This window comes from Leopardus geoffroyi, chromosome A2 (genome assembly GCF_018350155.1).
Source record: "Leopardus geoffroyi isolate Oge1 chromosome A2, O.geoffroyi_Oge1_pat1.0, whole genome shotgun sequence".
Lineage (NCBI taxonomy): Eukaryota > Metazoa > Chordata > Mammalia > Carnivora > Felidae > Leopardus > Leopardus geoffroyi.
The window spans coordinates 135,200,225-135,420,343 of NC_059331.1; the positions used below are offsets into that span (position 1 = coordinate 135,200,225).

The window sequence follows — 220,119 nt, forward strand, 5'->3', positions numbered from 1 at the left end:
TTCATCAAAAACACCCTCACAAAAAACACCCAGAATAACAAATATCTGGGTGCTTTGTGGCCCAGTCAAACTGACACATAAAATTAACTATCACAGCTTCCAAAAAATTTTTGCAAAGGGGATCATCTAATCTCTCTCAATCTGAAATTCCTTTCATGAAGTTTATAGAGTCTCTCTCTTTGTTGGACACCCAAGCAGGCACTGAGGCCACTTATTTAAAAACCCAATCTAGCATTTATATTTATTCAATAAATCCATTTCTAGTACATGAAGTAGAAACATGCCTTTAACCACTGCAGCATGTGAAATCCTGGCCAAAGTTATGTACCCAATTCAAGAAAAATTCATGAAGTGACTTTAAAGAATGATTATCTTTCTTTTGGTTTTATTATTTGAGTTTCTGAATGAATGCATATTAACAAAATCAAGGCTTTACTTAAGTATTTTTTGGTTCAGCCACACACATGAGACAGTTCCATTTCTGGACATATAAATAACTACATGGCTTCAGACAACTTGTATTCCATATTGGGAATAAGCAGCTCCACACATTCAGTAAGTGTTAATTAAACAATAATACACATCAACCACACCAACCTAGTGGAGTAGAGGTCTATCTGAATAGCTGACTCATACCTTCTCTGATGTAGGCACTGCTATTTAAATGTTCTAGTTATAAATTAAAATTCATATTTATAAAACTGGGAGGAAAGGGGAGAGTTAAAGAAAGATATTTGTAACATAACACAAAGGGTAAATTAACAGAAGAAAAGATCATGACTGTGATACATAAAAATGTCAAATTTCTAGGGGCGCCTGGGTGGCTCAGTCAGTTAAGCGTCTGACTCTTGGTTTGGCTCAGTTCATGATCTTGTGGTTTCGTGGGTTTGAGCTCCATATCAGACTCTGGGATGGCAGCATGGAGCCTGCTTGGGATTCTCTCCTCCCTCTCTCTCTGCCCCTCCCCCATTTGTGCTCTCTTTGTCTCTCTCAAAAAATAAACTTAAAAAATGTTAAACTTCTGTATATTAAGAACAGTAGAAACAAATATAAAATAATGATAGTATATGTGCTGCCGAAGCGAGCACATATAAAATAATGATAAAGAGTGCTAAAAAATATGTGTTGTGTATCTATATATATGTGCGTAAATGTATATATTGCAAAGCATTATAGTACACTTAAAATATAGAGAACTCTCATAAATCAAGAAAAAGATAAGCACAGCAGTAGAAAAATAGGCAAAGATATGAAAAGATAATTCACAAAAAAAAGTGCACAACAATCACATGAAAACACATTTATACTCATTAGTAATGATGTAATAAAAAAGCAATGAGATACTTTTTGCCTGAGTTTGCAGTGATCAAAAATAAAAAATAATATTCAAGTTGGTGAGAATGGAGGGAGGCAAGCACATTCAACCACTGCTTCTGTGAATGTAACTGGTACAAGCCTTTTGGAGGACAATTAGATGTACTTATGATTGATCCAACAATTTCACTTATTAATAAAAATAACAGATATACCAAGGGTTCATCACCGTAAATGTTCATTATATTATTGTCAGTAGTAGAGAATATTGGAAACAACATAAATATTCAGAAATAGGGAACTGGTTACATGAATTATGGTATATACATTTAATAAGCTACTATTAGCTTTTAAATATTCTTATTTAATCAAGAATTTAATGACATGAAAATATGCTCATGATGTTAATTTAAAAAGTAAAGTTAAAAATTGTATGTAAGACATGCTACTTCTTTTTTTGCTTTAAAAAATGGAGAGGAGGATTCAAGATACTACATCATTTCTGAGTGTTTTACAAGCATTACGTCATTTACAAAATCCTCATTTTGCAAAAGATTTCATCCTAGTGAGTCACCCATTCACATAACTAATAAGCATCTTGTTTAATCCAAGTGTATCTGACAATCAAAGCCCTGCTCCTTCTGTTCCTCTATCTGCACTGTATGGTTTCTGAGCCCTAACCTTTCCCCCTTTTCATGAAGTTTTCTGTTCCTATTGGCTTGCAGAATCATTTCATGCACTCTTAAATACATAATAAGCAACGTGAGCAGAGTTGAAGTAAACTTTGGCAATAGTTGAGTATTAATAGTTAAACATTATAATAATTTCTGCATGCCAAACATTGCTCTACTTTAAATATATAGTTCACTTAATCCCCCCAATAACCCTATGTGGTATGTACTATCATTATTATCTCTATTTTATAGATAGGAAATTTAAGCACAGAGAAGACAAGTAACTTGCCCAAGTTCACAAAATACCAGTAAGTGACATGGAGTCTGACTCCAGAGTCTGGAACCTGAACCATGGCACCAAACTACAGAATTAACAACAATGCCAAACCAAGAAAAGCAAGTTGTACCTCTACCGAGAAAGTAATGGTCAACGGTATGGATGGCACTTAAAATGTAAACTAAAACATTTTACATCTAAAATATAAAATTAAAATTACTCTCACAGATTTACCAAAATCTTTGATTATAATATTTAAATATAAGTTTTACCACATAAAAATGTTTTGCAATAGTGTATATTTGATCACATCATAGTTTAGTGACTCTCAAGACCATAAAATGACTAAGTGACAAGTTAATGTACAGATTCTAGGACAGAAAGTTAAAGATGGAAAGAAACATATAAACTTTTTGAAATGCACCATAATATTTATATTTATTCAGAAAATTCAAAAACGTATTAGGATCCAATTGGATTTAGATAACTGACAGAACCATTTTACCATTAAGATTTAAAACACTTCTATTTTTTTTCTAGGAATCCTCTCATTTACTTGACTTTCATATGCATTCTCAGATCTGCCAGTTGCTTGAGTAATAATGAGTTTCTCTAGTATTATTCATCACCCAACTTACTGAAGCCATCAACGCAAACTCTCTCCTCTTCCCACAAGGAACAATGAATCTACTTATATTTGCTCCCATTTTCTTCTCCCATTTCCTTCTGCTAAAATGGAGGAAGATTCCCTGCTCTGACAAAAAGCCATTTCCTTGACATGTGTCCTGAGTTTCATTCCTTCTTATTTTCCCAAGACCTTTGCTCTTTGATTGTCAGCTCCATGTCTTTTCCATCAGTCTCTCTCTGTATTCTGGATTGTTTGCATCAGCCTACAAATATCATGTATATCTTTCTCATGAAAACAAAACAAAACAAAACAAAACTAAACTAAACCCCCTCCCTTGAAATCAGATCCTCCTCCAATCATCAACAATTTTCTCTTTCTTTTACAGCCAAATTTCTCAAAAGAATTATCTACAGATAGCAAACACTATGAAATTATCCTTGCTATAACTGTTTTTAAGCCAAATAGGTTTTTACAATAATTTTTTACTTCAGGTGCTCAGATGTAAGCATAGGCATAGTCACAGGTCAGCATCATCACTGGTCTTATGTGGCTCTCATTATTTTATTTTATTTATTTTGTTATTTAGTTATCATTAATTAGTACTCATGAAATCATCACTTAATCAAAGGACAAGTACAGTAAAAAGCAAACAAAAACCAAAAAAACTTATAACCACTCATTTGATTCTTCTCTTGCCCATTCACCTGACCCCTTCCACCCATATGAAGTAATCATTCTCCTAAATTTTATATTTATCATTTCCTTGACTTAAAAAAAACTTTTATATATAAACAATCTCCCAAGCAGAAATTACTTAGTTTTAGCTATTTTTATGGTTTTTTTTCTTTTTTTTAAAGTATCATTGTGGAATGGAATATTCTGACACTTAATTTTTTTCATTTAACTTTATTTTAAGAATCACCCATATTATTGAATATAATTCTAGTTCACTCATTTTCACTGCTATGTATTAGTTCAGTGTGTGAACATTCCACTATTTTTTTCAGTTGCCTTTTTATGGGCCCTTGGGATGCCAATGGTGCTGTTATAAACATTCTTGTACATTTCCCCTGAGGGGGCTTATGGATATAAGTTCCTCTAGGGGTTATCATCACTAAGACTAAATTGCTTGATCCTGACCTATGACACATCCCCAATTTTTCTAGATAATTACAAATGGCTTTTCAATCATTAATATTAGATAGCAATTCACATGTGAACCAGCATTTGGAACTGGGACACTTCTTAAATTTTGCTAATCAAATGGGTATAAAATAGTATCTTATTTTAGTCTTGATTTATAACTCTCTGATAACCAGTGAAGTTGAGCATCTCTTCATATGTTTATTGGTCATGTGGCTTTCCACTTCTGTGAAATGACCTCCCACATCATTTAGCAATTTTTTCTTAGGATAGTTTCACTTACATCGAGTTGTAGAATTTTGTCAGTTCTTTCTTGACTATGTATCTTGCTTTGGAACTCTTGCCTCATCTCCACTGTCACTACCTCAGTGTGAGCAACCATCACTTAAATCCTGGCCTACCTTAGCTAATCTTTCTGTTTCCACTCTTGTTCCCAATCTAACTCATTTGGCCATTCTGCTATACAGCAACACAGTCACACACATATATACATATGTATACACAGGTTAAAGCCCTCCAGTGACATTTTACTGCATTTAGTATAAAATTTAATCCCTTTATCAAGGCCTTTACCAAAGTCTTACATGACCCACCCCCTACCTATTTCCCTCACGTTACCTCATACCACCACCTCTTCACTATCTGTGCTCCAGACACACTGATCATTCAGTTCCAAGAACATGTTAAGCCCTATCAGCTCACAGGACCTTGCACAGCTGTTCCCTCTGACCAAATGCTCTCATACCTTCCTCTACTTTACTGCCTCTTTCTTATCCTTTGGGTCTCAGCCTTAATGGCCCTTAAGAAAGAAGTCTTCCATGTCTTTCCTACCTGAAGCAAGTTCTCCCTTCTTAATCTCTATCTTAACCTCTTGCCTATTTCCCTCAAAGCACACATCACATTGAGTAATTATTTTATTTATCTGTTCACAATTTTTTAGTTTTTATCCTCTTTAGGTAAACTCCATGAAGCACAGATTTCACCATAATTGAAATTCCCCAATTGATATTTGTCAGATGCATAAAGGATGGATGGATAGTCAGACCATCCTGAAGACTATGAAAGCATGAGGTGCCAAGTTTCTGCTTTACCACAAATAGTGTCATGAGGAAAGTTATCTAACACATTCTGATATAAATTACAGCATTACCAACAACATACTGGCCATTTGCTCTTCTTCCACTCTATTTTTCCATGATTTTGTTCCCTCATCAAAACTTTCTCTACTGTATCCGTTTATATATTTTGATATGTCAAGATATGAGTTTCACCAATGAAAATTTTAGCAAAAAATACTCATAGATATTTGATACACGTATTTTTCTTAATTGAATAATAGCAAACACATGTTGATACAGTTACTAAGGAAAAAGATGACTTTCCAGCAGCTGTTGACTTCATCAATTCCACTATGTGATGAGTCACATTAAATTCCACAGAGCTAGAAAGTTATAAGGAAGGATTTTTTTTTTAATTGTGATGAGAGAGGAATGGGAAGAGTGAGACATGGGGAAAACAAATAAAATCAAGTGGAATGAGGGATTTGATGCTATAGAAAGTTGAATCATTTACTGTATATCAACCTAGTACTTTAAATGAACAACTGAAAAACATACTCAAAAGAGCATAAAGTATAGAGTGTTTGCAATAGGAAGAAGGAAGCCAAAAAAAAAAAAAAAAAAAAAAAAAGGTATGAGCCACCAGCCTGAGTCACTCAATGAATGGGCAAACCCTTTTTGGAGTGAAACCAACTCTTCTTCATTTTTATTAATATTATGCCAACTATTAATGAGATAATAACTATTCCAGGCATTAGTCAAAGTCCTTTTTGAGAGGATATTTCTTAAATCCTTCATCACATTGCATAACCTCTTGGAAAAGGTGAGATTTAGTTACCTTCCAACTCTGAACAGAAAGCTCTGTCAACTGCATAACACAAGTAAGCAATCTGAAATGCATAGCACAATGTTCACATTGATGGATGTAATTTGGCTTGACATTGACTTTACATTTTCACAATGATTTTCTTATTTGCTTCATTGTTTCTAATATTGCCCTCAAAATAAAATAACTTCCATATATTGAATACATAACATATGCCAAGCAGTGCGCTAAGCATTTCACAACTAGTAGTCCTACAATAACCATATGGCTTATGTGTTATTATTATGTGTTAAGAGGATACCATTGCTCTATCTTTGAGATCAGAATATAGAAGCTCAGAGGAGTTAAATAACTCACTCAAGGTTACCCAGTGAATTTAACACTCATGACTATTAGTTCCAAAGCTCTTCTTTATGGAGAAATTCACTCTGTTCTTGGGAGACATCTCAAAAGCAGACCACCATTTGACAGTATTACAATAGCAGTATGTGTTATTAAGGAGAAAAAAAGAACACTAAATGGTTAAAAGCCATGCAGCCCAAGGTTCTATTTACATATGGTTCACTTTGTTCCTTTAAGAGGCATTTATAGAATAACTATTTGGTATAGCACGGAATAGAAAGATAAGACAAGGATGGGTGGGGTGAAGGTCTTTGTCAAGGAAGCTCAGTAAAAGCATCATTGAAGGCAACTCCAAGATGGAATTAATACTTTGCCATTTTTCTGCTGAGAAAATAGCTTTATGTAGAATAAAAATTATTGATAATAAATTTCATGGTTTAATATGATGCTTTTAAAACTGTGCTCTATAGAATCTAGAAGTGTTGACTAGGTTCCCTAAGATGACAGAGGTTAGGGGTAAAGATGAGAGGAATTACATCCACCACTTCCTTAAGACAGACCAAGCTCCAGGGGCGCCTGGGTGGCGCAGTTGGTTAAGCGTCCGACTTCAGCCAGGTCACGATCTCGCGGTCCGGGAGTTCGAGCCCCGCGTCAGGCTCTGGGCTGACGGCTCAGAGCCTGGAGCCTACTTCCGATTCTGTGTCTCCCTCTCTCTGCCCCTCCCCCATTCATGCTCTGTCTCTCTCTGTCCCAAAAATAAATAAACGTTGAAAAAAAAAATTAAAAAAAAAAAAAAAAAAGACAGACCAAGCTCCATTATAATTTCTTTTCATATTACATTTCAGCATAATATTTTTTTTATTAAATGAGTTGCATCACCAAGAAAATTTGAAAACCATTGATTGATTTGTTGATGAAATAATACATATTTTATACCAACTTAGATCTTAAATGTTGATACTTGCTTTTGTAATTATCACTAAATATGTTCTATAATATTTTTTGAAGATGCAGGCTCAAACCAAGGAGATGACCAAAGTCAGAAAGTATCTATCAAAACCATGAGTACATACCAATTAAAATATATGATTGCTTTGCAAACTCTCACACTCTGGTTCTAATAGAAATGAGTAATGATTTGAGTGGGATGAGTAGGAAAAAAGTAGCTGTGCCATTTATATTCCTGAGGAGAAAATAAATTTAGCAGTGAGGTTTTTGGCATTAGGACACATATCATCCAGGATGATGTCAAATATTGCCCAGGCAATTTACAAATAAAATATCAGTCTTCAGTATCTACATTGGACTAGAAAAATTTCTTTAGATCCTCTTATTTAAACCTTAAACAATAATGAATGCAAATAATAAGCCATTCTGTAACACAAAAAAAAACCTTGAACTTAGAAGCAGAAACCTGTAACCAAATCCTCAATCAATCTCAGAACCAGCTGTGAGCATGGAGAAGTCATATAACTGACTAAGCTCTCTTAGTCAAGCTGGCAGCCATATTGCCTCCTACCTCATTAGACTGAAAAATGTGAAAATGCCTAAAACAGGGCCAGACCTCATGGAAATTAGAAAGTTTCAGACAACCCCTCACTCCATCACCCTATCTCATTCTTTCTAGTGCCTGAGGGTCACTTGCGTGCTTTTCTTAACACAACCAAGTCATTCTTTTGCCTATCTTCATTGAATGTATCTCTTCTGTGCTCATCAATATGAACTGAGTCAAAATGCCCAAATCTACCTGCCCTTTTACTTCAAAGATCCATCATCGTCTGACTTCCATTTCTGTGTCTCTACATTAACCGACTCAAGAGGGGCATCTGATTGGCTCAGACTGGATTATGTATTGGCTCCTCTTACATTTATTGTCTTATCTGGTCCAGTCAGTCATAGCTTGGTTTTAAAGGCTGCCCATTCAATAAGTTGTGGAAGGAAGGAGAAGCTAATTAGCAAGACAAGTGTGACAGGCAAACTAGCAAACATGTCTATTAAAATCAAAATCTCCATAAAACTTTAGTCTTCTGGACATCTCTGTCCTCCTGTATTCCCATTAAATAGGAAGAGAAGTGTACTCATAACCCCATTTTACATATGTAAAGAATAAAACACCAGAGACAAATGACTTACCTAGGGTCACTTAATGAGCGACTGGTGGAGCAAGAAATAAATCCAGATTTTCTGAGAGTTTAGGCTGCCAGTTCTCTCTTTAGCAACTAAGATTGCAAAGATTTCAAAACAAACAGCAAGTGCAACAAATGTTGTATCAATATCAATTGTAGAGGCAGAAACTCAGGCACAGATAAAAAGAAATAACTACCCAAGGCCACTAAAGTAAGGGAATAAACTAGCTTGAAATAGACTTCTGTCTTCACAGCAATGTGCTTTCACTCCAGGGCAACTTCCTCTCTATAAAGTAACATTAATGCCAGTGAGAAAAGAACCTGAGGGTTAAATCCTTGGCGCCAGTCCTAGATGGTGGTGAAGAACTCCCCTTCATCCCCTCCAGAATTCAGCCAACGAATAGATGCCTCTTTCATACGAGTCTTGGAAAATACAGTTAATATTCAGCCACTGCCCACAAATTAAACGAGGAGTTTTATCTTACTGTAAATGACATAACTATTTCATTATTTATGCAATTTAAATGAGACATAATAAAGAGAAAAGAGAGACAAAACAGCTGCTGCTAGAAGTTTCAATAAAAGATCACTGCTGACCACTTAGAACTGTAAGACTATTATTAAATACAAATATCTACTGCACCTGACCCATGGTGTTGGGGAAAGGACAGGAAGAAGGCTCTCTCTGCTTTAAGCAGCAGAGGGCAAAGAGAAGTGTCATTGGCAGGAGGTCTGACGGCCTGCATTATGAATAATGTTGCCGAGCAAATTTGGGAGTTGTCGTGGTTCCCACCCTATGGTCCAGGCTCATTGGTAAAATAGAGCAAAGGGAGCTCAGTGCTTTGAGACTGTTAATGTAAAATTATGACAACTTTATTATATAAGGCAGTTATTATTTTCTGTGTTATTCATGTACATGGATAGAGAACACAGAAGATATGGGCACAATTGTGTTTTCCTCTCATAACTTTCCCAGGCAGAGAGAGCTGTTCTGGTCCTCAAGGACTTGAGGTATTTTTATTCATATCTTCATTGAACTGTAAGATACTGTGGGGCAGAGACCAATTTTTGGCCATCATTTTGTCCACACAGTTTATCTGCTAAACTGAACTGATAATTTTGCTATAGAATTTACTGTGATATATCCCAAGTTCTACTATAATAATTGTAAGTTCTTTAAATAGAGGGACCAAGTCTGATCCCTTTACATCTTTGTAAATATGGAGCAGTGCTATTCAGTAGAACTTTCTGTGATTATAGAAAAATCTTATTTCCATTATAATAAATGGAAAGCTCTTAAAGGAACTTTATTTCTTTAGGAATCTGTATTTACATTGTCCAACAGTAGCCACCAGTCAGTCATATGTGGCTATTTTGAAATGTGGCTAGTGTGACTAGGATCAAAGAAATTTAATTGTATTTAATTTCAATTGAAATCACTACTGGTTCATGGCTACTGTATTGGACAGAGTAGCACTGGAGTCTAGGATGGTGCTTGGCACAGAGTAGCTGCTATTCAAATGTTTTTGAATGAATGAATTACTGCACATACCTAATGAAAGCTTCATAAGCCTACATCCCTCCAAAAGCTCTCATGTTCACAATTCTGGGAGCATTCAAAACCTACCCATGTTCTTGGCTCAGATAAGGTTAAATATGTGGTCTAAAGGAAGAGAGAATTTAGTCATTGGCTGGATATTATGAGGAAAGCTTTTTGTAGCTAATTCAAAAGATGTATTTCAAAGTGGCTGATTTGCCCATACTACCCAAAGAAATCTGCAGATTTAATGTAATCCCTATCAAAATACGAACAGCATTTTTCATAGATGTAGAACAAATAATTGTGACATCTGTATGGAACCACAAAAGATCTCAAATATCCAAAATCAATCTTGAAAAAAGAATAACAAAGCTGGAGGTACCAGAATCCCTGATTTCAAGATATACTACAAAGCTATGGAAATCAAAATGGTATGGTATGGGCACAAAAACAGACACATAGATCAACAGAACAGAATGGAGAGCACAGAAATAAACCCATAATTATATAGTCAATTAATCTTTGACAAAGGAGGCAAGACTATACAATGGGAAAAAGACAGTCTCTTCAGCAAATGATGTTGAGAAAACTGGACAGCTACATGAAGAAAGAATGAAGCTGGACAACTTTCTCACACCATACACAAAAATAAACTCAAAATGGATTAAAGACCTAAATGTGAAACTAAAATCATAAAAATCCTAAAAGAGAGCACAGCCAGTGATTTCTGATTTCTCTGACATTGGCCATAGCAACATTTTTCTAGATATGTCTCCTGAGGCAAGGGAAGCAAAAGTAAAAATAAACTATTGTGATTACATCAAAATAAAAACCTTTTGGGGGTGCCTGGATGGCTCAGTCAGTTAAGTGTCTGACTCTTGTTTTCAGCTCAGGTCATGATCTCATGGTTTGTGGGTTAAAACCCTGCATTGGGCTCTACTCTGACAGTTTGGAGCCTGCTTGGTATTCTCTCCCTCTCTCTCTCTGCCCCTCCCACACTCTTGTGTGTGTACACATACTCACATGCTCTCTCTCTCTTTCAAAATAAATAAAGTTTAAAATAAATAAATAAATAAATAAATAAATAAATATCTAAAAACCCCTTTGAACAGCAAAGGAAGCAACAAAACAAAAAGACAGCCTACTGAATGGGAAAAGATATTTGCAACTGATATATCTAATAAAGGGTTAATATCCAAAATATATAAAGAACTTATACAAGTTAATGCCGAAAAACCAAATAACCCAATTAAAAAATGGGCAGAAGACTTGAAGAGACATTTCACCAAAGAAGACATGCAGATAGCCAACAGACACATAAAGAGACATTAAATATTGTTCATCATCAGGAAAATGCAAATCAAAACCACACTGAGATATCACTTCATAGCTGTCAGAATGGCTAAAATCAAAAACACAAGAAACAACAAGTGTTAGCAAGGATGTAGAGAAAAAGGAACTCTTGTGCATTGTTGTGTTGATTCAGCCACTGTGGGAAACAGTATGGAAGTTCCTTAAAAAATAAAAATACAATTATCATATGATCTAGTAATTCCACTACTGGGTATTTACCCAAAGAATATGAAAACACTAATTCAAAAAGATATACGCACCTCTATATTTATTGTAGCATTATTTACAATAGCCAAAATATGGAAGCAACCCAAGTATCCATCTATAGATGAATGGATAAAGAATATGTGGCATATACATAAAATGGACTATTATTAAGCGATGAATAGGTCATCTATAAACCATATTTTTACTTCTAGTCTTACAGCTTACGACAGAGTGCTTAAGTAGAAAAGCAATCTACCTGTCTGCTAGCTGATTGACTTTGGAGCTCAAGTACCATGAAAAGCACTTGAGTTTTCTTAGTTGCAAAATGGGGAAATCCTATCCGCTGTGTCTCCTTCCTGGGATGTGGTCAACAGCATATGAGATCACACGCATGAAAATATATAATGCTAAACAAATGCAGAATATTATTAAAATATGTTACTTATTTTGAATTAAATAATACTTTTAAATAATGATTGTTATAGCTATGATGCTTGTGTTATTATCAAATAATTGAATATATTGTCTTGCAAAGTAAAGACATTGCTCCCCCCCCCTAAAAAAAAGTCAAAAATCGCTTTCTTCCACTTTAATTTCCACTTTGATTACACTTAGGAATGGCTACCTAGGGTTCCTAAGGAGGCTGGACCCTGCTGGTCTCCTAGACTTGGCAATGACCCCAGTGCCCCAAGAGAGTCCCCATCCTTCAGGAATAGTATTTCTCTGAATACTGAAAACTGTGATCTTTGGGGACCAAATACAAGACATCCTTTGGGCATTCGCATGCTACCAAGAAGCACCCCATTATGACAGAGCTTGGCCTTTCCACCAGTCAGGCTAAATAGGGGGATTGGAGCATATTAAATTTATTTAGAGAAAGGAAACAAATGTAATATTACTCACGTCCTGTGTTTTGAAGAAAAATCATACTGCTACCCGCTTTATGGCTGTGCCTGAAAGTAGGGCTGACTTCCAGTCCACATTTTTTAAAGGGGCCATAATGAGGTGGCTTTTGGATTCATCCTTTGTCACAGCCCCATCTCCATATAACTGTGAGGACTGAGTTGAAGACAAATCTAATTAACACTTACTAGGCTGTATTCAAAAACCAGTGTTTTTCTCCAATTTTCTCCAACCCTCAAACAATTTTCTTTTTTTTTTTTTTTTTTTTTTTTTAATTTTTTTTTTCAACGTTTATTTATTTTTGGGACAGAGAGAGACAGAGCATGAACGGGGGAGGGGCAGAGAGAGAGGGAGACACAGAATCGGAAACAGGCTCCAGGCTCTGAGCCATCAGCCCAGAGCCCGACGCGGGGCTCGAACTCACGGACCGCGAGATCGTGACCTGGCTGAAGTCGGACGCTCAACCGACTGCGCCACCCAGGTGCCCCTCAAACAATTTTCTTAAATCAAATGAGTGTACCTAGGGAACTGACTTAAGCTAATTTGGTTGCTCATGAGTTTTAGATTATTCTGGCAGATATCAGTCATTTCGAGTAACTATAAATGAATGAAAATTATAATTTTTAAAAAAATTTTTTTAACGTTTATTTATTTTTGAGACAGAGAGAGACAGAGCATGAATGGGGGAGGGTCAGAGAGACGGAGACACAGAATCTGAAACAGGCTCCAGGCTCCAAGCTGTCAGCACAGAGCCCAATGCGGGGCTCGAACTCACGGACCGCGAGATCATGACCTGAGCCGAAGTCGGACGCTTAACTGACTGAGCCACCCAGGTGCCCCATGAATGAAAATTGTAATTATTCTTCCCCACAATCTCATTACCGAGGGATATTTTTCATTGAAAGCATATTTCAAACCAAATAAGCCATGTGTTCAAATATCTATTATAAGCAGGCCCCAAAACAACTAGATAACCTGAGACAATAAGTACAACAAATTCCCAAGCAACATCAGATCTAAAAGAGTTACTCAAGCATATATCAGTGCTCTTGTGAAGAATTCATCTGAACTTGCAGTTAGAAGTCAGGCTACTGGATCCTCGATGTTAAGAAAAGCCTAGAGACCTAGGGGGTCCAAGAAAACCCCTGTGAAGGGGGTAGACAGCTGGGCTCTCTCTAGACTCTTATTCCTTATTGTTCATACAAGGGCAATAGGTGGTGCCTGTACAATATTTCCAGCTAATCCACATAACTTGATCATCACTCACTTCACTAAAGAAAAATTATTGTAGCACCCCTTGAGCTAACTAGCAAACTTTCTTGCACTCACTGGAGATAAAGTTATAATTGTATTGCTGGTTATATTCTTTCAAGTACTAGCTTTATATTCACAGAGTGTGAATTTCTTAGCCCAGTACTTTGAAAATTAACTATCCACTGCTAACGTAAAATACACACACACACACACACACACACACACACACACACACACACACACTACACACACACACACACACCACATACACACATATCCTTCTGTTTGTGCTAGAGAATTATAATTTACAGAGAATATAACAGTATTGTTTTCCCTTCAGAGTTCTCCCCCTGAATCGTTGAGAGGTTTGAACTCTTTCTTCTTCCAGTCATGGGCTTAACCTTGGAGTTCAGTGTTTCCCTTCATTGTCTTTCTTCTAGGACCCCCATAAATATAAGCCTCTGGTAAGCCCACAGAGCTGGCCTGAGATAACCACAATATATGAGATCATTGTGAGCATGCAGCTTGTACATGCCCTGCTGCTGGCTCTTCCAGCCAGTCAACACACTAGAGCCATTCTTAAAAATAAGTGCAAACCCAGTAGTGTTGTTCCAAACCTTCAGGAGCCTCCCAATTTCCTCCCAATGTCCAAAAGATATTTCCTCCCAAGTATCTATTTGTCTCATTTGAAACACAGTGTATCTTTTCACTGAACTGGGGATAGGATATCTGAAAAAAATTTCCACCTGGTGTCAAACAGCCTGGTACCTAAAATTTATTAATTTTTTCTTTCTTCTAGGATCAGAGGATGTTAATTAATTGTGGGTTCTTATAACAAAGGTGGTTACATAGCTATCTTGAGAGACAATGAATAATAGTGTGTAAATCCCCTTCTTGAACTTTTCTTCCTTTAAGAATCCTATCTTCTCAGTCTCTGTTCTGAATAGTATGTCTCCTTCAACTAATGTTTCTCAAACTGTAAATGCTGACCTATTATAGAATTGCAAAATTGATTTAGTGGGTAATAGCTTTCATTTTTTAATGAGAATAGAATAAAATAGGATGGGATGGGATGGGATAGGTGAGGATAGGGTAGGATAGAAATATTAAAGTAGATCACAGATAGCAAAGGTAATAGGATGAATTTAATGAGACTTGTTTCACTTTTATGAGTGTGTGTGTAGTGAATTGCAATATAGAGCCCATTTCTTACTGAGGATAATACCACAAAAAGTTTTAGGCCACTACCATAATTTATGTGGAGATAAATTTTCTTTGGATCTCAAAAAAGTAAAAGAAAATTCTAATGGGAATCACCATGTGTCAATCAAGATTAGCTAAGGGAGGAGGTTGGGAGTAAACTCTATCATGATCCCAAAATATCTGCATGGGGAAACTTTACTTTGAAAGTATCAGAATAACCCCGGCATGAGGCCCAGGCTATTTTCTGGAAAAGTAGAGTCTTTGCATTTTCCCAAAAGCAGACCCTAAGACAAGGATTCACATACAAACCATTTATTTGAAAAGAGCAGGAGACATCAACTGGAAGCTAGGAAAGTGATACAGGGAAGGAAAGACAGCTATAAAAGTCAGCTACTATGCTTAGCTTGTGTGTACAGAAAACTTGGATCAACACTGCACAACACATGCCTTGGAATTATCCCGTGCCAGGGGGGAGAGAAAAGGCATTTATATCCAGTTCCCAGGTTGATTACAGCCTGATGCCATGGCTTAGGGTAGAGGTGCTAGTGTTAATTCCCCGGTACTTCTAGCCTGCCCTGCTGCTGGGCAGAGTAAGGCAAAGAAGTTTCCCTGCTCTACCTTCCAAAAAAGCACTTGGACCCTGAGATGCAGATAGTGAAAGGTCCAAGGGATCCTTTCCATCCTTGTCTACTACACTCAATTGGGGACAGTGAGCAGACCAACCTGTTGTAACTGAGGATGGAAAGAATATAAGTAATGTCAAGTATTGTTTTGGCACTCATAGTTGGTAGCAAATAAAGGCTAAGTAAAACCTTTATGGTAATCCTAAAATTTCTACCACTTTTTTGATGAGAACAAAGCCTGCAGAGGAAAGTCTTAATTTTAGAAGATTTTAAGCCACTTATGCTAGTTTCCCTGGCTCTGAACCATTAGGCACATACTTCAACTTTGCCTGCTGCAAATCTGTCCCACCAAAAATGAGAATGCAGTCTGAAATTCTGGGCATGAACCCCTGCATGGTTTCTGAAGTAGCCCACTCTTCTGGCCTCAGTGTCCCCAGCCACCTGAAGGGTTTGTGGTAGGCAACTGCAGTCCTCAGACTCAGCCCTTCCCTTTCACTTTCACCCTAGGCCTAGTTGTAAAAGTTCTCTCTGGGCCCCCAGCACCATGAGTGGGAGGGCAATTTGCTAAAATTCCATGGCCACTTGGATTCAATGAGCTGAAATGGACAGATCCCAGGCATCTCCATATCCTGTGCTGGGAAATGCTCCACCTGAGAAAGGTATTACTCATAGGTATAAGTGAGTCCAGAGGGCACTACTGAAGGGTATTAATTCCATACTTTCTCATCAATTTTACAACTGCAGATTCACAAGGGGGTTCTTGGCCTTGCCAAGAAACCTGGCCATTGTCTGCCCAGGAAAATGAATGAAATAACCAAAATGAATTTAAAGCTGTAGCGAAATAGACCTTGAAGACTCAACCAAAACATCTACTAGATCCAAGGAAAAAGAGAAAGGGTTTATGTAACTGTATTTCTCAACCACAACCAGCTGAAGAAACACCAGACCTTTACCCTGCTCACTTCCATGGTTCCATTTCACTGAATCTGGCAGCATTCTAGAGACCCTTCTCAATCAGGTGGTATGATCTGGAATTTGACTTTCCATATCATGTCCAATAGATTTGTCTCAGACCCTGAACATCCACCCAGAGCTCAGACTATAACTTCTCCTACTTTGTTGTATTAACCAAGGAATTATCTCTAAGTTTCCACCTTGGATTTCCTGGAGATAATTCTGACTTCTCCCAGGACTGAAGCCTGTTTTGGCCCAGATCATTTGGCTGTGATATTCTACTCTGCAACCCTGCTTGGTTCTTCCAATTCTTCTCTTCTCCCCTCAAGGGGACTAAACCCAATTCTCCATGTCTCTGCCACTGGCCTCTTCAAACTAAACAGGCTCTCTTAGAAGCAGGTACAACTTATTATCTGACTTCAAACCCACCCAGTTCCTGGCATCAATACCAGCCATGTTGGGAAACAGACTTTGGCCACTATGACTAGGACTGGTTAATTATGCACAAAACTTGTTTTTACCTTTTTTTCTGGGCATACAGCTAAACTACATTTCCCAGCTCTTCTTGAATGGCCATGTGACTCAGATCTGGCACTGGATTTGGGGCAGAAATTATGTGCTCTGCCTGAGCCATAAAACCCTCCCACATGTCCCTCCATCTGTTGGCTGGATGTCTAGATTGAAGGCATCTATGAAAAACACGTGTTGAAATGGAAGAACATCTCTTCTCTTAGGTCCTCCAAAGACTATGTAGAGGAAAATGCCATCCTCCACCCCACCTTAGTCTCCAGCACTAATGGGTTCTTACATGAGTACAAACTGAACTACTGAGATTTCAGGGTTTATCTGTTACAGCAGTTGCACTCATATTAAACCAATGCAGACACCTATGTCAAAGGCTTGGCCCATAGCCAAGTTGGTTACCCCAGCTGTCTGCAGCTGGCGCCCCTTTCCCTCACAGTTGTGGAGGTCTCGGCTTTCTTTACTTCCCAAAGAGGCAGTGTTAGACATACAATATGTGTGGATGGGTGGTATATACTGTCAAGGAGATGTTTTCTCAAGGGAAAAACTGCTTTTCCATGTTTTGTAATCAGAATTTTCCATGGTCATTCAGTGAGTCAGAGGCAAAGTGAGGATTCATGTTCTCCCTCTGCTGGGGTAACTCTCCTCTTGCAAAATGGGGTTTAGGTTCTGTGCTTAGGAATGTGGAGAATCAATCATGAGAAGAGTCATGAAATCAGGATCCTACCTTGTGGCATAGACCAATGTGATTTAAGTCAGCCAGTCTCAGACAAGTAAGGAAGTTTAAAGTCAGCTGGATAATACCTTTTTGGTTTAAATATAGTACTGTTCACTCCCTCTCCCAAATGATTCTATCCCATTACTATTTTCATGTCATTAAAAATGCACATTCCCATTGTTTAATCTGTAAACTACACTGTCCAATTCATTTGTACAAAGAAGCAAATTGAAAACCACACTTAGCTAAGCACTGCCGCTCGAATGCATAGCAAATTAGTTTAAGAACTGAGAAGAAAACATGTCTAACAGAGGATCTTGAGGCTCCCGACCCTGTGCCTGGTCACCACGACCAGCTTGCTCCCTCCAGGAAAGAGTTCATGTAACTCCAAAAGAAGTTTCGTGTATCCTCAGGGAATTTAGGAACACTTCATCAGCCCTACCCCGAGGAGAAAGATTCCTCAGAGCAGTGCAAAAGGCAGAGGGCAAAGAAAGGGGGAGGAGGCACATGACATGTAGCAGGCCTCGTCTACAAAGAAACGGCTGGGCCTTGCCGAGCCTATATTTAGTTTGTTCAGTGACATCTTTGCACCTCATCGCCATCTCTCACGCTAGCAAAGGCCTGTGAGACCAAACGTTTTTCTCATTGTAGCAAGGTTCTGACTCATGAGTTTAAAAAAATATGAGAACAATAAGACCCAAGGGGACAAGAGAGTTCCAAAAAATAATAATAATAAAGGAAACAGTTGAGCATTCTTGTAGGCTGAATAAAAAATGATGGTCCTGGAAAACTTTTCAAGCAGCCTCCAAAAAGTTCTTTTTTTTTTTTTTTTTTTTTTTTGGTTACAGCACAATCCAAATTGCACCAAATACTAGTTTATAATTTCCAATGAATTCTGAAAAACACTAGCCTCTTTTTATAATGAGTGTTTGCAAAACGAAAAACTGTTAGCACTGACTATAGACCAGCATTGCAGGGCTGACTCCAAATGCAGAAGTACCATATTTAGGCCAAGTAGTGGCCTGTTTTGGTTTGGTCTTGACCCCTAAAAGAGGTTAGAGACAAACTGAATATTTTCAATCAATCCTCCTTTAAATCTGTGAATAACTTACTGCAAAATTTTTCTGGACCAGATAGTAAATATTTTTTAGCTTTGCAGGACATACGGTCTTTGTCACAACTAGTCAACTTTGCCATTCCATAATTTGACTGTGTTCCAATAAAACTTTATTTCATTAGACCAAAATAGGAGCCGGCCTGAATTTGTCCTGTGGCCATAGTTTGCTGATCCCTGACTTAGTGGTCAGACACACTGTTAATGAAGCCAGGCACTCAAACACTGCCCAGGGCTTCACTCTGTTCTGTGGCCAGAGATGTGCCTCCACCCCCACTCCAGCAGGCTGTTTCAAAAACCCTCTTCTGGCCAAGGAAGACCAAGCAAGAGAGGGTGAATTTATCCCTATATTTCTATCAGCACCACAGGATTATCAACTCAAACTCCAACTTTATAGGAAACAGAAAGTTATGCAAAAATTGAAAATGAGTATATATTTTCTTAGGTCTGAACCTGACAGGAGAATGAAGTTTCTGAAAACTCCTGCATCCACCAGGAATCAAACTCTTAGCCAACTTATCTGAGGTTGGGCTTTTGTAAGACCTGGTTTTTGGAGTATAGACTAACAGTGTTCAGGGATCACCATACAAGATTTGATTTCTAGGAAGTGCTCACACCCAGAGCTGTGTAAGTGGTGTTTGTGGAACTAGAGGCCTGGCAGACTCCACTGGTTCTTGCCCAAGCACCAATATTAATGGATGTCCACCCAAAGTGTGAACACTCCTGCTCTCATAGTATCTGTTGAGGTTCTCTAGAAAAATAACAAAAGGAATTATCTACCTGATAATCATATGCAGCCTTATAAATAACTCATTTAGGCATGTATAATTAATACATTTGTCCCAAGCAAATCATAAAGTCTTACCATCCCAAGTTAAATCTCAAATTCTATATCCTGGTTCTATCTCTTTTCATAGGGCAGAAAGCATAGACTTGGATGAGAAATGAGGAAAGCCTTTTTTTTTTTTTAAGTCAAGGATAAGTTTTATAAGACAGAAATTTTAGAAGAGACTAGGGCCTCATTTTGGTCCAGCCCAATTGTGAAGGGCATGTCCAGAGCTGGGCACACTCAGCCTCGAGTACAAGCAGGGCATGACATCAGGGGAGGATGTCAAGAGGCAATAAACAGGCCAGTGACACTTGTCTTGACCACACATGTGTAAGCCTGTCTGGTTCACCTACCAACAGGAGCCAACAGAAGAAAGCAACAGCATGTGGCTATGTCCATGGCAACCACCTGAGAAACTTTCTCATTGCTCCATCTTAGCTCTCAGTTCAGCTTCCCCAGCTTTGCCCATCTTCTGAAACCACCTTCATGAAAGGTAGAATTGAGTAGTTATTAGAAAACTGGACTTTAGAGCAGTGGTTCTAAACCCTGGATGCACACATTAAAGCCGCCTGGGGAGTTTATTAAAATCCCAGTGTGGAGACCACACCCCAAACCAATTTAAATGAGAATTTAATGGTGTAAAGCCAGGTATCCATCTGTTTTGAAGCTCCCTGGCAACTGGTTTAAAATCTAATGGCCTGAGTTCAAAGTCCAGGAAAACCAACTACCCACTCTAAGTCTCAGTTTTCTCATCTGTAAAATGGTAATAATCAGAGTGTCTGATTTATAAGGTTATAAGGATTAAATGAGTTGATTCATGTCAAAATCTCAGCACAGCTCTGAAACCTTAGCTCTTAGCACCAAGTTTCCTCTTCTTGGCTTCCCAGTTTTGAACTTTAATGCCTTCCAAATATTTAGTTTTTCCTCATCATCTGTAGTTTTAGATATGGCTCTAACCCCAGGCTATGTAGTTGGCACCTACGCCAGGCTCACCTGTACCAACACCAAGGGCCATTGGACAGGCATTGGAGGTCCAACACTGAAGAATACATTGACAGAGGGCAGTTACAAGCAGAGTAGCTAACTGTTCTAGTTTGCTCAGGACAGAGGAGTTTTCCAGGATCAGGAATTTCAGTGCTAAAGCCAGGACTGTCCTGGGCAATTTGGGACAGGTTGGTCAACCAAGAAATCAATGCAGACAGGAGTCATCTTGAAGGAAGCCAATTAGTAGGAAGTCAGAGTCTCAAGGTTAGGCTCTACTCCTAACAAGGACGAAGTTTGAGAAGAGAAGGAACTATATAAGAAAGCAAGACAGGACTCCAGTCCTAGTGACATCATCAGGCCAGTACAGGGATGCAAGGACCCCATTCACAAAACTGGAATGCACAAAGGCAACAATACTATGAGGCAAGGCCCAACTAGACCTCATAAGTGCCATGAGTGTTGAGCTAAAAGTGCTTAAATTCCTAAGACTTAAACAAGGTTGCACTACACGTGGAGATTTCATGCCCAAGGAAAAGAAAGAACGTAGATGCTGGCTGAAGCACCCTACCCTAAACCATCTAGGCTTGATCTCTTCTTTTTTTTTTTTTTTTCTTTTTAACATATTTTTAATTCTGGTAAAATACACATCATATAAAATTTACCTTCTTCACCAGTTTTAAGTGTACAGCTAAGTAAAGTATATTCACATTGTTGTGCAACCAATCTCCAGAACGTTTTGATCTTGTAAAACTAAAACACTAGAAGGACAGATATGTTTTCACTCACATGTGGATCTTGAGACACTGAACAGAAGACCAGGGGGGAAGGGAAGGGGAAAAAATAGATACAAACAGAGAGGGAGGGAGGCAAACCACAAGAGACTCTAAAATACAGAGAACAAATTAAGGGTAGGTGGGGGTATGGGGGAGAAGGAAACTGGCTGATGGGCATTGAGGACAGCACTTGTTGGGATGAGCACTGGGTGTTGTATGTAAGCCAATTTGACAATAAATTATATACATTAAAAAAAACCTGAAACTCTATATACCCACCAAACAACAACTACTCTTTTCCCCTTCCCTCACCCCTGGCAACCACCATTCTACTTTCTGCTTCCATGAGTCTGATTACTCTAGATATCTCATATAAGTGGAATAATACAGTGTCTTTTTGTGACTGGCTTATTTCACTTATATAATGTCCTCAAAGTTCATCCATGTTGCAGCATGTGTCAGAATTTCCTTCCTTTTTGAGGCTGAATAATAGTCTATTGTTTGTATATAGCACATGTTGTTTATCCATTTACGCATCAATGGGCATTTGGTTTACTTCTACATTTTCGCTATTGTGAATAATGCTGGTGTGAACATGAGTGTATAAATATCTCTTCAAAATCTGCTTTTAACTCTACTGGATAAACATTCAGAAGTGGAATTGTCTTGACTTCTTTTTAAGCTATCGTCCTGACCTCCTTACAGTGGGCACAGAGATTTTGTGGCTTTTCTCAGGGTGGTGAGAGCTTGCTACCTTTCCCACAGAAGAGCTCACCCCGTTACCACTACCATGGCTGTTGTCTGTATCTTTTGTATTTTCAAACTCTTAGGCCTAGAATATTTATTTTCTGTGTGTGATCATCTAGCCATTCAATTACTGAAGAAATATTTACCTGAGGCTAAGAGATGAAGACTGAGAAGATGATGGCCTGGTAAAAAGTAGAAGAGCCTTCAGAATCAAGCAAATGGCATATGTAAAGACTTTACACTTCATTCATCTTCTCTTGCCTTAACTGATTTTTTACTACACACTCTTCTATGTTAGGCCACATGTCCCTTGGCTTCAAATAGTCAGTGTCCTCACCTGGTACCTTCCTGATCCTCTGACCAAAAAAGGTCTCTCCTTGACCATCCTCTGACCTGGACAGCCTCACCACCACCGGCAGCAGCCACCTCCCACCTCCAGCAGCCTCACACTTGCTTATTTCTGACAAACTCACAATGACTGCTCTGAATGCACTGACTCCTAGAAACAATGATTCTTCCCCTCTGCTCTCAAGTGGACTGGGATAAATTCTTTACCCTGCCCAAGTCTTTTGAGGTAGATAAGAACAACCACCAGGGCAAAGGTCTCCTTGGAAACTTCTGTCTCATAGGGAGAAATGTTCCATTATCATTTTCTCTCTTTTTTATCCCCCCAAAATTTTCCCTTTGAAAAATCAGATTGGCAGCCTGTACAACAGTCACTTTGCAATATTAAACATTAGTAAAAATTTCTACGATTACCATAAGTTGTGTTTTTCCACATGTAGAGGAAACTTTGTAGAAGAACAAGGCATTATCTGATATGTTGCCATTCACATTTATAGGGCAGCATCTTGGCCAAGAATCATATCCCCCAATCTGCTCCTCTTAAAAATTAAGAAAACTTACAGAAAATTTGTTTATTGAATTTATTATTCCAATGTTTGCAGATATTAATAAATGAATAATTTCTTTTGTTCTATTGTGCCAAAATCTTTTTCAAACAAAATGAAACAAACAAAAAAAGATATATGCTTGTTTATAGTCCTTTAAAGCTAAAAAATGAATAGCTTGAAATTGACTTGCAACCTCATGTATGAAACTTCAGCTTCAAAAAGGCAGATTTAAAAAAAAAAGCGGCTGTTAGTTTAAAAGATGATGTTTTGTGAATCCTAGTGCATAGACTGCCATCTACTGGACATTCATGGTATAAAATTAGCTGAGCTTCTCTAGAACCATGTGCATTTAATAACTGAAGCAGGATCTGTAGGGAAAAAATTAAATTACAAATGTTATTTTTTTTAAGATTACTTATTTTGAGAGACAGAGAGAGAGAGAGAATGAGCAGGGGAGGGTCAGAGACAGAGAGAATGAGACAGAGAATCCCAAGCAGGCTCTATGTTATCAGCACAAAGCCTGACGTGGGCCTCAAACCCATAAACCATGAAATCATGACCTGAGAGCAAATCAAGAGTGAGATGCTCAACTGACTGAGCCATCCAGGTGCCCCTACAAATGTTAATTTTTATAATCAAAGTAAGTATCTGGATGGCTGCATGGAATAAATAAGTATAATATGCAGTCACAGCAATATTCTGTGTGGAAATACTCATTATTAAGGAGTTTTCATTTCTACTGACATTGTAATGTTTGCTTGCCACTCTGGTGAACACAGAATCACTGCATTCATGCTAATAAAATGATTTTCAAATTGTGGTTCCTTGATATGGTCACAGAGCAGAGATAACTCATTATGCTTCATGTGGTAGAGTAAACATAGAAATGTGGAAAGTCCCTTGTTCTAAAATGACTGCAGAATAGGACATTCTGTCTAATCACACATTCTGAAAATATACGTTGCAAGTTTGTGTACAATTAAAGACGGAGACCAATTTTTAAGGAACTGAACTAGATCACCTTCACAATGCTGACTTTTTCATAAACTTCAATCTTCATTTCAGAAAGCATTCAGAGTTTTGTAGTGCCTTGTAGTCATTATTGAAAACATTAATTATTTTTGTATAATACTGTAAAAAATATACTTAGCTGAGCTTTGACCTGTTACTTTGGACAGATAAGTGCTATCCTATCCTTTGACTGGATGGCCAAAAAAATACGCGGGTTTTGCATTTTCAAACATACAAAGTAACTAGTTTCAAATATTTGACATACATATGGAAATTGCAAAGATTTTTTGGATGGTAAGTTTATTATAAGGCAAAAATGTGGGCCAGGGAAAGCTTAGATGTAAAGAAGACAAAGTTCATCATAGATATTACAAGCAAACTTTATATAAGTCACATGTCATTTTTCTATTAATTTTAGTCCACACTTCCCACACATACGTACCTTGTTAGAGAGGTTCTTTAAACAACACTATAATAAATTGCTCCCAATCACTATAAATCTGAAAAGAAATATGTGTGTATGTGTGTGACTGTACATGTGTATGAGGGTGGGAATACGTACGTGTAATGTATGTGTGTGTGTGTGCGTGTGTGCTGTTGTTGTTGTTACTGTTGGAGGAGTTGTTTATCTGGCAATAGGGGTTAAATTAAAGTGCCTTCTATGATGCCAATAACAGGAATCACAGTTGACCCATGCATAATGCAGGCAGCTAGGGGCACCCACCCCCTGCACGGTTGAGAATCCACACATAAATTCTAATTCCCCCAAACTTAACTATCAATAGCTTACTGTTGACTAGAAATGTCATAAACAGTCAATTCACACCTAGTTTGTATATGAATTATACACTATATTGTAATAATAAAGCTAGAGAAAAGAAAATGTTATTAAGAAAATCATAAGAGAAAGTACATTTACAGTATGACACCATATTTATCAAAAACAATCCACATATAAGTAGATACACACAGTTCAAACCTGTGTTGCTCAAAAGTCAACTGTATATACTAATGAAATGGTTAGAAGAGTGGGTTTAATTTTAAATGCAAGAGCACAAAAGAAAGTTCAATAACTTGCAATGAATAAAAATGGGATGAAGTTTCTATTCAAAATCCTTGAGTGTTTGCAGGGTAGATTTTAAGAAAATCTAGATTTTTTTTTAAGGTAAAATTTAAGTTAAATGAAATTTTAAAAAATTATTTAAGTATTCATCTATTTTTAGTTAGAGGTATAATAAGTAGAAAATAACAAGTATAATAATAAAAAATAATATATTTTGAGATCTCATGACACTACTAGCTTTTTTTTTAAACCTGAATTCTCAAATGCAGATAATTAGCTTAGAAAAATAACTGTAGGAATTGGGCTTTGAAATTTACCCTTACTAAGCATTACAAAGTGGTTCTCAATGTTTTTGCAAATCCTTCTTCGTGAACCAGAAAAATTATCTTTGTTTTACCTAAATGCAATTAAACCAGAGCTACATAGCTAATACCATGAGAGAAAACGCAATTATGGAATAAATCCTAAAGCACTTGTATGGTGAATTCTCATGAATGTGGAATAATAAGAGTAATATAGAGCCAATCAGCATAGAAAGCAAATTAAGTAACTAGTGAATATAACTCCAAATTGATCAAGAAATCCCCATGTTTCCAATCTGTATTGTTCAATATGGTAGCCACTGGCCACATGTGGTTATTTAAGTTTAAATCAGCATTACATAAATAAAAGTAAAATTGAGTTCCTTAGTCCTACTAGCTATATTTCAAGTGCCACAGTACTGGACTGTGCAGGTATGGAACATTTCCACCATCTCAGGAACTCTATTACACAGTGCTACTATAAATCATTAAAATCTTATTTTAGCTCTTTGTTATAACTTATAAGATTTTTTAAAGCAAAAGAGTAACTATACCCATCCAATTAACAACTGCTTTATTTGCTAGTTTACTGAGTGAACATATTCCAAGCTTCAAAATAGAGTTGGCATACATATCCATTGCTTTAAAAAGATATCTCATAAGGTGCTGGAGTTAGAAAGGAGCTAGAGAGAAATAAGATATTCTATCACTCTCATTTTACAAATAAGGGCACTCAGACAGACTCAAAGAGGAAATTACTTGCACAAGGTCACAGGAGCTAGTGCATAACTAGGTCAACAGGTCAACTGCATAACTAGAACTCAGCTTCATGACTTCAAGTCCTCTTTTACAATTGGAATACCAAAGAATAAGGTCTATCTAATCTGCAACTGTACTGTAACCTGAATAAATCTTACAAGGCATATAAAGAAACTAAATGGAATTTTAAAATGGAGGTTCTCTCAATATATTTGTGAAATATTTAGCAGTACTCAAAATGAACACTGGGTGTCAGATCATCAGATTTGAAAAGTTAAACCTGATGAACAGAATTTTTATGTATTTGATCAAAAATTATCCATCTTCCAAAAATCATTGCAAAATTCTATACCATGGTAAAATATCTTTGCTTGATTTGGTTGTCCCTGCAGATTGGAGCACTATCCTCAGTCAGTCCCTACTTCTGATCTTTGTTCTCAGAAGAGAATAATATTTACCTTTCATAAGTCTAAAATGGTTTTTGTTAATTATTTGGGGGCATTTTTAATTGCTCTTCAATGCATCTGAGAAGAAAAGAGAATATTCAAAACTTAATTATAAAGAGACTTAAAGTGGCATTACACTTCATCTTATGATATGCCATTTTCAGCTACTGCAGGGAATAGGCCATACAGCCCAAAAGAATAACTGGACAAAACTGGCCCTTGAGGAGTTATCCTTTTAATGCCACTCACATTTTTTTAGGAGCCCATCCAGTGATCTGTTGATCATTTAAACCTACTTTTCCATAGCTTCTGCCCCCCACGCATTACAACATTCCACCAAATCTTATTCCCTCAGGGTATCAAGTCTAACAAAGAAAAAAAACGGTAATATGCTAATGGAAAGGTTTGGGGTGCCCTTACAACATGTTAACTTATGACTACACATAGAACTGGGCATGTATCACAAAAGAAAACTCACAATTCCATTAAGAAACAAAGTGAGGAAACTCACTATTTCCTATGTTCATTTATTTCTTCTTGTGTTTATACGAATCACATTTCCAATGTTCTCAAACTGATCCCTTTGGCACTGAATTTTAAAAAACAATCTCATAAAACTGAGGGAAACCCTGCTGTTTTATGTCTGTATTTCTAGATCTAGGAAAAGGAAAATAATTGTTAAAAGAACACAGTCATAGCATAGGCAGAAAGGATTATTTTCCAGAGGTTTTTAAAGCCCATGGACTTACAGGGTGCCACAGAGGTGCCTTAGAACCTCTTACTGGGGAAGGACATGCTCTGGCAAGGGAAGAAGCTAGGTGGATGTGGCTTAGGGCTCTGCTCCCTTAGTTCCACTCTTCTTTCGTATGTTTTATATACTGGCACTCATTTTAAAAAAATTAATGGTTCTACTGGTAAATGTTTAATAATCAGTTCTCCAGAGAGTGCAAAAAGCCCTGACTTGTAGTGTTTGCCACTTGCCATAGTGTAACTACTCCCACTATGGCCAGTTTCAAACCGCCAGCATGAAGTCTCTGAATACCAAAAGTTGGGAAGAGAGGCACCTGGGTGGCTCAGTCGGTTAAGCCGACTCTTGGTTTCAGCTCAGGTCATGATCTCATGGTTTCATGAGTTTGAGCCCCATGTTGGGTTCTGTGCTGGTAGCGTGGAGCCTGCTTGGGATTCTCTCTCTCCCTCTCTCTCTATGCCCCTCCCACACTCATGCTGTCTCTGTCTCTCTTAAAATAAATAAATAAACTTAAAAAATTTGAAAAAAACAGTTGGGAAGAGATGCACATAGTCAACCCTCACAAGCTGGTATAAGTCGATTCCGGCACACTTCTGCACAGCTCATTTTAGTGGCTAGACCAAAACTAGAACTCAGATCCACCATATCAAAATGCAATCCCACCACACATTTCAAACTATCAACAATCTTGGGGTAATTACCCAAACCAGTGTTTAAATCTCATATGCAAAAATCTGAGTTTGGACCTTCTTCATCATGATGATTCAAACATTTCATAACAAATGAACGTTCCAGTTAGGCACGGATAGAATCACATGTTCAGGATTTCCAGCTTCAGTAGGAGCTTAGAGGTTCTTAGTCCAACCATGCTTCCTATGCCTAAATCTCTACTGTAATTGATCTTTCAGCCTATGACTACATGCCCCCAATAACAGAAATTTACTACCTCTCAGATCACCCATTACATCTTTAGTTATGAAACACCCTTTCTTAAAGTAAACCGACTATCACCTTGACACTGTATCCATTGCTCATCGTCAACCAGATGAAGCAAAGCAGAATAAGTCAAACAAAACTCACATGAACAGCCTCTTGGCTGGGACATTAACATTTCGATGAGTCTTCTCTTTCCAGTGCAAGCACTCTTAGTTTCCTTGACTATTCTCGTGACATGATTTCAATCAAGCCCTATCACCACCCTAGTCACTCTCTTCTGAGCTTGCTTCAACTTGCTTCTCTATTTCTCTAGGCTTGTGATGACTGTCATAGGCATCATGTGACCAATTCAGAGTAAATAAATAAGGGACAACCCTTTCTGTTTACTAACTTTCTACATGGCTGCCACACTGTAAACCTGTTAACACAAAAGACTTTCTCACACATGCCATTGTTAACACATGCCTGCCTGAAACAGTCCCCTTTGAATCAAAGGGGATTCTTGAATCCAAGCATAGATTTTCATATATATCATCATCTCTTTTAATCTTGTGAGATTATCCCTTTCTTTCAGTATCTTTTTGGGTCTTGATTTCTCTCATCCAATGTGTCCCTATTTATTTTCCTGAGACCCAGGCAAAAGATAAAATCATGTGGTACCACCTAAAACTTTTCTTCCAGGTGATATCAATCCATTTATCAACATCATTTGGGTATCATTATTCCAATTCCCCTTTGGAAAGTTAAAACTTACAATTCAATTTAGTCCTCACTGTGGACTCCTAAATGGTCTCCAGGTGATCATTATTACTAGAGCATCAGAGATCCAGAACAACCCACAAAGAGATTTGACCTTAAAGCATGTGCCCTCGTATCAGTGGGACCCTCTTCCTGCAATTCTAGCATCAGAAATAGAAAGGACTATAAGCGTGGACAGGTTTCCTGCTGCCTGGTCTTTGTTAAAGGTTGTGGATGTTTGTGTTTGTGAACTGTTCTTTCTGGTACTTGAGCTCTGTGATTATAAGAGAATTCTAGACAACAGCCCCAAATAATGAAATCATGTATTCATAATGCAAGGCAGTGTCTGTCACACCATTATCATTCTAATACGGTTCATGCACCACAGCTTTTCACTGGAATACTTAAAAGACTCTTCTTTGAGATCAACACCAAAATAAAAGAGTAACTATTAAGTCAGCAATGTGCACTATCCCAGGGTAGTTGCAGCTGGACAGGAGCTAGAACAAAGGCAATGGGTTGAAAACCCATTAGTATCAATAACATGCTATATAACAAATCTTGTCCAATGATAAGATAGCTATGAAAAGCTGTACAACTATCTATTTTCCAATAGTGGATTCAAAAGTCTGAGTGGATTTTCTACTATTATGAGGCACTGATTCTGGAGTGCAGTAATTCTTACTCCAATCCAGGAAACTCGTGGAAGCCCCTGAGTGCAGGGGTTCGGGTTAAACTCCAAGACTGGATTCAAGTACTTAGATCATCGTGAGTCCTTCAGCTCCTAGTCACCCAATCAATACTAACTGTGGCATATGCTGAGAACTTGGGCACTCCTTGTGTGACACCTAATTGTTTTAGTGTCCCTGAAGGTAATAATACTTTGCCAATACTAAATGGGAAAAAAACAAAAACAAAAACAAAAAGCCCTCAAGCCCTGTGGCCTATCTAGCTCCTTTAAGGTGGAGGTGTGATCATGAACATAAAGGCAGAGTAGGCCTCATATGGACACATTCCAAAGTTTACAGGAGGTGACCTTGTTCCTGGATAAAGAAAGGAAGTGAGAATGGCCCCTTGGGTGTCCAGTCTGGGAGATTTGGGGAAATTCAGTCTAGGAAATGCGGGTGGTCCCAAAGAAAGCCTGGTCAATGCCAGTGCCAATCAGGAAAGGTAGAGTGGAATGCATCTGAAATTCCCCTGGAAGTTGGAGCCATGTATTTTTGTTGAGTGTGTAGTAAAGAAGAGATAAGAGAAAGATTTAGAAATGGGATGGAAGTATCATTTTATTCAGTATTCATAACTTTAATTTTACTAATCTTGTGAAATAATTATTTTTCAACCATTTTACTAATGACAAAACTAAGTCTCAGCTTAAGAGACTAGCCCAGGATCACAGTTAGCAAATAAAGGAGTCAGAATTCAAAAATCAGGTTTGTCTGACCCCCAAACCCATGCTTTCCCTCCATAAGAAAGAAGAGAGAAAAGAGAGAATAAGAATGAGCAGGGAACAACGTTCAGTTTCTAACACAGACCAAGTACTATGGTAGGCACTTTGTTTGTCTTATTTATTTATTCATTTATTTATTTATACATAAGTACTTATTTTTATTTTATGTAGTATTTAAAACAACAGATATGGTTGTTATTCTTGTTCTGCTTTATATCTGTAACTGATTTCCTGTATAAATTTCAAAGTCCCACAAGCACATTTAATCCCCACCTATCACTTTTCACCCACCCCAGACTCTTTCCTAATATGCTCAAGGTTTTGAGCCGGTATATAAAATATCCAAAGGCCCAGGCCTATGGCTGTCTCTGGAGCTACAACTCAAGAGACGTATTTAGGCTGAGGAATCTCATAACTGACATCAGAAGCATATTGCTCTGAAGTAAACCAGTGCAGGGGCGCTTGGCTGGCTCAGTCAGTAAAGCATGCAACGCTTGACCCTATGGTTGTAAATTCTAGGCCCATATTGGGTGCAGAGATTACTTAAAAATAAAATCTTTAAAGTAGACCAGTGCGTGTGGTGCTGCCTCAAAAATGGGAGGCCACTGAATTAAGTGAGCAGTCTGAAAAGCTTCTCCTCCACCGCTAGAGGGCATTGTTCCTGTCTTGTCCAGGGTTGATTTCTGCCCACCAGCAAGCTCCACACAGCTGAGCTCTTCAAGAGGAGAAGGTGTCTGTTCTCCTCTCTCCTAGTGCAAAGTTCAGCCACTGGGACTCCAAGCCAAAGTAGGCCAGGCTCAAACTTGCAGCTCTTTCAAGTGGTTCATGTAGAAACCTCACCACAGAAAAAGCAAGCTTCCCTTCACTTTTCCCAAGCAGTGACTGTGATCAGCTCAGTGGTCCTCTTTCTACACTCATCATTATTCCATTTCAGGAGTTCTATCACCTATCTCCCTGTCTCTGGGTCTTGCTCAAGGCAACCCTGGCCCATTCTGATAGGTTTGCTGACTTGAATCACAGAAAGATTGGAATTAGAGGGTCAGTGAGTAGCCTTGACCCCTTCTCTCCCAGAGGTCTTCTGGGCTGCTTATGCAAAATTGCAAATTACCAATCTATTCCCAAATAGTTAATTATTGATCTCACAGGAGAAGAAAAGAAGTTTGCCTTCCATCTTGCCAGGCTCTCCCTACACAGGTGAAGAAACTAAAGCTCAGAAATGTTATAACAAAGAAGAAGAAAAAGGAGAAAACAAACTCCAGTTCTTTCAGCTAGTTAAGTGAGACAGCGAAGATTCAAACCCATGTCTCACTCCATGATACCATATGACTCAAAGAAAATGACTTTGATTCAAATTATGGAACGTTCATTCTTGGGGCGCTCCCCCTGGAAACCCAGCCACCATGCTGTGAGAAGCCCATGCTGCATGGAGAAGCCACTGATAGGCACTGTAGTCCATAAAATCCCAGCTGAGCCCAGTCTCTGTCTCATCCCAATCCAAGTGCCTGCTTGGACCCTCCATAGAATTTCAGCCCGAACCATTCTAGTCACCCTTCGCTGTTTGAGTCTTCCCAGCTGAGGTCCCAGATACGAAAGAACAAAGAATCCATCCTGGTTGTGCCCTGGCTGAATTCCCGACCGCAAAATCAGGAGCACAGTAAGAAGTCTGCTGTTTCACCTCCTGAGCTTAGTGTGACTTGTTATGCAGGAACAGATAACCAGAGAAATTCATTAGCAAGTATTTTGGTCATCCTAGACAAACAGCATCAAATGCTGGAAAGTGCACTCTGTCACATAAGTCATAAGTCATCAAAATGCAAGTCTTTCACATTATAATCTTTGGTTGAGGGACTCAATATACACATTACTAGGTTATTGCTGACTGAGGATTATTCATGTTGGGCCAGGAAAACCTTTACTGGCAACAGTGGAACATTTGGATGTGGAATTCACTGCTATGGAAAATGTAAAAAACATTCCTTAGTGAAAAACACCGATCATCTGGAAACAGCTTTTATCAGTATTTTACTGATGCTTTTCAATTTCTTATGAGGCAAAAACAGTTTTATCCTAGGTCTAGGTTACGTTCAGAACTTTTAATAAATAGTCCCCTAGTTCCTATTATGTAGATAACAGTGCACAAGAGATGAGAGAAATTGTCGAAACCCTGGAAAAGATTAGATAAATATATGAAGTATAAGAAAAAGATCCATAAATATTAGCTTTCATATGTCATATTTCTTGTTTCTTTAACATATACGGAATGTCATATATGTGACATATGTGGTGTGTGTGTGTGTGTCTGTGTGTATTTATGACCATGAAACGACAAAGTAAACAAAATGAACTTCTATTAAATCTCTTGGTTGTGTGGAAATAAAACATAAGGGTAAAATTTTTGATAGCCCTATATTCATCATTTTTCTAGCATAGTAGCAAGCAGGTACAGTCAAACAGGACATATACATGTAGGTGTAGACTGGTAACCATATACAGCTGACCCTTAAACAATGCAGGGATTAGGGGCACCAACACTCCATGTAGCCAAAAATCCATGTATATATTTTGACTCTCCCAAAACTTACCTAATTGCCTACTGTTGATTAGAAACCTTATCAATAACATTAACAGTCAATTCATATATATTTTGTATATTATACATATTATATACTCTATTTTATAATAAAGCTAGAGAAAGGGAAATATTATTAAAAGAATAATAAGAAAATTCCATTTAGAGTAATGTACTGTATCAAAAAAAAAAAAAAAAAACCCAAGCAGGCATAAGTATATAGCACAGTTCAAACCTGTGTTTTGAGCACCAACTACACATTTATATATAAACTGTCTTATTCATTTGTGATGTTATAGCAATACCATAGACTGGGTAGCTTACCACAGTACAAATATATCTGGAGGTTGGGAAGTCGAAGATCAAGGCTCCAACAGATCTGGGATCTGGTGAGAGACCACTTCCTGGTTCATAGATGGCCATCTTTCCAAGGTAGAAAAGCATGGTAGAAAAAGCAAAAGAGTCTGGGGTCTCTTTTATAAAGGCACTAATTCCACTCCTGAGAGTTCCACTCTAATGACCTAATTAGATTCCCCAAAGGCCCCACTTCCAAATACCCTCACATTAGGGATTAGGTTATGTTACATGAATTTTGGGAGTACATAAACATTTAGTCTACAGGATACATTGCCTACTGCCCATAATTAAACATTTATTCATGTATTTATTTATTGAAAATATATACACTGCATACTATGTGTCAGGCATGGTTCTAGGTACTAGAGATAACAGTGGTGGAAAAAAGAAATAAGAACCCTCCCCACATTAAGCTTACATTCTGGGGGGGGGGGGAGAGTTAAATGATAAACAAGTAAATAACAAGATGGATTCAAGGAAAAAACAGGTTTGACACAAAGAACTTTTGAAACACGGGATCACACAGCAAAGAAGCAAAGTAGGAGTGTGTGCTTCAACTGTCCAAAATATTACCTCCCTTTCCTTGAACAGCTTGGTCTCCCTTTAAGTGAAACCTCTTGATAAAGGTACTACAAGCCTCTCACTATGGAAACCAATGAGCAAGAACCTCCCTCTCCTTACCCTGCTATAGTGGGAGATGGGCATATGACCGAGATGTGGCCAAACAGGACTTTGATTCTTGATTGGCAGATTTTACACAAGTCTCGATGATGAAAGGCTAACCTGGACATGCCTACCAAGAGGATCTGGCCATATGTAATGGTTAATTTTATAGATCAACTTGGCTAGGCTATGGTAACCAGATATTGGGTCAAACATTATTTTAGATGTTTTTGTGAAGGTATTTTTAGATGAGATTAATATTTAAATTAGTAGACTTGGGAGTAAAACAGATTACCCTCCATAATGTGTGTGCCTTGTCCAATCACTGGAAGGCCTTAACAGAAAAAAACGAAACAAAAAACTGACCCTGACCTCCACCCCCGAGGGAATTCTGCCAGCAAACTGCCTGTGCACTCAAGCTATAGCATCAACTCTTCCCAGATCAATCACACAGACTAGCATCATAAAAATACAAATTAAATCCACCCATTTCAACCTATATATCAGTCCAACAAACTTCCTTCTGCTCGTAATGGACAGAGGAACCTGCAACCATGTACCATGGTTAACACAGGAAAGCTATAGTTTTTGAAACTTGTGGTCTCTCCAATATCTTTTGCTTAATACCTTTTTGCCTTTTCTGTCCTGAAGCTTTCCTGCCTCCAGTAAATCACATACCTATACTGAGGACATTTTTGGCATCCTCACATTAATTCTGGTTTGATTTATGTGTTATAATTAAAGCTTTCCTTGTCTCCCCAGCTAGGTCCTTCAGAGCAGAGATCATGCTTCACACTCCCTCACACCATCCACAGCTTCCCAATGTGTGATGGCCACTCAGTAACAGTCTCTTGAGGTGATGGAAGTTCAATGCCTCAGTAAAGACCAACTTTCAGTTTGAGAATTACGTTACCTGTGGTAGTAGTGACTGATTTATTTGAGTTCTAAACATTTGAGCACATTGTTTCAATAATGCAAGATAATTTTTCACAATTATTTACAGATAGAAGTCCAATAAAGACAAAAAACATTGCAGTGATTTTTCAATTTTTTATTTTTTTTTTTTTGGGACAGAGAGAGACAGAGCATGAATGGGGGTTGGGGCAGAGAGAGAGGGAGACACAGAATCGGAAACAGGCTCCAGGCTCTGAGCCATCAGCCCAGAGCCCGACGCGGGGCTCGAACTCACGGACCGCGAGATCGTGACCTGGCTGAAGTCGGACGCTTAACCGACTGCGCCACCCAGGCGCCCCTGCAGTGATTTATCCACAGATAGTCAGTTAAAGGTAATCTGAGGAAAAGGCTAAAACTATCCTTCTTTTCAATAAGTTGTGTTTTTATGATGCTAGTCTGTGGGGTTGATCTATAGCCTTTTTTCCTTAATTGGAACTATCATTTGTCAATATTTGAGGTGAAACTGGAATGTCTGCCCACATATCCCAGACTGACAGGGAGAGGATAAAGAGGGGAAAAGAGTATGGGTAGTGGGAGGGGCATTCAAAGCTGTTCATCTATTCATATCCGTGCAGATCAGGAGACAGAACCAAGGCAGCCAGAAGGAGATTGGGTGCATCCTTTTTTTCGCTCCAACTCAATGTATTGCTGTGCATTAAAGAAAACAGGCAAAGGACTGAAGCAAGTTAGTGGTAAAGTTTATGGGCTGAACACAGCTAAGACCATGACATTAATAATGAAGACATCTTTTTCAATTCCTTTTAAGCAGTATGGTAACTTGAAAGCATTTCTAATCAGGCAAAAGTGTTTCTAAGGCAGCTCCCATTTTTCAGTACTTTCCATGAGCTAGAAGGTGAAGTTTAATAGTCACAAGATCTGAGGTTGCAGATATAAGTGTCTCTCTTAACTTGAATTTCTATTTTGTGAAGTTTTAGAAGTTTGTAAGGGGAAGTAGCAACAAAATAGGAAATACAGCTAAGAGACTTCAAATTCTTATGGGTAAATTGCTATCTCCTATCCGCATACAATTCAAATTTTAATTAATAAATTATTAATGATATGGCCAGAAAGATCAAATTGGTGAAAATTGCTAGGACAGAGTCTAAGTAATAGTGGCGTGATGGCCTTATGTAGACACAAAAAAAGGAAAATTCAGCCCCTATTGTTTTAAACGCTTTTCGTTGAATTTACTACAGAGACCATTAACTGCCAAGCTCAGATGCAAAAGGCGATGAGACAATAAAGGTAAAATTTAAGGCAGCTGAAAGGGAACTTGGCTTCCAGTGTAACTTTCCCATTAAATTACTATCATCTCAGACTCATTTCCACCACAGTCCAAGTTACCTGCTTTTACAATGAGACTCTAACAGGCAATGCAGGAAAATTCTTTTCCGCTACAGAGCTCCAAACATGGTGATTATACTACTTCAATGCCTCATACACACCAACGGCAGCCATAAAACCCCATTATGAACAGCTCTCTGCATGTGGTGCCTAATAAGTGCTACACAGAGAAAGTTTCTGTAGCTGATTTGAATAAGGCCAAAATGAGGCCCTCAAATGAAATCCAGCTCTTAAAAGAGCCACTTTCAATTCTCACCTAGGAAGTAGTTTATACCTGGGCTTCAGGTACAGAAGGGACACTGGGGCCTTGCATAAATCATTTAACCTCTGAGCTTCAGTGTTTTCCTGTATGCAAAGAGAGGACAATGGTGATGATAATAATAACAAAAAAGATAATAATAGCCAACATTTAGCCTTCACTACCTGCCAGGCACTGTTCTCAGCAATTCACATGTGTAACTCATTAATAATTAGGACAATCCTATTAGGCAGGTACAGGTATCAACCACCCTTCTCTCTGTTGCCTTAGGTCTCAGGCTAACTTAACCTCACCTCTTATAAATCATAGAACTGATTTCAAGCAGTAACAGCTAAGGGAACAGGCCTTAAAACCTAAGACAGAAAATAGCATCAGGACACTGCAAGCAGGATGTATATCTGTAGCATTTAAAAAAAGAAAAAAACACCACACCATATAATTTTGACTTTGCCCCTGGTTTCTGGCAGAACTCCTAAAGTCCTTGGAATTTCCCGAGTGATAGGAGTGTCTTTTGTTATTCATAGCCAGCCCCTCTGTACTATACCTAAGTTGGTAATGAGATGACTCATAGTGAGGCCCTTAGAGAAAATCCAAACACATGATCAGAGTCTGATTGCAATACTCTCAGCCTCACCACCCAACCTCTAAGGAAGGGACTGGGGGCTGGACACGGAGTGCAATTACCAATGGCCAATGATCACGTTTACACAGTGAAACTTCACTAAAAACTCTTGAACAATAAGATTTGGGAGGTTCCGGAGTGGTGAACACATTGAGGTTCTGGGAGGGTGGCACACCCAAAATAGTGTGGAAGCTCTACCTGGATACCTTGCCCTAGGCATCTCTTCCATTTGACTGTTCCTGAGTTGTAGCTTTGAAAACAAAACTGCAATTGTAAGTATAGCATTTTCCTGAGTTTCATGAGTAGTTCTAGCAAGTTACTGAACCTGAGGGGAAATTGTGAGAACCACTGAATGTGCAGGTGACCAGACAGAAATGGGGGTAGTCTGGTGACACCATATGCAACTGGTATCTGAAGTGAGGGCAGTCTTGTGGGACTGAGCCCTTAATTTGGAGGGTCTGCACTAAATTCACATAGTGTAAAAACTGAGTTGAATTCCAGGACACCCAGTTGGTGTCAGAGAATTGGAGAATTGGGTGTTGGGGGAAAAAAAAAAAAAAAAAAAAAGAAATACCCTCAATGGCTAATTAATTGGCTAAATCAAGCTCAGGAACAGAAATGGATAACTCTAAAATGGAGTGATATAACTCACTCTGTGACTTGTAAAGTAACCTGTATTTCTAGTAATTAAAAAAAGAAACACAGAAAATTCTTACTTATTACATAATATAGGAATCTCCCCAGGCACTGAGGTCATCTGACCCCACTTTGAATGAGAAGAAATATTTATTGTAAAAGCCATATTTGAAATTTTCCATGAGGAATCTGCATCTTTTCAAAAGTTTATTTAAAGACTCTTTCCTCTGGAGAAAATAGATACATATATATTGGAGGGGTGGTTATAAAAGATTTTATGTAATCATAAAAATTTAGTATATTTCTTTTTAAAGTGTTCCGTCCACCAACTTATTGTCCTATAGCCCACTGTGATACTTAGCATCCTAAATATATAGTGAAGGATAAAGAATACCTGTTCTTAAGTCACTACTTCTGTAATCTAAAACAATTTGGCAAAAGTGGGAAGTAGATGAAGGAATAGAGAAAAGAAACAGACAGAAGAAAGGTGGGAGAGGAGCAGGGAAGGAGGAGGAGGAGAAAGTCTGTCTTCCTCCACACTAATCTGTAGTCATTCTTTTTGTCAGGTATTAATGTGATCTAATTAAACATCAACCTCTATTTTGATCTGTTGCTGCTGCAGCACCCTCCATTTATTAGCTACTTGCTTGCATTTCAAAACACAACAATGCTTTGAAGGATGATTGGCCTCCTCTGATCAAAGCTAATTTCATTAGCTGAAATAGCTTGACTTCTAGCTGGCCTATAATACAGAATTGGAAAAAAATTTTAGTGTCTATATAAAAATACCTGCCAAAGGTCTTTCAATAATGTTTATTTTTCTCCAAAAGACAAAAGGAAGACTGTGTAGCTAAATAATTTACCTAACTGAAAAACCTAGTGCCCCGAAACCATTCAGAAAATTTTCATATAAATTAAAATTAAAAACCTTTGAAATACTACCACATGAACTGCAAAATCTTATTTAACAGAACTAAAAATAATTTAGAAAAGCTAACAGATTATATTGTTAATTCTTTTTAAGCTCTCAATTGGTAGGATTTAAATGCACCCAATTCTTAGTGATTTAGTAATTGATAATCCAAATCATATATTTTTTTAACAGCTTTCTTTTTCTAGAATCTTCTTTCCCTGGCTGCATTTTGGGCATTTAACTGCTTTTAGTCTCAACCACTTAGTTTGGTAAGGAGTGAAAGAGAAGATATATATTGGATTTTCAATCCAGTCTTTATTTGATAACTTGGTTACTTGACTGGAAAATTCCAAACCATGGATTAACATGGGTTTCCAGATTCCCTGTCTTTATTTTGTATTACTTCACTATTCATCTGTTACTATTTGTGAAGAAAAAATTGTTACAGTTATTTATAATAATTTTACAATGGAAAATATTAGATATTTTCCTACTTGGGCAAAATGAAAGAAAGTGACTTTCAAATAAATAGTCCATCAGGTTAAGTTAGAAAGAAATACATTCAGCAATAAAAGTGCTATTCCACCTTAAATATTCTAGTACATGCATTTTTCTGTAATTTTGTCTAAGTTCTGTACTTTATTTTGACTATGTAAATAAAACACCTACTCTAAAACTTTAGGGTTTTTCTCATTTTTAATAACTTTTGCTACACGTGCTATATATTATCAATAATTGGGAAAGTCAGATGACATTCCCATTCAAGACACTTAGTATAATTGTATAAAGAGCAAATTTGAGAATTTATCACTGGGTAAATTCATTTAAAGATTTCCCACTGCTCTCAATAATTAAATTTAACTCAAATTTTAGACCATTAAGAAATCGGAGACTGAAGAAGAAGAAAATTTTGTCTATGGACTGCAGCAATAGCTCCTGCCTGATAATTTCCAGCCTGTTCTTCCTAATGGTCTGCCCTACTCATTTGGGACTGGCTCAACCAGGTCCAACAATTACATTAGGTCAATTCCTTGTGATAAACAAGAATATATATCTCCTACTGGTTCTGTTTCTCTGGTTGGACCCTAACTGATACAATCCCCAACACTCTTGCCAACTTCCCCAACTTCCATCCTGTCTTCTCTCTGAAAAGATTTGCCTTACATCCCATCATCCCATCTTCCCTGGCACCATAAAGGCAGACATATCATAGAAAGAGAGAAAAATCTATTGTTAACAAGAAACTATAAGCCGCAACTTTTCTACCTGTCTTCCTCCCACCCATTTCATTATAAAAAATTTTGAACTACAGAAAATTCAAAGATTTTTTTTTTAATTTTTTTTTTCAACGTTTATTTATTCTTGGGACAGAGAGAGACAGAGCATGAACGGGGGAGGGGCAGAGAGAGAGGGAGACACAGAATCGGAAACAGGCTCCAGGCTCTGAGTCATCAGCCCAGAGCCCGATGCAGGCTCGAACTCACGGACCGCGAGATCGTGACCTGGCTGAAGTCGGGCGCTTAACCGACTGCGCCACCCAGGCGCCCCAAAGATTTTTTATAGCAAACAGTGTATAACCTAGATTCTGCCATTAACATTTTATTATACTTACTTCATCTGTTATCTATTCATCTATGTATCTCCCCATTCATCCATCAACCCATCTTACTTTCTGCATTTTAAAGTAAGTTGCAGACATTAATACCCTTCTTCCTAAGTGCTTCAACATGCACATTATCAATTAGAATTTAATATTTGTTCATAGCTCTTTTTTTAAAAGTTTATTTATTTTGAGAGGGAAGCAGCAGAGAGAGAGGAAGAGAAAGACAATCCCAAGCAACTCTGTGCCGTCAGCACAGAGCCCAACGACACAGGGCCCAAACTCATGAACCTTGAGATCATGTCCTGAGCCAAAACCAAGAGTTGGACGCTTAACCAACTGAGCTACCCAGGTGCCCCAAGAGATTTCCCATATATCCCCTGACCTCACACATGCATAGCCTCCCCCACTACCAACTTCCCTCACCAGAATGGTACATCTGTTACAGTTGATGAATCTACATTAACATGTTAATCACCCAAATTCAACAGTTTACATTATGGTTCACTCTTGGTATTGTACATCCTGTGGGTAAAGACAAATGTTTAATGACATGCATCCATCATTACAGTATCATACAGTTATGTTCACTGCCCCAAAAATCTTTCGTGCTCTATTGATCTCTTCCCCCTCCCCAACCCACGAAAACCACTGATCTTTTTACTGTCTCTACAAGTTTGCCTTCTACTCAACGAGTTTTGACAAATGCATCCAACCATGTGACCCAAAATTTATCAAGAGCACATTTACATTACCTAGAGTTCCCCTATGTTCCCTCCCATTCAATTCTTGTCTCACCCCACCAGAAGCCACACTGATATGATTTCTTTTCCTCCAAAAATTAGTTTTGCTTGTTCAAGAAATTAATAAATATGTAATCCTAGAGTATGTACTCTTTTGTATATGGTTTCTTTCATTCTGCATGTTTTTGAGATTCATCCATGTTGTTGGGCATATCATTATGCCTTGCTATTAAAGAAGCATTTCATTGTATGAATATACCATAGTCTGTTTATGCGTTTTCCTATGATGGATATCTGGGTTGTTTTCAACTATTATAAATAATGTTGCTGTGGAATTCTTATATTAAAAATCAATCAATCAATAAAAAGAAATTCAAGACGACATTGCAAGTTCCATTCCTCACATGATCAAATATTTATTGTACAACTATTATGTGCAAAGCACCATTTTGAGCACTTACGTCAAAAAGTTTAAGACCCAGCAGCAGAACAAAATGTGTAAAATGATAAAAAGTAGAAGTACTGCAAGAATAATGTGATATTGAGTGTATCTGGAGAGGTTTCAGGAAAGATATCAGTGTATAAGTCTACAAAAGTGTGTTTGGACTATATTTCAGAGGGTTTTTAATGAGAGGAGGGTTCTATTGACTTCAACAAATAATGAAAGGGAAATCACTGAAGGATTTTGAGCAGGAACATGATGATCAGAACTATGTGTTAGCTAGATTTTTCCAGTGTTTGTGATGATTGAGGAGAGGATAGCCTGGAATTAAGATTCCAGTTAGAAGGCCATTACACCCAAGTGAAGTCATGGAGAACTTGCCCAAAGGAGGGGGCAGTGAGAATCAAAGGAGGGAATAGGTTTGTTACAAATGGACCTATAAAACTTGGCCACCAACTACTTTTTTAATGCATCCTCTGATTACATTGTAATTCAACACAGACACATATGCATAAGTAACTGAATTAGAAGTTTCACAAAAACATTATGTGTAATACACACTAATATTTTCTATTTTTATTCTCTTTCTTTTATTATTTAAAAGCTGAGAGTAGGGGCGCCTGGATGACTTGGTTGGTTAAGCGTCCAACTTCGGCTCAGCTCAGGGCTTTGCAGTTCATGAGTTCGAGCCCCGTGTTGGGCTCTGCTGACAGCTAGGAGCCATAAAAATTTTTTTTAATGTTTATTTATTTTTGAGAGAGAGACAGAGACAGAGACAGAGCGTGAGTGGGGGAGGGGCAGAGAGAGAGAGGGAGACACGGAATCCGAAGCAGGCTCCAGGCTCTGAGCTGTCAGCACAGAGCCCGACGCGGGGCTCGAACTCACAAACCATGAGATCATGACCTGAGCCAAAGCTGGAGGCTCAACCGACTGAGCCACCCAGGCACCCCTAAAAAAATTTTTTTAAATAAAAGCTGAGAGTAAAGCATTAAACTGATTTCATAATCTGTTGGGTCATGAACTATGGTTGAAAAAACATTGGACTAGATAATGGTAATAAAGGTGACTCAGATTCTAACATAGGCAGTTGGGAGAATGGTGGTTTCATTGCATTTGAAAATACTTTATTGAGAAGTCTCAATTTATTGGGGGATAAACATAAGACAACTTAAGTTTTTCTAGTCACTGCCTTCAGCTATGTTCTATCACTCACCTTATCCTCACCTGACTTCATAACTTTTCTTTCTATTTATTTTTTTAATGGACTTCAGGACTACAACATTGGGTGAAGCATAATGCTTTTCTCATTATAGACTATCATGATTCATGGTCCTGTTTTTTATTTATGTATTAAGTACTTAATAATATAATCAATACCTATAAATCACTCACCCCACTGGAGAATTAGAACAGTGACAAAAATTTACATCTACCTATGTTCACTTCCCTATTCTCTCACTTCCCCTTATCCAATATGACTATTATAACAAATTATGCTTATCATTCCCCTGATTTTTTAAAAATAATTTGCTACAAGGGCACCTGGATGGCTCAGTCGGTTAAGCATACCACCTTGGCTCAGGTACTGATCTCATAGTTTGTGGGTTCAAGCCCCATGTTGGGATCTGTGCTGACAGTTCAGAGCCTGGAGCCTGCTTCAGATTCTGTGTCTCCCTCTCTCTTTGTCCCTCTCCAACTCATGCTTCCTCTCTCTCCCTCTCTCTCTCTCTCTCAAAAACAAAATAAAATATTAACAAACAATTTTTTAAATAATAATTTGCTGCAAATCCTGAGTTAGAACAAAGTGATAAAGCTCTATAATCTTGGAGGGCTGGGATTTTTATTCAACATTATATTATTAGCATTCATCCCCATTTTTTGATATCGCTATAATTTGTTTTAACTGCTGTAAACATTCCACTGTGTGAACAACTGCCATTTATTTATCCTTTTTTAATGTTTTTGTTTCTTTTTTTCCATGAACATTTTGTTTGTCCAGTGATTTTTGTCTGTTTTTGCTACTACAAACAGTAGTCCTACAAATAGTTTTGTATCTGTGCCTTGTAGTACATATTCATGAGTTTATCTTAGAGTCACATCTAGGAGTAGAATTACTGAGTTATAGGGTGTTCATATCTTCTACATCATAAGATAATTCCAAAGCACTTTGCCAACTTACCTCCCTCTTTTTTCCTGCACTTTTTATTCTACTTCTCTAAATTAAGTCCTGGTTATTTAGAAACCTCAATATCACATGGATTTATAGCTCTTTTTTGAACACTTCTTTCCCACCATTCAATGTTAGACCTGCGGCTTGGGGTGGAGGTTGGGCATGGCCTCTTTCACACACATCCCTCACCCCTCACCCCCATTTCCTGTGCTTCTCCTCTGGTCTTAGGGTGGGGAGAAAGGACAGAGATGGAAGAAGTATCCGTACTTGATAGCTCCAAACCAAATTTTACAATTTCCTCTTGCTGCTAGGGGAAGGATGGAGAAAGAGGTTGGAGACAGATGAAGGCAGGTGACAGACTAAGAAGTGGAGAGGCCTAGGCACACAGCCAACTCAGGAGAAACCATTCATCAAGTACTGAGGGAAAGTGCCTGACTCCTCCAATAGTATGCTCTCTGCATTTAGAATACAGACTACTTAGGATCTTCTAGTTCCAGCCTTGGGCCTTAATCACAGTTTTGAACTAAGTCCCACTTAGCACCTAAAACCACCTGTTACAAAGAAGTAGTGTCAGGTTGAAGGGAAATAATATTCACCTTCAGAATATGAGTTTAAATTGCTAGTGAGACATCCAAGTAGAGATTCCCAGTTGGGAACAGGATTCTGGACCTCAGGAGGATGCTGTAGGCTATAAACTAGAATTTTAAAATCAGCTGCATTGCTAAAGTCACTAAAAGGTAGATATTACAATCCATTTATACTAATGAAAAAAGAAACTGAAACTCAATTGGTATAAATAACTTACCTAGGATCTTACAGCTGGCAAGAAGCTAGATATCCCAACTAGCAGAGAGGACATTTGTCTCTAAAAGTTCATGACTGCAAAATATATGCTCCTTTGACCACAATATAATACCACATGAGGGACTGAACAATGAAAGAAGGGAAAGGGGCACCTATGACAATGATTATTTCTTTGGAAATCATAGAAATAAGATTGCACATGAAGAGTTGTGTAAATTGAATAAATTATCCTTTATACAATCTGCTTCTAATAACTCAGAGGATAAAGGGATTGCCATATCTGTTAAGATATGACTATACTCTAAAGAAAGACCATTCATAAAGAACAACAAGGGTGTGGGAATACGTACAAGGCATGAGGGGAATATAAAGTGGACATGGTATGATAGAAATTATCTAATGAAGCAGAGATGAAAGAGAAGTGCAGAGACAAATAGTGGCAGTGCTCATTCAAGCTCCAAGTACTACTACGGGGAAAAGGAACACTGGCCCGTGAACTCATCCTTTGCAAATACAGACCAAGAATATTCCCCATTATGAAGATTAATCACATAATCTGCTCATTTTCCTACCCCAGGCTCACTATGCAACCCTTTTAATGGTAACTTGGCTTCCTTACACTTCACCTTAAAGAGAGAATGCACTGGGGTGCCTGGGTAGCTCAGTGGATTAAGTGCCCACCTCCGGCTCAGGTCATGAACTTGTGGTTTGTGAGCTTGAGCCCCACATTGGGCTGGCTGCTGTCAGCACAGAGCCTGCTTTGGATCCTCTGTGCCCCCTCTCTCTCTGCCCCTCCCTTGCTCATGCTTCCTCTCTTTCAAAAACAAATAAACATTTTAAAGAGAGAGAGAGAGAGAGACAGAGACAGACAGAGAGAGAGAAAGAGAATGCACTGACTAGAAGACAGGAGTATCCAGCCCCCTCAGCCCTTCCATATCTCATCACACCTTAATTTAATCAAGTTTATGAGCATCAATTTCTGATGAAATTTTTATGTGGATAAGGTCTGCTAAGTCAGTTTTGGAAGCTGGTATCAGATTTCTAATCCCACAAGTCTCTGAGCAATGGTCACCCTACCACGGTAAGGATTTGGTAAGGCTCCATGGCCATCCAGTGCCTTCCACTCTGCTGCCCCACTCTGCTCTGGGCTTCTTTGACAATAAAGGAAGCAATGCAGATAGCCAAAATGCTTTTACTAAGGAAGAGTAAGTAAAGAGCCAAGAATGGTATAACCACAGGACAGAATGTCATGGTTAAATGAGCAGAGGGTGGATGTCCACTGTGTCAAATGCTACTGAGGCAGTAGGATCTGTGCAAGGAGAAAAGACTTTAACTATTTTCTATATACAAGTACATTATGATGACTAAAAGATATATTGTTGATAAAAAGCTAATGGATAAGAATTGAATAACTATGCAAGAAGATGTTAAATGTGGATATTTAAATGTAGTAGGCAATTTAGAACAAAATTATTTATAAGCGTTGAAAGAAAGAGTAAAAAGAAGTGAAATTAGTGCTTTGACTTTTTTAAAGTATAGGTTAGTACTTAAGTCAGTTATACATAGCCTGGGCTTGCACATTTAAGAATATCAACATGAAACCGGTTCTACAAAATGAAGAGAAACTGAGATGCTCTCCTGAATGTTTGCATAGAAATCTTTCACGTTAAAACATGATATTCCTGATGAAAGTGCACACATTGATCACAAATGTGAATGGCTAGGGGGAAAATAATTGTTATTTTTGAATTACTGATTTCAGAGTCACAAAATACTACTTACCCCTAAATGGTTGTTAAAGAAAAGAAAAAGAAAAGAAAAGCCTGCTCTTCTTCTTTGCAGCTTTAAATTTTTCAAAATAATAGTATCTCAAATGCAACTAAAAACATAAGCCAAAAGACCCCTGATAAACAATAATGCATCTGATGGGACAGATGCCATTATTCCTTCTGTGTCCAGTGATCGAGTTCATGTTCGAATTATATATTGAGGTTTGGATGGGAGAGTTACTTTCAACACTGGTTTCCCTTTCCACTGTACTTACGATTCTCTCTCAGATTATCTTTGTTTAGAGTGGTGACAAGAATATGAAAAAGGATTACCTAAGAGTCCCAATTAAATAAGAAAATTGTATAGGGGGCCATATTTCATTTGTCTAAATATGTGGCTTAGACCTATCACACTGCCCAGGCTTCCTAGCAAAGCTGTGAATCCTTGGCTGCCAGTTAGTAACAAATGAACTGGGAAAGGCTAAGTTCCTCCCTGCAGCTGAGGTAGTAGGCATACAAGCTGCTCACAAGTAGGCAACCAGGGAGAAGAATAGCAAGAGAGTGTCCTTTGTGAGCCCAGTGTTCCCTTTGTGTCCAGACAGGACTGTTTTTTAGGAGTCTCCTCTATGATCTCAGGATAGGCTAAGGAAAAATATATATATTTAAATGATGAAGATAATGTCAAAAATTTTAGCTTATTAATAATTAGGTGAACCTAATAAATACACAGTTCATTTAAGGGGGATGTATGTGTATATCAAAAAGAAATCTCTGTGATGTCATGTTCCCTGGTATCTGAGACTTACACAACAGACAAGTCAAAACATTGGCAACCTCAGTAGTGTTTCTTTAATTGGATTTAAATGCTGTACTCTCAATATTGACGTCTGTGCTTTATCTTGACTTCCTTTTATTGGCATGGCCTTCTCAAGGACCTGGTTGTCTAGGTGATGAATACTGCACACTATAATAAAATAAAGTACTTTTGAAGTAAACAGTAATTAATGCATTCGCTTTGTAAGTTTAACCTTTCCCCTGATGAGGCAAGGGGGCTAGGGGCACCTTCCTCATCAATAGTCACTAGGTTTGGTGTTAATTCACCCATACTGTTGTTCACCCTTGATGGGATGCAATTCGTCCACATTATGAAAACGCTTTTAGTATGCTCAATTTGATAAAAAGAAAAGAATGCTCCATCATCTCTTTCAATTGTTGTATCATGTGTGTAAACTATTATTTCTTTGCAATTCTTTTTATAACTTACTGAATTCACATTCCAAGAATTTCCTGGAAGTATACATGCATGTAGGTTTCAGTTTCTGCACCGGTTTTGGTCTTGCCCCAACCTGAGCTCTGACATGCCGGTCCCCGATTATCAGCAATTCCATCAAGTTAACATAAAGGGTTCTCTCAGTTATAGCTCAGTGATTCAGTGACAAGCAGCAGCTTGAGTGAGGTGAGGGGGGGAATGCATAGCAATGCAATGGCTGATCTTTTTATACTTTTAGGGAAAATAATGAAACTGAAGAGAAACAAAAATCATCCACAAAAGAAGGAAAGTAATAACAGGATGTAAATGGCTCATTAGGCTAGCATGGTGGGTTTTCACATTTGGGGAAATAGGATTTGAAGACATAGGAATAAATGAAAAGGAATTGTTTTCAATGCTCATGCTATTATTCATTTAGAAGAACATCCGCACACATACCACAAAGAGACACATACACACCTACGTACACACCTGAGAACTTAGGAAATGGGCGTGCTGTGCCCAGGAAAGGAAAGGGTAGGAGCAGCAGGAGCAGGTTCGTTGGCAGAGCCTTGCACGACAAAAGACAAGTATACACAGCATGCAGTATGCATGCTTGGCTCAAGTCTGTGCAATTAGTACTGCTATTTACAGCAAACTCCTTGTACCAGCACTTTAAAAGTAAATGACAACTAGATTGAAACTGTTTAATCAGAATGTAAAATTGAACCACCGTAGGTTCCAAAGCTGATTAACTAGCTCACATTTTTTTGCCTCCTGCTAATTGCTAAGTACATTTGCTGGTTCCTGGCATTGATTTGCTGGATTCTAATTCAGGGTATGAGTTTAAAATATTAATCCACAAACTTTTCATTTTCTTTATTGGTCAATACAACTCATGACAAATTGTAATCCATAAATTCTTCATCGTAATGTTTCCATTTTGATTTTTTTTCTTGGTTCCTCCATCTATTTCATATATTTGTCCTCATCCCTCCCCGACAGACTACATTTTTATTCTTTTTTCTGCTAAATTTCCTTAGACAAGAGCAACATCAGTCAGAAAAAATGAGAACACAAGTAACAGAGATTAATAGATACCACTTAGAGCCCAGGGGCTCGATACAATGGGTATTCTGTGCTAAAGAATAGAAGCATATTAGAAACCTAGAGAGACTGTACCAAAAGGTAGATGTGGGCCTATTCTTTCCTTTCTATCAATGTTTCCAAATACCTTTTTTAGGAAGCATTGGGTCTTACATTAATCTAATATGTTTTCCTTTGGAGTTTGTGACTAATCTAATTTTACAAGGATGCCAAATATCTCGTTTGTTGGGAAGAATGATATCAGTGCTATAAAGAGGGTGGGTTGACCCCAGCAAACATATAATGCCTGATTCTGCACTCTATCCTTTACAGACAGGGAATAAATAAACTCTGCACCACTGTGAGAAAACTCACAGTGATGATTCTTCCAGCAGATAATGGCGTGAAAACCTCTGTATTCCACAGACCCTTTGAGAAAAGTTATTGTTCCTCGAAGAATCTACCATTTAATTATAATTCCATTTATACTACAGCAGAAAAAGTTAAATTCGCCTTTGCCAAAAAAGGCAAAATCTCTTCCTTATAGCTAATACAAGTATTTCCCATACAGAGAACATGAACCAACTAAACTAAAAATTTCTTTAAAAATTTAATCAACCTTTTGGGGTGCCTGGGTGGCTCAGTCGGTTAAGCCTCTGACTTTGGCTCAGGTCGTGATCTCGTGGTTTATGGGTTCGAGCCCCACATCGGCTCTGTGCTGACAGCTCAGAGCCTGGAGCCTGCTTTGGATTCTGTGTCTCCCTCTCTCTTCCCGTCCCCCCTCACGCTCTGTCCCTCTCTTTCCTTCAAAAATAAATAAACATCAAAAAAAAATTTTTTTTTAATTAATCAACCTTTAAAAGATATATTTGATGCTAATATAATGACACAGATATTTTTTATTGCTACCATTTTATTTACAATAATTTCTCTATTCACCTCACAATTCAGAGAAAAAAACTCAGAGGAGTTTTGAGAAATAAGAAGCAAAGGGAACAATACTTTTTTAAAACCACCTATATGCAAGGTGCTCTACATATACCCTTTCACTAAATGCTCAGAACAACCCTGTAAGGTCCATAGGATTATATAAGGATTATCCAACAGGTAAAAAACCAAGACTCTGAGAAACCAAGTAATTCGTCCCAGACCACACAGTTAAGTTTTATATTCAGGATTTAAACACAGGAGTATCTGTCCTAACAGCTACCATAACCTTTCCACCACATTATATCATTCCCTATATTTCTTTCTTCTTTTTTTCTCTTTCTTTTCAAAAGCAAATTTCTTATATCACAATTATTAGAGAAACTTCCAAGAATATATCACTTGGTAAAGGTGTTCTTACATACAAATCAAACTAATTTTTAAGTGAACAAGGATGGGTTTTTTTGCTAGAAATTCTTTGTCAAATAATTTTAATAATGTGTAGTTTAAATTATTAAATCCTCTTACATTTAAGGTGCATGTCCTAATCTGGACTCCAGTATAGCAAATTCAAGCAGAGCACATAATAATTATGAGCCATTCTTCATATGTAACCTAAATGACACCAGTGACCAGCCATAAGTAGGTAATATTTTCTAAGGTGTTTTTCCAGCAGTGGTGATGGATTTGCACTGATTCATTCTTTCTCCTTTCTTTTGCTGGTTCCCTTGGGACCATGCATATGTATTTGCATTTGCTATAAAGTCTGTTTAAGATTGAAAGCATGAAAATAGTGCAAAATGAACCGGCCCACAAGGGACTTAAACCTATGACCTTGGCCTCATTAGTATCATGCTCAAGTCAACTGAGTTAACCAGCTGTATTTTCTTAAGTCCAAGCACATATTTATTTGGTAAATATGGGAGTTTGAACTTCTTCAAGCCCCTTCGGGACCATTAAATAGACTACAACATTCATTTATTGAACAGATACTAATTGAATACTTAAATTGAACAAATCTTGTCCTTACCAATCTGAGAACTATCAAGTAGTGAAAGATGTGGCTCATGGTCACCAGGAATTATAAGTTAGTTAATTAAGATGAGAAGACAAATATGCAAGTAGAATCTTATGCAATAGTTAAGAGCCTAGACCTAGAGACAAAGAAAGCTGACCTTGAAACATACATTAAATACCCTGTAAGTTGTAGCTAGTATGTTAAAAACTAGAAAGATGAGAATCAAAATTTTCTAATCTCCTAGGATTATTCAATTTGTTGAGAACTAAAGTTCCTTCCAACCCAAACTACCCATGATTTTCTTCTCCATTTCCACGAATGGTGTCACCATTCCCCAAACCAATCTCTGTAAGCTCTAGTATCCTTTCTTCTTTCCCTGAACCAGATCTCAATCTCAACACTACTTCTTTTCACGTCTTTCTCAAAACTCCTTTAGTTCTCTGCTCAGCCATTTCCTCACTCCTTCCGAAGTAAAGCTCCTGAGCTGGGCTAACCCCAGTAGCTCCCTGATTTAGTATATCTTTTACCAGCTTATCATTAATTCAGTCAGTCCTCCATCTGTCCCTAGCAATCCTACTAAGCGTAGTACTGGTTAAGTCCTGACTTACTTTCATTGGCTTTCCATTGTCTACTGAGTACTCATTAAATGGGTCAACAGCTATATAAAAATTTCTCTCTTCATGACTCCATTTCTTGCAGTATCCTCAATATTTGCCATTAAACGTATCACACAAAGGTCAAGCTTCACGGTCTTCCCATCCATCTTGCATCTTTCCACCTCAGTGTCTTTGCTTATTCTAGTATCTGCCTCCTGAAACTCTGCCTATCCTGCAGAAAAGCCCAGCTTAAATGCATCTTCCTTCAAATTAAGCCTGCTATGATGCTCTCATCATGAGACAAGCTCTCCTTCCCTTGGGTTCTAGTTACACTTCATTTGTTGTTTTATATAATACTCACTGAAGTACACTTTGTGTTGGAGTTATTTGTATATGCCTCTCCTTCATTTCTAAAGTAAACCCCTGAAAATAGTCATAGCTTCTTATACATCTCCCCATCTTACAAAATTCTAGCACAATGACTTGTTAAACCTGCACAGTTCAATCCCCCATTATCCACTTTTAACACTTATACTACATGTGATAGAAATTTACACAAGATCTCCTAGATCTCAAATCCTATTGACACATTTCAGTTCTTAATTTTACTTAGTCCCTCTGCAGCATTTGGCATTATTCATCCCTCCTTTCTCTCTTTAAATCTCTCTTTTGCTGGATTCCTTAACACCACTCTCTCCTAGTCTTACCTCCTATAACTTTCTTCTTCTTAGTTTCTTTCATAGGGGTCTCTCCCTCACCTATCCCTAAAATACTGGTATACTCATGTTTCAATTATCAGTCATATCACCTTTTCATTCAACATGCAATCTTATTGAATCACTAAATTTTACTTGAATCCATAAAGTTTTCCCCTCAACCACTTACTCCTTACTTAAAAAACATCAACATAAACTCAACATAAACATCAACATAAATTCAACCACTCAAGCCGAAAGCTAAAAGCCATCTTAGAATGCCCCCCAAACTCATGCCAGCTGTCAACCTTTTGTCTCAGAGCTCTAACTCAGCCCTCCATTGCTCTCCTAGTGATATTAAAGGTAGACCCTGTAAACTTTTCTCTTTGCCAACAAACCCAAAGTTAAGCTTTGTCAGTGGAGGAAACTAACAGGACATTGCAGAAGGAAGGGATTCTCCTCCTGATTACACTTTTCTTTATTCTTGGTCCTGTGCTGCCTGTCCATTGTGAAGGACATTTGGTAGTGCTCTCCTCAGAGTTTCAGCAGCCTCCCCATGGGAACTTCCCCATGAGTTCCCCTGGTGTCACAACCAGCTTCCCAGTGAGATCAGCCTTAAAGTGGCTACCCAGCAAGTTCAGCAACATCCCTTCAGATGGCTTCCAAACAAATTCCATTAGGACTCAGGGTTTTATCAGCACACTAGCAGATGGTTTTCTGCTTGCCAGTCCCAGACTGCTACACCTGAGTAGACTTCTTCAGCATTCAGGGGGCTATAGAAATCCTGTCCATTGAGATCTGAATCTCAGCCCTGGGGGATGGGACAGCATTTGCAGATTTGTTCCTTTCTTGAATGCTCTGCTTTGTCCCCAGAGACAGTGGCTACTCCTTATATCTGCTATTCTTGTATTCTTTAGAGTTGTCTTTATCCCTTCATAATGAATCCCCTGTTATTAGTTAATAATTCTTTATATTAAGGATACCTGGGTGGCTCCGTCAGTTGAGCATCTGAGTTCGGCTCAGGTCATGATCTCACAGTTTGTGAGTTTGAGCCCCATGTCGGGCTCTGTGCTGACAGCTCAGAGCCTGGAGCCTGTTTCAGATTCTGTGTCTCCCTCTCTCTCTGCCCCTCCCCAACTCACATTCTGTCTCTCTCTCTCTCAAAAATAAAATAAACATTAAAAAATTAATCCTTTATATGAAACTTGTGCTGTTCAAGTCACTGTGTGGTTCCTGTCTCCAGACTGGAGCCTGATTGATACTCCTCTCCTTCTCAAGTGCATCTCCTTAGGATCTCTCAGATGTATCAACTTCTCTCTAGTCACGGAGTCCCAGCCTGAGTTTAGACCCTTGTTTGTTTGGTTTTAAAGATAAGCCTCCTAAGCTATTACCTTCTTCCAGCTTAGATTTTCCAGTACTTCTTCCTCAACACCAGAGAAATCATTCTATAACATGCATTGGGTGTGAATTTTGATCCACCAACTCAAGTGTGGATGAAATGTCAAATTATTTTTCCTAAAGCCTAATAAAATCTAACTTTGACCAGAAAATCTTATTCCTAGTTATTATTGAGTTTCTTCTAATCTCCCTCACTCTATCCCTCCAGGATTGTATAGAGATCCCAAGAGTCTTATGGAGATTAAAATATGATCCCTGATGGTAGGTGGTACAGCTAATTCTCCCAAAGGATAGGAATCTTTGCTGAAGCTGGTAGTCATTTCCATGAGTTCAGCCTTCTAAGGGTACACCATCCCATTCCCCTCCTAAACTCTGTCAGCTTCCTGGTACGCTATAAGGCAATGGAGAGCAGGTCTGCAAGGGCCCTGAAGATCTTCACCCCTTCCAGGATAAAGGACCTCTTACCTCTCCTCTTCCACCATTTAACAAGGTGAGGTCTATCCCAATAAGAATGATTTCTTCTGGCAACTCTGCTTTTAGACACTAAAACCTAAAACTCCTCCAGGCCAAGAAACACAAAATCCTGGCCACCTTCTAGAAATGGAAAAAGAGAGAGGAATACATGAAGAACAAAACAGAAATTAATATCTCACATAGGGTCATAATCTTTTTAGTCAAGAAAAAAAAATCTTCATCCTTTTGTTTCCCTTTAAATATATGTTGTATCCTCTCAAATTCCTTTTACTTTTTCCACAAACCTTTAAAAAAAATTTTTTTAACATTTATTTATTTTTGAGACAGAGAGACAGAGCATGAACAGGGGAGGGGCAGAGAGAGAGAGAGAGGGAGACACAGAATCTGAAACAGGCTCCAGGCTCTGAGCTGTCAGCACAGAGCCCGACGCGGGGCTCGAACTCACGGACCGTGAGATCATGACCTGAGCCAAAGTCAGACGCTTAACCGACCGAGCCACCCAGGCGCCCCTCCACAAATCTTTTAAAACTTTCAATTAGAAAGTTTAGGTTTCAGGGGTACCTGGGTGATTCAGTTGGTTAAGCATCTGACTTCAGCTCAGGTCATGGTCTCATGGTTCGTGGGCTCAAGCCCCACATCAGACTCTGTGCTGACAGCTCAGAGCCTGGAACCTGCTTTAGATTCTGTCTCCATATCTCTCTGCCCCTCCCCATCTCGCACCCTGTCTCTCGCTGTCTCTCAAAAATAAAACATTTAAAAAAAATTTTTTTAAGTTTAGGTTTCAGAGACACAATTTCTCAGATTTTTGGTATTTTATTTCTTACTACAATTCTAAGGAAATGAGCACAGGGCTAGCAGTCTGAATTTGGCAAGTTGAGGCAGGCGAAAAGTAGAGAAAGGAAGCAATGCAGGGAGAAAATAAAACATCAGCTAATCTCTCAAAATATTATTCAACCAGACATTTAATAAATCACCCTCCACAAATGCAAATTTAACTTATCCCTCCCCACTTATCATCCTTCATTATTTCTCAATTATTTCTAGGTTAAAAAATCAGTCTCCCTGCATCTGGGCAAGGTTCTTCCCAATGTGGCGCTTGATGACTTCTCAAGGCTTACTCCCTCTACATGCTTTGCTCTAGGCATACCCAAGTACTGGCAGTTTCCTGGGACTTCCCGCCCTCTTGCCTTGTACTTTTTACAACTATTCCACCTTAGAAACATCTCAATTGTCGTTAAGTGCAGTTGACAACTCCACCAAAAAACTTGTAGGCCTGCCCCCAACTACATCAGCCACTCCTGAACAGTGCTTTATCCTGTGCATTCCACAGTCCTAGCACCTGTGTTGTGTTTTGTTAAGATCTGGATTTTACATAGTTTTTAAAATGTTTCTTTAGGGGCACGTGGGTGGCTCAGTCGGTTGAGCGTCCGACTTCGGCTTGGGTCATGATCTCACGGTCTGTGAGTTCCAGCCCCGCTTCAGGCTCTGTGCCGACAGCTTGGAGCCCGGAGCCTGTTTCGGATTCTGTGTCTCCCTCTCTCTCTGACCCTCCCCCATTCATGCTCTGTCTCTCTCTGTCTCAAAAAAAATAAACGTTAAAAAAAAATAAAAAAAATAAATGTTTCTTTGTTTTGAGAAAGAGAGCAAGCATGTGTGTGAGGTGAGGAGGGACAGAGAGAGACTGAGAGAGAGGGAGAATCCCAAGCAGGCTCTGCGCTATCAGCACAGAGCCCAATACATGGCTCCACCTCACAAACCACGAGATCATGACCTGAGCCAGTATCAAGAGTCTGATGCTCAACCAACTGAGCCACCCAAGCACCCCTGAATTTTACATTTCTGTTTGCTTTGCTTTTCTGCTTCCCCCTCTAGTTTATGGGTTACTTCAGGGATAGGCACAGTGCCTCTCATCTCCATATCCCAGACCTAAGAACAAAGATTGTTCTTGAATGTTTCCATGTTTGTTGAAATCACTTTACTAATTCCTTTCAGTTGCTACAAATAAATCTGATGATCAGAGTGCCCTGAAAGATGCACTGTTCCCTGAGATGGCTGAACTGAGTTGTCAGGTTTTCTTTTATCTTTCTAAGAACAACTAAACTCAGCTCCAATTTCAGCTACAAAAAAAGGGCCAATTAACTCCTTCATCTTTCAAATGCTACTTACAACATCTGCTGTGATACAGTCCCTGGAACCTTCTAAATATGGAAAAGCATGCTACCTCTCATTCTCCACATTTTTCGAAGTCAGGTGTGTGCTTTGGAATTTGATACTTTAAAGGGGGTATTTTTTTTTAAAGGAGTATGTCTTTCTGATAGCCAGTAATGAAGTTGTTGATGATTTGCATTTTTAGGCTTATAGAATATGAATTACTGAGTTTTCAGAAGGGGGAGTTATTTTTCCCTTTAATATGAGATGTTAATATTTTTATGTTGTTTGTGTATTTTGGCAATCTCAAGAAATGCCATCTGGATTAACAAAATGAGGTATATTCCTAAGGGCTGAAAAATAGTTCACAATTTATAAAATGTTAGTGCAGAAAAAGTAAGTTTCTTTGAAAAATAACAACAACTAGGGCTATTAAGCTAACTCAGAATGTAGCAAAAATATGGTAAGGGACTCAATATAACTTGTTCAATAGCTGGCTATCCAAAAGTGAGGTTATCCAAGTGCATTTCATTGTAATGCATTTCTTTTGTAATAATTAGGTAAACTGATTTCACATTTTTGCAAAGCAGCACTTCTGCTTGGTTCAAAATGTGGTTCTGCCACTTTCCAGCTGTACAACCTTGACAAATTATTTAACTACTTTGTAACTCAGTGTTCTAATCTGTAAAATGGATACAATAATAGTACCTACTTCAGATAGTTGTGGCAATAATTTAATAATGGACCAAGTACCATGCTAAGGACTTGAGATACAACAGGAACAAAACAGGCAAAGATCTCTGTCCTCATGGAGCTTATATTGTGATTTAAATGCTTAAAACAGTGCCTTGCACATGAATCATGTAGAAAGAATTATCATCACTATTATTGTTAGCAGTAGTAGTAGTATGACCAGAAAGTAAGAACGTGCTGACTAGCAAGTATGTGCTGACAATCCTTAAGCAATTGTCCAGAATCTTAAGTCTTTCTCTGTAGCCTGCCACACCCAAGGCTTCTGGGTGAAAGGTTGTAGACCACTGCCCAACCAAGCCACTCCTGGTTGGGGCAGGGGGAATGGTAGGGATGGAGACGATTTCATCCACCTCCAGATGCTTAATATTAACAAGAAAAATTGAGTATCATGGGATTTTTTTTCCCTTTGCAAAAGCCTAGGGAAGATAGGATGGAAATATTAAAAAAAAAAAAAAATCAGCTCAGGGTACAGAGAATGAACTAATCCTGAGAGATTCTACTTTTGCCAACACTTTTGGGTACATTCTAAAGAGGTTGCAACATGTGGCACATGAACCTGAAAGGCAGTGCTTGTGTAGGGAGGGGTGTGGAGGCTTTGAGAATAAACAGATATGCCCTGATGCTCCATTTCCTCCAGAGCTTTGTACCAACTTGAACATCACATAAAGTGCTTTTTCACAGAGAATGACTAATGCAGGTAGCCCGCAATTTGCTTACAACTGTCTTAGCTTTATCCTGATTTTTCCAGTATTTTGTCTTTCCCTTCAAAGCTTTTATATTTCTCTTCCTTCTTCCCAGCCCTTGCTTTATTTATTGACTCTCCTCTACACTCTTAACTATTCAATATATCACAATTTGGAGGAAACTTATTAAAATGATGTTGTAAGATTCTTCTAAACCCATTTGAAGACAGGCACAAATAAGGAAAGCATAAGCAATGGTGGTCTTTCGTTGAACTTTACTACATCAGCAAGATTTAGACATGATTTGGTAAGCTCTCATTTTCACCCTGCACACTATGCTGGGGGACTCTCACTGCCTCCAAACCCCTTGTCACTTGAGGCCAGATGGACGAAGCCACCAACTAGTCATTATACCTACATAATCCAGCCAGACCTTGGTTGACCTTTTAAAAAGGTGAGAATCTCCCAGATGAGACCAGATGCCCCTCAGAAATGCAATTCAACTGACCTTCCAGTGATTTAGAGGAACTTGAGTGTCCCTGGGTCTCATATTTCTGCAAACTTAAGTCATCTTCCAAGATACATGACCTCCTTTCCATTTGTCTGCCCCAGACACTTCCCCAAATACTCTTTATATCCTCTCTACTGACCCAACTTTCCACTGTTTTTCTCCTTCCCACACCTTCCATGGGTACCCTTGGAATTACCTCCTGGCAATGGTTAACAAACTTCACCAGCCTCCTCACTAAACATACCTTCTACCTCCTTGCCTGCACAAGAGAGTGATGTTTACACCCTCACAAGCTGAGTTGGAAGGTGGAGTCAGTGTCCTCAGGATAGCTGTATCCTTTCTATCTCTCCTGGTTCTTATTGTTTACCAGCCTCTAGTTATTCTCTCTTTCTACCAAAATCTTGGGCACCTTATCTTCATCCATGCTAAGAATCATAATTTTGTGAAAAAATCAATGCTCATAAAAGCTAGCTGATCAGTACCTCAGCAGCCACCCAACACTTGAATAGAGTCGTTAGCCAAAGTAAATCCACCCTTTTATTAAAAAAAAATAATAATGTTTATTTACTTTAGAGAGAGTGACAGAGCACAAACCAGGGGGTGGGGGAGGGCAGCAAGAACAGGGAGCACAGAATCTGAAGCAGGCTCCAGGCTCTGTGCTGTCAGCACAGAGCCCAATGTGGGGCTCAAACTTACTGTGAGATCATGACCTGAGTGGAAGTCAGATGCTTAACTAACTGAGCCACCCAGGTGCCTCACTCCATCTTTTTAAATTACAAATGTGGTTGTATAATAACTTGCACCTCCTAAATCATAGCATTTACCACACTGTTGGCTTTCTTCCCAGATAGACTATAAGCTCCTTGAGGGCAGGGATTTTGTCTGATTTATTTACTGCAGTCTTCCTAACCACTACCACAGTGTTTGACACAGAGCAAATTTCAAATAAATACTTGTTACAGGAATAAACAATGGCCTGTGTTTGCCTCAATGGACAAAATGGCTCCCAGAGGCAACAAAACTTGAGAAATCAATGAAATCTACAGAAGCTGAGCTACTTTGCATTCAGTAATATGGCAAAAGTGGGTATCCAGCCATCCATGTATTAGCTGTCTTTCCAACAGTTAATAACTACTGGCCAAAAAGAGCTAGAGGATCATTTGCTTGACTAATGAAAAATTTATCCCAAAGGGAGTTTCCAATAAAGCTTTCCTGATGGTATTTATGGCCATTTTTTAAAAATCTATATGTAAACTGTTCTTATTGGTGGAGAAATCACTTTCTTTTAGACTAAGATAAAACTGATCCTGTTGGAAGTGGCCTTCCTGAAGACTTCTTTGGCTACATGCTAGGTATCCCCCAGACTCAAATCAACCACACATCACTTGTAGGACAAGTAGGAGAGGCAACTATTTACCAAAATAAGTGAACTTAGCAAGTATTCTTTGGGTTTAATTAACCAAGTTGTTTTGATACCACAAATGAAAACATAAATAAATAATGAGGTCAGCATTGATGCTCCTTGAAACTAATTAATTATTTAATCTTGTAGCTTCTACTATTTGTAGAATAGTTTTATTAATTAGATATATTTTTAAATGGTGACTTAATTATAATTTTAAAAATTATAATCACAGTCCAGAGCATTGATGAAAGGTCATGAGAACTCATGGTTACAGAAGTAAACTGAGATCCAGGGATCCTAAGATTCCAGTGCTGACTTCACAATAGAAGGCAAATATTTGGGAACAGATCTCTCATGACGAGAAAGCATGAGCCTCCTTCTGGGCCTTCCTATGCAGTCTTCACAAACACCACAGAGACCCTCTAAAATTAATATTTAACCACGTAGCACAAATACACAGTAACACTTCAGCTACCTACTGGGACCAAGAAATAGGTATTCTAATCGACTAGTTTTTTGAAAATAGCCTGGTTTTAAAAACAGAATAGAGTATCTCTACAAAGGATTTATTATAAAACAGTGATCAGAACAATTCTCTTAAGTGCTTAGAAGTGAGATTAGTGTATTCCCCAGTTAGGTGACTTGAGAAATACAGAATTTTACCAACTATAGACCTTCAGTCTTAAAACCAGACTTCTGAATTTCAATATATAAATAATCTCAATGAATTTTTATAAAAATGCATGGGGGTGTTAAGCCAAGTAAAATCAAATTATGACAACAGCTACCATTTACTGAGCACTTATTAGGTGTCAGGCTCCGTGCTCAGATCTTTTACATGCATAATCTTTCCCTAATGTAGAAAGCTTGAGAAGTCCATGAAAAATGACAGGCATCTAAAAGAGAAAATTTGATTATGGAATATAAGCATGGAGTGCTGGCTCTGAAAAAGAGTGGTAGATGGGAGGTATTATTAAGGTAATAAGCCTTAAAGATACAGTCATAAAAATGCAAATGTAGGAGTTAAATCAATTCTTCCCCAAAGATCAAAACTGAAGTCTCTGTAGGTTGAGCACGAAGAATCCTTGAGGAGCACTTGGGAAACATCAGGGCACTCCACACAACTTCATCCCCAGACTCCCCCTCTAACAGATTTCTCTGCATCTTTGGTAGAGTCCCCAATGTGCTTTCAAGCACCAGGTAAATTTAGAATGACTGAAATATTATTATAGTAAGTACTATTATCACCAAACAGATGCCAAGGAAGAAATAATACAAAGCAAAAATGAAGTATAAATCCAGTGACTTTTGAAGGTCTCAGCAAGAAATAAATGCAACTTAAAAAAACACTTATTAAATTAAAAAATTAAAAACTTGCATGTGAAATAATTCCAAGATTATGCATGTACCAAATCAATACAACCAACCTACATAATTATCAACCACGAAATAACTATAATATTTAAAAAGAATAAACAAGGACCGCCTGGGTGGCTCAGTCGGTTGAGCGTCCGACTTCGGCTCAGGTTGTGATCTCACGGTTTTTGAGTTTGAGCCCTGTGTTGGGCTCTGTGCTGACAGCTCAGAGCCTGGAACTTGCTTCAGATTCTGTGTCTCCCGCTCTCTCTGCCCCTCCCCTGTTCACACTGTCTCTCTCTCTCTCTCTCTCTCTCCAAAATGAATAAATATTAAAAAATATTTTATAAAAATAAAGAGAAGAAACAAAAAAACAATTTACTTTCACACAATAAAGCCCAATGTAAATTTAAGTGGATCACTGTATGATGTTAAAAGTGGAAACAAAATACATTTCACTATTTGGAATACTAAAAGGAAATAAGAGTAATTAAGGAAAAATTAATGTAGAACACACCTAGTAATGACCACAGCTAAAGTGATAAAATATGAACTGTGACTAGAAAAAAAATCACACCACTAAATAGATTACCTGAAGCTATATGTGGAGATGATAAAAAATATAACTAAAAGAGCTTAATTCCAACTATAAATAAGTTCAGGTACTTTTGAAACTATTTCTATTTAAGTGATATGAAGCAAACCTGACTCGATGATCAAAGTTTATTTCTAACTATGATTTAGCTGGACACACATTAACTTCCTTAGCACCACATTGTGAGCACCAACCCAATGAATGTTTGTACAGTCCTGGTTAGGTTTCCCAGAAAAAAGCTTTTATAAGAATAGTAAAAAGCACAGAGATTTATGAAAACCATTTGACATTGATTTTTCTCTATTCTTTGGGAACAGAGACTGTCCTTTGTCAATGACAGAAAGAGGAGGGAACTTATCCACTGCTCACCTTAGAATTTGCCTCTAGCACATGCATAGCAGAGATATCTCTTAGCATAGCAATTGGGATCCTCATACTTTAGGATAGGACTTTACAAACTTTCTGGAAAGGTCCAGTTAGTTAATATTTTAGCCTTTGTGAGACAAGAAGCAAAATAAAGTATGTTGATACTTATGTAACTAGGAAAAAAACCTATTCCACACATTTTTTATTGGCAAAATTCAAAAAGTGATGATAATAATTCAGTACAATTTTTTTTGTAATACAGGCCTAACAAGAAGAATGAAATTATCTTCTAGGGAGGTAATTCACTTAATTGGGGGATAACAGTTAGAGTGTTCTATCATCAAACTAATTGCAAATATTCACCTGTAAAAATCATTATTGGGTCACAGGCCATACAAAATCAGATGACCAGATTTGGTCTTCAGAACATAGCTGACTATAAGACTTCTTACTGGTGCCATGGAAGAGATAAAAAGAACAAAACAAAGACCAGTAACAATACAAATTGTAATTTACATTTTTTTCTGAAATATACCTATATTCTTCTTTATTTTACATTTCATTTTATTTGACTTTCTCCTTGAATGGCCAAAGGCATCCATTTGCCTTGGAGGTGATTTGGATTATTTAGCAGAAATGGAAAGAGGGAGAAAGAATCAATGCTTAGCTAATGACTACCAAAATAAATTTTTTTCAGTTCCAAGTAAGGCCAGAATATTAAAGCCAAGCATAGCAGAGAGTGAAAGTTTTTTTCATTATTTAAATTCCTATTTATATATCAAGAACCAAGTTTGACTGACTAGTACCTTCAGTTTCACTAAGCTAAAGGAAGAAAGTTTAGGATATGTCTTAAGGAAAGTCCCTGCTACATGATATCTTAGTCACCCATGGCCACATTAATACTGAATAACAAACCATTTCAAATCTCAGTGGCTTACAACAATAAGAACTTACTCTCATCTTTTTGGAGTCTGAAGGTCAACTGTGGTTCAGCTAAATACAGTGTGGGTTCAGCTGGATGACTATGCTTCATCCTGAGGTCCAGCTGGGCTGTGCTCCAGGTTGTAGGTTCATTCAAGTTTGCTCATGTCTGCTCATTCTGGGGCCCAGGCTAACGAAGCAGAAACTAGCAATAGCATGTTCTTCTCAGGGCACATCATCGGAATGCAAGAGGCCAGCTACACTGCACAATCATTTTAAAGTTTCTGCCCACGCTCTATCCACTAATATTCCATGGCCAAAGTGTGTCATTGTCAAATCCTATATCAATGGTTAAGGTAAGTATACTCTGCCCCCAATGGGATAGGAGGAAAGTGAAGTTTGCTACACAATAATTCAGACTATCACCACAAGATAAAAGAAAAACCCTGAGTTTAAAACACTATGATGTATGGAAAGGGAGATGAGAAAGAAAGTGAATGGAAGCAATCAAACAGACACCCTTGTCCTGACATCACCATTTTATCAGTGAGGAAAGCATTTAGCCCCATATAACAACAACAAAAAAAAAATCCACTATAGTACTTTAGACAGTTTTCATATAACAAGAAGCATTGAAGTAGGAAGCTGAGGGCAGAGGTACTATGTCATCAAGTATCCAGAATCTTTTTATCTCTCTCCCATTGTTAGCCTCTTCTCTCTCTCTCTGTCTCTCAATTGCAGTATGCCCATATTCCAGACAGGGTTGAAGGTGAAGAACTCAAAAACCTTTCTTATGGCCTTGGGGTTTATTTATTTTTTTATTCAAGAAATCACATACTTTCTAGCTTCTGCTATATCTCTTTGGCCAGAATTGCATCCCATGGCTACCTCAGACCAAATGGCCAGAAAGACTGAGTATTTAGTTTTCCAACACCCATAGTACAGGAATTCAAGATAGGAGATAGAGTGCAATTTGAGGCTGAGTAAGCTAATTCATACTCCAGGCCATAAATTCTCTATCCTAAGATCTTGGGGGAAAGGGTTTGCTGTTACAGTGCCCAGATAAAAATGGAAGAACATAGGAACACAGCAGCAAGTGGGCCACGTATCTGAATATCGCTGGGGTGGGGGATGGGGGGCACAAAGCTAGAGAAGAGGCCTGGCATTGACACAGAGCCACATCCAACCTGGCTTGGAAGCACAGTATAGTGTAGACTATACTCTCTTAGGTGTATGGAGAAATTTGTATGAAGCATAGCTCCTGCCTGGGACCCAGCAGCTTCTTCTGTCCCTGTAAAAGAGTAATGAGAGGGACACTGGAGGAACAAAGGCCTGAGAGCAGGTCATTCTGGGAATAACTATTCAATGCTCAATCCCTTCTCCTGAGATTCGAAATTACTGGACTGGGCTGTGGCAGACCAAAATAGTTTCAAACAGATTCCTACATAAAGTTACTTTCAAGATGGAATAAAGCCTGGTCCAGTGAGCTGGCCAATGCTAAGTCAGGAAGTCAGATGGGAATGATAGTTTGGAGTTTGTGATGAAAATAAAGCCAGACTACATATCCCTGCCCTTCTAAATCAGGCTTATGCCCCAAAGAAGTAGCTCTGAAAATGAATCTGGGAGAGGGAAACAGAGGAAGCAGAGGAAGGTGGGAACTCTCCTTCTGCACCCTGAAAAATCACGATGTCCTAGGAAAGGCCAGAACCAGTATCTGTGGTAATGAAGAATACAAGAGATATAGCTGCTCTCTATCATCATGGACAAGACTTTAAGCCGTGTATCTTTCATTTTCTTTTTTTTTTTTTTCTATTTTTTAAAAAATATAATTTATCATCAAGTTAGCTAACATACAGTGTATACAGTGTGCTCTTGGTTTCAGGGGCAGATTCCCTTGGTTCATTGCCTACATATAACACCCAGTGCTCATCCCAACAAGTGCCCTCCTCAATGCTCATCACCCATTTTCCCCACTCCACTGCCCTCCCATCAAACCTGTTTTCTCTCTGCATTTAAGAGTCTCTTATGGTTTGTCTCCCTCTCTGTTTGAAACTATTTTTCCCCTTCCCTTCCCCCATGGTCTTCTGTTAAATTTCTCAAGTTCCACATATGAGTGAAAATATATGATATCTGTCTTTCCCTGACTGACTTACTTCTCTTATCATAATACCCTCCAGTCCATCCACACTGTTGCAAATGGCAAGACTTCATTCTTTATCATTGCCAAATAGTATTCCATTGTATATGTAAACCACATCTTCTTTATCCATTCATTAGTTGATGAACATTTGGGCTCTTTCCATGATTTGGCTATTAAACATTGGGGTACATGTGCTCCTATGCATTAGCACTCCTATATCCTTTGGATAAATTCCTAGTAGTGCTATTGCTGGGTCATAGGGTAGATCTATTTTTAATTTTTTGAGGAACCTCCACACTGTTTTCCAGAGCGGCTGCATCAGTTTGCATTTCCACCAATAGTGCAAGAGGGTTCCCATTTCTCTACATCCTCACCAGCATCTGTTGTTTCCTAAATTGCTAATTTTAGCCACTCTGACTGGTGTGAGGTGGTATCACAGTGTGGTTTTGATTTGTATTTCCCTGATGATGAGTGACGTTGAGCATCTTTTCATGTGTCTGTTGGCCATCTGGATGTCTTCTTTGGAAAAGTGTCTATTCATGTCTTCTACCCATTTCTTCACTGGATTATTTGTTTTTATTTTCTTTTTTAAAATATTTTTTAAATGTTTTTTTAATTTATTTTTTGAGAGAGACAGAGCACAAGTAGGGGAGGGTCAGAGAAAGACACAGAATCCAAAGCAGGCTCTAGGCTCTGAGCTGTCAGCACAGAGCCCAATGCAGGGTTCGAACCCACGACCAGTGAGATCATGACTTGAGCCAAAGTCAGACGCTCAACCGACTGAGACACCCAGGCGCATTTATTTTCTTTTTTTTTTTTAATGTGGGGAGGGGCAGACATAGATGGAGAGAATCCCAAGCAGGCTCCACGCTCAGTGTGGAGCCCCACACAGGGCTCAATCTCACAACTGTGAAATCACGACCTAAGTCGCAATCAAGAGTCAGGCACTTAACCAACTGAGCCACCCAGGTGCCCCCATTTTCTAAGCATGTGACCCCAGATGTCTGCCCTAATGTTTCAGCCACTCTTAATGGACTGATTCCAGAGAGGGTACATAGCATCCTTCATCACTAGTTGGTATGCCTGGAACTAACCCAAAGATAGTTATAAAACCAGAGAGCTTATAGCAGTTATCTCAAAAGAATATTCTTTCTCTCTAGGCAAGATGGGAACTCAAGGTAGAGAGAGTAGGGCATCTACAATAGAAAGAAGGGAAGTAGGTTTTTATGGCTTTGTTAATTATTTTCTTTTTCCCATGATGAAGAGAGAAAAAAATAACTCATAATTCTTACTTATATAAATGATAGCATAAATCTCAATTTTGTTTCTGGGAAGCATGAGCATGTAAAATGTTTACAGTATTTCACTTATTATGATTATAGATAATCTGGTCTGTACCTCTTAAGATCTTTCAGATAATAATGATGAAAATATCTTTAATAGAATGTAGTCAGGGTGAGTTTATGGAGGATGAACTTTCTATTAATATATTTCAGCAATCCTTTTGTACCTCAATTTTATTGAGGAATATGTGGAAATAATCATTAAGAATGTCCAGGAAAGACAACTTTCCGTAATTGTCTTCTCCAATAAATGTGAGAGGTTGCCACCCTGAAACACCACAGTCAACCTTCTATATAATGATGCTGTTAGAGAACAAGGAGAGGGAGAAGAGGGAGAGCAGAGAGACAAAGAGAGAGAATTAATTAAAATGAGACAGAGGATGAGAGGAGAAAGGAATAGACTCCAAAGCCTATTTCTAAAATTCTGAAAGGAAGTGGCTCAGGTCATGATCTCACAGGTGGTGAGATCGAGCAGAGTCCTGAGCCCTGCGTTGGGCTCTGAGCTGACAGGGCAGAGCCTGCTTGGGATTCTCTCTCTCTCCCTCACTCTTTGCCCCTACCCCACTCATGCACACTCTCTCTTCCTCTCAAAATAAATAAACATTTTTAAAATTTAAAAAATTCTGAATATAAAGAAGAAGAAGGCAGTATAGCAGAAATATATTACCTAGGTTTAAGTATCAGTCACGCCCCATTTATTAGCTGTGTGACATTGGGAATTACTTGAATCCCCTAAACCTCAGCTCTTTACCTGTAAATGGAAATAATAGTTCCAACTTCATATGGTTATAATGATTATTAGAAGACCTAATAGATATAAAGTACTTTCTACAGTATCTGGCAATAGTACTTGGTAAACATTAAGCACTATTATTACAGAAAATAAATAGGCCATCTCTGCTAATTACCTAATTAATGTCCATTACATCTGATGAAATTTATAAAATGAGTTCTTCCTTAAATTGATTTACCCTCTTTTGTAATTATTTGGAGTTGATTTTTCCATCCATAGCTTATACAAAGCTTATTATCTTATTCCTGGAAAAGTTCCACTTTTACCTTGGTTCCTCACTTAGCACCTCCCACAAAGGAGGCAGTACCCAGTCTGCCTTCTACTATTTAGTCCTCAGGATCAGCATGGCCACTTTCATGGGCTCTGCTAAGATACAGAATCTAGTCAGCCCAAAAGACTCATAGGATCAGCCACTATGACATGCTCCTCCCTGTGGGTCATTTAATAGTTACAAGACTGCAAAGCATGCAACTTAGGGAGGTGCACTTATCGAGCCTCTTAAACTGGACTCATTAGCAACCCTTTTCCTTCCCCTCTAGTCATTTCAGAGCCCCATGCTTAAAAAGTTATTCTTAGGCAAAGAAAATTTGCCCCACATTTGGAAGACATTTGCTACCTAAGGGGTCTCCTTTGGTGAAGATCCAAAAGAAACTATGAGTCTACTGATGATCACCTCTCATAGAACTGTAACATTTTAGAGGTGAACAGGGTATATAGTCCTCTCATTTCATAGAAAAGGAAACTGGGGCCCAGAGAGGTAGTTGCCTTATGTGAGGTCACACAGCCAGGTCACAGTGCAGCTGGAAGGACCGGATTCCTGGTCCTGTATCTTTCCATTAGATCCTACTATTCTTTTCCTGTTTGACCCAGGGATAAAGAGAGAAGGTTGGATTATGTCATATATGTCCCCTTAAATAATACAATCTAAGCAACTACCATATTATAGGGACTATTTACAGAAAAAGGGAATACCTTCCTCCATTGAAATTTGTGTGAATTGAAATAAGCAAATGTCTTATACTTAATTATATTGTCTAGAAATAGAATTTATGCCTCTAGAAACACATCTGAAATTATGATAGAAGCAATGCTTACAAAAAGCCTGACTTTCATCTATAAAATTTACTTTTAGGATCCTGAATAGGGACATGGAATAATCTAAGATGTTGTCAATTTTTACCCACTTGGGGTATGTGTGTGAGTGTCTGTGTGTGCATGTGTGCGTGTGTTTATCCTAACAGTGTATGACAGGTCAAAATTTTCAACTGGTGAAGTTTCCTGCAAACAAGGAAAGGGCTGGCCCTGTTGTGAGTTTGCCCTAATGACTGCCCCTTCCTTTCCATCTGCCAGTTGGTCAAGCTGCAATGAAATCCAGTGCCATGTGCTCTGCAGTTGTGTTTAGGCTAAGCACAGATGATCAGGACACTGAGCTTACCTAGACTTTGGTTAAATATAAAAGTTATGATCTAAAGGAAGGCCATATCATAGCAGATATAGTCGAACCCATTTAAATTCTAAGCCATTTAGCATACACATCCTAAACTATAAACTGTAAACATTATTTGACTGATTAGTCATTTTTTTTAATGAAATTTATTGTCAAATTGGTTTCCATACAACACCCAGTGCTCATCCCAACAGATGCCTTCCTCAATGCCCATCACCCACTTTCCCCTCCCTCTCACCCCCATCAACCCTCAGTTTATTCTCAGTTTTTAAGAGTCTCTTATGGTTTGGCTCCCTCCCTCTCTTTTTTTCCTTCTCCTCCCCCATGGTCTTCTGTTAAGTTTCTCTACCCTATGACCCAGCAATAACACTGCTAGGAATTTACCCAAGGGATACAGGAGTGCTGATGCATAGGCGCACTTGTACCCCAATGTTTATAGCAGCACTTTCAACAATTGCCAAATTATGGACTTACTAGTCTTCAACTTCGCTACTGAGTAGGTAACAGAACACAGTTAATGTGAGACTTGGGATATATATATTTCCATATATATTCCCCATATATATGCTAACATCTGATGCAGCTCAGAATAAAGAAACATGTATAAAAGAAGGCTATAAAATAAAGGTTATATAAAAAGGGGGAGGAAATGACAAATATAAAAAAATTTATCAGAAATGTGGGATGAGGCAGTCGCCTTAGCTGAATACCACGTTCACCCTGGGCTTCCTGACCATAAATATTATTGGCGAAACTGAGCTCCTTATTTTATATATTTACTCCCACATAGATAGCACTCTGTTTATCTCATTTCATTCTCCTTGGTTCATATGCTCTGAGCCAAAGGTTATTATATATGTAAAGGCTGTTCTGAATTGCCTGGTTATAAGCCAAAACTATCTAAACTAATATAATGAAATCATATTATGGACAAATTGAAGATCCGCAATCACTTATCTAAAACCATTGGGACCAGAATTCAAAATGATTCAGGGTTTGGAAATGTAACAAATTATATGGAGCCTACGTTATGTATCATTTATTTCCAGAGCCTAGGGCAGCACCCTGTAATCAAACACAAGACTACTTCTAAAGTAAAATACATGAAGAGTCACACTTGCTGGTATATATGAAGTCTATATATAGCCATGCATCAGTTCACATCAGGTTTTGCCAAAGATGGAGTTTGTTCCAAATATGAAAAACTTTTGGTTTTCAGAGCTTTTTGGATTTGGGAATGGTGGATAGAGGATTGTTCACATATACTCACACATGCACACACACACACATACATGCACACACATAATAAAGAACTACACATGAGAAATTGGACTAGTGAAAACTTTGCCTTTTTTCTTATTTTATATTTGACCTGAAGCAAATTATATCACTCTGGGCTACTTTTGCAGCAAAAAAAAAAAAAAAAAAAGGAGAAAATGTGGAGTTATCCAAAAGATAAACTGTGACTAAAGGTTGTAAACACTCTTTGAAACACTCTTGGTGAATGAACATAGCTGGAAGGTTAGGAGATTTGAATGTCATCACAGTTTTGCTATTGACTTTTGATGTGACCCCAAGAAAGTCACTTCATTTCCCTGATCCTCAGATTTCTCTCCTGTAAAATGAGGCGACTGAAAATAATCTCTAAAGCCCTTTCCACAATCTGTGTTTCTAAGGTTTTCATTTTGCTCATGTCAACAGTTTTAATTTTTTTAAATTAATATCCAATAATATGTTTTAAATCATCTCTTAGACTAACATGTCTATTTTATGCAACTGAATATATTAATCTTCCTTTAGTCACTGAATTACAAGAGTTGGGGGCCATTTTCTTTACCGTTTCTAAATACATTATTTTACATGTGAGCAACGGGAACAAGTAAGCATGATAGTTAACCCAGAATGTTCCCACTCTCTTCAGCTAGGCTTTGCAAACCTCTGTATTACTTAAATGCCTTGATGTCCTTAAAATAAGAACAGAAAGTGCTACAAGATTATTTCTCAACTCTGGAAATATTTGTGAGTAATTTTGCCAAAATATTAGTCAGAAATGCTAATTGAAAACTCCAGATGGCAGTATCACAGTTACCTTGCTTTGCTAATTTTCGTCTTTGAAATCTTGCCCTCCTAAGAAAACACGTTGAAAAGAAGTCTCTTTGAAACATTATCTTGGGCATGAAAATTAGCTTCTCAAGGGTTTTTAAAAGCAAATTCATACTTGTGGCCTCTGTACCATGTCTTTTTTTGTAGCCACTGTTTTAATTTCTAAAAAGTACATCTTGGAATAGCCCAATGGTAGGAAATAGTAAGTTGAGTTTTATAAAAAATATTTACCAGTTGTGAATCTTATTAAATTGCTGGCACTCAACAGGACAATTATTGTGTTATCCAATGTCCCCCTGGAGCCAATCCAATTCAAAGTTTCCAATGACCTTGAATGAGACTTTGTACCATGTCAGCTGCTTGGTTATAAGAATAAAATAATAATCTAGGTTAGTATTTCTTGTGCTGACAGCGTAACAGTTCTACAATTGTTGTCATGTGTATTTACTTTCCCATATATACTCTTGCTAATACATATTTTCCCCTTAACTGCAAAATGTCTCTTAATATTGTGTGTCTGAGTGTGTATGTGTGTGTTTGTGCCTGTACCATATATACCTTCAGTAACCTCTTCATCCTCTGTCCTTAAAACTGGTAACTTGTACCACTATAATTACTTAGTTAGTGATTAAAATGCTAAAAATACTAAATTTCTTAATATATTTTTAAATTTTATTTGTTTAGGACCAGGACCTCCAAATCCTAGCCTAATTTCCCATTTCTAATATGTATACTTCCTGCCCTATTCTTGTCTCTATAGGTTTAGAATATGAGTTGGAAAGAAAGCTCAAGGATTAGAGCACTTTATCTTTTCAACCCTTCTAGCTCTCATTCCAATCTCTGCCCTACACTCTTACTGTGTCCTGCATAGTGGCCTGAAGTTCATACATTAATGCATTTTAGCATATACTTTTGCTGGAGAGACACAATTTGATGCATAGTACATCCAAATGCAAATTATTACAGGAATCTACTTATGGTTTTTCTTGTCTTTTTCCACTTAAAGAATATATCCCCTAATATGTGTAAGAAATATTTTTATAGTTCTTTTTACATTTTTGCACACTGCAACTCATTTCTTAATCTAGTTTTTCTAAACTTTTAAAAACAGCCATCACAATTTCTACTCAACTTTTTTGAGCATAGTCTCACTTCATTAATTTCTTTTAAAGTTTAGTGAGCAAAATTTCTACATAACTTCTTTGGCTTTTCTTCCAAGAGTATAGCCTTGTAAATATAAACAAAGTCACATATACTTATACCCATAAAATATATGAAGAAACATTTTTGATAAATTCAGAGATTTGAACATGAAAAGAAGGCAAATTTTTTTATCCCAGCTCCACTCTCAACCATAACATACCATGTAAATAGCCCTCACCAATATCACCCTACCTACCTCCTAAGGCTCACTGATTTTGCCTACTGGTCTACCTGCCAATGAGGGATAAAGGAGAATCAGGGAATGGCTGTTAAAGAGAGATGGAAACAAGCCAAAACATAAAACGAGATAGATGAGGGAAGTTTGGGTGCTAAGCTAGTGACTCTTGCACTCTTGATACTAACTGAAAAGTAACGTACAAATCTTAAGGCACACCAAAGGCAGCTGTGTTCCCTATCCAACAATAGCTTTTCTCTCTTCTCCAAACTTAAATACCCCAATTCTTCATGTAAATTTTCCTATAAAAAAAGAATCAAATAAGCAACTATGAATAAGATGTAACCTAGCCTATTTGTTTTTATGAGTTAGGCTATTAGATTTGAGCGTGCTTAACTGTGATTATAGATTTTGGTAAAAGAAATGGTGAATTACTAATAATTTACAGTCTCTCTGGTGTACATTCAAAATAATAGTAGTAATAGCTAACATATACGGTATACTTCTATGTGCCATACACTTTCATGTATTTTCAATACTTTACATGTATTAAATGAACTTAATAGTCATAACAATTGTATTAGCATTCTTGTTTTAGAGACTAGGAAACAGAAATACTAAAAGGTTAAAAGACTTGTCCAAGGTCACCCAGCTCATAAGTGGCAGCCTCAAGGTCACACACATATAAGAAAAATTTTCCCTAACTTGAGAGTTTATTGAAAACAAGTAATTGTGCAAATGAAAAATAAATAATACATTTCATCAAATGGAAATTGGTTTCATATCCAATAATTAATTCTGTCGTAATTTCTGGAAGGAGGTGGTTAAATTAATCAAACAAAAGAAAGTTTAACCACATAGTAAATAAACAGTTACAGTTATGGCGCAATCATTTTGTGCCAAGAATTACTCTACTGAGTTAGATGTTTTTATTATTTCCTTAAACTCAGACAATATACTAGTTGAATATTCCCATGCTCAAACAAAAGATGCAAAAATATATGTTTTTGTGCATATTACATACAAAATTGAAGCTTTATTATATCTTCTAATGCTAAAAATATATATTGGGAATGCACATTAATCCTCAGTTGTCCCTTGTCAGCAATATATTAAAATTATAGCCTTTCATGACTTTATACCGAGAATTTAAACTGCACATGTTATTTAGCTCTAATTTTACCACCACCTCAAATGTTATGTTTGTAAACTTACACCTCCTGGTTCATTTTATAGGATGCAATTAAGTGGATAGCTGCCCAAGGTTGTGACACAGTAATATATTTTCACATGGTGGTTTGATTTAAGGCTATTGATATGTTTGTTCAAAAGACTGAAGACTAAGCATTATACTAGACATTGAAAGCAGCTGCCATAAAATCAAACTGCAAAAAGTACAATGGTCTATATACCCATCATAAATGCTCTGCCTTACTGTTATTTTGAAGACCTAAAATAACCTGTGGAAATTTTCATGGTATTAACTCTCCCTAAAAGTCAAATAAAATACCTGTACTAAACCTCTGGTTAATTTTTTAAGCACAAATTGTATTTGAACACTTAAATGGAAACACTGGTATGAAGGTTTAGTTTAATTTTTTTTAAATAAATCTTTCAGAAATATTTTTAAAATATTAGGAAAATAATAATGTAAACATGGAAGACCAAAATGAACTCCACAAAACACTAAAGGAGTGTTATAGGCATTACCCGTCCTCCTCCAAAAAAAAAATTCAAATAATTTGGGGAGATGCAGTTTCTTTATAGGTTTCTTTTCCATAACTCATCAAGATAATTTTATATGTCAATTAATTGCCTTATGAATCTCCAAGAAAGAAATATGGCATACAGCATTTCCTATAATATCTGACCATAAAACCACTTTTTCATAGAACATCTTGGAGGACTCAAAGTTATACAGAAGTTATTTGGGGATTTTTGATTCAGAAACAAAGGACTCTTGCCACACACACATTTCTGGGCCTCTAATGGGAAGATGCCCCTGAGTCTTGGCCCTCCCTACATGTAAGATTTCCACTTGACTCAGCTCCCCTAAGGTAGAGGTATTCTCATTCATCATTGACACCCCAGCCTAGCACATTGCATGATACATATTAAGAGTCAACAAATATCTGCTAAACTTTTCTATTCAAGATATTGTCATTACACTGCTATTTTACTATCCTTTCCCCTCTTTTCTCTCATTTAGCTCCCTGAAGTTGATCCATTGATTGGTCATGTAAGTCTGGGCCTTTCTAGTCCTGATTCAGTGTTTCCATAGCCAAGATATGATTAAAGAAATACCTGAAGCCCATTTGTAGCCCTAATCCATTCCTATTCTTCCATTCTGAAGGGTAACCACTGTCTAACAAAGTCACCGTAAATACACAATATAATACCTTTACTACCTACTATGCAATCATACTAACACAATGGGTACCATTCTTCAACTTGTTTTTTTCTTCATTCAACATTATGCTTTCACTATGTATCCATGCAGTACATGTAAATCTTGTTCATTCATTTTAACATGTATGGAGAATTCCAGTGGTGCCTGAGTGGCTGAGTCAGTTAAGCATCCAACTCTTGGTTTCAGCTTTGGTCATGATCTCACGGTTCATGGGTTTGAGCCCCTCATCAGGCTCTGTGCTGACAACGTAGAGCCTGTGTGGGATTCTCTGTCTCCCTCTCTCTCTGCCCCTCCACTCGTCGTGTTGTCCTTGTCTCTCTCAATATAAATAAACTTAAAAAAATTTTAACATGTATGCAGAATCCACTGTATGCATATGCCATAATTTTTTACCCATTCTCCTTTTGATGAGCATTAGGTATTGCATTTTTTAAAGAAATTGTAGTGCCCCACCCAGATTCCTTTTCCTTGGGCACTGCATCCACCTCCAGCTGCTCTAAGTATTGGTTGCTGATGGCTCACAAGCTACCCCTTTATCCAGAAATCTCTCTTGGCTGAAAGAAGCTACCTTACCCTGGAGGTGACATTACCCCACCTTGTATACATATCCTAGGTATGACAGGCACAGAGTATAAAATGATCCCATTACCTCAAGGGAGAAACTACTCAATGTAATTTATGTCACAGAGCCTTTCGTGGATCTAACCATAAAGAATTATTCACCTGAGACCATATCTTTGCCTGACATTTCTCCACTCTATCCCTGCTTCCCTCACTCCCTTACAGGTTTCTCCTGAAGAACACACTCACAATAAATGGCATACAACTTCATCACTGTCTGAGACTCTGCCCCTGAAGAACTCAACCTCCAACAGAGTCCTTGTCATAAACACTATTAGAAAATGCAGTGACCATTCTCACATGTCTCAATGTGCAAGTTTGCCAGAGGAAGTTTCTGCCTATTAGGATAGACCTACCTTCAATTTAATTAGATGTTGCCAAATTGCTTTAGAAAGTAGTATCAATTTACACAACCACTTCCATTTCCCACAGTATCTCTAGCACTTGCTGCTTTCGGCATTTAAATTTTGCTACCAGGTTGGGAGTAAAATGATTCACTATCCCACTCCTTCATTCTGAGTTGTTTCCTTTTAATTTTGTTATTTAACAAATACTTGTATAGCATTTACTGTGAGCCTTATAAAGCACTTTACTAACATTAACTCATTTAATTCTCATAAGAAACCTATGAGGTAGGTGCTTCTATGATTATCCCATTTTACATGTGAGGAAACTGAATCACAGGGGTCACAAAGGGGTAAGTAACTTGCTTAAGGTTGCACAGATAGAAAGTGGCAGAAATTGTATTTGAACTAAGGCAATCTGTCCAGAATACCCATGTGCTTAATCACTATCCTAATGCCATCTATTAACTATACCCTTCATTAGTTCTCATAGTATTGATTTCTACAGAGTAACTCTCTTGAATTTGGGTTCTCTTGGAAATTTTTTTTAAATAAATACATAAAAATAAAAAATAAAACCCTATATAACAAATTGTGGTCTGCTATATAATGTCCACTCCCCAAGGTATCCACATCCTAATTCCAAAACCTGTGAATGTTAACTTATATGGCAAAAGGGATTGTGTAGATGTAAATTAAGTTTCCTGAAACAGGAAGTTTATCCTAGATTATCCAAGTAGGCCCCAAATGCATCACAAGGGTCCTTATAACAGGAAGACAGAAACAGATTTAACTATAGAAGTAGGAGATATGACAACAGTAGCAAAAGACTGGAGTGACATGAGTAAGGGTTCATGAACTACAGAATATGGGTGGCCCCCAGAAGCTTAGAAAGTCAAGGAAATTAATTCTCCTGAAAAAACAGCCCTGCCAATCAAAGGTTGACTGACTCATTTTGGAACTCTAGAACTGTAAGAGAATAAATTTGTGTTGTTTTAATCACTGAGTTTGTGTTAATTTGTTAATTCAGTAATAGGAAAATAATACAATAATCTATCCACAAAATCAATAACTGAAAAAACAATTATTTATTCTCATGCATATGTGGGTCAGCTTATCTTCTCCCTGTTGTTTGGGGTGGCCCTAATCTTCATGTCTATCAGCCTTCTCCTGGGACAAGTAGGGTGGTCCAGGTATATTGTTCCCCAAGGTGACAGCACCAGTACAGAAGAAACTCTCAATTGACACCTACATCTGAAACTGGCACATTGTCATTTTCTTTTCATTCTATTGGCTACAGCAAGTCACATGGCAGAGTCCAGCATCAAGTGTTAGAGAAATATACTCTACTGCCTTTACTTCAACATTAAAAAATGCATTGCATACTTTCCTGAATCTAGTTTTTAAGTCTAATTGCTCTAATCTAATTTGTCATTTTTTCTAGGATTTCTTCCATTTCTGTCAGATAGCTTTTAAGAATTTTTGTTTGTTTTGAGGAGCTTAGATTTTTTTTTTTACATTGAGGAAAATAGATTTATTTGTAAATTTGAAAGTTAACTTCCAGGGAAATTTAACAGAAAATAAATGGTAGTCACTTAAGAATTTAAGTAATGAGCAAATGAAGATAACTGGCACTTCCTTACATTAAAAAATATGAATTTTAGGGTATTTAATAGCTTTTAGATACAATGAGATAATCCAGACAAAAGAGTATTTCAAATTTACTGAAACAGATTATCCAGATTTGCTCTTCCTTCTTAGAAATCCCACCACTTCCTCCAAGTAACCTTTCACTCTTTTATAGTCTTGAATTTAATTACTTTATGTATTCATTAAGTAAATACACAAAGCCTGTTACGAAGTACTGTGCTGAATTACAGGCCAAACCAGGACGGACAACAGATCATGTACAGTAGTAGTTTGCTTGCTGTGTTTCTTTTCCCCTTGGTTCAAAATCCATTTTTATGAGCCAAGGTAACATTATTTTTAGTGTATTGTGTTTTTTTTTTCCTCATAGGCATCATTTCCCCTTAATTATTATAAGTCTTGACCCCTGAAAGCTAGCCTTCTTGTTCATTTTCTGCTCCTTTTAGTCAATTCAAATCTTTTCTCATCTTTCTGTCTTCAGCTTCTTTATTAATTCCGTTCCATCTTCTGCCTTGTTTCTTAAATCATTCATTCCCTGAAATCAAGGAACACATCCTCCCCATAATCTGGGCTTGAATGTATTACAATATCTCTTGCATGTATGCCTTATCAGCGGCATTTCCTATCCTATGACTGGTGTTGGACTCACAGACGACTAAGTGAGAAGTTTAGATTTGAATTTGTTTCCATTTATCTCACTGGGATGTTGGGATATTATGTCAAACTGAGGACTCCTATCTTGCTTCAGGTCTAAAAAAAATTGCAACCATACAAACTCTTTCTTATTATCTCAATTTTATGCTTCTGGAATTCCTCTGCTGGGCCTTCCTATCTACCCTCCACCTTTCTGCATAATTTTTTTTTGTATCTCTTTACATTTCTGTGCTATATTCTAATTGATTTTTTTTTTTCCAGAGTAGCTCCCACTCCACTAATCCTCTCTTTGGCTGGGCCTAATCTGCTATTTAACATTTGTTGAGTTTCCATTTCACTTACTATGTGTGCTCTATAACTATGCACTTGCTTTTTCCATACAACTTTGTTTACTTTCTTTTTAATGTTTTTATTTATTTTTGAGAGTGAGAGAAAGAGAGAAAGAGAGAGAGAGAGAGACAGAGAGAGAGAGAGAATGAGTGGGGGAGAAGCATAGAGGAGAAGACAAAGAATCCGAAGCAGGCTCCAGGTTCTGATCTGTCAGCGCAGAGCCCGACGCTGTGCCCGAACTCGTGAACTGCGAGATCATGACCTGAGCCAAAGTCGAATGCTTAACTGACAGAGCCACCTAGGCGCCCCATTGTTTACTTTTTTATTATGGTTTTTATTCTTTCTTTCTTTCTATCGCTTTAAGCTTTTTTACTGGGGCTATTATATTTCAGATCATTCTATAATCTTCAGTTCTTGGAGTGCAAATTCTCCTGGTTATGCAGCTGTTCCGTCTCCCTCATGAAATTCTGTTTTCCTTTTTTTTTTTTTTTTTTTTTTTAATTCCCATGTGCTCTGTTTGTGGGATGATCCTTTCAGAGCTGTTCCGCTCCTGTTTCTTCCAGAGACCTGAGAGGTTCATGAGTTATCGTGCCAACCAACACTGTTGTTAATTTCTCAATTTGGGATTCCTGCACCCCAGGAGTGGTGTAAATTCAGTACTCACACCTGTTGGTGTCGACTTAGATTTCCAATCCTTTGCAGATTTCTTTACTCAACCCATCCCAGGCCTGCCCCAGAGGGCAGGGTCTCTTTAGTCCCATTTCATACTAGGGGCAGCCCTTCAAGACTTACAGTGATACAGGGGACTGTCCCAGTGTCTGTCTTACATGAGTCCAGGGCCTCATCTCCTGACTCTGAACTGGACTCTAGTCCCAACTTTCAAATCTCTGCCTGATTGTGAAGCTCCATGGCTTCATCTTCTTACAAACCTGACTTCATATTACTTATTCGTTTCTGGTACCAGGGATTTTTACTTTCTTTCAAGCTTGGTTATTCACTTTTTAAAATGTACATATTTTCCAGTGTTTCCTTTTTTCTTTTCCAGTATTTCCATAATTAGGAGTAAGAGGAAGAAACTTCTATTGCTATCTCCTTTCACTATGTTGATAGGAAGTCTCTGCCTTGACTTTTTATTGTATAATAGTATTTGATGATCCTATTTACTTTCCCAGTCTCTTTTAGCACAGGGACCCTATTCTAAATCCAGCTGATATCTACAGACCCTATTGTCTCCCAGCTTTCCTTCCCCATGGTGAATCTTCCACTATACAAAAGTCTTCTAGAACCAATCACACACAGTCCATCTGGTTAGATTTCTTGGTTGTAGCAGTCCCACCGTATTTGAAATTCTTTTTTTTTTTTTTTTTTTTTTTTTTGAGAGAGAGAGAGAGAGATCGCAAGCACAAGCAGGGTAGGGACAGAGGGAGAAGGAGGAAGAGAAACCCAAGCATGCTTCATGCTCAGCACAGAGTCCAGCACAGGGCTCAGTCTCACGATCAGGAGATCATGACCTGAGCTGAAATCAAGAGTCAAATCAAATGCTCAACCAACTGAGCCACTCAGGCACCCCTGAACTTCTGTTTTTAAAATCAAGCCAAAGGCTGTGACAGTGCCTGGATACTAAACAGACTATCCTCACTCAAGGCCCATCTCTACATCCAGGTTACTTTCTCCTATCCATTCCCCAATGATGAGCTTTATCCTGTTGAGTAAATCACTGCCAGGATATGGAGTATGCCTCAACAGTTTACCCCTGCCCTCATCAAAATCTCACCATAATACAGTAAAATCCTCTTTCAACAAACATCGTACTATCTAGAGCCCCTGATTAATTTCCAATCCCAAACCATTGCTAGAGCTCTATTTTGAGAAGAGAAAAGAAGCTTATATTGAGAAAGGAAGTTTATATCAAGGATTTACTCCAGTAATAAATTCCTGGTTATGTGTTGAAGTTATATACATTCATCCTAATCTCTGACTGTACAATGATTATTGACATTCAGAAAAATCAATATCAGACACTGGAAATTCACAGTGGCCAAAGATAAATACATTTTTTGTACTTCCCATGACAGTAAAGGTCATGAATACATTTTAAAAAGATTTTCAGTAAGAATTAAAAGGGAAGCAGTTAATCCTAAATTAAAAAAAATTTAAGTAATTAAAACAAAACAGCAGATTACCCAGAATTTCCTATCAATTGAGACATTTCTGTACAATATTTCTATTAAATAGTATTATTTAATGAGTTTTCAGTTTCCTAAAATTATTTCCTATAAATTAGATTACAGATTTAATTCACCTTGTGAAAATTTGCAGAAAATATTGTCTTTTGACATGGTAAAAAAAATCTATAATGCCATTTGAAGTTGACTTTTTTTTTTAATTTTTTAATGTTTATTTATTTTTGAGACAGAGACAGAGTATGAATGGGGGAGGGTCAGAGAGAGATAGAGACACAGAATCTGAAACAGGCTCCAGGCTCTGAGCTGTCAGCACAGAGCCTGATGCGGGGCTTGAACTCACAGACTGCGAGATCCTGACCTGAGCCGAAGTCAGACACTTAACCTACTGAGCCACCCAGGCGCCCCTGAAGTTGACTTTTTAAGAATATGTTGACCTACATTATTACAGATACTATTGAAAAATCTTTAGGAATTGTAAAAAAAAAACCAATATAAGTAAATAATACTAATAACATTCTTCTTGAATAATTTTTGAAATAGAATACTTAACTACAGAATAATTAACATGCATGAAATAACCAATCCCTTAGCTTTTTCACCTAGAATTCCTTAGAAAATTTTTGCTTACTCATGTGTTCTGAAAGCAATTTCAGGTGTCTCCCTTCTGGGAATTTTTTTTTTTAAGAAAACTTCCTGGGGCGCCTGGGTGGCGCAGTCGGTTAAGCGTCCGACTTCAGCCAGGTCACGATCTCGCGGTCCGTGAGTTCGAGCCCCGCGTCGGGCTCTGGGCTGATGGCTCAGAGCCTGGAGCCTGTTTCTGATTCTGTGTCTCCCTCTCTCTCTGCCCCTCCCCCGTTCATGCTCTGTCTCTCTCTGTCCCCCCAAAAAAAAAAATAAATAAACGTTGAAAAAAAAGAAAACTTCCTAAGTAACTTTCCTAATAAAAAAGCCCCTTATGTATGCTATGTTATGTTTTCTATTTGACTATTTTTTAAAAGTTATCCCACAAAAAGTTTAGCAACATTTTCTGGGGAAAATAATTCCATAATTAGAACTAAAAGATTTCCAATAATGAATATAAATACTTCTATATTTCTTATAGCTGATCTATGTAATACTACATATTTCTATATACAGTTCAAGGTGGTAGAAGATATGATTTGATGCATGATATAACTAAGCCATGAAATGAGCTCTATGCTAAAAATAGAGGTATGTGTCACTCTCTTTTTTTTTTTTTTAAGTTTATTTATTTTGAGAGAGAGTGTGTGTGTGCAATCTGGGAAGGGGCAGAGTGAGAGGGAGAGAGAATCCCAACCAGGTTCTGTGCCAGCATGAAGCCTGACATAGGACTCAATCCCGTGAACCTAGAAATTGTGAGCTGAACCAAAATCAAGCAAGAGTCAGATGCTTAACCTCCTCAGCCACCCAGGCACCACTGTGTTACTCTTAAAAATATGGAAATGATAATATTCTCATAATATGATAATTAATGAAGCATCTGACCTCATTAATGAAGTTATAATATTCCTAACTTCATTAAAATTCTAACTATCTTAATATCCAATCTCTCTGGATTAGAAAACATCCAATATAACCCCTTACTGTAAACAGGCCTAACTATAGCATATTTGCAGACCAAGGATATTTATGAATCAGGAAAAAAATGCTACAGAAAGTATCCAAGTACATTTTTCTTTTAACTAGGACATTTCTATTACCAACATCGGATTGGATTTGCTAAGGAAGCTCTAGAGGCTGGTTAGGTCTTTCCATCTAGGTTAGTTCACTGTGGTGGCTTCCATTAATCACAGTGCTTGTTGTTTTGGATTAAATTTCCAAGAGTTTAAGTGACTTGCAGCAATGACAGAATCCCCCAGTCTTTCAGGCCTCTGTTAGCCAAGACTTCACAATTCTTTCCCTAAGTTGAGGATAGAGCTCCTCCTTCTTTTTCCTATTCCAATGAATGTTCCCACTCTATACACATTTTCTTAAACCAGATTTTGCACTTTTCAATGGGACTTTGTGTTAAAACTAAATTAGTTTTTAAGGGGCTTTGTCCTTTTTTTCTTGTCTAAATACAATAATATTTGAATAGGCAGTACTAAATAATTTTAAACAATTTCACTGATACGGCTTCATTTAATTTTTCTGTATTTTCTGAACTTCTAAATCAAGTGCATATCAAGAGTGGTGATAAAAGAGTGAATTTCTCAAAAAGAAAACTCCATAGGGGTTCCTGGGTGGCTCAGTCAGTTAAGCATCCAACCCTTGATATCGGCTCAGGTGGTAATCTCGCAGTTGTGAGACTGAACCCTGCATTGTCAGGCTCCACGCTGAGCCTGGAGCCTGCTTGGGGTTCCCTCTCTTCCTCTCTCTCTGTCTTTGTCTCTTTCTGTCAAAATAAATAAATAAATATTAAAAAAGAACTCTATGAAGATTATCTTGTCATTTGTGGATAGACATCCCACAAAAATAATTGAAGGGTATTTGATACAGTGACACAGCCCAGGGTTTAGAGCCTGACAGACCTGGCATGAAATCCATATTTACTAACTCTGCAAATTGCTTAACCCTTGGAGCTTCACTTTCCTCATCTATCATATGACGACAATAATTAGCAACTCTTAACAAAGGAGATAATATACAAGAAAAGATAAGTTTTTCTCTCTCTTAGAATCTAAGGATGTCCATGCTTTTTGCTTCTGACAAGAAATAATAATGGATATAATATAGAGGATCAGTCTGTTTTCTGAAACAATAACATGCTTCCCATTTATTCTAGCGATTATTATTACTTCCTAGCAATAGGAATCCCTAGCAGCAGGTGGAGGACAATTCATAACATAAACCAAGGAGAAAGTACCAGTCTTAACCTTAAATTAGTTCTTGTCGGTTAACTAAATGCTGAGTAGTTTCTCTGGTCCATGTTGTGCCCCTAGAGATGTGTCTGCACCTCAAAGAATAAGCTGGAAATAAAAAGCCAAGGTCTCCAAAGAAGAAGAAACGAAGGCTCAGAAGAACTATGGTCTGTGCTGCCATTGCATTGTCCTCTCTTTGACAGGAATCTACTCAAAGTCACTGCCATTTTCCGAGAAGCTAAAGTTCCTTTTCTTTAAAATTCTCAGTTTGTTTGGTGTAGGGAATTTGCTATCTTTCATCAGTCTTCAAACCTCAGACTCTGGGCCACTAATTCCCTGAAGTTGAGAGAGACCTGGAAAGCATATATAAAAGATTGACTATCTAAAGGAGATCTTGTCTCAATTTCTGAGTGTCCTTGCCAGATGCCTTTACTGCTACTCTGACTTTGACCAAATACATCAGCTCAGCCCGTGGCTTTGTCAACTCCTAATTCTAACCCAGCCTGCTTCTTGGCCCCTGACTACTGGTCTCATGTCAGAGCATCTGTTACATTCTCACTCAGGTTTCTGTGACTTCTTAATTCTGATGGTTCCTGTAAACTTCTTTCATAGTCTTGCCTTAACTAGTGCAATCTAGGCTTTCAACCCTGCCATTCCCATCTACTGTCATTCCCAACTCCAGTGTGATAATTTGTCCTCCCCCAGAATATCATCAATAAAAATGATGCTCCAGAACTGCCTGCCTTCTCAAAATTGCTACTGAGAATTTTATAGTTCTACAGTACTTTTTGAATACTATGGTGTTAGAAAACGAAATTATATAAATTGTCCAAAGAATTCCAGCTCACAAGCTCTATAAAATAATCCTGGATAAAATCTTATGGATCAGTGATTATTAGAGAATGATCTACTGTGATCCACTAGTGGATGGGCAATGAGGTTTCTCTTCATGGGCCAAGAAAGGACAAAAATCCTTCCCAGAGTGTCTTACAGGAGAATAATGCGCACCTCCATAGATTTTCATTTATATAAATGACCAAGGACAGTTTCAAAACCTATGATCTTAGCTAGGTTCCCCAGAAAGCAGAGACAGAGCTAAAATATATGTGCAAATACTTTATTATGGAGTGCAATCCAGCAAAGCAAGGGACTTCAGCAAGAAAATTAGTGAAAACAGCTTTGATTCCTGTGTCTGTTGCTCATACTGTAATATGGCCACAATTGAGATTCATCTCATCTTCTGACCCCTTCACCACCCATTCAAGATTCCCTCATTCTTGGCCAGCACTTCAGATGGTCTCGTATTTTTGCTTACTGAGTGGCCCAAAGCTAACCATAGGGTGTTAGTTTCTCCTCATTTCTAGATGGGCACCAACCAGATCCCATAGCATCTTCTTCCTCACCATCAACAAGAAAGCCCCAGGGCAGAAGGTGAGTAGTGCAGGAGCATGTATGGAAAGGTGCTGGTGAGTTGTATTCTCTTGAAATCAGCTGAAACCCTTTCCAAGATGGTCACTCTAGTGGCTACTGCGGCAGAACAAAAGACTAAAATATCTTGGAGATGAGTGACATTGAAAGGATCTAAAACAGTATAGAAGTGTCTGGTGATGAGGAGGACAAAGGTAAAAAAAAATGTAGACAAAATTACATGTCCTTACAATTTTCAGCCCATTGATAAATACCCGAAACTAGCAGAATATGACATTCCTCAAGGAACTCACAACTGCTTTAATGTTAATGCTTTGCTAGAGGCAAAAAGCAACCTTCCCTTGACAATAATAGCCAGATCTCCAGGACGCTGTTAAGTCTTCTTTAACATATGAAATTCCCATCTCTGCTTCCCCCACCAAACTTAAAAGTATTTAATCAATCTCTCCTCACAATCACAGTGTAGCTCTTTCTGCCCATGGGTCCTGTCCCAATGCTTTAATAAAAACACCTTTTTGTCTCAAAAATTCTTTCTTGACCATTCGCTCCTGGCCCACATCTCATCATCTGGTACTTGTAGCAAGTGAGTTAGTAAACATTAAATTTTAAAACTTTTCATTCTTAGTCTAAAGGTAGCATGTTCATTGAGGTTTTCTTCCCCTTGGGAAGTGGAAATGAGTAGGGCAGATGGTCCACAGGGCCCCTTGCCTTATCTAAGTAGTTGGGGGAAGGGTGTCAAAAATACTGCATATTATTACCTGAGATGACCTCAATGCTGCTTATTTATTTCACTTGTTAACAATCAACTTGTTTTTATCTTGACTTTTTTTAAAGGATTTGAAGTGGCTTATAACAAAAAGCAAACCAATATAACAGACATATAAAATGGCCTAAACAAATGAGAAAAATACAAATATGTTAATTGTATGTTTAGAATAATTACAGTGATAGAACTGCAAATTTGGCTCAGAGCTGTACAGTTCAGAAAGCATGATAAGTTATGTAGCTCTTGTTATCAGAAAGGGGGAAGCATGCCTTAGGAGGAGCAAAGTTTTTTCTGGCACTGAAATCTAAAAGAAGTTTCTGATATGGAGCTTTATAGGGGGAAACTGAATGATGTAATGGACAATGTTCTCAACAACATTTTTACAGCAAATGCAGAAGTGGATTTCATTTTATAATGAGGTAGGGGAAATTATTTTTAAAACTGGCACTATAATTTCTTTTAGGAAGAGAAAAAAACTTTTGCCGAGAATAACACTTGGAGTAGAAGCGAAACCTTCTATGGGTCTGGTGTGGGCTGTGCAGACTTGAGGGGAACAGGAAAACAGTTCTGCCAAATAGAGGGAAAGGAATTTGGAGGCATATGGGGCAATTTGGAAATGAGTGGGTGAAGAGCTAAGGTGGGAAGGAAAATGAGGGATAACAAAAGCCACTTGAAAAGATGGAAGGCTCTGTGAACAAGTGATCCCTCATCACCTACCACCACTCTCAGACCTCAGTGAAATCTGCTAAAATCATAATTGCTTTGGATATTTCAATACATATATTGAAAAAAAGAGGGCTAAGCTATGGTCAAAATAGCAGTGGGGCAAGATGGTGACAGAAATTAGGAATCCAGAAGCCAAGAAAAAGAGGAAATCAGGAGATTGTAAGCCATCTGGTGTTAACAAGAACCAGAGAACAAAAAAACAATGCTGAGGGCAGGTCCACAGGCTTTCTCAATACCAGATGAACAAGTGTTCACTTTGAAATTCCTTTATAAAAGCCAAAAGCCTAATAGTGCCAAAATGATAGACTATCCTTTCTCAGATGACACATGACATACTCATTATGAAGGAGTCCAGTTATTGTCACCCACCATCATTTCCCCCTTCTTTTTAGTTACAGAACATCTCCCTTTTTAGCTAGATATGTGGGGTCCCACCTAGAGCCGTTTCTTAACAGACCATTCAGCTGGTTGTTGCATGTTAGCAAATAGCTAATAAGATGTATGCAGAAAGGATATGGACAATTTCAGATCAGATCTTTATGGGAGGCTACTTGCCCATTTTTTCCAATTCTTCCATTCCTGAAAATTAGACTATAGACATGCTGGCAGTGAGCCAGCTTTGACCATGTGAATAAGGACAACACTCTTATCTAGGAGACAGACTAGCAGTGATATAGAAGGAACCTAGATTTCCTGATGAGTAGAGCTACCTACCCTCCTTCCCCCCCACTACCTACCAACTCAAACTTTTACATGAGAGAAAAATAAATTCTATCACGTTTAAGTCATTGTTATCTGGTCTCTGTTAAATAAGCCAAGTCCATATCCTTTTCTTCAAATATATGCTCATCTGTTGATACTACTCTACAATTTGGGTGTAGCCCTTAAAATTATGTAGTATAAATATATTCCAAATGTAGCCAAAATTGTACTTCATCAGTTATAACAATGGTTCCATCACTGATATATTGCAAGTACTTCACTGAAATTATTATTATTATTATTATTTGCTATAACTAACAGTACTACTACCTATTCGATGGAATGTTTTGCAGAATAGACCATGTTGGGGCACCTTGGTGGCTCAGTTGGTTGAGCGTCAGACTTCGACTCAGGTCATGATCTCGCGGTTCGTGAGTTCAAGCCCCACATCAGGCTCTGTGTTGACAGCTCAGGGCTTGGAGCCTGCTTCAGATTCTGTGTCTCCCTCTCTCTCTGCTCCCCCCCCCCACTCTTGCTCTGTCTCTCTCTCTCTCTCTCAAAAATAAACATTAAAAAATTTTTTTTAAAGAAAAAAAAAAGAATACACCACATTGCCCATTATAGAGCAGGGTTCAATATGCTGCAAATAAGAGGTAAAAAGAATGTCATAATGTCATGCTGACACAAAGAAACTACACTTATTGAACATGCCAAAACTTTCCCTCATGAATATGGGAGAGAAGGCAGTCAGAGCAGTAACAGCTCTATTCATATAGAAACACAGTGAACAGAGGAGATGTTTTTACAGATTCTGTGATAGTGTTGATCTGAGCAGTGACTGTATTATAATTATTGCTGGTTTTTTTAGAGTAGTAATTCAGTTAGAAACTGGATTTCACTTTATGCAACAGAAAGCCAATAGCTGTGGTTTAGCCATATACAAGATTATTTATACCTTGTTTCAAGAAATCTAGAGTAAACTGTATAGGACTGTCATAGTGATTCCACAAGGCCATCAAGGACTCAGCCTTCCAGCTTTCCTCTCAACAATCCTTAACATGTTGCTTTCTTCCATATGATCACCTCTGCTGAATCATAAGGCTGTTGCAGCATAGATATCACATCTACAGTCCAGGCAGAAGGATGGGGAAAAAATAAAGAACAAAAGAAAAAGCTGTTTGTCCTCTTAAAGTGTTTTCCTACAGTTAGTACCTAGTGACTTCTGTTTACAACAAATTAGAACTGTGTCCCACTGCAATCCATAGATTCAAGGGAATCTAGAGAGGTGAGAATTTTTACCTGGGCATATGCTGACATAAATAAATTCAGAGATCTCTTAGTAAGGCAGAAAGAGAGAGTGGATACTGGGGTCAGTCTGTCACATAGTGCGGCAAAATTCTGCTACTCAACCATATATCATGAGCTCAAAAAGATGAGAACCTCTAGAATACAAGATTCCAAACATTTCTGAAACATGCATAAATCTATTCTATTACTTGTTTTCAGGATACTTTGTTACTTTTTCATAAGAAGAGTGACTGCTACTGTTCATAATCAGTTTTTTCTTTCTGTTTATTATATCATTATTGGTTAGAAAATGTGTTTTTTAGAGGGGGTTGTTTGCTTTTTGAAGGAGAGAGCACGAGCAGGTAAGGGGCGGGAGGGAGGGGCACAGAGGATCCGAAGCAGGCTCTGCACCGACAGCAGCAAGCCTGACACATGGCTCAAACTTATGAACTGGTAGATCATGACCTGAGCCAAAGTCAAGACACTCAACCAACTGAGCCACCCAGGTCCCCTGGAAAATTTTTAATACTGAAGATGACATTGAGAATACTTAGAGATGGCCACAAATTTTTTTGACATTCATGAAGTCAGATTCATGAGATGTATGCCCCTTTTCTTGAATCTGAGTGGGCTCTACAACTGCCTGACCAATAGAACATGACAGAAATGGTGCTGTGCCAGTTTTCAGGCCCAGGCCTTAAGATACTGGAAGCTTCCTCTACTTGTCTTTTCAAATACATGCTCTTGGGAATTAGTCACCATGTTGGAACAAAATTCAAGCAGCATTGTGGAGAGGCCAACAGGGAAATGAACCAGGGCCACAGCTTATAGCCCTGGCTGACCTCCCAGCTCAGGGTTGGCACCAACTCGCCTGGCATTTTAGTGAGCCATTTTTCAAGTAGATCCTCCAGCTTCAATGGAGCTGTGCTAACTAACGCCGTGTGGAGCAGAAATAAGCTGTCCCCTCATTCAGTCCCCTCTGAACACTACCCAAATTTCAGATTTGTGAGCAAAATAATTGTTATGTTTTTAAGCCATTACATTTTGGGGTGGTTTGTTACACAGCAATAGATTACTTTCAGTGAAAGAAATTAATGATGCCTTAATGACACATAAATACTTAGCCCTCCACCTCGCTTACCTGCAGTTTACTTTTCAGTGTTTTCAGTTACCTGTGGTCAACTGTGTCTGGAAGCAGATGGTCCTCCTTCTGACGTATTGTCAGAAGAGCAGTAGTTGCCAAACACTATGTCACGATGCCTACATCATTCATCTCATTTTATCCCATCACATAGGCATTTTATCACCTCACATCATCACGTGAAGGATGAGTACAATACAATAAGATATTTTGAGATGACCATATTCACATAGTATCTATTACAGTATATTGTTATAATTGTTCTATTTTATTATTTGATATTGTCAATTTCTTAGTCTGCCTAATTTATAAATTAAAATTATCATAGGTATGTATGCATAGGAAAACAATGTATGTATAGGGTTCAGTACTATCAGCAGTTTTAGGTAATAGCTCATGTAATATCTTCCTTTGATTCATGTTAATACCCACTGGGGGTCCTAGAACATATCCTCTGTGAATTAAGGGGGTACTACTATAAAGATGAATTTCTAGTAGTCAAAAATTGTGAAGAATATAAATATCATCATGAACATGCCACTTACGTTTGTTTATACTAATACGTGGCTTTTTAGTTAATTTTGCTATATGTGCAGAATCACTGACATAAATATATGGGCAAAAAATTTTTAAAAGGTGTATTCTCCATTTACATGGAAGCAAAAAGTACTTAAAAAGTAAATGAAAACTATACTTGAAAAGCATCTGATATAGTAGTTTCACCTTCCTGAACTCTGAATAAATTGTAAACTCTGAAGGAATTTAGAATAGAGATCACCTATTTTTTTTTTTCAACAATGCACAGCTAACTCTGTCAGGTTTTACCATTTACAAGAATCAATTATAAGGGCACCTGGGTAGCTCAGTTGGTTAAGTGTCGGACTCTTGGTTTCAGCTCAGGTCATGATCTCCTGACATGTGGGTTGGAGCCCTGCATCGGGCTCTGTGCTGACAGTGTGAAACCTGCTTGGAATTCTCTCTCTGGCCCTCCCGAGCTCATGTTCTCTCGCACGTGCGCGTGCACAAAATAAGTAAATAAACTTAAAAAAATAAAAATAAATGAATCAGTTATTGCCACTAAGCCACTCAGCTGTTAAGCACTTAAGCTGTTAAGATAGAATAGGAGAGCACGCAATGGTTTATCTAATGTATCAGAATTGTCTAATTTTAATTAATATATTTTCTTTTCAGTTTTACTACTTTTATTATGTTTGGGGCCGAAGTCATTTCAAAGTAGAGCTCCCTAGTTTGTTTGCAGGTGCAACTAAAAAAAATCTCTATCCGTTTCAGGATAAGGGATGATATCTCCAAATAAAATTTTTTTTTTTTATTTAAAAAAAATTTTTTTTTCAACGTTTATTTATTTTTGGGACAGAGAGAGACAGAGCATGAACGGGGGAGGGGCAGAGAGAGAGGGAAACACAGAATCGGAAACAGGCTCCAGGCTCTGAGCCATCAGCCCAGAGCCTGACGCGGGGCTCGAACTCACGGACCGCAAGATCGTGACCTGGCTGAAGTCGGACGCTTAACCGACTGCGCCACCCAGGCGCCCCACCAAATAAAATTTTTAATGTACCCAACACAAAAATAAAAACTCGGTTGATTTTTCAATAAGACCTGATCCATGACTGGGTAATTTAGTATAAAATCTGAAAATTAAATCATTTTTCTTCCCTCTTGCTATCTGAAAAGATAGGCATAAGTTAGAAGATAGTCAGTGGTTTATAACCAAGACTAATTATGTCTTTGGGGTTTTTTTTTTTCACTATTATTTCAGAGAGAAAGAGTGTAAGTGAGGAAGAGGGGTAGAGGGAGAGAGAAAAAGAGAGCGAGAAAATCTCAAGGAGGCTCCATGCTCAGCACAGAGTCTGATATAGGCTCAATCCCATGACCATGAAATCATGACCTGAGCCAAATCAAGAGTGGGATGGTTAACTGACTAAGCCACTCAGGCACCCCATGACTAACTGTCTTAAACACATTCACATGTAGGTCTTATAAGGCGCTATGGCACCTCTAGTCTGTGAGTTGTTCAGGGACCCAAGCTCCTTTTGTCTTGTTGTTCCTCCATTTTCAGGTTTTCTTTACCCACATGTACAAGATGGCTTGTCATCACATCTACATTGCAAGCAGCAGGATGAAAGAATAGAGAAAGAAAAGCACACCTTCCCTTTAAAGATACAACCTATAAGTTTCACAGATCAATTTTGCCCACATCCCACTGACTAGAACTTAGTTATCACAGGTCACATCCAGCTGTAAGAAAGGTAAACAATACATAGACTTTATTTGGGATGGCCATGTGCCCAGAGAAAATTAGGTTTTCTATTGCTATAGGGAAAAAATTTAGATTAGATGTTAGGGAACAACTAGAATACCTACCAGGTGCACTCACTTGAGAGCAAGAATGAATCTTGTGGCTAACATTTTACTGTTTATAAGACCTTTGATTTAAATGTTCTGCCTGAATAAACACCAGACAAATGCTTTGCCTAAACCTCTTTGACCAAAATTTCATAAGGAATTCTTCACTATGAACAGAGATGATGCACCTTTAAGTCATTTTTATGTACTAGCCATAAAATACTATAATAAATTACAGTAACCAGAAGTCATTGATTCAGACACAGCTAATAGATATTCAGGGCACTTTTATCTTTGCTAAGCAACAATTTCTAGAGTGCTCTACATGTTTGCTTTTTATATAATTTTAACTCATGTAATCTCTTTCAGCAGACAATTTCAAGAAGCTCTTATAAACATTAATTAACTGAACTTCACAACACTCTCGAGAACTGAGTATTAATACATCCATTTACATGGCAGGAAGCCAGATAAACATTACAATCAAGCAATATGGAGCTTACTTGGTTTCAGCCATGTAAGGACATCAAACAAGCAGCACTGAAAATTCAATGTTAATCTGAAAATGGGTATTTAGTTACTTGCACATGTGCAAATGAATATTATCCCATATTCAACATAGGCAAAACCACATTACTAAAACAAACATGAAAAAAACCCTTTATTTTGAAATACTACTTCAATTTGAAATGTGACTCATGTGTAATCTTCTATCTATAAATCTAAATATAAAAATAAAATTGGAAAGATTCTCATCAGATAGACTTTTAGCACTAAGCTTGATGCAATTTGTTTCTAGATTAAATTTAAAAAAACAGCTGCTAAAAAAAAAGAGCTATTCAATTCACATGTCAGAGAAGGATAGCACATATCAGATTTCTTTCAAGGAAACAAATTATATCTGAATGTATATAATGTATACTTTCTGAACTTATCTTAGAGTTGCCCTACTGAATAAATAATAAAAATGATGATTAGAGCTAACTTCTTTGGTATGACATAAAACATCCTGACAATAGTTAAAATCCCAAGGTTTTTCATATTGTTTTTATTCATTGGAGAAATTCATTATTTACGTTCCGTATGTTCCAATGCATTTTCCAAATAAGCAAGTAGATATAACCATGGTCCCTTACAGAGGCCAATATATTTATTTCACAAAAGAAAATTTTTAACATTACACTTATTTCTGGTCATCTAATTTATGCCTGAAAAAAAAGAGATGTCTAAGTCTCAGTTTAATGGAAGTTAAATTATAGAAATAAAGGCAAGAGTGTTGTTATTTTCATAGGACTGGACAAACGTCCACAGCCAGATTTACTGATGACAAACAGCATGAGGACTAATGAAATATGAACCAATGACTTTTAGCTCAGACTTCCATCAGTAATCCTTCCAAAAAGCTCCTTAAATAGATTTTTTTAACCCTTCAAATAAGGTCAATCTGAAGTTTAGATACAGGACAATATGCTATTAGGTCTTTTGAAGCTGCTGGTTTTCTAAAACACAAGAAAGTTAAAATAAATGTTTGGAAAATTTCTCCTAGGACATTTATCCTGGCGAGGCTAATAAAGGAGGGGAACTGGGCTTCCATTCCACCTGGCTTGCCCTTTCTTGTGGACTGACACGCTCAAAACATTAGAGAAAGTTTTAAGCCAGCTAACTAATGAAAACCATTTTGAAGCTAACAGTCTAAACTTATGAGTTATTTTGTTGGTTGTGGGGGGTGTGGGGCACCCTTTTCTGAAGGAATATCAAATTTAACTTTAATGACTTACCCAGGGAAAAGAATCCTGGTCATCAAAACCTGATAAACATGGAAAGTCTCTGCTAATATAAAGGTGAAATAGAAAAGTTGATAGTCATTTCTAATAGAATGGGAAATAGCTTTATGAGGGGATATAACTCTTTTTAAGCAGGATACATATACATGTTTCCCTATAAACACTAAGAAGGTTTTGTTGGGTTTTTTTTGTTTGTTTTTTAATAAGACTATAGACTTTTGCCTGCATATGTATTTTATGAAATTCATTTCAACAACAGTTACTGAGAATCTCCTACTGAGTATAGTTGATATATGCAGATGAGCAAGACACAGTTTCTGCCCCCAAGAAACTCACAATGTAAAAGGCAGCTAGGAAAGTATATGTACAAGAAGAATAAAATAGTATTATTAGAAAAGTACAAATAATGTATCATGAACTTTGATTTTTTTTTTGTAATGTTTATTTTTTTTTTTGAGAGAGAGAGAGAAGACAGAGTGCAAGTGGGGGAGGGGCAGAGAGAAGAGGGAGACACAAAATCCGAAGCAGGCTCTGGGCTCTGAGCTGTTAGCACAGAACTCATGAACGGTAAGATCATGACCTGAGCTGAAGTCAGACACTTAACCTACTGAGCCACCCAAGCGTCCCGATGTGTCATGAACTTTAATGGAGAAAAGAGCTGACATAGAATCAGGAAAGGCTGCTTGAGCAAGGAAATATTCAATATGGGCCTCCATGGATAGGTAGACTTTTGGCAATCAGAGTCTGGTGATATGGTGACATGAGGAAAGGAGGGCAGTAGCAGTGGAAGGATTCCAGGTAACAGAAACAAAAGACACAGAACACATAAAAGTCTAAAATATGCTGAGTGGTATACAGTAGAATGTAGAGAGCCAAGTAATAAAATATAAACTTGGAAAGATAGGTCAGGGTAAATACTGTTCTTTGTTTAGCTTGCAACAGGTACGTTGAAAGTGTTGGATAGAAAATGCTAGGAATGGATTTGATGAACTTATTCCATATAGCTTTATTACTAAGAGTACTCATTCAATGCCTATGATAGCTATGCGGTATACTTGTACTTTAAATGCTCCAAATGTTTTACTAATTTGAAAGGATCACAGCTATATATTAAAATCTCACTTAAATTCATCAAGTGAAAACCACATTGGCTAGGTAGCATCTGTGATATTTTTCTCTTTGCAAATCATAAACAAAAGAACTTCAGAATCTATAAATGCTATGCATGGGTCTCTTCTAATCAACTCTTCTCCTGGAGATGCTGAATGAATAAAAATATTAACTGATTTAAGTTTCACTTCCTCTTCGTATCCCTGGCCTTTCTTCTAACAGAAGTACTAATTAATATTGAGATAATCCAATGCAAGATTAGATTTTAGAGCCAAATGCAATATGAAGATTACATGTACCCAATACCCTGTTTTATATCCAGGAGATAAAAATCCATAGGCTGAGTGGCTCACCCAAAGTTTTCAGAGCTAAAGATGAAATAGATCATATTCAGAGCAAGGGAGAAAAATTACTGAGTTTACCAAAAATATTATTTTCTCTTTCTACTTATTTGTCAAAGATCACTTACTAAGTTGAGACTTCCTGACATGTTTAGGACAATTAGGACAAGTATATTTGAGACTGTTTCCCTCAGTTACTTTTCTTTGTCTATACTGACCTCTTTGTTGATCCTCAAAGATGCCAAGATACCTGACATGGTCTACTTCATATATATGTGCATATTTCATATACGTATGACAAAGTTAAAAGATAAATCCTACAATTTTAGCATCTCAATTCTGGAGTCCCGGGACAGAGAGCAGAGAAAATGAATAGGAGGGGGAAAATCAGAACTTAAAGTAGTATCAAACTTTTCAAGAACAAGAGGGGGCTAGAAGATAGTGGATCTCTGTCTCTTAACTTGGTATTCTATACCCAAACTATCAATGAAGTTAGAAGGGTAAAATAAAAACACATTTAGACTTACAAAGTCTCAAAAATTCTCACCACATATACCTTTTTTTAGGGAGCTATAGGAGAAAGCATTTTACCAAAACTGAGAAAGAGGAAAACAGGGGGGTGGGAGGTGATGAAAATGCCAGTTATCCAACCTCTGACCTCTTGGCTCATGCCTCAGATGTGGTATTGCCTAATCTCTCAGTCCTGACACAAAGTGCTACTTCCTAATTTCCACCTTCGTCTTCCCCTCCCCAACCTTAATTCATATACTCTGACTTTGCTATTGTCAGCATCACAAATAAACAAGTAAATATTTCATTTGAGCTGTCCTGGCCTTTAAGACTTTATGCTGTATCCAATCCCTCAGGAGTGGGCTTCTGTTGGAGATACTTCAGCCCAGTGACCAAGTCCCAAATAAGGTTTGTGGGACTTGACTCATATGACCGTAAAAGACTTTGCTACAATTGTATGTAGCTCCCCTCCAGAGAGATCATGTAGTGCTTCAAAAATCAAGCCTTTGCTTCATGCTTTAGAATACTGCCAAAATTTGGGATCCTTCCTGGGTCAGGTTTCATTTCACTTCTTTTAATTATAGAGAGAAAGCAATTTCAAGACCCCAAGAGACAAACACAGGCTTCAGGTCTTGTCTATCTGAAGAGTCCAAGAGCCCTTGTAGGCATGGCTCATTTGGTCTTAGGGAAGCAAAAGAGCTTATTGCCACCTGCAACCAAGGGACATGGCCATGATCAACAGGTGTTTCCAAGGGCACAGGTATAGTGTGAGTCCTGGGTGACATCCAGGACAACTCTTCTTCTCCAGGCCCATGAGACTGGCTTTTTGGCGCCATCTAATCACATGGTTTACCTCATTGGTGGCAGGTTTGGCAGGCATATCCAATCCCAATATTTTTGCCTCATTTGAGGCACTAAGTAGTAGATACCTTTCAAATATCTAATACAAAATAACTAGCAAGCATGTTATCTGAACAAAGAGAAAAACATCACAAGGATTCTGCACATATTTCATGATTCTTCCTTTGTGTAGTATGTATAGTATATCCTTTGCAGAGGAGACATGATCCAGCGTGACATCCTTAAGAATAATAGACTCTGTTACAGTTTGCTAATCCCATTTGTTTTCCAGGAGAAAGGAAAGATTACTAATTACATAGTATGGTCAGGGTCATCTGGCCCACAGATATCAGGCCCACAAATCTTGATATACAGATATCAAGGATTTTAGGCAAATGGATTGAAAGGGTGTTATTTCTGATGCCTTGCCTAACCAATCAATTATAAAGTTGGGTTATCCTGTATTTGTAGCAAGGCAACCCCTTCTGAATATACCACATCCTAAGAGATGTAAGACCTTCTACCTCCCCCTGTCCTCAGTGACAGATTGTCTCATTTTCTTTCCCTTAATGTTTTCTTACAAATAAGAGACAGAAATACACACACACACACACACACACACACACACACATGTATCACTGGGATATGCTGTCAACAAAAAAGGCTAATTGTAACACAGTGAGAGATGTGCTAACTTAGGAGTATGAAGTGCCACTGGAAAACAGATAAAGCAACCTGTCAGCCTGCCCAGGGTGTGGGATAGGGTGGGGTAGGAGAGGGCCAGTCATAGAAGCCTTCTGAAATTAGGCTGGGACTTTGAGTTTGCCATGCAACTATAAGAAAGAAAACTATTTCCACTGAAGGAATAAACAAAGCCAATACCACTGCTTTTTCTGGCCAGGCTGCCCAAACTGCCCTTTTTGCCATTCTCTTCTTGGAGTAGGAGACACCCATGTTCTCCTTTGCTGGCTTTAGAAGAAAGGCAGAAAGCAGAACAAAAACAAGAAAGTACTTGCCAGGGCACACACCTTTCTAGGTCAAGTCTCATTTCCCAATGCTAACAACAAAGTCAGTACCTCTTTATTATCATCCTTAGAGTTAAACTCCACCTTCTTCCGAGGGCAGAAATGGCCCAAGAAGAGTAACCCACATGCTTATTTTGGAGTTCCAGATAGTACCTTCTACTCACTTCTGTTCTTCACCTGTTCATGCCAAGATCCTCATTGTACTGATTGCATCAGTACCCTCTGTTCCACAGCTACTCTTTCAGTAAGAGCCTACAACCCACACACTACACCCCAAGAATTGTTCCACCTGCCAGCAGGAGGAAAACCTCTTTTCCTGCCACAATCTGCCCTCGTCCTTTCTGCCTGTGTCCAAGGCACTTGAGATCTTTTATGCCTAGTTCTCTCTGGCCCAAATAGTTCTAGAGCACTATATTATATTAAAATGTTCACCTATAAGCAATAATAATGATTTCTTTCAACAGCATAAAAACCAAATATTGAAGTTTCTTGAAATCCCTCTTAGCTATCCTGACAATTTCTCCTATTTGGACACATTAAGATCATCATCCTGCACCAATAATCACTATCAGGAAGTCAGGGGGAAAAAGACTCTCAAAATGAAAACAATTCCAACTGATAAAAGTTTTGAGTATAAAATGTAGGGTTTTTAAGGAGCTCTGTTTGAAAATACACTTTGGTTATAGCTTTAAAAAAATTCAATCAGAGAAGCAGAACCACCAGGAGTCATAGAGAAGAAGAAATGTATGATATGACTTACGACTTACGCAATTGTGAGAAGAGCTGGGAAGATACAGATCCAAAAAAATGTTGTTGAAGGGAAGGGGAAAAGTCACAAATGACTCACAATTTGCAGGGAGCTCTGGAAGCCAGAATGTGAGACCACGAAGTCTATGGAAAGTTGTTGGCTCTTCATGGCTGCCACCTCTGTGAGTTGTCAGCAAAGTGTCTGGTGGAGATCTAGTAACTTTTGGTAAGGCCAGCATCAGGAAGGAGAGAAGAGCAAACAAACTGGGACTCAGCAGCACCTCTGCATCCAGTGATAACCTTCAGAATATAATGACGGCTGCTTCTCTTGTGCCTTCCAGAACACACACAGCTTTCCTGTGGGCCAACTCCAAACTGAAATTACATGGAGAAGGAGAGTGAAAAATGCAGCTCTCAACATGAGACAACACAATAATGTGGCATGCTGGTATTTTGACTCAACTACCCGACCTCTAACAACTCATTGTGCAGGGACATGTAAATACTCCACCTCAAACTCAGTAAATCCAAAATGAATACATCATTGTGTGCTAGACTTCCATTAAACAACCAAAGACAAATAAAACAAAAAGAAGCTTTCTGAGTATCACTCAATTTCTATAACCTCTAAGTGGTCCTGTATGTTCCATATCCTAGGCATCTATCAAACTTTCCTCCTTGCCCTGCATCCTGGCAGTCCCTGCCTTATGACATTGCTTCCCTGCACTAAAGAAATAGCCTTCCCTTGTGCCACCCCACGTCTAACCTATTGCTGCTCCAAATGTTCCATTAAACCAGAGTGATCTTTCTAAAATGTAAAATTCTAATTATTTTACTTAAAATGCTTTAGTGACCCCTTATCACCTATCATACAGTTTTTCTCGGTGCAGTATACAAGATCCATCATATTCTGATCCTCACCTACTTTGTTAGTCTCTGCTAAGAATTAATTTCCACACCTCAATCTCCTTGCAAATATAGTCACCTAGCAAATTCCTGCTCATCCTTTCAGATATGTTTCAAATGTGGCCTCCCTTGCAATGTCTTCCATGTTTCCTCACCTCCCCCTGATCCCCAAAGTTACTCTGTGATACTCTCCTAACAGTGTTTAGCACTTGTCTCATTGTACTGGGTCTGCTGATTTACAAGCTGGTTTTTCATGCTGGACTATAAATTCCTCAACAGTAAAGACTACATCTCATTCATCTTTGTAGCTTCAGACACTAACACTTCCCTGGCACATGGTAGGGGCTCAATAAACATTTGGTTAAGAAATTAATTGATGGATTACAAGACCTGACATGTTTAAATATTTTATCCCATATTTATAACTGCTTCCATACAAATTATGATTCCCATAAAATATAGGTTTATATTTATAGAGAACTGATTAATTTGGAGGTAATCCAATAAATGTAGATGGCCAAATATTGAAATTCAGTCTAAATCTTGAAACGGCCCTAAATCATATGACCTCATTGACCAGAGGAACAAGATCTAAATTTCTAAATCTCAATTTCACTGGTGCTGTTTAAACATGGTCTTGACCTGCCATCAGAACATAGAACAACAAAGGAAACATCTGGTTTTTCTTAACTTTGGGGTGACAAATCCATTTGTTAACAGTAGCAATGGGAGAGCCAGAAGTACCTGATAACAGTTCTAACATGGGGAGCCTGTGCTAAAACAGATGGCCCAGACACTTCAGGGAAAGCTCTAAAAAGATGTCTTTTCTAATTCAGGTTACACACTCCTTGAAAGTTCCTTCAACATAAGCATAAAGTTTGCGGATGATTTTATTGGCTCTGACAGTCCTGTCAGAGGTTAGTTTGCAATTGCCTCTTGGGCACAGTTTGGTCGGATTTTTTTAAGTAAGTAAAGGCAGGAATGTTTATAGTAGACCAACAAACTGGAAGTCCAAAGCAGTTTGCATCACCACTGACTTTCTGAACATGAACCTTGACTGGTCATAATTTGTCTGCCATCTTAGTTTTTTAAATTGTTCGCTGACAAACCAAGGTTAATCCAGAATTACTGCCATTTCTTCTGTGTACATATATCAATAGTAATTATGTTTAAACACTGAGGTTGCTAAATGGTTGAAATCTGGCCAATACAAAGGTGTTGGTACCATTTTTGTTATACCTTAGAATACATTAGTTACCTGTAATAGTTACAGTGATTCTAATCAAACCTTTCATTCTATCATTTTTCAAATGCTGCTAAGATGTATATATTCCCTCTTAAACTGTTGAATTTTGTAGCCACTTCTAAAGTGCCTAATTTACTAGTATAGTAAATATACTATCCTTATGTTGATTATTAAATCAATTACTGAAATAGAAAAAAGAATTTTATATTTGGATACAATACAATAAGGCAATAGTTAATCAGAACCGCATACTGGATACTTTCTTTCTAAGTTAATGTCCCTTTCTGTAAAATACAATTAGTAAATTGTCTGGTGTATTTGCTCCAAGTGGACTGGTTTCAGAAAAATTTTGTTTGATACTTAATTTTTTTTAAATTTTTTAAATGTTTTTTTTTAATTATTTATTGAGACAGAGAAAGACAGAGCATGAGCAGGAGAGGGGCAGAGAGAGAGAGACAAACACACACAGAATCCGAAGCAGGCTCCAGGCTCTGAGCTGTCAGCACAGAGCCCGACGCGGGGCTCAAACTCACGGACTGTGAAATCATGACCTGAGCTGAAGTCGGACGCTTAACCGACTGAGCCACCCAGGCACCCCTTTGATACTTAATTTTTAAAAATAGTTTCATTAGACTTTGAAACTGTTTTTATAGGTGAAGAAACTGATGCATTGGGGTTAAGTGCCAAAGCAATAATCTAGTGGTAAAACCTGGCATTGTAGTAATTACACAAACACACATACTCACATATGCATTTTTATTTTTATTTTATTTTATTTTATTTTAATTTTTTTTCAATGTTTTTATTTATTTTTGGGACAGAGAGAGACAGAGCATGAACGGGGGAGGGGCAGAGAGAGAGGGAGACACAGAATCGGAAACAGGCTCCAGGCTCTGAGCCATCAGCCCAGAGCCCGACGCGGGGCTCGAACTCACGGACTGCGAGATCGTGACCTGGCTGAAGTCGGACGCTTAACCGACTGCGCCACCCAGGCGCCCCACATATGCATTTTTAAAAGGCTATCCATAAATTAATGCTGATCAATGAAGGAAACGTGTTTATTTTTTTAGTGCACTATTTCCCAAGAAGAGCTAATCCATTTCTATTAGTGCCAAACAGTTTAAATTGAGAGGAAATGGATAGGCTCATTGAGAAATAATGCTATACAATGCTATATAAAAATGAAAGATTTTCCCCATTTTCTTTACCAAAATGCTTTTTTTAACCAATTTGCCACAAGGTAAAAGACAAAAGAAAAAAAATTAATACAACTTCTGGGAGGGAAGTATTGATAGCAGAAAGAATTGTAAGAGCCTTCTGGGACTTTCTTCTAAAAGCCTTTGCCTTTATTTTTCATCTCTTGAGAAGACAGTGACTCTCCAAAACGCCTTCTTTTAAGACTCCTGACTCTATCATTTGATGCTTTGCTTTCTCTCTCACATTCCCTAGGTCCCCAAAGGAGGGCTCAAGGGTTGTAAAAACAGAAACATTGGGGAAAGAGCATTACAATTCCTTTTCACACTTGGGAGGTTTCAGTCCTGTACCTACAGCCGACCACCTGGGCCACCTTGACTGCTGGGGACGCTTGCTCCACCCAGCCTGTGCAGTGCTTTACAGATGGAACACCATAGGTGGTGCCAGCACCTTTCTTCTCATGGCAATATCCAGTCCTCAAAGTGAAGCAAACAGAGGGGTACCTATGTCTTAAGTTGCAGCTGACTTTGTGTACAGAGAAGAAAGGAAAATAGGAGGAAGCTTTAAGTTCGGCTGTTCCATGTTAAATGACTACATCATTCACCAGAGGCCCTGAGACAATTTATAATAGTTGCAATGGGAAGTGCAAGAGCTCTGTAAAGAGACAACCTTACTTAGGTCAGTGGCATGACCCTGGATAAGTTACCTGATCTCTCTGAGCCTCATTTCCCTGGATGTAAACTGAGAAGGATGATACCTCTCCTGGAGTTTTGTTAGGAGGACATAAGCAGAACTCAAACACATGATTGATACATGGTAGACATTTAATATGAGAGATAAATACATTATGCCTTTACTTGATTTTAGGAGAGAGGCAATAGGCTGGATGTGAAAATGAGCCAAATCTGTAACAAAACTGCAGCATCCTGTTGGAGATGGCAGATTTTCTTCATTTTTTCTGTGTCCAATTTCCTAAGCTTCTGAGTAAAACCATACTCTTAGCTTCAAGAGCCTAGCAGTTGTGTACTTGTCCTCAATATTGAATATGCTTTTAGATAACTTAACATTGCCTGTTTTATTTTTAGAGAGCCCAGCCACAAACAAATGACCAATACAAATTGACATAAAAGCAGTTCATATTGAAAGTGCCCTGTTCTAACCCTTCGTATCTGGCATTTCCTTTTTTTTTTTTTTTTTTTTTTTTAAGAGAGAGAGGTGGGTACATGTGCATGCAAGCAAGGGAGGGGGGAGAGGGAGAGAGAGAATCTTAAACACCCCTAGCAAGGAGCCTGAGCTGGGTCCCCACACAAGCCTACGCAGGATGGATCTCACAACTGTGAGATCATGACCTGAGCTGAAATCAAGAGTCTTATGCTTAACCAGCTGAGCCACCCAAGCACTCCTGGCATTTCCTTTCTCTAAGGCAAGGTTTCCAACAGTGTGTTCCCTATTATCAATTTTACAGAAAACTGTTACTAAAGATGTTAAGAGGAAGAAAGCATGTCTTTGTTTTTGTTTTCTTCTGTTGTGGTTTTCCACATGAGTCCTCAGAATCTTCGATATTCTATTGTACATGAGGTATCTCTAAAAAGTAAGAGGAGTCCTACATCCCCAAATTGTATTTGCCTACAAAAATGAGTTGAGGAACTGTCACCTGAATTCTTCTTGTCCTTTTGTGGGGACATTTTCCATAGGCACAATAACAGGGGCAACGGGGCTGGGGAAGGAGGGAGAGCAGAGTGAGTGAATCCAAGAATAAATACTCTAAAACAGAAGTCACAAATCCTAATGCCTATAGGAGAAAGTGACCTCAAGATCAGAGGTAGGCTGGATGTATTACAAGACAAGATGGTAAGATGATGGCAAACTGCAAAACATATGTTCTGTCTACCACAATTCAAACTGCTAAAAAATATTCTGTGGGCCTGTGCATGTCTGTGGTTCCTACCCTCCACAGGTTGCCAGTGTGAAGCCTTGCTCTAAGAAGACTGCTTTCATTTTTATTTCAAATACAGTATCATGTGAATGAACTTAAAGAGAGCCTTTGAAGATCCACATTTTAATGTTTTGAAGGGAGAGCAGAAAGGATGTGGCATGTTTAGAGCAGGACATCACTGTTCCTCTCAGTCTTGTCCATGGCTACCATTAGGCCCATCTCGGAGTTAAGAGATGGGGTCCTGTTTATAGTTTAGCACTGTGTGTTATCCACGAATACGTGGGTAGGGATGGCTCAGGCCTTTCAAGAATTTATATTTCATCAGACACTATTCCATGTGCTTTACTTAATAGCTCTTCATTTCATCCTCACAAACCCTATTACTATCCTCATTTTACAGATAAGGCACAGTTTAAGCCACCAGCCTATAGTTACACAGGTATCAAGCAGCAGAACTGAGACTGAAATCCAAGGCTTTCTGACTCTAGAATCCACACTCTTTTTTTTTTTTTTTTAAGTAGGCTCCACTCAAACTCACCACCCTGAGATCAAGAGTCACATGCTCTACTAACTAAGCCAACCAGGCACCCCCTAAAACCCACACTCCTAACTACTATTCCAAACTCAGTCTTGGAGATGTCTTGTTCCCCATTTGAGAATATATCAGTTTTGAATGCTTTGGACTCCAGGTGTTGGAAATCCTGGCTAACAGTGTCTGGAACAAGCATTTTCCCAAAAAATAACAAATCTGGAAGCAGGGGTCTACTGGTATTAGTGCTATAGCTCAGCAATGCCAGAGCCAACGTCTCATGGTCACAAGATGACTACTTCTCGGCTGGGCATTATATATGAAATCAAGAAAGCAAGAAGTGGGAAGGGGTGGCAAGCTTATCAGATCTCTTTAATCGGGAAATTAAACTCTTTCCCAGAAGTCCCCAACAGACTTTAGCGTAATTTCATTACCAGAATGATATCATATGGCCATGTCTGGCTGCAAAGGAGTCTGGGAAAGCAAGTATTTCTCCTTTCTAACCCCAGGAGTGGAGGCAGGCAAAGGAATATCTGGTTGGGAACAGGTGCTGGCTTAGCCAGCCAACAGTATTGGCCACAGGAGTTTGGTTTGATTAGGAAAATACCAAAAGAACTTCATCATACAGTGTGTCACCCATGCCATGGACCCAAGGAAAGTTAAACAGCAACAAGTGAAGTTAGCCACAAAACGAAAATTGAACTTTAGAACTCTTATTGCCTTTTAAAAGTATCTGCTTCTGTCCATTTCCAAATATGTGAAATGACTTCTAACCCTTCCCCTGATCGAAACTCTCTGGGTAGTATGTAAAAACTAATTATTTTATTTTCACACACTCAGATACTTTTATGATGCTATTCCTAGTAAATGTTATTTTTATAAAATGTTATCTCCTTACTCATGGTTAATAAATCAAAATGACAATTTTTAATACAGTTTCAAAAGTGGATTGAAATTTGTCAGGAACTAGGAACTAGGAAACTTTGGTGCTGAAGATACATAATACATTACTTAGGTTTATAATCTATTTTCTATTTTGCATTGGCTTTTCTACTAGTTTAATTGTAATTTTTTTCTTTTGTGTTTTTATCATGGTACACAAACTCAGAAAACCTGTTCAGGCAACTATATAATGCAATCTAAATATCCAGTTAACATATTGCTATGGAAACCAGGAAACAGAAACGACACTCTAGTCATTTCTTTGGACAACTATGGCTAATTGTGTGTGTGTGTGTGTGAATCCATTAGTTTATTCCTCTTTTATTGAAAGTTGGTACTGAACCCCAAATCTATAACTGAACTGTCCATAAATGGGACCAGTGCCCTGTGACCTATAGGTTAGCCTTTAATAACCATATAACCAATATGGTTATATAACCAATAACCATAGTCATACTTAAATTATGCCATGTGATATCAGGAAATCTTCAGTAAGCTTGCCAGGCTTCGGCCTTTTGGCATGCTGTGAAGAACACCTGACTGGGATTTGAGGGCTGGGTTCTAACCTCACCTCTTTTACTAACCAGTTATGTGACCCTCAGGAACTTAGGCATTCAGGTTCCTCATCTGCAAAATGGTTCAATGCAGAGCTCTAGTATGACGTAATAGGAAAGTCCTTTTTCCATAAAATTGGGGAATCGTGAGGTAATTACTTTTGAGGATTGAAACTGCTTCTGCAGTCCCTGATAAAGTGCCTGGCACATAGTAACCTCTCAGGAAAATGACAACTATTCTTATTTTACTTTTCTATTTTTCATTCTGTAGTAAATGATTCCTGAGCCTGCACAGTGAATGTTGTTTAGTGCCGTGACTCAGTAATTAACAGATGCCATTATATGACAAGCCCTTAGGCCAGTCAGAAAGGAGACCTACTAAGACCTAACAGGCAATGCTGTTCCTTAGATTCTGTTACCTTTGCATGTTTATTCTCTTGAAGGTTAATGTCAATTTTGGTAGTCAGGCATATGAAGTATAAAAACTTACCCTAACACATTCCTAATACAATTCACCAGGCCTCACAAACCTTTTTTTTTTTTTCAATCATAAGATTTCAACGTTCAAGAATTAAACTTTTGTTCCGTTTTGCTTGTTCATTGCTGTTTGCCTAGTTATTTAATCAGCCTGTTTCCTGCTATGAAAAAAAAAAAAAAAGTGAAAGAAGTTGAAGTTTCCTCAGGGCTAAACTCCTGTGTTGTTCTTCCTCCCAGAGATCCAAGTTATTATATAGTAGGGGATAAACGTTGCATAACGAAATCATTGGGACAATTCTCCATCCACTCCTACCTCCGTCGCTAACAATGAATTCCTTGTCTCTGTGGTGTCCAACTCTTTCTCTACCCAGCTCAGCGCCCAGCGGCTGACGGAGCCGTGGGAGAGTCTGGCAACAGAGCGTCGCGCTTCTCCCGCCGGCAGCGCGCGGGGTGGGGTGCGTGGAGTGTGCGCGGAGTGGGCGCGCCGGGCGTTCCGCGCGTCGGCTGACGCTCGCCGCGCGAGCACCAGGAGGGGGAGACTCGGGCTCGCTTATCTCCCGCTGTGCTAACTTCAAACTGCCCGAGCTGGCGGAGTTGAGATCTCGCGGACAGGGCGAGAAAACTTCTCCTCCACCTAGAAAGTTTCACCTTGGCGGGGGCGGGGGAGGGGTGGGAGGAAACGCGACCCCCGCGGGGCCAGGCGCGGCGCGCGGGCGGCAGGAAGGGCGGGGGCCGATTTCCCCGTCTGGGTGGTGCCAGTCCCCACCTCAGCGGTCCTAGGACCGGCGGACCGGGCGGACGACCCCGCTCGAGGTAGACGGACACGTGCTGGGGCGGACAGGCGGGCGAGCGCTTGGGTCGGGTCGCCTGCCCGTGCTTCCCGCCGGGACGCGCCCGGGGCCGCCGCGGGCCGCGCGCGCCACTGCCCGGCTGAGTCACCGGCTCGGTTGCGCGCGGGTGAGAAGGGGCGGAGGGAGCTCGGCTGGGTGGCAGACCGGGCGTTCGGCTCGGCCGCGCCGCAGGTGACCCGGACGCTCTCGCTGCCTGCAGCGCCCCGAGCACTTTGTGACCAGATGCGGAACCCAGCGGAGGGCGCCAGCCAGATGCGGGGCGACAGCTGACCTGCAGCCGGGAGGCGCGGAGCACGCGGGTGGTCTCTGTGCGACTGACTTCTCCACGGTTCTTGGACGCCTCGAGGTAAAGCTACAGCCCACTCCAGACCCCGCACCCCACCCCTCGGCCCCAGCGTTCTGCTCTTTGTTCCCCTTAAGAGACCTGAGTGCTGTTCCACGGGGCAAGACCAGGGAGGTGAGCAAGAGTTTAGGGGTTTCAGAAACTGAAGGGACTTGGCGGGGTAGAGGTGTAAAGTAGAGTGGAGCTTTTCGTTTTAAGGGGTTGTTTCTGACGGCCACCTGTATGACTCAGGGGAGAGAGGGGCGCTGAAGTAAGGGGTGATGTATGACTGTTATGGCCGGGCAAGTTTCAAGGCGGTGATCTGACTCAGCCCTTAGAAAAGAGATTTGGTCACCATGTCCCAGAGTGATGCGGCAGGCGAGATTCGAGCCAAGTGCTTTTCTTGTTCCCAGCCCTGCTTTATCTATAACGCTTGAGGATCCTTTCAAGGGGCAGGTGTGTTTGTGAAAATCTGAATTCTTCATTTCTGGCAAACACATAGGGCTTGTGATCCATCATTTTCAATCGTACCTTACTTATCTCTTTGCCGGGGCTGTATGGAGGGCATCTGTCTTATTCGGGGAAATAGATTATAACCGGAGGTCGGGCAGTCTAGCTAGTACTGGTACTGATCCAATAATTTAAGTTCCAATGAAAGTATTTTCACCGACTATGGATTGGTTTCCCATTTCATACCTTCTATGTTTTAAAAGGGCCATTTACTAATTTGGCAGTTGGAGAGAGTTCCAGTGGCTTACGCATGAATAGTTGCCCAGTGTATTTTACCTTATCACAGTTTTATGTTCAAAGGAGCTATAGGGCTGAATGAAATATTGTCAGCCCTCTTAAGCAACATAATCAGGATACTATAATTGTCAGGTTAAGATGGGCGATGAACGTGAGAGGATTGTAAAAACTCACATTGCAGAGAATATAGACTATATGGACCCTCTACTGAATTTTAAGAAGACTGTTCACATTTTGTAGAGTTGGATGGTTTATTCTGCCGTTTTCATCAGCCAGACACATGGACATTGCCATGCAAATGGATCCAGAAAAACATTATTTTCCTTTATAGCTGAACTATTATAGCTGACTAATGCATTTTTTCTGCATGAAGATGGTCTGAAAATGCTGTACATCATGTTTCTCTGTGCTACTGGGACATAAATTGTGTTTTTATGTAAACTGTTAAGTGGTGCTTGGATTACTTACATGTACGTAGCTTTCCTTTCGAGCTCTAAGCTTATTGGGATTTGTTTTCACATGTAAACTTCTGTAATAGAACAGAAGTAAGGTGCTGTGGCTCCACTCATACACTGCAAGACTGTGGCGTATTCAAAATTCATTCTTTTTAAATGCTGAATAATACCAGTAACATTTATATTACTCCTAAGACATTTTTGTAGTGTAGACACAAAAATGTGTCTTGAGTGCCTATAAAATACACTGGTGTTTTGGAAAATCTGTTCAAGTCTCAAACTTAATGGTGCATAAGTCTATAATTATTAACCTAAATATGTTTTGATTTTAACATGATGGACTGTATGGCATATAAAAGATGATCTGCTGAGTATTACTTTTTCAAAGATTGCTTTGTTCTTAATACATCACAGGAGGGGTTTACATTATATATACACTCCATGCCTTCAGAATTAATGGGTGAGGTTTATTTGAATGCTAAAGATATACAAAATTAACCGTAGCCAGTCAGTATGAAAGCTGGTAATATTTTCATGACTTTTAAAATTACAATAAAAGGAAATTGACCCTTTTCTAAGCAGGAGACATATACTTATTTTATAAATTCCCATTTAAGTATATGTCCCACTATAATCTTGAAATTTTTAAAATTTGTTTTAATGTGGGTTAGACTAAGAAATACGTTTGAAAAGTCAATTTTCTTATACGTTGGTTAAAAAAATAATAATTCAAAATAGCATTGGTCTAATTTTCCTTTTACAAATCTATATAGTAGCCTCAAATAAACTTGTTCTCAAATGTAATCATCTCAAAAGAAAGTGAATAACTCAAAAGAATTATTCCTTTCGGACACAACACCTTTCTCTAGGTGGCTGCACCAGTGCCTATGGCCACACACCCATGAGGAATACACAGCTCTGTACACTCTGAGAGCACCTCCCATCTTTCTGTCCCTTTCTCCTCACCCCTTCTGGGTTTGGTCAGAGTTGCTTCCAAACCCTCTGTACCCCCATTTTTCCACTCTGATTTCATGGTTTCTTCTTTGCTGTCATTAGGCGCACCAGAGCCAGCAATGCTGTCTTTTCTCCATCATCCCTAATACTTCCTCAGGCTGCTGTGCTTGTTAATGGGATACCAGATTTCCTAATTGTGCTGCCTTAAGGGAAGAAAATTTGAAGACTCTCACGTACCAGGAAATTAACCTCCTTTTACCTCCCTGGTGTATGTTGAAACTGGTATCTTTGACATAGAGCCCTCAGGGCAGTTTCCTCAAGGGCTTTGCTCTATGCAAAATAAATAGTAACCTCTTAGTAATGGATGATAAATATACTGACTAATGTCAATTTAGGATCACTTTGATTCTCTTTTCTTAACAGGCACTGAATTGCTGCCAGGCTTACATTTGCCTCACCAAAAATAGCTAAGAACTATATGTTGAGCGTCGTATGTGTTTGATACTAAAGAAACATTTTTTCAAAGGGAGAAATGAAATCTCTGCCCTTCAAGAGTTTATAATCTAGATATTCAGATAAATAACATATAAAATGGAACCAAGATCCATAATTATTAAGGGGACATAACATGAAAATGACATTAGAAATCATCCCATTTACTACTAAATAATAGACTTCTTTAAAAAAAAACAACAAAAGATTGGAATTTAAAGACTTCTTAGAATTTTCAAGCTATTTCTGAGCATGTTCTCTTTTTGAGACTACAACAACCTTACAAAATAGACGAGGCTGATATCAACATACTAACCTCTCCTTGCTATAGGCAAGGACACTGTGTTTGAGCCTAGCCTCCATGCTATCCTGACTGCACCACACAGCTTCTCCCAGCCATCATTAAGGTTAACTATTTGAAGCATTTTCCACTGAAGCATAGTTTAGGATTCTTAGGTTAGTGATAAGTGATGAATGTAACATTTCTAATTTCTGGAGTTTTTCTCACCTTCTATTTCTCAAATGCTCTTTTTTGCTCTTTCTCTTTTTGTAGTAAAGATACCAGAAAAAGCCTTCATTCATTTGTGTGGGGCGTTCTGCTCCTGTTATCAGATAAAGAGCTGTGAGTAATTTTGTAATCTGTCTTACTATCAGAAAGCCCATTCTCAGATATCTCTTCAGCTGTGTTTAACAGTTTAGTATATTCCCCTTGGGATTTGTTTCAATAAAAACATCCAGTAAAATCTTACTACAGATCCTTTGCTTTTCGGAGGACAAAATGAAGAAAGTGTTTTTATAAGCTGTAAAATGTAATTGAGAGAAAAATCACACGTGTGGCATTTGTAGCAGGAGGTGTGAGAACAGTGGGGGAAAAAACCCCAGCTAACTAATTGCATATCCAGGTATACATATTTCTTCTATGATTGTGTAAATTTGCACAAGTATATTTATGCAGGTTACTTATGTAGTTTTTAATTTCTGTAATAAATTATGTAGCTATAGGGAACCATAGAATTCATATTAAGGCCCTGTAGGGGCACCTCACTGGCTTAGTTGATAGAGCATGTGACTCTTGATTTGAGGGTTGTGAGTTCATACCCCACGTTGGGTATAGAAAGCCAGGTTCCTATACTCTAAGAATGTGATTGAGGACTTAGACATTCAGGATAATTTACTGAGCACCTACCAGCCATAATTCAAGACTCTGGCATAGCAGTAGAGAATAAAACAGACTAAGATCTCTAACAGTATAATACTCTGTTCTATATTGAGGAAGGCAAACAATAAATAAAATACATAAATAAAAATGTATTTGTATTTGTGATGTGATAAGAGCTGCAAGGAAGTGGAGTGGGGACTGTCAAGCATAAGGGGATGGAGTGGTAATTGAAAAATTCAGTAGTAGAGTTAGAGAAGGCTTCACTTTGAAGATGACCTTTGAACTAGAACCTGAAGGAGATAAGAGAATGAGCCATGTGAAAATCTGGAGCATGGCTTCTGCTTTGCACTTCTTGGGAACGCTATTTTCATTTTGTTGTCTCTGGAATTGTGCAGTGCATAGCCTGCACAGCTATACTTGGAGTCCCTCATTTTTTATGGGAAGTACTTGGACAGTGCCTGCCATAGTTCATTGCAGTCTCAAAGGGGACAGTGAAGGAGTGGCCCACATCCCTTGGTTTATGGTGTATGGAAGAAGCAAACCCATGGTATTTTCCTGCATTCAGTTGGTCCCATGTCCACATGCCATCCTTGATCAAGGTTCTTGCTCCATTCAGACAATTTTCCTTCTTATTTTCTACACTGTAAGCCTGGCCCAAAAGGATTTGTTGAGAGTAATACCCACAGCCTTTGTCTCAGATCCCTTCCATAGTAAATATTTGGAGACAGCAAAGGAGACAGTTGCTCATGGTATGCAGCCTCTGTTTGCTGAACACTTTTTTCTTGTCTCTCTCCTTTCTTTTCCCTTTCCAATGTTAAACCACTGTGTTGGATTTTCTTCCTCTTTTCTTCCTGCCCCTTTAAGCCCTGTCTATATCCTGTATCAAGATTTGCAAACAGGGAAAAAAAAAAAAAAAAAAAAAAAGGGAGGGGACCTGTCTGGCTTAGTCAGTGGAGCATGCAACTCAATCTCTGGGTTGTGAGTTTAAACCCATGTGGGACGTAGAGATTATTAAAATAAAAAAATTAAAAAATTAAAAAAATAAAAAAAGATTTGCAAACAGGTAACCTAAATGAATGAAACTAACCATTTCACTAGGGATGACAACGTGCTTAGAAAAAGCCGCACCTAAAAGGAGGCAGCCAGCATTTGGCATCATTAGAGTTGCTGTGGATCCCAGTATGTGTCATGGGCCCATGTGGTGGTGTCTTTCAAATTTTCAAGAGAAACTAGAAACCTTGCAATTTTAAAGTGTTGACTCAGCATCTTTTAAACACTGCGCAGGATACAGAGACAAAAAGTCTGTGTGCCAGATTTGGCCTCTGGTGGTTCTGTTTACAATCGTTAGCCATGACTATACCTGCCAAGTGGTCCACTGTATCACCTTCAGGTGATATATTCAGCAGCATGCATGGCCGAAGAGTCCCAGAGCCACTTGTGCCAAGTATTTTATCTTCTAGAGTTCTCAGATTTGTCCTCCCTCTGGAAAATTAGTTTAGCAATTAAAAAAAAAAAAAAAAAAAAAAAAAAGGATAAGGGCACCTGGGTGGCTCAGTCAGTTGAGCATCCGACTTCGGCTCAGGTCATGATCTTGCAATTTGTGCAAGCCCTGCGTCAGGCTCTGTGCTGACAGCTCAGAGCCTGGAGCCTGTTTCGGAATCTGTGTCTCTCTGTCTCTCTGCCATTCCCCTGCTCACACTCTGTCTCTCTCTCTTTCAAAAATAAACATTAAAAATTTTTTTAAATAAAAAAAGATATAATTTATCACCTATTGGCACATACTTATTTTTGTAAACTCATTAACCAGTATGCTTTCTATCAAGCTATGTATATTTGTAAACTAAAGGGCACTCTACTTTTTTCATTCTTAAAGTGAAACAATCTTTTTCTGAAACCTCAGTTCATCGTAACTGTATGTATAGATTTCATTTCCAAGTTCTCATTCAGGATAAACTCCCTCTTTGGAATACTGGTGCTTTTGCTTTGTTTTGTTTTTTTATATCTGCCTGAACTTCACTAGTTGTTATTTCTCTACCATTGAAATTCAAAATGTGTACTGCATTAGTTTCGAGTGCCCTTTAAAAGCCATCAGATCACTATTGCAATCTATTTTTCCAAAGGAATGAAAGCTCACAGGTTGTCCACTAACTTGTTTCCTTTAATCCTAAAATCTCAGTGAAATGCCCAGGCTAGTGGCCTTCAGGAAGGCCATTGTGTTAGAACGGAAGATTATGTACTGTATTTCTTCCTACTATTTTAAATGCAAATATAATATATCATGAAACAGTGCACATATTAATATCAGTGGCTTTTTCCTGTTTTGAAGTGATCCTATATTCCCTGATAGTTGGATCTAAAATCCCAGTCCAATTTTGAAGTTGCACATAAGAAAACAGAATTGACTTGGAGGAACTGGAAAGTACTGCAATTGTTTCATAAGACCATGGGTTGTTTGTGATTTTTTAACATTTTGTTGAAAATACCGAAAAGCATTCAGAGCTGGAGACCTTTGAAATATAGTTGACCCTTGAACAACACAGGGGTTAGGGGCACTGACCCCCTGCACAGTCAAAAATCTGTGTATCTTTTGACTCCCCCAGAACTTAACTACTAATAGCTTACTGTTGACTGGAAGCCTTACCAATAACAGTTGGTTAACACATTATGTTACATGTACTATATACTGTATTCTTAAAGTGAAGAAATGTTATTAAGAAAATGTTATTAAGAAAATGGTAAGGAAGAGGAAATACATTTACAGTACTGTGTTGTATAAGTGGACTCGTGCATTCCCAACTCATGTTATTGGAGGGTCAACTGTAATGTAGTTTTCACAAGGCAGAGAGAGAGGTAGAGTAAATTTATTTAACAGAAGGCAGGTTGTCTCCTTTGAAGTCTAATCATGTGAGAAAGGAAAATCCAGCCAAGTTTGGGGTCCACAAGACAATTCAAACTATCTTTAAAAATAAGTTTTGCCTTTTCTTGAGACCACTGTGTGTTTAGACCAACATTTTAGCTCTTAAAATTTAAACCTAGGAGTCTTTTAAAGGAAATTTAATCCATGTGTTTTTGATTAACTAAATCCTAAATCATTACCCATAAACTGTATGTCTCTCTAAGCTCTTTGATGTCTAAGAAATCTTTGAAGCCATGTAAGGCCTTTTTTGTTCCAGAAGAATAGGAAGTTGGTTTTTGCTAAGGGTCAGTAAACAGCATCTTCAAATATCTGAATTAGGTCTAAAATCTCATAACCGTAACAGAATGAATATTTGAACGAGTGCTAATACAGTTTTCTGATGCAATGTGAAAAATGTAAGTACTTTTAAAGACCCAGTAGTATTCAGTTGTAATCCTTACTAACCCCAAGGAAAATATTTTGCCAGCACTCCTCTTTCTATTGTAAAAAAAAAAAAGTAAGGTCCAAATATTTATTATTTTATCCTAACACACAGTAGGTACTCAGTAACACTTTTGTTGAATGTTAACTGAATGACGTTTTCTTCTGCTTAGAACCTTCCAGCTAATGTCAATCTTTCTATTCAGTATCAGTATCCATCTGTCATGTCTCAGAATAAATCTATTCTGAGTCAGTGACCTGGTTCGACAAATTTTTAAAATAAGCCATCAAACTAAATATATGACATTTATTGAAATTCATTCTGTACCATGAAGCAACTGCCTTGCAAAGAGTGCTGAAAATAGGAAGGCATTTCTAGGCTAATTAGATTAAATATTCAGTTGTTACCATATGCTTTCTGAAAATTGATTTTTTTTCCCCCTTTTACTGTTCCTGCCATTCTTCCTCCCACCTTGACATGTTTACTGACTGAAAACTATGCATAGAAAAGGGCAGGTCATTTGTATCTATAAGCAAGTTCAAACAGGTTTAGAAAATGTAATGCTATAATCCTAAGTTGCCATAATGTAGAAGGGAAGAGTTTTTCAACAATAATGAGGGTGTTAGGTTTTGCTCCAGATTATATAGATGACACATATTTAAACTCTATTGTGTGGAGAAAAACACCTCTTACTGTACTTAGACTTCCTGTTTTTGAGTGTATATTTTCTAGTAACTAGACTTCCCATATGGACTCAGCACAAATATGTAGCTTTACGTGAAGTTGAAATGCACATGATTAGAGTACTGATGGCTGTGGAGACAGCAAGTCCTTCTCTCTAAAAGAAAGAAAGTAGTATTTAGAAGAAGGCAGAGTACTGAAACATGGGCACTGAGATCTTTCTTGATACCATGTTGTGAATTTCTATCTACTCCTCACATTTTGTCCTCAGAAAACATTGGGGTGACAGAATTTGGTGATTTCTTGTATCTTGGTGGAGAGAAAAAGGAAAATTGTGCTATTATGGTCTTTACATAGAGGTTCTTTTAGGTGAACCTGAAGGTTTACTGAATGCATATTCATTCCATCATTAAACTTGTTTTGAAACTTAATTATGGATAGTACTATTTAAGGAGTAATTTATTTATATGGCTTATATGGTCATATATATAGAAAGAGACATGCTTAATTTCTATTTCAATGGTTGATCAAACCATTAGTAATAATCGTATATCAATATGTGCACGTTCATTTTTAGATGCTCTTTAAAACTCTACAAGTTCTCATAATTTGATAAGCCTTTATATTTGTATACTTGGAAAACTGTAGTTCAAGTTAAGAAGGTTTTTGTGATAACTCTCATGCAACAGATAGAGAAAAGAAATAATGAAGGAGAAGAGCTGGAAGTTTATTGTTTTTGTTTTGTTTTGTTTTGAGAGAGAGAGAGACAGCACCAGTGGGGGAAGAGCAGAGAGAGAGGGAAAGAATCCCAAGCAGGCTCAGCACTGTCAGCATGGAGCCCAATGCAGGGCTCCAACTCATGAACCCATGAGATCATGACCTGAGCTGAAACCAAGAGTCAGATGTTTAACCCACTGAGCCACCCAGGTGCCCCAAAACCTGGAAGTTTTAATGGGTGTTGGATCAGTGAGGTTACAAGAGGGGAGAGATGGGTGGATACATTGCTGGGTCACAGGCTTGGGTGCAGTGCTGGTTGTGAGGAGAGTGTCACATTAGGAATCAGGCTGCTGCCTTCTGAATATGAAAAAGGCTGGGCACAACTGAGTGGGGAATGCAGGAATACTCACAGTAAAATGGTAGGACATGTGATAGGTAAGCAAAGTCTGAACTTCCTCTGTCACATGTGGTTTGATTCTAGGAGAAGTGAGGCTATCATTTGCCCAGTCCTAGATCAGAACTCTTAGTCTGTTCTACCCTCAGATACCAATAAGAATAGCAAGGATACGTAGCAGGAAGTAGAAGGAACTTTTATTCTGAGTGTTGGAGACATGCTCTAAGCATTCTATTAGCTACTTGCAGTCACTACAAATGAAATTCTGTATTCTCAGAAGAATTCATAGTTTTAAAACCAAACTTACAAGTATTTTACATGATGTTCATGACCAGAATTTTCTAGCATATCAGCTCATTATAATGCATCAGTTACTCTTGGGATCAAAGCTTATGGCCTTCAAAATTATATCCATAACTATTCTCCCTTGGAATACCATCTGCTGTGGATATATATTAGTATTACTTTCAGATATTATCTTGAGGCCATTTCTTTGGGCTTTGATTACACAGAGTTCATGCTGGAGTGTATGTAATAATTACATTTGTTATGTTCTAAACACGAACTCAGACAGTGGTCTAAAGATTTGAGGAAAGCTCCTATCAAGGTCTGCCTTCACTTTTTGTCTTTTTCCTCCTCTGAGAGACGGAAGTGAGTAGATGTCACCTTACTCTGGTCTCATATTCAGACAGAACCCCTTCAGCTGCTGCTACACTGTCCAAGGTGAGTTCATGGACTGACCATTGTCTAGTTAAGATAGAGACACCAGACAAATAGAATCATTTAGGGCCTACATGAACCTTTGGGCTTAAAATATTACTACCCTAGCTGTTTTTTTTTTTTTTTAAGTGCTATTGAATTATATAAAGAAGCACCCAAAGTAAAGCTTGTTGACAGAAAAAGCGTCTTCCTAAAAGAAATAAATACACATTTTGGACTTTTCAGAAATTCACTTTCTGTCATGTCAAAATTAAGATACTTCTAAACTGTATTTCAGTTTTACTAACACATACTTGGATTGTTCATTGAAATCTATATGTCAGAATTCAATTGTTTTAAACACTCTTCTGCTCTTCAAAAAGCTTACAAAAAAGATTGTTCTTTAAATCACCAGAAGAGTGCAGATAAAACCCCAGTTTCACTAACGACAATGAAATGTGACAGCCCTTGAGTCTATGTCATAAGTTGATTAATTACTTTCCAAATGTTATTAAAGATTCTGAATGAGTAACTAGAGTGGTATTTAAGATCAAGCCTCCCTCACAATTCCTAAATGGGTTTTAATTTTCACAGTTAGATGATCATTATATCTGATTCATTTCTTTAACATCTTCAGATTGTTGGTTTTATTGAAAAGAGAGCAGAGTATCTGTTTCAGTGTGTTTTCTTTTCTATGAAATTATTCCTTGTAGATTTTAATAAAACTGGCTTTGAAATAAAAATAATCAAATGCTAGCATTGCCCTTTAATAAAGGCCCATATATCTGATGAGTTATATAAACATTATAAGAATTCACTACCAACGTCATGATTATGGAACCATTTAATTCCCAAATCTATCTTGCTGACTGCTTGGACACTCAACTGAAATCAGCATTGTGCATTAGGATTAGTATCACCTCAAGAGAACTTTTGTTTTGGTCATTGCCCATTTTCCCCCATTCCCACAATGATTCCAAACTTTCTTTCTTCTGCTTCCTTTACTCTCAGTGTAATATCTCCCTTTATGGTTTGGAGAGTAAACAGAAGCCCAGATGGTTTCCATATACCCGTTATTACCTCCCTGCTTCTGTCTCAAATGATAAAATGGTCTTTTCACCCTGTGGTCTTGATTCTATTCTTCTCCCACATCTTTGAGCACCTTGCTTCATCTGTCCCACCCTCCCTGCCCACCCCTACCATCTTTTAAAATCTCCTTCACTGTTTTCATTCAGCCCTTACTCAACTTGCTGCTGCTTCTAGAAAAAAAAAAAAAATCCAGACATTCTGATAGGGTTTTTACTATACATTTACCTTAAGTATTTATCTTAAGTATTCACTTCTATTTCTGCCTTATCCTTTAAATAAAAAAATCTTGAAAATAATTTCTAACTCATTGTCTCTATTCTCATTCATTAATTCATTCCACTCAAGCAGTCTGTTCCCATCTACCAAGAAGATGTCTTCACTCTAATAACCAGCAACTTCCTCATAGTGAAATCTGATGGACACTTGTTTTTATCCCAGTTGACCCCCATGTGAGATTTGACACCATACATATTGCTCCTCCTTTTTGAAATTTCTAGCTTCTGAAATACCACTCAAACTTTTCTTTTTAGAGTTTAGATTTCAACTTTATATCTAAAGCTTGAATTCCTTCTTTCTGCATACTGAACATGCCCATATGTGATCTTACTTACCTCCATTACTTCAAATACACTGATGGACCAATGATTCACAATTGTCATGTCTGACTCTCTCTGCTCTAGACCACCATGCCCATTTATTAGCTACCTTATAGGGGCACCTGGGTGGCGCAGTCGGTTAAGCGTCCGACTTCAGCCAGGTCACGATCTCGCGGTCCGTGAGTTCGAGCCCCGCGTCAGGCTCTGGGCTGATGGCTCAGAGCCTGGAGCCTGTTTCCGATTCTGTGTCTCCCTCTCTCTCTGCCCCTCCCCCGTTCATGCTCTGTCTCTCTCTGTCCCAAAAATAAATAAACGTTGAAAAAAAAAAAAAGTTTATTAGCTACCTTATAGACACTTGCACTTGAATGACCAACAGATACCTCAGAGTTATTAACTGAACTATTTTTTTGCCCCATAACTTTTCTCTGCCTATTTATCTCACCTTTGTTTTTGACACCAAGATAGATATGTTTTAGTCATCCCTGACTTCTGATTCTTCCCCTGTGATCAAAATCCATGTTAGATCATTGTCACATAAATTTTATCTCTTTAATATCTTTCTAATCTAGTCTTCTTTTTTTCTGTTATATCCATACTGCCAGAGTCTTTGTACAGGGTCATTCTTTACTAATTCATTTCATTATCCATTCTTCAACAAATCCTTGCCAAGTGCTGTGTACTGCTAGGGGATAAAAATGGAGCTTTTAGTCTAGTGGGAGTTACAAACAAGTAAATTACAACTCAACATAATAAAGTGTAACTAAGGATAAGGCAGGTTTGATATGTGAGCACATGGAACAGTTTCTACTCTTTCTAGAGGGTGAGAGAGGCAACAGAGAAGGCTTCCTGAAAGAAGTGTCACCTACAATGAGACTTGAAGAGAGTTAGTTAATCAGGTGAAGGTGAGGACAAAAGTGTTCCATAGAGAGGGATCCATATGTGCTGAGACCCAGAGTGGGAGAGCTCATGGCCTACTTCAGCAACTTGCAGAAGGGGAAAATAGCTAGAGCCTAGATTTCTAGGGGGACAATGGCAAAAGGCAAGGCTGGAGAGTTAAGCAGAAGCCAAATCATGAATGGTTTTTAACATGTGCTAAGGAGTTGAACTGCTTTTTATTTTAAGTTATTTATTTTGAGAGAGAGTACACACACACACACACACACACACACACACACACACACACGGGTAAGAGGGACAGAGGGAGAGGGAGAGAGAGAATCCCAAGCAGGCTCCACACTGTCAGCACAGAGCCCTACATGGGGCTTAAACTCACAAACTGTAAGATCATGATCTAAGCCGAGAGCAAGAGTTTGACGCTTAACCAACTGAGCCACCCAGTGCCCCAGGAGTCGAACTGTTTTTTTTAATTGTTTATTTTTCTTAATGTTTATTTTTCAGAGGGGTGGGGGAGGAGCATAGAGAGAGAGGGAGACACAGAATCCAAAGAGGGCTTCAGGCTCTGAGCTGTCAGCACAGAGCCCGACATAGGGCTCGAACCCGCAGACTGTGAGATCATGACCTGAGCCAAAGTCGGATGCTAAACCAGCTGAGCCACCCAGCCGCCACAAGTTGAACTGTTTTGAAACAGCAAAGTGACATAATCAGATTGTCGTTTTAGAAAGATATCTCTGGTACATTGAGTAATGGATGATCAGGGGCAAGAATAGAACAGGAATACCAGGTAGGAAGCTGTTGTAATCCAGGCAAGAAGTGATACCACCTTAAACTGTGAGTGGAAGCAGATGAACATGTTTAAAACACCTATGGAGTCAAGGGTGATGTCCTGGAAAAGTGGGAATGTTAGGCATTGAGATAGGATTTGAAGTGGTAAAATAAGTTTTCATGGGAAGAACATCTGACTGTTTCTTCTTAGTCTACTTTTCTCATTCACCTTCTTCTCCTCAGCCTCCTGGTTTGGTGTGCCTCAGCAGACAGGCTTCCTCTGCATTCTCTACACTCCTTTCCTTGGTGGTTTCATTCAATCTCATGGCTTTTCATACCACCATCGTTACACAGACAATTTCCCAATTTAAATCTCTAGTACAGACCTTTCTTCCCTAAAAAGTATCTCAAACATGAACAGAACTAAACTGCCTGATTGTCATACATTTCTGCCAGGCTTGGTCCACCCACCAGCTTCTTACTCCATGTCAGTAAGTGGCAAAATCATTGTCCCTGTTACAAAAACCAAAATATTTGGAGTATTCATGATTCCTTTTTTCTTGCACACTTTATCTCCAACTCCTTTACCAAATCTTCATAGCTCTGTCTTCAAAATATAACCAGAATTCAGCTACCTCTCATCACTCACTCCTTCCTCTCTAGCCCAAGCTACCGCCATCACTCACCTGGACTACTACAACAGTCTCCCAGCTGATTTCATTTCTCCATTTTTGCCCTATCCCATCCCCCTGCCACCACCAGTCTTCTTACACACACACACAGTCAAGGTGATTCCATTCAAATATATATACTGCCTTGCTCAACACCCACATTCACTCCAGTAAAAGACCCAGTCTCACAGTGGCCTACAAGGCCCTGTATGGTCTGATTCTTTGTCCACTCTGATCTCATCTCCCCATCACCAGAGTCCAGTTTTATTAACAAATAAGACACATCAGGCATGCTTTCAGTTTGGTCCCTCTTGCCTCTGCAAGAAAAAAAGAAATCTCTTCACAGATGGCTAATTCCTGTCCTTCAACTCTTTCCTTAAAAGCTACCTCCTCAATTTTTCAAAGCCACAGACCTTTCCCACCACCTTCCTTCTCTCTCTCCCTCTCCCTGCCTTTCCAGTAGCGCTCAACACTCCTCACGTTGTAACACGCTACATGTATAATTTGTTTTCTGTATCTAACTGCTAGAAAGTAAGTTTCGTAAAAGCAGGATTGTTTATTTTGTTTACTGATGTACCCCCACCCCACCCTAAGTACCTCACACATATTAAGGCCTTAATTAATATTTGTCAGATTTAAATAGCTTAAATCTGTCTTAAATAGCTGTTGGACATAACAAAACTCATGCTTGAGAGATGGATTTATGGACTCTGGAGATAAAGAGATGAAGATACAGATCAGGGAATCTTCACTGTTGTCAGTCTTTATCTTCAATTGCCTGGACAGATGCAGTGACCTTCTGTTGTGTCTTCTGGCATCTAGCTTTTTTCCACTCCAGTCCACTCACCACATTGTTACCAAAATTGTCTAATATGTGTAATTACAAGTACTGTGCTCATTTCCATCTCCTGCTTAAAACCTTCCAGTGACTCTTTACTACAGATAAACTACAGATCCCTCAACAGGATGTATAAGGCTTTCTATGATGTGGCCCTGGACTAATCTTTCAGTTTCGTCCATACCCAGCCCAGCCCACATAGTCTCTGTGCCAACTTCCTGAACAGCCCTGCACATTCTCCTCTACGTGCCTGTGTGTGTGTGTCCTGCCTGTCCCCTGCCTCCACTGTGCCTAAGCAACTCCTAACCTGCAAGACCCAGCTCAAGTATTATCTCCATGCTAACATACTCCTTGGCTCTGCCTCTCGGCTACAATTAGCTGTTTGTCCCTCTGTGTTCCTTTAGCAATGTGCACCTGTCTTCATAGCACTTTATAGCACAGTGGGGTGGGAGGCTGGGACTGCCAGTCAGTGAGCAACACTGATATGGTTGAAATGTTTTTGTTTTTGTTTTTGTTTTTTGTCTTGTCCTCTCCTTTCTCTTTCTGTTTCTTTCTCCCTCAAACACACACACACAACTCCCCCTTACACACAAACACAAATGCCCTGGATTATTTTTCCTTGAATTGATCAGTTATATAAACACAATCCTGAGCACAGTTGTTTTTAAGTTGTCCTAATGTCCTCGCCTTTTGGTTTATTGATTTTTCAAGGATCCAAATTATTTACTGAGTTTTAGAAATTGAGTTTTGTACCTACGTACTTATTTTCTGTACTGTTCTGTTTTTTACAAGGATAGCTTTTGCTTGACATTCTCTATCCCTTTAAAAGTATTTTAAGATTTTTATAGAAAGTTTATTTGGCTCTTTTATTCTCTGATTATATATTGAACTCAATGTAGTGATATTTATATGCTTTTAATTTTTCTCCCAACATTGTTAATTGCATTATGTTCAGCCAAGGAATCCACATCTATATAAAATGTGATAGGTTTGGCTATTCCTTCCATTCATGGTATTTTTATGATTTCTAAAAGTTTTTTCTACTTTTCCTGAAAAAGACTATGTTATATACTGACAAAATTTATCTTGAAAAAGGTCCCTAGTTCATTCCCCTGGGAGAGAATCTACTTGCTAACTTTGATTTCCAAGAAAAGTACTCAGGTATGAGCAAAATAAAATTCAGACCTACCCAAAGAACTTAGTGAAATTAGTGTTACAGAGTAATGCCCACATCACATGGATTTGACTGTATATTTCCAGTTTAGGCACCCCCATGCCTCTCCCATTGTCTCTCTTTCCCTAGGTGCTGGTTCCTCTTTACATGACAGCCACCAGGACACAAATGGGATCTACTCACCACCACCCTTTCTCACAACCATTTGATTTCTGCTTTAGGTAACACCACAGGAGGTTTCATCAGTTATATAGACCCAATTCTGAGCACAACTCCCCACACTTGGAATTCACCATGCCTTATGCTGGGGACATTTTCAAACACTGAGGAAGGGAAATATGTCTGATTCATTAATGAGTAATGTACCAGCTTCCTTTCTAACTGGTCTCCCTTTAGTGCTTCACATTCTCACTATTCAGTCAGGTTTATCGTATTCCAACCTTGTGCTTGAATACAACTGGAAAAAGTTGCTAAGCTTATTTTATTTTAACTTACATGCTTAGGAAGATGTTTCTCAAGTGAGATTTGTACTTTCTCATTATTCACTGTCCCCGGCTTAATTGAAGAAAACCTGGTAGCACTTCTGCACAATCTAAACTATAAAATTACACCTATCCATTAGGCCAAAAATTATTTTTAAGTACTTTTATAGGATTTCAAGCTTCTTAGCACTTTCTTAACAGTGAAAGTTCAGTGTTCACATTTTCAAGGGTAATGAAACGTTCTTGTCTGACCTACAACTTATTAATGAGACAAAAGCCTTTCCAATCATTCAGAACTCTGACAATTCAATGTATTTTCTCAATAGGACTTTTTATAGTATGTACAATGTTAAAACAAATGTCCATTTATTCTTCTTTCCCAGAACTTGAATACTTTCAGCAATTCTTAAAAGGACAAAGATGTTTACTAACAGATTATGAATGTATGAAGGATAATCTTGAGAATATAATGAAATTCTATTCTTTTATCTGTGTTCTTACCAGATCAGATTTGGACAATGGTCTCAGTCATATGTTACAACTAGAAAATGCACAGTTGGCTTTTTCTAACGCTATAATTCTATGATTTTCAACTTTAAAAATGTTTTTCGGAAGAAGAAAGGATGCAGTATTGGATAAGGATCTGAATAAAAGCACTATTTAGGTCTTTTTCAAAGAAATAACATTTGTGTAGTAATCAAGCCTCAATGTTTAGAGGAGCCCCTAAAACATTAATTAATTATAACGTGTGAAAATTATTATTGCACCAAGTTTAGTCTAACTTGTTTTCTCCTATAGCCACCCATATGTGGTTTTTAGTAAGCTTTTTTGTTATAAATTAAGTATACAAATCAATCTAAAGATACTTTCTTTGTTCCAGAAATTTTGTGTCAATGACAGATTGCCTTATATAGTATAACTTTTCTCCACAAGCACACAAATCTTTTCCTTGATTTTTAATTAAAAAAAAAAAGAATTTTTACTCCCTTTCACATAATTGTATCTTCACATGATATTTAAAATCACCCGTTAGGAGCAGTTTACTGTGTAAAGTTTACTGTACAAATAAATTTTATTGTGTACAGATAATCACTTTGAAAACAGCATGTTTTAGACACATAGCAACAAAACAACAGAAACAAAATAATCATATGCAGTTATGCAACATATATGTGCGCTAAAAACCTTAAAAATACTGTTCTACTCCAATAGATAAATATGTTTGGCCAAAATCTTTTCAATCTGAATTCTGTTAGTAAAAAGGGTAGTTGTTCCCTGATTTTTCTCCATTTGCTTACAACTAGGATTGTCACATAAAATATATTCATGGAGGGGTGCCTGGGTGGCTCAGTCAGTTGAGTGTCTAACTTTGGCTCAGGTCATGATCTCATGGTTCTTGGGTTCAAGCCCTGCATTGGGGTCTGTGCTGACAGCTCAGACAGAGCCTGGAGCCTGCTTCAGATTCTGTCTCTCTCTCTCTCTCTCTCAAAAATAAACATTAAAAAAAAATTTTAAATATATTCATGGGACTTATTTATACTAAAAAGTATTCATTATTATCTGAAATTCAAATTTAACTGGGAATCCTGTATCTTTATTTGCTAAAACTTCAGTGATGGTGTGGGTTTACTCTTCTTTAAAGTGGTAAAGTAATTTTTCCTTTTTTGTTGTCCTTCCTTAGAGTGGAAGACTTTTACCATGGTCTTTGTCTTGGAGGGCAACTTAAGAGCGACTTCAGGAACTTGACAGGTTTAGAGAAAAACCACAAATGGCCAAAGTGTGGGAAAATAAGAAATAACAGTATTTAAACTGAGAGGATTAAGGTGATGAAATAGTCACCAAGCATTTGGAGTGGGCTCACCCACTAGACTGTGCCAAGTTCCTCATTTTTGATGAAGGCAGGCAAAAACTGGCTAAAACACAACTTAGGATAAGCATGATAGCCACATTTATTGAATGCCAATGTATGCTGCATGAATGAATGCCAGTGTCTCATGATTTATCTTTAACCTTCATGGCCAACCCACAAGATGTGTATCATTATCCCGATGCCTTAGATAGAAACTGACACTTACAGTCGTAAGGTATGTAAGTGGTAAAGCCCAGATTCACATCACATCAAATTCTGACACCAAAGCCCATACTCTCTCCACTACATTTCACCTCTTTTCTAGTAGGTTTTATGAACTGTTGGGAAGACTGTTGTCAAACAAAAGAGTTTGTAAATATCAGTCGTAGGATTGACCCCTGAGTATTCAGATCATTTAAATGTGGTCATATTATAGAGAAATTGGATAGGCTGAAAAATCCTCAAGATTTCTTCTGTCCTCAACTTACTGTTAAAAATCATTGTCAAAGTAGTATCTGACTACATTAGATGGGATTTTTGACATGGCATATTGTTTTATCTTTCTAAAGTCAATTTAGGCTTTTTTGATGCTCATAACGCTAGTAAATCTTTAGGTATAAGAATCCAATGTTCAACAAAGAATGTTTTAAAATTTGCTTTCTCAACAGCCTGGTAGATCCATTCACTTTTCAATTTAGGTTATACACTTAGATTTTTAGCATTTATCTTTCTGTCTTCAAGTCCACAGACTGTATACTTTTTTGAGAGTGGGAACTCTCAGTATCTAGATAAGTGCATGGTGTCCAATGGATGTTGACAAACATTTGACTAATATTGTGTGATATAATATGATCCATATGCAGTGAATGTTTATAAATACAGTATTTTAAATGACATCAGGAATCTCCTATTAGAATCTCTTAACTTTGCTTTTATGGGCCTACTTTTAAAGTTAATAGAAATAATATAAGTGTGGAGAAGGCTAAGAATTTTTCTTAGGATTTCACTCTGGCAAGTCCTCCTGGAGATTTAGCTATGACTGTTTTTTATGGCTGCAATTTCCTTAATATGGGGCCTCGGCCATTTTCCATCATCGTAAATCCCTTTTATATACTTAAAAGCAGGATTGAAATGTTTTCTGCTTTTTATATCTTGCCTCTTCACTTAGATACATTATTTCTGTCTTGAGGTTATATTATGTAAATATAGAAAAAATTTGGAATTATATGGCAGGAAAAAACTAGTATACCACCTCAGAAATTTTAACTAATAAATGTTTCTAAATCCAAAGTGAAATATTTAAATTTTTTAAACATTTATTTACTTTTGAGAAAGAGCGAGAGAGAGCCAGTGCACCAGTGGGGGAGGGGCAGAGAGAGGGAGACACAGAATCTGAAGCAGGCTGCAGGCTCTAATCTGTCAGCACTGAGCCTGATGCAGGGCTGGAACCCACAGACCATGAGATCATGACCTGAACTGAAGTCGGACACTTAACCAACTGAGCCACCCAGACGCCCCATCAGAGTGAAATATTTAATTATTCAAGTAAATAAGCAAACCATCTTTGTTCTAATTACTGTAATATTTTACTTAAAATTGCTTTTATGCACTTGACTTTGTGTTTGAATTCAGAGGTTTGTAGTATTTTCAACTGGACATTGTTTGGTGAGGACTTATTTAGGAGCAAGGAATAAAAGAATCGCAATGAAACTGCTGATGGAAAAAGAGAGAGAAAGGAAGGAAGAAAGATTTCACTGGTTTCCATTAGTTTTACACATGGTGGGCACAGAGGCTTGAACAATAACATCAAGAACTTCCCTTTCTCCGTGTCTGGGTTCTCCTGTCACATGGGTCAGTTTCATGTTCAGTCAGGCTTTCTCCACATAATGGATGCCAAAGTTGGGCATTAGATGCTCTAAGTTAACATCATTTTTAGTGCTTGTGATCTCTGAAAGAGAGAGGTCCTCTCCCAGTATATGTATTAAATCTTAAAAAGACTCTGATTGGTCTTGCTTTGGTCACGTGCTTATCCTGACCAAGCTCTGCATCAAAGGAAAAGTTCATTGAAAGGCCAGCTTGGTCTGCAAGCTCACCTTGTGGTAAGGAGGTAAGCTATGTGATGACAGCCCCATTAGATAGAAGGGGGAGGGTTTTCAAACGAGTTGCCAGTAGTAGAGACATTGAGAACTGGGTAGGTAAAAACAAATGTTTACCAAAATATTGTGCTTTTGAATAAAAATATTTTCTAGGAAATGCAAATAATTTAAAACAGCTCAAATAAGCACGATACATGTTTTAAAAAATTAGAAACAAGAACTATGTTGCATGTTTACTACATTTTACATAATATTTTATCTTCTATTAATCTCAGTTTCATTATCTGAAAACACAGTAATAATGCTTACCTTATAATTATGCAGACTCGAGGTGGGGATGTAACTGACTGTACCTTGTAAACTATATAGTGCTATTTATGTAATTGTAAATTATTACGATTTTAAGAAAATCAGTTCCTAAAGAAAGCAAAGTTCTCTCTGTCAAAGTCTAGAAAATTTCTCTTACAAATGTATTCCATTACACCTGTGGTATTTTTTCCTGAGATATCAGTGCTTGAATACAACACACATGTGCTTTGTGATCGGTTTTTATTGATGAGGAGGACAGTAATGACAACAGCAGTAATAGTGATAGGCACAGGTGGCAACTCAATAAATTCTTCGAGAATTAAATATATTTCTGGGGAATGAAAAACCAATGTAAGTTAGTTTAATGAGAAAACTAGAGGCAGATAGATGGCAGACATAGTGGAGTAGTTTGTCTTAAGTTTAGGCTGAGCTGATATTCCTAGCTAACAGAGTAATCTCTTTAGAGGAAATACTCCTAAATACCAAGAGTTTAATAGCCAAGGTGCCATTCAGATAATTACTCCCAGGAAATGTTTTGCCAGTGAGATTATCTTAACTATCAACTGAAAAGAAATAAAGAAATGTTTTATGGATGATTCATTTTCACCTGCTATGTGTGCAACATGGTAACAGAATGAATTAGTCAATCTGTTTGAATCATCTTTACGTGTTCCTTTTAGTAAGGAGCTCAAAGTTGGTTAGATGGCTAGCACTATTTCAGAAAGAAAGAATAAACAGAAACAGTAAAAAAGTCATTCTATATTGAAAGCCTGATCCAGGCACATCACAGGAATAAATGTATCAAGACAAAAATGTATGAAAAATGAAAGTATTTCTGGAATCACTACCAATATAAATATTAAAATTGCTCACACATCCCGATCTGGCAGATTATATAGATAGAAAAGAAAAAGCAATATATGCCAATGCAATAGCATTGAAGTAGAATGTAATTGTAAAAAAACAATCTCAGAGTTGAAAATTATTACAGTTAGAAAATAACTTTTGGAGGTCATTAGTTCAGCCCAGAAGTGTGCTTATAAATATTTAATAATCTTCAGGGAAGGAAAAAAGCCCTGATTTGTAATGTTTGCCAATTTCTGTGGTGTAAATACTCCACCCAAGGTGGATTTCAAGATAGGTCACTGAACTCAGAGTTGGGAAGAGATGCATGCAATAGGCTGTCATGAGACAGAGGGCTCCAGCACATGAGGAGTTCAACACTATCATTTTGCAAATAAGAAAGCAGCTGAGGCCAAAGAAGTTGGGTGACTGGCTTTGGGTCATACAACTATTTGGCTGCACTGCGACAAGCAAAACTTAGTTTCTCCCCCAGGCTACACCTCAGGATTCTGGATGCGTTATGAGGAAAAGACATGATTGATTGATGCCTACCTGACTCCCCAAGCCTGGTTAAGCTCCCCTTCAGGGACCCTCATAGACCGTTCCACATTGAGTTTAAACTGCAGTCTGTCTGTCTCCCCTACTAGTCTGAGATTCACTGATAATTACAATCACTCCCATATCTCAGATGAGTAAACAGAGGCTCAGAGAAGTTATTTGCCCAAGGGCCACACAGACAGCAAATGGTTTTAAACTTCGCAGTCTGTCTCCAGAGTCTGTGCACTTGACTATTCAACTGCCACTTACTTAACCAGCAGTGTCATCAGGCTACATAGCTCAGCAAGAAATAGTTCCAGAAGGTGTCCCTCCTCCATTCCTTATGAAAGACAGACATTTCCTGGAGAAGATCTAGTCTAACCAACATACACCTTTGTTAATGGGGAGGAGACTTAATTAATTGAAATGATCAAGGAAATGGGATGTTTAAGTGTTCTCATTATCTGAGGATTAAACAGAAACCTGTATTTTAATTAAAAGTCCTATTGTTGACAATGGGCTCTAGCCCTGGTTATTTGCTTTAATTAAAAAAAAAAAATAACCTTTCTTTGATTTCTCAGTCTGAAATATGGCTTCACTGCTTGCTATCAAAAGAATGTAAAGAAGATGAAGAAGACTGGGTTAGCTAACTCCAGGGATATTCTGCAATGTTTTTTTCCCCCCTTAAACAGAAAAAATATCCTCCTTCCCTACTGGTTTTCTTATGATTTGCCTTCTCATCAAGTGAGATAACAACAAAGCCCATTAGTATATTTGTACATTTTCTTGGATTCTAGTTAATTGAGGTTTAGTACTTACTGTGAGTGACTTCTATACCAACTTTAAGATATGGACCTTATTTGGGGCGCCTGGGTGGCGCAGTCGGTTAAGCGTCCGACTTCAGCCAGGTCGCGATCTCGCGGTCCGTGAGTTCGAGCCCCGCGTCGGGCTCTGGGCTGATGGCTCGGAGCCTGGAGCCTGTTTCCGATTCTGTGTCTCCCTCTCTCTCTGCCCCTCCCCCGTTCATGCTCTGTCTCTCTCTGTCCCAAAAATAAATAAACGTTGAAAAAAAAAAAAAAAAAAAAGATATGGACCTTATTTTTAAAACATAATTTAATACCTCAGATTAAAAACAAAAAAAGTTCGTTTTGAAGGCTCCTTCAGAAAGCCTAAAGGAAAAAGTCATTCACCCTCCACATTGCATTAATGGATATCAACTAAGGTACAAATTAGTTGTAATGCTTTTTTTTTTTCTTTTGTTAGTAATGGTTCATTTATTTTCTTTCTTTACTATATTTCCTAAAGAAAATACAGTGATAAATTATGTAGTAGTCTAATGTTCCCAATTTTAGAAGATACACTAATACCATATCAAGAAGTTCATTTAATTTTCCCCCATAATATATTCTAGAAGTTTTAGACACATATTTATAGTTTGTTTGGAATTTAATTTTGTCTTCTCAGAGGAAAAATTGTTTTAAACCCTTCTTTTCCTCTACTTCTTGTCATTCCCCCCACTATTGCCAAAAATTTTCTAGTACGTTTCAAAACAATGGGAATTACATATGTAAATACCAAGTACAACACCCTGCATTTATATATACACTGTATAACGGCCAAAGCTTTCAAAGATGAGATCTCTTTTTCATACTTAAAACAATTGTGTGAAGATATTGCACTCCAGGATCGAGAGGTGGATGAACTATCCAGAGTCCTACAGCTAGGGAGGGAAAGGGCAAGACCCAGGGCTCTGATTGTCTAACTTCTGCTCCAGTGCACTCTCTTCTTAGCTCAGGAAGCTGCTTCAGTACTAGTGAAGCATTTAAGAGCCTGGACGGATTCCTGTCAGGCAGACATGGGATTGAATTTGGTTCTGTGTGACTTTTGGCTAGTTTACTCATCTGGAAGAGGAGAATAATAATACTTTCTACTTCAAAGGGTGTTTATAGGGGCGCCTGGGTGGCTCAGTCAGTTAAGCCTCTGACTCAATTTCAATTCAGGTCATGATTTCATGGGTCATGGGTGAGAGCCCTGCTTCGGGCTCGGAGCTGACAGTATGGAGCCAGCTTGGGATTCTCTCTCTCTCTCCGTCTCTCTCTCTCTGACCCTTCCCTGCTTGTGCTCTCCATTCTCTCTCTCTCCCCCTTTCTCTCTCTCTTCCTCTTCCTCTTTCTCTCTCTCCCTCCCTCCCTCTCTCTCTCTCTCGCTCTCTCTCAAATAAATAAACCTAAAAAGAAAAGGGTGTTTATAAAGAGTAAATCAGAGGGTTTAGCAGAATGCCTGGCACATGGTAAGCTTTCAGTACATGTTATTGTTATTATTATATGGCTTATACCTCTTTCACTTCTTCACCTTAATGACACTTCGCTTTGCCCTCTGGTCCAACTAGAACTCTTTCTACTTGAAGAGAAAGCCACAACACATTGTGTTTTGTCTTAGGAGCTATTAAGCAATCCTTACTTTCATTTCCTGCTGACCTCTTTTTGCATGCCTTATTGTAGCTATTCTAAACCTCTTTCTCCAATCTGAAGAACCTAGTCCCTCTTCTGTAACCATTACTTTCAGTGATGGTCATATACCCTAATTTATTTTTAGAATGTTGAGGTCATACTCCCTGAGCTCCCTCAGTGTCTGTACTTATCTTCATCTGACTTATCCTCACCTGCTGTCTCAGAAAGAGTGATCTCTCTTATGTTCTAGGCTCTTGAAAGTGCCTCTTTTTACTCTTTTTGGAATATTGCTCCAACAATTTTTATCTCCCCCATTTGCTTTCCTTGGGCTTCTCTGGGCTTACTACATGCAGTTCTCTGGGCCCTCTGGGCAGTTCTTCTGGCCATGCCATATTCTCTTTCCTGCCTCTGTATCTTTGCACACACTGCTCATAATCATAATAATTCTAAGTACGAATTATTCCCCCCTCTCTTAATGCTTTTAGCTTTGGTTAGTGCTATGCAGGGTATTATAATGCTGTGCATTCTTGTTATTTTTGTATGTGTGCTGTCTCTCAACCACACTGTAGGTTTACTGAAGAGTAAGTACCACATCCCATTTCCATAGTGCAAGCACAGAGCCATGCACATACTAGTTGTTAGATTTTGTAGACCTAGGGTTAGTCTTTAGCATAGTTATAATGCCTAGTAAGTTTTTAAAGGTTCCTTTTGTCCTGTCAGAATTATGCACCAAAAAATGAGGGGAAAGAGTAATAGCTATTTGGTTTCTATTCCTTCTAAGTCCTCTCCTTTCTAACCTACCACCTTGCCTTCAACTTTTATAGTTAGAACTAACAAGGTTTGTAACGCGTACCTTAAGTTTTTCAAAACTGAAAAACAAATACACTCGTTGAAAACTAGAAATACTGTCCATGTGCATACAATGGAATGTTAAGATAATGTGGGTTTTTTTTGTTTTTTGTTTTTTTACTAAATAGCTTTTGACTTGGTAATAAACAATATGTTGTTTTTCTCTGAGAAATAATTCTAGGACTTTAGCCCTGAACATTTTATTTTATACATTTTCAGTTTGCTGTTTTTATGTTTCTAGTGATCTCACATTAAGTTAAGCATTTGTCTATCCAAAACAATAGGTCTGCTATAGCCAAATTATAACCATACCTTTCCTCTGCACACAAAATCCTATAAACAGCATGTGATCATATTGCTTCTAGAATTTATGATTGTTTTCTTCCAAAAGGAAGCTAAATTTAGACTAGTAATTCTACATGCTCCCAAGAAAACAATGCCTGCTGTGATTTCTAGAATAAATGAATCTGAACCACAGTTCCTTTACTTGACTAACTGAGAAGGCTTAAATATCAACCTAGTCATTAACCACAGATATTAAACCACATTAAACAACCAGCAAGCGGTTAAGAAAGAAACTTGCTGTTTCTGACTTTATTGCTAAATGAGTCTAACTTAGTTGCTGTATTGTCTTAATACAGAACATTGTTTGCATCTCATAATGGTTCTCTAAAATTACTCGTTCTGGCTTGAGTTCTAAAATTAAACTATGTGGAGTCATGTCCATCTGTACAATGCATCTTTATGTGAAACCAGCTAGAGTTTTTTGTTTTCACTTGATGTAAAAATTCCAGTTAGGAAGCTTTGTTTCTAATAGTTTAACTGGTATAGTTCTTTCAGTTTCTTTGTTTCTAATGACAACTAAACTGCTCTCGCCTTGAACATGTTTTGGCAGATAAGCTTCTCACCATGAAGGCCCCTGCTGTGCTTGCACCTGGCATCCTTGTGCTTCTGTTTACCTTGGTGCAGAAGAGCTATGGAGAGTGCAGAGAGGCACTAGTAAAGTCTGAGATGAATGTGAACATGAAGTATCAGCTTCCCAACTTCACTGCAGAAACACCCATCCAGAATGTTGTTTTACACAAGCATCATATTTACCTTGGTGCAGTTAACTATATTTACGTTTTAAATGACAAAGACCTTCAGAAGGTTGCTGAGTACAAGACTGGGCCCGTGCTGGAACACCCAGATTGTTTCCCATGTCAGGACTGCAGCCACAAAGCCAATTTATCAGGTGGTGTTTGGAAAGATAACATCAACATGGCTCTACTTATTGACACGTACTATGACGACCAACTCATTAGCTGTGGCAGTGTCCACAGAGGGACCTGCCAGCGACATGTCCTTCCACCCAGCAATACTGCTGACATACTGTCAAAAGTTCATTGCATGTACTCCCCACAGGCAGACGAAGAGTCCAGCCACTGTCCTGACTGTGTGGTGAGTGCCCTGGGAACCAAAGTCCTGATATCTGAAAAGGGCCGGTTCATCAACTTCTTCGTGGGCAATACCGTAAATTCCTCTTACCTAACAGATCATTCATTGCATTCAATATCAGTGAGAAGGCTAAAGGAAACTCAAGATGGCTTTAAGTTTTTAACAGACCAGTCTTATATTGATGTTCTCCCTGAATTCAGAGATTCCTACCCTATTAAATACATCCATGCCTTTGAAAGCAACCGTTTTATTTACTTTTTGACAGTCCAGCGAGAAACTCTAGATGCTCAGACTTTTCACACAAGAATAATCAGGTTCTGTTCTGTAGACTCTGGATTGCATTCCTACATGGAAATGCCTCTGGAATGTATCCTCACAGAAAAGAGAAGAAAGAGATCCACAAGGGAGGAAGTGTTTAATATTCTCCAAGCTGCATATGTCAGTAAGCCTGGGGCCCACCTTGCGAAGCAAATAGGTGCCAACCTGAATGATGACATTCTCTATGGAGTATTCGCACAAAGCAAGCCGGATTCTGCTGAACCAATGAATCGCTCTGCCGTCTGTGCATTCCCTATCAAATATGTCAATGAATTCTTCAACAAGATTGTAAACAAAAACAACGTGAGATGTCTTCAACATTTTTATGGACCCAACCACGAACACTGCTTTAATAGGGTAAGTCACATTAATTTTCCACTTATAAATTATAAGGTATAAGTAGAATAAGTAGCAGTCTGAAAAGAATATCAAGGGCTTTTTGGTGCTTGGTAAATGATCTTTTTCCAAAATATTTGTACATTCTTTCCAAGAAAATTTAAATATTGAATATTCATTTAATTGTAAAATCATAGCTTGAGAAAAAGTTAATGTTGTTCTAAAAGAAAATATATTTTACAGTTTGGGTTTACGTGTTTGTCAACACTTCAGATTGTTTTTTTTTTTTTTAATGTTTATTTATTTATGAGAGAGAGAACACAAGGGGGAGGGGCAGAGAGAGAGAGAGAGAGAGAGACAGAGAATCCAAAGCAGGGTCCAGGCTCCGAGCTGTCAGCGCAGAGACCCATATGGGGTTGAACTCACAAACTGCGAGATCATGACCTGAGCCAAAGTCAGATGCTTAACCAACTGAGGCACTCAGGTGCTCCAACACTTCAGATTATTAAACTTATTTCTCATAGAAGTTTTAATAGTTCTAATCAAATTTACATAAACTGTAACACAATAACAGTTAAACACAATTGCTGAGATCCCAATGCAGTCTTTACAACATTTAGAATAAGAAGCTCAAGTTAATTTGTGGATTTTTGAAGGCATTTTCCTTATAAGGCCCCATTCACTCACTGATATACAAATAAATGCTTTATATTCTAGGCATTACATGAAAATTAACCAAAAACAAACAAAATAAATCTCTTGTAAAATGTTGATAAATAAAATATTTTTAAATGTGTGAATACACTTCTCTGAATAACTTAGAAAACTAGACAAAAGTTTTGCTCTCACATCCTTCCTTTGGAACATGTATGGACTTTCTACTTGAATAGACATGTGTCTACCACCTTCTAGTTAGGTACTTTTACCTGGATGGTGTTTGATATTTATAAATATAAATATTTTAATCAATGCTTGTTTAAGCCTACATGAAATGATACTTTCACAGGAGGTGTTAGGGACAGTCTCTGTTGCTTTGATTTAGATGTAGTAAAAACTACCAGCTATACTAGAGGGTTTATCCTACTAGCCATCAGATCACTCGGTACTAGAAGAAGAGCACCAAAACAGGAGTTCATTATGTCCTTGGGCTTTTTGGTTTGGGCCCAGATTTGAACATATGAACCTGGCTACTCCTAACATAATGACCCATGGTGATCATAATTGGATGAACAAGTAGTGTAGCTTTTCTATAGATGGTTTGACTTTGGAAATCCAAATCTCTCTACTCTAAAAGTTTTTAGCCTCAGAAAGAAGGTTGAAATTGTAAGCAGGAAGGACATTAAGCATCTCCTTGATGAAACAGAGTATATAATATGCTGAAGGGTACCAAGGACATAGGAATTCAGAAACATTTGGTTCACTTTTGCTGAAATGTCTGAGATACTTCCCCAAATGGAAACTACAAACAACTTCTTATAAAGGTAGAAAATTCTGAGAAAATGAATTCATGTTTCAGTGAACTAAAGACATACCTTCCCTCCTTCCCCCTCCAAAGTCTAGGAATAAAAAATAATATGCATGCATAAATCCCTAGTAGGACTTATTTCTCCCTGCATCCATATCATATATGTCAGAAACTCTGTAAGAAGCAATAAAGATTCCTCATGAGGCTGCCCCTTTTCTTCACTAGAAAATACAGAAGAATGAAGGAAACAAAAGGACTTTCAGAAACCTGAAATTAGGGGGGGGGAATGTAATATTAATAGCATTCCAGAGAAAATACTTTTTTGTATCCAATAAATTACATCAGAAACACGAGTTTTAAAAGATTCTATTAGAAGTTCCTCCAGGGCCTCTAAAGCACATGACTTTGCTATTTAAATCTTGTTCTGTTAAAAATTAAAAAGAGACTTTCCCTTATGAGGGAATATTGATATCTCATTTTCTTATTTTGTACATTTTAGCCCTCCCGCTGTGTAAAATACTTATCAATTCTAGAAATTCTCAAAATAAATTTGAACTTTTTTTTTTTTTTTTATCCCTTTCACTCCTTTAGTATTTTCCAAGGGAAACAAAAAGTCAGGATTATCCAATGAAATTCAGGTCAGTTTTAGCATGCAGGAAAAAAATGCCCCAAATGCACCATTTGCACCTGAAATCATTATCATACCCATTGCAAAATTCTTGTGGAAAACAGATGGGGCTTGCCAACATAGTCTTCCTACCAGGGAAGCCAAGTTTTGCACTGGCCAAATTCCATAAAGACAAATACCTTCCAACTTCTTCTACTTATTTGCCTGTTTATCTTCTCTGGTTACTAAATATCAAAATTCTTCTGAGAATGAAACTACCTACATTGTCAGTTTTCATACACCAATCCACAGAAAGAACTCAGATTCTCCCAATAATCAGCATACAGTCATTTCCTAGCTTCATCTTAAAATAAGGTCACCTAGAGAGCCTTTACTCACACAAAACAAAATGATTTACAAAATCAAACCTGTTTGGAAAGACCAAGCAATAAGATGACTCCATTTTGTCTTGGCAACTTTTCTTGGCAAGATATCAGGTGACCCGTCTAACAATTTCTTGGAACTGAGCTTTGGTTTTGGCATAAAGGTTGGTGAATAAACACATATATTATAATTTTGTTATTAACATCTCTAATCCATCAGATCTTTATGGAGGGACTATTGTGTGCTCTGTAGACGAGGAAAACTGCAGTGGTAACCTTGTGCTAAGGCTTCTGCCCAGTCCTCAGTGTGTGAACAAAGCCATGGCAGGGGTTTTCTGGCCCTCTTTGAGCTTCCGCCATGTACAAAAAGAGTTTCTATTACAGGATCAGACGGAGAGAGTGCCAAGAAAGGGTCTTTTAAGTTGTAGGGGTCCAGCCAGTATATAAGCCTGACTTGGCTTATTTCAGATCACATATTAGGTTGCTTTTCCCACTCGCATTTTATGAAACAGGTCTATACTTCTCATATTGGTGACATCTCTAAAGCCCTCTTTTGAGTCATTTGATAGTTTCCAGAACACATCATCTTCACATCTAAGTTGTCTGTGCTTCAGAACTCTTTGATTCTGCATATGATGTTGTTTCTGGAAACTTATCCTAAGCCATATATGTACCTATTCATGTAATATTAGAGTTGATTATATCAGTTCTATAAAAATAAATTCTTGATCTTCACAATGTAACCATTTTCTATGTTGCTTTTGAGAATGATTCTTAAAGGATAGATACGTTTACAGTGATTTCTAGCACTTAGAATTATGAGATTAAATACCCACAAATACTAAATCTTTAGTCTTAAATATGTTACCACCTTTTTACTCATTCATCATTTGACCTCTGTAAACATCTTAAACTGGTATTTGATTAAAGTTGTTTTAGTCTAATGCATATTTCCTAGACAGCACATTATTATTCAAAATAAAATAATTGAGAAAATGTCCCATAATATGGAGAGTTTATAAATCAAATTTGGGGATAAACAGTATTAAAAATTCAGTTCATTTTAGATGGGATGTATACACAGTGGAATATTACTCAGCAATCAAAAAGAGTGAAATCTTGCCATTTGCAACAGCATGAATGGAACCTGAGTGTATTATGCTAAGCGAAATAAGTCAGAGAAAGGCAAATATTACGATTTTACTCATATGTGTAATTTAAGAAACAAAACAGATGAACATAGGGGAAGGGACACAAAAATAAGATAAAAACAGAGAGGGAGACAACCCATAAGAGATTGTTAAATACTGAGAACAAATGGAGGGTTGCCGGCAGGGTGTTGAGTGGGGGGGATGGGCTAAATGGGTGATGGGCATTAAGGAGGACACTGGTTGGGATGAGTACTGGACTGGGTGTTATATGTAAGTGGTGAATCACTAAATTCTATTCCTGAAAAACAATAATAAAATAAAATAAAAATTTTTAAAAATTCAGTTCATTTTAAGCACATTGATGGGACTCTTCAACAGTATTATATAAGGGATTTACTAACATGACATTTACTCTGGGAGAAAACTAGAATCAATACACATTGACCCAGTTCCTTAAAAATGGGATCAATATTGAATAAAAGAATTTTCTTAATCCCCAATTCTCCAAACATCCTATTCCCTAAATTATACTTACTAAGAGAATTGGATTAATACATTTTGGAAAGATTTTTAATCAGAGTTGAAATTAGAAAAAGAGTTCTTGTAATATCTCTTACCTAACCAGAAAATAACAATTACCACATTATACTTTTTCTTGCAATCCCATTTCAAAGTTTTGCTCCATATGTAAGCATTTGGAAGAGTAAGAGTAGGCTTGTAGTAAAAAATATTTTCACCAACATCTTAATGACCAGTGATTGATCAGTTGAGGGGGAAAAGCATGCAGTTTGGTGCCAGACACCCCTGGATAGAAGTCCCAGCTTATTGCATATCAACTGTGTGACTTTTGCTGCATGACTTAACTCCTCAGAGCCTCAGTCTCCTTGTTTGAAACATGCAGAGAACAAAACCTACTTCACACGGTTTTGTAAAAATTGGGAATAATACATAGAGAGTACCTGGCACAGTAAGATGACCATAAATTCAGGGCACCTGGGTGGCTCAGTCGGTTGAGTGTCCCACTCTTGATTTCAGCTCAGGTCATCATCCCAGGGTCTCAGGATCAAGCCCCATGTTGGGCTCTGTGCTGAGCGTGGAGCCTGATTAAGATTCTCTCTCTCTCTCTCTCTCTCTCTCTCTCTGTCTCTGTCTCTCTGTGTCCCTCCCTCTGCCCTGCTTTTACTCCCTCACTCTCTCTCTGTCTCTAAAATATTTTTTTTTTTAAAAAGGAACCATAAATGTAGCTCTTTGGGAGACAACAGCATGGTCTAAAGGAACAAGACTGAAGTCAAAGAGATCTGGTCTGTACCTGATCATTTTATACCTGTCTGGTCACAAGAGCATTATTTAAATTCTCTGAACTCACTTTCTTCCATGCAATACCATTGGGAAGACAAGTGCAAAAATGTTTGCAAAAGACCCTAGCTTAGTCCTTGGCACCTAACAAATAGCAATTATTATTGTAAGGAATATTGTAAGGAATTCTTTATGTAAAGAAAGGCAAATATAGATTATTGGATTTTCTGGAAGGGGTAAACTCTGGTTCTACTGCTCATGAAAGTCTTTCACTTACCTTCCTACCTGTTATGAGTGACCTACCTCCATAATACTTAATTCATGTAAGTCCTTCTTAAAACTTGATTGTTCAAAAAAGAGAAAGGGAGAGAGAGAGAGGGAGAGAGGTGGGGAGTGGTGGTAGTTTGGAGAGGAGAGCCAGGCTAGAAGTTATAAGGTGTGCCCCTGTTCCCACTTTCAATTCTGACTGTCCATGGCACTGTAAGATACTAAGCTTATGTAATTTAAATTATACTCTGCATTCAAGAATTTTCAAATAATGCTGTTTTAGAAAAAGTCAACTTCACAGGTTGTTTGTGTCAGGCTTCCTTGTTTTTTAAATATCATTTATACTCAAATTCAAAGAGTAGCCAACCACTTCCCAAAATAAAGGAAACTTAAAGTAGTAATTTTCCATCTCCGTTTCAAGGAGTGCCAAAGTTAAAGGGTCACCACTCAGAGCCATCTGAGGAAGAAAGCAAAATGATTAGAACAATTTTGCATGAAAACAAAATCAAAACAAGATGCAAACAAGGAATAATAGGAATAGGCAGAAAAATAAACATACAGTGATGTTTCTTTATTACTATTATAAAAATGATAGATGAGTAAAATTGGGTTACATTTAAGTTGTAATGGAAGAAAATAATTGCAGCTTTCCATCAGGAAACCACAAGGACCATTATTGATCTGTCATCCTCAGGGCATGTCTCGTAATATTTAATAAAATAAACAAAGATTTATAACTCTTTATAGGCCATGTATCTGTAATCTCCCACACACCGCACCATTTGAACTGGGAATGTGGAGTCAGTGTTACAAATAACATCCATGTAATTATACTGGTTTGGCATGTCTTATTTAAACAATCTAGCACTCTCAAGAGAGTATTTTTGTATTAAGGATGAAAAATGTGAAGTCGGATTTCAGGGTTTTCTTACTTTCTATGCTACGAAATGAGAGAATGTTATCCTATATGAAAAATGTTTTTGAGGATTCTTCATTCTAAACACTAGATACCTTGGCCTTAAGCCAAACGTAATAGCTACCAAAGCAAAATCTTGCAAAAAAGAAAATCCTTGAGGTATAATGATTCAGTATACTGTTTTAAAAATCTGAGTAGAAATTTGTTAATTTTACACTTGATTCCTCTCCTCCCATTACCTCGTTTATTCTCACCCAGGCTCAGGGAGTTGCTGCTCCCTAACTTACTTATTTGAATTCTACATGCTAACGTCGCATGAAAAGTAGCATATTGCATTATTTTATTAAAAATAATTTAAAATAATTTTCTTTCCAGAATTTTGTGATACTCTGTGAGATCACAGGGCACACCCAGAGGGTATTGAAAATGTGTTACAGTGAGCCATTAATATCTTCTACTCTCTCTCTTCCTCCTGCTAACCTTTCTTTAAACCATTTGGTAGCTTATTCATAGGTCCACCCCAGGAAAGAATGAAAAAGCAAGGGCATGACATTTTTATAAGATAACAGCAAAGAAATACAGTTAATGCTGAAACCATTATCAAAAACGTAGGTAGGCTTTACCTGTGGATTATATTGATCCATGATGTGATGAATGCATTTTAAATTAATTCTTTATTCTCAGTGCCTTTTGAAGCAGGTGGTATGATCTGTATTTTATTTAAGTAGTTGAGTTCTACATGGAGATTCACTTGGTAAAACTAATAATGTAGCAAACAATAAGGCATTCATGCAAAAAATAAGTCTTAAAGTTGGTTTTTGAAAAGCTGAAGTGTTAACAAGACAGTTCTAATACACGATATTTTCGTTGTCATACTGCTACATACTGTTATACTACTACTGATTACAGGCAAATGAAAACATGTGGAATCCTGCATTTTGATAAAAATATTAACCTCCTTGAGTAATAATGGATTTTTTTTACTCGGAATAATATATCGAATTTTGGGTGTTACACCTTTACTTCATACTTCTGTCTTATCAGTCGTCATCCCACCCTGCACTGTTATCTCCTCTAATAAGAAAAAAGAGGATCTGTTAGAATTTGGATGGAATACCCATGAGGAATTTCTCCCGTTGCTTATTCATGGATTGGCACAGATACCGAGTCAGTGGGCACACAGAGTCCAGAATGACTCAGTGCCCAGATAAGTGCTGTAAGTCACATCTCCAGCAGCCAGGGAGGGCTGTAAAGGGCTCCTATATCAAGGGAATGAAACCAAGGGCTCAGCTACTCTTGAAATCTTTAAGACTCCCTCAGTGTGTTTTGGGGTGTTTTGTTTGTTTGTTTTTGTTGGTGTGTGTGTGTGTGTGTTTAATAATAGTGAATGTGGTAAGTGATTCTGGGATCCTGGATACAGTCCAATTTGCTAATTATATATTTTTTCTAACTAAAATGTTCCAAGCTGGTTCATTTGCATATGAATTGCTTGCTGAGCAGTGTTGACTTCCTTTCTTAAAAGCCTTGGGGAAGAAGTTTACTGCACATCACCCTAAACCTAGGCTAATTTAGAACAGATGAAGTGTGTCTACCTTCTATATTTCAAAAATATTCTCTAGTTTTTCAACAAGAGGACAGAAAAACGTCTTAGAAATTCATGCTGATACAGAATAAAGGCTATTTTCACCACTCTGTGCTCGCAAGTAAGGGGAAATGCCTTATGAATAGTGTAGCTGGAAAACAAAAATTAAAATTGTGAGTTCAGACTGAAGTCTGACCTCAGTTGTCTTATTTGGGCAAATCAGCAAAATGTTCATCAATCAGAGGACATTAAAATGGTAGGTGACATTTCAAATCATGCTCTAGGTAAAAAGGGTGAATTTAGGTCAGTTTTGATTTGTTAAGCACTCTTTTCTAGAGCTGATTTTATGAAAATTAAGTTTGCTAAATTGCCATGTCAAAATATATGGATTATTCATGATTTGCTTTAATTTGTGTCCATGTACCAGAAAAGTGTAAATTTGTATAATATTAAATTTTCCAGTGACATTTTTAATTTAAAATCTGATTAACACTTGCATGTAGCAACTGCTCTACTAACTTAACTATAGGTGAGGTGGTGCTCAGCAAGTGGGAAAAATGCAAAGATTAAATTGGTCTGTTAGCTGAGCGAATCAATAGTATTTAGTGCTAATGCATTAAGCAGATACAAGCACTAATGCAGTGGCAGTCAATAGCAAAAACAAATATCTGTAAAAATTATCTTGACAGTAAAATGTGCAAATTTTTCCATTTTTGAAAGCTGCTTACATTACATGCTTGTTCTTTCATCTTACTAGTTTAAGCCAATTCTAGAAACCTAATCATTTTATTTAGTGCATAAAATGACCAAAAACTTGTGATCATTGTTTTCAGCAAAAGACAGAAAAAAGGTTTTATTCATGCAACCAAGATTCAACAAGAAACTCAGTAGATATGGAGTGCCTGACCTTTCAGATCTTATAGTGATGAATGAGATAGCCATGGTTCTTGTCTTTTTGAAGTGAACACACTAGGGGAGGGATGTCAATAAGAAGCCAGTCACACCAATAAACATATCATGATAGTTTATGAAATATAGTGTGAGGGACATAAAAATCTGTGAATGTAAGCTAGGAGGAATATGTAAACTTAATAGCGTAGTCACAAAAGACCACCCTGAGGAGGTGAAAGTTAACTTTTACATAAAGCCCAAAATTTTAGAAGAAGCCGTATGTCCTTAGTACAAGGCCAACTACTTATTTAATTAACTTATAATTATTACCTATTTCATAAACTTGAGGTCTTAACTACATGGTGCTGCTTTTAACCAGCTTTTTAAAGTGAGTTCTGGATATGAGTACATACTGTTTTACACTTAGAAAAACATATCGCAAGAGGTAGAACTGTGCCAGAGATTTTAACTTCTTTAACAGTTTGTTTTTTAAAAAGTTGTTACTGTATATAAAGTTTGTCTTTTCTTTGATTTCTAAGGGAATTAAGTTACTTTTCATTAAGTAATTCTTAGTATGAGGAAGATAATATGTAGATTTCTAGAAGCTAATGACATAATGTAGGTAGCACTTACCTCCTCTCCTAGCCTGTCACCTTAATCAGCTTTGAAAAATAGAGGTTTCTTGTATCTCTCCACGTTGTTTCTTTCTTGTCCCTCTCACCTTTCTTCTGTGGCCAGCACTTGGGATCCTATGCAACAGAAGAATTTGCATTTCCTGGGGATGGAAGGGATTGTCCTGTCACCAGTAAATCCTATGACAAAGTGAATCATAATTCCAAAAACACACAAAATAAGCTCTTTTGAAACTATCAAAATTATAAAAATTGATGGAATTTAAGGGAATGTGGTGCTGAGATGGGCCCCAATCATATTGTCTTTCTACAATCATATACCGTTCTCTGCACAACTGTCTTATTTTAGACCATTTCCTTCTCATGTGAATCATGTGCCCTACAGGGCTGAGGAACAAGTGCTCCTGGGACTCACAAGGATGTCATGAGCACCTACTGAATGTACGGGGGCATGTCCTCTAGTTAGTGCTGCCTTTATGTTGTTCTAATGCATTCCCTAACTGCAGACATTTTGCCTTTCTCTTTCATTTTAATCATATTGATTTATATATACATAATCGTGCAAATATCTAAATAAGTTTAAGGTCTTAGAGGGCAGGCAGTTTGTCATGGTTCTTTGTACCTAGGTATATATGCCTTGCAGACAACAGACAATAGTGTTGATTTTATTTGACAAAATAATTTGTCTTCCAAAAGAAATCTGTAAACTTATACAGTAAATAGAGACCATCTAAATTGCTGCAGTGTTTGGATAAAAGCCCTTGATAGAACTACACATATTTTTATGAGGGTCGTAAAAGGCACTGTTTTTGCCTTCCCCACAAGCCATGAAGATTTGAAATCCAAGTACAAAAAATACATGGGAGGAATCCAAAGGCATACTCACCTTTTTCTTGCTCACTTTGTTCACTTTTGTTTTGCCAAGAAAGAAGTGGAGTCTCCCATTGGAAAAGATGAGGGAACAGGAGGCATTTAATCCTCAGGGCTCGTTCCTGTGCCTGCAAGTCAGAGAGGTCATTGGCTTGCCCCTTCCTGAAGGCTATAATTATGGCAAAGGGCTATATTTACTTTCCAGTAAAGTAACCAGAATCTTGAATGTAAGAGATAGTTTATAGGAGTACCGTTTTGGGGGGGGGGGCGGGAGGGTGGATATACAAAACCTTAGGAAAGATAATGGGTGAGATTATTTTTCTTCATATATTCATTAATATGAGAAGGTCCAAGACTCTGGAAATGTTCTGAAGTGCAGTAATAGAGGTGAATATGAGGTCAAATTAGGTGATCCTGGTACTTAAGGAACTGAATTAAATGAATAAAGAAGAGGAATTTACAATAGAATATATCTGATGATTCATTATAATGTATCTGAGGATTCATTAATGTAAACTTATTTGTGGCTCCAACATCATGGTAAACAAGAATCAGTAAATGTATTAGTAAGAGTAATTGAGAAATATTTCTAATTTGAAAATACCAGTTACATTGGGTCTATCTAGAGCTGATAGGGAAAAAAAATGGGCAGTGTTTCTTACTCTCAACTAAACTCACTCTGGTTTCTGAAGAGTCATAACAAATGTATTGATTCCAAGTACAACTGGGCAGCCAAAACACAAGACCAATTCTGTTATTGGCCCAATATTAAGAATATTAGTCAGTGTTTGCAAAATAATGAGTAATATATAAATGGTAGTTTAACAATAGTACATATAACCTGTAATTAACACTTAAAGGTCAGGTTTTTGACATGCACAAAGAAGACTAAAATATGTGCCTGATTTAAAAAATACGTATTATGAATTGTGGCGATGATTATGGTATTTTAATTTTTTTTTAATTTTTAATGTTTTTTTATTTATTTTTGAGAGAGAGAGAGAGAGACAGAGTGCGAAGAGTGGGACAGAGAGAGAAGGAGACAGAATCCGAAGCAGGCTCCAAGCTCTGAGCTGTCAGCACAGAGCACAACACAGGGCTCGAACTCTCAAACTGTGAGATCATGACTTGAGCCAATGTTGGACTCTTAACTGAGCCCCCCAGGCGCCCCTATGGTATTTTCTATGTAGATAACTTTTTTAAGAAAACAAAAGCATTAATTTCAAATTTTTAGGCAAACAGTGTTTTTTGTGATCCTGGGTATGTGGTATGGTGGCACCGTTGAAAATTTGAAGTTCACCATTTGTGGCACAGTTATAGATCACAGAAAAATAAACACCAGGACTTTACCACGCCTAACAAGAAAGCTCTTTTTTAAAAAAAATTTTCAGGATCTAGACTAGTCATGGTGTAAACTATGTGATACTGAGTATCTTATGACCCTAATGATAAGATAACAATCCAAGTGAATGCAGAGAACTCCTAGAAAAGGAGAGATTATTAAATATTTGAAAAGTAAACATCTAAATTTTCATAAGTAAATATTAATTTAGTATTTGTGTGAACTGTAGATATTAAAGCTTTTCCTTCATTTTCTGGGCCTTTAGAACCAGCTGTTATAACTCCCAGTGCTTTTTTAAATACTCTGTATGCCGGATATTCACAAACTGGCTAAGAAATAGTCAAATTTTTTATTTTCACTGCAGAAATATAATAAAATCTCTGTTCCAGTGAATATCTGGATAATTATTTTAATAATGATATTGACATCACTTCATTTTATCTTTCTTGCTACTAGCAAGAAAGATAGCTTTTATTTTATACTCTGAACTCTGGCTAAATCACAAGTTAAACTGAACTATTGTTTGTTTAATGCTCTATTTCCTTCTAGCCTTATTTTTGTCTCTCAACCTCAGCCCAGATCCCCAGTGGCTCAGGAAACCCTCAACTAGGATTAAGTAATAGTTTACACAACCTCTCTCATTCATTAACCCAAGTTGACATTCTTATTCTGTGTACCAGCCTTATTTAAGACTTTCTAAGCACCTTATCCTGGTTTTGGGTGCAACTAACAACACCTATTTAATCAAGGAACTTAATATTTCCAGAGAATCTTTCAGCCTATCTCAGCCTTCTCCATCAGCATGATCTAATTCAGCCTGCTTCTTCTATTCCTTCTTCCGAATAAAATTTGGTCTCATTTATAGTAAATGTGAAGTTTCAAAATCTTTACTTATTCTTTCTTTCTTTCTGCAGATACACAAAGGAGAAACAAAATTCTATGTTATCATTCCAGATAGATTTTGTTCTTTTAGTATGTTGAAACGGTGCCAGTAAGATAAAACTAGATCTCCCTGGCTCCATTCTCATCTCCAACCAATCTAGTTGTCTCCAGACTGCTGCTGGAGTAACTAATCTTTCTTGAAAGCAAACCCATTTGTCTTACTGTGTCCCTTAAAATAATTTGAGGGCTCCCCAATGGTTTTAGAGTAAATCCATACTCTTTAGTATGTATTCAAGAAGTGTCCTACCTTGGCCTTGACTATTTCCTGGTCCTCAAACTCACTAGTGTGCTGGATGTCTAATTCTCAGGGAAGAGGGGAGTAGAAACCCCGATCTGTAGTGCTTGCCAATTTGTGTGGTGTAAACACTCCCACCAAGTCAATTTCAAGCTGCCAAGGTAAGTCACTGAACAGGATGAAATTAGGAAGAAATGTTCACAATTGGGTCTGTAAGCTGGTACAAGACGGCTCAAGCACAGCACTGCCACCCTACCCTACCTTCAGCCTATCATCCTTTTTACAAATAACAAAAACAAAAACAAAAAACTGTCTTTGAAAATTTCAACTATATAATTCAGTATTGTCAACTATGGTCACCATGTTATACATTAGATATTAAGACTTTTTTTATTTTTTAACTGAAAGTTTGTACCATTTTACCAATGTCTCCGTATTTCTGCTGCCCTCTCCACCCGTCACCCCCATCACCCCCAACTGCTGCCCCAGCCCATGGCAGCCAGTTTTCTACTTATTTCTAGAAACACAACCTTTTTTCCCCTTAGATTTCACATAAAATTGATGCAGTATTTGTCTTTCTCTGTCTGGCTTATTTCAGTTAGCATAATGCCCTCCAGGTTCATCCATATTGTGGCAAATGACATGATTTCCTTTTTTTTTTTTTTTTAAAGTCTGAATAGACATATACCACATCTTCCTGATCCATTCATCCATTGGTAGATACTTAGGTTGTTTCCATGTGTTGGCTGTTGTGTATAGTGGTGCCATTAATGTGGAAGTACAGATATCTCCTAGTGCTCCTTTTTTCCCCCCTTTTGGATAAATACCCAGAAGTGGGATTGCTGGATCATATGGTAGTTCTATTTTTAATTTCTTGAGAATATCCATACTGTTTACTGGCTGTACTAGTTTACATTCCCACCAACACTGTACAAGGGTTCCCTTAATGTCCTTACCAACATTTGTTATCTCTTGTCTTTTGGGTAATGGCCATTCTAACAGGGTGTGAGGTGATACCTCATAGTAGTTTTGATTTGCATTTCCCTGATTAGTGATGTTAAGCACCTTTTCATGTTCCTCTTGGCCATTTGTATCTTTTCTTTAGAAAAATGTCTATTTAGTTTCTTTGCCCATTTTTTTTCTTTTTTTGCTACTACTGAGTTGTTTGAGTTCCTTGCATATTTTGGATAGTAAGTGCAATGTGAGTCAACCTGTGCATTTATCAGATGTGTGTCAGCCTATCATTCTTGTACTTCCCAGAATCCATTAGTGTCTCTCACAACCTTGCCTTAACACATATTACTTCATCTGCCTCAAATTCCCTTTAACATTGATTTTGTCAGGTTCACATTTTCTCCCAGTTCTTTACAATTCTACTCAGGCATTTCCTTCCCCAGGAAATCTTCTCTAGCTTTCCCCTAACCCTCCATTCTGGATAAGCTGCCTTTCCTGAGTACTCCAGTAGCACCCTTTGCTTATTTCTACCATATCTCTTACCACACTCTGTGGTAATATGTTCACTGGTTTCCTCATTAGCCCCTGAAGATATGAACTGTGGCTTTTATCTCCACATCCTTAGTACCTAACAAAATTGCTTGAACAAAATATCTGTTTATCAAATGAGCAAATAGTTATGGCACAGCCTCATATTTCAAGTAATGTAATGAAATGCTGATTAGTAAAAATTATTTTTAGATAAAACAGTTTTTCATTTCCTCCCCCAAATCTCTAAAAACTAATTTATAGAATTGAGGAGTTTCCAAAAGTTAAAATAGCATGAAAGAAATTCTGGGAAGTGTTGGTCCCTTCCTTACACACACACACACACACACACACACACACACACACACACACCTTCCTTCATACACCAGTGTGGAATGAAGATGGATCAAAAAACAAGGAGAACAATGAAAGGAGAAGAAAAGATGATAGGGAGAGTAAATAGAAATTCCAGAGCTTTGTACTTAATCCAAATTGGGAAAACATAATTAGAGCAATTAAAAGGAGAAAGGTAGATTAACTTCTCTGCTCCATAATGCTTTTTTGAGTCTTTCAACAGTGTCCCTTTTAAGTGGGTGATATTGTCTGAATGAGAGACTTAGGCAAAATCTTCTAGTAGACATTGCTTGAGCAGTGGTACTAGTAGAGGTGACTTCCCATGAAGTTTGCTTTTTGAATTCATAGATTTTTCACTAACCACCAGTCTATGATTTCAAGTTGAAAATAATTTGTAGGTTAAGAAAAAGAAGTTAAGAGTGAAGGTCTTTTTCAATACCACCTTTACTGTGGCCATAATGGCGTCACTGCATATGTACCAAATACATGCTTGGTGCATAGCATGAGCTTGGCCTTGATGTAGATGCAGAAAGATTAGAAGAGAGTTTGGTAGGGGCTTGTAGACTTTGGTCAGTGAGAAGGGTTACCCACAGATTGAGGTTTCTGATACACAGTTCTGGTTGGGAACAAGGGAAGAAGATGAGTAAAGAGGCCCACTGCACAATGGTAAGATGGAAAAGAAGGATAAGAGGTGATGACAGTCATGGCAGGTTAGGATATAGACATGGGTTTAAACAAAATACTGGGGCACAATTGAGGAACTGTGGTTTCATCCATCTTTCACCTCAACTGGCCATCCTCTAAGACATTCATCAGCCTGTTTTCTATTGAGCGTGACACTGTTAGGCACATCAACAGACCACAGCTCTTATACTCTACAGAAAGAACTGCTTCTGTCTTATTGCTTAGTGCAGGGTAACTAGTGTTCTGTGTTTTGAGTATCTCTTACAATTCAATGAGTAAGCACATTAAAATTTGTTTTCTATTAACTAAATAGAGAAAAGGAGAAAAATTCTATACACTAAGCATTAAAATTTGCTTCACTTGGAACAGCTTTCTGTATGAATCACTCTGTCACTCCTGGCTGTGACTGAAGTGAGGTATGAAGGCTGCTAAGCCAAACCACATGGACTTGGTCTGTTTTAGATCTGATTCACCTTGGGAAATGATGATAAAGAAGGAAACATTTTAACACGTAGAATTCCAGAACCCCTATCATATTAGAATTCAGAGTCTTTTGAATCCTGGGGATACCTCGAGAGGAAGGTGGATATGTTTTTATTTCATTTATATGTAAATGCATTTTTATACATGTGTATACACATGTACATAAAATACATTCTGCTCCAAATATTTCTTCCCTCTTCACTAATCCACCTTCTGTCAAGACCTGTGTCAGCTTTGGCCTCTGCCATGAGCAAAGCTGTTTAAGCCCATACTTGATCTTATCTTTTTCTTAATCTTCTAGCATTACCACCTGTACCAGTGTTTTCAGAATGTATCTATCAGTGATGTTCTTTGTGCTTTGTATTATTAGTTATTTTGTGTGTCTGCCTCTGGCACGACTCATTTCACTTAAACCTCAAAGCAATTCTGTTAGATAGATGTGCATTTTTCTATTTTACCAGTGAAGAAGTGAGGCTTGGTGATCTAAGTATTCTCTCGAAGTTTGCACAGCGGGTAAGGGCAAGGCCACTCCTGAGCCCATGCTCTTCTCCACTAGGCTAGGGTGGTTACCATTGGATATGACTAAGAAGGCATTTGGGGAACCTTACTCTAAAAAGTTATGAAAGTGGAATTGAACAAAGACATTCTGGAATCAAGGAAATTAGATTGTGGGACACCAAGTGAGAGATTTCCTTTAACTCTATAGAAACATTTTTAAGAATTGATAGATGGATGTAAACAATAAAATAAAAGGAAAAGTCAAAGATGACTGAGACGTCCTGAAGGGAGAGGGTGGCTATTGATGCCATATAGAAATAGGAAGCCAGAAGAGGGAATTAGTTTGGAAAGAAAAGCAGTGAGTTCAAATGTCATTAATGGCACATTCAAACTTGGCCTAAAGGTAGTTGCAGAGACAGGGCTAGTCCTCAGAAGAGAGAATGCCGCTGGGTGTGTGAAGTTAGATCATCCACGAGGCAGCCTCCATCACCTCGTGAATCACTACTGTCGAGCCAGCAGCCTGTTGGCCAGATGCATGGTTGTATTGCATTCAGGGCCATCTGAACACACAGGGCCAGAGATGATGCCCTTTCTCCCTTCCTGGAGACAAATCAGCTCTTCTTTAACTGCCCCCCCCCCCAGCTTTGCTCCCCTGCTTGAGGTCTCTGGTTGTAATGAACTCCGTGGCTGTTGAAGCAGTGCAGTAGGATTACTTCATCAAGGGGAGTTTGTGGCAGCACAAATATTAAGGAAGCATCTTTCCTTTAAAACTGTGGCTGAGCACAACATGAAGTTGAGTTGTCTTTGTAGCACAAAACGGTCACATTCTTAGCGTTCAACCACACCACCCTAACAGTCTGGCCTTGCATTAAGGACCCCAAAGAAAAGGTCCTGCTCTGGCAGAGAACTGACTTTTCTGCATTTTACAGACCATCAGGCTTCATGTTGACATCTTAGATATTTGAGTACAGACTCATAGAAGTTAAATATGTCTGAAAGCAACATAAGCAGACACTGAAGTTCAAAGCTCTGTGCCTCTGCCTGCAGTCCACAGCACCTCCCTCCCAGTCCCACAGAAGAGAGAACAGAAGGAGAGAACATGAATAAACAGAAGAGAGAACATGAATGAAATTTAGAGAAATAAGTTATGTGGAATTCCTGAAATTAAAGCAGTTGCGTATTTAACCAGCTATATGAAAAGTTCTACGCAAAGAGGGACTATCTATTCTGAAATACATATCCCCCAGAAAACCACTATTATATGTCAGTAGAATTTGTAGAAAAGGTGATTATTAGGGCGCCTGGGTGGCTCAGTCGGTTGAGCGTCCGACTTCGCCTCAGGTCAGGATCTCACAGTTTGTGAGTTCAAGCCCTGCATTGGGCTCTGTGCTGACAGCTCAGAGCCTGGAGCCTGTTTCGGATTCTGTGTCTCCCTCTTTCTGCCCCTTCCCCACTCATGCTCTGTCTCTCTCTGTCTCTCAAAAATGAATAAACCTTAAAAAAATTTTTTTAAAAAGATGATTATGAATAAAATTTATATTAAAATGCTTCTGTTAGTTTCATCATGTACAAGAAGGAGAGAGGGCTGGTATGAGTGAACTGGCAAAGATTTTATAAAATAGTACGTTTTTTTAAATCTAGCTGCAAGACTGATTTAAATTATCTATAGATGAGCTAAATCTGTCCTATAGATGAATTAAAGGAATCTCTATTTTAAGTATATCACATCCTTAATTATACAGAATTAAATGTAATTGCATATTCACTGCAGGCATCATAATGTTAGTTAGGGAAAACAGTTTGAATCAAATACACTGAGATATATAGCACTTCAGTGTTCATTTTATAAAAAAAAATAGTATACGTCTGAGTCAGGTAAAAAAAAAAAAACATTTGGCCAAGTATTCATGAAAAGGTAAAGAAAGAATAAATTATTGTTTCAAGACTTACAAATTGTAAAGTGGTTCCTAATATTTAACCCTATGACAGTATATAAGCCCTTGAGTTAAGGAAGCAGGTTTGTAATAAGTTTTGTTTTTTTTTTTTTAAAGCAGAACAGGATGTTTACCATTGGTTCTCAGAGTGGATTTCATATTATTATTTTAGAAAAGGATGAACCTTGAGCAATTAAATGCTTTTCAAACTTCTTAAAAAATGGGCATATGTATCCAGAATCTTTTCATGTGTTGGAGTAGCCTAAGATGATTGGGGGACAGTGACTGTTTACTCATGACATCCTAAATATCCTGAGCAGTCATTTGTTCCAGCAGCAGGCCAATGGCAGCATGGTAATTCCAAGCCTAGAGGAAGCTTTGGAAAGCCATCCACAGACCCACAGCATGGTAGAGCCAGAAGAGAACTTTGGGTTAATTCCCTCAACCCCTTCCTTTACAGACAAACCTAGGTGGAGGGTGAAGATACTGCTGCTGTGTGACCTGAGTTTAATCCTTGCCCTGCAGCTGCTGGTCTTTTGACCACGCAGTGCCTCAGTTTCCTCCTAGGATTGTTATGAATTAATATTTGGAAAGTGCTTAGAACAGTGTCTGAGGCATTATAAACACTCTGGACAAATGTTTTTTATATCAGTAAAGTAAAGCTCAGACTCAGAGAGATCAAGCTATTTGCCTAAGGTCATGCAACTCATCAAATCCCAGCTGGGTAGAACCAGTCCTGTGCTGTAGGCATGCACATTCTTTTTCAGTGTCCTTAGACCATCCCTAGAATGTGAGTTTGTCTCAGAAATACTGTAGGAGCCTATAAGTAAGGAGTATGATGCAGTTGGATTTGGATTTGAAATCAACAGCTAGGCTTCAAGCTCTGATATTTACTGACAACTCTCTAAACTTTAGTTTCTTCATCTGTAGAAATGTAATGATCATAACAAATCCAATTTACAGACCTACTGAGAGGATCAGATGAGATAATGTACTTGGAAAACCATAACCTACTATGCAGATGATATTTAACATTACTGTGAGCTCCTGTGAGATGACAAAAGCCATGAGAATGTTTCGAATCTGCTTAGGATGTCAGGAAATTGGGGTGGGGAGAGCTGGTAGTAGGCTGTCTCCACTTTTTCACTTCGCATTTATTCATTGGTAATTCCAATGAATTAAATTACCAATTAAATGAATTCATTGGTAATTCATTTAAAATTTATTTTTGTTATATTCATATATGCAAAAGACTCATGTTCTCTTTGTGTGTATGTGTGTGTGTGTGTGCGCGCGCGCATGTGTGCAGTAAAACAAATACTGAGTTCTCTACCACCTGGCTTAAAAAAGAGAGTATCACCAAAGCCTCTAAGTCCCCTGTATGTCCCACCCCAGTCATATCCCTCTCTTTCCCAGAAAAGTAGGTAAACAATGATTGCGAATTGTCTTTTCCTTGCCATTATTGCACTACATGTGTGTATATGCCTAAACAATGTATTAAGTGAATTTTTTTTCCTGTTTCTTTTTCCCTCTTGACTCAGATATCTCAAGCTTTATGGTATCTACTTATACCCATATACTGTCCATCTTATTCTTTGTCACTATCTCCCTCCCAGTCCACTAAAACATAACTTCTGTCCTTCAACAGACTTCGCAAGGAGAGACTTTAGAAAAGAGCCAGGCTTTAGGTTCACATGGCCAAGGAGTAGGTATCACTGACTAGCAGAAGCTGAGACATCAGCTGCTAAAGCAAATGCAAGAATCCAAGAATGGGAAGGGTCTTGTGTCAGGATAGCCACTCTTAGATTCATTTGGTGTCCTAGATGTCACTTGACGTTTCACTTTAATGGAAAAAAGACTTAAGAACAAACTAAGGCAGGTGTGGATACCATAGTAGGGAGTGCGGGCTTTTCCTGCAATCCTTTGGGAAGCAACTAAGGTTTTGAAGAAGAGAGTGACAGCTCATAACTGCTTCAAGGCAGATGAGATGGAGGACAGGAAGGCCAATGAGGAAACACTAGCCTAGGGCAGGGGTGCAGGAGTGGCTGGAGGGCTGTAGCCAGAGGTCAGAGGAATTGAGCAACTAGTTGGATGTGAGAAATACTCAAGAGAGAGGCGTTGGTGATGACTGAAATTTTAGAATTACCTGGGTGGAAACATGTTAATGTTCATAAACCAAAATAGGCAATAGAGAGGAAGATTTGAGAGCCAAGCTGATTAGAACAGCCCAAAATGCTAGTGGTCATCTTTATGCCACTATCCAGAAAAAAAATAATTAATTCCAGCCTTTCTTTCAGAAAAGCAATCAGGGGTGAGTGAATCCACATTTCCTACTTTGAAGGGTTGTAGGTTTTTTACATGCTGATTGATAACTTTTGTTGAATGATTCCAACTTTTTGAGAGGTACAATTTCCCTGACTTTGAGTTTCTCGTATTTAAAATGAGGAGCTGGGGTAAGATGGTCTCTAAGGCCCTTTCCATTTTTGTAATTGTGCAATTCTTGGAACTTTGCCCAGAATAGTAAACAGTAGCAGAAGAAATTCATGAGGTTGAGAATCACAGAGAACTGAATTCTAATGACTGTTTCAGTTCTGATGCCAGTTCCAGCGTGAATCGGCCACTGTGGCCGCACCCTTGGCTGCTCTGAGTCTCCTGCTCCTGAAAACTGAAAACCTTACAGGGCTGTGCATCTGCTTGCACGTAAAAATGCCCAACTCAGTGCCTGGCACAGTGTAGGTAGGTGCAGGGTAAAGACAGATATCCCCCATCCCTTCCTTTCTTCCTCCTTCCTTCCTTTGTTACCAAAAAGAGAGTCTGACTCCCCAACTAGTGCTGGGCTGAAACCTTTGTAGACTCTTCCTTGGTGCCCCAAAGCAGCTTTTACTAGAGAACTGCCTTCCACAAGCTATGCTCAGTTTTACCCCAAAGCACAGGGCCTCTTGGCTTTGAGGGAAACACGAGTGGCAAGGAGACCCCTGGGAGTAGATCTGTAGGTCTCCCATCTCCACCCAATCACTCCAAATGCTGTACCCAGGAACTGTATGTAAAGTTGTGAGAAGAAGCCTCCCCATCTTCCCTGCACAAATGAGCAGCAAATACATTTCCTTTAAGGCACATAGTGACTCAGACTGAGATTTGTGAGTAGAGAGCATTTTTCTACATTTGCAATGCTGAGAGCTTAAACCAGGGTTCCCTGAGAGTTAAAATTCTGTTCAAACTCAAAGACAACATGGGGCTCTGTAAGCTAGTTCCTGCCACCCTGACCCCAATCATTGAGTTTGTCAAGATTCTCAGAAGGAAGAGACAAGGAGTAGTCCCCTCTCTTGCACTGAATGCTGGAATGTTACTTTCTCCTAGAAGCTTGTGGCCCCAGTCCTTTCCTGCAGATCTCTGCTATGGAGAAAAATGAAAAAAAGATTAGGAATCTGTGATTTATAAAATCTGAATGTCATTTGGATCTGACATGATATTTGTTTTTTAGCTCCAAATTACATAATTTTTCAAGATCAAGGAGTTCTGTAGATCCTATTCCAGCATTGTGCAATGTTTTTATACTTAGGAATTTATTTGGGGGAGGGGGATAGAGACATAATACAGTCAGTCCTTGAGGAGGTACCATTTAGAGACCTTACTATTTCCTAAAGGAGAAATCTAAAAGTGTAAATATACGTGAATATACATAAATGTGAATTGAGTCAGGTGCAGAGTTCTACATTTATGCCTTACATGTGAGGAAACAGACATACAATTCAGAGTTCTGGTTGTGTTACTTTCCCTCCATTTAAAAAAGATTGAGGACTTCTTGCAGGTTTGCAGACACTGCGAGGCCCATCTCACTTCTGTTCTCCCACTGGCCCAGTTCAGCAAGCACACAACAAAGCAAGCTGGGTAGGCAGATGGGCTTATCTCTGGGTACCTTGCAGATGCATTAATTTTTAAGGAAGCTATTATTAAATGCCTACTGTGTGCTGGGCACAATACAGGGCGGGATGATAAAAGATGAATGAGACTATTTAGGGCCTCTTGTTGATAGAAGCCTGCTACTAGTTTACAATCTAAGACTCTACTCCACATGCAGCAAATTGTTTTCATATTCCAATGAATCCATTATATCTCCACTAGGTCAAATTTGAGGCTTTAGGTTCCCAGGATGCCGTCTAGACATAGAAAAAAAGTAAGAACAAGCAAGAAAAGGAACAAAACAACCACAGATACTGACCCTGAAGAGCAGTCACTTCTGAAATGGAATACTTGAAATGCTCTTTGATTTAAAACTAGTCTTTGATTCTTTAAGCAGTGTCCCTTGGTTCTGACTATATCTGCAAAATGGATGATTGATCACCAATGGAAACTTAATTACCAATTAATCGGTTACTATTGAATTGCTGGTATGTCTCAGTTATCTGCTATTCCTCAGAGCAATCTATAGTACTTTAGTGAAGAAAAGCTTCTAATTAAATAGTGAAATAGTACTCATTAATATATCAAAATAAATGTCTAGAACCAGTACATTTCATTAATTATAAGAGTCAGCAGGTTTTGCATCTCTGAGACTCTTTGTTTGCTAATTTATTGCCACTTAAAATGAAGAAATATTTGTTGCTATATAAAACAGCATTGTAGATTATTTTTAACCATAAAAGTTAATAGATGTAAGAACTCAGTATTCCGTATGACCGACAGAAATTTGACATTGAGGAGTAAGGCTATTTTGCATAAGGATAACTGAATTTTTTATTTCACTTTGTTCTTAAACACTAAGTTGGTCTGAAATCTACTCTGACAGCTTTCTAATTATTATAAATATAATAGGACAATAATAGAGAATTCCTGATCTTCAAATAATTTTCCTTAACTTGAAACTACATACAAAAATTTGTAAAAATGAACTTTTTCTCTTTTTCTAACAAGTTAGACTTCATTTTCCTTGTTTATCCTCCTGCTTCCTGTTATCTGCCCTCCATTTACTAATTCCCAGATGTCTTATCAGTACAGTCAGGAGCCAGACACTCTATTCATTTCTCTTTTTTTTTTTTTTAATTTTTTAACGTTTTTTAATTTTTTTTAACGTTTTTTAATTTTTTTTAACGTTTATTCATTTTTGAGAGACAGAGACAGAGCATGAGTGGGGGAGGGGTAGAGAGAGAGAGAGGGAGGAGACAGAATCTGAAGCAGGCTCCAGGGCCTGAGCTGCTAGCACAGAGCCAGTTGCAGGGCTCAAACTCACAGACCATGAGATCATGACCTGAGCCGAAGTCGGATACTTAACCGACTAAGCCACCCAGGCACCCAGTCTTGTTTTTTTTAGCTTTTTTTTTTCTAATGTTTATCTCTATTCATTTCTTATAAACTCTTTCCTGTACCTATTACTGAAAGGAAAAAAAAGCTTTAGTAATATTAGTTTACGTCTCCACACTCATTCCCTCTCTACTTATAATTGATTCATTTACTCATTCATTCACTTAATATTTATTAAAGATCTCTGTGTGTTATTTCATCTACTACTAGCAATACCTTGGTGAACAAGCAGAGTCTCTGATGGCAGGGACTTCAGTCATAATCCACAAGCAAATAGTTACAGCTGTGAGTGCTATGACAAATAGGTAAAATGTATTATGACAGTCTGTAATAGAAGCATTTGACCTAGATATTAAGGTCAGGATAGGCCTCCTAAGGAAATGATGACGCACTAAGATCTGAAGGAGGCATAGCAGTTAATAAAATGAATGAAGGTGGAAGGATCACTCCAGGAAGAGGGAACAATATGTGCAAAGGCCCTGTAATGAGAGGACATATGGCATATTTGGAGAACTGACCAAAGGCCAGCTCCCTGGAGTACAGAGTGCAAAGGAGAACACAATGAGAATGATTCTGGAAGGTTTAGTAGGATCCAGATGATGAAGGGCTCATCAGACCATGTTAAAATTTTTGTCTTTTATCCTAAGAACAGTAGGGGGACATTCAGTGTTTTAAACAGAGTGATATGAGATTTGTGTTTTATGGGGGGAAAAAAATCTGGCTGCAGTGTAGAGAATGGACCTGGAAAGAGATTGGGTGAGATCAGATGTGGCAGGTCCAATTTGGAAGCCATTGTAGTAGTTCAGGAAAGGGAGGGCATAGCTTGAATAAGGGTTGAAGTATGGAGGCAGAGAAAACTGGATGGATCCAGGAGATATTTAGAAACTGCAACTGATGAAAATAAGTGATCGACTGTACATGGGGAGGAATCAGGGATGACACCTAGATTTATGACTTGTGCATCTGGAGGAATGATAGAACCATCCACTAGGGTGTGTGGTATCATCAGATCAGGCATGAGGGAAAATGATGGTTTCTACTTTGATTGTGTTGACCCTGAGGTCTTGGAGACATCTGAGTGTGTATTTCATAGGCAATTTGATATATGCATGGTCAGCTCAGAGGAGAGGATAGGGTGGAGGTACAAATATGTGTCAGCTAAATGGCAATAGACATCATGGGAGAGACAGAGGTTGCCTACAGAGAGTGTGAAGAGCGAGGAGAGGAGCAGCCTTAGGATGGATCTTTGAGAAACCCTGACGTAGATGGCCCTACACCAGAGACCAAATGTTGCAGTGTAAGAAGTAGAAGGAAAATCAGGACACTGAAGTGTCAAGGTGAAGGAAGGGATCCACAGTGCTTAACTGACATATATAATTGAACAATATTTTTAAAATTTTGCACTTGAGCCTAAAAGATAAATACCTGATTGAGTGGTAATTGCCTTTTAGTAAGTTAACTATTGCAGCATTTGATGCATGGTTTCTACATTTTTTTTGAGCCTTTCACCATAATAATGACAAATACTTCAGTGGGATTTTCTGGGTGCTGGGTTCTATGGTAAAAGATGTCTGTAAATTAGCCCATTTAACTTTTATAACAGCTATGCAAGGTAGGTACATTTCTATAAGTCTCTTGATTTTCCTGGGAGACTGAAATGAATAACCTGAATTTCACAAACACATAGAGGCTATAGGGTCTGTGTAAGGTAAATAAGCATGACAGACTAGGATTTGATGCAGAACTTGAGTCTGGGGTCTGTGTTCCGCTGCCTCCTGGTGAATTATCTATCAGCCACCACCCCCCTACCACCTCACTGCACACAAAGGCACACTTTTTAAATTTTATTTTAAAATTGTATTTTAAAATATATAATGTATTATGTATGACTCTAACATTTATTATTATTCCAGTTGAAATCCATCTCATTGGACTTGCCTGCTAGAAGCACTGCCTTTTTATTTTTTTAATATTTATTTATTTTTGAGAGAGACAGAGTCTGAGCTGGGGAGGGACAGAGAGAGATGGAGACACAAGATCCAAAGTTGGCTCCAGACTCTGAGCATTCAACACAGAGCCTGACGCAGGGCTTGAACCCACAAACCGTGAGAACATGACCTGAGCTGAAGTCGGACACTTAACCAACTGAGCCACCCGGGCTAGAAGCAATACCTTTATGCCCAGGACTGGGACATCTATAGTTTTGTTTGTCTTTTATTAGCACCACTAAGTTCCATTTTTATGTATGTACATATTCAACCATGGTGCAAACTGTGATAGTAAGGTTTACCCCAGTTAAAGTCTATATACACATAGCAGCACCTACCAGTACTGGAGCCATGTAGGTCACTAGAATAATTTCTGCCTGTCTGGGGCTCTTTGTTTATTTGCATGGTTATCCTTGCTATTCTACTCTGAGCTCTGAAAAGACACACTGAAAAGTTTCTTACCAGCTTGTTCGCATCTGACTCACATTAATTCTATGACCATATTTTATTCCAGACACTTTTGAGAAATTCATCAGGCTGTGAAGTGCGCAGTGATGAATATCGAACGGAGTTTACCACAGCTTTGCAGCGAGTTGACTTATTCATGGGCCAATTCAACCAAGTCCTCTTAACATCTATATCCACCTTCATTAAAGGAGACCTCACCATTGCTAATCTTGGGACATCAGAGGGTCGCTTTATGCAGGTAAATGTTTTCTGAGAGTGGCTGTGGCTGTTTTACTTGGTATTGTTCAATTAGTTTGGTTTTGTTTTTACAGAAGGTATTTACAGATATTGTAAAGTGAAAATCACAGTAAAAGCTAGAGACACAGACTGAAAGCCAGACAATGAAGCCTGGTCCACTCTTTATGAAGTGTATAGCCTATTTTTTTGTTAAGTTCTTGAAGCTTTCAGTTTAAATGTGGTTGCTTTAATTTTCTTGCCCAGAATGGTTTAGAATTTTGTTTGCTGTTGTTTTTTTTTTTTTTTTCCATTCATGATTTCTGTCACATGATTGGAAAATAAAATGAAACAATTAAAGCACTTCCAGGCGATGTTTTCCTATTTCAAGGGAAGCTACGGATCAAAGGAGAGCTATTGTGTGAACCGTGTGTCTCCATGAGAAGAAACATTCACATCATTGAGAAATATTGGCAGGAGTTAGGAAGGGACGTTATCATCAGGATCCCATTGTAACTCCAGCTCTCCTGATTCTGCAAAAGGATGGGGTCAAACACAAAGAAGTTCATATACTGGGGGGAGAAAAATCTGGACTTTATTAATAAATGATTTTAATGGATAGCAACAGTATTTCTATAAGTGAAAATTCACATTTCAGGCTTGCAATTATTGTGTTTCCAGAATACAAGAATCATAGCACTTTGCAGAAATTAAAATGCTCTTGTGTTGAATCTGTTTTCTTTAATAGTAATTGAGTAGTGCTTTCAACATGAGTTCTTAGTAGGATCTTGATTAATGCAGAATGACCAGGGTATCTATGGAAATGTTGACTTTTTACAAAGAGTAGAAATTTCTTCTAAAGAGAGATTCTTATTTCATAATAATCTGATGTAATTAACATCCTAATCAGACAGTGACTTCTGGTAAGCCAATTGAGGACAATGATGTTTTCCTATGACTTGCCCATGTGTACATCTTCTATCTGTATTCTTTTACAAAATATATCTTTTAAAATTACCATTGTTTTTATAGTGGTATGGATATCGGTCATTGCCATATTTTAAATCATGTTTTTCTTACACTAGTTGGATATATTGGAATTTTTTCAAAGTCATAAAATGTAAATAAAACCTTCCTAGCTCAAAACTAATCATATAGATCCTCTTATCTAAATGTTTCCACACTTGGTCTCCCCTCCTCCCACTGCTTCTAATTACTCTACTTTTTCTCCCCTCCCCTTTTTCCCAGCCCAGTGTTCTTATTTACCCACCTCAGATCAGTTAGTTCTGTCTTAACTCCTCAAAATCTGAAGAGTGTAATCTCAGTCCCCTTCTGCATGCACTCTGAAGTATTTGAGTTATGGTCATATCTATTATCCTTGTAAAATATGTAATTCTGTGTTTAAATGTGTTTTTAATGGACACTGATATTATTCTGCAGAATTCCAAAAAAAAAATTGAAGGAGGATGAAAGAATCTTGCATCTGTTGAATTCCTAAGGTGTTCACTATGTTGATTTGTTATCTTTATTTTTTCTTTCTTTTTGTTCTAAATTGTTTATTACCTCATTCATCCAGTTTCATATTAATAAGCTTTCTATAGTCACTTTAGGTCTGATAGTTTTTTACATCAAAAGGTTCCTGGCCTATTTCCAGATTCTAAAGTTCTAATAAAATCCCATTTTTAGATAGATCACTTTAATAACTGAGTAAATTCTGCTGTGTGACAGATTTTACCACCTAAGTGATATGTCATACATCAGTCTCATTGTGACAGAAATGCTGTGACACGTGTTTTATTCTTATCTCCCAGCATTTTCATAAAAGAAGCAATATTATGCCCATTATCTGTGCATCCAAAACATTAAAGAGGAAAATAAGTAAGTAGATACTTATTTTATGGAAAGTGCTGATATCACTGATTTTTTTTAAACCGTGTGGTTCTTAATTCATCAGATACCACTGAGAACTTACTAACTTTGCTCTACTAGGCAAATAAGTGAAGCAAAGGAAGCAGTGACACAGAACCTGCCTTTAAGGAACTAAAATTTTAGTATGGGAGATAAGAACACGTACCTGATATCAAGACAGCAAGACAAAGACATACAGACAAAGGGCTATTGAGACCCACATATAGGATTCATTTCTCTGACACTTGTCCAAGAGAATTCCAGTCCCTTAAATTTTATGTAAATAAACCTAAAGCATTTGAAGGATCAAACAGTCAACATCACTGAAATCCAGTTTGTTTACAGCAAATAATGTTGGGGGAGGAGTCCAGCGGCAGCAAAGACCTAGGGAACTTCTAGCTTAAGCTAGCCAAGTAGTAACTGCGGACCAAGTTATGTAAATGTTTTTACTGCGTTAAAGTGCTAAATCTCTGGCCAGGCCTAATTTTCCTACAACTTGTGTTTTAGTAATACTGTGGAGTTTCTGTTATAAAATAGAATGGACATAATTTTTTTTCCAAAGGCAGGTGCCATATATGAAAAGGAACAGAAAAATGACTTTTACTTCCTTCCTACCCTGAAGCCTAAAGGCAGAGTTGCTTTGCAAATGTTTTCTCTCATGAATTTGCAGCTGTTTCTGCCTTTCCTATTGTGCTTATGTTCAGCTCTGGCTGGGAATACAAGCTTCAGCCCCAGCTGTTGGGTGCAAAGTGAATCAGGTATTTCACAGTGGTTATTTGGTTAGAAAGAATTATATTGTTTAGCTAACAATATTATATGTATGGAAGAGAGGACATGTTTGACATGTTTCTAACATTTAAACATGTGTAACTCATCTCATACAGGTGCAGATATATCTAAATATACTGATGTGCACATGTATTAGAGTCTTTCTGTAGCACCAATTTAACATAGATACAAATTTCTAAAACAGTTTTTATTTGTGTGATCACCCTCTTGGGATACTTAGAAGTAAAATAGTATGATAAGTATTATTCAAGATAGTATAAGTGAACAGTGAGAATGGGGCTTCTTACAAATTTCAGATGGGGAAGGGATGTTGAAAAGAACAAGGCTTGAGAACATTAGCACAATGTGCAGGGCTACGTGGGAGAGGGAGGACCGTTACTCATGAAGATCACAGGACTATTCACAGGGATTGCCCACGTCTCCCCTTCTGAGCTCCTCATCTAATCAGCTTGCAAAAATAATGCTTGCTTGATATATATATATATATATATATATATATATATATATATATATATATGATTTTTTTTAAAGCTCTCATATAAGGCCTTTAATCTCTAGATGCAAGGCATTGCTATTAAAATATTTGTGCCTGACTGTCAGGCCAGAGAGAGTGAGTATATCGGGTGGGTTGGGGGGAGGAAGGCACTTTCAATACTTTATAAGTTCAGTTCCACAAACATTCACTGGGCAGCTACCTTGTCTGTATACCGTGGCCACTGCCTGGGCACTGTCACAGCTGTCCCTGGGTTCTTTGGCATCATCCTTGCTCTTCTCCCATCCCCTTTTCCCCTCTCCCTGATTCTTTGAGGCTGTTCCCACTCATCACCCCTATTCTCTTGTGCCTCTTAACTGGACTAGTTGGATCATAAGCAAGAAAGTTAAAAAGACAGAGGGATCACCTAAAAAGACATCCTTTGCTTGTGATCATTACTTATGATCATTACTTAAAGGATTATGTTAGTAATCAGTAAACTTAAAAATAATTACACACTTCCAGTAAGAAGAATCAATTCATCTATTGACATCCTGTCTTCAAATTCTTTCAGTTCCTGTACCACCATCATGGTATGTCAATGCTTTTTGTTGGAAGCCTGTAGCATACATTATCTTTGGGATTACTGCTATTTTAGAGTAACAAATGAATGATATGAGCATCCAGCAGAGACCCAGGCAAATAAACAACATTTCTGTTTAGGGATTGTTGATTTACTGGTCTCCTTTATAAAATGCTCAGATAAAATATCATCTGTCCTTGTTTTTAATGCGTACATCATTGATTTAATTATATCCCTAAAGAATGGTAGATTTGGTATATTTCTTTTTATTAAATGTTTATTCATTTATTTTGAGAGAGAGCACGAGCTGGGGAGGGGGAGAGAGAGAGGGAGATAAAGAATCCCAAGCAGGCTCCATGCTGTCAGTACAGAGCCCAATGCAGGGCTTAATCCCACAAACCATGAGATCATTACCTGAAATGAAATGAAGAATCAGATGCTTAACTGACTGAGCCACCCAGGTGCCCCTGATTTGGTATATTTCTTTAGGAGAAAATATATTCATGAATTGTGAGACTTCTTTTGTTTGAAAAAGAACCCATTATAAATAATAATTTCAGACTTCTATCTATAACTAAAATTTAAACCTAGGGCATGTATATCTCCTAAAATGAATTCATGCATGCTCTTGAAATACATATATCTTATACACTATTATATGCATAGAAAATTAAAACATAAATATTTGAAACCCTGAGAAAATGGTAATCTTTTGTTTGTTTTGTTTTTTGGTAGTAAGAAATAACTAGGATTTCTTGTTTGGGTGCTTTATTGACAGAGTAGAAACACATTTTAAAACATGAAGTATCCGAATCAGTAGTTTTTTTTTTTAACTTTTATCACTTCTAAAATTCAAAAACAGATATACTCTGTGTATAGATTGACAGATCCTACAGTTACTGTATTTGGAGTATTGATTTGAAAGTACTGATTAATTTTTTTTTTATATTTTCTAGTCTTTTTGGTTTTTAGTTGCTTGATATTTTTTTGCAGAAGTCTCAATCTGGTTTTGACTCATTTCAACTCACAATAATTCATTTTAAAAAATTGAAACACACACCCACATCAGTAGTGCAGCAATAAGGAAAATTATTGTGCTGTTTGTGTATACCTGGCTTTTGTAGTATCAAGTTGGTGTAGAAGCACTCATGCCCATTTACCAAAAAGAATAAAGGAAAGAAAGAACACAGTAAAGCTTCATTTAATTCGTCTCTTACCACCTGGTACTTTGTCTTATGACTTTTATTTCTTGAGCTGTCAGCACCAATCAGCAATTTCTGTTTCTCGCGTTGTTGTTGTTTGTTGGGTTTTTTTTTTCCATTCCAGAAAACTAGATGTTTACCTTGATTGAAATAAATGGTTCCACTCTTCATATCTGATTTCTTGCTATAGAAACACCAATTTCTCTCACATACTGAAGAAGATAGTAAACCTAAAGCAGGTGTCTGAACCAGTTCAGGCTACTTTAACAAATTTCCCATAAACCTGGTGGCTTAAACAGCAAATGTTTATCTCTTACAGTTCAGGAGGCTAGGAAGTTCAAGCTCAAGATACAGCAGATCTGGTTTCTGGTGAGAATCTGATTCCTGGTTCATAAATGGCTGTTCTTGCTGTATCTTCACATGGTGGAAAGAGGGAAAGAGAGCTCTCTGAGGTCCCTTTTATAAGGACACTAATCTGGTTTGTGAGGACTCTGTCCTAATGACCTAATTGCCTCCCAAAGGCCCCACCTACTTACACCATCACATTGGAGGTTAAGATTTCAACATCTGAATTTTAGGTGGGCACAAACATTCAGTCTGTTGCAGTAAGCAAGAAGCAAGAGGCATTAGAAGCCATACGTTGAAAATGCAAATTGAACTGTTGGAGGTTATGTAAATATCTGAAACGTCTAAAAACCTAACCCCTTCATCAAGACTTAAGTGAGTTTCTTATTTCAGGCCATTCGTATATTTAGGCAATAGATATACCTTTAGGACCTACTATGTGCCCAATCCTGTGTTGGGAACTACAGTTAGAGCAGACCCACTCTAGATCCATAAGGTCACACCCAGTTACAACCCAGGCTGTTTATTAATGGTGTCATCTCCTCTCACATTTTTTTCTTTCAATTCACATTTTTTTCTCATTGAGTTTCAAACTCCAACAATTTGCATCATCTTTCATGACAAATGAAGTTTTCCTCATTCCCTAACAAAAGTCCTCTATTTTTCTTTGTTTTTAAATTAGAAATCAGTCTAGATGTTATCACAGGTTCCATTCAGTTCTATTTGCCTAGAAATTGAACTGTATATATTCTGTTCTTACAAAAGGAAAATTTACTTTGATCGTCAATTAGTATATGTGCTGCCAAAGCGAGCTCTACTTTGATCTTCAAAAAGCAGTGGGGCCCAGGGTGCCTGGATGTCTCAGTTGGTTAAGTGTCCAACTCTTGATTTCAGCTCAGGTCATGATCTCACTGTTCGTGAGTTCAAGCCCTGTATCAGGCTCTGCACTGATAGTGTGGAACCTGCTTGGGATTCTCTCTCTTTCTCTCTCTCTCTCTCTCTCTCTCTTTCTCTCTCTCTGCCCATCTCCTGCTTGTGTGCATGCTCTCTCTCTCTCTCAAAATAAAATAAACTTCTAAAAAAAAGGCAATAGGGTCCAGGGAGTGTGCTGCATCTCCCACTCTGATTCTTCTAGTGAAAATCCACTTGTATTCCATTTTTTACCCCTTTCCCATCTCCAGCCTCTCTAGGACCTTGTTGTACAGAAGTCCAGTCTGATCCTGAGGGGATATTTAGGACACAGGTTGGGAGGCTAAGCAAGTGATACCCAGGTTCTCAGTCTTGGGTAGGAGGAATGGATGGGAGACTGTACATCTCAAGAAGTAAGCTTGCCTTTTACTTAATTTAAGCACACATTTGGCAGAGAAATGCAAACCAAAATCACAATGAAGGATGACTTCACACAACTATGGGTTGGCTATAAATAATCAAGAAAATGGAAAATAACAAATGTCAGTGAAGTTGTGGAAAAATTAAAACCCTCATACATTGTTGGTGGGAATGTAGAATTGTGCACACCTATGGAAAATGGTATGGCAGTTCTTCAAAAAGTTAAATATAGAGTTATTGTAAATCTGACATTTCTGCTCCTAAGTATATACCTGAGAAATGAAAATATATGTTCTCACAAAAAGTTGTATATGAATGTTGATAGTAGCATTATTCACAATAGCCGAAAATGGAAACAACCCAAATGTCCCATCAGCTGCAAATGCATAAATAAAACATTCCTTAGGGAATATCCATGTAATGGAATATTAGTCAGCAATAAAAAGGAATGAAGTACTGATACATGTTCTAACATAATGAACCTTGAAAATATTATGCTAAGTTAAAGAAACCAGTCACAAAAAATCACATATTGTAGGATTCAGTTCATTTAAATGTCCCGAATAGGGAAATCTATAGAGATAGAAGGTAGATTCATGGTTGCAAGAAACTGGAGGGTGTAAGGAGATAAAGAAGATGATAGCTAAGAGGTGTTGGGTTTCTGTTTGAGATAATGACAATGTTCCAAAATTGGTTGTGGTGATGGTTGCACAAATCTGTGACTATACCAAAAACCATTGAACTGTCCACTTTAAAAAAATGAAGAGAAAGCGACATACAAATATCTCATGTTAAATTGTATTCATCATTCTTAAGGAAAATTAAATTTTGAAACAGTTTAATCAAAAATAAAGCTCTAGTAGCACCTGCGTGGCTCAGTTGGTTAAGCGTCCAGTTTTGGCTCAGGTCATGATCTGGCAATTCACAAGTTCAAGCCCCATGTCAGGCTCTGTACTGACAGCTCAGAGCCTGGAGCCTGCTTCAGATTCTGTGTCTCCCTCTTTCTCTGTACCCCTCCCCTGCTCACACTCTGTCTCTTTTTCTGAAAAATAAGTAAACAGTAAAGATTTAAAATAAATAAATTAAAAAAAGATTTTAAAATAAATAAATGAATAAATAGAACTCTGTGCATGGGTAAGGGAATCTGGCCCTTACGTATTTGAAGATACATCATGCAGAATTATTTTACTGAGGTTTATGGATTTTGGAGCCTAACCACAAAGGTTTTATTTTATTTGTACATATATTTCTTCCCCATGTCTTCTCCCATATCATTTGAGATCACAGCCACAACAATCAAGTACATTTAGATTCCTCCCTAGTCCCTCACACCCAAACATATTAGTCTTATATTTTCAGGAGCATTAAAGAAAAAGGCGGGTATTTTTTGAGATAAACATTAAAAATTAGTTGTCAACATAGTAGAAACTCAAAGATAATTGCCATTCTTCTATTTTATACTTACCCTAAGATTGCCAAGCGATTTGTCCTAATCGCTTAATTGTCCTAAGAATTAAATTTAAATGCCAGATTTAGTTCTGTCCTTAAAACTATCTCCATGATGACCAAAATGAACTTCTAATTTCATAAAAGCATTGCTTCAGGGGTATTTTGAAGTTAAAGTGGTTATTCCATTATTTGGAATTCTAGCAATAAGATAAAGTGAGAAATTAATGATAGAAAAAGCGTTCTTGGCATGTTACAGCAGTAGGTATACCTGTAGAGAAAGGGCTAATGATCAACAAAAAGGTATTTACATCTGTGATATGACCTCTGCTTAAAATTTCAGGTATCTCACTTTTCCACACAGCCTTCCCATCTTCTCTGGTTCATCTCATTTTCTGTATGAAGCCCCACTCATCCTAGCTCATGCTCAAAAGTAGAGCTCACTGGCTCTACTAAATAACATTTCCTCTGTACCATCAAAAACTATTCAGACGTAGAGTCTTTCTCCTTAGGCACACTTAACTTGTGCAGCCAAGATTGCTGAAACAAGGAGGATTGGCAAGGCAAATATATTGGGAAATTTGTTTTAATGCTTTGACTCACAAGTGGCTCTTGAGAGCTCAGAGTTGAAGCTTTTTATTAGTATTTATTCTGGTGCTCCAAGAGTGTAGCAGTTGAGTGTTTAAGAAGAGGTCAAGCAGTCAGATTCTAGCATTAGATAAAGCTCCTTGGAAACCTGACTCTTGTACTTCCTAGCTAAAATTCTGTCTTATTTTCTTTATGGAAAATATTAGTACCTACCTTGTATGATTATTGTGAGAAGTAAACAAAATGTCCATTTAAAGCTCTTAGCACAATGACTGGCTCAGTTACCATATATATGGTGCTCTCCAGACAAGAAGTCTTAGGGAATACACTAAATCAATTCCAGTTCCAGAGGTGCAAAGAGCTTCTTTATGAAAAGAGAGATAAAGGTTAATCCTTTCTGGGAAATGAACATTTGGATGGACTTCAGATATTTGATAAAGTCAAAAATGATGACCTCGTAATTAGGAAGGAATTGCTTATTATAGATGTGGGAAATGATATTAAAGAGAGCAAAAAACATAGGAGAAAAAAAGGGTACTAAGAGTTGATTGTTATATAGCAGGTCTGAATAGAATGGAAGCACAAGACAAAGAGAGGCAAAATGGAAATATTCGTAGGAAGTTCAGGGGGATGAATAATCTTCAGCAAAGTGGAAAGCACAGAATGAGGCTGAGAACAGAGTCTGGTTATTAAGAGAGGCTGGGGTTTTGTTTTGTTTTTGACATGTGTGAAAGATTTTTTTTTCACCTTTGTAGTTGAAAGTGATTGGCAACAATCAGGGATATATGGGGGAAAAAATGAGGGTTGACAGATAGGAAAAACAAGTGGTGAGCACCAGAAGTGAGTCAAAATTGAAAAATTATATAACTGAAATATGGATAATTTGGGATAGAGGCTCTAGAAGTCTAATGTCCTGATAATTCTGCTTGTAACCTGCACCCAGCAGGAGGTAGGACTGGTAATCAAACTTCTTTTTACTTTGGCTACAAAAGTCACAAATAACTATTTGGCCTACATTTAGGAATAACGGTTCCCATCCTTTCCCATCCTGATCAAATGACCTGTGATCCATCATTTACTTCTGTGCAAAAATAGCCACCCTGCTTAATGGAGATGTTTTGAAAGTATTGCATGTTTGGAATAGAACATGTGTTAGAAAAAAAATGTCATGATGTTTAACTTTTATGACTGTATGTGAATTTGGTTAGTTTCTCTATCAACAACCCACTTTCTGGAAGCAAATTAGGTACTTTGGAAATCTTCCCAAATTGTTTCAAGCTACTTGACTCCCTGTGCTGAGGAAAAAATTTACTGCTAGGTCTCCAGGACATTTATATGTTGTATGTGAGTTTGTTAGAGTACTAAGCAGTTAATTTTCATTCCCATTTTACAGATAAGAAAGGTGAGGTAGAGGGAATGGTTATTTAATCATAACCTCACAGATGCCCATGTTTGTCCTGTGATTTCATACCCACAACAAATAAATACACTTTCAATGAAACAAAAAAGGATATTTGGGATGTCAGGCAATTTCACAAAGTCAGTTTCAAGCCCAGAGCTGCATGCAATAAGCCTCCTGCACCTCATGTAGATGCAAACCCACGGCCTATTAAGAATGAAAATCTTTCTGACCACTCTTTTTATTTTCTAACGTTTATTTATTTTTAAGAGAGAGACAGAGTGTGAATGGGGGAGGGTCAGAGAGAGAGGGAGACACAGAATCCAAAGCAGGCTCCAGGCTTTGAGCTGTCAGCACAGACCCCGGCGTGGGGCTTGAACTCACAAACTGCGAGATCATGACCTGAGCTGAAGTCGGCCACTTAACCGACTGAGCCACCCAGGTGCCCTTCTGAGCACTCTTTTTTTTTTTTAATTTTTTTTTTTCAACGTTTATTTATTTTTGGGACAGAGAGAGACAGAGCATGAACGGGGGAGGGGCAGAGAGAGAGGGAGACACAGAATCGGAAACAGGCTCCAGGCTCTGAGCCATCAGCCCAGAGCCCGACGCGGGGCTCGAACTCACGGAGTGCGAGACCGTGACCTGGCTGAAGTCGGACGCTTAACCGACTGAGCCACCCAGGTGCCCTTCTGAGCACTCTTAAATAAATACTCCTGAAGTCTGAGTGTTCATCTCAGATTGTCATTCGGATTTTATCCCTGGACTTCATTATTACTGGGTTCTTGCAGTAGAGAAGATGGTAATTATATAGCCTGAGAAACATCCCAAATTAGAAATACCTGAAAGCAAGAATGACACAAGTCCTCAAACTCCATTTCCAAGGCATTGTTAAAACCATCAGGCCTTATTGTAAAACCAGGCCAAGAAGAACTTTATAATCCAAGAAATAACATCTGATAGGACGATGGTTTATAAAAATGACATTAAAGTACCTGAAGGCCTATTTTGATCTCAGAAGATCTATAAATATGGCTTAGAGTTAGCAAAGCTGGAACTAGATTTGGGTCTCCAGACTCCCTGTCTGCTAACCTTTCCATTACATCAAGGAAAGCTGCCCAGTGAGGAGGGGAAGGAAGATAGATTTAAAAAATAATCTGAAATCCTTGTAGCATAAGTGAGGTCTTCTGTTTTGGAGAGAGTTTTGGCTCTTCCAGTTCCCCATACAATCGTGAGGATTTGTCTGCATGTGCTGGCTGATTGACTGAAAGATCTCCTTCTCAATAAACTGTTAAAAGATCATATGCAAAAGTCTGTCTTGGGGGTTCAGATGAACTGTCTTCACAGCAGGAGATTAGGAGATGTTGTATTGATTTACAATGAGATTAACTGTTGGGCCTTCACTTCAGATACCCACAAGCTCTCCTAATCTGTTATTAACATTATCATACACATTTTCCACTTATATTTAAACTGAACTCATTGGACTAAGGGTGTTTGTGTTTTGTTTCTCAGGTTGTGGTTTCTCGATCAGGATCATCAACACCTCATGTGAATTTTCGCCTGGATTCCCACCCTGTGTCTTCAGAAGCAATTGTGGAGCACCCATTAAACCAAAATGGCTACACACTGGTTGTTACTGGAAAGAAGGTAAGCCCCGTTCCCACAGGGAGGTTCCAGGGCTGTAGTTTTTCCTGAGTGGATATTTAAAGCATGTATCATATGACCCTTTTTAAGTTTTGTTTTGGTCTTGGATTCACCTCTCCTTTCTCAGGTTATTTCTTGAGTATTCCAGAGATCTTCTGAAGCCAAGTTAAATTTTTATTTAGGAAGACTGGACCAAAGGGAGGTCCTCCTTGTAATGTGTACTACTCCTTTTGTCCTGTATTTCTCAATGAGAAAAACAAACATGCAGAATGAGAATTACAGTCCTAAGGGCAGACTCTAGTGCAGGCTGGTAAGTCCTGAAATGTACATTGGAATCTGACACCAGCCAGCAATCCCTCTTCCCTGAGAGGAGATGCATCTTGATGCTGAATGATGTGTAAACTTACTTAGAATTTCCCAGGGGTCAAGTGTGTTTTCCAGCAGCTTATATTAAACTCTCTTATGTTTTAAGGGGCGCCTGGGTGGCTTGGTCGGTTAAGCGTCCGACTTCGGCTCAGGTCATGATCTCACGGCCCATGAGTTTGAGCCCCGCGTCGGGCTCTGTGCTGACCGCTCAGAGCCTGCAGCCTGTTTCAGATTCTGTGTCTCCCTCTGTCTCTGCCCCTCCCCTGTTCATGCTCTGTCTCTCTCTGTCTCAAAAATAAATAAACATTGAAAAACAAATTAAATAAATAAATAAATAAATAAACTCTCTTATGTTTTAAAATCACACTTCAGATAGAGCAGAATGTCCCTACTAAATAAAACTTCTAACATTGCATGACAGTACTTATGTTCCCTGGACAGTAATGGTAATGTTTATCACATATGTGCCAACAATAGAAGAAAGGAAGGAATTTGGTTTTTTGATTTAAATCACTTAACCATTATTATATTACATGTTTTTTACACATTGGTGCTATCTCTAGTAGACTCTATATGATTATACTTACATATATCTTTGGGGTATTTACTTTTCATTTAACAAACCAATAAAAAACCTCTCTGGAAGCTCTTTCCAACACTTTTCTTCACAGATCACCAAGATCCCACTGAATGGCTTAGGCTGTGAACATTTCCAGTCCTGCAGTCAGTGTCTTTCTGCCCCTCCCTTTGTGCAGTGTGGCTGGTGCCACGATAAATGTGTGCAACTGGAGGAATGCCCCAGTGGAACATGGACTCAAGAGATCTGTCTGCCTACAATCTATGAGGTAGGAATCTGTCAGCTCTCATGTATGTTTTTTGGTAAACATAAATCCCATTGATGAAAAAATTCCGAACTCGGTTTATTCATTTGGCTGTGAGACACCAGTGAAAACACCATCTCCCTCCAAAGTTTTCCTTCAAGGTGGCATTTGGGCACATCACCCTGAGACCTGTACCTGAAGTGCTTGCTTCACACTCCCTAAGTAGTTCTCTCCTTGAGCAGTTGCTCTCCTTTAGTGCTTTGTGAATAAAAGAATGGTGGCTAGTGAGCAGCATGGCTCCCCATTTCCTTACCCTCGGACTTTTCCCTCCCTCATTTGACTCAGTGGTTTCCTCACCACCTACTTAATCTACCAGGTGCCCAGAAATGAGCCTCCATCACACACAGAGATCTGCTCATAAAATAACCCAGAATCTTAAGCTGAACCATGCAAGCTGGGGATGCCAGCCATGCAGGAGCAGATAGGACAGAAAGTTTCTTCCTGTCTGATGCATAGATGGTGGCCTTGTCTCATCACACATAAGACTGGAGGTTACCGGGGTGCCTGGTGGCTCAGTCAGTTAAGTATCCATAACTCTTGATTTCCGCTCAGGTCATGATCTCACAGTTTTGGGGATTGAGCCCTGCATGGAGGTCTGTGCTGACAGCATGGAGCCTGCTTCAGATTCTCTCTCCCTCTGTCTCTTCCCCTCCCCCGCTCGTGCTCGCTCTCTTTCTCTCTCTCTGTCTCTGTCTCTCTCTCTCTTTCTCTCAAAGTAAATAAACTTAGAAAAAAAAAAGACTAGAGGTTACCCCCAGGACAATATGGGAGGCAAGTAGTCATTGAACACTCATGGGTAGCTAACTCTCTCAAAGTTCCTAGAAGAACAGTATAGGTACAGCTGATGACTATACTAACATCTATACTCCGTGAGCCATTTCATTCTTTAATTCATTCCAAAAATATTTGTTGAATACAAACCATTCTTCTAGACATTAAGGAGGCACTCTTCTAGACATTAAGGAAATGTAGTTGAACAAGACAAAAGTGCCTCCTAGAAAACTTAGCTTCTACTGATGAACTCAATTGACATTGTAGCCATGCTCTCTAGCTCTTTGCTGCCTTGTTTAAGCATATGTTTGGCACTATGAAAATCGTCATGGCATTTTTTTAAATGTCTTGGTCCAAATATATTTTGCTTGAAAATAATTTTCTGGTGAGGACCCGATATGTATTTTCCCTGTCCACATATAGAACAGTTGAACTTTAGTAAATGATTCTTGTGAAAGATTCAAGTTAAAGGTCTCGGTCTCCTGGTGCTAAGCCCAAGTAAACAAAGTGTGCAAGTCAGAACGAGAACCCCCCCCCCGCCCCCCCCGCCGAAGTGCATGGCTGTTTTCATTTAGTTACGGTTTGGGGCAAGATTTGTGCAGGGTGACTGGGTTTTAAATCAAATTATTTTCTGTTAGGTGAGACACAGTTATTAAGATTTAGTTTGATCAGTCAGGAATAAACTAGAAGATAGTAAGAAAACAAACTTAAATCTACATGCACTCTTTCTGTTGTCGTTGTTTAGTATATTTGTAAAACCACATGCAGTGTTATACTTTTTTAAACACACAGCCTTGGCAATTTGAGACACTAGAAATCTGAACTCAGCAACTCCATGAAAGAGATATGGAAAGAGTATATGTGATGTGTGTGTGTGTGTGTGTGTGTGTGCGCGCGCACGTGTGTACATGCAACTGAATTACACCAATTTCATTTCTTCAAAAGTAGCCAAACTGGTGTTTTAAATATAGAACATGGAGAACATGTATAAGTAGAACATTTAATTTTGACCAATGTTCTTCCTTTTATGACTCATGAAAGCCATATTAAAATGGTGTTTTAAAATGACTAAATATCTTAGAATTTTCTGGAACCAGAGAATCTCTGACAGTGTTTCAATCTCCCTCCTCTCTCTCCTTTCCTAACTGCACCTTTCTGTAGTTGGTGATTTTTAAAAGGTTGCATTGCATCATGCACAAGTCAGTGAGGCTTGGGCTGTATGGTTAGGAGGAAAGTAGTGCAGCTGAGTCCATAAATCCTTTTCAGTTCATAGTTGTTAGGAAGATTTCATGCTGCACTAGACCGTGACAGTTAGCATTCTTACTGCAAAAAATAAGACAGATTATTCATCTATTTCTTATCTGTCTTAAATACTATGGACACAAAACCCAACTAGTGTATTGTTTTACTTTCCAATAAATGTAAGTTAACCTGCTTTTCAAGGTACGTGATGTTCAGTGGCTGAAATTCTTTGCACTTCCACATATGAGAGATTTCAGGATTGCAAACCCATTATTTTGTTTCACACATGTTATCTGATCTCATACTTAAAGAGCAAAGAGAAATGTTTCAGAAAAGGAAAAGCACTTTCCAATGTATTCTGAATTTATTAAGATAAAATTGTCATATCTTATAGGATTGAATTCAATCCCAGTGAGACAATAAAACTATTTATTAATTGATCAGAAGATTCAGATAAGAAGCAACAGCAATATCTTATGGGGCAGGGGGGTCATTCAGGCAAAACACTACCACCACTGTATTTGTGACTTTTTAAGTACTAAAGAGGCAAATTCTAATTTTCCAGGAAGGGTTTGTTGTTGTTTTAGTGTTCTCTTGTATTATCTTGATAGGTTTTGAAAATGTGATCATTTAAATCATTTCCACCTGTTGAAAAGGCACCAGCTGCTTTTGTGGCTGTTTCTCCCCTGTCCAGACAGGTGGGAGATCTGCGTCTGTGGCTTTATGCTGGACACTCCTTTCCTTCCCACAGAGTTTCCCTGCCCTTTAGGATAACTCAGAGTTTGCCAGCTCATTGTTGGTTCTGTCCAAGGGTGTGTTGTCCAAAACCACTTCCTTCCTTTTCCCCTGGAAGATTGAACATTACCCCATAAACTAAGGGGGAAATGCTCGCATACTCCACTCTAGCATCTCAGCCCAGGGAAGAAAGCTAAGTTCGGCTGGCCTTCCAAATCCTGATCTACCATCTAGCAGACATTTTTATAATATTCATTTCTGTTTGCCAGTACACCAGCTGAACAACTCTCATTGTGTTTTCTCAAATCATCACCCATTCCATTCCAAGTGATGAGGTATGTAGATGACAGAGTTCAGTTTTTACATAGAAAGGGGGGATCTGGGCAGCAGGATCAGGCCAACATCAGCCTTAGACAGCTGTTTTCTATGGGGAAGCCTCCTCCTTAAACAAGGGAAAGGCAGCTGTGTGGCTGCTTCAGGCTGAAGAGAGTCCGGAAGGGTTAGGTGTCTTGTTCTCTCCTACTGGATTTCTAACATAATAATAAATTTTTTTCTAGCAGTTCTTATTTGACTAGACATGGACGAGGTAAGTTTTCATGAAAGGCACAACTGTGTAATGGATTTTATGGGTAAAATAGCTATCATAAAAGCATTAAGCTAAGACTTTAAAGAGGTTTGGTAACAAGGGTAAGTTAAGACTTTGGTTTGCGATTATTTACTTGGGATGAATGGGAATGTTTGCAAATTTGAATTTTGCTAAAAGCCCTTCTAAATTGTGAAAGAATCACTTTTAGACTTTTACTAACTGGTCTTTAGCAAACACTTTTACTGGTTTTTGAGTTGTCTCTATGGTGGTGCTATGTTTTCCCACCATTGTACTTTTCCAGCACAATTTACAATATGTCCTCCCCAAAAGAGCATTTCCTTTCTCAATTGTCACAAAGCTGCTGAGGAGAAGCTTATTTTTAACTTAGAAATTTGTTTTGTTTTAATAGTTTTAGCCTAAGAACAGTTGTCTTGTAGACTTCATAAGCACCTACTGCTATCTTATATTGCAGTTGCCAAAGTTTTGGTAATGAACTCATGTTTTACTTTCAACACACCAAAAGTGAGCCTGCAATAATAAAATGATGTATGTATTTAACATAGAACATGGGAGAGGAAAAAAGTCAGCTCTAGAAATGAGATGTAAAATAATGCCAAGAGAGATAATTAGAAACATTGCTACAATACAGATTACATTTGGGGCTCTCTCTAGTTTTTTTTTTTTATATCTATTTCTAATAGAAATAATATATTTATTTAAAATTATATCATTTTTTAAAAGCTGGGTGTGTCAACTAACCAGCTTGTCTACAGAAAATAGTGACCATATTTAAAGGAGAAAAGAAAAATTCCTAATCAGTAATAAATGTGAATTAACAAGTATAAAGAAATAGATTCACCTATTCATTCGTTAGTGCTTGGCACATAGCAAATAATTTATAATGAATAATGAATGAGTGAATGCCAGATATATATTGAATACCATCTTTGTGTTTGGTCTTATGATAGCTGCTGGATGCAATTATGAAAACACTGGACACCAAGAGGTGTTTTTACTGTGTGAATTTCTTCTCTGGGTGGGGAGTACCATAGCACAAGACTATAGCAAACACCCAGCTGGTGCATGGAGCAAGGCACATATTGGTGCATGGCTTCTAGGGCACATGAAGGATTTTTGATCAGAGTTTGATCTGGAGGCCCATGAAGGAGTTATAATGAGAGTTACAAACATGTAAAAGTCTGGGCCCAAACTGTGTCTATTCCAACCTAGAAGATTACTAGATGAATTCACTTCAGAGTGACCCACAAAGACCCTTCATTTCCACCCAGGCTGAATCTGCTTTCTGTCCCATCTCTGGATCTCCTGAAAACAGCTTTTATTCATCAGCATGTTAGGTAATTTTCATATTTGTTCCAGATTCCGTGAAATTTGTGACACTTTTTCAGTTTTGTTTTTTTGTTTTGTTTTTTTAGATAGTGGCAGGATAGAAGAATTTTAGACTGAGGATATATATTTTGTTTGTTTTGCACACAAATGAAGGATAATGTCTTGAATTTTTTTTAAGTTTTCGGTTGTCCTTGTAGGTTTTCCCAACCAGTGCACCCCTGGAAGGAGGAACGATGCTCACTGTGTGTGGCTGGGACTTTGGATTCAGGAGGAATAATAAATTTGATTTAAAGAAAACTAGAGTTTTCCTTGGAAATGAGAGCTGCACTTTGACCTTAAGTGAGAGCACAACAAATATGTAAGGATCTTAAAATGTTTTGCTGGGGTGTGGTTGGAAAACAGGTTGTGTTTCAGGATGAATGCTTGTAAAATTATCCCAAAAGTCCATGTCTTGAGTTAAAAAAGGGTCTTGGCCTTGTAACATCCTTAGTGGAACTGTTTTGTTTTTAATCCTATTTACTTACCAGGATTAATAAAGAAGAAAGGTAACATTACCTAGTAAAGAAAAGAAGAATCCAGCATCTGGGAGTTTTGAAACCATTTTTGTTACATTTCTTCAGAAATTGTTTGGGTAGATTTGAAAGAACAGCACTGGCTAGGGTTGCTCCATCTTTAAAGTCTTCAAATATAGAGTCTCCAATGGCTTTTTCTATAAAAATCAGTAAACAGCTCAATATAGACCCTCTCTTCTAAATTCACTTTCTAAACCTCAGAAATGTAGTGAAGCAGCTCAGTCATATTTTTGAGAATTCTTTCTTTCTTTCTTTCTTTCTTTCTTTCTTTCTTTCTTTCTTTCTTTCTTTGATGCATTTAAATTTATCTTCAGTTGATATTTATTGGTACTGTAATGGAAAGGTATCTCATTTAGCCATTCCCAAATCCCAGGAGATAGCAATACCAGACCTGTTTTACAAAGGTGGGACCTGAAGTTCAGAAAGGTGGAGTGTAGTTTAGCAGAGGCAATCCAGAGAATAAGAGCTTAATAGGCCTTCTAACTCAACTCTCCTGATCCAAGATACATCCTTCTTCTGCCATTTTCTACATGTACCTTCTATCAAATGTAAATCCCATAATGAACAGAGAATCCAGAAGTTTTTAGTTATCATTTAGTAATAACAATCAAACATTTCAAGTTTTATGGTTGAAACTATCCTATCAAGTGATTATGTTATACCTTGTAGAATTTCTTCCAGGGCACAGAGGTCTAAGTCTACTCATTTACTGAAACCAAAACGTCAAGTAATGTCATACTTGTTAATGGAAAAACAAATCCATTCTAGAAATCTTCCTTGTAAGTTCTTACTCCTTGCATTATATATTATAACCTGTAAAAGTGAAACATAATTCATTTTCTTCTTTGAATAGTTGTTTAACAAAAAAAATCATATTTATACTTTTTCAAGACTATAACATTATTAATTCAAAAAGAATTATATGGAGGGGCACCTAGGTGGCTCAGTCAGTTAAGCATCCAACTTGATTTTGGCTCAGGTCATGAGATCATGGTTTGTGAGATCACGCCAGCACAGAGACTGCTTGGGATTCTCTCTTTGCCTCTCCCCTGCTTGTGCACTCTTTCTCTCTCTCTCTCAAAATAAATAAATGTTTTATTTTATCTTATTTTTTTAATATTTAAAAAAAATAATTCTATGGAAAGTCTGTCACAATTTCATTATTTTTAAAATAATTTCAATACACACATGATACATGTAATTACAGAAATGTGCCTGTTGACATTCTTTAATGAAGAGATTTGGTTTATTTATTATTATCCCATTGTTTCATATGCTGTTGAAATATTTATCTTAAGAATACCAAACATTATGCCTACAATTTTAGAGGATTACACTTAGATTATTAGGAATTTTTCAGTTGGTGAGGTCTGCACAGATGAGATTTAACTGTTGCTGTTTTGTCTGTGTGAAGTGTAATAGTACAGAACTAGAAATATACAATTTTTAGCCCTAATGCTTACCACAAAACTCTACTTGCTATTCAGAGTATCCAGCTCATCATAATTTAGAGCTAATGTTCCTTCATATAAAACAGCCAAACCAGAAAAAGCCTTTGGATTTGCAACATATTAAACTTTGGGTTTTTTTCAGATTGAAATGCACAGTTGGTCCTGCAGTGAATGAGCATTTCAATATATCCATAATTATTTCAAATGGGCGAGGGACAGCACAATACAGTACATTTTCCTATGTGGTAAGTCTAAGCACTACAGTTCTCATGAACTAGGATATTTGGTACCAAATTTGTTTAGTTATAAAGTCAACAAGTTACTTTGTTTTGTTTTGTTTTTATTTCCCATCCAGGATCCTGTAATAACAAGTATTTTTCCAAGTTATGGTCCTAAGACCGGTGGCACCTTGCTTACTTTAACTGGAAAGTACCTTAACAGTGGGAATTCTAGACACATTTCAATTGGTGGAAAAACGTGTACTTTAAAAAGGTGTTGTGAATTTACTTTTTGTTGTATCAGTTAAGTAGGATTAGTATCTGTACCTAACAAATCAAGAAGAGATCGTTTTGTTTTGTTTTTTTTTGTGGAGGAAAATCAAGATGCATATTATTTACTCCCATACTGACAAAATTTCTTTTCCCATATCCATCTACCTTTTTGCTGACTTTTTTACCCTTCCATTATGTTTATTAATTCCACTTTTAAGTTTCATCTTCCCATCTACCTTCTCTACTGTTACATTACATCTTAGTATCCTAGCTATGCTGTGAGCTGTGAGATTCTGGTAATTGACAGTAAATTAAAATAAACATTTCCATCAATATTTACAATTAGATTAAATCACTTTGGGGAGGTGAGAAACATGGGGGAGATTGGGTTTAGAAAGAAGTTATGTTTCTGATTCTTAGAGGTGAAAGAGCTCAGTTTAATCAAGAACCAAAAAGATACTTTAAAAATTGCTTAAAATCCCAAATGTTCTGAAGTCAAAGATGGCTTGTCTCTAACAAGGCTGAGTTTGGGATCCAGTCAAATGTAAATAGGCTGCATTAGAAAGAACTTTTTTCTAGCCACATCTGGAAATTCTCATTTAGGAGCCATTGAGTGATATACCTTTGTGCATATAATTCTAAAATATGTATATCTAATAGCTAAGGTCAATTTTCTTAATTTTTTTTGTTCAGTGTGTCAGATAGTATTCTCGAATGTTATACCCCAGCTCAAACCATTCCAACTGAGTTTCCTATTAAATTGAAAATTGACTTAGCCAACCGAGAGATGAACAGTTTCAGTTACCAGGAAGACCCCATTGTCTATGCAATTCATCCAACCAAATCTTTTATTAGGTAAGTAAAAGCTTCTGATGGGTGTAAGAAAATAATGAACATACGGATGATTTGTCTGTCAAATAGTCAAGAGGAACTGCAGTTTTATCTCTGGCTTTGATGCGGTTGCATTTCTTTTAAAGGCTGCCTTTCCAATTCAGGAGTGAAAACTACATTCAGGTTCTGAGTACAATTTAATTTTATCATTGCTAGGTTCATGCCAAGAAACATTTTATCCTACTCTATTACGTTTTAAATGGATTTCAGTGAAATAGTTCAATGTGGCACCATAGTATTTATGCACTTATATACATGTCAATTCTGTACTAACTTCAGTGCCCAAAAGTAGAATTACCTTTTTTTCCTTCCATTCTTCAGTGTTTTTTTGCTCTGCCTACTTTAGATATAGCTTTTCCCTACACTAGATTACCTTTGAATCAGTATCTCATTGGATCCAGTTCAGTCTGCCTTGTTTCCATTAATTCTGCCAGTCTAACACAATAAAGTTCGTTTTTCTTTGATTTATTTTTAAGAGAGAGAAAAAATATTTCTTTTACATACTTTGTGGCTAAAAAGAAAAATGAATTTCTTCAACTGATGAAATAGGAATTTTTAAAAATATTTTCAAGTTAAATAAGTTGTTTCCAAAGAAGAGTTACCACTGAACCTCTATTTGACTTTGGTTCTGACTATATCTTGCAATCACTACATGTGATTTAATTTAACTTATTTCTTAAAATATTTGGTAGAGAAAGAACCTCTCCTTATTGCTGTGTTTATTTTATTTATTTATTTATTTATTTATTTATTTATTTATTTATTTATTTTGAGAAAGAGTGTGAGTGCTTACATGTAAGCAGAGGAAGGGCAGAGAGAAAAAAAGAGAATCTTGAGAGGTTCCACACTCTCAAGTGTGGATCCCAACACGGGGCTTGATCTCACGAACCATGATATCACAACCTGAGCTGAAACCAGGAGTTGGAATGCTTAACTGACTGAGCTACCCAGGTACCCCTCAATATTGCTGTTTTTCTACTTTATTTTTCAGTGGTGGGAGCACCATAACAGCTGTTGGGAAAAACCTGAATTCAGTTAGTGTCCTAAGGATGGTAATAAGTGTACATGAAACAAGAAGGAACTTTACAGTGGTAAGTCCTTTGAGTGATGGTTGTACTTAAAGCTGTGCATCTCTTCCTTTACCACTGGTTTTCAGTGTGCAGAGGACATTTGGGTTTTGCTTCTGATTGCTAGTTCCCTTCCTTGCAGCACAGGTCAAATAGTATATTTTATTCAACAACTAAAATTATCTTGTCTCAGCCTAACATTGTAAAATGCACATATACACACAAAATGCTTAGACACAAATGATGAGTACCAACTTGAGGCAGTGTTTTTAAAGATAGTACAGATGGAAACTACGTCATTCCCTGTCTTAGTTCAGGCTGCTATAATAAAAACCCCATAGACTGGGTGGCTTAAATAACAAACATTTATTTCTCGCAGTTCCAAAGGCTGGAAAATCCAAGATCAAGGTGTCTGGTAAGGGCACTGTTTCTGATTTGCAGAAGACCATCTTCTCATTGTATCCTCACATGGCAGAGAGTGAAAGAGGAAGCAAGCTCTCTGTGTCTCTTCTTGTAAGGGTGCTAACTCCTTCATAAGAACTCCACTAATTACCTTCCCGAGGCCCCATCTCCAGCTACCATCATGCTGAGGATTAGGATTACAACATGTGAATTTGGGAGGGGCATAAACAGTCCATAGAATTCCTCTATCTCCCCCTTTTTTTAATGCAGCAGAGGACATTACCCCTATTATCCCTTTTGCTGTAATCTTGCAGCGCATCCTTGTCTAAGTGGCAGGCACACGTATGTATGTTCTTACATCCCAGTGTAAGAATGATGTTCTTACTGTTCTTCTTGTCCCTTTGTTAGCATGTTATCAAGTAATGAGAAGGACCATTAGACTGATGTCCTAGACTGTTTGTTGCTTGGTATTTCTCCACCTTCCCTCCTTTTATTTGCAAGGTCAGTCAAAATTTAACTGAATGCCTCCTTCAAAGTGACCTATTTTGTGGTCTAACAATTTATATAGATCATATTAAAGTGGCAGTTTTCATTTAGACTTTAGGAAGGTTGGAGTTATTTACAAAGATTTCATATTTTTGTTGACATTTTTCTCTAATGTCAGATACCATAATCTAGTTGGACTTGTGCACTCAACTAAAAATGAAAGTTCTAAGTGCCCTCTCTCAAGCAGGGTCTTGATTGGGCAGGTGATAGATTGAATTATAGCACTTTCTTTTCTACTCACCATCCAATATTTCTTGAAGACTAAGGCCACAGTGTTCTTTAATTACAAAAACCAATTTGGGGCTAAAAATGTCAAGCCAAATCACCAAACAATAGGGTCACCTCCAATGAGATTTTTCTTGACCTTCTCAATCAGCCACATTGCATCACCTCTAAAGAGTATTATTAGATTTTTATCATATTCCTGAGAGATTGTACTCCAGGGAGTCACCGTATGAAGTAGAGAGCTTTAAAACCAATCCCCACACATGGCCACAAACAAAGTTAGAATACCACTGCTATTAATTTAAGGAACATCACTTCTTCACAGCCAAACAGAACAATTTTTCATTAACCAAATAAGAATACCCTTTTTTGGTGTTGGCATGGGACTCTTTAGAAATCTGAGAAATGATTAGCAATATCTAATTTATGGTGAGCCTAGGTCATTAAAATAATGGCTAAATTTCCTCCTCCCTCACCAGCATTATGATGACATGTAGAACACCTTTTGGCTTTATTCATTCATTTGTAATCAACTTTTTAGTTTATTTAAAAATCTCCTAGGCGTGAGACATAAGAGTTCCATAACCCAAGGAAGATTCAAATAATGGTAGAAGATAAAAATCTTATCTCTACATATCTGAAAATATAAACTTCTATTGTTTTAGCCACAAACATATTAGCACAATAGAACTCTGCATTAGAATTGGACAAGGATGAAGAATTCTACTTGACTGTTGTTTATTGAGAACTACTTCATAAAGAAATGTGTGTTCTTCTGTGTTCCTTGGTGCTTATAGAATTTGAAGCTGAGCATGATGAATTGAACCCGTTTATTATTTAACAAATAAAAACTCTTGGCCAGGTCTGATTTCAGTATACTGATCTAGCCATGATAATTTTTAAGTTCAACACACTCTAATCTTTTAAAATAAAAATACTAACCACCTCCTTAACAAAATTAATATTAGTACACATTATATCCCAGAAGCCAGCAGTTTATTATATAGTTTTCAAATTTCTTGTTGTTAATAGAGAATTATTGTACTGGCAGTAACACTGTTCATTTCCATTTTTCAAGACGATAGGAATAAATAGCTTTTGGCATTATAATATGAATTTGATATAAAACTAACATTTTATTTCTATTATATCTATGTATCTGTTTTCTTTGTCTGCTTACAGCATACATTTTAAAATGTAGGATAATTTTTTTTCATTATTTTTAAAAGAAAATACCAAATACTAAATTTTGCTTGTGCTTTTTATGTATATCCTGAGTCCTTTTTCTATTGTGGGCATAAGTAATTGTTTTATCTCCAACTCTACTTGTCAAAGAAAAGGAAATCTAAGGATGTTGTTGCTTGTTTGTCTTTTCCTTGGGGAAAAAATACAACCATTTAACCTCAAATGTGCCACTTTGTGTTGCTGGTTTAGTCTAAGCACAATCAAGAGGAAACCACATTTTCCAAACTTCCATAAATCAGAATTCCAAAGGGGAAGATTTGAAATGAGAGATGAAAGCACATGAAATAATAATAGCAGAGACTTTGTAAAATAGTGTAGGAAAAAATCTACCAATATAGAATACATATAGAGAGAGAGCAAGAAGCCATATCACATGGGAATTAAGTCAGTGAAGTTGAGCCAGTGACCTAGGACTTATGTTCCCACTTTGCCCCTCAGAGTTGTGTGACCTCGTCTAATGACACTAGCTCAAAAGCTTAGTTTCTTCATCTTGTAAACTGTGGGTAATCATAGCACCTCTCATAGAACCGTGAGAATTAAATGAGACCTGCCTGTAAAGTATTTTTCATAGAACCTGACACTCAGAAATTGAGGCTTAAAACACATCAAACAGATGACCCGACTACATAGCTAATTATAATGTCAGCAGTATGGTGCTTGGTAGTTGACGACAACATACTTTATACCATGTAGTATCACACACTTTAATTTCAATTCTTACTTCAGAAAACTGAGTCTCCTAGCAAGGGCTTTGCCCTGATTCTCATGGCTTATTTTAAAGGTCTGATGTGAATCAAGGACTTCTCACCACACAAAGTCCAGCTGTCACTGTCCCATAGCTGTTTCATAAATGAAGAGGCAGTCCCTTCAGGTGACTGTCTTGTCATCTTAAGGAAAATAAAAGTGACAGAGGGAGAGCCAGCTTCAGATCCATATAGCTTATTCAAGGCAAATGAAGTTCTGCATTCCTTTAAAGACGGTGTTATTTGGATAATATTGCATCTATCATACTTTCCAAAATGTGTTCTTTAACATTAGGAAGTTAAATGCGGATTTTTTTTCAAAAATTACATATTTTCAATTGATTGTCTAAAACAATGAAATGTGGAAGTTGCTATTGATGTTGTTTGGCTGTATTCTGTCTACAGTGGATAATTGTGTCTTACTATAGGCATGTCACCATCGCTCTAATTCAGAGATAATCTGCTGTACAACTCCTTCACTGCAACAGCTGAATCTGCAACTCCCTCTGAAAACCAAAGCCTTTTTCATGTTAGATGGGATCCATTCCAAATACTTTGATCTCATTTATGTACATAATCCTGTGTTTAAGCCTTTTGAAAAGCCAGTGATGATCTCAATAGGCAATGAAAATGTACTGGAAATTAAGGTAAGAAACGCTTAAAGATATTCTCTTAAATCATCAGCTTGAACTTAATTGACTTCATAGCTATATGAATAGAATTTTTGTACTAGGTCATTATCTTATACTACATCAGCAAATATCTAAACTCTGAAAAACAAATCTTTTTGGCATTAAGACTAAAAGGTAAGTGTAATCGTGGACTGCTTTTTAATGAAGCATTTAAAAATTGTTTCTTGTGTGTGTATTAAAAAGTAGCAAATGTGGGACACGATCTGTTAAATAGGCTGCCTGTAATGCATTATCTTGCTGATGTTATACATTTCCCTGGACACCTAAATGTGCTCATTATAATATAAAAGGTAAGAGCTATGAAAGTAAATGCATCAATTGTAGTTCTGTAGTTCCTTAGAATACTGGGAATTTTGTATCTGGGTATGGTCCTCTCTAAACTGATTTCTAAATGAGCTGGATTTCCTCTACCTTAGGAATATATTAGCCTCCAAATGTAATTTAATTGGAGAATAACAGATCGTTGTTTCTAACCCAGCCTGTTGCAACAAAGAACACTAAAGCCCAGAGAGTTTAAGTGGTTTGACAGGTGATGGAACAGTAGCAAAACAAAGACTAGAGTACAGCCCTCTTACATCACTTCAATCATTTTTACTTCAAGTAGTAAGTAATAAAATGGGCAAAATGATCAAGACTTTATCAATAGCCCCAGTCACATTTATCCTTCAACATATTGTTTTAGACATTCAGACTTTTTTTCCCTGAAAGATAGCCTGAATGCAAATATGAACAAACACAAAGTAATAGGATAGTTCTTGTTTACATGTAATGTAAGTTACTATAGATCATCTCACCCAAGTAGTAATGTATTTCTACCAGAATTTTTCTGCTTTTTCAAAAAGATTTTATCCACAGCCAAATTCATGCACACGTTCATAGTCATGTAAGTTTACTAACCTTGAATTGTGTTTTATACAATAATTAAGCAAGCCCAGCATGAAATTAAATGGAAGCCTGCTTCAGTGAACAGCATGTTTACCACAGCAAAGTTCTTTCATCTGCTTCTTTAATTAGTTTTAGAGAAGGAGAAAGAGCTTTTATCACTTCTTTTTTTTTTTCAATAAAACTAATCTAGTGTGACCTTTTGCTTTCAACAATTACTGTGTTTGCCATTTGAAAGATTCCATTTGGTTTTTCTTGATGAAAACAAAGGTTTATTTGCAAATGTTTTTACACCCAGATAAAGACTATTTTTCTGTTCCTGTATCTCTGATGGAAGGATTAGAGATAAATGGTTCTTTATCTGCCCTTCCAAGCATGGTCCTATATGGAAGAGAAAACTTATTTTTCTGTAAATTAAATACCCATTATTCAATGTCCTACAAAATTGTTGGACCTAGAAAAACATGATTTGACATCATCCTCAGCCTTTCAGTGCTATTCCCAACGTGGCCCAAGGGATCTCTGCAAATAGACGCAAAACACTTTTTTTTTTTTGCTTACATACAGAATGATTCTTTTCTCTAACAAGTGTATAACATCTGTCATGTCACAGAATGGTAGTCTGGGGAGAGAAGGGTGGTTAGAAGGGATTATTTAGGTATCATCATTCAGTCTTCTTCCATACTCCATTTTCCTTATATATAAGAGGAAATCTAAGATGGAAGTTTTGTGTGACAGCTGTTTAACCCTTTATCAGTTTCTCAAGTTAATCACATTATACCTCTGTCTCTCTTGGGACAGAAACAAAGGAAAGCAAAGCATGAGAAAAGAAAGAAAAGGCCCTTCTGGACATGCAGTAGACTGTTTTTATCAAAAGAAAGGATGGCATTTTATTTCATGTTGTGTTTGTCCAATTACCATTCAAAACGTAAGTGTAAAGTAGATTCACATTCCATCAGTGAAAGCTATGGAGAGAATTATGTGTTTAGAGAGAGAGATTTGCTCCTTATTGCCAGGGAGAGTGCATGCTCCTCAAGCAGCCATACATACAAGAATTCCTTGCTAAAAAGAGATTGTGATAGTCTCCAGCCCTACTTGTGGGAACTGCCTCAGTCAGCAGCTGGCCAAATGAGTACACCATGACCAAGAGGGTCAGCCAAGGGTGGATCAATAGAATGTAAGAGAGACCAAGGATCAATCACTCCTAAGAATGAACCAGAAATCCCATCGACGTGGGAAGTAGTTTAGGGCCAAAGTTTCAAGTTAGCCAGGACCAGTTGTGGACAGTGGTCATCAAAAGTAGACCTGTCTCCTTTGGAATACATACCAGGGCACAACATTTATGTCAACAGTAACTCACAAATTTAGTGAAAGATTAGTTAATACATTACTTTGACATATATTATTTCATTTCAGAGTCACATAGACCTGTGAGGTTTAGAGGTCCAGTGACGATTATCCCCATTTATAGATAAGTAAACATAGGTTTAGAAGATTAGGTGATTTGTTGTGGGCCACCTAAGGAGCAAATAGCAGAACTAGGATTCACACTCAAGTCTCTTGATTTCAAATTTCGTCTTTCCACTAGATTTCAATGCTTTTCACATCAACTTTCATTTAATGTATACCAACATACCTTTCATAATAGAGAAACTTTTCTATTATATGGTTTGTAGATATCTATACAGTTCCTAAGATGAAATAACCCTAGACTCTTCAAACAGAATTGATTTTTTACATATTTGTGAAGAAATTCTATATTTTCCCTAATTATCTTATTATATGACTTTTTGTGCAAAAGTATATTTTATGGAAAGTCGAGAAGCGCAGTATGTAATGCTGGAACAAAGTCTGTCTGACACTGACCTGAGGATTTATGTTATTTTGGAGCATATTGATATATATGGCCATAGGGATGCTTCAGAAGTCCAGTCTGGAGAAGCCAGCTAAAACAGGAAAAGGAGGACAGGAAGATCAGAGGTTTTACAGTGCCCCAACTAGCTAATGAAGAAACCATTTTAATTTTGGTTCGTGCAGCTTTCCCCAAATGACCAGGAACCTTCTTCTGCAAATGTCTGTTAACATGCTCTGGAACTCAGTTTTTAAGCCTCTATCAAGGTTCTTTGGCCTCGTCCCTAAGCTGAGGGACTCCTATCCTCTGGATGAAGGAGGGATGAAATCTCCCCCTTCCTGCCCCTATCTCCCCCAGTTCACTGATTTTCTCTTGCCAAGCTTCCTGGACCATTGCCTCTCGGGGCCCAGCCTGCACCTCACTGCTTTAGCTGTCTTTCCCAGACTCAATCTTGTGGCCACCTGGATGTGTGAAATCTTGTAAGATCCCTCCTGCTACAATGCTATTTTTCAAATTTTACATACTGCTGCTCCCATCTGTTGTGTTCTGTAACCAGCTCAGACGTGGATCCCGAGGCCTGAATCCTAGATGGAAACACTGTGTCACACCTGGCCAGAGTTGAAGAGGAAGGGAATAAGGAACATCCTAATATAACACATTAGGAGTAATTACTTTTCACTTTAGAAATGTATTTATTTTAACATTACAGTGAAAAGAAAAACTTCTTGTTTATCTTTATATTCTCAGTAACTGGACATGTGTCTAACACACAGCAGATGATAGGTAGAATTTGTATCAAATGGAATTGATTTGCTTCATAACCTAGTCCCTTCTTGAACCTTAGATCTCAATATGTAAAGCTAGAATGACAATAACACCTACCTCAGTGGGGCTGTCTTTACAAGATAAAATGAGATAATTATAATTCTAAATTGTTCTATGTGTATAGGGAATTAAAAACCAGAAAGTTTTTTCCTGTTCTGCTTTATTTAAAAGAATATATTACCATTTTAATGACTGAAGACCTGGGCCAAATTTATAAATATGTTCTTCTATTTCATAATAGTTAATATTAAATAATAAAAAGCAAATAATAAAAGTTCTAAACATATGCATTTTCCCCATAACTCCATAAAGCTATGTTTATTTTAAATGACAAAAAGTACCCTATACCTTTTTTTTTTCTGACTTGGGCCCATCTGCATATAGTAGTAGACTGCCAGTATCACTTTTCTTGGATTATAGACTTTTAAAACAATTACACATACAAAGCTGATAATAATTACTTGTATGTCACTATTTATTGTATGTTCCTTACTAGGCACAAATGGAAAGGGGTTCAGTGTTTAGCTGAATGGTCTGTTTTTGTTTTAGAGAAACCTTTATGCAACATCCAAGGAGAGCCTGTGCCTAAAAGGAGCATTTGGAGTTCAAATGTAGTGTGTTCATCCCTTCCCCCAGCCTTCATTATTATCTAAGCAAGCAAGACACATTTTAGTCATTCCCTCATAAATCAAGCCCTTCAGCTCTTTAATCTCTTTTCTTTGTCATTCCCTGAATTCCCTCCAATATGTGAGTGAGTGCCTTACCCCTCCTCAGACCTAACCAACAAGTTGTCATTTGAAGCCCCAAAGTGACCTGTTAGATTTATGTGCTTTTATGTTGAATTGCCCTGTGTGGCTGACCTGGTTCAATGGCATACACACACTGCCTCTAGAAATATCTAGAAAATAGAAGCATACAGTTTGTCTCTATCCCATTTTATCTTAGAATCCAGATTTATGTTAGAAAAAAGTATTTCCTTCCTTCCATCTTCTTTTCCCAGAATGATTTCTGACCTACCAATCTATTGAGATCCGTGTAAGACAATGTACATAAAAGCAGTTTGCCAAGTATTAAAGATCACAAATAACAAAGTAGCAGCACTGTAGTTATTACTGGCTGCTGTTTGTCCATGTTTTGATATATCTCCTTTTTCACTTTTTAATAAATAACTGCACTTATTAAGTCTTGATATGAGAAGTTGTACCTGTGTTTTCACTTCTTTTCCAAGGCTAACAATTGGTTTCTTCAACAAAATGTTGGTATTTTTTAAATGCTTTCAGTTAACTAAATATGTCAAGTTTCATATTTTTTTTAAATCCCCATGTAACTATAATTGGTCAGAATAATGTAATCATGCTCTCAAATCATAATGAGGGTCATACAGCACCTCACAGGACATTCTGTAAAAATGAATTTATTTATGTATAAGATTCAGCTGTGAAGAAAGGATGAAAAGAAACCACCCAACTCAAACACAAAAGGAATATATTAACATAGATCAATTAAATCAGAATCTCTGGAGATGGGACCCAGGCATTAGTTATTTTGTAAAGCTCTCAATGTGATTCTAAAAGTGAAGCCAAGGTTCAGTGTCACTCCATGAGGCAGTGTTAGCACAACTGAATCTCTAAATTACCTCCTTTATGCCAACCATTGATACCCACTAGACTTTAATAAGGTAAATTTGGTTGGAAAGGTGTGAAATAAGAGTCTCTCCTTTGCTCTAAAATCCAATTTGATGGGAAAGCTGTAGGGGCTCAGTTCCTAGGGCATGTGACTCTTCATCTCGGGGTTGTGAGTTTGAGGCCCACATTGGGTGTAGAGATTACTTAAAAATAAAATCTTAAAAAACAAAACAAAACAAAAAGACTATAATGCTTTGAATCCTAATTAGTGCCCCAAAATGGTCATGCTTTCTTGCAACTATCCAATTCCCATGAAAAGGAATATCATAAAATTATGTGCCTTGGCAAACAACATGGCCTGTGTTTGCAGTATATTTATGTTCTTGCACAATTGTTAGCATTCCTACCAAACTGTGAAGTGTTAACCACCTCCTTTTTTCTCTTTCAGGGAAATGATATTGACCCTGAAGCAGTTAAAGGTGAAGTGTTAAAAGTTGGAAATAAGAGCTGTGAGACTATATACTCAGATTCTGAAGCTGTTTTATGCAAGGTCCCCAATGACCTGCTGAAATTGAACAACGAGCTAAATATAGAGGTGGGATTCCTGCATTCCTCTCATGATGTAAATAAAAATGCCAGTATAATTATGTCACTTTCATGCTTAAAAGAAATCATTAAAGCTCATTTGTGTGTTGGCTTTAGCTCATCAGCTCAGCCTTGATTCTTAGTTGTTATTTTAGAATTAGTGAGTTTTTGTTGCACTGTTTCCTTCCAAGCCTTCAGTGGGTGGATCTCAAAAGTCCTGTCTAGGGGCGCCTGGGTGGCCCAGTCAGTTAAGCATCTAACTTTGGCTCAGATCATGATCTCACGATCTGTGAGTTCAAGCCCCACATCCGGCTCTGTGCTGACAGCTCAGAGCCTGGAGCCTACTTCAGATTCTGTGTCTCCCTCTCTCTGACCCTCCCCCGTTCATGTTCTGTCTCTGTCTCAAAAATAAATAAACTTTATTTAAAAAAAAAAAAAAGTCCTGCCTAGCCATAGTCCCTCTCCATCATGCCCCGCTTTTGCCAAAATTTATTGTAACTCTCGGGAAGAATAAGAGCACATCCAAGAGTGCCCTACCCCCACTTCTTAGCACCAGGAAGCAAGAGCCAACATCTAGCTGTTCTCCACAGTGATCTCAAATGCATGGACAAAGTAAAATAGGAAATAAACTAACTTCTTTCATGTTGCACCATGCAGCTCATACATTTAAAGTGTACAGTTCAGTGGTTTGGGGTGTATTACATTAATTTTTAAAATTGTGGCCACATGCATGTATCATTTTAACTATTGTTTAGTGTACAACTCAGTGGCATTAATTACATTCACAACATTGTGCAACCATCACCACTGTCTAATTCCAAAACTTTTCCGTCACCCCAAACAGAAACCCTAGAACCATTAAACAGTACCATCACACTCCCTCCTCTTCCCCAGCCCCTGGTAACCTCTAATCTATTTTCTGTCTTTATGAATTTGTCTATTCTAGATATTTCATTTATAAGTGGAATCATACAGTATTTGGTCTTTTGTGGCTGGTTTATTTTATTTAGCATGTTTTCACAATTCATCCATGTTGTAGTATGTGTCAGAACGTCATTACTCTTTAAGGCTGAATATTCCATTGTATAAATATATCACATTTTGTTTATCCAAGAATGAATGATTTTTAAAGCGTTCCTGAAGTCTTCTAAAAAGTTATGAAATGGTCAGAAAGTTATAAAATGGGAAAGTACAAAAAAAATTAGAAAATTTAAAGCTAAATCATGATATCGGAGTTTGAAATTAAAAAGGACCATAAATCCTAAAAATCATACCATGTTAGAGCCAGAAGGATCCTCAAAGGTTTCTTCAGGGTATCAAAACTGAAATAAAAATGTATACAACTTTATTATTCCATATGATTATGTATGTCTTTTTTTTTTTTTTTATAATTTTTTTTTTCAACGTTTATTTATCTTGGGGACAGAGAGCATGAACGGGGGAGGGGCAGAGAGAGAGGGAGACACAGAATCGGAAACAGGCTCCAGGCTCTGAGCCATCAGCCCAGAGCCCGACGCGGGGCTCGAACTCACAGACCGCGAGATCATGACCTGGCTGAAGTCGGACGCTTAACCGACTGCGCCACCCAGGCGCCCCTGATTATGTATGTCTTAAGGAGAGTCTTCTCTGCCCTCTACCCAACCCATCAGGACAGAATCAGTGTCCTGTTGTCTCTGTTTCTTACTGTTTATTCATATTTCCAGGGTATATTTCACATTATATTATCACTTACCTATGTATTTGTTTCCCTTTCTGGAATTCAGTTCCTCAAGATCAAACTCTTTTTTTATTTATTTTTTTATCCCTAATATCTAGTTATAAGTGTAAACAGCTAAGCATCATATAAGTACTTTAGGAATCAGTAGCCCCTAATTATTTGAACAGAATTATTATCTAAAACAGAATTGAGGAATATCTTATTGCTCTGAAGGTAATTATGCCACTTGTAGAACACTAATAACCAGGTGGTGCTTTGGGTCCAAGGAGACTGTGAGTCAACCTGTGTAGTATATTTTGTATTTATCATTACTAAATTCTGACTTTTCTGTATTTGTCATTTTTAGTGGAAGCAAGCAGTTTCTTCAACCATCCTTGGAAAAGTAATAGTTCAACCAGATCAGAATTTCACAGGATTGATTGTTGGTGTTATCTCAATATCAATAATACTCTTACTATTACTTGGGGTTTTCCTGTGGCTGAAAAAGAGAAAGCAAATTAAAGGTGCATTTTTGTTGTTATTCCTATTTTCTTTAAGAGGTTACCTGAAGTATACAGTCATTACAGTTTAAAATTGCCGTAGACTCATGTGTGTTGTCTTATGTGCAATCCACAAAACCCATGAGTTCTGGTCACTGGGTCAAGGTCTACTGGGACCCATGATAGCCAAATCTTTAACAAGCTCTTTCTCTCTCTCTGTTTTAAGATCTGGGCAGTGAATTAGTTCGCTATGATGCAAGAGTACACACTCCTCATTTGGATAGGCTTGTAAGTGCCCGAAGTGTAAGCCCAACTACAGAAATGGTTTCAAATGAATCTGTAGACTACCGAGCTACTTTTCCAGAAGGTATATTTCAGTTTATCATTCTAAGAAATACCTATATGTATACCTCAGTGGGTTGTGGCATTGTTGTTTATTTTTGCTTTTCCCTTTATATTTTTATTAAAAAAAAAAAAAGAAGCATTTACATCTTCTTTGGCCAGAGAATTAAGTTTAATTTGACATAGAATTATATGACTCTTATTTTTATTTTATTTATTTATTTATTTTTTAACGTTTTATTTATTTCTGAGACAGGGAGAGACAGAGCATGAACAGGGGAGGGTCAGAGAGAGTGGGAGACACAGAATCCGAACAGGCTCCAGGCTCTGAGCTGTCAGCACAGAGCCCGACGCGGGGCTCGAACTCACGGACCGTGAGATCATGACCTGAGCTGAAGTCGGACGCTCAACCGACTGAGCCACCCAGGCGCCCCTTTTTTTAAACATTTTTTTTTTAACATTTTATTTATTTCTGAGACAGGGAGAGACAGAGAATGAACAGGGGAGGGTCAGAGAGAGCGGGAGACACAGAATTGACTCTTATTTTTAAATGGACTCACTTATATATTACATTAGAGTTTGAGTCTTTAAACTTTCTTCTCACAAAAAGGTTAATTTTAAAATCATTTGAGCAAAGGTAAGTTCTTTATCAGAGTTCAATGAGAAGAAATTGTGAAGCTTTCTTTAACAACCCAGGAAGAGTTAAGATACAAACTTTTGTTTATGTAAGTGGGCACCGATGCATTTTTTTTACCTCTTAATCCTCAAACATTTAAATTATACCTCTCATATTCCTTTAAAGATTCCTTTAAAGGATTCTCAGTGAGCTATTAGTACACAGCCTTTTACCCACCAGCATTCCAGGACTTGGGTATATTCTGAGTCTTACCCAATAAAAACCTGCAGTTATGCTATTTAAAAAGGAGTGGTTAGCACCATCTGCTTTGCAAAACACTAGACCTAATAATGGTAAGGTTAACCGGAGAATTTCACATTGTCTTATTTAAAATCTCCTGGTAAAAGCAAAATGTCTGTATTGTATCTGCCTCATTATCTTTAGAAGTTACAGGACATGAGTCAAGTACAGCACTTCCCTGGTTGAATATTTACCATTGGACAAATAAAATGAGTCACAGATGATTGAGGATACTGGAAAACTAGAAATTGCTCATCAAAACAAGTACAAGAGCACTGAGACACTTAACATTTTAACTTTTTTAACACTCATTGCCTCTTATTTTTTGAAGCTTATATTAATTCTGTAGAGATGCATACAAATATTCTTTGCCTACATGACTCCATTTGCCTTTGAAAATCCATGCCCTTAACATGAACAAATAAAACCCAGTTTATATCTTTGAAATTTATATCTATTAGTATTTTATATTCATACTTAATAGCTCTAATCTGAGATCATTAAAATTCACAAGTAATTAAAAAAAAACGTATTTAATCTTCCTTCAACCTCTTTCATCATTACCAAAAGGCTTGTCTTTCATCCTCTTTCTAAAATTGAACCTGATGGGGCGCCTGGGTGGCGCAGTCGGCTAAGCGTCCGACTTCAGCCAGGTCACGATCTCGCGGTCCGTGAGTTCGAGCCCCGCGTCAGGCTCTGGGCTGGTGGCTCGGAGCCTGGAGCCTGTTTCTGATTCTGTGTCTCCCTCTCTCTCTGCCCCTCCCCCGTTCATGCTCTGTCTCTCTCTGTCCCAAAAATAAATAAACGTTGAAAAAAAAATTAAAAAAAAAAAATAAAATTGAACCTGAACCTTCAAGATGTGAAAAAGTAAAGTAGACAAAAGAAGTTCATCCAGAAAGAAGAATGAGGAAATGCACAGCCAGCACCTAATGAATAGGCAGCTACACAGCTTTTCTATATATATCTAGTGGAGACAGCCTCCTCATCAGTCTTTTCATGCAGACCTAGAATTCTCGGTGGCATTACAGCAGAATCACACATTGATGGTTTAAATTTGAACAATTTCTATTGCTCAAAAACCAGAGGTTTTCTATACCAGAGGACTTTTTTCCTGTATCTTACCAAGGATTTCCCTCAGTCTCTGCACCCTTGAGAATTTAGAACTCTGATCTCCAGATGCAAAGGTTTGAGAATTGAAGGTGAAGGAACTGAGCTCAGAGAGGCTTGTTTGCATTACCCCTTGGGGAAGTTTTGGAGAAGCCGACTCTAGGATTAAAGAAACCAGGCACCCAAGTAGGCTCCCTTCTTCCCTCACCCATCCAACATTCCAGGTACTCACCTGATGTTCTGCATCCTTTCTTTAAGGCTGCATCTGTCTTATTTCCAGCCAGTCACTATAGCTATAGGTGGCCCCCAAAGCTTTTGTAGAACCACTATGGAGATTTACTGTTTTAGCCAAATTGATAATTAACCTAACTGCATTATGGAAAATACTACAAATGCTTAAACAGGGTTAGGAATAGTCAGAGTACCATCAACTTTCTTTTTATGCCCCTCTCTCAAGTTCTAATTTTCCTGGTCATTTGCAGACAAGCTATATTATATTTTAGTGCCAACAGGGACCCTCCCAAGCCATCTCCCATCTCCCCATGTTATATGCTAATATATTTCAGTGCCCTGCCTAGTTTATCTTCACATCAGTTGTAGATATGATGCCCTCTCCTTGACAGGTTTGAATTCCCAGTGGAAAGGGCAAAGTAACTAACTGGTGGCTTCTCTGCCCTGTTTCTCATTAAGAAATTATATTCTCAGCCCTACAAGATTCTCAGTGAGCTGTTAGTACACAGCTCTTATTTAAAAAAAAGCTTCACCTTACAGTGGGGGACCTTGTCTGAGACTCTTACAGAGCTTTGGTTGTAAAGATCAACAAAGAAGGAATGCTGATTCCTTTCCAAGTGCCCTCAACTAAGCAGTGGGGATGGCATACTAACCCGTTTCTAGCCTTCTGTGAACAGCAATCACATTAAATCTGCTGCCATCACCACATAGGATAGAATTTGCTACTAATGTGAAAAGACTTCAATTCCAAAAATTTGAGTATTATATATTTCTAATCATACGTATATGTATATATAAAATGTCACCATACTATATTTTCCCTTGGCCAGGAATCCATATAGGTTTAGCAATACTAATTAATCCCATTAATAAACACTAGTGTGTCAAAGGCAAACTACTTTTGCTGCTTCCCAGTCTTAAGAATATACCATATTATGGGGCACCTGGATGGTTGTGTTGGTTAAGTGTCCAACTTCGGTTCAGGTCATGATCTCGCGGTTCTTGAGTTCGAGCCCCACTTCAGGCTCTGTGCTGACAACTCAGAGCCTGGAGCCTGCTTCAGATTCTGTGTCTCCCTCTCTCTTTCTGCCCCTTGCCCGCTCATGCTCTCTCTGTCAAGAATAAACATTAAAAAAAAAAAAAAAAATATATATATATATATATATATATATATATAGCAAATAAAAAAATTAATCTCAAGCATGGCTTTTTGCTATATATAAAAAGAGGAAATGAAGAGGGTAAACAAGGTTTCAAAGTTAATGTCTAGTTTATTTAAACGAAAATTTATAAACATTGTTTTATAACTCTTGTATATATAAGCCAGTATCTTTTCCCACCTTATCATTTTTGTTAAATCAGTTCCTTTGTCAAGGCTCTTTCTAGCCTCATTCAACAACTAAACTACCATTCCTTAAATTATAAAATTCAGAATTCATTATTGATTGAATTTGCTGCCCTTGTTGTAGTCTCCACTAAGTGAGGTTTTGCTATTGTTTTCTAGTAATTTTGCTTTGTCTTGCAGACCAGTTTCCTAACTCATCTCAGAATGGATCGTGCAGACAAGTACAGTATCCTCTGACGGACCTGTCCCCCATGCTTAATAGTGGGGACTCTGATATATCCAGTCCATTACTGCAAAATACTGTCCACATTGACCTCAGTGCTCTAAATCCAGAGCTGGTCCAGGCAGTCCAGCACGTAGTGATTGGGCCAAGTAGCCTGATTGTGCATTTCAATGAAGTCATAGGAAGAGGTAAGTATTTCCACTCAGCTTTTTGTTAAATACAGTTTTCCAGGAAGCATTTTATCTTCTCCCTTTGCAGATTAGAAGCTTAGACAATGGTGAAAGCAACTGAAAGAGCAGTGATAACAAGTACACTTGATTTCTGTTCTGCAGAAATACAGCCCTACAAATCATATCCAAGGGGATTTGCCCCCGTGCAGGGAGGCAATTTGATAATCTTGTAAACATATGAAAAATAAATCACACCCTTTCCTTACCATTATCATGATGGCCAGTATAGTTTCTTGGAAGGTGTTGTTTACTTCTTTATAAAAATCATTAAGTTTCAATATTTTTACTCATATCTTCCTCCAGTCTTTCTTTGCCCAGACAACAGTGACTAGCTCTATGAAGTCTTGGCTTATAGCAGTTTGTACACTGCTGGACAGAATCAAAAGATTGAATTTATAGCATTACCCTGATCTGAACAGCATATATCATCTCTACAGTGCACTCCAATTTCTTTATACAAAGATGATGAATATTTGTAATAAGCCAGCCAAAGCAGCAATAACAGTTTGCATACATAGTGTTTGAGGAATTATTTAGCAGGAAAAGAAACCAACCAGAAGCCGGGAAATGAACTGCGCTTTTCTCTTTTTTTCTAAAAACCCTATGCCGTTGATACTAAATGGCCTTTTATTCTATACGTGCGACAAGAGGTAGCAGGCATCTGTCAGCATGATGCAGAGGAAGCTGATGGGACAGTTTGCCTTACATGAACACAAGACTTTCCCATTTTCCTGTGACCTCATCCATACCTTCCTCTGTCACACATTCCAGGTTTTAGTCCTTAGAGTGCTCCCTCTTCCTAACAGTAGCTTCACTATCAGCAACCCTGTTTTACATCAGAGTAATATTTAGTTCTATTACTGGCCTATAAATTCCAGAAGTTGCACCAGTTTTAGAGTATGCGGTCTCACCAATTACGTTCTATTTCTATTCATTATAAAATTAGAATTTTTAATTTTTATTAGTAAAGGTGCTGAACTAGCAATTATTTCTCTTAGGAAGTAGTAACCATTAATGATTCTATAAATATTAACTATTATTTATTTATACATTTTTCCCAGTAGAATTTGAGCCCTCAAGAGCATAGGTTTTATTTTATTCATCTTCACTTTACGAGAGGGTAAGCTAATGCCTGACACTCACACACTAGGAACTCAGGGAATCTTGGCTGGGTGGATGAATTAATTAATTAGGGCCTTCCACAGCTATCAGACGTTTGGCACCTCTGGGGAAAATTACTGCCACTGGATGAAAGGCTACCATTGGAAAGTGATGTGGCTAAACCCAGAGAGAACTAGATGAAATGACTCAGAGTGAATTTGCTTCATTTGGGCAGTTGCCTTTCAGTTTCTGCCAACCTGGATTACGTATTAACCAGTGACTAATGGGGGAAATCTTATTCTATAATGCTCATCTTATTCCTAATGGTAACATTTTTATTTCACTTTAGCTTACTGGAATATAGGGAACTGATTTTGTTGCATTTCTTCATGTGATAAAACTTTCTTTTCATATTTAAAAGATAATATTTGATCCTTAAAAACAATAAATTTCTTTTATGAGGTAGATGTTACTCCTCTGTTCAGTGGTTCCACTGTAGTTGAATATTTTGCTTTATTAGCTTTTAATAAGAGTTATAGAACCTAGCTTTTTTTTTTTTACCATGTATTAAATAGTCATATAGCTTGTATCTTAGAGTGAAGTACATTATATCTACATGTTTTAACAGACACATATAGTGGTACTATTAATTAAAAGTGTAATAAACAATGCAATTTTTTTGCCATGTGGAAAAAAGAAGGAAATGAAGATCACAAAGGGCTTCACAAGTGATGCTGCATAGTTACAAGTAATACAACACTAACCAAATTCCCTCTTTCATGTAGGACATTTTGGGTGTGTGTACCATGGGACTTTATTGGACAGCGATGACAAGAAGATTCACTGTGCTGTGAAATCCTTGAATAGTAAGTGATACTTTAACAGCGGAGGCACCTCCATGGTTTGCTAACTATTAAATAGTTCATAATAAAATGTTGATTTCGACCTTCTTGTGGAAAAATCAGCCCCTGCTGGAATTAGGGATCTAATCCTGAAAATTTGTTTGGTCTAAATTCTTTTTGAAATATTTCCTCAGAAATTATTTCTCAGAGCCCTCATACATAAGAGTATAGGAGCAGTGAAGTTCTTGGATTAACTGAGTGTCATGTAGCTATGTTTGCCTTACAATATTTGTTTTATGGAAACTATTGGAAGCATGTTGGCACATACGGTAATAATGACTCATTTTACCCAGAGGAATTATTATAATTATTTTTTAACCACAACTTTCATTAAAAATATTTAAAAATGAAATAAGACCAACAGTAGAAAAATATGCTGGCATAAAATTGTAAGTGTGGCAATATCTCATTTATCTGCATGAGATATTCTACAAAAATGAACTTCCTAAACAAGTGATACTTACCCCCTTTTAAATGCTAGAATTTTAAAAAAAATTTAGACGTTATTGAGAAAATGTTTTTAAGTGGAATGTATACTCTGTTCAAGAAACAAAGAAGCTTCTAGACATTAAGATTATTGATGACCTGGAGATGCAAGGAAGGCATAAATTACTCTCTTGTGCAACCCAATGTACCCCTCATACTAAGAGTTTTCCTGGCTTCACCTTTGCCGAGAGGTTTCACATGTCAAGTCAGTGTGCTTGCCTTTTTGACCTATATTTCTAAATTTCTAAATTAAAGGGACAGTTTATATGAAACCTAACTACAAACTGTAATGGATTAAGTATGATTGTCAATAATATCTGCCTCACAAGACAGCACACTGCTCATTGTACTCAGAACATTCCTAACAGCAAGAAATCCTTCTCTGTCTCTGGTGTTCATTAATCTCTGTTCTATCCACATGGACTCATCTCAGAATGCATTACATTGTAAAAGAATATCATCACTGACACAGATACTAGTCAGATTAATAAATCAAAGGTCATTAACCTTTCATCAGTGCCAAGTAGTGTCGGACCCTCAGGATCTCTCTCTGGAAATGAATAGAAACTGTTACACCAGAAAAAGTCTACTTAGAAACCATATGACAACGATTGGTCTTCAAACCCTCCTAGTCCAGGGATCAGAAAACTCTGGCCCCGTGACTGTTTTTATATATAATTGTCTGCGGCTGTTTTTGCACTACAATGGCAGAGTTGAGTATTTGTAGCAGAGACCACATGACCCACAAAGCGAAAAAATATTTACTATCTGGCCCTTTAGAGTAGTTTGCCAACCTCAGCCCTAGACAGTCACTACAGAAATAGATTAGTCTGCTTCCCTTTCCTTTTTCTGTATGAGACAAACTGATTGCTAGAGTTTGGGGGTGACTTGAAGGCCCACTGCAGGGTGACATCATTTATTCAAACGTATTATTAAAAAACAGTCTGAGGATGAGGTGTCAGGACAGGATTCAGCCCTGTGGTTTTACATTCCATAACTCTCCCTATCTGAACTCAACCGAGTATTTATTGGTCCATAATGAAGTTAATGTCTCCACTGCTGGATTTCTCAGGAATCACTGACATAGGTGAAGTTTCCCAGTTTCTGACTGAGGGAATCATCATGAAAGATTTTAGTCATCCAAATGTTCTCTCACTCTTGGGAATCTGCCTTCGAAGTGAGGGGTCTCCACTGGTGGTCCTACCATATATGAAACATGGAGATCTTCGAAATTTCATCAGAAATGAGACTCATGTAAGTATATTACCAAGGTTATTAACTGGTAAACTAGCTATTAGCCAATGAGTTTTTAAAAATGTTGCTGTTTTGAAAATTTTTAAAAGCTTTCAAAGAAGCACATGTAAAATGTTTACGCCATTCAGCTATATAGAGGCTAATTCAATTCACTTGTACCTCAAAATCCCCTATCCTGGTGGGAAGATAATGGTACCTAGAAGGATTTCCCAGGGGCAATGATTCTTACCTGTCCTGCAAGCTGCCTTGATCTACCATCCCTCTGATAGGCACAATTAATCATTTTTGAGTGCCTACTAATTGCCAAAAACAGAAAGCACAAGAGACATAGAGGCAGAATGAGCCTCAGCCCACATGGGATTTTAACTCTAGAAGGAAAAACACAGAAGAACTAATTACAAATGAATCCCTTAGTATTCTTCAACCTTTACCCACTGTCCTAATTCAGGACCTTTGTATTTGCTGTTCCATCTGCCTGGAACACTTTCCCCAAGATAGCCACATATGTCACTTCTCATCAGCTTCAGCTTTTTGCCCTAATGTCATCTTCAAAATGAGGCTTTCCTGGCCTAAGTAATTGACCCACCTCACCCCCATGCCTCCTGTCTGTTGTCTCCTATCCGCTGCTTTATTTTTCTCCATCATACTTACCATCATCTGATACAGTAGGCCTAAGCAGTGTGCTACTGTGGCCATGAGCCATATGTAAAATGTGGCTAGTCTGAATTGAGATGTACTGTTAGTGTAAGTGTGCTGTAAATCCCAGGTTTTGAATATTTAGTATAAAAACAGAAAGGTAAAATATCTCATAATTGTTTATATCGATTACACGTTGAAATGATATTTCTTGAGTTGAGAAATATATTATGAAAACCAATTTTACCTGTTTCTTTCTACTTTTTTAATGTGACTATTAGAACATGATTATATGTATGGTTTGCATTGTATTTCTATTGAACAGTGCTATACTGAACAATAAGCAAATACATAATAGCTATACAATACATGTATATATGGATGTGCACACACACACCATTAGAATGCAAGCTCATGACAGTAGGGATTTCTGTGTATTTTGTTTATTGCTTTAGACTTAGCTCCTAAAGTGTGTTCAGCACATAGGCCTTCAGTCATATTTGCTGGATGAATGAGCTCAGGATTACAAAAGAGGTTCTTAGGTTCTTGCAAGTGAGAGTTTTCTTAGTGACATTTATGCCTAAAGGGTGAGCAAGTAAGTGGTCAGGCAGGAGGGAAGTGGAAGGAGTCCTTGGAACTGAAGGCACAGGTGATCTCAGGCTTCTTCTTGGTTCCTGCATCTAGGCCTCTGGGAGTAAATGGAGTAACTTTACTCTTGATCAAAAACAAGACACATGGGGTCAGGTTCTCAAAAGAAATAAGCTCTAGGATAGGAAAGAAATATTTTGTGTTCAACCAAAAGAATGAAATACTCCCTAGCTGTGAATTTTTGCAGATAAGGTGAATTTACCTTACAAAGTGAAAGCTGCCCCGACAGATCCCACTTTTCTAATTTAACTTGTCATTGTCCTGGTGAGTTCATCTGACTGGACGTGCTGCCTTCTCTAGAATAGTATTCTCCCAGCATTCAAGCATGGTAGAGATTTCCTATTATCCAGTACCAGGGCCTGTTTTTATGGTCCCGGGATACTATATTACAACCACTAACAGATACATTCTAAAAAGAAGCCTAAAACACAAGAAACTGGCCTCTCCACATGTTGTGTGCATTAAGGGGGCTGCAGCCCTCCTTGCAGGGCCCCTAGTAGCTGCCTCTTGAGCCCACAACCCCCACAGTGCCTGCTGAAGAAGAGATACCCTGTTCCTGAAGGCCAAGTACCAGCAGGGCTACCAGCCACAATGTTATCTGTGCGATTTCAGATATGTTTTTTGTGGTTTTTTTAAGTTTATTTATTTTGAGGGCAGGAGGCAGAGAGAAGGAGAATCCCAAGAAGGGATTGTCAGCGCAGAGCCTGATGTGGGGCTCAAACTCACAAACTGTGAGATCATGACCTAAGCCAAAACCAAGATCTGGACACTTAACTGACTGAGCCACCCAGGCGCCCCTCAGATATAGTTTTTATAGTTAGTTACTAAAGGAATTCCTCTGTCCACCCAATTTTGTGGATGAAATTTCTGGAGAATGAGATTTCCTGTTTTCTGTGTGGATCCAAGCCATTATAGTTGCAGGTTGTTACTTTCATACCAGTAGGAGGGCTTCTAATGTGATTGATATCACTACAGTGTGGGCTTTGGAGCCTAACAGATTAGGTTAAAATCCTAACTGTACCACTTACCATCTGAGTGGCTTTGGGTGATTTATTTCTCTCTGAACTGCTGATATTAACCATGTATTGTTTTATTTTTTTATGTTTCAACCTTTTATTCAAATTCTAGTTAACATATAGTATAATATTCATTCCAGGCATAGGATTTAGTGATTCTTCAGTTACATACAACACCCAATGCTCATTGCAACAAGTACCCTCCTTAATGCCCATCACCCGTTGAACCCATCCTCCCTCCCACTTCCCCTCCAGCAACTCTCAGTTTGTTCTCTAGTTGAGTCTCTTCAGTTTGCCTCCCGTTTTTTTCTCTCCATGTTCATCTGTTTTGTTTCTTAAATTCCACTCGTGATTGAAATCAGATGGCATTTGTCTTTTTCTAACTGACTTGTTTAACTTAACATACTCTAGCTCCACCTATGTTGTTGCAAATGGCAAGATTTCATTCTCTTTAATAGCTGAGTTATATTTTATTGTACCTATATACCACGTCTTCTTTATTCATTCATCAGTATTGGACACTTGGGCTCTTTCCATAATTCGGTTATTTTTGATAATGATGCTATAAACATCAGGATGCATTTGCCCCTTCAAATCAGTATTTTTGTATCCTTCGGGTAAATAACCTAGTAGTATAATTGCTGGGTAGTAAAATAGTTCTATTTTTAGCTCTTTGAGGAACCTCCATACCATTTGCCAGAGTGGCTGCACTATTTTGCATTCCTGCCAAATGTAAGAGGGTTCCCCTTTCTGTGCATCCTCACCAACATCTGTTGTTTCCTGTGTTATTAATTTTAGCCATTTTGACAGGTGTAAGGAGGTATTTCATTGTAGTTTTGATTTGTATTTCCCTGATGATGAGTGATGTTGAGCATTTCTTCACTTGTTGGTTGGCCATCTGGATATCTTCTTTGGAGAAGTGTCTATTCATGTCTTTTGCCCATTTCTTCACTGGATTATTTGTTTTTGGGGTGTTGAATTTGATTAAGTTCTTTATAGATTTTGGATACTAACTCTTTATCTGATGTCATTTGCAAGTATCTTTTCCCATTCCATTGGTTGCCTTTTAATTTTGTTGGTTGTTCCCTTCACTGTGCAGAAGGTTCTTATCTTGATGAAGTCCGAATTGTTCATTTTTGCATTTGTTTCCCTTGCCTTCAGAGATGTATCTAGTAAGAAGTTACTATGGCTGATGTCAAAGAGGTTGCTGCCTATGTTCTCTTCTATGATTTTGATGGTTTCCTGCCTCACATTTAGATCTTTCATCCATTTTGAATTTATTTTTATGTATGGTGTGAGAACGTGGTCCATTTTCTTTCTTTTGCATGTTGCTGTCCAGATTTCCCAACACCATTTGTTAAAGAGATTGTCTTTTTTCCATTGGATATTCTTTCCTACTTTGTGGAATATTAGTTGACTATTTGTGGGTCCAGTTCTGAGTTTTCTATTCTGTATTGATACATGTGTCTGGTTTTGTGCCAATACCGTAATATCTTGATGATTATAGCTTTATAATATACTCTGAAGTCCAGAATTTCTTTTCTTTTTCAAGATTGCTTTGGCTATTTGGAGTCCTCTGGGGTTCAATACAAATGTTAGATTAACTGTGTATTTATGATGCTCTGACTTCTAGTGCCTTGCTGACCTTGGAGTGATGGCCCTTTCCAGGACTAGCCCCAAGATAGTAAATGGCTCATCTTCAAAGAGCAGGCCTTTTATAAGCAAACCAACCAATCCAAAGCCCATACCCCAATCACCTCCTTTAAAGAATTCTCACACTCTGGGACACTATCCACCTGCTGTAATCACTTCAAGGCCAGGTACCGGGCAACTGAAGACAGCCCCTACACTTCAGAACCTGCTGAAATTATTCAAACTAGCCCAATCCTAAATCCGCTTACCCTGCGTCACCCATTCTTTCCCATGGGAACCACAAAACAAGCTCTTGCCCATGTTTTCCCGTTGCTCCCTCTGCCTCCTAGACCAACCCCATTGCTTCCCTTTGTGGCCTCGCTTGGCATGGTGTGCCCCCTCCTCTTGGTAATTGTGAGTAACAAGCTATCTTTTCGGTGGCAGTGGTCTTCCTTCTGTTAGCCCCACCATACCAGAATAATTTTAAAACACTTCCATTTCCTCATCTGGAAAATGGAACCTGCCTTATAGAAGTGTATAAGGATTAGCCAAAACTCACATAAGCATCTAGCCTGGTGCTTTTCAAATAATAGATATCTAATACATGATTGCTGTTATTAACAAGGCACGAGTTATTGCTTGAAACAAGATAATTCTTATAAACATTTCAGAATTCACAGATCAGTAGATGCTTAGCTTACGCATTTTTAATTCTCTTTGATTGCAGAACCCAACTGTAAAAGATCTTATTGGCTTTGGTCTTCAAGTAGCCAAAGGCATGAAATATCTTGCAAGCAAAAAGTTTGTACACAGAGACTTGGCTGCTAGAAACTGTATGTAAGTATAAGAATCTCTGTGCCCACAGTCGAAATTAAGTGACAAGGAGGAATCTGTTTCCCACTGTTGAAGGCTAGTGAGGATGTTTTCTCTTCTTATGCAAAAGTCCTTTATTTCCGATATGTAAGCACTGGGATGTAGGCGGGGCTTTCAGGCTTTATCTAATGGAGAATTTAAAAGGAATTCTCCAGAGGGGGTCTTAAACAGCTGTTGTGTGCTTTTGCTTTTCTTTTCCCTTCCCACCAGTAGCCCCCAATGTTGTGGTTTCACACTGCATTAGTGTTTGGAAGGGAGAATTTGATCTTCAGCATTTTACAGTGAAAAGGAGAGGGCTGGTAACACAAATACCAACATATTGCAACTTCCCAAGACTGGATTTGAAGTCAGTCTCCAGAAGCCCTACCAAAAATGGTATTGGGGAATGAATATACAAAGAGCTTTATTTGTGTCTGGGTGCCTGGGCTGTATAATTCAACAGTCAACAGTTTGTAATGGATTCAGTTCTTCCCTCACATAACACTGATTCATGACTTATGGTATGTGTGAATGAGAGAGCTGTGCTATTAATTTCCTACCTTGGTTTTGGTCAATGTAACAACATAAAAGCCAGCTTAAACAAAGGATACATAGCCTCAGATAGCGGAAATTGATTTTTGTTGAGCCTTGCTGTTTTTGTTAGATGCTTTACTGTGTCCTACTTCTCTATTACCTCAGTGGTGAGATACATGAATTTATGTAATAACCTAGCCCATTTGAGAAAGAAAAGGTAAAATAACAGCCCTCTATCATAATCCCTCATAAGACTGAGTATTACTAATAAATTGACAAGTGAAGATACACAATTGCTTGGGATAGTCAGTTGGCATATTTGATTTAGTAACAAAGGAAACCTAGGAGGGGGGTCCAACTTTACTGTTAAGGCAAAAGGGATTTTCTTATGCCACATCATTCATAGATCTCTTTCCTTGGCCTGTTGAATTTGTAATGTAAATGTCAAGCATTTTTATTCAAGAATTCCATTGTAATTTAGCGTTAGTAGAGACCAGATGAAGCCCACCCTGCAGAAGTTACGGATTTCAAATATCAAGTCCTTGTTTTGACCTATAGATATTCAGCATCACTGTAAATTATTGCATTTCAGCCACCAGTAATGATTTTTGTCCTTTCTATAGGTTGGACGAAAAATTCACTGTCAAGGTTGCTGATTTTGGTCTGGCCAGAGACATGTATGATAAAGAATACTACAGTGTACACAACAAAACGGGCGCCAAGCTGCCAGTGAAGTGGATGGCTCTAGAAAGTCTACAAACTCAGAAGTTTACCACCAAGTCAGATGTGGTAATGTACTCATCATCCCTGACCGTCTCCTCTTTTCCTTTCATATCCAACATTTTTAATAGTTTTATGGCTATTTAATTTTTTCAAAAAAGGACACCTTCAACACCCTAATTTCAGTTTCTTCAGAGCTTGATTGTTAAACCGGATAGCCATCATATGTTCTCACAAATTCATTCATTTATCAAAAACATTTGCCTAGTACGGTACAACGCTAGGTCCTTAGGGAGCCCAGAGCTGAATCAGAACTAAACCCTGTCCTCCAGGAGCTTTGGCTCCACAGAACAGAGAAGGCATAACTGTCACTAGCTGTTACACAAAGTAGACTGGGATTAGTCTGGCCACTCATAGCTCTGGGACAGCTGCATTCCACCTGGAGAAATCTGAAAGCTATCACTGAGGCAGAACTGGCAGTGAGGGCATTATTCCTGCACCCAGCTAGAAATGTGCCCTTCTTGGCCACCTGGCTGGCTCAGTTGGTAGAACATGAGACTTAATCTCAGTGTCGGGTCTTGAGTTCAAACCCCACATTGGGCGGGGAACCTACTTAAAAAAAAAAAAGTCTAGAAACATGCCCTTTTGTATCTACCATGGTCATCCTCTCATAGAACAAGCTTCAAAAAGCATACACCTGAGTGCCGAGGGTGGGAGAGACACCTGGGCAGCCACATTTTCCTCACTTACCTACCACCTGGTGGAGGAGGTGGTGCTTTTGTACAGGCCTTAAAGGAAGATAGAATGGGCCATGAAATAAATACCAATCCAGGTAAGCAAAGGGGCAGGAAAGAATATACATCTTTAAAGTTCTAAGGAAACAGTAAGGAGTGGGTAATTTGGCCAAAATGGAAGGCACAGAGGGAAGTTCTGAGGATAGATTGCGAAAAATATATTCATACTAGATCATAGAGGTTCTTGGAAAGCAAACTAAGGAGTCTGGAATTTATTCTCTGGCCATGTGGAACCTTAAAGTGTAATCAGAAACACTACAGCCTTTCTTTATTCTGTAAGATGTTCTGAGAGGAGTAGATGCAGGAAGATGAAGTGAGAGGTATAACTTGAAATAATACAGAAATTGTGGAACAGAAAAGCGAGAGCAGAAAAGGCATCTGAGAGGTAGTAACAATATTAAGCAAGAAATTGATAAAAGTCAAAGATGAATAAAGTTATATGCTAGTACAGTAACATATGTGAAGCAACAGAGTAAAAACTTGTTGGAGAGGAAAAATACCAGTTAAGGCTTAAACATACTGAGTTTGATGTGGGAGTAAGACATCCAGGCAGAAGGGGAGGGTAGGTGCTGGGCATTGAAGAGGGCATCTTTTGGGATGAGCACTGGGTGTTGTATGGAAACTAATTTGACAATAAATTTCATAAAAAAAAAAAAAAAAAAAAAGACATCCAGGCAGAAAGGTCCATCAGGCAATTGGAAATGTGGATCTACAGCTTGTACAACCTCATTAGTTATCTTATTTAACTTGGGCCACCATAGCAAAATACCATAGACTGGGTGACATAAACAATAGGCATTTATTTCTCCCAGTTCTAGAGGCTGGAAGTGTGAGATCAGGGTGCCAGTGTGGTCAGGTTCCTGACTTGCACATAGCTACCTTCTCACTGTGTCCTTGTGTGGGAGACAGAGCCAGAATAAGCTCCCTGGTGTCTCCAACCATAAGGGCACTAATCCCATCATGAGGGCCCCACCTCCTAATACCATCACACTGGGAGTTAGAGTTTCAACATTTGAGTGGGGGTAGGGGGTCCACAGTTCAGTCCATAGCAGAAGTCAAGGCTGGAAATAAGCCTTTTAGAGTCCAAAAACAATTACTCCGGAGAAACTACACATAGGAAATGAGGTGGAAAAGCAGAGAGGTAGGAGACCCAAGAGAGAAGAGGCCAGAGGAAGAGAAAGTTTCAAAAAGAAATAGGATACGGTCAGCAGGGTCCACTGCTACTCAGTGCACAAAAATGGTCTTGAAAACCGAGTAACTTGAATGATTTGGAGGTCTCAAGTGGCTGTTGAATGGAATAGAGTATACTTACTCTATCTGCACGTAGTAAGTCAGGAGGACTGTGATGCATAGAGGTAGAGAAAGATTAATTTTCAGTCCTTAGAGATAAAACTGAAAAGCGAAAAAATGTAAACTGGTGATATCAGTAAATGAGGTAGGCAAAAAAATAAAATTAATGGAGGGCATAGACTTCAAAAGAAAAAGGGTTGGCAGCTATTGAAAGATGACAGGGGACAGGGATCTGAGTGTGGCATTGGGAAGCAACAAGTCATCTACCCTCCCTCCTGTGAGTCAACAGATTTCAAAGACATTGTGGTCTTCAAGTGAAAGCAGTTTCAGTTCCTGAGGAAGTGGGGGAGACATTAAAGACTAAGTTGAGAGTGACTGGGAGTTTGTTTTCGGTAAATGTGTTACAGGGCATGGTGGAGGGATGGGACTTTGGGGTGGATAAGATTAATAAGAGGACGTGATAGTATATGCTAAAGTGTAATGCCTGAGATTATGATGCTGAAAGATTCTGAAAAAGATGAAAGAAGTGAGTGCTAAAGAGGTAGGCTGGAAACATGTTAGTGATGGTGGCAGGTGAAGGCATAAGGTAGGAAGAATTAACCTGTCCTCAAAGAGTATACATTTCATCCAGACTTAACTGTTAGTCTGCCATTAAGAACCAGACCAACTCATATAGCTCAATAAGACAACTCAGTTTTTAAAATAGGCAAAAGATTTGAATAGACCATCTACCAAAGCTAGTTCATAAGCACATGGAAACATATGCCTACACAAATACTTGTACATGAATGTTCACAATAGTATTTATTCACAATAGGAAAAAACCAGGAGCAATCCTAATGTCCATCAACTGGTAAAGGGTAAGCAAAACATGGTATTTCTATACAATGGAATAATACCATTCAGCACTATGCTAATCCATGCTACAACGTGGATAAACCTCAAAAATACTATGTCCAGTGAAAGAAGGCAGACTCCAAAGGTGATATGTTGAACACTTCAATTTATATGAAATTTTTAGAAAGAGGCAAAACTAAAGAGAAAAAAAAAAAAAAAACAGATCAGTGGTTGCCTGGGACTGAGGGTGGGAGCAAAGATTAACTACAAACAGGCATGGGCAACTTTCTAGGGTGTTGGAATTGATCTAAAAACTGAATTGTGGAGATAAGTACACTATCAAAATATTTACTAAACATCATGGGTTGTCCACTTAAAACTGGCAAAGTTTATGATATATGTTATACCTAGTGAAGTTTTTAAAACAAAACAAAAAGAACCTGATGAAATTTTGAATGTTCAAGGCAAGAACTGTGATTCTGAGCTTTTAGACAACCACACACACATTACTAACCTACACGCATGCACACACACAGCACAGAGGCCACCATTTATCACATAGCAACTGTCACTCAGGTTCTTGACTATAGATTTATATAGGCTTCTGTATATGAAGTGCTATCTCTCTCCTTCTCATTGGAAGATACTGTATTGTACTACATAAGGGTGAGCCTGAGTAATCCAAATGCAGTGCTGCTTTGACAAATGGTTATTGATTACCTGGATAAATTTGCATTAACTTTAATTTGCAAGACAGGACAATCTTTTGAATGTTGACATGGAACATTTCCAAAAGTATGTGATAAGCTTTTATGTAGAGACCTACAAGCAAAACCTTGCGTGCTAGTAGAAATGTCCACTTTCTCACAAATGACCAGATGGAGTTCAGCTAAAATCTGAATTCTCTTGAAGCCCATTCAAACAAACTAGAAGTGTCACTATATTTGTAACTTCTCATACCCAGTATTGTACAGTGTGCCACACTTAGTACAGGTGCTTCCATTAAAGTCAGTATTGACTTCTCACTTGTTCAGCCAGCTAACTTTTTCACCCTACTTCAGAACTTAACATTGTCCACCACTCCTTTCTTCTCAAAATTTCCTCCTCCTTTGGTTTTTGGGACACTGCATCATCTGGTTCCTCTTGCTTCTTTGTTATGTTTGCTTTAGCCTTAACAGCTCTCTTCCTTCTCTCACATCCCACATGCAACTGTCACTCAGGATTTTGGGGGAGGAGTCTTTAGGTGCCAGCCTCCCTCAATAATTTCAACCATTCCCATCAACAACTACCTTTGAACCTCTCTTCCTGGATGTTTTCATCAGCATCACAAAGTCACCATGTTCAAAGTCCAGTTCTTTCCTGCCAACTGTCAATTCCTGTCTTCTTTATTTCTGTTAATGGTATCACCATTATGCAATATATCAACTCTTTACCCTTTTTAATGTACAGTTCTTCAAGTTTTGAAGGATGCATACAGTTGTATGACCATCACTATTGCAACTAGGATATAGAGCAGTTCCATCATCCAGGAAAATGTCCTTGTTCCTCTTTGTAGTCAAACCCTACCCTATCCCAAGGACCTGGAAAGCACTGGTCTGTTTTCTGTCTCTACAGTTTTACCTTTTCTAGAATGTCGTATACAGTAAATCATACAGTAAATAGCCTTTGAGCCTGTCTTGTTTCACTTAGCGTAACACATTTGAGAGTTACCCATGTAGTATGTAGCAATGTATCTAGATGGTCTCCCTTTTTTTTAATTGTGGTTTAAAAAAAAAAACAAACCATAAGAGAAAAATGACCATCTCAACTATTTTAAGTGTATGGTACAGTAGTGGTTAACTAACTACATACACATTGTTGTGCAATCAATCTGTAGAACTTCTTCTTCTTGCAAAACTGAAACTCTATATCCATTGAATAACTCCCCATTTCCCCCTCCCACAGCCTTTCTGGAAACCACCATTTTACTATCTGTTTCTAAGAACTCAACTACCTGACTATTTAGCTACCTCATATAAGTGGAGTCATGTAGTATTTGTCTTTTATGACTAACTTATTTCACTTAGCATAATGTCCTCAAGATCCATTGATATTGTAGCATATGATAGGATTTTTTTAAGGCTAAATAATATTCCATTATATATATATACCACATTTTCTTTAGTCATCTGTTGATGGGCATTCTTAGGTTGCTTCCATCTCTTGACTATTGTGAATAATGTTGCTATGAACATGGGTGTGGAAGTATCTCCAGATACTGATTTCATTTCCTTTGAATATATACCCAGAAGTGGGATTGCTGGATCTTATGGTAGTTCTATGTTTAATTTTTTGAGGAAACCATACTTTTTTTTATAGCAGAGTAATTCATTCCTTTCTATTTCTGAGTGGAATTCCATTGTACGGATGTTCCACATTTTGTTTATCCATTCACCAATTTGGAGGACATTTAGATTCTTTCCAGTTTTAGGCAATTGATTACACATAGCTGCAACTACTAAACATTTGTTTAATTGTTTTGTGTATAAAGGTTTATATTTATTTTGAATTAATATCTAGAAGTAGGATTACTGGGTTGTAAAACAAGTATATATTTGACTTTATGAGAAACTACCAACTGTTTTCCACAGTTCATGTATCATTTCATGTTCCTAGCAGTAATATGTAAGAGTTCTGATTGTTCAGCATCCTCACCTGCACTTGGCATTGTCAGTTTGGGATTTTTAGCCATTCTCATAGTCTGTAGTGGTGTGTCATTTCCTTTTCCATTTGTATTTCCCAGATGACTAATGATGATAAGCATCTTTTCATGTGCTTATTTGCCATCCTTCTATCTCCTTTGTGAAGTATGTGCTCAAATCCTTTGCCCATTTTCTTTTAAGTTTTAGAGTTTTGCGTTTTTTAATTGGTTAGTTTATTTATTATTGAGTTGGTAAGAGTTCTTTATATATTCTGGATTACAGGTACATGTTATCAGACACAAGTTTTTGTGAATATATTTTTCTAGTCTGTGGCTTGCCTTTTCATTTGTTTACTGATATCTTTCAAAGAGCAGAAGTTTTACATTTTATTGAAAATTTTACCCATTTACCAGTTTATAAAATTTTATGAATATATCCACTTTTTAATCAGTTGTGGTTTTTTTGCAAATTGTGGTGTATCTCTGTTTACCCACTCCTGAATGCCCAGGCTGTCTCCATTCCTTGCTTGCCTTAGTGTCACTTTCTATCACTTTTTATGGCTCTAATAGTCTTTCATGTCTACTAATTGCTTTGATCTTCACCTTTGAAAAGTGAGGCAGAGATTCTTCAGAGGACCTCCCTGCTGGTGCTCAGATAATCAGGCTACGTGCACACAGTAACTGAAAGAATGGCAGAGTTCTCCTGTCTTGAAACTAAAACTAACTTCTTTCCATCATTCCTAATGCACGGGCATCGTGCACCTATCTCTCCTTCTCTTTCTCTCCCTCCTCTTCTCGCTTTCTCTTTCTTTCTCTCTCTTCCTCCCACTCCTACCATCTCCCCCAGCCTCCCTCTTCTAGTTCTGCCTCATTCTCCTTCAAGACCCCTTTCCCCACCATCCTGTCAGTTCCAAACTGTTCCTGGGGGTTTGAAATGCAGGTGGCACTATGGTTTTCCCAGAAGCTGCCTCCCCCTGACCTCTCCTGTCCAGTGAGTCTTCCAACCCTCCTCTGATACCCAGTCATTGCCCAAGTCCTATAATTCCTCAGAAGTGTACCCAACTGTGCCCCCTTTTTTTGTGAATTTGCCTTCAGACAAACCTATAGCCTAGGCTATGGGTTAGGAGACTTGATTACTGACAAGTAATCAGCCTCTCAAAACTTTGGCTTCCTCACCTTTGGTAGATACTTTAGTATCTACAAAGCCAGTTACATTACAGGGTTGTTTAAAGGATTAAATAAAATAATCTTTTTTAAAAAGGGCCTGAAGTCTGTTCTGGGCTTACTATATGGCATCTACTCTTTCCCACCACCTTAATTTGGGAGTTCAGTCTCATCGGGTTCTGGGTTGCCAAGATGTAGCAGCACCCCCACCAGACAATCTGTTCAGAAACCCCCCTATCTGGTCTCCTTATGTGAACCAGCTCCTCCTATTTGTCTAAAGCATAGTGTTTACAGATGCAGCATGCTGGAGCTCAGCTGCATGTCCTGTCCCTTTCAGCGTAACCCACTTTCAGCACTCAAAAACCCCCACAACATGGTCTCATTTTTACCCTATCTATCTATCCCTTGTCTCCCTCATCTACTCCATACATCAAGCAGAGTGACCTATTGTCCTTATGTAGTTCAGAAAAACACACAAGTACTGTCACCTCTGGGCCCATTGCCTCCATCCAGAACACTCTTCCGCCCTCACCTTCTGTGCACCTGGAACACAAATGCTCCCGTTCTTCAAGACCTGCTTTACTGTCGCTTTCTCCCTGAAGCCTTTCTCAGTACCCTACTGTTATCTTATTGACTTTTCACAGCATTTGTACATCTTTTCTATTTTTGTTCTGTATTAGTTATTCTGCCTTACTGTCCTGTGTGACAGTCAGTTGTGTCATAACTCTTAACCCCGTTAAATCAGCCGTAGGCCCATCCACTAACTTGGAAAGTAACCTACTTGTACACCAAGGGTCAGTAGATACTTGTTAAATTGATTTAAACTTTAATGCATATTTTGGAACTTAAAGGTTAACACAGTGAAGTTGTCAGAAGTGACTCATAAGTGACTCAGGCTTTGGATATTTCGATTTTGAAAGGCTGCACAGGACAGCAAAGTTATCTAGTTCCCACCTGGGAAAGACTGTGTTCTCTATTTGGATCGAGGCAGTCAATGTCCTTAAAGGGCTCCTGCACTTGGGCACATGCTTCACTCTGCTTTACTCTCCTCACTGAATGTTACAAGCTACGCTGCTTCTCAGTGTTAAGTTTTCCCACTCTACCTATCAGGTCTGGATTCCCCTTTCCCTCCAAGCCTCCTTGTTCCCAGAGCCTCGTTTCTCCCCCCCACGTACTTTTTAGTCTGTCAGTGACCTAGGTGTGTTTCTAAGGAAGCGCTGATTTCCTGGGTCCTTGGCCAGGGGTGAACCACACATGCCCAATTACTCTCTTTGTGTCATTCTCACCTTGGCACACATCCAGGGGGAGATAATATGTATGACCTAGTATATTCTGAGTAGAGTGCTTTAAATCAAGAAATTGCATATTTAGTGCAGTTTAGTAGACCAACCAAGACCCAAGAGTCTATGAAGATAAAAAGCTTCTGCACAGCAAAGGAAACAACCAACAAAAGTAAAAGGCAACCAACGGAATGGGAAAAGATATTTGCAAATGACATATCGGACCAAGAGTCAAGAACTCTTAAATGTTTATCCCAGTGTGAATTCACATTTATTGGGGGGATTTCTAGCAAGTCACTTAACCTCTCTGTGTCCCTACAATATTCCTGCAAAGTACTGATACAGCTGTTTTATATCAATCTTGTACTTTAACATTTTTAAATTACATTTATTTTATTGAAATTAGTTTTCAACAGACAACCTTCTTGCCTAGCAGTTTTATCACTTCTGATTTTTAATATGGACTTGTACTTACACTGCCTTAGATTTTGCCTTTTAACATTAATGTTTAGATGTGGTTACATTTCTTTCTTGTTTCTTTGGGGTATTTTTTGTTTGTTAATAGTTACGTTTCTTAAAAAGTATTTATATTCATTCAGAAGTCAAAAAAATTTAAACTTTGGAAAGTTTCCTCTATCTTCTTCTTTTATGAATAATATAAAATTATAGTGAAACTATTGGAAAAGAAGATGAAACATGTGAATGCTTTGACCAGTGCTTTGACCCTGTAAGAGAAAACCTGAAAATCATACTGTACTAACTATAGATGAAATCTTAATCCTCATGTGGACTTCAGATATTCTTTTTAAAAACTTTATATTTATTTGTAATCTAAACCTTATCCAATTCTGGTATAAAGAAATCATAAAATGTGTATTACCTTTAAGGAAGTTTTTGCCCCAAAGAGCAATAGTCTTGAATATACTAAGCCAAATTTAGTTATCAAGACCTTCTGGTCACCTTTCATGTTCGTGCGGTCACAGTTCTCACCTGGATTATCCCTTCCATTGTTTGACTAGTGGTCCTTTGGTGTGCTCCTCTGGGAACTGATGACAAGAGGGGCTCCACCTTATCCTGATGTCAACACCTTTGATATAACAGTTTACTTATTGCAAGGCAGAAGACTCTTACAGCCCGAATACTGCCCAGATCCCTTGTAAGTAGGACTTTCAACAGAATCTTCTGTCATTCCTGTATTCTTTACTTTTACAGAAATGCATGCCTTCATGATGTCTCTCATAGCATTTCTTCCTATTTGAAACAGATATGAAGTGATGCTAAAATGCTGGCACCCTAAAGCTGAACTGCGCCCATCTTTTTCTGAACTGGTCTCCAGGATATCAGCGATATTCTCTACTTTCATTGGGGAGCACTATGTCCATGTGAACGCTACTTATGTGAATGTCAAATGTGTTGCTCCATACCCTTCTCTGTTGTCATCACAAGATAACATTGATGGCGAGGGGGACACATGATGGATGGATACCTCACCAGCCCCCTTCTGAGAAACATCATAGAACTTTCCAAACAGCAGTCTACGTTTTGTTCAATGTTGTTGTTTTGGTTTTTTTTTTTCACTGCCTGGCCATTGAAAGGCCACCAGATATTTTTTGCTTTTGCCAAGATTGCACTATTATAGGACCTTATATTGCTATTTAAAATGAATGGATTCTAAGGAATTTCTTAGCTGACAGAGCACCAGAGCCAGAAGCTCTGTCCCGCAGGCCAGTGACCAACAGCAACCCTACAGCTGTGATGATGCTCCTGTGCATGGAGGCCAAAGCCTTAATTCTAGGTTGAAGTTTTTAAAAATCAGGATCCTACATGATTTCATATTAGGAATGGAAGCAATGAATTTCGAGGGCTTCTTGATCACATAAAATTCAGAAGAAGTGATAAAGTTCAGGACAGACATGGCCCCAATACCAAGACACTCATTTAGAATTAAAGTGTTTCAAAGAATTTTCATGTGTTGGATGGTCACTAACATGTTTTATTACTGATGTTGCCTTTTGCCCATTCGGCAAACATTCCCTTTTAAATTTTTGTATACATTCCTTTTAATGGGGAAATATCCATAGGCAACACAGTCAACATTTCAAAATGGCAGGACACAAATGTGTTTATAAATTAATAGGGATATTTACATATTGTACATAGATGACATTAAGAAGGTCCTCATAAAATAGCTTAGTCATAATGAAATATTTAGTTGTCATTTAAAAATCAACTGAGAATGATACTGTTCTTATGATTGTAGACATATAGATGGTTTGTCTGTATTTTTTTTACAATGACTCTGAAAATAAAACAAGTGATTTGTGGTAAGTGTTTTTAAAGGTGTAACTCAGCATGTTTTTAAAGCAGAATACATCTGACTAAAAGGTTCATCAGTTCCAATCATGTCTCATGTAGGGCAAAGAAAGGATCGATGGACTAGAAATATTAGCCTCTTTCTTAGGTGGCAGCTTCCCACCCCACAATCGGAGGCAATAAAACTTTCTGGGAGTCCAGTTTTTCATTAGCACATGCTTTGTGTAAAGCAAAACATATTTAACAGGGGAAAAAAAAGCAATTGAAAGTTCTGGCCATTTCACCTGGATGAATAGTTATTCTGGGCAGGACGTTTGTAATGTTTTGTTCTGTGGGATTTTGTGCTTACTACTGTATAGTGCATGTGGCACAGGATACTCTGTTTTTGTCAATGTAAACATTTAAAGTATTATATTTTTATAAAAATGTTTATTTTTAATGATATGAGAAAACTTTTGTCAGCCCACAAAAATACTGCACTGTGAACATTTCAGAAAAGGTATGTCAGACTTGGATTAGTAACAGCATAGTTCTCAATGGCTGTAAATAATGATAAGGAAATGTACTGATTGCCAGTACACCCCACCCTCATTACATCACCAGGACTTGAAGCCAAGGGTTAACACAGAAAGCTGTAAAGAGGGTGTGTTACACCGAAGCCCAATAGTAGAGCTGGGCTGACGATTACAACTTAAACTCTCTGACCATGGTGGAATTTACCAGAAGACACAAGGAATTGTACTGTAGAGATATACTCCAATTTAAACTTTGTTTCAGAAGTGTAAAAGAGTGATACCAATGCACAAATACTGCGAATGGTGGGTAACAAAAGAAAAACTCTGCAGAAATAAATATCTCTACTAATATCAAGAAGATGAATGCATCAGAACGGAAAGAGCTTGTGGAAGCAACCCATCAACAAGACCACACACCTGTATATATGCTTGAGAAAGCTGCAATGTGAAAATCATGTTTGCTATTTATAAAAATGTCCTTAGATTAATGTGTCTGGACAGACTGTGAGAGTAAGTGATTCTTCTAAGAATTAGATACTGTCACTGCCTATACCTGCAGTTGAACTGAATGGTACTTTGTATGTTAATAGCTGTTGTTTTGATAAATCATGCAATTAAAATAATGTATCATCTTGTTATTGAGAGTTGGTTATTGCTAGCCATACTTGATCACCTATCCACTTACATAATGAGAGGAAGCCTAAGATTGATTTCACCTGGCTGCATCAAGATCATCCATATATGAGAACCTTAGTTAATTCCTGGGCAGCTAAAAGAATTTGCATCCTTGAATCTCAGGAAGTCTCTGTCTTTCTGAGAGTGGTTTGCCCTGAGTTGCCAAATTACCTGCATTTCTCTGTCTTTCAATTGCTAAGAGCACCTGTCTCCTCCTTTTAGCATGATGTTCTTCCCTAGCGAGGTGCATCCTTGGACCAGAAGCTATGACAATAAAACTGAAAACCCACAGTTGGCAGAGAGATAGATACCTATTTGAGTGTTGGAGGAGAGAGGCCTTCTTATCCCCTTCAAAGTACCCTTTCCATCTACACTTGTTCCCACCATTCAGGAGCCCCCAGTTACTAGAGAACATAACCTTCATGTTATCTCCATGAATATTCTTGTAATGCAAGTAATTGAAAAAAAATTTTTTTAATGTTTATTTATTTTTGAGAGAGAGAGAGAGAGAGAGAGCGAGCATGAGTGGGGGAGGGGCAGAGAGAGAGGGAGACAAAGAATCTGAAGCAGACTCCAGGCTCTGAGCTGTTAGCACAGAGCCCGATGTAGGGCTCAAAGCCACAAACCACAAGGTCGTGATCTGAGCCAGTTGGACATTTAACTGAGCCACCCAGGTGCCTCTGTAATGCAAGGGGATTCAATGGTGATATTTCCATCATCTAAAAAAAATCATGTGGCGCTTTGGAGCAATATGATTTTTAAGAAGACCCAAAATCAAACTGGTACCTATAAAATACAGTGGGGGCTGATTCTTTATGAGAGAGAATTCATTCCTTGTACACAAACTCCCTCCC

At 38.0% G+C, this 220,119-nt stretch overlaps 1 protein-coding gene and 1 long non-coding RNA gene across 6 annotated transcripts; one reads left to right on the plus strand and one right to left on the minus strand.

Moving 5' to 3' along the window:
* Positions 1-106,272: 106,272 nt before the first annotated feature.
* MET (MET proto-oncogene, receptor tyrosine kinase) lies at positions 106,273-219,228 on the plus strand. Of its 5 annotated transcripts, XM_045495392.1 has the most exons (22): positions 106,273-106,490; positions 116,049-116,126; positions 132,443-133,659; positions 159,453-159,644; positions 171,193-171,327; positions 172,446-172,535; positions 177,450-177,610; positions 179,418-179,520; positions 179,631-179,767; positions 180,460-180,621; positions 181,649-181,748; positions 185,314-185,532; positions 191,210-191,383; positions 193,410-193,566; positions 193,769-193,909; positions 197,664-197,894; positions 199,823-199,903; positions 201,498-201,679; positions 206,339-206,448; positions 207,621-207,786; positions 216,782-216,918; positions 217,027-219,228. In XM_045495392.1, exons 2-22 carry the CDS (start codon positions 116,063-116,065, stop codon positions 217,235-217,237), a joined length of 4,170 nt encoding a protein of 1,389 aa, XP_045351348.1. In that variant the 5' UTR covers positions 106,273-106,490; positions 116,049-116,062; the 3' UTR covers positions 217,238-219,228. The 5 variants fall into 5 exon arrangements, with proteins under 5 accessions (XP_045351348.1, XP_045351349.1, XP_045351347.1 ...); XM_045495393.1 differs by lacking the exon at positions 116,049-116,126 and having other exon boundaries at positions 106,478-106,490; positions 172,362-172,535; positions 191,210-191,356; XM_045495391.1 differs by lacking the exons at positions 106,273-106,490; positions 116,049-116,126 and adding an exon at positions 106,579-106,601 and having other exon boundaries at positions 172,362-172,535.
* Positions 167,242-168,238, minus strand: LOC123606744. The gene is made up of 3 exons (XR_006716479.1): positions 168,005-168,238; positions 167,713-167,893; positions 167,242-167,289 (listed from the first exon to the last, which is right to left on the minus strand). It is a non-coding gene; the product is annotated as an uncharacterized LOC123606744 (long non-coding RNA).
* Positions 219,229-220,119: the final 891 nt, after the last annotated feature.

Excerpts from the sequence above, each read along its gene's own strand:
- MET (XM_045495389.1), top strand. The coding sequence starts at position 116,063 with ATGTCACCTTACTCTGGTCTCATATTCAGACAGAACCCCTTCAGCTGC. Across the intron at positions 179,768-180,459 it reads AAAACGTGTACTTTAAAAAG|TGTGTCAGATAGTATTCTCG; the intron begins GTGTTGTGAATT and ends TTTTTTGTTCAG. Across the intron at positions 207,787-216,781 it reads TTACCACCAAGTCAGATGTG|TGGTCCTTTGGTGTGCTCCT; the intron begins GTAATGTACTCA and ends TTGTTTGACTAG.